The 231,390-nt window shown below is 52.1% G+C and overlaps 76 protein-coding genes across 76 annotated transcripts; 32 read left to right on the forward strand and 44 right to left on the reverse strand.

Moving 5' to 3' along the window:
* Window positions 1-1,781: 1,781 nt before the first annotated feature.
* Window positions 1,782-3,808, forward strand: JN550_008328 (uncharacterized protein; the record flags this gene model as incomplete). The annotated part of the gene is made up of 5 exons (XM_049320277.1): window positions 1,782-1,975; window positions 2,083-2,633; window positions 2,755-3,007; window positions 3,066-3,188; window positions 3,241-3,808. The coding sequence occupies 5 exons, from the start codon at window positions 1,782-1,784 to the stop codon at window positions 3,806-3,808; spliced, it is 1,689 nt and encodes a 562-aa protein (XP_049169550.1).
* Window positions 3,809-4,363: 555 nt separating this feature from the next.
* Window positions 4,364-6,442, reverse strand: JN550_008329 (uncharacterized protein; the record flags this gene model as incomplete). The annotated part of the gene is made up of 6 exons (XM_049320278.1): window positions 4,364-4,444; window positions 4,510-4,955; window positions 5,020-5,541; window positions 5,608-5,794; window positions 5,862-6,082; window positions 6,226-6,442. The coding sequence occupies 6 exons, from the start codon at window positions 6,440-6,442 to the stop codon at window positions 4,364-4,366; spliced, it is 1,674 nt and encodes a 557-aa protein (XP_049169551.1).
* A 1,446-nt stretch (window positions 6,443-7,888) lies between these two features.
* Window positions 7,889-9,023, reverse strand: JN550_008330 (uncharacterized protein; the record flags this gene model as incomplete). Its single annotated transcript, XM_049320279.1, has 4 exons — window positions 7,889-8,169; window positions 8,242-8,515; window positions 8,576-8,923; window positions 8,976-9,023. The coding sequence occupies 4 exons, from the start codon at window positions 9,021-9,023 to the stop codon at window positions 7,889-7,891; spliced, it is 951 nt and encodes a 316-aa protein (XP_049169552.1).
* A 1,982-nt stretch (window positions 9,024-11,005) lies between these two features.
* Window positions 11,006-11,872, reverse strand: JN550_008331 (uncharacterized protein; the record flags this gene model as incomplete). Its single annotated transcript, XM_049320280.1, has 1 exon — window positions 11,006-11,872. The coding sequence occupies one exon, from the start codon at window positions 11,870-11,872 to the stop codon at window positions 11,006-11,008; it is 867 nt and encodes a 288-aa protein (XP_049169553.1).
* A 42-nt stretch (window positions 11,873-11,914) lies between these two features.
* Window positions 11,915-12,595, reverse strand: JN550_008332 (uncharacterized protein; the record flags this gene model as incomplete). Its single annotated transcript, XM_049320281.1, has 2 exons — window positions 11,915-11,996; window positions 12,258-12,595. 2 exons carry the CDS (start codon window positions 12,593-12,595, stop codon window positions 11,915-11,917), a joined length of 420 nt encoding a protein of 139 aa, XP_049169554.1.
* A 541-nt stretch (window positions 12,596-13,136) lies between these two features.
* JN550_008333 (uncharacterized protein) lies at window positions 13,137-14,894 on the forward strand (the record flags this gene model as incomplete). Its single annotated transcript, XM_049320282.1, has 1 exon — window positions 13,137-14,894. The coding sequence occupies one exon, from the start codon at window positions 13,137-13,139 to the stop codon at window positions 14,892-14,894; it is 1,758 nt and encodes a 585-aa protein (XP_049169555.1).
* Window positions 14,895-15,336: 442 nt separating this feature from the next.
* Window positions 15,337-17,443, reverse strand: JN550_008334 (uncharacterized protein; the record flags this gene model as incomplete). Its single annotated transcript, XM_049320283.1, has 2 exons — window positions 15,337-16,143; window positions 16,535-17,443. 2 exons carry the CDS (start codon window positions 17,441-17,443, stop codon window positions 15,337-15,339), a joined length of 1,716 nt encoding a protein of 571 aa, XP_049169556.1.
* Window positions 17,444-19,190: 1,747 nt separating this feature from the next.
* Window positions 19,191-20,297, reverse strand: JN550_008335 (uncharacterized protein; the record flags this gene model as incomplete). Its single annotated transcript, XM_049320284.1, has 1 exon — window positions 19,191-20,297. One exon carries the CDS (start codon window positions 20,295-20,297, stop codon window positions 19,191-19,193), a length of 1,107 nt encoding a protein of 368 aa, XP_049169557.1.
* Window positions 20,298-21,317: 1,020 nt separating this feature from the next.
* On the forward strand, window positions 21,318-22,651 carry JN550_008336 (uncharacterized protein; the record flags this gene model as incomplete). The annotated part of the gene is made up of 4 exons (XM_049320285.1): window positions 21,318-21,605; window positions 21,663-22,048; window positions 22,103-22,176; window positions 22,239-22,651. The coding sequence occupies 4 exons, from the start codon at window positions 21,318-21,320 to the stop codon at window positions 22,649-22,651; spliced, it is 1,161 nt and encodes a 386-aa protein (XP_049169558.1).
* Window positions 22,652-25,067: 2,416 nt separating this feature from the next.
* JN550_008337 (uncharacterized protein) lies at window positions 25,068-25,367 on the reverse strand (the record flags this gene model as incomplete). Its single annotated transcript, XM_049320286.1, has 1 exon — window positions 25,068-25,367. One exon carries the CDS (start codon window positions 25,365-25,367, stop codon window positions 25,068-25,070), a length of 300 nt encoding a protein of 99 aa, XP_049169559.1.
* A 1,458-nt stretch (window positions 25,368-26,825) lies between these two features.
* On the forward strand, window positions 26,826-32,329 carry JN550_008338 (uncharacterized protein; the record flags this gene model as incomplete). The annotated part of the gene is made up of 2 exons (XM_049320288.1): window positions 26,826-26,880; window positions 27,000-32,329. The coding sequence occupies 2 exons, from the start codon at window positions 26,826-26,828 to the stop codon at window positions 32,327-32,329; spliced, it is 5,385 nt and encodes a 1,794-aa protein (XP_049169560.1).
* A 1,008-nt stretch (window positions 32,330-33,337) lies between these two features.
* Window positions 33,338-34,043, reverse strand: JN550_008339 (uncharacterized protein; the record flags this gene model as incomplete). The annotated part of the gene is made up of 3 exons (XM_049320289.1): window positions 33,338-33,514; window positions 33,606-33,808; window positions 33,923-34,043. 3 exons carry the CDS (start codon window positions 34,041-34,043, stop codon window positions 33,338-33,340), a joined length of 501 nt encoding a protein of 166 aa, XP_049169561.1.
* A 1,952-nt stretch (window positions 34,044-35,995) lies between these two features.
* On the forward strand, window positions 35,996-36,877 carry JN550_008340 (uncharacterized protein; the record flags this gene model as incomplete). Its single annotated transcript, XM_049320290.1, has 1 exon — window positions 35,996-36,877. The coding sequence occupies one exon, from the start codon at window positions 35,996-35,998 to the stop codon at window positions 36,875-36,877; it is 882 nt and encodes a 293-aa protein (XP_049169562.1).
* A 1,326-nt stretch (window positions 36,878-38,203) lies between these two features.
* JN550_008341 (uncharacterized protein) lies at window positions 38,204-40,055 on the forward strand (the record flags this gene model as incomplete). Its single annotated transcript, XM_049320291.1, has 3 exons — window positions 38,204-38,929; window positions 38,989-39,355; window positions 39,460-40,055. 3 exons carry the CDS (start codon window positions 38,204-38,206, stop codon window positions 40,053-40,055), a joined length of 1,689 nt encoding a protein of 562 aa, XP_049169563.1.
* Window positions 40,056-40,728: 673 nt separating this feature from the next.
* On the reverse strand, window positions 40,729-41,763 carry JN550_008342 (uncharacterized protein; the record flags this gene model as incomplete). Its single annotated transcript, XM_049320292.1, has 2 exons — window positions 40,729-41,150; window positions 41,223-41,763. 2 exons carry the CDS (start codon window positions 41,761-41,763, stop codon window positions 40,729-40,731), a joined length of 963 nt encoding a protein of 320 aa, XP_049169564.1.
* A 1,970-nt stretch (window positions 41,764-43,733) lies between these two features.
* Window positions 43,734-45,318, forward strand: JN550_008343 (uncharacterized protein; the record flags this gene model as incomplete). The annotated part of the gene is made up of 2 exons (XM_049320293.1): window positions 43,734-44,679; window positions 44,765-45,318. The coding sequence occupies 2 exons, from the start codon at window positions 43,734-43,736 to the stop codon at window positions 45,316-45,318; spliced, it is 1,500 nt and encodes a 499-aa protein (XP_049169565.1).
* A 387-nt stretch (window positions 45,319-45,705) lies between these two features.
* JN550_008344 (uncharacterized protein) lies at window positions 45,706-46,560 on the forward strand (the record flags this gene model as incomplete). Its single annotated transcript, XM_049320294.1, has 2 exons — window positions 45,706-46,254; window positions 46,357-46,560. 2 exons carry the CDS (start codon window positions 45,706-45,708, stop codon window positions 46,558-46,560), a joined length of 753 nt encoding a protein of 250 aa, XP_049169566.1.
* An 881-nt stretch (window positions 46,561-47,441) lies between these two features.
* JN550_008345 (uncharacterized protein) lies at window positions 47,442-48,315 on the reverse strand (the record flags this gene model as incomplete). The annotated part of the gene is made up of 2 exons (XM_049320295.1): window positions 47,442-48,016; window positions 48,078-48,315. The coding sequence occupies 2 exons, from the start codon at window positions 48,313-48,315 to the stop codon at window positions 47,442-47,444; spliced, it is 813 nt and encodes a 270-aa protein (XP_049169567.1).
* A 991-nt stretch (window positions 48,316-49,306) lies between these two features.
* On the forward strand, window positions 49,307-49,689 carry JN550_008346 (uncharacterized protein; the record flags this gene model as incomplete). Its single annotated transcript, XM_049320296.1, has 2 exons — window positions 49,307-49,506; window positions 49,584-49,689. The coding sequence occupies 2 exons, from the start codon at window positions 49,307-49,309 to the stop codon at window positions 49,687-49,689; spliced, it is 306 nt and encodes a 101-aa protein (XP_049169568.1).
* Window positions 49,690-50,255: 566 nt separating this feature from the next.
* On the reverse strand, window positions 50,256-53,828 carry JN550_008347 (uncharacterized protein; the record flags this gene model as incomplete). Its single annotated transcript, XM_049320297.1, has 3 exons — window positions 50,256-50,810; window positions 51,247-51,459; window positions 51,507-53,828. 3 exons carry the CDS (start codon window positions 53,826-53,828, stop codon window positions 50,256-50,258), a joined length of 3,090 nt encoding a protein of 1,029 aa, XP_049169569.1.
* A 1,989-nt stretch (window positions 53,829-55,817) lies between these two features.
* JN550_008348 (uncharacterized protein) lies at window positions 55,818-56,479 on the reverse strand (the record flags this gene model as incomplete). Its single annotated transcript, XM_049320299.1, has 2 exons — window positions 55,818-56,397; window positions 56,451-56,479. The coding sequence occupies 2 exons, from the start codon at window positions 56,477-56,479 to the stop codon at window positions 55,818-55,820; spliced, it is 609 nt and encodes a 202-aa protein (XP_049169570.1).
* Window positions 56,480-57,196: 717 nt separating this feature from the next.
* JN550_008349 (uncharacterized protein) lies at window positions 57,197-58,513 on the reverse strand (the record flags this gene model as incomplete). The annotated part of the gene is made up of 2 exons (XM_049320300.1): window positions 57,197-57,950; window positions 58,092-58,513. 2 exons carry the CDS (start codon window positions 58,511-58,513, stop codon window positions 57,197-57,199), a joined length of 1,176 nt encoding a protein of 391 aa, XP_049169571.1.
* Window positions 58,514-59,004: 491 nt separating this feature from the next.
* On the reverse strand, window positions 59,005-61,022 carry JN550_008350 (uncharacterized protein; the record flags this gene model as incomplete). Its single annotated transcript, XM_049320301.1, has 2 exons — window positions 59,005-60,373; window positions 60,430-61,022. The coding sequence occupies 2 exons, from the start codon at window positions 61,020-61,022 to the stop codon at window positions 59,005-59,007; spliced, it is 1,962 nt and encodes a 653-aa protein (XP_049169572.1).
* Window positions 61,023-62,694: 1,672 nt separating this feature from the next.
* Window positions 62,695-64,331, reverse strand: JN550_008351 (uncharacterized protein; the record flags this gene model as incomplete). The annotated part of the gene is made up of 2 exons (XM_049320302.1): window positions 62,695-64,174; window positions 64,243-64,331. 2 exons carry the CDS (start codon window positions 64,329-64,331, stop codon window positions 62,695-62,697), a joined length of 1,569 nt encoding a protein of 522 aa, XP_049169573.1.
* Window positions 64,332-65,295: 964 nt separating this feature from the next.
* JN550_008352 (uncharacterized protein) lies at window positions 65,296-66,957 on the forward strand (the record flags this gene model as incomplete). The annotated part of the gene is made up of 1 exon (XM_049320303.1): window positions 65,296-66,957. One exon carries the CDS (start codon window positions 65,296-65,298, stop codon window positions 66,955-66,957), a length of 1,662 nt encoding a protein of 553 aa, XP_049169574.1.
* A 414-nt stretch (window positions 66,958-67,371) lies between these two features.
* Window positions 67,372-69,247, reverse strand: JN550_008353 (uncharacterized protein; the record flags this gene model as incomplete). The annotated part of the gene is made up of 4 exons (XM_049320304.1): window positions 67,372-67,607; window positions 67,664-67,793; window positions 67,866-68,750; window positions 68,849-69,247. The coding sequence occupies 4 exons, from the start codon at window positions 69,245-69,247 to the stop codon at window positions 67,372-67,374; spliced, it is 1,650 nt and encodes a 549-aa protein (XP_049169575.1).
* A 483-nt stretch (window positions 69,248-69,730) lies between these two features.
* Window positions 69,731-70,729, reverse strand: JN550_008354 (uncharacterized protein; the record flags this gene model as incomplete). Its single annotated transcript, XM_049320305.1, has 1 exon — window positions 69,731-70,729. The coding sequence occupies one exon, from the start codon at window positions 70,727-70,729 to the stop codon at window positions 69,731-69,733; it is 999 nt and encodes a 332-aa protein (XP_049169576.1).
* Window positions 70,730-72,407: 1,678 nt separating this feature from the next.
* On the reverse strand, window positions 72,408-74,609 carry JN550_008355 (uncharacterized protein; the record flags this gene model as incomplete). Its single annotated transcript, XM_049320306.1, has 1 exon — window positions 72,408-74,609. The coding sequence occupies one exon, from the start codon at window positions 74,607-74,609 to the stop codon at window positions 72,408-72,410; it is 2,202 nt and encodes a 733-aa protein (XP_049169577.1).
* A 1,590-nt stretch (window positions 74,610-76,199) lies between these two features.
* JN550_008356 (uncharacterized protein) lies at window positions 76,200-78,440 on the forward strand (the record flags this gene model as incomplete). The annotated part of the gene is made up of 1 exon (XM_049320307.1): window positions 76,200-78,440. One exon carries the CDS (start codon window positions 76,200-76,202, stop codon window positions 78,438-78,440), a length of 2,241 nt encoding a protein of 746 aa, XP_049169578.1.
* A 3,165-nt stretch (window positions 78,441-81,605) lies between these two features.
* On the reverse strand, window positions 81,606-82,230 carry JN550_008357 (uncharacterized protein; the record flags this gene model as incomplete). Its single annotated transcript, XM_049320308.1, has 2 exons — window positions 81,606-81,634; window positions 81,711-82,230. The coding sequence occupies 2 exons, from the start codon at window positions 82,228-82,230 to the stop codon at window positions 81,606-81,608; spliced, it is 549 nt and encodes a 182-aa protein (XP_049169579.1).
* A 4,803-nt stretch (window positions 82,231-87,033) lies between these two features.
* Window positions 87,034-87,642, reverse strand: JN550_008358 (uncharacterized protein; the record flags this gene model as incomplete). The annotated part of the gene is made up of 1 exon (XM_049320311.1): window positions 87,034-87,642. One exon carries the CDS (start codon window positions 87,640-87,642, stop codon window positions 87,034-87,036), a length of 609 nt encoding a protein of 202 aa, XP_049169580.1.
* A 510-nt stretch (window positions 87,643-88,152) lies between these two features.
* On the reverse strand, window positions 88,153-90,914 carry JN550_008359 (uncharacterized protein; the record flags this gene model as incomplete). The annotated part of the gene is made up of 3 exons (XM_049320312.1): window positions 88,153-90,566; window positions 90,617-90,627; window positions 90,856-90,914. 3 exons carry the CDS (start codon window positions 90,912-90,914, stop codon window positions 88,153-88,155), a joined length of 2,484 nt encoding a protein of 827 aa, XP_049169581.1.
* Window positions 90,915-94,077: 3,163 nt separating this feature from the next.
* On the reverse strand, window positions 94,078-95,172 carry JN550_008360 (uncharacterized protein; the record flags this gene model as incomplete). The annotated part of the gene is made up of 3 exons (XM_049320313.1): window positions 94,078-94,092; window positions 94,151-94,745; window positions 94,841-95,172. 3 exons carry the CDS (start codon window positions 95,170-95,172, stop codon window positions 94,078-94,080), a joined length of 942 nt encoding a protein of 313 aa, XP_049169582.1.
* A 1,350-nt stretch (window positions 95,173-96,522) lies between these two features.
* JN550_008361 (uncharacterized protein) lies at window positions 96,523-98,048 on the reverse strand (the record flags this gene model as incomplete). Its single annotated transcript, XM_049320314.1, has 4 exons — window positions 96,523-96,603; window positions 96,659-97,753; window positions 97,810-97,938; window positions 98,010-98,048. The coding sequence occupies 4 exons, from the start codon at window positions 98,046-98,048 to the stop codon at window positions 96,523-96,525; spliced, it is 1,344 nt and encodes a 447-aa protein (XP_049169583.1).
* Window positions 98,049-101,600: 3,552 nt separating this feature from the next.
* On the forward strand, window positions 101,601-103,564 carry JN550_008362 (uncharacterized protein; the record flags this gene model as incomplete). The annotated part of the gene is made up of 2 exons (XM_049320315.1): window positions 101,601-102,258; window positions 102,351-103,564. 2 exons carry the CDS (start codon window positions 101,601-101,603, stop codon window positions 103,562-103,564), a joined length of 1,872 nt encoding a protein of 623 aa, XP_049169584.1.
* A 3,343-nt stretch (window positions 103,565-106,907) lies between these two features.
* Window positions 106,908-107,369, reverse strand: JN550_008363 (uncharacterized protein; the record flags this gene model as incomplete). Its single annotated transcript, XM_049320316.1, has 1 exon — window positions 106,908-107,369. One exon carries the CDS (start codon window positions 107,367-107,369, stop codon window positions 106,908-106,910), a length of 462 nt encoding a protein of 153 aa, XP_049169585.1.
* A 1,268-nt stretch (window positions 107,370-108,637) lies between these two features.
* JN550_008364 (uncharacterized protein) lies at window positions 108,638-110,337 on the reverse strand (the record flags this gene model as incomplete). The annotated part of the gene is made up of 4 exons (XM_049320317.1): window positions 108,638-109,446; window positions 109,524-109,859; window positions 109,923-110,187; window positions 110,248-110,337. The coding sequence occupies 4 exons, from the start codon at window positions 110,335-110,337 to the stop codon at window positions 108,638-108,640; spliced, it is 1,500 nt and encodes a 499-aa protein (XP_049169586.1).
* Window positions 110,338-112,348: 2,011 nt separating this feature from the next.
* On the forward strand, window positions 112,349-113,827 carry JN550_008365 (uncharacterized protein; the record flags this gene model as incomplete). The annotated part of the gene is made up of 6 exons (XM_049320318.1): window positions 112,349-112,553; window positions 112,625-112,644; window positions 112,701-112,749; window positions 112,807-112,880; window positions 112,935-113,407; window positions 113,479-113,827. 6 exons carry the CDS (start codon window positions 112,349-112,351, stop codon window positions 113,825-113,827), a joined length of 1,170 nt encoding a protein of 389 aa, XP_049169587.1.
* A 1,832-nt stretch (window positions 113,828-115,659) lies between these two features.
* On the forward strand, window positions 115,660-116,424 carry JN550_008366 (uncharacterized protein; the record flags this gene model as incomplete). Its single annotated transcript, XM_049320319.1, has 1 exon — window positions 115,660-116,424. One exon carries the CDS (start codon window positions 115,660-115,662, stop codon window positions 116,422-116,424), a length of 765 nt encoding a protein of 254 aa, XP_049169588.1.
* A 361-nt stretch (window positions 116,425-116,785) lies between these two features.
* Window positions 116,786-117,550, forward strand: JN550_008367 (uncharacterized protein; the record flags this gene model as incomplete). Its single annotated transcript, XM_049320320.1, has 1 exon — window positions 116,786-117,550. The coding sequence occupies one exon, from the start codon at window positions 116,786-116,788 to the stop codon at window positions 117,548-117,550; it is 765 nt and encodes a 254-aa protein (XP_049169589.1).
* Window positions 117,551-117,697: 147 nt separating this feature from the next.
* Window positions 117,698-119,847, reverse strand: JN550_008368 (uncharacterized protein; the record flags this gene model as incomplete). The annotated part of the gene is made up of 2 exons (XM_049320322.1): window positions 117,698-118,978; window positions 119,035-119,847. 2 exons carry the CDS (start codon window positions 119,845-119,847, stop codon window positions 117,698-117,700), a joined length of 2,094 nt encoding a protein of 697 aa, XP_049169590.1.
* A 1,816-nt stretch (window positions 119,848-121,663) lies between these two features.
* On the reverse strand, window positions 121,664-123,481 carry JN550_008369 (uncharacterized protein; the record flags this gene model as incomplete). Its single annotated transcript, XM_049320323.1, has 1 exon — window positions 121,664-123,481. The coding sequence occupies one exon, from the start codon at window positions 123,479-123,481 to the stop codon at window positions 121,664-121,666; it is 1,818 nt and encodes a 605-aa protein (XP_049169591.1).
* Window positions 123,482-124,530: 1,049 nt separating this feature from the next.
* Window positions 124,531-125,244, forward strand: JN550_008370 (uncharacterized protein; the record flags this gene model as incomplete). The annotated part of the gene is made up of 1 exon (XM_049320324.1): window positions 124,531-125,244. The coding sequence occupies one exon, from the start codon at window positions 124,531-124,533 to the stop codon at window positions 125,242-125,244; it is 714 nt and encodes a 237-aa protein (XP_049169592.1).
* Window positions 125,245-127,865: 2,621 nt separating this feature from the next.
* JN550_008371 (uncharacterized protein) lies at window positions 127,866-131,368 on the reverse strand (the record flags this gene model as incomplete). The annotated part of the gene is made up of 8 exons (XM_049320325.1): window positions 127,866-128,323; window positions 128,418-128,749; window positions 128,850-128,984; window positions 129,503-129,843; window positions 129,906-130,214; window positions 130,288-130,689; window positions 130,757-130,870; window positions 130,946-131,368. The coding sequence occupies 8 exons, from the start codon at window positions 131,366-131,368 to the stop codon at window positions 127,866-127,868; spliced, it is 2,514 nt and encodes an 837-aa protein (XP_049169593.1).
* Window positions 131,369-133,194: 1,826 nt separating this feature from the next.
* On the forward strand, window positions 133,195-133,953 carry JN550_008372 (uncharacterized protein; the record flags this gene model as incomplete). The annotated part of the gene is made up of 2 exons (XM_049320326.1): window positions 133,195-133,353; window positions 133,408-133,953. 2 exons carry the CDS (start codon window positions 133,195-133,197, stop codon window positions 133,951-133,953), a joined length of 705 nt encoding a protein of 234 aa, XP_049169594.1.
* Window positions 133,954-135,326: 1,373 nt separating this feature from the next.
* On the forward strand, window positions 135,327-135,677 carry JN550_008373 (uncharacterized protein; the record flags this gene model as incomplete). The annotated part of the gene is made up of 1 exon (XM_049320327.1): window positions 135,327-135,677. One exon carries the CDS (start codon window positions 135,327-135,329, stop codon window positions 135,675-135,677), a length of 351 nt encoding a protein of 116 aa, XP_049169595.1.
* Window positions 135,678-137,909: 2,232 nt separating this feature from the next.
* Window positions 137,910-139,724, reverse strand: JN550_008374 (uncharacterized protein; the record flags this gene model as incomplete). Its single annotated transcript, XM_049320328.1, has 1 exon — window positions 137,910-139,724. One exon carries the CDS (start codon window positions 139,722-139,724, stop codon window positions 137,910-137,912), a length of 1,815 nt encoding a protein of 604 aa, XP_049169596.1.
* A 1,025-nt stretch (window positions 139,725-140,749) lies between these two features.
* JN550_008375 (uncharacterized protein) lies at window positions 140,750-142,439 on the reverse strand (the record flags this gene model as incomplete). The annotated part of the gene is made up of 4 exons (XM_049320329.1): window positions 140,750-141,750; window positions 141,805-142,051; window positions 142,100-142,339; window positions 142,386-142,439. The coding sequence occupies 4 exons, from the start codon at window positions 142,437-142,439 to the stop codon at window positions 140,750-140,752; spliced, it is 1,542 nt and encodes a 513-aa protein (XP_049169597.1).
* A 606-nt stretch (window positions 142,440-143,045) lies between these two features.
* Window positions 143,046-143,822, forward strand: JN550_008376 (uncharacterized protein; the record flags this gene model as incomplete). Its single annotated transcript, XM_049320330.1, has 1 exon — window positions 143,046-143,822. One exon carries the CDS (start codon window positions 143,046-143,048, stop codon window positions 143,820-143,822), a length of 777 nt encoding a protein of 258 aa, XP_049169598.1.
* Window positions 143,823-144,577: 755 nt separating this feature from the next.
* JN550_008377 (uncharacterized protein) lies at window positions 144,578-146,311 on the forward strand (the record flags this gene model as incomplete). Its single annotated transcript, XM_049320331.1, has 3 exons — window positions 144,578-144,900; window positions 144,959-145,415; window positions 145,478-146,311. 3 exons carry the CDS (start codon window positions 144,578-144,580, stop codon window positions 146,309-146,311), a joined length of 1,614 nt encoding a protein of 537 aa, XP_049169599.1.
* Window positions 146,312-146,545: 234 nt separating this feature from the next.
* Window positions 146,546-147,628, reverse strand: JN550_008378 (uncharacterized protein; the record flags this gene model as incomplete). Its single annotated transcript, XM_049320333.1, has 1 exon — window positions 146,546-147,628. The coding sequence occupies one exon, from the start codon at window positions 147,626-147,628 to the stop codon at window positions 146,546-146,548; it is 1,083 nt and encodes a 360-aa protein (XP_049169600.1).
* A 1,018-nt stretch (window positions 147,629-148,646) lies between these two features.
* Window positions 148,647-150,943, reverse strand: JN550_008379 (uncharacterized protein; the record flags this gene model as incomplete). The annotated part of the gene is made up of 3 exons (XM_049320334.1): window positions 148,647-149,921; window positions 149,973-150,546; window positions 150,624-150,943. The coding sequence occupies 3 exons, from the start codon at window positions 150,941-150,943 to the stop codon at window positions 148,647-148,649; spliced, it is 2,169 nt and encodes a 722-aa protein (XP_049169601.1).
* A 1,477-nt stretch (window positions 150,944-152,420) lies between these two features.
* Window positions 152,421-154,251, reverse strand: JN550_008380 (uncharacterized protein; the record flags this gene model as incomplete). Its single annotated transcript, XM_049320335.1, has 3 exons — window positions 152,421-152,612; window positions 152,676-153,096; window positions 153,233-154,251. 3 exons carry the CDS (start codon window positions 154,249-154,251, stop codon window positions 152,421-152,423), a joined length of 1,632 nt encoding a protein of 543 aa, XP_049169602.1.
* Window positions 154,252-155,320: 1,069 nt separating this feature from the next.
* Window positions 155,321-156,990, reverse strand: JN550_008381 (uncharacterized protein; the record flags this gene model as incomplete). Its single annotated transcript, XM_049320336.1, has 2 exons — window positions 155,321-156,055; window positions 156,115-156,990. 2 exons carry the CDS (start codon window positions 156,988-156,990, stop codon window positions 155,321-155,323), a joined length of 1,611 nt encoding a protein of 536 aa, XP_049169603.1.
* A 635-nt stretch (window positions 156,991-157,625) lies between these two features.
* Window positions 157,626-160,025, reverse strand: JN550_008382 (uncharacterized protein; the record flags this gene model as incomplete). The annotated part of the gene is made up of 3 exons (XM_049320337.1): window positions 157,626-157,916; window positions 157,975-159,687; window positions 159,762-160,025. 3 exons carry the CDS (start codon window positions 160,023-160,025, stop codon window positions 157,626-157,628), a joined length of 2,268 nt encoding a protein of 755 aa, XP_049169604.1.
* Window positions 160,026-161,010: 985 nt separating this feature from the next.
* On the forward strand, window positions 161,011-162,682 carry JN550_008383 (uncharacterized protein; the record flags this gene model as incomplete). Its single annotated transcript, XM_049320338.1, has 6 exons — window positions 161,011-161,320; window positions 161,388-161,454; window positions 161,533-161,641; window positions 161,695-161,754; window positions 161,938-162,009; window positions 162,065-162,682. The coding sequence occupies 6 exons, from the start codon at window positions 161,011-161,013 to the stop codon at window positions 162,680-162,682; spliced, it is 1,236 nt and encodes a 411-aa protein (XP_049169605.1).
* A 532-nt stretch (window positions 162,683-163,214) lies between these two features.
* JN550_008384 (uncharacterized protein) lies at window positions 163,215-164,023 on the forward strand (the record flags this gene model as incomplete). Its single annotated transcript, XM_049320339.1, has 2 exons — window positions 163,215-163,410; window positions 163,584-164,023. 2 exons carry the CDS (start codon window positions 163,215-163,217, stop codon window positions 164,021-164,023), a joined length of 636 nt encoding a protein of 211 aa, XP_049169606.1.
* Window positions 164,024-164,421: 398 nt separating this feature from the next.
* JN550_008385 (uncharacterized protein) lies at window positions 164,422-165,612 on the reverse strand (the record flags this gene model as incomplete). The annotated part of the gene is made up of 1 exon (XM_049320340.1): window positions 164,422-165,612. One exon carries the CDS (start codon window positions 165,610-165,612, stop codon window positions 164,422-164,424), a length of 1,191 nt encoding a protein of 396 aa, XP_049169607.1.
* A 1,379-nt stretch (window positions 165,613-166,991) lies between these two features.
* On the forward strand, window positions 166,992-167,918 carry JN550_008386 (uncharacterized protein; the record flags this gene model as incomplete). The annotated part of the gene is made up of 1 exon (XM_049320341.1): window positions 166,992-167,918. The coding sequence occupies one exon, from the start codon at window positions 166,992-166,994 to the stop codon at window positions 167,916-167,918; it is 927 nt and encodes a 308-aa protein (XP_049169608.1).
* Window positions 167,919-169,747: 1,829 nt separating this feature from the next.
* On the reverse strand, window positions 169,748-170,802 carry JN550_008387 (uncharacterized protein; the record flags this gene model as incomplete). Its single annotated transcript, XM_049320342.1, has 3 exons — window positions 169,748-169,875; window positions 169,937-170,717; window positions 170,773-170,802. 3 exons carry the CDS (start codon window positions 170,800-170,802, stop codon window positions 169,748-169,750), a joined length of 939 nt encoding a protein of 312 aa, XP_049169609.1.
* Window positions 170,803-175,937: 5,135 nt separating this feature from the next.
* JN550_008388 (uncharacterized protein) lies at window positions 175,938-177,287 on the forward strand (the record flags this gene model as incomplete). Its single annotated transcript, XM_049320344.1, has 1 exon — window positions 175,938-177,287. The coding sequence occupies one exon, from the start codon at window positions 175,938-175,940 to the stop codon at window positions 177,285-177,287; it is 1,350 nt and encodes a 449-aa protein (XP_049169610.1).
* A 2,382-nt stretch (window positions 177,288-179,669) lies between these two features.
* On the forward strand, window positions 179,670-180,587 carry JN550_008389 (uncharacterized protein; the record flags this gene model as incomplete). Its single annotated transcript, XM_049320345.1, has 1 exon — window positions 179,670-180,587. One exon carries the CDS (start codon window positions 179,670-179,672, stop codon window positions 180,585-180,587), a length of 918 nt encoding a protein of 305 aa, XP_049169611.1.
* A 322-nt stretch (window positions 180,588-180,909) lies between these two features.
* On the reverse strand, window positions 180,910-181,683 carry JN550_008390 (uncharacterized protein; the record flags this gene model as incomplete). The annotated part of the gene is made up of 1 exon (XM_049320346.1): window positions 180,910-181,683. One exon carries the CDS (start codon window positions 181,681-181,683, stop codon window positions 180,910-180,912), a length of 774 nt encoding a protein of 257 aa, XP_049169612.1.
* Window positions 181,684-184,330: 2,647 nt separating this feature from the next.
* JN550_008391 (uncharacterized protein) lies at window positions 184,331-185,602 on the forward strand (the record flags this gene model as incomplete). The annotated part of the gene is made up of 1 exon (XM_049320347.1): window positions 184,331-185,602. The coding sequence occupies one exon, from the start codon at window positions 184,331-184,333 to the stop codon at window positions 185,600-185,602; it is 1,272 nt and encodes a 423-aa protein (XP_049169613.1).
* A 1,216-nt stretch (window positions 185,603-186,818) lies between these two features.
* Window positions 186,819-188,114, forward strand: JN550_008392 (uncharacterized protein; the record flags this gene model as incomplete). Its single annotated transcript, XM_049320348.1, has 3 exons — window positions 186,819-187,120; window positions 187,173-187,265; window positions 187,322-188,114. The coding sequence occupies 3 exons, from the start codon at window positions 186,819-186,821 to the stop codon at window positions 188,112-188,114; spliced, it is 1,188 nt and encodes a 395-aa protein (XP_049169614.1).
* A 66-nt stretch (window positions 188,115-188,180) lies between these two features.
* JN550_008393 (uncharacterized protein) lies at window positions 188,181-189,014 on the reverse strand (the record flags this gene model as incomplete). Its single annotated transcript, XM_049320349.1, has 1 exon — window positions 188,181-189,014. One exon carries the CDS (start codon window positions 189,012-189,014, stop codon window positions 188,181-188,183), a length of 834 nt encoding a protein of 277 aa, XP_049169615.1.
* Window positions 189,015-192,192: 3,178 nt separating this feature from the next.
* On the reverse strand, window positions 192,193-193,820 carry JN550_008394 (uncharacterized protein; the record flags this gene model as incomplete). Its single annotated transcript, XM_049320350.1, has 6 exons — window positions 192,193-192,358; window positions 192,411-192,517; window positions 192,571-192,642; window positions 192,698-192,968; window positions 193,022-193,634; window positions 193,688-193,820. 6 exons carry the CDS (start codon window positions 193,818-193,820, stop codon window positions 192,193-192,195), a joined length of 1,362 nt encoding a protein of 453 aa, XP_049169616.1.
* Window positions 193,821-196,116: 2,296 nt separating this feature from the next.
* On the forward strand, window positions 196,117-199,276 carry JN550_008395 (uncharacterized protein; the record flags this gene model as incomplete). Its single annotated transcript, XM_049320351.1, has 9 exons — window positions 196,117-196,221; window positions 196,274-196,732; window positions 196,796-197,148; window positions 197,207-197,855; window positions 197,908-198,022; window positions 198,081-198,311; window positions 198,365-198,808; window positions 198,864-199,138; window positions 199,205-199,276. The coding sequence occupies 9 exons, from the start codon at window positions 196,117-196,119 to the stop codon at window positions 199,274-199,276; spliced, it is 2,703 nt and encodes a 900-aa protein (XP_049169617.1).
* A 150-nt stretch (window positions 199,277-199,426) lies between these two features.
* Window positions 199,427-201,135, reverse strand: JN550_008396 (uncharacterized protein; the record flags this gene model as incomplete). Its single annotated transcript, XM_049320352.1, has 3 exons — window positions 199,427-199,746; window positions 199,812-200,289; window positions 200,347-201,135. The coding sequence occupies 3 exons, from the start codon at window positions 201,133-201,135 to the stop codon at window positions 199,427-199,429; spliced, it is 1,587 nt and encodes a 528-aa protein (XP_049169618.1).
* Window positions 201,136-212,377: 11,242 nt separating this feature from the next.
* Window positions 212,378-214,864, forward strand: JN550_008397 (uncharacterized protein; the record flags this gene model as incomplete). Its single annotated transcript, XM_049320354.1, has 5 exons — window positions 212,378-212,575; window positions 212,635-213,321; window positions 213,386-213,696; window positions 213,752-214,117; window positions 214,234-214,864. The coding sequence occupies 5 exons, from the start codon at window positions 212,378-212,380 to the stop codon at window positions 214,862-214,864; spliced, it is 2,193 nt and encodes a 730-aa protein (XP_049169619.1).
* A 651-nt stretch (window positions 214,865-215,515) lies between these two features.
* On the forward strand, window positions 215,516-216,712 carry JN550_008398 (uncharacterized protein; the record flags this gene model as incomplete). Its single annotated transcript, XM_049320355.1, has 4 exons — window positions 215,516-215,854; window positions 215,915-216,071; window positions 216,136-216,167; window positions 216,227-216,712. 4 exons carry the CDS (start codon window positions 215,516-215,518, stop codon window positions 216,710-216,712), a joined length of 1,014 nt encoding a protein of 337 aa, XP_049169620.1.
* Window positions 216,713-217,625: 913 nt separating this feature from the next.
* On the forward strand, window positions 217,626-218,724 carry JN550_008399 (uncharacterized protein; the record flags this gene model as incomplete). The annotated part of the gene is made up of 4 exons (XM_049320356.1): window positions 217,626-217,947; window positions 218,001-218,061; window positions 218,129-218,548; window positions 218,613-218,724. The coding sequence occupies 4 exons, from the start codon at window positions 217,626-217,628 to the stop codon at window positions 218,722-218,724; spliced, it is 915 nt and encodes a 304-aa protein (XP_049169621.1).
* Window positions 218,725-218,934: 210 nt separating this feature from the next.
* JN550_008400 (uncharacterized protein) lies at window positions 218,935-220,065 on the reverse strand (the record flags this gene model as incomplete). The annotated part of the gene is made up of 2 exons (XM_049320357.1): window positions 218,935-219,615; window positions 219,688-220,065. 2 exons carry the CDS (start codon window positions 220,063-220,065, stop codon window positions 218,935-218,937), a joined length of 1,059 nt encoding a protein of 352 aa, XP_049169622.1.
* A 2,812-nt stretch (window positions 220,066-222,877) lies between these two features.
* On the forward strand, window positions 222,878-223,845 carry JN550_008401 (uncharacterized protein; the record flags this gene model as incomplete). Its single annotated transcript, XM_049320358.1, has 2 exons — window positions 222,878-223,199; window positions 223,253-223,845. The coding sequence occupies 2 exons, from the start codon at window positions 222,878-222,880 to the stop codon at window positions 223,843-223,845; spliced, it is 915 nt and encodes a 304-aa protein (XP_049169623.1).
* An 822-nt stretch (window positions 223,846-224,667) lies between these two features.
* Window positions 224,668-225,691, reverse strand: JN550_008402 (uncharacterized protein; the record flags this gene model as incomplete). The annotated part of the gene is made up of 2 exons (XM_049320359.1): window positions 224,668-225,072; window positions 225,137-225,691. 2 exons carry the CDS (start codon window positions 225,689-225,691, stop codon window positions 224,668-224,670), a joined length of 960 nt encoding a protein of 319 aa, XP_049169624.1.
* A 1,872-nt stretch (window positions 225,692-227,563) lies between these two features.
* On the reverse strand, window positions 227,564-228,826 carry JN550_008403 (uncharacterized protein; the record flags this gene model as incomplete). Its single annotated transcript, XM_049320360.1, has 2 exons — window positions 227,564-228,031; window positions 228,095-228,826. The coding sequence occupies 2 exons, from the start codon at window positions 228,824-228,826 to the stop codon at window positions 227,564-227,566; spliced, it is 1,200 nt and encodes a 399-aa protein (XP_049169625.1).
* Between the last annotated feature and the right edge of the window lie 2,564 nt (window positions 228,827-231,390).

The raw sequence follows: 231,390 nt of genomic DNA on the forward strand, positions 1-231,390 counted from the left end.
TTTTGTAGCCGCCTGCCACGGCCGATGAGCACTATCATGGCATGGCGGAAGCATCAAATGCTTTGAGGCTAAAGAGGAGCAAAAACTGGTCAGATCCATTTGACATTGACAAGGCGGCTCTGAGAGTCATCGCCGTTGATTGCAATGGTCGCATTAGCTCAAATTGCCATCCAAAGGGGTGGCTACCTCGAAATCGGCGCCCATGATAACATCTGGGAAAGAAAGGCTGCCTATTCTTACTCAAAGAACTTGTGCAACGAGGTTCACTGCCGGAGGTTCTCTCCCATTATGTGCACAAGTCAATTCGAACTCTTGGAGACGTCATTCATCATTTTGGAGGTGGTTTAGGTTGATATAGATGCTAGAGTACATCGCAGAGCTGTGAGTGGGAGGAGAGGGTATAGGGCAGACATTTTAAGAGGAACAGATATAGTTAAAGCAAGTTGCTCAGCAGCGTGCTTAAGTAGCTGGCGATTGGTCCCTATGGAGATTACTGAAAGCTATATCAAACAAGTTATGCCACTTGTATGACGCATGTGGTAGTGAAGGTAGCAATCTTGCGTTTCTTTGTCTACTCAAACGTATAGAGCCGTCGTCATGTGATTCCTGACACCAGAGCAACTAGCAGCCGCGACAAATCAAATCGATGGAGAGACGTTCTTCCCGCATTGTTGATTCTGGTCGTTGTAACTGTCACTCTGTAGTCGAAATGCATGATTTCAACATACGCACTTCAGAATACCTGCTCACTGAATTGATTAATCGAGAAAGGGGTGACATTACGACGGCATGTGTTTTGAACCCTGGCTGGACAGTGCCAGTCAGTTTGGGCAGAACAGCAAGCGGAATCAGTGGCGCAAAATCAACTTAGAAACCTCCGCCAAGCAGGTAGCCGTGCAAAATTTTCATAGTCGAGACGCTTTAAAATACTTTTCAGTCAAACTTTCATGAACGGGTGTGACTCCACTATACTATTTGTTGAATGGCGGTTTCTCAATCTGTAAAACACGCAGCAGAATGCCAAGGTGGTCCATCTAATGCTGCGGTCAAGCAGGTCTCACACAACGGAAGGATTGGCCGAGTATTGAGGGGATGGGCTGACGCTAGGATGATTGATCAGATAACCATACCTACATAGGCTGCTGGGTAAGCTAAAATGGCGACGGTGGGGGGTTTTTTTTAGCCAAGCTGCTCACTTAATTCACGTATTTGTGGGCCGTTGTCAGCAAGTAAGGTTATCAGATGGTGCTAAGAGAGACTTCGCATCCTGCACTATGGGTCCAACCTGCAGGACTCCCTGCATCGGGGTCGCGCCAGGCCTCGCTTCGCGCCGGACGGCATCAGGGTTGGCAGAGCACGCCCAGGAGGTAAGTGGAAATTTGTGCTTGATTCCGCAGTCTTGCCGACACTTACCATTCATGCACCGCCCTGGTCCGATCCATGTGATTTCCCTCGTGTCATAGTGCCATTGCTGAACACATCCCAGAGCATGCCCGGCTTTACCAAGATTCCATTCAGAGCGACGATCGGCCTTGGCAGCCAAGTAAACCGGTGCTCCTTTCGTGTGTGAATCTGCATGCCAATGCAATAGCAACCACTCGGCATGGTCTAGCCGCTATCGTCCAAACATGGAGGGTAGAGTAGCTTTGCGTATATATACATGAACTGTCTGCTGCATGCAGATCCCCATCGCCCAGTCCAAATCGCTAGGCCAAGAAAGGGGTTTCTGTCTTTTTTGTTCGTCCCACCACCTAACGACATTGGTTCATTCCGAGCTCCAAATGGCACAGCCGACCTCTCCAGAGCTCGTAGCAGAGCCGAAGCAACCTTTGGGTATTGAGCACAATGTCACTCAAGCGCCTGAACAAGGGTTCAAGGGCAGTGAAGATGAAGCTTCCATACCCGAAGGTGTTGAACAGGTTGAAGCAATTACTAAATTATGGACCAAACAGATGTTATGGACGACATTTGCCCTGTGAGTATTTGTCCAAGTCCTTGCTGAGATATTTTCCAATCAGGGATAGCTACGCGCTATTTGCGAGCCTGACATTGTTTTACGACTTACTGACACTAAAATACCAGGATCTGGTTTCTGTGCTTCGTGGTAGATATGCTTTCGTCCGTCCAAGACGCTCTTTCTCCGTACATCACGTCCTTCTTCTCGAAACACGGCTTACTCGCCAACATCAACATACCTTCGCGAATCATCGCGGGCGTCGTATTGCTTCCCGTGAGCAAGATCATTGATCTTCGCGGCCGTACCGAAGGTTTCATTGGTTCTATTGTACTCATTGTCTTGGGTATGGTAATGAAGGCAGCTTGCCAGAATGTGGAGACCTACGTTGCTGCTCAAGTATTTTACTGGGTTGGAAAGGCAGCGCTTGGCTTCGTCCTAGAGGTCTTCGTCGCTGATATCACCACTCTGAGGAACAGAATGATCATGTTAACTCTCAATGGCACTCCAGTTTTGGCTTCTACCTTTGCAGGTCCGCAAATAGCCCAACTGTTCTACACATACTCAAACTTCAGATGGGCCTTCGGAGCATGGTCGATCATCCTCATTGGCTCCTCTATCCCTGTGATCTGCATCCTCTTCTTTCAGGAACGCAAGGCGCAGAAAGCTGGAATAGTCCGTAAGCGATCAGGGCGTACTATAATGCAGTCTACTAAGTATTATTTCCTGCATTTCGATGGTAAGTCCCAGTTTGTTTTTCTGCTCATTGCTAGTAAATAGTTTACTGACGTCTTTCAAAGTGGTTGGCATGACACTTATTGCGGCTGGATTCATCCTGTTCCTCCTTCCATTCAGCCTAGTAGCGTATTCAACAGCCGGATGGGAAAGCCCTCACATCATCGTCATGATCATATTGGGTCTGGCTTGCCTGGCCGCATTTCTGGTTTGGGAGAAATATTTCACGCCGATCAATTTCTTCCCATTCGAGGTCTTGAAGGATAGAACAGTCATGAACGCGGCACTGACACATGCCCTCATGTTCATGACGATATTGTATGACCACAGTTCCCTTGATATATCCCGTTAGAAGGAGGCTGACTTGTGCTCGCAGTATTTGGAACGCTTACTACAGCTCATATCTCCAGGTGGTCCATGGCTTGAGCATTAGAGATTCTAACTATGTACTCAACGGCCTTGCACTGACTTCGTACTTTATTGGACCATTCGTTGGGCTGTGAGAAATTCTGTACCCATTTTTGACAAGTTTATCACTAAATTGTTCATAGATATATCCGCTACACTGGCCATGTCAAGTACCCAGCGTTGGCAGCCATCCCCATCTATCTGCTTGGAACAGCCCTTATCGCATACTTCAGGACACCATCGGCTTATGTGGGCTACATTACAATGTGTCAGGTACTTGTGGGACTTGGCAGTGCATTGCTCACGGACACTTCAAGACTTGCTGTCATGGCGGCAGTCAAGCATAAAGACGTCGCTTTGTCCCTTGTGATCCATAACTTGTTCACTGCTATTGGATCTGCCATAGGTTTTGCCATTGCTGGAGGCATGTGGACAAACATGCTTCCATACAAACTTGCCGAGTATCTCCCTGAGGACAGCAAGTCCGACGCATTCAAGATATTTGGAGACATCACACTGCAGATGCAGTACCCAATTGGGCACCCCATACGTGATGGTGTCATTGCTGCCTATGGCGACGTTGGTAGGAAAATGGTCATCGTCGGTTCTGCCCTTACGCCTTTGATGATCATTACTGTACTTCTATGGCGAAACATCAATGTCAAGGATATGGAGGCAAAAGAGAGGGAAGAGCGTGGCAACGTGTTCTAAACAGGCTGGGTTAGGCCGCATCATGGGATTCTCTGACTCTTTTACGAGATGACGTAGGTTCCGAACACTATGACTCTAAGGGTTGTTTGCCTGTCAGGGCTTTAATCTAGCAAATAGACCTAGTTAGTCACTCAAGCACGCATATTAGCGAGCGAATCACAGGGTGTTTTCGCATCTCTCATATGACTGCTTTCAGCTAACTGAGTCAATGATACTTTAGCATGAGTTATTATTGCTGCTATGACTCATTGTAACCCGAACTCGCTGCCCCCAGAGAGTTTTGATACACTGCTTAGGCGGGCACCTAATTTGGCACAATAGTCGGTCATGTGAGGGGATGGCAATAACATATCGCCTTCGCTATTGAGGTTTATGATAAGCTTTGAAGCTGTTCGATAGGTTCCCCTCCTTTGACTGGAATGCCTCAAGGTACAACGTATGACTTAAAGTATTGCAAGCACTGAGTGCTGGCCTCTGTAGCGATTAGATGTTCTAACTGAGCGTTGAAGCTCGAGAAACTTTTACTTGAAGACGCAGTGTTTAGGTTGCCTGCCATCATACGGTTGCCTTTGCCCGTTCGCTGATTCTGACTTTCATCTTCATTCCATCAACCGGTTTGGCGGTTACAACGTCAGTCTAGTAACAAAAATGTTAGCTGAAGGCTCTAAGAATTGTAGGACACTCCGAGGCTGAGCACTCACACTATACATCTCAGATTTCGTCTTGTAATAGCCCTTCTCGTTCAGGATGGGACTTCCATCCTCATCCAATTCCAACTCTCCGCGACCGATCTTGACGAATTCGAATCGTCTCGCAATGCAAGCCAGAACCACCCGGACTTCCATGTTTGCAAGCTCCGAGCCAGTGCAGCGTCTAGGGCCCCTCTCGTATGGTCGCCACGCGCTCTCCGGGATGTTTGCAGCTTCTGGTCCAAGCCAGCGCTCAGGTACAAAATCGTCCTTGCTTTCGCCGAAGATGGCAGGGTCTCGCTGAATGACGTAGGCCCTAGGAGTCAACACAAGACCGTCAACCACCAACTGCTTTCCGTCAGGCATGATCAACGTAGTGCCGGATCCTTCGGGCGCCAGTCGAGCTGTGGTCCCCGGTGGGTACAGTCGGAGAGTCTCCTTGATGATTGCATCGGTATCTGTCAACAATTAGAATTAGCTAAAGGGGCATTACTATGATTGGTGGAAAGAAGAGAAGCCTACACTTCAGATTTCCCATGAGCTCTCCGTTTCCGGGAGCCAGTAGTCTAGCAATGATGGTCGAAGGGTTCGTATCAGGTCCAAACACGCTGTCAAGCTCCTCCGTCAGAGCTTTCAGAGCGTGTGGGCTTCTATGCAGCTCGTAAAAGATCCACTGCATCAAGATACTTGTCGTATCGTGCCCAGCGAATAGAAAGCCTCGACAAGTATCACTCGTTTGCTGGAGAATCTCCGGGGTGAGCTTCTTAATACCGTGTAAGCTGAGCGCCGCTACACTACGAGACGCTGTGGCATCGCCTTTCGTTAATTTCGCATGTTCCCTCTTGATATTTTCCTTCAGTATGGCGTCTAGCTTGTTGTCTAGCTTTCTGATCTGCCGTTCGTTCTCTGAGAAGTATCTTCGGACCCAGTGCTTCGAGTTATCCCGTTTGACGAAGGCATGCGACAGCTCACGGTACGTTGTCAACAGAGGACTTTGTTGGCCGGGTATCTGAGCGTTGAGGTCCATGTCGAATGTTACAATGCCTTTATCTTTAAGTTAGTGTACACGTTGGAAGTCACTGCTCCTAGGTAGTGGTCATGGATGCTTACCAATAACGTCGAACGATAGGTTGATGGTCAATTCGTCAACGGCGAACTCTTCGCCGGATGCGGCTAGCCGTTCCAAATGTTCTATGAAGTATTGACTCTTGTCCAATATGACTTTAACGAGACTTAAAAGATGCTGAGGTTGAAACCCCGGAAGGATGCGCTTCCGTAGACCTTTCCATTCGTCGCCCTTTTCAACATCAGTCGGTCAACTTCAAAGCCTCTCTTGGCTTGCATGTGTCGGGGCAAACGCTTACATCCAGTGTGACAAGTGATCGGGAACCAACCAAGGGAGCCAAGTCCTGCATCGCCGGGTGCTTAGGCACACTAGTGCTGTACTGTTTGGTGGCTCTGGTGACTTGCTCGGCTACACTATTATTGAAAATGAACAAGAGGACGAATGATTCAACTGGCCTCCAATCAACCAGCAAGACCGGCGGGTACCCAAGTTTCTTCGCTTGCTCATACAAGATTATATCTGGAGGAAGACCGTCTCGTTAACAGAATTATTTCTCTCCCACTTTCTCTTACAAGCCCATAATCCGGGCCAGGTGCCGCTTTGAGCCCGCCCATGTGCAAGTAGTACTCTCAAAGAGCTTGCTCGCGCAGACCTATACGTACCAAATGACCTTCCCGCCTCGCCTTCGCCCGCAGCCTTTTCGATCCATGGCCAATGTCCTCTCGTCTTGTCGGGCTCCTCGGGTTGAGGGAAATCGGCGAATCTCTTGACGTCATTTTGATTTGGCTTGAGCTTTTGTAGCAGGTAATATGCAAAGAGCGGGATGATCGCAAGTAGGGCAGATTGCCAGTGAGCAAAGAGCTGTTCGAGCACGGCCATCTTGTCTTTTCCAGCCTTCAGTATTCAGTACTGTTAAGGATCGGCCGACAGGCGGAAAGATTTGGTCGCAAGCTCGCGAGATGGGAAAAAATTGTCGCGCTCGAGGTGCACCTGCATGGGAAGTGACATAACCGCAACCCTGCTAATCCCATCTTTCGATGCAACATCCGCGAAGAGCTGCCTCGTGGGCCCTAATCAGCAACCCCGAAGCAGGCGATCACCCAATGAATGATACTTGTTTAGCACCGTGAAGGCCCAACTCCGCTCAGCACTGATTGGGCATACCCAGAGGTATGAGCCCCGGAACGCAGCAATACCCCATGTCAGACTGTCTCTGAATTCCAAGTGGGATTCAAGGACAGCCATTTAACAAAGCTGCCCTTGCCCGGGGTGTACGAGTACATTTACCCACAATACTGAAGACGCCGATGGATTTGCGAATCAGATATCGTGCAAGGCACCAGAGCCCATGTGGGTGGCCTTGGCGACCACAACGCTAGCCAACCAAGAATCCCGAAGCCCAGTTTTGATTATGCAGATCCATCTTATCTGATCATCAGATAACGCCGATATCGCCCTGATGATCCCGATGGTGCCATGGAAGCTGCACAAACTTTGCCTAGTGTTCGTACCTGAAATCAACTGCCCAAACCGCGTTGGTGTTAGTGAGGCCCATCCACAGTTGAAAGACGACGTTCTTTACCCCGCAGCTCAATGGATCATCACGGCCAAACGAAGATTTTCTTGTGTCTTGCGTCAGCCTTTATGTCGCAAATGTTGTGTGACTCAAAGTCCGCGTCAAGTGCCCGCCATTTCTTCCAATGTTTGAATCGCCCGTGTCTTGAGTTGTCATGTAATATATCCTGTAAAAGGCTATACACCTGGTGCCTGTTTGTGGTATGTGAAATGCGCAGGTCATTGCCTCGAATTTCCAGTCTCTCATGTGACGACAAGGCCCGTGGTTGCCAAGACCTGCAGAAGAGAGGACCCTTGCCAAAAACAACGCAACTCAATCTTGGCCCTTGTAAATTTACATAATAGGACGGTATTGAATCGTACGGTGCGTGGGCGTTTACATATTGGTCGCCACATTCAATGGGGAGGCACAAGATATATGCGTAGCATGCTGAATTTTCACTTTCTTTACCGGATATCGGAGCCATTACGCGGAAGCAAAAAAAGGGTCTTGTCTTGAATGGATTGTCTTTCCGGTCATTGCCAGCACGCCAAGTAAAATGGTGTTTTAGCTTCTGGTGGATTGCAAGTAGGGTGTAAGTCAGGTGTACAAGGTGTGAAGCATTCAAGGTTAGCAATCAACTACACATGGTGCTTTTGAGAGACGCATTGTGACAGATTCGTCCTTTTGTTGGGCCGTTTAACAGTATCACATTTAATTGCAGCTTACGGTATCGTTTCCAGATCATTGTGGCCAAACCCCGCTATACATTATTCAAGAAGCCAAGAGATACCTTCTAGAAGATGCTGCAGCCATGTCTTCGAAACAGGCAGATCTGGACAAACTCCCCAAAAACCATGTGGCAATCCTGTATAAACATGAATCTTGGTGGAGAGTCCCTCTTCTCGTAGCAATCGTTCCAGAAGCAATCCTTCGTCCCGTCTGGGATCCCATCCACACACAGCAAAATATGCCTTTTTCGCAATATCCTTGTGTGAATCAAAGAGTAGGGGAGATAGTCTGAGATCTTCTGGAGGCGCGGCATACTTGCCTTACGTTGACACAGTGGTTAGCTTAACCATACATAGATGCAGCAAGGAAATTCCTAAATCTCCTGACTTACTCGCAAACAAGTTAATCGAATCTCTCGTTAGACCTGGGGCGTCGTTGATTTCATCGATACTGAGAATCTGGTCGCGATATTTCTCGGGTCGAACATCCGGGTGGCAAAAGCTTCCAGCGAGGAAAATAAGACCGGTCAGACGAGGTGAAAGGCCTTCGCGTAGCGCTAGGTGAGATATACCGGCTGTGAAGTTGGCTCCAGCCGATGTACCGCCCAAGATGAAGCCTTTTGAAAGGTCGACATTCAGTCTCTGCTGGCCGTCCAGTGAGGCAGCCTACAAGCATGAGCATCTGGGCATCATATTGTGCGGGTTCTGTTTTGATCGTTCACTCACCCACCGTACTATATCAAAGCAATCTTCGAATCCGACAGGAAACTTGTGTTCTGGAGCAAGGCGGTATTCGACGCTGACAATCATAACATCAACATGCAACGCTACAGCGCGCAACGGCACGTCATCCGTCTCGAGAGATCCGGTGACATAGCCACCACCGTGCATGTAAAGGAGCAACGGAAGAGCATCATGACATGCTTGCTTTCGGTAGGTACGTAATCTGATGGGATAACCGTCACGAGCATTGATTTCAAACTCCTCAATCGTCAGGCCATGCTGCGGTCTTATTTCGTCGCGTTCCCGGGACAAGCCACAAGTCTTTGTACCCGGGGGGAGGTTTCGCGGAAACTAATAAGGTCAAAAGGTCTGTATCATGTGAGAGCCAGCCCACTGTGCTTACCTCTACCCATTCTGGGTTTGGGTGCGCGAAATGTCTGAAATCTGCCATATTATCGATGCCAAGGAAAGTTCAGGTTCGAACAGAATGGCAAAATCTATAAATATATTCTTGCGTTACATTTATCCCTTACAGCGGGGTCTGATATCCCCGAAAGCCGCTCGTAAATCCGATAATTGCAGGTTGGTCGGTACGCGAAGGACAGATTGACAAAGAGCGAGACAGGCTACACAAATTGCCGAGATCTACGGCACGCATGTGCGTGCGGATAAGCCGTCAAAGAGCGCGGTGTTTCAGCCCTTGCTTATCACTGCGGGGTACTAGGCTTGCAACTATATTGTGTACGCCAAGCTTTCAAAACGTGGGATAATCTTTCAGGGACGCCTGTTCGCACCAACCAGGCTCTCTGTGCCGAGATTTCGCAATATTGAGATTATCAACACTTCTGTTCCTGGATTGACCTGTGTATGAGGCTGACTGTCAAGCTGCAGCTGAATCCCTGGCTGATTACCACTTGCTCTTCAGCCTTGCAGGTTCAATGGACATCACTCAATACACACCAAAGCTGGATGCGTACGAGCGCTTATCCAGCTATCAGATCTCCAAATTCTTCGAGCGCCATGCGCCTATCACGAGAGAGGATTGTGATCGAGTTGCCGCAGAAATCATGAGAAGTCCAGCAACTGCCACTCCAGTACAAGGTGCACAAAGCTATACTGTAGCCAGCCAACTAGCGAACCAAGTGGTTCAGTTCCGGTCTGCAGGTCTAGAAATAGAAATAGTCGAGCTTGCAAGAAAGCTCTATGGCAATGTCGTTCCTCATTGCGAGCCCAGAGGCATACTCGGGACTAGCCACATCTACGTCTCGAATCTGGTATCCGGCTCTGCGTTTTGTTAAATCAGACATCAGCTATTTGAACTAAATATGGAGCTTCTTCTACATCAGTCTGTGCAAGATTTCGCAAGGTTTGCCATAGACACGGTTGCCAAGAGGAATTTGTATTGGTTCTAAGTGTTGTCAAGGTTTTTCGCCTCTCCATGGATCAGTCGGAATAGATTTGAACGGGAGGAAACCCGTGGTTGCTCATTGAGTATTCGCAGATACTCGATCAGGTTGCTCTGGAGCTACGCTCACGACTTCTGGGGAAGCTGAATGAAGTCCGCGAAGGGCTTCCGCTTCTCTTTCGACCCAGCTATCCTGTTGTTCTACAGCACGACGACCTTTTGGAGAACAACATACATGTGGACGCGTGTACAGGCCGAATAACGGGCATTGTAGACTGGGCTGATGCTATAGTTGCTCCTTTTGGCGTTTCTCTCGGAACTCTAGAGGTCTTTCTTGGAGTTCAGACTATGGATAACTGGCATTTTCATACAGGTCATTTACGGCTCCGACAAAGTTTCTGGGATACTTTTTACGGACTGATTGGTCAAATCTCCGAAGATGATAGACGCTCCATAGAGATTGCGAGACTCTTTGGATTGTTTCGAAATCAAGGACTCGAAGAAGAAAAGCGCCGGTCAATTATATATCTTGAAGCATTATGCTTGCATTCATAGCCCTGCGTATTGAAAAGTTTCTCCAATAAGACAGCGCGTAGAAAGATCTGTTTCTATGGGCACAGCAAGCCCACAGACTCAAGGTGAAGCGGGTTGAAGCTGGCATCGATGTACAGCTGTCACTTGGTGACTTAAGTGTGGTAAACAAGGGATCGGGAACCCGTCGAGAACAGAATGAAGAGTGAGTTTCATCACGTGGAATTGAGTAAAGTTTCATATGGGTATAGAGTATAAAGACGGAAGACTCCACTTTAGGCGTTCAATCTGTGAATGTATTACACATACTTCTCATCTGTCTCTGCGGTGTCCGGTTGGGATCGCGGATTGAACAGGGCGTTTCTCGTAGTTCTCGTTTTTACCCGGATTCTGAGCCCCTAACACGGGATGTGGACTTGCTGTAAATTCTGCTGATCTCAAAGAACAGCAAATGGTCATCATATCATGCTACTACGAAGCTCCTCCTATCTTTCGCATCAAGTCCCCTTCAAGACCTTTATTGCTTCGAGCTGCGCATCCATCAGGTTATACACGGCCATTAGCTTCAGCAGCTTGCTTTGGCCTGCGGCACCTGCCTTCTTGGACTCCTTCAGCGCCGTCCCAAGATCGAGTAGTATTGTGCTTCGGCATTTGGACATTCTCTCTGTCGCTTTCTTGATCAGGGGCACATCTCGCCCTATTATGTCCGCCAGGTTGTCGAGGCTTGCGTAGTCCTTGGCGAGGCCGGCAAGCTTGGCGGCACTTGTGCCTATGATGTCGCTGCTCTCCTCGTCCTCATCTTCACTCTCGTCGCTATCAGGCTCGGCAGCTCCGCTGATGGCCAGCCTGCTCTCCAATTCTTCCAGCCTGTCGTTGAATTCCAGTATGCGCCGCCCAGCCTCGATGTCTCTCCGCACGTCGGTCAGGTCCTGGTTTAGCTTGCCTGCCTCCCGCCCTCGCTCTCCCACGCGGCCCTTGACCTCTTCTACTGCGCGTCGGAAGCCGAGCAGCCCTACTCTTACATCCTCAACCCTCTCCTCGCCGCCTTTGAGCTCGCTCCCCAAGCTCAAGAAGCTCGTGTAGTTGGCGTTGACCAGCTCTAGCAGCTCGGCTGATATTGCAGCACTCCGTTCCCTCAGGTCTGAGCGCAGGTCTTCCAGGGTCTGATGGCGGTGCGGCAGCGAAGAGAGGTACTCGGCTGCGTCGAAGTCGGGCGACAGGAAGTCGGTACGCGGTAGCGCCGTTGGGAACGGGAGCGCGTTGGGGTCGTCATCTTCGGCATCTGACGACGAGGAGCTAGAGGGGAGGTTGAATGTGCGTGATGAGATGGGCCGGGCCGGCGACAGCGGTGTCTGAGGGGGCATCACGGCAGCATGGACATGGACGTGGACGTGGAGCGATCCCTTTCACAGGTCTGGCGGGCCCTTGCTGCTTGGGCCCGGCGTCTGGCACGTGTAAGTGGATGTCGAGGCTGGGGCGCGGAAGCGGCTATGTGGCCTCAGTACGACGGTTTAGTGGATAATATGGGTGCGGGGAAACGCAGTTTACAGTAAGCTCTATCGGTAGATGAGGGCCAGAAGCAACGGGCTAGAACGGGAGTTGCGGCTGGCTTGGACAAGGAAAAAGACACGACGACGACTCTGTTCTCTGATAGACAATCTGAGCGTCTCCAACCACACCGTCTGCCCCCCCATCCGGCTTGGGGCTGGAGGTGTGGCAGAACCCGAACCCCACCACACCGAGGCTCACCTCGGTGAATGGCGCCTCGTGGCCGCCGTGGGGTCTGGCCAAACCGGCTCACCGAGTTTCGTCGCGTGCTTCTCGCCGGGTCCGGTGTCGCTCTTGGCCGTGGGCAGACAAGGTGACGAGCCAGCGCCAACCAGCGTCAGCCAGCCCGAATGTGCCCGATCGTCTCGCTTGTCTCGCAGGCCCATCTCCACCGCTGCGACGACATTGAGCAAATTTTCAAGCCCACGAAAACGCATCATCCCTCGACCGGCACGCCAAGTGGAGCGAGGGCCGACCTTCAGCTGGGCCCCCGGCATAATCTTATCAATCTGATCAGTCGATCTGTGATCCGTTCCCATCTCTGCCTCATCCCACACATGCCCACCCGCGCGCAAACCCCTCTCATCGCGCCGGCACTGCGGCAGCTCCTGACGCCCGCGCGCTCGTCTGCACATTAATAGAGCCCTCCCCTGCCGCTCTTTCGGGCTTATCTTTGACCCTTGCTCCTCTTTGGTCGTACCTGGGCCTTGTTGCACTGCACCGATTGCCGCGGACTGAGCGAGGCACTTTCATTCGGCGCCGAGGACAGCTCCGAGTTGAGCACTGGGGTCGGCACGCACCTGGGCCAGGGCTGCGCATAGTCAAACAGGCCACCATCCGTGCTGTTTTGCACCACATTTGCACTCTCCCACAAACCATCGACTGGCGTCAGTCACTCAATTGTTGTGGTCGTCGTCGTCGTCGTCAAAAACATCTTATCGACGGGAAGCCGGACTCTCATTGGACCCGACGGAGCCGAGTACCGAGCGTCTCGTTTAACCATCCGGACAGCCGCATGCACGTTTCCCATAGTGCCCAGCGAATGAACCACTTCCACCGGAGGCTGAGAAGTTAGGCAAAATGGCAAGTCCTTCTGTCATTGCATCGTCTGGTAGGGCTACCAGGCCAGGCAAGCTGGCCATTCCACCCGTATCAGCCGCCTCGTCCCCTGGCTCGGCGTTACAAATATCACCGGGCTCTGGCGCATCTACGCCTACATCATCGACTCCCCAACTGGCCATGAAGCCGGCAGCCAATGGTCCTGTGACTATCGCGACCATGGCGTCCACCCCAGGGCCGCAGTGCCAACCGGCCAAGAACTCCATCACCAGCAAGGAATGGGTCATCCCGCCCCGGCCGAAGCCCGGTAGGAAGCCCGCCACGGACACACCTCCCACCAAGCGCAAGGCTCAGAACCGTGCAGCACAGAGGGCATTCCGCGAACGTAGGGCCGCTCGAGTAGGTGAGCTGGAGGAGCTGCTCGACGAGCAGCGCCAGGAGCACGAGCGTGTCGAGCGTGACCTCCACGAGCACATCCAGGGTATGGATACCGAGGTTCACAATCTGCGGGATCGATGTTCGGCCCTGGAAGGCCTTCTCGATAAGGAGCGTGCAGAGCGGGGCCGAGTTGCAAACGAGCTTGAGGCCATGCGGAGGCGACTTCGTGATGAGCAAGCAAGTGCATCCGCTCGGAATAACAGCCTTCCCGGACTGCACGCTGCCCTCTCCCAGCACCACACACCACGGAGCAGCATCGCCAGCACCCATTCTGGCCACAGGAATTCCGCGTTTGCTATATCCCAGTTGATATCTCCTTCCAACCCTTCTGATTCGTCCTCGGACCGGAGACCCCACGACGCCGGCTGCGGCGGCTGTGACCCGAATGGCCCTTGCGTTTGTGTTGACGAGGTCCTCTCCACTGCCGGTCACGTCGTGGACTGTGGCAACTGTAGCCTCGGGACAAGGTGCGAATGCCTCGAAGCCGCTCTGAACCCATCAACCAATACAGAACCAGACCTCAAGCGAAGACCATCTTCAATCTCGCCTCTCGAACCAGAGGAAAAGAGACACAAGCCAAGCCACAGTGAGAACGAGATCGACTTCACCGCCATGTTCTCTAAGAAGGGAGCATCGGCCGTTGCAACGATACCAGAGCCTCTCCCTCCGCCCATCGCCATTCCGCCGCGTGACTCATGTGGCTTCTGTACGGAAGGTACATATTGCATGTGTGCTGAAGCTGCCGCCGCTGCCGCCGCCGAGTCACAGTCATTAGCACCTATGGGGTCGCAGGTCCAAACACCCCCGCCATCAGACGGCGACGTTGGTCCTCCGCCAATGGAGTTCACCTCTACGGGGGCCGTCAAGCTTCCACGCCTCTCCAGTCTCAACAGGCCCGCCCCGTCCCGCTCCTCCAATAAGAGTGGTGGATGTGGACCGAATGGCCCCGGTACTTGTGCTCAATGTCTGGCCGATCCCAAGTCGGGTCTTTTCTGCCGCAGTCTTGCAGCCAACTTCGAGAAGCAAGGCGGTACTTCCAAGGCTGGCGGCGGCTGCTGTGGTGGTTCCGCCGGCGGTGGCTGTTGCAAGAGTAAGCCCAGCGTCACGTCTGGACCAAGTGTCGGTCTCTCGTGTGCAGACGCGTACAAGACTATCTCCAGCCATCGCAACTTTGAGAGGGCCGCAGACGATATCAGCTCCTGGCTGCCCAGGCTACGTGCAGTACCACGACCTCAGGAGGTTGGCGAGAGCAGCAGCCGACGCCCGCCCATTGAGGTCGAGACGGCGAGTATCATGAGCGTCCTCAAAGGATTTGACGTGAGGTTTGGTAGAGAAGCATGAGTGATATCTTGAGATTGGAACGTTGTACATAGCGTATGAAGGGTCAATATCAAAATGCAGGGGAAAGGTAAAAGGGGAACAGGGTGATACCATTAACGGCTGGGTGGTATTCTGCTTTGAGGCGTTCTGAGTACAATGCACAATAGGTGCGCAATGGAACCAGCTAGATGTACACTAGCGAATATCATGGTCCGTGGAATGACTTGCGTGTCGGAAACTTAATGATCATTGCCATTACAAGACAAGGAACTTAGAAGTGGAATTCAGCGCAATCTCTTGACATGAAAAGTGATACACGAACTTCAATAAACACGAACACCAGCATCAAACCATCCCATATCTGGCGAAGCAAGATTCTATTCCTACAAATCATATTTTCATCAGCCCCCCGTTTCCTCCCATCAAAAAAATTGTTCTCTCCGAAAACATCGCAGCTCAAGTCTCAGGTAAACCAGAACGCCCAGATCAGTCCAACCCACTCCCCAAACCACACCAGCTGCGGTACGGGAACGACGAAGTAGTGCCAATCCTCGGTATACATGGCTCGGCTAACGTCGTTGGGCCGCATCCACGCCGCGTACTTTACGCCCTCGGCCAGGACGACCGCGACGGCGAAGATGTACAGCGGGATCAGAACCCACCAGGTCACCCATTCGGCCGCCGTATCGCCCTGCTGGCAAGCGGCCGCCGGCGGAGGGACTGCGCCATCCCCCTCCTGCTCCTTCCCCCCCTCGCCAATATCATCATCGTCGGGGAGAGGCACCATGTGCGGCGGCACGGCTTCTTTCTGCTGCCCGGCGGGCGCCTTCTGCTCGTCGATGTACGACTGCGAGCGCTTATAGTCCTTGTGGATGTTCTTGAGCTTGTACTCCAGGTACACTACCCTCTCCTGGTAGACCTGGTTGTTGCGGTCGTAGAGCGCCTTCTGGGCCTCGGTCATGGTGTCCTCGATCTCCCGCATCCGCCGCGACGAGATGGCCAAGGCCAGCGCCGCCCTCTCCTCCGGCAACGCGTCCTCGACCGCGTCGATGGCCTCCAGGCCGAGTTCCTGCAGCGTCTTTTCCCGCTGGACTTCCTCCTTGGGAACGGCGGGCGGAGGGGCCAGTTGCGGCCTGGCCGATGTCTCCGAGTGCCTCCGCGGTTTCTTTCCGGCCTTGCCCATTTCTCCGTTGCGTATGTAAGTGTTCTTTCGGAAAAGTTTGGTGCTCAGTCTATTCCTCTGGAATCTGATGTATCGCCTGTGAGGCAACTAGTCCAAGTTTTTGTTATGTTGATGCTGTCAGGGGGCTTTCTTGCCTGGTGATAAAACAAAGAATGTCTTTCAGGGTAGCTAGACCCAAAGCATGTTGTTTAGGACAAATGGTTCTTTGTTCAACATGTACCCCAATATCCCCTTTGTTAGCGTTATTTCGCGTCTGAAACATTGTATATCCTTTTTTGTGTTCAAAGGAAGCATCAAGATGAAAGATAAAAATTGAATTCAAGAGTACTATACTACGCTTTTCAAACTGGTTGGTCAAAAGCCCAGTTGTCAATCTGGCTCTGATGACCGGACTAGGAGTCATCGCTACTTTCTTACCTCGACACTTATTGACGTCTACTTATCAAAAAGAGGCTCTGCGTGTAAGTCTCACTCTAACCCTATGGACTGGGTGGTCAAAGATGCCACCAGTGTGTGGGGACGGGCTAGTATCACGCGGCACCGGTGGCATGCCTTTCTCAGCGAGGGCGCCAATGCTTCTCATGAGCTTCAACGAAGCCATTTCACCGACTGCCTTCTTATACTCCAGCTCGAAGAATGGAACATCAGGCAGAATCTTCATCAATTTTCCCATGGTGAACTTTAGGAAGGCCCAGAATGCCATGCCATGGCCGTCAAGTCTTTTCCCGAGCACGTCATACCTGTAATGACTTGAGCGATTGCTCCATACGAAGATGGCCATGAAGGCGTGGGTTAGTTCGTGCAAGAGGGTCTTTATCACGGTGCCGAATGGGAGCTCCAGGTTCCCGGCATCATTGGGCAGGTTAACACGCGTATACATGCCTATCTTACCTCTTGCGGTGTGCCAGAAGGCTGTGATCAGCGAATCAGGTCGGGGATCGGCCGAGTGATGGCAGCATAAGTCGAACAGATTCCGGCCCTGGGCCCACGGCTGGCCGAGCTCGGGAATGGAGCGCGAGAACCGAGGATTAGTGAACAGACCCTGGAAAAAGAGGCCGTCGAATGCCGCCACGTACGTCTGTAGCACTCGCCCGTTGAGGTCGTTCAGGTTCCCTTGAGACTCGAAGTACGCATTGTCTTCGTTGAAGGCGTCGCGGAATGCGGCAAGTCGCATGGCACCCATAGGCCCCGAAAGGTTGGCATGGGAAATCATCAACTGGACGGCCTCTTCCCCCGACCAACTATGACCGCGAGTCTTGTACTTCCAAAAGTCTATTGGGAGAACGGTCCGCGTCTCTTCATGCTCATTTGTTGGGTAACATACGCGGCGGTAGACTTCTCGCCGCGTGGTCATGCCTTCGATAAACCTTTCGTATGTTGGTGCCATGGTTGTTGCAATATTACTTTGGACTTCCAAATGAGACTCACCACTCGACGGTGCCTTCATCAGCAGCATCTTATACTTTGAATATCGTATTGAAACGCCAATACATACTGCTTATCAAAAACATATTATTCCCTTTATACCCCAATTCAACGCATTTGTTGGATGCAAATCTAGTGTGCAAAACAACAGGACTGCTCATACTTTCTTTGAAGCCATACACAAGGCCATTGTCACAAAGAATAGGCTCACGTGGTGGAAGAGATCTTCTCCACAGAACAACTCATACCCGCGATCATGGGCTGACTGTCAATTAATTAGCCATGCAGAATTTCCAGTGCAAGACAGTCTCTGCTAACTCATTTGGAGCTGTGCGGTCCAGTTGCGGGCGGCCCTGACTGCCCCAGAGCAAAGGTTGGCAACCCGTTCCAGTTCCCAATGTAATTAAAGCGTTGAACCTTGATATTAGCGGCATCCTCTTGCCCCGTCTACTAGCCAGGGTTGCTGTGGGGCTCGGACAAATTGGAACTGATACGCACTTGTCACTTCCCTAGACCCTGTGATGTAAGCGGAGGGAGGTACTGATTAAGACATACACTGTAGAAAGTGATAAAGGAAGCATGGGTTGGCTTTTTGTTCTCTGCCTCTTCCTTTGCAGAATAGATGAAAGGTTTCCTAGACTTATTCAAACTATCGCGCGGCTGTTACTTTATGGTCTTTTTAATGCAACATGTCTACCTTCCCGGCAGGCTTTATAATGGTACATTATTTAGGGGTCTCCAGGCTAGCCATATCTGCCAGAACACACCATGGTGCGGAATCCTGCGGTAGTTGCTTCGCATGTCCATACATACTCTTTGCACCCACTTGACAGGGGATGTCAAGGGCCCGCGAGTCAGGTACCTTTGTTGCCTTGTCAGTTCGTGCCTGAGCTGCAAAATCATTTGATTCTCTTGCATCTGCACCTGATTCTTACTGTGCCAATTGGCTTGTGGAAGACGTCTGTCTATAGTACAAACATTTTGTTCCCGGAACCGTTCTCTGTCCTCTGCGTAGTGAAATCTCGCCTCGTAGATAAGTGGATGGGTTGGGCTGAGGAGGTGCTGTCACTTGTGATGCCAAATTACGGGTGATTCCGTGAACTGTCTACACGGCTCCATAATCTACCGGCCACAGACCTATATTGAGAACATCGACCGGAAAATCGCTTTGCGGTCCTTCTCAGGAAATCGTTGCGGCCGGCAACACGCCGTTCGGCAGACCATGTGTCGTGCTAGCGGGAATCTCCCAGACCATCCGGGCCGCTTGCGACAAGCCTGATCAGCTAATTAACATAAGCGTGAACGAGCAGGTTAATGTCACTATTGAGAACGGGGAAATTCATTACGTTCGATTCGTTTCGTTTCAATAAGCTAGTATGGCATTTCCATCCTGCTACGTGCGGCTCCAAGGTCCAATCTCCGCTCCGACAACGCCATGGTAGCCGCTGATCTGGAAGTGAGCAAAACCCGCTTGGACGCTGATCCAAGGTGTACCGCCAGTAACTTTCATGTGGGTCTCTGGCTTGAAGGCAAACATCGAACCTGGGGTTGACGAGTACCAATTCGCTATTCCAGGCATGATGTGTAGTCCAGCAGCGACTATTGGCCGGGAACGGAACCTGTCCTGCCATTCATCGTGGAGACCAAGCCTACCGGATTCTGCGGGCTTGTAACAATCTCGTGCTCATAAATAGGTACAGGTGAGCTCCTCAAGCTCCGTCGACAAAAGACCTCATTGCTGCTATGACATCTCGCGCACTCTCCTCAAACCCGAGTGTATCACCAAGTAAGAAGGTGTCGTGGAGCGCAGCATCTTCCGCGTGGAAAACGACCTTATTTCCTTCAATCTGCTTCATCTCCTCGGTCCAACGCTCAACTGGATCATAAAAGATCTCGGCCGTACCTGCGCTGGCGAAGATGGGCACTGGCGTCGTAAAAGGGCTGCCCAACGGTGTGATGTACTTGTTTGATGCGGGCAAGCTTCCGGCGTATGTGTGCGCACCCCATCTCAGGAATGAAGTGGGCAGAAAATCCGAGTTCCTGTTTCGGGCTTGCTCTGTCACATAGTCGAAGGGCGCCACCCACGGGGCCACCAGAGCTGCGCACCTTGGTTGACCAATTCCTAACTCGGCGCCGAACTCCTGGATGTAGCGTAGCAAGGCGATCACGATGTTACCGCCGGCACTATCACCGCAGACAACAACTTGCTGCGGTGGAATCCCAAGCTCGCGGATGAGGAACAGGTAGCCTGTCAGCGCATCTTGCAGTGCAGCTGGGAAGGGAGACTGTCCCGACCAACCGGACAAGCGGTACTGAAGGGAGAAGACAAAGTCTGCCACCTTCCCCTGGACCATGTTGTTTCCTGCAAAGCCGGCAAATGCGTCCCTACCATCTCCCACTACAAAAGCTCCGCCGTGGATATAGTAGACAACGCGCTTCGAAGAAATACCGGCATCTGGGCGCTCTGGGAACCATGTTCCTCCAATAGTCTCTGGACGAACCGAAGAGGCCAACGGTCCAATGTAGTTGTTCGAAGTCGAAGGTTTGACAACTTGGAAACGGTTTCCCTCCTTTCCAGGCTGTAGAGAGAGCTTCTCAGTCACGCCGACACGCGAGATTACGTCCTGCAGCACGTAGGCGGCTCGAGCCATGAAGGCCTGCTTCACCGTCCACTTGGGATGTGGCCTCAACGGTCGCACCAAGGCCACCACGAGCCATAAAGGTACGCGAGCAACGACTGTGCCGGCATATGCCAGTTGAAACAGAAGTTTGAATGGCTGGTAGGCAATCAGCGGGTGACCTTCGGAGGCCGGCATCATAAAAGACCTGGAACGAATGTATTTGAACAGAACTCAGTGGGAAACACCCGGCCTCCAATGCCCCGGTCGGTCATCACTTTATAGATCTCACAGCAAACCTTGCGGCCACCATGAGCACGACCCTTGGATCCACGTAGAATGGCCTCATGCACAGCATCCCTGGCCCTTGGTATCCAATATGCATGCATATACTATATTGAATGGAGTACACTCTTTCAACTCTGCTGCGGCCAGGTCTTGGTGTTTGACGCATATCCAATAACTAGCAGGCTTGGGTTTGGCCAGGCTGGCCGCGACTGGAGATTACTTGCCTTACTAGGGTCCGCAATGGTTTTCCGACCCTGGACAAAATTCCCGACCCAGCGGGCCGCAAGGTACAGCATGTGGCAAGATTCCACAAATATATCCACACAGCTAACACATTATGGTACCTACCTTGCCTACCGTTGGAGCTAAGAAAACTGCCCCGAGTCGCCGGACCAGCTCCGGTACATATAAATCGGGAGAGCACTGGCCAATACTTTTTTGTTTGGTGAGAGACCGGTAATAGCGAAGATAATAGGGATTATATCAAGGATAGTGAGAAGTTCTTGTTCGTTTAATTGGACACTCTGTAGAGCCCGGTCTGTGTCAACTCGTAGCAGTTTTCTTAATTTGAACAGGTGATCGTGAAGTTCGAAAACTGTCGATCAGGAAATCTTCGAACGTCTGCTCGTAGTTAAGCCTGTTTCAATACCCTGTGTTGTAGTGGCAGACCCGCCAACTACGCCGCAGTATCTAGCTTCATGGAGAGCAGGCCCCCGCCAGCCTAAGGGACGCCTCCCCACGAGCGAGTCATGTAAGCCACCAACATGGCAAGTCTTCAAGACACCCAACGTTGGGGATCAATGTTGCAGTCAAGCTCGTCGCGCGTTCTAACCTCCCTGCCGTCCATCTACTGCTCATGCTTTGAGATTTCAAAGCAGCTGCTGCTTCTTCTCACCTGGAGTAGCACGACGCAGACGTCGGCGAGAGGCAATGTCTTCAACGGAATCCCCATTAGATCACAGCAACAATGGTCCAGGAGCCTTGATTGGCTGTGCCATCCTGGGCTTTGTCACTACGATAATCGTGGCTCTTAGATTCTGGGCAAGGCGACTTGTTGGAACGTCTTGGGGTAACGACGACTGGTTGACTTTGGCAGCACTTTTGGTGCATCATTTGCTGCTTGTTGCCTTTGGGGTTATGGTCGTGAACGGAGGTCTTGGGCGAGATATTCGAGTCATCGCGGTTGAGAACCCAGGCGACATTGTCGCCTTGTTTAAGGTAAGCACTGGTTCCATTCTCCCCAATAGGTGACACCTCCAACCTAATATCATCTAGGGACTTTTTGCAGCCGAAATCTGCTACGGAATCAGCTCCTCGTTGGCCAAGCTCTCTATTCTCGCTTTCTACTGGCGCATATTCCCGACTTCACGAGTAGTGATCAGCTGCAAGATACTTGGAACCGTATGCATTTTGTGGACAATCGCCATCCAGATAGTGAATGTGCTTCAGTGCAGACCATTGAGAGCCTTCTGGAACACAGAGCTGCAGACCGCACCGGGCACCCAATGCCTTGACACGGTGCTGTTCTTCCTCGGCAACTCCGTCGTGAATTGCGTTATCGATCTCGCAACCCTGGTCCTGCCGATCCAAGAGATTCTCAAGTTACATACGACAAACAGAAAGAAACTTGGTATTGCTGGTGTATTCCTACTAGGTGCAATGTAAGCGTCACAGAAAACACAGAGCGATCCTATATCTTGGCTAACGACACGCAGCGCGTTTACCGCCAGTCTCCTGCGCACGATATTCACCGCAACCATGTACAATGAGGGCGTCACGAACTTCACTAGTAAGCCACTGAGAGATCGATGCTCTCCTTATGTCAAAGGGGCAACACTAATCTCCTGGCAGAGCAATTCGTGGTTTCCGGCGTCGCGACTGTGGTCGAAATTTACGCGGGCATCATAAGCGGTTGCCTCCCGGTCATGGTACCCGTCTACCGACGCATACGCTATGGCGATGCTCTGAAGTCAAGCAGGCGCGCGGGCTCCGAGGGATACCATCTGAGTACTCCTGGTAACGGCATGGGCAAACTCTCAGCCAGAACAAAGACGAGCCGGATAGGAGGCGAGGGTTCATTCGAGAGACTGAGCACCAAGAACGACGATTTCGCATCGAGTGAATACGCCAGCGACCGCCATATCAATGTATCGAGCACGACAAGAGACGATGGTCTGGAACATAAGCAGAGCGGCAGTCGCCCACTTCAGGGAATCGTCGTGCGTTCGGATCTAGAGTGGCATGTTTCTCAAAATCCCAAATAGCCTAGCTTTCTCAGGAGCTATGTTTGGCACCGTCAACCAACACCTGCGTACACGAGCTTCTTAATGCACCTGCCCTTGGCTTACACATCCCCGGACTAGGAAAATAAAGGCATATGGATGAGTCATCCTTACCGACAAAGCCTTCCTGTTCTTGCAATGTAGTGGACAGGTTGGCCTGTGGCTGGGGTCTCCTTTTCCTGTCTCATCTGCCGAGTGGCTAGGATATAATTCTTCTCTTCTCTAGACTTAGTACACGCGTATATAATAGGATTACGGTTGCTGTGCATAAAGCCAGCTAAAAGTCGATACCGACTGACCTGTCTAAGAAACTATCTTTGAAGTATGTGGTCAGAATATCCTCAACCCAAAGATTTCGTAAAAGCCGTCAGTTTGTCACGTTTGCACAGATCTGGCCAGTTCACGGGAGAACATGTGGCACATTTGGAATCACAAAGATAGAGTAATTCGCACCAGCTCATTTGCCTATGACACAACTTCATTGCCTTCGCATTCAAGTACACGCCTGTTTCTGCCCTACGTGTATCTCGTGCGGAAAGGGGACTCTGCTGCTTGGCATTTAGCTTCAGCTTTCAGGCATGCCTACGTGTCTAAAAGAAAGCTGATATCGAAGATCTATTAACGGCAATCATCTGAGTGGGAGGTACGTCTAGTCAGCAGAGTAACACGAAGCCTATATGTAGCCGTCGTTGGTGATCAAGCTACACTGGACATGGAATTTCAGTCTTCCAGAAGAAAGAAGTCGCAGTTGGCATAGTGTATAGAAGGGGGAATCCCAAAGATGATATCATTATAATGCAGATACCCTTCACTAAGGAAAAGTCTGCACCCGACAGCCTCTAAGCAATCTGCGCTGGCACTTTCTGCTTGGCTGCCAGAGACGAGGTCTTCCGCTGTGGTAACATCGTAATACGTTTGTCAGAGTCAGTCCAGTCTCAGATTTTGGCCTGTTGAGATCATTTCAGCCAAGACATCCGTTGTTTCGCAGGTATTCTGTCAAGAGAGACTCGGAATAACAGAGCAAGCCAGGGGTTGTTGTTTATTCTGATTTCGCCCCGTTTGTGCCGAAAGATCTACTTGAAGAAGCAACAATCAATTATCTGTATCTACTTTCCAGTATTAATAGTTGTCTTGGCTGGAAGTGCATCGCGGCCTAGGCACTTCCATAGCCACCTTCTTTCATATGCTCGAGTCCTCTCGTTTCGTTATCCATACAAATGGTTCAAATGATCCCTCCAGCGGTGAAATGATACCTTACCTTGCACTCTTCCATCAAGTAAGGCCCATTGATGTGTCTAGTGCTTTTGCTGCGGGTTGACTCTTGTGCTTTGTGGGCGACAGGCGCGGATTCGATATGGCTCAACCACCCAACATCAACTACGTACTCGTAGACCATTCGAGGCCATCCACGTGTTCTTGGAAACGCTAGTATGGTGTGCAAGATAAGCAACTCGCTAGCAAAAGGGGTCGACGATAGTGAGGTTTGATGTTGCGAACAAGTGTATCTAGAAGTACCTGGTTCCAAACTATTACCATTCAAGTTTAAAGAAGCAATCACCCGACTCGGGCCTTGTGACCTGCAGCTCGCTACGGAGCCGGGTTGATGCTTGTAATGCGGCGGTGTTTCTTGCAGCGACAGTCGCTTGCTGCGGGCGTCAGGCAAGTGACGTAAAACTACAAGGCGGCTTTGAGCAGGCTCGGGCCGTATTATGGCAGCCAAATGGGCCGAGGCTGTCGACTTTGTGACTGTTTCGTTAAGGGCCTGGCCGAACCAACTTAACGATTTGACGGAGCCACTCGTCTCCGTAATAATCAGACCTCATGAATACGGAGTAGCTGCTACATCACGACACTGGCACAGAGCTAATCGTCACCCATTAAACGGAGTCATATGCTTGCTAGGTCTCAGAGTCTCAGAATGCAGAGGGAATGCAGCAGCCAGGTCGTTGGTTGGGAATATGTTCGACGATCTCTTTTCAGCTATGCTGTACGTCCCTGCCCCAACAGATCCACGACAGACTGCTGCTAGTTGCGTCTGACGTGCAGCGCAAGGAGACGTACAAGGCTGAAAGGGGTATGCGACCAAGGAACGGCCAGCGAATGCTTGCCACCGTTCATCCGGGACTGAAAAGAGCGGAGCGCACAGCAGCAAGTTGCAGTAGATGGTCGGTCACGACTTGAGACCCATCGTGAACACCTGCGTGAGCCCCCGCATGCTGATACAGGCTGGACGCCTGGCTCTCTGCCAGTCCAGCAAATCACCCGCCAGTCGAGGTGCATCGACGGCCCAATTATCGAACAGGCGCCGGAGAGAAGTGGACTGGCTGCAAGAGGGCCAGCCAACCCGATCACGAAGGCAATTGACGAGAGACACAATTGGCTGGGCGGAAGGCGAGAGCTATGGGTTGTCCACGTCGAAGATGGTGGTCGGCTGGCGGCGGCGATTGGCCTCTGGATGCGTTGGCAGACTACTCGGCCCCTTGAAGCGTGGTGGCCGCGGATTGGCCAGCGGCACCCCCGTTAGGCGGCGCGGCGGGCAAGCGTCGCCCTTTGGCTGCGGCTTGCGGAGGATGCAGTTGACTTGACCTGCCGGGCTCGACTCTGCTGGCAGGACTGGGGCGCGCCAGGGCACGAAAAGGCGGAACGATGCGCGGCGAGAGAAATAAGTCGACATGCATTTGCCATCTGATTGCGCCATGCGAGATGCAAGGACAGCTCACCGACCGGTTCCCAAGCCCAGCCATGCCATGCGCTCCCGTTGCCCTCGCTAGCGAGAGTTCGGATGCTGGCTCTGGCTGGGGGGGTAGAGAGAGAGAGAGAGAGAGAGAGAGAGGGAGACAGAGGAGGGGCGTTTTCTAGCCGTGCGCTGATAGGGAGAATCTGTATCGAGGCTGCATGAGTGAGGACACAACAACGCGGACGGCATAACCCGTTGGCATATGTGACTTGGTTCCAATGACCGTTGCATTGTTGTCGTTTCTTGTTTGGACGCGCTCTCTCGTCGGCATGCAGTTTGTCTGTGCAGAGCCGGATCGCAGGCCACCAGGACCAGCAACTCACAGAAAGCAGCGGACACATGCTGGCCAGCTCAGTTGCGGCGGCGGATAATCGCGGCCGAAGCTATCAATAGTCCTGGGATTTGGATGCTCGACGCATCGCCCAGTGGTTGGACAACCCGGGGGGAGTGTCCAGGATGTGTGGGTGAGCGACCCAGCTGAGGCTCTAGTCACCCGACCGACGGCCACAACCAGACCCCATACCTGGGTACTGGGTAGTTGAGGGCATCGCGGGACTGAGCGAGGCCAGCACAGCACGGCCAGCTCCAGGAACCCCAGCCCACGTCCACCCCATCGCCAGCCTCTCAAGGTGCAAATCAGTGAAACGGGCTGGCCAGCTTCCCTGTCTTCCCTGTCTTCCCTGTCGTCTGCGTTCTAGTGGCTGCGCTCGGGGCTGTCCCGCCCGCCAGGCCTTGACTTGTTCAGGCATAGCCGGGCACGCTGCATTACCCCACGCCGGCCAGCGCCAGCGCCAGCGCCAGCACGACGCCCACATGGATGCTGTTGTGCTGCTGGCCACCCGTGGACAGGGTTGAACGCAGCACCAGGGCGAGCACGAGAGTGGCTGCCAGCACCTCGGACATCGATGGCTGTCTGTGGGTTGATTGATGACCGACTGGCTGACGGACCTGTTTATGTTGTCTTGTGTGTCTTGTATAGTATAGTTAACTAGCCGCTACCATCCATTTTTGTTGATCTTTCTTCTTCTTGCTCTCCCCCCCTTTCCGTGAAACTCTCCTGCAGACTATATACCGAAAGTTGCAGAGCGACGACCGAGCACCTCGACTCCCCAGGGACGCGCTACGTTGGGCTTCTGTGTGGACGGACGACGCCCAGTCACCTTCCGTTACTCGCTCGCCGGGACCCCTTGCGACAACGCTGATCTGTCGCGGCGAGAGACAAGCCCTCGAGCTCGATGCAACGTCCGGCCAGTTCCCGTACCGGCGGATAAATGAGACACACACCTCGACCGAATCGCTCTCCTCCATGTCCAAGTGCTGTGTAAACGGGCATCCCGCACCACCAAGGCCAACTAGCATTGCCTGCTAGAAGCGCTGGGGTGACTGCGCGCTCGCGACAACCGCATCACATGGCCCATGATGATTTCCATGCAGCGATCCCTCTCCTCGCCTGTCCGCATCCGGTCCTCGCCGCGTAAGTTGACGACATTCTACCCCTCTGTCGCTCTGCCCGCACGCCTGCTGCCCGCACCTCAGGTAGCGGGCGCTTGACCCAGGACACAACCAACTAATTCTCGAACCGCCAACCCATAGCTCTGTCGCCGTCGGATGCGCAGCTTCCCCCAAGACCAGCGACCCCTACTCCCGAGAGTCGACGCCCGGCCACATCGCGACAGCCCCGCCGACTGCGCTCGAGGAGCCCTAGTCCGACACGCCTGCTACCAGAACCCGTGGTCCCTGCTGGAGTTTCGCTCCCCATCCGCCGGAGCGAAGAGAGAGAACGTCACGGCCATGGAGCAGCCGACCACCACAGGGGCGCAAGTGCGCAGAAGAGGCCGATTATAGCCCAAAAGTCGACCCCGGCTGCTCTCGCCAGCAAGGACCGCCCGCCCTCACCACTTCAACCGGAGCGACCAAGCCTGGTACGCAAAAGCGAGTCCACGCCGAGGAACTTCCCCAGGCCATTATTGGGAGACTCAGCCATGTACTCAAACCCGCAGGTGAACTTTGAGTCCGAGGGAACCACGTTGGAGGAGCTTGCGCATCTGGTCCGCCTGTCCAAGTACCAAGAGCGCAAGCGCGCCATCACCCGGATACGACTACAGAGGAGCTTGGTTTCAACCGCGCTCTCCGCGCGGTTGACCCGTTGTGGTGAGATAACACAGAGGAGCCTTGCAGAAAGCTTCCGAGCCGAGGACAAAAAGGCCTTCTCGAACCTGTTCAGCGCAATCCACGATGTCAGGAACAGCTGTGACGCTACCCGCCGCTATGCCCTCTTGGAGCCTGAGATGGAGTCCCTCCAGTCCCCTGGACTGATCTCGTCGGAGAGCCTGGATACGCCGACGAGCGGTGTTGGAAGCAGCCATGGTGCCAGCTCCGTGGCGCCTTTTCTCAACGACATCTCGGCTTCTGCGAGGGAGGCGTTCCTCAGCTTTTTGACACAACTACGCACGAACCCAGACTACTTGGCCACCAGACTCTCTTCTTTGAACAGCGCGGAGCTCCAGGCCCTCACTTCGTTCCACCAGCGGCAGGAGCCGATTGAATCGGTACTACCTTACTATAATCGCCCCAGTGGGCGAGGCCACCCCGGCAGCACCAGCAGGAATTCCGGCCAGACGCAAAACGCAGTCGAGCGACTTCTGTCTTTCCAGCGACACGATCCCCTTTCCGCCCTAATTTACACCTGCTTTGCGAACTCCGCTGGACCAGACAGCGCCGAGGACAAGCGAAGGACTGAGATCTGGGCTACAGCTTGTGCCCGTCTTATCACTGAAGCTAAGTCAAACTCTGCTAATGAAAACATCCTCTATTCTGTCCTTGATGTCTGGTCCTCCACGCGAGATTGGTCCGGACGGTCCAATATGGAGTGGTACCTCATGAAAATCCTGGAGGACGGCGCTTTCTTGCTCGACCGAGCTGAGGACCAGAATGGCACCCGTTTCAATATATCTGAATGGACCCACAAGGACAACATTGCTGCGGACGAATTCTACGACCGGGCGATCAACGACTTGTTCGAGATAATCGACGATGAAGACGCCACGGGAATTCCAGAGGGTGTGATCGAGCTTGCGAACGAGATTTTGAAGCGTCTTGACACCAAACTTGTTGACAGCGTTAGGAAATGGTTTGTGTCCAAATGGCTCTTCTCCCGCTGGCTCATCGACGTGGTTGTTCACCCCGAAAGCTATGGTATGATGTCTGAGTACCATATCACCGAGTATGGCCGACAGAAAATCCTCAAGCAGGTTGCCCAGCGTGCCCAGGCATTGGTCATGGATATGACTTGGACGAGTGCTAAGAAACCGGTCTCAACGCCGGTGCAGGTGAAGACTCACATTGAGAATATCATAGGGCGCTTCAAACCGTCTAGGAGCCAAAGGATCGGACGCCTCCTACCGGCCCGGTCTATCACCTCCCTGAGAGAGACGGCTGAGGTTCATCCTTATCTGGTTGTCAGCCCGGCTGACATTCTAACGCTTGTGAATGCCCTCTTTCCTGAACGGAGACCTCAGTCTGCGCAGTCCAGTAGCATCCGCTCGGGCGCGCCCTCCCTCTCAGGCTTCTCGGCAATTTCTCAGCCAATCTCTATCGGAACCTCACGCAGTAATTTTGATACTGCCTCGGTAGCCAGTTTTAGTGCCTCATCCGTCCTCAGTGACGCGACAACATCGAAGGAACCGTTGCTGGATGATCAGATGGCCGGTACTCCCCAGCGTTACTCCCCGCCCGTCTCCGACAGCCCAAATCAGAAGAGACTGAGTAACTACGAGGATGATGGGTATCGCCTCCGGCTGGCCATGCATGAAATGGTTCAGATCCTTGGCCATGATATCGTCGGTGGTTCATGCCATCCATGTGCCGAACGGTGGGCCGTGCTCTTCATTTCGGCTGACGGGAAAGGCCTTTCTCTGCAAATGACCTATGACCCAGACGACGATCTCGAGGAAGAGAACTCTTCGACTACGAGTGATACCGAGGATGACGATCTAGATGAACGGCCGGAACTGGACAAGGACTACCACCAACTAAGAGATTCCATCTTAAAGCTGGTCGAGGACTTCGAGATACCGCGAGGCCTTGGGGATGATGGCGCGAAAACGACTCTCAGTAACCGTGCTACAGGCTTGAAGAAATACAAGTCGAAAAACAAGGTCATCACGACGGAATCTTCGATAGGTAGTCGAAACCCCTATCGGAAATTTGAGCCTGAGAAAAAGGACCAGAGCCAGTCTCCGGAATCTCCTGCAAGTCAATTGCATAGAGTAGAAGTTATTGCACAGGAGCCCGACCCACAACCAGTACTGATCACTATGCTCTCAGCTGCCTCGTCGCAGTCCAGGGTCCACTCGGATTTTGTTTCCGCGCACCTCTACTGGAGGACCTTGCAGCAGTTGAACTCTCTCGCATCGCAATCTTTGCGGAAGAATGGATTTGCGACGCTTCTCAATATCTTTTCACGAGGTCCCAGGGACTCGATCCGTCGGTCTGCGGCTGCAATTGAGGAGTACGACGCCTGGCTTGTTTGGCTCAAGCAAAGCCAAGAGCGTCACGAGGGTCTCATAGAGTCGATGATGAAGCGCCTCAGGATCCTTCGTGACAAGATGTGGTACGTTACTGATGTGCATAACTCTGCTCCCTACGAGCATACGCGGAGCATCTGTAGCGCCCTGAAGATTATGGGCGTTCCTAGGAGATGGGGCACGTTCCAACGCACGCGGGCTCAATTGTCTCGAGGCCCAGCTGCGAACTATCTGTACAAGAACGAATCACAGATGCTCGACCTACTTGCTGCAACGGAAGAGCAAGGTGGCCCGAACAAGCTCAGTGATGATCAGGCAGAGAAGACTAGCAAATGGTTGCAGCAAATGCACATCGAAAACATTTGCCAGGGCGAAGAGCGGATACACCGTTTCTGCTGCGAGCTTGACAGCTGTGTGAGCAAACTCGTCGGCGAGAACATTGTCGATGGCCCTGTGCTCTGGTCGAGCGAGTTGTATCTGCGGGACCGAAAAGCCCTTGAGGGGACTAGGGCTGGGAAAGATCGAGACAGTTTTTGGGGAGGCGATGACGCCGCCAGCGTCATGAGTGACCCAGAACGTCGATATACGTCTTCATCAGGCCGACCCAACTCCATCGCCCGAGACCTCAGATCGATGACTACCCACAACGTCAGTCAAATATCTTTTGATTCGAGGTACAGCTTCTCGAGGGCTAGCACTGCCATGTCCGATATCCTCGATTCCCAGGACTACTTTGGTGCGGCATCCCCTCTACACGCAATCGATTCGAGCTCTACATTCTGGTCTCCGTTCCAATCCACGATGCCTTCTACAAGCTCAGTCATCTCACGAGCTCACTCACCAACTACGAGCATATCGAATCTCTCTAGCTCCTTCTCCCACCCATATGGCCGACCTCTTCCTTCCCATCAGTCTGGGGGCCGGCCGACCACATCTGCTTCTTCTAATGAAACTGTACATATGCAACGTCAATCAGAGGAGAAGCAGCGCTTCCTCGACGAGCTCCGTCAAACCTTGACCAGCCTACTCCTGTCTGACCTTGGAAACTACGTATTTTCGGTAGGCTCGGAGACCGATGCGTGGTTCGAAAACTTTGGCCAAGGATGCATCGAACGCCACGATGCGCAGGAGCGTCGCAATCGTCGACCAAGCGTCAAGAAGGACCGAACAAGCAAGAACACTCTCAAGCAGCGCGTCATTGAAAAGAAGAAGAGCTTCGGTAACCTTCGCGTTGCTGGTGAGAACGCTGCCGGCGAATCAACCTCGGAGCAATCAGAAACCCCGACTGTTCTGAGCAATGATAGCTCTACTTCTGGCAAGACCATCTCCGGACACAGCCGGCGCTCAAGCAAAGAAAAAATGCCGGACTTTCCTTACAAGAAAGCGTACCAGCGCTTACTGAAGATGTTCTGCGTCCACCCTAATCCCCATACCAAGTTGAACGCTCTTGTCGAGCTGAAACATCTAATCGAAGCCTCATTGACCACGACTAGCCGCCGGTCCAAGTGGACGCTACGCAATCATTTCGAGGCTCACGAGGACGACCTTGCCGGTGTTGGAAACGCGAGAATACTTGAGCAAACCATGGACAATGTCCGAGAGCGTCGGTCGCAAGCGTTGCATTCGCCCACTCTGTCACCCGCCCAAACACGGTCAGCCACCAACGCAGAAACGCGATCGATTATGTCTGTCAGCCCTGTCAACACGGATGCTGTAGCTGCCGCCCTTCAGGCTCTCTTCAAGGACGCCGGCCTTCGGCCCAAGACACTGTTCCGTGATCTACAATTTATTGCAGCCTTCATCCCAGAGTCCACGCTTGACAGGTCTGAGAAAGGCAAGGCGTTCTGGGATACCAGTCTTGCCGCGTTGGCACTTAAACAGGGCGTCTGTCGAACCATGGTTGAGGTTGCGGACGAAGTCATCAAGATGGACCAGCAGACGAGGAAGCCCGTCAATGGCATCGGTGAGAGAAGCGAAGCAATACGATCGCCGTCTCAATACTCACTTGCCGATGCTGCAAGAATGCTGACCATCACCGCCAAGGAGGGCGATCATACCGCTCAGAGAGAGCTGGCTCTTTTTAATCTGAGCTATCCGGAGCATGTAGAACGGACTATCATGCCGCTCTCTAAACCGCGGGAAGTCTTCAAGCAGGCTCTCATGGAGAAGTTTGGCGCACGTCCCGGCAGTAATGCTCGGCACCCAGGAGATCGGATGAGAGGCCTCGGGTCTGCGGCTTCGACTGCCACCGCATCGGACGGCAGCAAGGACGTCGACGTGAAGAACGACCCAGCCCTGCACTGCGTCGCCTTCCACTGGATGGGTGCTGCTGCGCAGGGCAACGACGAGGTTGCCAAGCTGTTCCTGGATCAAAACGAGATCTTGGGGCTGGACTAAAGGGGGGTTTTTTTTTTGCGCCTCTGGACGGCCGCGAATAGCAAAAGTCTACATCCTGTTTCATACTTTTCATTGATATACCCAATACGCAATACGTTTACTATATATATACAACGGCACATACAACGACGGAACACAGAACAGACGGGCGGGCATGGGTCAGGGAATACAGGATTTCTTTGGTCTTTTTCGTTGGCCCTCTGTTCGCTTCGTTCCGATTCTCTACTTACTCTTTCTCCACCACTTCTCATGTTGCTGGACAGCTTTGTGTGTGCTTTGGCTTCTTCTTCTTCTCAACCCAGCACCATTGCCCTGTCACCCTGTCGTTTAGAAAAAGTCACAATTTTTGAGGTCAATGATATCCGCATGAGGCAAGACACTTTCTGGTCGTTCTGGGGCAATTTCATGTACTCAGGCGGTCGCCGTGGGTCTGGGGAGGAGACATACAACCATCCCGTGTTATCTGCTTGGATCTTTTGTTTCATGTCCGGGATTCAGGAAGGAGCATGTCGACGACTCCAAAGCTCTCACTCATATAGACCATGTGCCGCGTTTTGTTCGTTTACTACAGAGATGGATATACCAAGGACTGAGCGGGAGGCATTTCCAGGAGGGCTTGATTGGTGGAATATGAGAATTGAACAATATTCAAAGTCACCGGATGTTTTATGATGTCCGAAACGTGTGATGTCGTCCATGCTCTGTTCCAGTAAGTGAGCAGGCCCACCATCATTTCACTCAATTCACTTCAATCACCAGGGCTCATGTCACCAGTGGCGAAGATTATGCTGTCACGTCGTCTCTTGCATTCTGATACTCGTGGAAGCAGCATCGTTTGTTCATCAAGTATCATTTCAGCCGTAAAGTCTATGATCTATGCGCAAAGTCTATCTTCGCAAACGCGATCTTCCGCAGGAGTGGGGAAGCGAAACAAAAGGTATTGTCTTTCGGTCTTGCCATGTGTCCATTATAATGTGTACCCATCGCGATCATCCTCTTTCTCCCAGCTTACAAGACCTTGAGCATGGCCTCGGCGGTCGAGACCTCCTGGGCCTGCAGGTGGGGCTCCAGCTCCGAGTAGATGACCTTGCCGTGGTCGATGATCATGCCGTAGCGGTTGGTGCGCTCGCCCTGGGTCCAGCCGAAGGCCGAGGAGAACTTGACGCCGTCATCGGAGACGAAGAGCTGTAGGAGGGGGAATTACAATGTCAGTATGAAGGAACTTTAAGGGATAAAACGGTTGGGGTGAAAGGAGAGTGGGCCTAATAAAACGTACGATGGACTCGTCCTTGACGCCGTTGGCCTTGCCCCAGCCGGACATGACGTAGGCATCGTTGTAGGCGACGCAGATGACCTGGTCGACGCCCTTGGCCTTGAGCTCGGGGAACTTGGCGATGTAGCCGGGGACGTGCGAGGCCGAGCAGGTGGGGGTGAAGGCACCGGGCAGGGCGAAGAGGACGACCTTCTTGTTCTTGAACTCTGTAGATTACCAAGCGTTAGCAACAGTTCATAGGAAGTGAGGATATCGAGTGCTCGGTGGGATGGAGGGAGGGAGAGGGAGAGAGAGATGGGGGACAAGAGTCCAAGACTCACCCTTGCTGGCATCGAACTTGATGGGCATGCCGCAGGCGGCAAACTCCTCAGTCTCGGGGCTGGGAGGGATGTAGGTGAAGGAAACACCCTCGGGGAAGTCGTCGCCGGCCTTGAGAGGCATCTTGGTGAGTTTCTGGCGGATGGTTTTGTGGTGTTTGGAGTGGGGGAGGAGGTGTGAGGTCGACAGGGTGGGCAACCTTGACGACGAGCTTCGGGGGTGGTATTTATGTCGTGAGAATGGAGGAAGTGAACGAAAGGGTCCCAGTCCAGAGGCGCGATTATCGCCGGGGATACGTCAAATATCTACATGCGGTGGTCCGCCTGCCCATGCAAGCCAGCCAGCCCGCTCAGCGAGGCCGCTTTTTTTCTGGCCCCTCCTCCACCACTACGAAACCCATATGCCCATACGGATCTCGGTCCTCTGACTAAAGCCAAACGGCCCTGTTCCATGTCTTGCAGTGGTTTCTGCCTTTCCATCCGACGCTGCTCCGACTTCGATCGCTTTCCAGACCCTCTTTGTGCTCCTGAGGGTGGGCCGGGAGGTTCGCTATCGGTGGGGCGACGGGCTCCGCCGTCTGGGCTGCCCTTCCTTGGATGGCTCCGAGTGCGTCGCCGATAGCTAGCGTTTCGAGCGAGGGGGCCAGAGGGGCAAGGAGTAATGCTACCGCCCATTTCTGGGGGGCATTGGGGGACGGGAAGGTCGCTTACATGGCAGACATGGTGGGTTGACGTGGGCAGACAAGGGCAGATGGGATGGCGATGCCGAATGCGGCGCGGTCAGCTCGGCTCGGATCTGATAAGAAACTTTTTTTTTTCCCTGTCGGTTCTCCTTGCCTCAGTCCTTCTCCAAATTTCCCCTACTGTATGACCTAAGCACACTCAGAGCAGGTAATAGTTTTTGGAGAAGCGCCCCTGGCAGCTTTGCATTACTGTGGTACGGCACGTCTAAGTTGGTGGGGTCTCAAGGTTGCCCCTCGCGGCGCGTTGGTGGGAAGCGGCGGTCTACGTCACGCCTAGACAGGGGGGAGCTTTATCAGATCGACCCTAGATTATCGCTGAGCAGTCGGTGTATGTACTGCACTGTACCGTACAGATACCACGGTACCTGAATCTAACACCGTGATGGCACAGCAAGCACCTCGAGGTTCTCAGGAAAGTCAAGGCCGGAATGCGTGCACGAGACACACTGCACGTTAAATAGTCAAGCCAAGCCAGTGACAGTTGGAGGGACAGTGAAGTGAGGCGAACCCAGCTCGCGGGCCAATGCGGCACCACCAGCAGTCTCGTGCGGGCACAGTCCGCACCGCATGGTTGCGATTTGAATAGAACAACAGCCTCTTGTTGCCTAGACGACTTGGTGCTCCCCGATGTTTCTGCTCGGTCTCAGGAAACGCAGACATATTAGCACGATGAAGTGGTGCTCCGGTTGGACGGCATTAGTAGGTGTCAATTCACCGCGTCTTCGCATTCTCGCGATCTCATTCCCTCAAGGTTGCTGGTGTCAGCCAGTGCGGCCCCACTCCCGCAGTTCCCCTTACTCAGACACTGTCGGACTAAGAACCGGCGTAGTATGGACGTTTGATGCTGGCTGATTTTGATGACTCTTTGAAATGTTGCCTCGTTTGACTCACTGCACAATCACACAAGATGATGCCATCGCGAAATGTTACTCCGAACGAGCAGATCATGTCCGATTGTTGCCACATGGATCTGATGTAGACCAGCTATGCAAGTGGCACCAGGCCCTAGACAGCTATAGACCAAAGTCGGGCACACTATAGCTCGGTTCGCAACAGTATAAATCAGTCTAAACTTTGTTGGCGTTCGCGAATTACACTCTTGGTTCACACGGCCGGTATTCTAAAACAGGTAAGGGGACATGGGAAACAATACCTCGGCAGGCTTGCAACCCCGCATCAGGGGGCTGTTCAAGATTTGGAGAAGGCAACGAGAAGGCAATGAACTTAATCCCATCAGTTAAGTTGTCGGCATCTCGAAAGCAGTTGACACCCACGAATAATAGTGCCAGTAGAAAAGTGCGACTCGTGCATATTTCATCACCTCCCCGTCGCAATGGCTCACACGTCCGCCGCCGCCGATCTGTCAGTGGCCAACCTCTTCGGTTTCCAAAAAGATGTCGTCCTCGTGACCGGCGGAGCCACAGGCCTGGGCGAGATGGCTGCCCAGGCCTTCGTCCAGAACGGCGCCCGCGTCATCATCGCGAGCAGAAAGAAGAGCGAGCTGGAAAAGACGGCAGCGAGACTGAACAGCCTCGGACCGGGAAAGTGCGACTACGTCGTGGCGGACCTCAAAGACAAGGCGGGCTGTGATGTGCTCTGTGCGGAAGTCAAGAAGAAGACGGACAAGTTGACCGTGCTGATCAACAACTCGGGTGCCACATGGGGTGCCCCGTACGACGACTTCCCCGAGTCCGGGTGGGACAAGATCATGTCCCTCAATGTCAAATCGATATTCTACGTCACTGTCGGCCTCCACTCCCTGCTCACCAAGGACGCGACGGCAGATGTCCCCAGTCGGGTCATCAACATCGCCAGCACGGCCGGCGTCGCGACGGGTGACGTTACGAGTGGGCCCGAGGGCGGGCTGGCGGCCCCCGGCACCGGCACGTACAGCTACGGGCCGAGCAAGGCGGCCGTCATCCACCTGTCCAAGATCCAGGCGTCCAAGCTCATGCAGGAGCACGTCACGGTCAACGCCGTCTGCCCGGGCGTGTTCCCGAGCCGCATGTCGAACTTCGGCCTAGAGAAGGCCATGGCGAGCCTGCTGAGGCAGCACCCCAGCGGCCGCGTCGGAAAGGCCGAGGATTTCGGCGGGTTGGTGCTCTTCCTCGCCAGCCGGGGTGCGGCGCACATCACTGGTAATGCGTTCGTGATCGATGGTGGTGTGACGGTCAGCGGGGGCAAGGGCAAGGCGGCAAGGCAAGAAAAGTTGTAAGGTCTGTGCTGCGCCGGAGTTTTGGTGCCTGGTATGATTCCTCTAGCATTTTGTCACCTCCCGCGCCATTGAATTCGGTCAAAGGCGTCAGATCGGAATTGGGTAATTGGTGTATGTAGATTGTGCATTTGAAGTTAAGCACCTCAGATGTGGAAACCTACTGTATCACTCAGAAAAGACGCCAGCCATTGTGATTTATAAAGATACGCCTCGAGGATATCAAATCTCAACGGACACGTACATACTCTGGTATTCGCTAACGCTAGCATCAAGAATGCGGATAGTATCCAGCCTCGGAAGACCATCTATTCAGCTTTCTGCTTGCGGTCTTTACATTCCAGTCGATATGGTTGGCAATCTCCACGGCCATGCCCAGCTCAGTGGCCAACGCGTGAACCAGGCCAGGATGCGCTTGGAATCACTGACCTGCCAGCACTACCTCATGCTAGAATGAACCACCTCTTGAGCCAGGTACCTTGCCCTTATTTCACCGAGGGCCGATATGAACAACTTTTCATATACAGCTTTCTCGACCTCTTGCGCGAACTCGCTCGATAAGCATGGCCACGTTTTATGGCTATCGCCGACTCGCATGTACACCGCATAAATTAAGGTCACGTGGAGCTGTAGGTTTACCAGAGTTCCGATGAGGCATTCATGGGAGTTATATGTATGTTTCCCTAATTTCCTGATTCTTGAGAAGATATGCTGACTTGAATCTCTTCATATATGTGCTTATATTGTATACTACACGATTGTACCTGGCCTTGCTTAGCCGTGACATTGTCGACGACTCTGGCAACGCGGGCTGTAGTGATTGTTGGGTCGGGCTGTGTTATAAGGCAAGCCATGAACGTCAAATAAAGTCAATCCATACAAGCTCCTTACTTGAGCAGAAGTGCCAATCGAGTCATTGCTCTTGATGGTAATTACAACTGGCGGGTATGGTATCAGGCCACCAACACCTGAATTTGAGGCTTCAGTTACGTTGTCATCAAATTGATGAGACACGCGACTCAGCTCAAGCTTGCCGGTGGAAAGAAATGGCCAATTACCAATACTAGCCTCTCGTAGTTCCAGTTTTATTTTCTTTTGAAGAAAAGTTGTATCGATTGCGGGAGAGTTGTCTTTGCCAAAGCTTGCTGTTTGTTGTACGTGTTTTCTGACTCCCCCCCGAAGGTCTGTGCGCGACCCGATCTCGCGGTACATAGCGGAATGACACACATTTTTTTTCTGCCCCTCAGTGCCCCTCCATGATTTTACCCCTCAACACTACGACTGTCTGCGACTTGCCTCCCATCACCCATCACGACGAAGACCAGCATCATGGAAGAGTCGAACGCTCCGACGTCGAAGAAGGGCGCCAAGAAGGCCGAGGCCAAGGCCAAGAAGGAGGCCTTGAAAGCCCAGCGTGCTGCCGAACTCGCCGCCGCCGCCGCCAATGTCACCCTCGAGGACGACCCCGCCCAGGACAACTACGGGAACAAGCAGACCACGGCCTCGCTCTTCAGCAAGGACGCCGAGGAGGTCGAGATCCGTTCCCTCGACGAATCCCACAATGGCAAGACGGTCGTCGTGCGTGCATGGCTCCAGAACTCTCGCGTGCAGAGTGCCAAGATGGGCTTTGTTGAGCTCCGCAAGGGCGGCAACTGGAACATCCAGGGCGTCGTTATGGCCTCGGAGGAGGAGCCCCTCGTCAGTCGACGCATGGTCAAGTGGATTACCGGCATCAGCCCCGAGAGTTACGTAGCGGTTGAAGCCAAGGTCAAGCAACCTCTCGAACCCGTCCACAGCTGCCGAGTCTCGGGACTCGAGCTTCACATCACAAAGTGCTACGTGCTCGCGCCGGCTCCCGCCATGCTTGGCATGACCATGGCCGCTGCAAGCCAGCCCATCGTCAACTTCAGCGACGAGAAGGCCCAGGAGGGAGACGCTGACGCCGGCAAGGCGGCCAAGCCCGCTGCCGAGACCACGACCCCGTCCGCAAGCATGCTCACTCACCTCGATAACATTGCCATGCACAAGCGCGCTCCTGTCCAGCAGGCGATTGCGGTACGTTGATGTAAAACGTTGATGGACCATGATCTGGATACTGATCAATTCTGCCACAGGATATCCGTATTCAAGTCAAGAGAATCTTCCGCTCGTACCTTGAAGACCTCCGGTTCAAGGAATTCGAACCGCCCTGCCTTATCGGCGCTGCGTCCGAGGGCGGTGGGAATGTCTTTCGACTCCCATATTTCGGCGACGAGGCTTTCCTCGCCCAGTCGCCCCAGTTCTACAAGCAATTCGAGATTGCCGGAGGCAGGGAACGTGTGTTCAGCATAGGCCCCGTTTTCAGAGCCGAAAACTCCAACACACCGAGGCACATGACCGAGTTCACAGGTCTTGATCTGGAGATGGAAATTAAGGATTCTTACACCGAAGTTCTTTCCGTACTGGAGGGCGTCTTGTTGTCCATCTTCCGTGGAATCCAAGGTCAGTTTTCACCCACCCACCCTGTATTTCCGCGATTCTGCAAAAAGAAGAAGCATCTCTCTCCATATGTATGTGTTTTCTAACCGGATTATTCACCAACACAGAGCGATGTGCGGACGAAATCGAGACGGTCCGAGCCGTCTACCACTCGGAACCGCTCCTCCTTCCCGAGCCCGGCAAAGAAGTCCGCTTAACTTTCGCCGAGGCACAAAAGCTTTTGCGAGAGGAAGGTCCTGCAGAATTCGCAAATGTACGAGACGATGAGGATATGAGCACCCCCCAGGAGAAGGCCCTTGGCGAAGTTGTCCGCGCCAAGTACAAGACAGACTTCTACGTCATTGACAAGTTCCCTGAGACGGCGCGACCATTTTACGCCAAGATCGACGATGCTGGCACCACGGTTGGAGAAGGTGTCCGGGTTACGAATGCCTTCGATTTCTTTATCCGTGGGCAGGAGGTGCTCTCCGGTGGCCAGCGAATTCACAACCCTGTTGAACTCGAGGAGCGTATCCGCGCCAAGGGTGTCGACCCCGAGAGTGCTGGTATCAAAGAGTACCTGACGACGTTCCGACAGGTTGGTGTGCCGGCGCATGGTGGAGGTGGCATCGGTCTTGATCGTGTGGTTGCTTGGTTCCTCGCATTGCCAAGCGTCCATCTCGCGGCGTATTATCCTCGCACGCCCAAGAGGCTGTCGCCATAAGGCCCTCTAAAAGGACACTGACTTTCAGTGAACCAGAGAATTGGCGTTGTGCAAACTGTGCAAAGTGGTTTATAACGTGGGTGGTGGATCTTGTCATCTTCGGACAGCTCGTTGGACGCTGGCAGTAGAAAGTTGAGAGAGCCCAAAGTCTAGCGCTAAGACCAGACCAGACGTATAATATTCAACTATCATGAACAATCATACTGAGTCTCTTGCAAGAGGTGCTACTTCTATACGCGCCAATAATCTGATCTAGCAGGGAATACGACCCGATCCTACTTATGACTAGGCAAGGAGGTAGCGTTAAGGAATTTTTATCCTGCACCATTGAAAGCCTGTCGCTAAACGCACTTTCAGCGAGGCGAACCACGCCCACCGCTTAGGAAATCAATTAATCGTTCCTATAATTACAGTAATGAGCGAGGTTACAGGCAAGCCATAATGCGAAATCTTGCCCAAAGAAGACCGGGTTGTTGCCCCTTGAGTGTCACAATGTCTAGGTACAGGATGCTGACGACACTGCGGAACTTGCAGGGATCAACCTGACTGTTGCCATCACCCCGAACCGTACCACAGAAGGCTCTTGTACATCCGTATACACGTCCATCGTCCCAATTCTTATTACCTTTATTCTCATCCTATATGATACTCAGGCTGCCGTGCGTGCAACTCATCAGATTTGTCCGTCTAAGAAGTTCTTCGCTCGTTCTAGAACCGCAGATGCCTCTTCCTTCGTACCGAGGATCGGGTACGTCAGGAAGAAATCATGCGGCATGCCGACCGAGGTATTAAAATGGGTGCTGTTCCCTTCTATCTCTGCCATCTGTCTCGCGAAGATGCTTATGGACTCGTAGAATCCCTCCAGACTGCCGGAGTCGATGAAAAGGGGTGTCTCGAGCCGGAACGGGTGGTTCAACGGCGATACGTACGCTTCTTCTTCCGCCTTCAGTGTTTTCCCCCGTGGTCGGTAGACCTCGAGTGCCCACTCCAGGAGTGGCACGTCCAGGATGTCGTACCCTCTTGCCGTTGATCGGTTATATCTCTGTACCGCTTCCGATGTTACTTCCACCCAGGGCGAGAAAGCTGTTGTGCCCCCTATATCAAGTGGTAATGTCAGCGTGCATCCCCTCAATAGCTGAGCTGAAGCAATGTCAGAAAATTACGAACCTGGTTGCGGGAGGCCATGTTCAGCTAGATAGCGAAGAAGGGCAAGAACGAGGTTCGCCCCCGTCGAGTCTCCCATGACGACGATGTCCCTCGAGGCTACACCGAGGTCGAGCACGTACTGGTAAGTGGTGAAAAGGTCCTGGACCGCAGCAGGAAACGGGTTCTTGTCCGAGGCCAGCCGGTACTGCATATACAGCACGTTGGTAACCCCGAAATGCTTGGTAGCCACCGCCGACACGTTCGCGGAGTTCTGGTCGGGGTCCCAGCCCAAAACGAACCCGCCGCCTCCGGCATAAATCACTACCTTCAGATTCGGATCCGTGCTCCCCGGAGAAACAGGTGCCGGGTGCCACACGGCTCCCACGGGGGCGGGCTTCGTAGCCGCGGCCGGGCTGCTCAGCACGCCTCGGATGAGCGAGGCTTCAGGGGGCGCAATTAGGACGAAGCGGCCCCCGGACTTGCCGGCGCTCAGCTGAGGGGGCTGCTGGAAGCGGACGACGGCGAGGTAGCGGAAGACGGCGCGTAGTATGGCGGCGCCCATGCTGACCTTGTAGCTCCATTGCGGCACGGCGCGGAGCGGGGGGACTGCGTACGGAGCGAGAGAAAGAGCAGGTGGGGATGTTGATAGCCCAGAATCCCAGCGTGTAGAGGGTCTTGAAGGGCTGAGGCGACCAGGTGGAAGAAGCCATCGTGTGCTATATGTTTGTCTAGGTGTCAATCTGGTGCGGGATTAGGCAGGTGATGGGAATCACGAAATAGTGAGCCTAGATAGGACGATTGCCTTCACAGATGTTGGTTGTGCTATAGTGGCCACATACGGCTTTCACCAAGATACTCACCTAAGAACGACTCGTTCTTGAGTCAAAGGCAAGGGGAGCAAAGTAAGGGCATGGGAGACGAATTCAAGGTTGCCAACTAGTTGATGCAGAGTCTAGCTCCCTCAACTGATTCTGGCCTCCCGTGCTTACGCCCTTGCTTTGTTACTTTGAAGGGCTATGTATGGATGCAACCTTGCTTCCACCCCCACCATTTCAGCAAACAGCTCGGGATTTCAGGGGTCCCATCTTGCACTCCGCATCGAACAAGACATCCCAAGGCCTATGATATGATCCAAGCCCGCGTGATGTGACCGGGTATATATCAGCAAAAGCTAGCCCAATCCTGCATCTGAGCCGTGCTAACAAGCAAAGCTACCGATCAAGAACTTACGTCACGATGAATGGTGTGATTCTTGTGTTCAATACTATTTCACTGCCGTGTGCTGCTAATAGCTACGTCGCGGTGTAACTAACAAATTATGCTCGACCTAGACCCTCTGTAGGATGTTGTTTCCTACACGACCAGGAGGAATACCTAGTATTACGCATTCGGCTTAGACAATTTTACCTGTAGCACTGTGCTAACATGACAGGAGAGTGTAGTTTGCGAATCTCAATAACAATTTGAGTTTCGTTCGCTTTCTGTTCAGAACTAATCATCGATAACAAAGGTGTTCTGCCACGTTCCACTAGACACAAGCACGCAACTGTGGAGATAACTAATCAACAATCCTCTATAACTGACTTCATAGGCGTCCGTTCTGGACTTGTGACTAAATATAGAAGAACAGTATGCGATTATTGCAAAGACTGTTGCCAAGTAGTTCTAAGGCGCTTGGGACACAACTGGTATGGTTACCGTGTGGACGTTTACTATAGATAGTTAAGGGCCCAGGACCCACTGTGGCCCCATTTCACCAGAGCACGGGCCGCATGACCTTCGCAGCTGGGCCAACGCGGTGTCACGTGACTCTGCGCCAGAACTACCGAAAGGCTTAGCCCCCCATCAGCCCCATCTCGAACCCAACCACCGCCAACATCGTCACCACCCTGATAACATCGCCGCCTCACCGTGCCCTCCTTCCTCGCGCTCCTGCTTTGCTGCCCGTGACTTGAGCCGACTAGAACTCGCACCCTCGATCATCTATAGACCGATTCCTACTCGGCGAGTGTGCGCGTGACCAAGCAAGCACCCTCGTTGAAAGGATTGGGATCTTGGGCAAGGAGCCTTGACCGGCTACCGGCTGCGAGCCTGGGTTGTGTTCGAGTCACAGACCGAGGCCATCTCCTAGCTTGCCAACGCTTTGCGCGACCCTCCCCTCCCCTCATCGACCCTACCTCTCCGCTCGTGGCCAGCGACAGACCGACCAGCACTCGCACCCTCGATCATCTATTGACCGACTCCTACTCGGCGAGCGTGCGCGTGACCAGGCAAGCACCCTCGCCGAAAGGATCGGGATCTTGGGCAAGGAGCCTTTACCGGCTACCGGTTGCGAGCCTGCGTCTTGTCTTGTTGTTGGCTTTCGGGCCAGACGGCTGAGCGAGAGGAGGAGCTGCCACAGACCGCCTGACACTGACTAGGTCATCGTGGACAGACTTGCCAGCGTTTGTTCGTTATCAACGGTAAGCCTTCTAGTTGACTCACTCCCTGCCATCACCGCTTTGTGTTAGGTTTCCATATCATATGTCGATTATGCCTCCCGCCAAAGATGCTACAAGTCAACTCGCTGGAACGAACGAGCCTTTTCGCAAGGCGGCGTCAACTGTCATAGTCACGTTCGAGGTGGCAGCCGATGCACGAGACCCTGGCCGCGAGGATGATGACGAGTACGACAACCGTGAATTCCACCGGCAGAAACTGCGCATGGGCTTCAAGGCTTGCTACGAACCACCCATCGTTACCTTGAGGTTCAACGTTGGCATCTTTGGCTATGGCGAAGATAAGAAGAAAGAGAAGACAACATTATACTTTGACGTTCCTCGACACCACATCTCATCGCTTGAATCGACCCACCATGTCGACGTCGCCACCGTCCCAGAACTTAGCCAAGATGATATTGCCAAGCTTGCAGGTGGTATTACACGTCTTCGTTTCCACCTCACACGCCCTGGCAACCTCATCCAGCCTAGTAGAGAGCTCTCCCTCAAACCTGCCTCGCAACACACTCTCGCGTCTATGACTTTGTTAGCCAAAACCCTCGATTTTGTACTTCTCATGCCACACACCACATTATCCAAACAACAGCTTCAATGCCTTCAGCAAGCCGTCACATCACCCATCACTTTCCACGATCAGCTGCAGCAGGATAAGGAACATGACTTCTGGCTGGCGGCTTTGTATGGCGGCGCCGGCGGCAGGCTGCTCAACACTCGCGCTACCGCTGCTAGCCCACCACCAAACAAGATTGACGACGTAAGCACGGCTTCCGAGTCAGGCGACTCTACCGTTGCTACGGCTACTCCACCAGCGTACCGCAGGTCAGCGGCACCTAGCGATCACGGTGTTGATGCTGTTGGCGAAACCAACGGCTTGATCACGGCGTCTGATTTTGCGGACGAGATCACCGCAGCCGGTCCACCCCCTTATGACTCGTTGGCGTCTGGGGACAAAACCTCTGCTCCAGCAGCTGATATGACAAGTACGTATACCTCTGCCTTGACAAGTCGAAAACCTGTCCGGTCTTTCAGATCATTCAGTTTGCTGACTTCATTGCGCCCATTCAGAGAAGCAGGTGAGAAAACGTCTCCAGGATAGCGTCAAATTCGACACCAGAAATTCCCGTAGGCGCCTAGGCAGTGAACCTTTGTTTGCGGGCGGTAAGCACTTGCACGCCGGGGACATCGCCGGGACCTCGACATTGGAAGATGGTAAAGAGGCTGGCATATATCTGCCATATCCTAGCGCACTCATACTGGAAAAACTGGACGAAGTGCTGAGGAGAGCTCAGTACCTTGAGAAGGAGAATGGGCTACTCAAGGCTGAAATATCTGCAATGCGCGAGGGCCAAGACCAAATGAAAGCTGAGCTAAAGGAGATGGCTGATCGAGACTACGACCGCTCCAAGAGAACTAAAGACTTAGAGAACGAGGATGCAAACCTCGAAGATCACATTACGCATCTGAGGCAGTGTCACGACGATATCGAGGAACGCCAAGCAGAACTCGAGGATCGTCAAGGGAGGATAGAGGAAAAGTGTGATAATATTGAGCTCGAGATCGTCGATCAAGTTCACACTGCATTAAGGGAAAGGCTTATAAGTGCCCTAGAAACAATATGAATACAAACATTACAAAATGATCTATTCTTCTACTTGATGAAGGCCTTCTGCTCAAGTTTCCGTTACAGTCTTCAGCTGCATATATCCTTGTATAAGAACGCCTGGACCGAACCATATGTAGTCCTCCTTGACTGGGAAACCTCGCCTGGTTCCCCTGATGCGATTGAATGTTGGCAGATTCTGAAGACAGCCACTGTCAAGTAAGACAAACCGCAAAGCTACCCCGCACTCGCACAGGGGAAGTCATCTGCTAGATGCCTAGGTACCTTGGGTACATAGGTATATATATCTTGTTTCTGTGTTGGTCTCTTATTGCCTGCCACCCTGGAGGAACAGACATGCAACACTCCGGAAGACGTCATCGTCTCACTCAACCTTCACATCAGCATGTCTGCGCCCTACGAACTCATCTACTATACAGGCGTCCCAGGCCGCGGTGAACATGTCCGGCTAATCCTCGAGGAAGCTGGCGTTCCGTATAAAGACGCTCAGTCTCTCTCATTTGATGAAGCACGGGAGACTGTCACGACCTGGCTCGCTGGCGGCGGACATGGCAATCCGCCTTACTTCGCCCCGCCTCTCCTGAAGCACGGCGACCTCGTCATCTCTCAGACTCCTAATATACTCCTGTACCTCGGCCCCAAGCTCGGACTTGCTGGCTCGCGTGAGAACGATCTATACAGAGTGAACGCTATTGCTCTCACTGCGCTCGATGGGTTGAGCAACGAAGTTCACAATACACATCATCCAATCACCGTCATGCTGCCCTGGGAAGACCAGAAGGAGGAAAGTAAAAGGCGCAGCAAGGAGTGGGTTCAAAACCGCCTACCGACCATCCTTGTATACTGGCAGAGGGTATTGGAGAATGAGGAGCGCGGCCCAGGCCCGTGGCTTTTGGGAGACACGTTCACGTACGCCGACTTGGTGTTGTTCCAGGTACGCTCTCTCTCTACTCTGTAGCTGGCCCCGTTCTTGAAATTCTTCCCTCCGTATATTATAGCCGCCAAACGCTTTGACCTAACTGATCTATCGCCGTAGTGTCTCGACGGTACCCACTACGCTTTCCCCAAGGCAATGAAGCAGGCCAGAGAAACCGGCAAGTACGACAAGGTGTTCAAGCTGTGGGAAGACGTCAAGGCTCGGCCAACCATTGCTGCGTACCTTGCCAGTGACAGAAGACAGAAGTATCAGGATTGGGGCGTCTACCGGCACTATGATGACAATGATGTTGTTGCAGAGTAGCCTCCGGTATAAGGCATGGAAAGTCATATAAATAGTTCGTGGGATGAGTATTGAGTCCGGAAAACGGTGGCATGGTTTGAAAAGGAGGTTTTGTATGGAAAATAGTGTATGCACTACAGATCAATTCATGCAAGAATTCATCACGTACCGAGCTCTCACAATTCAAAGTGAATTCCTGAAATGAGGCTGTTCATCGCGGTTTCAAAAGACTTCCTTTGCTTCCTTTGAGTAAACGTTGGGTTGAGCTTCCTGGGCATTGTTCAATGTGGTACCTCACGGGACAATTGATGACTGATATGTAGCTATGCATGTCGCTTCTCCGGCCCTTTTGGAGGTGCTTCATACAATGTGAACGTATCGAAAGGCGGTCAGCAGGAAAAGTGGAGTCCTATCTATCTCCCAGGACATAACGCACATGGCGCATCCGATCACCCACGTATCACCGGCATGCATCACTCTATGCTCACTGTCACCTGGGTTCTGCAGGTATTGCGCCTGGGTATTCAGCTGCAGCCTTTCGATATAATCAGCAACTATTCGTACAATTACCACATACGACCACATCTCCTAGAGAACTCGGGATCCCGTCCGCTCTCCCTTAGATAAACTGGGAAGAGCCAGATTAGTAGTTGGGTGGGTGACCACCAGCGAATACCTGGTGTTGTATGTTTTTTCTTTCTTTCTTTTTTTTTCTCTGCATCTATTATTATATTCTAGATGTGTATGTTCCTTTCTTAGTCTCTTGTTTGTTCTCTTCCTACAAGCGTCATCACATCATGTAGCTCTCTTTTGGCCGAGCTGAGTATCAAGTGACCTGTAAAGGATGAAATAAGCCGAACGCTCAAGGGGATGCGATGGCCCCTATTACATTATCTCATCCTTTATAACGAACTATTCTGACGAAACCATGGATGATCGAGAGCCTTCCGCGCAGTGATCCTCCTCGCTGGATCCAAATTTGTCATCTTCACAACCAAGTCTCTGAGCTCCAGGTCCACATAATGCCACAGTGCAAAGGGCTTTCGCGGCTTCTCGGCATCAAAATCAGCCGCCACAGCGATAAAGCGCTGGAAGAACACATTCTCCTCTCCAATATGTTGAAGGAGGCCCTTCAAGCCATCCTCATCTGCAAAGAAAGATACATGTCTGCGGAGAATATGCCACCAAACGTCCCGGCCACCAAGCTGCTCATCAGTAACGCGAAGGACCATGTCATTCAGCATTACGTAGATGACGACCAAGCCAAAGGAGAATATATCGGATGGTGTGTTCTGTCGAGCGCCTGCCCAAGACTCGGGGCTTCGCCACAATTGGTTCCCACACACGCAGCCACCGATGTTCTTTCCAGGTGGGAGGCGCACCGCGTCCTCTAAGTCTGATATCTGGACACGTGTGATAACAAGACCTTCACTGGTCGTCTGTTCGTAGTCACAAAGTATATTGTTCGGTTTGATGTCTAGGAGGACGTCAGCTCCCCGGTGGTTTCCTGTATAGTACGCAACCGAGCCAAATCTCACCTGTATGGATGATTCCTTTATCGTGGAGCTCGGCCAGTCCAGCAAGAGAACTCCTAAGCATGCCTTTCTTCATATCGGCTGACAAAGCTTTCTGGCTTATCTGAAGGAGGTCGGTGGCTAGAAAGGGATAGACGAAGAGTTCAAGGTCTGGTACGATATCGACCACTGTCCTCAGATTGGGACTTGACGCCACGCTTTCTTGTAGATCCCTCTGGTACTCTAGTTCACCGGGAATCATGTTTTTGACAATAAAATCCTCTCCTTCGTTGCTTGGCACGTGAACTCAAATCAGAGGCTGAGTCATTGCTAAGGTTCAAGTGTCACATACCTCGCCCGGTACACACATAATATCGGATTTATTCGTTCGGAAAGAACCTCTTGAATGCGGTATGTTGATCCTGAACGGCCTCGAACCAATTCTCCGATCGTTAGAGGCGTGATTCGTGTTTGCGGCAAAGACGACATGGTCCGGTGATAAGTGCGTTGGTACGGCTGTCTGAAACAGAAGGCACGGGCGGCAAAAGGGGGTCTTGAATTTTTTTGTGCCAGGAGCAAAAGAGTCGAAAGGCGTCTGTGATGCCTCGGTGCTGTTCTCGGGCTTAGCAGCATGGCGTAGATGTGTCCCACATGGGGAGTTGGTTGTGAGCAGTTGAAGTTGCTTTAATCACCAGCGCCTATGCGCACGAGCCAAGTTATCTTCCAGCCGCCATCCTCTTGTGGACCAGAAAAAACCACCCGCTGTCCGGCAACTAGTAGCCAAGCGACATGTTTTCATTGGTCACAGCCCACGTGAAGTGGGTTCTCTCCTAAAAAAGACAGTCCCCACTTTCAATTTTAGCTGGTCTGCATCTTGAGGCGCGCGCCTAAACACCTGGATAAGCCTTAACTTCACGCTCGGAAAAGCTCACGCGATGATCGCAGCCAATTGTCTTGCGAATCTGATCATATTAACTTTCGTGAGGTTTCAAACGACTTGGGTCATGAGTTTTACGTCCAATTGCAATGTATGCATCACGCAGCTTCGAAGGTTAACGTTCGAGTAGGTGGAAGCATTGGTAAATTGCAGTAGTTTTTCACCAAATATAAATCTGGGCTTGATATCCTCTAGTGAGATTCAGGAATGATATATTCAACAACCTCTGTTTCTTTTGACTTCACGAGCCGAGCATATTCTCGCCCGCAAGAAATTCCTGTCAGCGTTGGGGTTCACATTATCGTCGTTTTTGAATATGTCCAACGCCAAAGTTCTATCGACCAAGCTTGTCACCACAATTACCAAAGACAGCCGAGTGGTCCAAATTGGTTTTGTAGATAAGACAGATATATGGAACAGGACGGTGCTCAGCGCCGAGGTTCAGCAAAAGTTCACAAAGGTGGCAGAGGGATATATCGACACTCTTCGTCCGGACACCAACACAGTTGCTCTCCAGTATGCTCAACTCACCTTGGTTTTCTTCAACCTGGCATTAAGGCTTGAATGTTCTGAACTAACTAGAACTTATGCAGAGAGACTCCTCATAAGAGTGAGTCCGATAACCGGACACATTTTACGGCAGTAGAGTTAGACGGGTCGGGTAAAGTCACAGCCAAACGGCACTTTACAGTCGATTAGGAGCCCGAAATCGTTTGGGATTGCAGCAATCAACTAGCGAGGTAGCAGTTCGGTAAAACTCGTATTTACTCCGATAAGTGTGACGATAGATCATCAGAGTGATGGGTTGGGTCAGGTGAATTGAAGGATCAGGTTGCGTTTCCTGGCCCTATTAGCTAGATCGCTAGGCTTGTTAGACTAGTTCGTCCCCTTCCCCAACGTAAGAATCGAAGTACGTAATCTCAGATTTGAGGGCTGGTGTGAGGCATAACCTAGGAGAGAATTCCTATTACGAATTGCTTTTTCTATTTTAGAAGCTGAGCTCATGTAGCAATCTTCCTGGTGCTCAACTGAGGAGGTAAGCCTTGTCTGAAGTCTTTGCGGGTTGAGACTTCGGGAGAATAGTCGAAAAATAATGTTGTATGAAAAACTAGTATCCAAACCAGTCATGGCCCTAACCCCAAATCAGCCCTGGCACTCTAGTTGATCATTCCTGATGCAACAACCAGCTATGGGAGGCGTAAAAGGGGAGAGGAGATCATCGAGCTCGTATTTAGTCTCAATTTTTCTCGGGCATGACCTATTCATTACCAATAAATGAATGAAATGAATAGCTTTAAGCTCAACCAACTACTTGTAGACGTTTCACTCCATATCTCGAGAATTTTAGTCTTAATGTGTACGCGTTTGTCACCAGCGTCGAGAGATGTGGTCCCGCCATCCGAAATTACAAGATCATTTCCAAAGTGAAGTCGATGCTCGATGATACGCAATTCGTCGTTGACACAAATGACATGCTGTTCTGGACTGCGGATAAAAATGACGTGTTTGGATGTACCGCCGTGTCTAACCGAATCATTCACATCATCTTCACTTACCGCCAATTGACCCTCTTCTTCATTTGATTCCAGCTCATTTTCCTCTTGCTCTGTAGCACTTTCCTCTCCGTCGACGGAAACTGGGTTGAAAACACCAACTATGAATTTTTCGCCCATCGAGGATAGACCCCACATGACCGAAATACTTAGGTCCGGCATCGTTTCCATAGCCTTGACCAAAACTTCACTCGTGGGCCGGACGCCGGTGCACCATTGATGAGCCCTACCAAAGTTTTCAAAATCCACTTCTGGGTGCAGGGGGGTCTATCAAGTCACGGGTCACACACGCGCGGGACAACGAAGTACATCGATATGTCATACTTAAGTCCAAACGAGACTGGTCTCTAAGAAAAACATGCTGCTTGAACTCAACATCCGGCATTACTTATAGATTAATTTCGAACTATCCTTTCGCAGGACTGAGATACGAATAATAAACCGCAGACTTCTCCATAGATGGCTGCGGCTCACACGATCAGTATGACTGGTGATATGACGCATTTCGGGCTATGAATGTATTGAGACAGGGTATTACTAAAAGCTAGTAAATGTATAGCCACTAAGTTAAAAGCCTTATCTGTCTTTCTAGAAAGGCAATCTTGGGTCTGTCCGACTCAAATGTTAATTTCTTCTCTGCAAGGACAACCTCTGTCTCTAGATTTGCTACCCGAAGAGTATACTTAGGAAAACAGCCATTTACATCCTGAAATGTGTCCACGACCACTTGCTCGTACCATAGGTGCCTACCGTACGCCTTGCTGAGGGCTTTTATGAACATCATCTCCACTGAGCACCAGGCACGGCTAAGGTAGGTCTCGTCGACTAGGCTAATCATGGCATCGCACTGCACGATGATCAAAGGCAACGATTGGACGCCCGATATGGGGTTATCTTGGTTGACACAAGCGAAGTCCTGCTGATATTAGCAACGTGGCGTTGTTCCGAAACATGTACGCTTACCATCCAGATTCCAAGACTATGCGAGTCAACGCGAGGATGTTTGATTAGGAATTCGTCAAGCGCAATTAACATCCGCCTGTACTGTGTATGCTGGTCGTCGTCTGGAGTCACATGAGTCGGTTTATTGTGGCCATTTGGTCTCTCATTGATCCATCTATACGAGAAAAATATGAGGAAGTTGGCGGTTTTGCTCTGCGCAGTTTTGATAGATTGACAGCAGGCCAAGTTATCGCTTGAACGAGGTAGCCGTTGGATACGCACGAAATCCCTGTAAAGGATGAACTTGAGTTGATCAAACATCGTTCGCTTCTTTGGGTCAGAAGCCAAGCTATTTGCATATGCAGCCCGGACTTCTGAGAAAGCACCCAAACCGTGGGTACGAAGCAAAGCAGGTCGTAGGCTTTCTTGCAACATTTCGCGATACCCCTTCCGAACATGAGCTTCCGTCAACCTTTGGAAGACTAGTGAGTCTGCGTTGCCAATTTTCGATAGAAGGACATTATTCCGAAGACCGTCAACAACCAAACTTTCAGTCCTTGAATCTCCGCTGAACACTGCGTAATCAAGAGCTGTATAGCCCTGTTCATCACGCATATCCAGGTCCGCGCCAGCATTGATCATCTCTTCTAGATAACCTTGATGCTCTTCGGAGGGCTCTTTGCATAAGGCCATGGCTGGTGTACACGTGCCTTTCTGATTGAACTGTTCCATGGCCTCAGGTCTGTAAGCTCCGCCAGCTAGGAGCAACGCGCGGCCGTAGAAAAATCGGGACATTGCGATCACTGTTGCATCCCCAGAGCCTGTCATTATTTGAAGAGATTCCTTGGCGGAAGCGATAGCTCGAGGGATTTCGCCCTTGGCACCATAGCAAAGCGACAAGCGAGCCAAACCAATTGCCTCCCATGTGATTGCAGATCGCACATCTTGCCGTCCCGCTCTTGCTGCATCAGGTTCTAGAGTAGTGCTCGACTTGATTCCCCGGGCTAATTGAACCCTGAGGAGCAACTGTCGCGTCGCTATGTCCAAAATGTCCTTCCCACCATCTCGCCTGAACAATTGATAGTTCACCATCCCAAGATTGCCGATAGCACGACACATGGTGCGGATTTCGTTGAACTCGCACGCAATAGTGTATTGCTCTCCAAAATGTTGCTTGGCCTCCAACAATTTGTTCATATGCCGATAGACAACGCCTAACTCACCACTGAGCTCGGCCCGTTCCATGCTTGGATCCATATCTCGCAGCGCGGAAACCAGATATTTCTGGGCCTCGTGGTATCGACCGAAGCGTCTATTGACGTTGCCGAGCTCGATCAGTGTACGAGTGCGGTAATGCGGCGGAAGACGGATACCCTGATGCAAATCGAGTATATGTAGTGCTTTCTGGAACGCTCGGAACGCGTCTTCCCATTTCACGTGATACGCAAGCTCCCGACCCTGGGTTACTGAATCTTCCCATGAACGGAGAGTGCCAGCAAGTCGTGCTAATTCAGCTGCAGTTACTCCCGCGGGATCACGCTGCTGGGTCAGTGCTTCGCCTGCGACTGGTCCGAGGACGGGAGCATCCCTCTGGAAGCCGCGACTAGAGTCGAACACGAAAATCGTGGCATGGATCGCGTTTGGTTGGACTTCTGTGCGATGATAATTTGCCGACGGAATAGTATAGTTGTTGTCTCGCCTGTGCGTTTCTGATCGAGTCAGTACAGTGGAGACTAACTCGCCTGTATTGACTATGCTTGAAGAAATTTGATGCGTCTTATATTTAGAGCCATTCTTTACTCCATCATTCCACGACAGACGATAAGTGGCATGGGTTGCCGCCGACTCGCTGACAGCAGGTGTTACAGCATAGCTATGATCTATGCCCTCACCGGCTAAGATCCAGCTTTCAGCAAAAGGCTGATGTGAGTGTAGGGCAAAGTCTGCATTGCCACGCTTTCCATCCGGGAGCCAGACGTGAAAGCGCCATAGTTCCTCAATGTTGCCATCTGTTATTAAACTGCAAAGGGCAACAGATAGAAATCCTTGGGCGCTTCTTGAAGGTGTGCAAATCGGATCTCCTAAGGTGAGCGCTTGGTGAATTAGGCTCCAGGCGAGAGTAATATCGTCAGGCAATGTATTCGACGTGGCGACCTGGCGTCTCTCCCGTAAGAGGGCGACCGCCAAGGCTACTGTGATGACCTGTATCGCTGGCTGCTGTTCCTTTCCAAAACTCTGACGGGCAGCAAACAGCCATTGTGTCACAGTCCAACAGAAATCTTCGCTTGAACCTCCGTTATCAACAAATGACTTGGCGGTGGTGGTAACCCAGTCTATCGTCATCGACAAGAGGTCCACCGAGGTATTTGCAGCAACTGAGACCCCTCTGAGAATGCGACAAAGAACTGCGGGGCTTATGTGAGTTTTAGACGTTCCATCGCCACATTTTTCCATAGCAGCTCGACAGTTGGTCTCTGTTGTTTGCTCAGTAAGATGACTTGAATTTTCCATGCTTTCGGTGCTGGATATGCTCAATGACATTCTATAAGTGAGGTAGAATAATTCTCGACGAGAGAAAAAATCAAGAGGGGGTGCCCCACTAATATTGAGGATTGAGATTGTACATGCTATTTCGTTTTCTTCGGCTCATAGCCCTTGTCTGGTTGCCGCTTTGCCGGCTTTCACCGCAACTACGCGCTGCCACCAAATGCAGTGACTGTGCGGCTTATCATATGACTAGGTGGTGGACATTACAAATGGATGTAGTTACCGGTTGGACAAGGGTAGCCAATAAGGGTAGTCGACAAGACTCGATAGGCCTCAGCTTTTTGTGAGATCCACCAATGCGGAGTCGCCCTACGACGCATGAAAAGAATCGCAGGGAAAATAGCACGTACACTGATCAGGCTTACATACCACCAAACCGCATCGAAGTGTGGCCACGTCGCCGCCTTCAGCCACAGCCTGATTCCAGCAAATGGGAAAAAGTCAGAAGCAGAGCTTCCGATTAGGTAGATGCCGCAAAGACTTCGAATATCCGCGAGTTGATACCCATAGAGTAGAAGAAGAATCTACATGAGGTCAGATGTCCGAACTAGCGGTGGCAACTCAGCTGTGAAGTCTTTTAAGCGAGGCCCTCTGCCGTCGTCTCGGAAATCTAAGCGGGACCTCTGACTCAATTTTCATGGTTTCCTCCTCAGAATTGCGTAGTCGTACCCAATCAAGCCATCATCGAAGTACGGCAGTCGGCCCGTGGTTCGTGGCTTTCAGGTTCCTATACGTTTGGAAATGCTCATGGGCTCCCATTCCCCTGTGAGGCTCTTAGATTCGAGTACCCTTAACCTATTTCACCCATCTAAGTGCCAGAGCCCTAATATGCTGACTTAAGAACTTAAGCGGCAGAACATGAGGCGTCCGATTACCCCCCTAATCGCAGCCAGGCTTCCGACCTCAACGCATCTAGCCTGAGTTATCATTGGGCAATTCGATGATCTCTGTGAAAATTGAACCGCACCCTTCACTAGCCATCAGCGCCAATCGATTATACTGCCAGTCTTATTTACGAAACTTGTTGACTGAACGCACGCACGAAAAACGTGCCACGTAGAGATAAAATTCTGATCTGGAATCTCTAAAAGCTAGGCCGTAAGAAGCTTCAAGACGCTCATTCATAAAGTGGACCTAAAAGACTGCGTTGCCAAAAAGAATAATAAATCGCCATGCTAGTGTGATCATCGTTTCTTGTATAATGATGAGTGGAATGTATCAAGATGTGAGGGACGATATGGATGGAATAGATTGATTGATTAATTAGAATGAATAGAACAGAGTAGTACACCTGGAAGTGTAGATATATACGTAGTTAATAGAGTGGCTGGTGAGTTCGTAATATAAGTGGCTGGTCCACTATTCCAATAGAACAAACTTCAGTATTGATGTGCCTTGAGCTCGGGATGATTTGTCGTAAAAAGTTGTGACTTTGCTTGTGGCCGTGCACGTTTGGGGTAAGCCCATTGTAGATTTCACAATGGCAATGCACTTTATCGAGGCAGCGTGTACAATCATATTTTAACGGTCTACAATCTTGATGCTGTCTGAAGCAATATGATTATATCTTTTTGGGCGCAATGTGTATTGCTTAGCTATTGGCAGTCTATTTCTTAATTCTATTTTCGACATACCATTTCATGCCAGTGGGGAATTGCTCTTTAATAAGTGCCGATAAATCACGAAAAACTTGATAATATGATTGAACCCACTTTACGTCCTTTGTCTCACTTAGGATTGTGAGCAATTATCTTTGATATCTTGGCATGGAGTGAGATGTTCGACTTACCTGTCTTTGTATTCTTGAATTATTTTATTCCCGAAATACTGAGAAAATTCGAAGAATTTATTGACGTGGTTGAAGGCACGCATTTCGATACCTATCCACCCCATGACAGGCATACTGTCCGCGACACAGGTCAGATGTTTATGCAAAACGTCAAATCGGTTGGCCTCCTGAATTTCCACCACGCGAGTGGCTGCGTTGCTCATTGGCCTGATCATCTCTTGCCATGCCGCCACATCTGGCTTCACAGTCTTGCTTGCAGCAACCATGATATTCAGTTGCTCCTGGAAGCAAGCCTTCACGGCGGACGCCTGTTCTGCGACAGGGCCTCCCAAGTCATTACTGAGTTCAACGTAATTACCAACGCTTGTTTGTAGAAAAGCTTCGAATTCTTGGATGGGTATGGGCAGATCCTCGGAGCTCTCCTCGGCGGCTAGAGCTGAAGTGTTAGCCTCGGATTGCTTGGGTGCTGCACCAATCCCTGATATGAGTCGTTTTAGTTCTTCACCGGGAGGACTGATTCCTGAGCTCTCATACGCCTCCGCGATGTCCTCTAATCTGGAGGCAACAGCCTCGAGCCTTGGCATACGGTGTCAGATCCATTTTCTCAGCGTGTACGGGCAATCACACACCGTTTAATTAAAGTCGTTTCTTTGTTCATCTTTCCAAAGATGTTGACAGAGGAAAAATAACTCATGAAAACTTATGCTCAACTCGAGACATAGTAGTAAAATACGAATATTTATCTTACCATTGTGTTGCATCAGGCAGCAACTGGTTCAGGCATTTTCTGATCAAGATTAGGCACCTGGTTTTGAGAAAATAATTGCTGCCTGTGGCCACGCCTCCTTACGTCAGCCGTTGCAAGTAAGTCCACACCTGATAGCCAGAATAGGCCCACGAAGAGAAGAAAGTTGAGTACTAATGATTGGGCAGGTGTCGCAATGAGAAATGAGTAGTATATGGATAGTCGGATGCGAATTGACTTTTTCCAGCGGGCGCCAAGACGCGATGTGCGAGCTCAGAAGCTTAGGTTTAGTCAATCTTCTTGTCGCTTACTTGGCATTGACCTAGCTACTTGGGAATGGATATAAGTATGCACCTATTACAAAACTATGGGAAAGATGGGCTCATGCTTCTGCTTCGTCCGCCGAAACCAAGGAAAACTGCCAGCCTTTGAAATTCTAGCTTGGCGTGCTTAAAGTGCTCTCACAACCTGTGGAATATAGGTGTCTCTGCTGTTCCACAAATTGGCGACACCTGGACAGTACGGGAAGGTTTATGCAAACGCAGCCTTTCTCCGTAGTACTCTGCTTCGAAGTTTCCTCCCGTTTCGGGTATGGAGCATAGCGAGAGACTGTAAATGTTGATAGAAAGACTAACCACAGATTACAGCCATTGGCCCTCTCTCCAAGCTGATGTCAAAATCCCCCAATGTTAGATTTCCCACAATACCGTCCTCCAGGAAGCCAGACTTCTTATTTCTCTTGAATAACAGTATATTGTTGCTGACCTCGTTAGCTACTGCCACCCACTTGTTCTCCGGATCCTGACTGAGCGAAAAGTGCCTTGGTATCTTCCCAAGCGTCGAATTCTGGCCCAAGTAAGTCAATGGCGCCTTTGTATCCGAAGGTTGGAGAGCGAAAATTGCGATGGAGTCAGCGTCGTAAGAGACCGTGTTTCTGTTCGAGACATAAAGAAAGCGACCGTCGGTAGAGATTGCTACTTCAGATGCCAGGTGTTCATTATTTGGATCCGTACGTTTGGCGCCTGGTCCGAGGGTTGAGACGATCTGGAGCATTGTGATATTTAGTGTTAATGACGAGGCGGTATCACCAATTAGGAATGCTCTGATTGTATTATCAAGTTCGCCGACAAGATACATTATTGTGGCGCGGTCGTTGATAACCTGAAAAATCGCATGGCGGGGACCACTCCCCGGTGGAAGCGTGATGTTCTGCGCTAAAGCAACATCAAGTCCAAGATCGGAACTAGAGGACACCCGATAGAAGTAGACGCGATCTGCACCTCGATCGGGTACTATCATGAGCTGTCCAGAAGGGTCAAATACGGCCTGGTGTGGGTTACTCTGGATCTGGGATCCGTTAGTCCCAGGACCAGGCTGGGCCAAGCTGTATCTGAAAATATGCGACGATGAACTTATTATCCCATCTTTATCACGAGGGTGAAGCGATACAGTTGACCCATCACTTGGTTTCAGGAAGAGATGTCAGTGAACTTCGTTACTTGATCACCTTTGTGGCATTACCTACATGTTGGCGACAGAGAGCACACGTCCATCCTTACTAATGTCACAGAACACACCGCCTTCACCGTCTGAAGTTGTATCGCCGATACCGAATAAGCCACTGGATTGTGTATGTGCGAACGCGAAGATCCCTCCGGACGGCGATGAGCTATCCGGGTATTTAGACCTTGAGACGGCGTACAGGTTGCTATCGTGAGTGCATAGCCACCCAGGCTGGAATCCCGCATGGACAGCCTGCACGATTTCGAGGCTTTCTTCAGGTGCTTTAGTCGGGTCGAAGTGGACTGTCAAAACACTTCTATTCTGGTGCGCCACGTACAGCGTAGGAAATATATCGGCTATAGAGCAAGAGGAGCACACGACGCTCCTGAAACCGAACAACCAAGCGCTCAGAATTGAAGTGTCTAGTAATTTCCGAGGAATCATTCTTGTCGCTGTCCTGTAGTGCTGTGCCACTTCGAAAAAAAACGAGAGGAAGGAAACCTGCGAGTTGGGAATGAAAGAAGAACGATAGAAGATGACTACATGATCTTCACATTGAAGTTACGCATGTGATATATATGTTTGAGTAGGGACGGATATTGCGACTTATATTCAATGTCCGATTCATTCTGCGAGAAGCGGAGATAGCTAACTATGAGGCTATGTTCAATAATGCTAAACCTAGAAGGCTGTGCAAAACGCTGATGCCGCCAAACTGCGTTCATACTGTAACTTAGCGGTGATTATTCCCAAAGTCCGGTTTTCAATTATTCGCCGACGGACCAAAATATATTTCAAATTTAGACAGTGCTACGAATAATGTCTCTTTCACAACAAAGCGAGGATGGTATCTGCAGGAAAAGGAATATGTACATATTATTTGTAAGATTTATACACATTAGACTGGATCCGATGACTCTTTATTTGGCGTCTGATTATGCACCAATGATACCGGCAGCAATCTTCTCAGCCAAAGCGTAGATGGTACTCTGGGGGTGGCCAGGAGGCAGGATAGGGAAGCTGGACGCGTCAACAACCCTCAGCCCCTCAACACCGAAAACCTTCGCCTCACTGTCGATAACCGCCATCTTATCAGTCTTCTTACCCATCTTGCAAGTGCCGGCAGCGTGCCAAACCGTCATAAGACTATCCTGGATGACAGCCAGGATCTCCTCGTCAGTTGAAGTCTCGAGGCCGGGCCAGTATTCGTCGCCAATCACGATCGACTGCACCGTGTCCGTGTTCCAGACCTCGCGCATGCGGCGCCACCAGCTGATGGCAACCTCCTGGTCGGCCTTGGCGGAGAGCCAGTTGGGGTTGACGAGCGGGAGGTCAAACGTGTCGCTGGACTTGATGGTGACGTTGCCCCGGCTGACGGGGGCGACCATGGCACCCAGGATCGTCGCGTACTGCTTGCCGTCCAGGGGCTGCTGCAGCGCCGGGAAGCGGAAGTTGCCGATGTAGCCGTTGCCGCTGATGTGCTCGACCTCGGGCCAGTCGTCCGGGAACTGCGACAGCGCCTCCTGGGTTTCGGGAGACCAGGTGTCGCGGTACTTCTGGGGCAGCTTCTCCCACCCGATGAACTCGACTACGTTGGAGGACAGCGCACCGGTGCCCTCGGCTACGTAGTCGACGAGGGAGTCCGCAAGGACAATGGGGTCGTGGAGGACGCGGTCGAGGGTGTCGAATTTGACTTCGTAGGCTGGACCGAACATGATGTGGTCCCACATGTTCTGACCGACACCTGGGAGGTCGACGATGAGAGGGATGTCATTCTCAGCCAGAGTAGCGGCGGGTCCAATGCCGGACACCATGAGAAGCTGGGGGGATTGGAAGGTTCCAGCGGAGATGATGACTTCTTTCGCGGCATGGATGTTGTAGTTAACGCCGAGTGAGTTGACCTGAACACCAGTGGCGGTATAGTTTGGCCCAATGTTGATGCGCTTGGCGGTGGTCTGGGTGTACACTTTGAGATTGTCCAGGTTCTCATTGGTAGCCTTATAAATATACTCCGCCGATGTGCTGCGTGTTTGGTCCGAGCCACGGATAGTCGATTGTGAGTAGTGATATCCGAGTAGATTGCCGCTGCTGAAGCCGGTGGTGCGGTCCATGCCGATGGCCTGCATACCCTTCTCTAACCAGGTCGCCCAGATGGACACCCAGTTTGTATAGCCGACTTGGACGGGGCCTTCTTCTCTGAAGGCATTGGGGTCATACTGGGTCGAGGCGTTGGCGCGACGCTTGGTGTTGTCGGGAGGGGTAAAGTTGGTGGACTTTTCGAAGTATGGGAGCAAGGCATCGAATCTAAAGTGTATGAGCATCGCAGCATGGTAGCTGGTGGTCAAGGGTTGAATGCTTACTTGTAGCTATCATCGCCAACTTCCTCCGCCCACATATCGTAGCTGCCCTTACTACCTCTGTGATGGATCATGAAGTTCAATGCCGAGCTGCCACCCAGGCACTTGCCTCGGGCATAGTGCACTTTACGGTTGTTGGCACCAGTCTGTGGCTCCGTGAGGAACTGCCAGTCGACGGTGGGAATGGAGTCGAGCAGACTAGATCCGATGCCGATGATATCACCACCCGGTGTCGTTCCCAGAACCGGCTTGGCGATTTCATAGTTGAGGCCGGCTTCGATAATAGCGACGGAGTGGCCAGCCTCCGCAAGACGGTAGCCGATGGCGTTACCGGCGGTGCCTCCACCAACGACTACATAGTCATAGGTGGCTTCAATACCGAGAGCACCTTCTGTGACTCCTAGCACGCCCTGCACAAGCCCTTCACCAGAGAGGACTGTCTTTACGGACGTCAAAAGGGGGTCGAGCACTGGCGCTCCTATGCCACCCAAGAGGTCGGTCAATTCACCGTCCAAAAGGGGTATAGATAATCCATTGACGGCAAAGAGGACGAGAGCCGAAGAAGCAAGAGAAAAAGGAGAATTGTGGAAACGCATCTTGTGGGTTGTAAAGGAGCGACTCAAGACCGAAAGTTGTAGGGAGCAACCGTCCCGGGGACAGACACATGCATGAGTAAATAAGAGAGAAATGATACAAACCTCCTCGACTTAAACCAAGTCATTGCGGAACGACGCAAAATGAGGTCTACGAGCATATGCAAGGCAGTGACTCTCCGCCGCCCCTCTGATCTCCAGCGAATATTTGCAGAGATCCCCGGAGAGCACGCTGAAAGAGGGGTCCAGGCAGAGGGACAAGACGGCTACAAGGTCGAGCTGCCGAAACTTACATGAACGCCAGGGAGGTAAACGGATGCTTGGGATGAACTGCTGTCCAAAAGGGTATCGCGAGCTGCAGTCATGAGCTCGAATGTGGTGAATGTCATGACGATCTCTTGGAATACCCTTACACGCTCGCCCGGTAGCAGGGAGCCAATGGAGGAGATGGGGAAAGGTTGGTGAAGTGACAGGTAGATCACAGCCTGAATTCGCCAGAAAACTGCTGCCAGAGATTCGGGTTGCAGGGGGGAATAGGGACGGAAATTCCGACAGCCTGCTGTTGTGCGACTTGAACCTGGAGAGAAGCCGCACGGTAGTTGCTGTCAGCAGGTACAATGTCTGGTTGACTAGGACAAAGGATGGGGGGGACAACCATCATATTATTTATTCTCTCTGTCCTCAGATATTGGGTTTTCCTATTTCTTAAGGGAAGGGATTACGAGGAGCAATGCCAGTAAGTTAGAATAACACTGCGGTACACAACTGGGTAGTAGACACTCCTGCCCGCAGTGTACCGTAATAATGGTATGTTGCGCAAGAGCAGACACCACTCCAATGTCGTCAGTCCTGGCCGGGTCGCCTGCAGGGTAAAATTGACATACTTGGCGCTGCTTGAAGGATGCAAGACATGCAATTATTGTGGAACGTCTAACCAGTGAGCGTGGGCGTATGTGCCTCGATGTTGCATCCGCAGAGAACCGCTATCCTGGAACTGTATCCCTGCATATACTCTTTTGGAAATAGCCGCGTACGGCGCAGGCTGCATATTAGTAACTGCCTTTCTCCCCTGACCTGACTGGAACAGTGCTGTATTCGTACACCATAATGATTGTTTGCCCGGAAACTAGCAGTCACTGATTTGGGCTGTAATCTTGAGTATATCCTCTCACAGTTTAGACGCCGCCGTAGTTTCCTTCGATACTAGCTACTTACCAAGTCTCCATCTGCCTCAACTCGTACGAGACGGCGCACCGGGGGTCTTCCGGTACAGGGTTTAGAGATAATGGACTCCACCCACTGTGGAACGCCCCAGAGGAGAGGGCTGACAGGGTTGTTACGAGTGGGCATTCCTAAGGCATCTTTGTCACACTGTGTAGTTGCAGGCGAGCCATCCCTTCGGAGTGAAGATGGACTGCGCGATACCCGGGTTGTTGATCAGAGTTCGGACTAGGTCCATCCTTAACGGCGCAGCATACTATGTAATAAGAATTGAGTTCAGCGCCCCGCAAGTTCGGACAGGCTTGCAAGGACGAGGCGCCGACTTGTACCTACCTATTACAGCCCGATGGATGCGACGACATCATGATGCAGGTATCAAGAACAACACTTCACCCTGTGAAGAACAATTGTGGATTTGCCAAGGGATTGTTCTTCTCTCAAGTGACGGGAAGGGCTAGTCTATCTTGCCTGATGCTCGACCGTTGGCAGATCCACGGCCATTTCGAGTCTGATCAGCGGCGACGACGCTCATGTCCGATCTTACGCGGAACTCTTTCCCCCGCCAAGACACAGTCGCGCCTAGAAGCACCGCCCAGGTCCATATAGGCATCGCGAGGCCTTCACGACCCACCCAGGCAAGGAGCCACTGGCCGAAGGGTCTTCGCTCCGCGCCGCCTCGTTTGGAGCCCTTCGCAAACGCAGGGGTATTCTCGTCGATATCTATGCTGTAGCCGGCGTGTAGTCGATTCGAGACCATCCTGTCCAGAAACATCCACGCGGCTACGCCCACGGTCCAGCACTTCAGTAATGATCCCCAAGTCTGCGGTATGCCAAAACGCTCGTCAAACCAAGGAACGGTGGTCAGACCGAAGGATAAGAAGAAGCAGCAGAGAAAGGACTCTATGCCAGGTTCGACAAGAGTAGCCAATAGCACTGTCCATTTTCTAGCGCGTAACCATCGGACCCGACGGCCAGCATACGCCTTGACTGACATGCCAGCCACAGGCTGCACCACAAGACCGCCCCAGTTTAGGCCGTGGTTTCGATGGCCAGGGATGGAGGATTTCCAAAGCAAGTCGCCTATGAGATGATCCTCGCAGATGTAGTTTGAGAAGTAGTCCAGGCCGGTGAGTGCATTTGAAGTCGATGACAGCACCGGATTCTGCGACGGGTCTGTGACAATGTCCAGATGCGACTTGCGGAACATGTTGCTCTTGCCGACGATGCATGGAGCAACTCCAACGGTGTTGATGGCCGAGTAAAACTTGGCATGTGTGGTGCACATGAACATCTCCTCGAGCCGACCACCGCCCTGAGACATGATCGAAATATGTGCCCTGTGATCATCGTCGGTAGAGGCCTCTATGGAGCCAGACAGGAGGGCCTGTGTTTCTGAGCTATCCTGAGGAAGAGAAGAGACAGTATCGACCACGATGGGCAGTTGATGGACAAGCTTAAACGGCGTGCTCCGCTTTCCATCAGGGCCAAAGCCACACAGTCGGTCGACCATGTGGCCAGCGGTGTGCCTGCTCAACCACACATTGCAGTCGGCAACCCAGACAATGTCGCCCTTGACCTCCCTATAGGCGCGACTGAGGTTGCGGATCTTGGGATTCGGGCCCATGTGCTCCATTGTAGTCCCATCTTGATGCAGCGCGGGGTCATCGTCCTCGACGAAGATCCTAGCATCGTATCCCGGGTGCTCGTCGACAACTCTCTTCATGACGGCGTACGCGGCATCATCCTTGGACGACACACAGAAGTATACCGTTAACTTGTCCTTGGGATACGTCTGTTGGAAGGTGGAGAGCAGACATTCGTACAGGTAAGGCTCTAGGCCCTTGGCCGGGCGGATGACAGTGACATGCGGGATGTCGTCTTTGGGTAGAGACGGCACGGCCGGCGGCTTCGGGACTGATGAGTAGCGCTTGAAGCTGTGTACAGGCTGGTCAGTACGCGATTGCGATGCAGGATATATGCGACAGTTTATATTCGTCCTTACATGTTGTACACACCAACGCTCTGAACTAGAAGCACGAACGTGCCCCAGCCGAACCAGGCATAACCAAGAGCCTGGATAGCGGGAATCATATCGACATGGCGAGGGCAGCGGGCGGTCAGGGGAAAGGGAGACGGTCTGGGCTCTGCTGGGCTGGCTGTACACACGCCAAGCACGGAAAGCTACAGAAAACGAACGTGAAGGGCGCGAGTTGCAAGACAGCACGGGGCCAGGGACACGATCACGAGCGGACACGAGGGCGCGCCGCCGGTCAGGGAATGGCGATGGGCGTTCGGCGCTGCTCCATTGTCATCTTGGGCCAATAATTTCGGTGGCTCCATCGGGGGCTGCCATCAGAGCGGATCGGAGCGTCGGGCGTGGGCCCCCGTAAACAAAATTAGTTGACCTTGAATTGACTTCTGGCAGTCCTCTAGTGCTCTAGGTGCCTTGCGCACGAGGCTGCAAGGCTACGAAAGCCACCACACCCCGCTAAGCCCACTGAGCCCAGTAATTGGGCCGCCCACTACGCCGAGTTTTTCCGGGCTGGCTCAGCAGAGGCGCCGGCCCACTGCGAGAAAATCCAGACAGAATCCCATCCGCCCGAAAAATTATTTGAGCCACTCCGACCTTGCTTCGTTCGCAAACCCTTCCACCCACCACATGCAGCTGGCTACTTGACAAGCTGGTTGCTCTGAGAGCTGCCACTTTGCGTTGAATGGCCTGGTCAACCCGTCTGTCCCGGTGGCAACGGGATACAAATCCCTCATCTGAGTAAGTTTTCCCCGGACGGGACGCACGCGATGTGTCTCCCTTCGCTTCCTTGCCTCTTCCCATCTACCATCCCCCCTTCAGCCAATCTTTCGCGGTGATGACAGACTTTATACACTGTGCTTAGAGGATTCAAACCCTCGATGAGTGTCACATTATAGACTACAACGGTATCTGAGCGATTGATATCACAAAACCTTTGGTTCGCCTACTTGGCTTGTACCACTTTGTGTGTCGGACGGCGGCTAACCAGTGCCCTCTTCAGACCAGGATGATAGCTTGGGTATCATGACAGATATCAGAACAGCAACCCACCCCGCCTCTTCCAATGGGGTGGTAGCCACACCACCTGCCGCGGAGGCATCGCCGAAGACGCCCGCGGAGGGCTCGGAAGCTAGTAAACGCGTCGTCCCTGCGGCGCCGAGGGGTCCGCCGCTCTGGAAGATACATGAATTGCCAGTCCCCGTTCGCACGTTTCCCCTGCCTAGCTTCTACCCAAACAACCCGCTGTCGCTCTTCCACGTTGCCTACGCCTGGGTCACCCAGGTGCTCTCGCCGCCACGAGAGCCCTCCGCCGTGCACCTGGGCATCTGGTCGCCCAAGACTCGGTCCGTCCACATCACCGATCCCAAGTCGATACGCGCCCTCTGGGAGCAAGGCTTCTATGGAAAGGGACACCTGAGCAGGAGTGAACCAAACTGGCTCAAGCGCGAGCAGGCTAGAACTGGTGCCCACAAGGACCATGTCGCCGAAGTGTTTACCATGAAGAGGCGTGAAGAACGTATGCAGATGAAATGGGAACGTGCCAGAAAGGAGCAGGAAGCAATCCAGCGCACCCGCTACGAGGAGGCCCGCATTGCCCCCATTGGACCTAAGGAGTTGCTTGCCCTGCCAAACTCGTCCCAGGAATTGGATTCTGTGATCTACGGCCTCCTGCCGAATGGCCTGATTGGCGAAGCAATGTCCAACGACACCTTCTACCAGGAGCCCTCGCCCGTTGTTGAGTCCAATGTCGTATCCCTGGAAAACGGGAATGCCACGTTTCCCTTGCTGAACGGCGGCCACAAGAGACCGCAGACCCCTACAAGTAAACCTGCCACTTCTCCTAACGAGTCTCCCGAGAACGGCCAACCACCCATGAGACGCCGGAAAAGTGTACGGTTCTCGCCCAAGGTCGAATCGACCACGTTCCAGTACTCGGACCCACCAAGTCCTAAGCAGACTATGATGGCCGTTGGGAACGGCAACGGGAAGGCCCTAGACGGCATCTTGACCAATGGCGCTTCACCTCTTTCTCGGGAGTCAAGTTTACTGCTGGGTGAGGTTCCGACCATGTCACCCATACCCGAGGCAGACATGCCAGCCTTACCTGCCGAGTCTGCCCCTATCCTCGATAAGGAGCACCTACAGCTGACGCTGGAAGAGACATTCTGGCTCAGCTTCGGCCTTGGAGTGCTGGAGGTCAAGGACGAGAAGACAAACGCATCGCTCCCTACCGAGGCTTTGTTCAGGCTTTGCCGAGAGCATTCTTACTTTCCCCCCCGGACAACGGGGCTGCAACCGGACGACCCGTTCCTCATCCATTATGCCGTGTATCATCACTTTCGATCGCTCGGGTGGGTCACACGCCCGGGTATCAAATTTGGTTGTGACTGGTTATTGTACCATCGTGGACCTGCATTCAGTCACGCCGAGTTCGCCATCGTCGTTCTCCCGTCGTATTCAGATCCTTACTGGAAAAAGCAAGGCCGCGACAAGTCGGACAAATCTTGGCATTGGCTTCACCTGGTCAATCGTGTACAGAGCACTGCTTTGAAGACTCTGATACTGGTGTACGTCGATGTTCCAGCTCCAGCTGAGGTCGACCTGGATATCCCGTCCACCTTAAAGAGGTACAAGATCAGGGAAGTCATGGTCAAGCGTTGGTTGATCAACCGGAACCGAGATTAGGGTATACTATAGAAATGCGTCTGGATGGCGTATGTGCATGGGAAGGGCGTTTTCGGTTTTTCATCTTTCAATACTTTGTATACAAGATGTACAATGTGTATATGGAATAGGATGGCTCGGCATGTTTACCGAGCTCGTGTACACGGTTACCAGTGATACCCCTCTACTACTCTTTCGGAATATATAAAGATCGTGCTGTATAAAAATGTTCTATTTGTCAGGATCACAGTATAGATGCGGACGCTGGTCACTGGCAAGTGCCAGCTGCTCTTTCGTACGTGCCAAAATCCGGCCATAATCTTAGTAGAGCCGTACATGGTTTGCATGGACTATACAAAACCCGCAGTATTTCATGCTCTACTTAATACAAGGACCAGCGGAATCTTTAGCCATCCGGCTTTCCTGAATTGATACTCAATTGCTCCCAGCCGACTGGCCTCGGTCATTGGCATCATTGCCGCCGTTCGCCTCCGGGTAGGCCGCCGCGGCTGCCGCTTCTGCTTGTCGCACAGCCTCCCGTGTACCATCTTCGGGGTAGTCCTTCTCACTCGCCGCAGGCAGGTAACGTACCGCGACGGTGAACCCAACGGCCAGCAGCACAATGACCAGCCAGGCAAGGTAGCCCCAGAGGAGCTGAGTGCCCGCGCCAACTAGATCTAGAGTTAGCATGATAAATTTGTCAGGAATTATTCGACAAGAGACGTACTGGCAAAGATGCTCGTAAACAAAGCGGGCGAGAAGCTGCGCAGCGCACTTGCCAAAGTCAGAGCGAGGGCATTTAGTGTGCCCAGCGTCTCCGGAGACGGCGACACATCGTTGATACAGAGCTGGGCGGCCTGTGGGCACTAATCAGCAAAACTGGCTCTACAAGCCCAAATCCCACGACGTGTGGTACGAGATCGACTTACGGTGAAGGCCATACTGACACCCGGGGCGATGAGCAGGAAAATGGGGCCCACCACCCAAAACACCGTGTCCGACAGGCCGGACCGGAGGATGGCGTTGAGCACGGGGTTGAAGCCCATGGCGAAGGGGTAGGCGAGGCCGCAGGCGCGCATGACGCCGTTGGTGCCGAGGCGGTGCTGCAGCGGCGGGAAGATGACCAGCAGCCAGAAGGCCTGGCTGAAGCCCGTCAGCGCCATGAAGGCCGAGATCTGGTACGGCTCGAACCCGAACCCGCCCAGCGCCACCGGCGTGAACCAGAACACGGGCACCACGGCCGTGTACGCGAACGCCAGAGTCATCACGTGCCCGTACACGTACAGCGCCATGGCCACCCCCGGCGCCCGCAGCAGCTCCCACGTCCCGCCGCGCGCCGGCTTGGACCCGTTTGCGTCGGGTACATGCCCGTTCTCGGCCTGCCGATCGTCGCCGCCGCCCCTGGGCCTCCGGGGCAGCGTCTCCTCGATGAATAGCGCGCTCGTCAGTACGGCGGTCAGGGCGATGCCGCCCACGACGAAATTGGGCAGAGCGTAGGGATACTCCCTGAAGAAGGCGCTGCCGCCGAAGACTCTGGGGTACAGCTTGGCCGGGTCCGCTAGGGCGCCGCCGATGAGCGTGCCGAAGAGGAGGCCCAGGTTGCCGGAGAAGCCGAACCACGAGAAGGCGCGGGCCTGGGTCTTGGCGGACGAGTGCTCTGAGATCAGGGTGCGGATCGTCACGATGGTGCCGGCGAAGACTCCGGCCAGGCACCGGAAAACGATCATCTGCCACAGGTTCCGGGCCAGGCCGAAGATGCCCGTGCAGATGGTGACGCCGAACAGGCTGAAGACCAGGACGGGTTTCCGGCCCAACTGTTATCGATGGTCAGCATTGCTTTCCGAGTCATATCAAGCGGTCTCTTCCGCTTTGTCAGGGGCCAAGAAATATTCCAGGGGGTTTCCAGCCTCACCCTATCAGCTGCCCGCCCCCAAAAAATCATGACCAGCATCTGGGTCAGGCTGAACAGCGACTCGATCAGCCCCGTGTAGAACCCCACATCCGCCGACGGCAGATCCGCGTTGCGCTGCAGCATCTGTTGGATGTACGGGAAGATGGAGAAGAAGGCAATCGGCTCCACCAGCCGCGCGTAGCACAGCAGCACGATCTGCATCTTGGGCAGGGGCTTGTCCGCAGCCCCGGACGCCGCGGCGGCGGCGGCAGCGGCAGCGGCAGAGCCGTCACCACCGGGGCCGTCTTCACGCCCGACCAGCGTCTCGGCGACCTCAGGATCCTGCTCCGGCGCCACGAGCGCGGACGCTAGCAAGGGCGTGGTCTCGCTGGTGCCATTGGCGCCGCGATGGGAGGGCATTGTGCGAAAGCGCCTTTTCGTGAACCTAGGCCGTGGCTTTCCAGCGAGGTTCCAGGAAGTCAATTGAGGCACTTCGTTGACGAGCGACGAAGTTTGCGACGAGATCCTCCCGCCGGCAAGAATTTCGCGCTCATAGACCCCCTCGACCCTCGACCACGAGATTGCCTGTGGTACTTTTCGCACCGCTAGCGCGCCGGTCAGTTACTAGATGCCGCATTGACGCTAGCGGCTGGCCGGGATGAGAGCGGCCGTCTTGGGGGCCGGGGAGAGAGAGGTGCGGAGGTTGGAGATGTCTGTTACGTATGTACTCATGGGTTCTTGCTTGTTGCGTGGAGGCCAAGATGGCTGAAGTCGAACCGATGTCATTATTATACCCTTTCTATCTATTCGCTAAAGTACAGGCCGTGGTTATACTGCATTGAAAAGCATCGCTGGCAACTCCCCCGCGCAAAGAACTCAAATATTATAGCGCACCAATCCAAATTAGAATTTCCTGCCCAAAACTCTCTCCAGTATCTCCAATGTATGCTCCCAGATCAGGACGTCCGACTTCTCTTCCCGGAGTGGTTTCAGAGCCTTGTCATTGTGCACGGCCTCGGGCTTCTCGTTGAGCGTGTAGGCACCGCTGCCCCGCACGCCATTGGACCCCACGGCCAAGTCGTCACCGGTCCCCTGGGCGCCGAACTGCGGGCTCGAGGCCGCGTACAAGATGCGCTCCCCAGACACCTCTGGCGAGATGAAGAAGAAGCGGCCGATCGTGGGCAGAAGGACCCAGTTGATAAGGAACCGGGCCACCGGCCCCCAGTGCTCGGGGTTGATCAAGTTGGTCTTGACGAGCCCCGGGAACGCATGGACAAAGCTGATCTTCGGGTTACGCTTCTGTAGCTGCTCCAGCGTAAGCGTCACGTAGGTGCCGCTGGCCCCGGCAATCTTGGGCAGACTGTAGTTCTTTGGGTCCTTGAATTCCAGGTCATCGGTGAAGATAGGGCCCTCCTGGCCACCGCCTAGAACACTCACTACGCGCGGAGATGGCGCGGCATTGAGCAGCGGGAGCAGGTTGAGGATGAACAACGTTCGGCCGTAGTGACGGATAGTCGTCAGCTTATCAAGTCCCTCTACGCTCTCGTCACGACCGCCTAGCGATAAGTAACCCTGGGACATGAACAGCAGATCCAACTTGGGCTCCTTCTCGACAATCTGGGCCGTGGCCTTCTCTACGTCGGCGAGCAGCGTCAGGTCTGCCACCGGCACGGGGATGTAGGTCCCGGTCCGGTTCAGCGACTGGAGCTCCGACACGATGGTCGAGAGCGTGGTCGGGTTGCGACCCACTATGTAGATCTTGGGGCTGTCGCTCTGCGCGGCCAGGGCTGAGAGAAAGCCCCGCCCGATGCCGTTGGTCCCACCGACGACCACGGCTGTAAGTCTGGAGCGTGAGGACTTGAGCGACGTGTTTGCCGATCTGATTTCAGAGAGCTTGACCATGGTGGTTTTATGCTGTACTGTACGGTATATTTTGATTGAATATGCTTTTCGGGAGTTATATGCTTGCGATCTTGATCTGCAGCGGTTAAAGGCTCGGATCGAGGAATGATAGAGCGGTGCTTGTTTGATTTGAGTACTGGGATCCAATAAGCACACCTCCCTTGGTCTTTATATTTGAAGGCCCGGGCTACGTCGTATACCAGTTCTCGGCTATATGTTCATTTCTGCTTACACATGTCGGAGCGTTCCAAAGCATCTTCGCCGAGCTGAGGACGGCCTGTCGGTGCCGTATGGCCGCGATGTGGGGGTGGGCTGGCGGTGATGTGATTACACACCCATAAGGCGAACCTGCGCGGCTCGTAAGTTAGCGTAAGCCACCGCGTTTAAGCCACTGTCCCCAAAACGCGAGGGTGACAAATGCGCGAAGCCTTGCATGGGTGGGGTTGGGTCAGTCCGAAACCAACCTGATTTCTATAGCTATTAATAGAGTATTGGGTAGTCAACTAGCTACAATATCACGTTGAACTTCAAGTAGAATGCTCTCGAAACTGAGTTACTCGGAGTATACAGTATGACTAACTGCCTACACTAATTCCGGTAACAGTACATGCATGCTATTCATCTCAACCCGCCCAGAGACGCTTACGTGTTGACTGGTCCACGCCCGCTATGCGCGGCGAAAACACTACGACACTTGTTGACTGATCACTAGCCGTGCCCATCGACGAAGCACCGCAATAGTCATATAAGCTTCAAAACCGGTAGGTTTTGCGATAGACGCGTTTGACTATCCTCGCTCTAGGATCCAGGATATGGTGCAGAACATCGAACAACCTGATATTGAAAGTGGCTCGCAATCGCTGCTGCGGAGTGATTGTTCTGTCAGTTGCCTTCAACTTCATGTCGCGTCGAGATGCCATAATGATAAACTTGGGGCGCTTCATTATCACGTTGTGGTTTTTGGGGACCTCAGCCAGTTGCCAGTGTATTTGTTGGAATCGGACCAAAGTGTCGGGGGGTATTGCAGACTGTGGGTTAAAAGTTTTGCACCCATTTCAGATTTGAGACCATATATATTTGACACCGATAGGAGGAGATTGGGGCAAAAGGCCTGAGCATCTTCCACTGAGGCTAACTGTTTCCACAAGAAGTTTCATGTAAGAGTGATTCACCAAGGCAACGACATGAATTGCCCGAGACAGAATGTTTCGGGTCATACTAAGGCCGGACGATAGGATATCATATTACCACCAGCAAGGCAATGGGCGTCACTTAGGGCATATGCATTTAGAAGTCATTTTCCAATCTCAAACTTCGATTGCACACCATCTCACAGTCCCATGATGTTTCCTGCACCGTGCTCAATGCTGCGCTCCTGTCCATCTCGTCTGTCGGCGTACTCTGTCAGGATCAGATAATAGATAAATTCACGCACACATGCTCACACGCTCGAGTCAAGTTATGTTATATCAAATGTGTAAGGGGGCAAACAATTCCGCAGGTTTATCCTGGTCTTCTTCTAAGCTTATGGGAGCGCCAGCTGGCATGTCTAGGTTGAAATACTTCCCACCGTGAAGTATGAATAGCAGATCCGGAAACCGTATGCTAGTGGCTTGCAAATGGGGGTGCAGTTGAAGGCTCTAGTGATGTGGCAATATACTTCACCTGTACCATTATGCTACTTCTGCGGTCTTTTCCTAAGATCATCCGACGGAAGCGTAGCTCCGGGATGCTCCACGATTATAACAGCTTCAACAGTGTTTGGGTCATCCCGCATAAATACTCTCAGCTGCCGCATTTCAACCTTATTTGACTTCAAGCCGTTAAACTGAAGTAGTTGAGCAGCATGTGGCTTTATCGCAAGGCTCATGAGCTCCTCCAAGTCTGACCAAGCCTTGTGTGAGTATGTCTTCTTCCTGAGCACATGTTCTGACACATGAACGATGACAAGTACTAGGTGGATCATCACCATTACCCAGGCCATTGACTGCGTTATCCCATGTAGACCATATCCGTGCTGTAAAGAGAAGTAATCAGAAGTTACCCGTATATAGTTTGGCAAGTCCGAGTCAGCGACTTCAATCTGGCTAGCATTGCCATTTTCCACTCTCTGAATCCCTTCGCAGAACGCTGGCCGCAATGAATTGAGAGGATCTGTATGACATCCATATATGTCCCAAAAGTACTGAACTCGCGAGATGGCGTCTGCGAAGAAGAGAGATAGCCCTACTGAGAGGCATCTGGTCGAAGTGTGCCCTTCGCATGCCATTGCGAGACCAACCAGGCCGGGAACACTCTTCTCTAGATTGGAACCAGAATTTGAGTCCACAAATTTGACGGTGCCGTTCATTAGACTAGTCCACTCCTCAGAGATAGCAATGATATTCGCCATGTCTTCAAATTCCTTGCTCAGTGATGCTGAGGGATCGACGGCAATATTTGTCTGAGCACCGCTGCTAAACGGCTTCAATATCCATGCCTCTGACTTGATCCACTGCGCAGCGATGATGCACAAACTCGTTGTATTGGTCGACTTGGAAATAAGTGCAGCCGAGGAACGAAACGGGAGTGAACCTCCAATGTCAATGTATGATAAACCTTCGAAGGGTTGAGACCCAAAGTGTTGGTCGACGTGAGTTCGTTCCAAACGGAGTCTTGAAACAGCTCTTGATCCGACTGCTATTGATGCGGTGTACCATTTGTCGTCCTTTTGAAGAGTCACACAGTTCACCTCTACCGCAGGGTGGCGCCACTGTTGGATCGTAGCAACCGTAAGTATTCGCAGTCTGTCGCTGGGATCGATTTCCGATTTCTGGGAGTAAGTGACAGCTTGGAACATAGCCTTCAGTGGGGTGTGAAACTGCTGCCATGAATGGAAACCTTGCGTGGTTGATTGACGGGTGACAACATCAAGGGGCGTCGTTGCATAGGCAACTGCATTGGTCTTGTCATCCGTAAATTGCCATCCCACTGATATTGACTTAGAGTAGTCTCTATCACTGATTGTAATATTGGACACATATTTGTCGATATAGCTCAAACTAAGGACTTGGGGCAGAGTGTGAAGTATCTGGCTTAGTCCACCGGAAGAACATTCCAGGGTGTCGGATGTGACGTACACATCGGCCTGTGATTCTTGCATACAAGATGGGCGGTTGACTGAAAAGTTGAGGGCAGTCGGGTATATCTCATCGAAATGTGCTTTAAGTAGAATTGCCCCAGAGTACCCATTCTCCAGCGGCTGCATAGAAACCGGGGCGGGCCACCAATCGAGTTTTGGCACCATAATAATTCCACTGCTCGGTCCAATAGCTAGAGCTAGAAATATTATTGCGCTGGTGAATATGTTCGTTGTCAAATCGTTTTTCAAATTTAGGCCACGGCGCGGCCCGCCTCCCCAGAACAGACGGCTAGCAATGAAAGAGAAGGGAGAGCTGACTTGGAAAGGTGTAGTCAGAAATCCGAGGGGAACTCCCCGGGAGCTTCTGAGTCCTGACCTGATGCGGTGAAGTAAGATAGATGAGAGCGAGCCCATGAGAAGGTATTCGTATATCTTTGCTGCAACGAGAATGCCGTTGATCTCATTTGAGTCTGGATTCCAAACAACACCTTTGGCATAGAGAACGACGAGGCCAATTGTAATGGCGACCGGCAGAAAATGGATGGCGAAGTCTCCGACCCAAACCAACTGCTTGGTCAGGCTCTTTAGGTTTCGCTGCCATGGTACAGTCTTGATCGAATGGGTAACGTCGGAACACTCACACGGCTCCCATTCGTCGGTATTATCTTGATGTGTGATGGTAGGCAACGAAGCACATTTGGTTTGGTGTGCTTTGTAGCCGTTCCCATGAGAACTCTGAGAGCAGTCGAGGTCTTCCATCTGTGCCAATGAGCCCCGAGCAGCAATTTTGACTAGTCATTACGTTGTATGCCGTACCATAATAAGTCATGGGAAAAGAAGTTGATAGGAAATAGATACTAGATCCGGCCTGGGAAATTTCGCCGTTATTCACTTGGCAGCCACATGCAGCGTGCTCTCCGTCCCCAGTCAGGTATACCACTACATGCACGATCCTCCGGCTATTCTACCCCTTCAAGGCCTTAAATCAGTGGCTGAGTTGCCCTGGCACGAATATGCAAGCCATTATTGCATTCCATTGGTCCATTTCGCAGAAAATATACTAATTTTAATTGAAATCACCGCCCCCACCCTACACTGCATTGCATGGGTTTCGTGCCATCTTCACCGTCTTCGTGTCTACTGATGACTAGAATTATCCAAACTCTCAATGTATAATGTGATTGGATATGAAAGGTTCCACATTCAAAGTTCACTGACGTATGCACCATGTCTTCATTCTCTTGTCGACCAGACCTCGATTAACCTCGACCTGCTGGAACACTTCAGCACGGCTTCTGGCATCCCTGGTAAATGGGACAGAGCGCAATTTGCTGATATCCTGCGCAAGCGATTTGGTAGGACAGTGGTGATAGTACCGCCCATCGTGGTGCATACCGATATGAGAACAGCTGCCTGAACGCACTGACTCGGACTTCTACAGGACGCGCCGGTGCAAATCGTTGAAGTAGACGACAAGACGGAACTTCAAGCCTACGTCAGGCTTAAGGAGCAATTTGAGCCTCAACTGCAAGGTCGCACAGGGCCAGATCTTGACCAGAGCTCGAGAGGGGCTGCTAAATAGGATCTACAAGATGCGTTGATGACCATTTTCGGCCCAGGCGAAGTAGCATCCGCAATGAAGTCGGCGATCATGTTTCGCCTGTGCAACAAACGATGCGGAAGATGAAATGGTACAGAACAAGACAGATATATGGGCTACTAAAATGTCTCCTAACTCCAAAGGGCACTCTCCAAGTTAGAAGCTGCTCAACATCAACAAGCGGTTTGTAGTGCATCGCCTACCAATTTCTCTAGATAGTCGCACTGTCGAACCGCCAGACAGCAGCTCCCTCTAACTTCTTGTTTCTTCATCGCTTATAACCTATAAGTGTTAAATCCTTTGATATTAACCATCTGTTCTACTATATTTTAGTTTAATTCTTGTTCGACGTTATTCAATAGTTGAATAGCTAGTTAAAGTTTTTGGGATCCACCCTTACATGCACGCTCGAGTAACTACGACGTTGCTCGTATCCAAGGGGCCGACTCACCCGCCCAGAGCAGACGTGCGTGCCAATGCCTGCGACTGAATGGTGGACGGCCCCCGAAGGATCCAAGCGCATCTGGGCAGCTTTGTGGCGGGGGCCTGGTAATCCTGCAGTCATTCGTCAGGGCCAAAACCGGCTTTTGACTGGACCACGCTGTTAGGTCACGTTGGCTTTTGCGATGACCGGGATTGGGGACGCCAAGCAGGTCTCCATGCTACTCGCACCGTGGTAACTCACACTTGCTCGTACATACAATGCTTTTCGTGCCCAATTCGTTTTGCTTCAGCCATGCTGCGAAGACATGATTACCCAGTCCAGCATACAACCCGCATTAGGGTCTACACCCGACAGCTCGGTTGACGGTTTGCCAAGCAATGTCGCAACCCCGCCTTCAGCGTGCGACCTGTGCGAAAGACTGCTACAGCTGTTTAACGAGTCTTCTACGATACGCTGCTTTGATTTGGGGCCTCTAGACAGCGCAATACTGACCGACTGCCCGATACACAAAAGACTACTTGAGAGCTACATCTCTAGATGTATTCAAAACGATCCAGATCCGGCCCATTGGGGCGACGACGTGACATTCACAACGCAGGGCAACGTGGTGGAAGTAGAAAGATCTCACATGGGCAGAACTTTCTCCTGGGAACTTCTCCTGGCCAAGAAAGATGCCGATGCCGATCATATCGGCAAAGGAGTCATTTTAGACCCAGATTGGGTAAACCTGGATCTCATCAAACAGTGGAAAAATCAATGCCTTTCGTTCCATGGTGATAAATGCGACAATCCCTTGAGGGTTTGGCGCACAAAACCAGCTTGGCTAGTTGATGTAAAACAGAAATGCATCATCCCGGGATTGAAGGCCGACTCATTTGTTGCCCTGAGCTATAGGTGGGGCGATGCTATTGGAGTGAGCATGAACGACGAGTCATTGGTCAAGCTTCAAGAGCCCAATGCCTTGGATGACCCGGCGTTTGCAGCATTTATGAATCCAATGGTGAGGCATGCGATACACTTGACATCTCTTCTAGAAGAGCAATATGTCTGGGTAGACAGGCTCTGTATTATCCATGGCCATGATGATACAGCTGAGCAGCTCAGCCTTATGGGGTCGATTTACGCCAGCGCCACAATTACCATTGTCGCAGCGGACGGGGTCGCGGAGGATGGGATATCTGGCCTGAGAGATGTTCTTCACTCTAGACCTCGCGACCTCAAACAAACAAGGGTGCCTTTTGGCAATGAGCTTATCCTTGGCAGAAACACGAGCCAGTTTTCCATGGACAGTGGTACTCCGTATTATGAGCGCGGCTGGACCTACCAAGAACACATGCTTGCCAGAAGGAAGATATTATTCAATCAGAAGGAGGTCCACTGGGAGTGCCAATGTAGTCAGTTCCACGAAGAGTTGCTTCCGGATGCGGTACTGGACATCTATATTGAGCCGCGCCTGCAAGAGATCATGGCGGGTTTCCCGATTTTGGACTCACTTGGACTCATCGTTTCTCACTATAACGGCCGGAACTTACGTTATGACGAGGATGCTCTTCCGGGGATAAGGGGCCTGCTTGCGATCCTAAGCCGTTCGTTCACGGGGGGCTTTCTCTACGGAATTCCAGAAATGTTCTTCGACAGGGCACTGGGATGGGAACCGTCCTTTGGCGACACTAATTTGCGTCGGAGGGACCCCTCAAAACGCCCTAAACACGAACAACTACTTTCAGATAGCTTGCCATCCTGGTCATGGATCGGATGGCAAGGTCTTGTTGAGATTGGGAGTGAAGCTAGTGAGATAGATCACCGTCAATGGGGGCTTGAGGAGACTATCCCCGTCACCGAATGGTATACAGGACACTCTCCAGATACCCCCAGGACATCCCAAAGGAGGATCAGGTCCTTTTGGTATGAAAATCGCGAGCTTTGGAAAAACCCTGAGACTGCACTGCCGGCAGGCTGGAGCCGACACACATTCGACTCAGAAGAGTCAATCGGTTCCACAGAACAGTATTTGTGGCCTGATGGATGTAAGGATCATGTTTACAGGCATAATCGTTACTCTGGAAGTATACTACGACCTGGAGATACCTGGTATTTTCCTTTTCCCGTCGCGGAGATTGATGAGTCCACCCAGCCATGTATGCCAGAGCAGACGCCGTATATCTTTTGCAAAACACAGGTGGTGGAAGTTTGGACTTATCGGACTAGTTACGGCAATATGCTGAGCCTGCATGGCCGACTCGGCGATCAGGTAGGAGAGCTTCACCTGCATAATGAGGACCATCTTCAGCGATTTCCAACCGCTGAAGCAGACCGAACGGGGACCTTGATCAAACTCATATCAATAAGTTTGTCGTACTCTCATTCTAAAACCAGGGACAAGAAAACAGGTAAATGGGGAAAGCCGCATTTTAGAGAGTCCCACTACAGAGTATTATGGGTAGAATGGCAGGGAAATGTAGCCTACCGTCTTGCGAGTGGCCTTGTCAACGAAACAAAGTGGGAGTCACTACAACCTCAGGAAATAGACGTAGTTCTTGGGTGAACCCTGACACAATGATCATTCAGGGACTCTGGGCTGGGGACGCCGATTCAATTATGAACCTGTGTTGGGAGGCACGTTTTCAGTCTCACAATGTGGAAGTGCACTCTAGCACTGGATTGATTGTGCTTTCCACCTTACGTTTTGGGCTCGTCTTGGAGAGCAACAGTGCTCTAGTCTAACCACACTTACCAAGTCCGTTTGGCGACTTGTGTCGCATGACTCGCCAAGATAAAAAAACATTCATGTTCCTAACGAGAGCTCCAAGTGCCTGGCAAAGATTTTCCGTCAGACGAGGCTGCTGCTGAATGTTCGAGCTGCGCCATTCCAATAAGGTGCGTGGCGGTGTCATAAGCCATCTCTCCAATATATCCGACGAATGATAGCTATCATCTGTGCACAAAGATCCTCCATCAACGTACATTGCAAGGCTTTTAATGTCTCGTGTAACTGACAATCGACACCACATTGGGAGATTACGTCCTCCAAATTTTGCGGCCTTACTCAGGAGTTTTGCCTACGTCTGCACGCAGCGTGAGGCTGTGCAGCAAATAAATAAGTGAAAACCCGTCGCTTTCGTTTTTAACAAGTTGGACACACTTCAGTAGTCACTGCACTGTCAGAAATACAGCCAATTCTTACTCTCGGGATGGCGGAGGACCGCATATCCGACTGTTCATCTACGGTCTTCAACGATAATTCTATGTCTTCGATACACTCAACCCCTTTGAAGACGTTCTCAATTCATACTACAGCCGTCAGCAGGGGTAGTGAGGAGGCCATTCGATCCGTGAACCAGGATTTACTTTCCGTGTCCGACAATCATTCGTCCATTACTCACCAATACCCTGTGATCACTGATTTGGCAGCACTCAGTGCCTGGAAATACGTTAGACTGGTATTAAGTCCGTGGAAGTGGCCATTGATTACTTCAGTTTTTTCCATAACGTGCTTCTCTTTTCTCTTCTACCTCGCTTCCGTCTGGGATGGCAAGCCATTGGCCGACTGGAAGATCAAGTCAGTGTCGATTAATGCCATTGTTGCAGCAGCAGCAACAGCACTTAAAGGCAGTTTGATGGTCCTTATTGGGAGTAGCATTAGTCAGGCTCGGTGGGCTCATTTCTCGTCCCGCCACGTACCTCTCCGTGATCTGGAATACATTGACGATGCAGCCCGTGGTCCATGGGGCTGTTTCTTATGGCTTCTTCGCCAGCCATTGAAGCCATCTTTGATAACCGTTGGGTCATACTTGACGTTGATAGCAACAGCCTTTAGTTTCTTCGCTCAGCAATTCGTAGCGATTGACTTGAGGTTCATCATCGACCCGGCAGCCATTGCCTACTTTCCATCGGTCCAGGACGTATCCGTTTGTGAGAAATCACCTTGGGCCAGGGCAGTCTCCGATGGATTCCTTGGTTTAGAAAGCGAGGATGGCCTAGCTCAATGTACTGCGAGCGAATGTACATGGTATGTTAAACCTCCGACAGGGAAGTCGTGTGAGCTAACAATGCTGGGGCTTAGGAATGGCCTATTGTCAATGGGAGTGTGCGGTTCGTGCGCTGATGCAGCTCATCAACTCAAGAGTCAGTCTTGTTCGGACTTTGTCTCAGGAGACTACAAGAATTCAACTATTTCACTTTGCGAGCATCGTATTCATACCGCAGGCAACGACAGCAAACTTTATACGATTCCTGCACCAGGATCAGCAATGCCGCTTGTAGTAGTGGATGCGCTTCCCCAATCACTTCCGCTTCTCGAGGTTTTCAAGTACGGCCCGAATGTATCTCACCCTAAAGAGGAGTGTCAGCGGTCCAGCCCCGTAGAAGTTGGCACGTTTGGAATCTTTGAGATGTCAGTAGGCGTCAATAACGAAACACAAATAGTGCAATTCGGCGCACCAAGTCTCACACGATGTACCTTCCAATTCTGCTTGCAAAACTACACAGTCCAAGTTAAAAATGGCCGGGGAATGAAGAGCGATACTATCGATACGACTGGGCATTGGTGTGACGGCAATGGGACAGCATTTTTCAATCAGACCCACGATGGTCCGACCAGCTTAAACTCGTTTACGGTATCAACACCGGATATTCCGTTCGGCTTATTATTCGATCAATACCAGCTTGGCGCATTTACAATTGACTGGCATGCTGGGAAGTGGTACCTGCCACGAAATGAGAGTTATATACTTGCAGCTCCACCTTTTACAGGCAAACGTCCTAGCGGTAGTCTTAAACCTTATGTTCGCCCGTCCCGCGAGTACCTAAGCCGATTAATTCGGACCAGGGACAACCGAGAGGAATGGATCGATAAGTTCGCTTGGACAATCACCAACGCCGTTCGTTTCGTCGTGAGAATTCAGCGTCAAGACTCGATGACCCTTACAGTGGGGTAGCATACTCCGAGCAGGCGTATATCAAGATATCGTGGCGGTGGATTGTATATCCAGCGACACTTCTAGTAGTCACGCTACTTGTCTTCGCGACAAGCGTTATTTCAACTCATTGGAAGGGCCAAAAAGTTTGGATTACGGGAAATCTCGCATTGTTATTATCAAGTGTTGATAACGATATCTCTGTCCAAGCGCAAGCTTTCCATGAATCACACGATGCATTGATTGATGCAGTTGGCCAACGACAAGTTCGTCTGGAAAGGGGCGACAATGGAGGTTGGTTATTCCGGCAAGCATTGTAGTCAGTCAAACGAGCTGGTCTATTCCATCTTATACAAGCTCGATTGGTCAGATTTATTCTATAGTGGGACACATCCTACAAGTTCGGAAAGTAGGTCGTGAAGGTGAATTCAATCCAATCAAATGGATTGCCATCTATATTGGATCGATAGTTAAGAGTAACGAGAAATGTAAGGAGGAGGGTGGTTGGTTTCCATAGGCTTTTGGATAAAGATGGATGGGGAGGTGGAGGGTTTTACGTAAGGTATATACCAAGTGGTATGCGACACAAAAACTGCCGATCTAGGCATTAGAATAGCATCAATTATTATTACTAGACATTCTTATTTTTAGTGCGAACTAGACTTTCCTCCCATGCAGTCAGTGGTGCATAAAACATGGCTTGCTGGGTTCGATATCACCTGCCACAATTTGGCTGAAAGTAGGAGAAATGGACCGAGTGGCTTGCTTGTCACAGCTTGCTAGTTTTAAAGAGCTCATAGGCCATGAATCAAGCTCTGATGTGCTTGAACTCATCATAGCATGTGCTCTCCTAATCTCTCTTCCTTCTCTCCGCCTCTCTCGCTGCTTAGACCCCTTACGGGTCTTAGAAAGGTATTCAATAGGACAGCTTGGCTGTGTTCTGCTGTATGATGCGGCTTGAGCATATGTCGGTCGGCCATCGGAAGGATTTCGCCGGCCCATAACGGGATCTTTTGAAGTGATGAGTCCAGGGAATTCTGGCTGGCAAGGGTCACTCTTCTCAGGAATCCTGCGCTTGCTCAGGTGAGCGGCGCGGTGTCGCTCAATACCATCGCCCGGGATCTCACGCACTACAATTCTCATTTCACTCTGCACAAACTTGTCCTCGCAACACTGTTCCAGCCTTCTGAGACGTCTTTTGCGGGCCTGGTACTTTTTATCAGGAAGCTCGCAAATTCGGAATGCCTGTGCCTCATACTGCTTGCCGCCAAGCGAGGTCACAAGATAAATCATCAAGTCTCCTTCTTCCCATTGCAAGGACACAATCTGGTACTTCTGCTTCAGGAAAGCACCAACATGACTCTCATATGGGATTTTTAGAGACGGGCCATCACCGTATCGGGTTGAGAATTCTGCCATCTTCACCTGGTAACAGTGTGAGTTTCGGAGCGGTGAACGGGTCCCAGGTCCAACTTACACAGAGCCACAGACTCGACGCATTTGATGTTCTCAGGCCCGCGCGCAGGGCATCAATATTCGGTACACAAAGATGTAGGTCAACTTCCAAGCAGTTTTGGACGGTGCAAAATCCCTCTCATTATCACCTGCGATTCACCAGCGAAAGCAGCCAGCCACAATACCTAAGTTGAGACCGGTGGAGTGATGAGAAGCCGATTTTTATCGTGGAAAAGTGTGCATGAGATTCCGAGTGATCTCGGTGCGAAACCCAGTGTTTCCAATGTCTTATATAGATCGGCTCGCTCTGAGCCTCCTGAAAGGAGAACATCTTCGATGATGCCTACCGCATGCATCCCAGCTATCTCAAATCATGGTTTGGTGTTGGGAGCTACAATGGGCCTCACCCCAATCGGGCAAATGTAATACATGCTTGACGACTTGGCCCCAACGAGCATGGCACTCACCCCATCCCACATATTGAAACAGTTATCTGACTTCCTATGGCTGGCCTCATCAACGTCATGATACTAGTAGGCCAGGACACCCCAGGTTGCTGACTGGGGCGGATTGCATGCGCATTTGCACAAGGCTGCATATAAGTTTGACCATGTGCCTTGTTGGATTCTCATGTAGAGTTCGTGTCTGTGTAAAATGGCCTCATAGCCTTGCGAATTGGGCCTCGCTCGGCTGACTTTGGGAACCCGACCCTGTGACAGCATGAAAATAGGCCTCATCGTCAGAAATAGGCCTCGCGTTGGTAAATTGGCCTCGTATCCCGAGTGGACCCTGTAGTCGCTGCAGTGTCTTAGAATGCCCTGCATCGGCGCGGATGCAACCTTGCAAAATGGCCTCGCGCTTGGCATTGAAGTGGAAATAGGCCTCAGGGTGGGCGTTAGGTTAGTGCCGGATGCCATCCTGCGTCGCGTTAAGCTGCATGCACTGCCGCAGTGACTGTCCGAGACAGTTACCAATGACAGAGTGATAGCCTGAAAGGATTGGGCCTCACCGGGCCCATTGTGCGGCAAGCGGGCTGCCTGTATTGGTCATCATTACTCAAGGCTACGACAAATACGCGTCACAAACTGCAAAGAATCTAACTTGGACAGGCTGAAACTGCAGCTGATTCCGGGTTGATGACTAGCGACCTGAGACTTGTGGTGAAATGGGAAGAACGTTTGGACGCTGCCACGAAATAGATACCGAGAAACTTGCCGAGGCTGCCTGGTGAATCGCATATAATAGAGTGCCGTGAGCCGCTTCCACTCGAGGTCGAATGTCTATCTGTCATCGTATGTATGTCTGGCTAAGTTGGGATGGCATCGTTCATTTTCCGAATGTTGATAAATCAACGTATTGGGGGTTGCAGGGCAGGAGCATTGCTAGTACATGGGTAGCCAATGTCAACTCGAGGGCCAGTGCACTTATGCAGCTTGGGCGTGTGTAAGTCAACTCTCAGATCCAAGCGCCGGTTTACCCAGCTAAGATGATTAGTACATGGATAGATGGGACATAGAGGCAGCAATTTTACCATCCATCACATTTATACTCTGACTTCAACCTAGCTTCGGCCAGGCAAGAATGTGATGCAGCGGTCCAAGCGTAGAAGCGATGGGAAGTTGCTGTCGAACCCTGGCCAATGCTTCCATCTTATCCTTCGTGGCTGGCCTACGGCGTTCGTTTGCATCTAGATCGACTTCTAGAGTAGCGCAAAATAGATGTCATCAAAGTGCTCTGATTTTGCAACGAAGGAATGTATTTGCAAAAGATGAGTAAACGAGTGACACGAAAACACAAATATTGTTTGCGATGCTGAAAACACTGCCATCTCTGATGTGGCGAAGAAAAGTGAAGTTGCCCTGCTCTACAGGCCCAACTTAGGCTGCATCCGATTCTTCCCTTCAAGTCTCAAAAACCAATCCAGTTCGCCCAAGTGAGTGAATTTCCCTGCTCCCTCGTATTCGCGAGTTTCAACTCTCTTCTTCTAAGCTGTATATAGACTGTAGTTTTCTTTCTTATGCTGAGTTTTGGGTGTCTATACCCCGGCCCACGGCGCTGTTAGTGGGTGTGGGGACGTTTTGCGGGGCCGGCCGGGTTTGCCATAGTACCATTTTCTGCAATGAGTAATATGCTCCAAATGACTTTCTATTTCCTCATGCTTCTGACCGCATCTGCAAGCGTAGTGTCCAATGGCGTCAGACCTGGTACATTTCATGATGTGCCTCTTATAGTTATCCTTGCGCTTGTTGGTATGTTTACCGCAGTGGCAGATAAAGAATTCTGTTTCGGTGGAATGAATAGTGTCTTTATGGCGTTTGAGGTCATTGCTCTTGTCAAAGTGCTTGTTACAATTTAAATGATTGCATATAAACTTCCTCGGCTTTGCATCTGTCGCTGGAGATGCGCGTGAAGCCTGGGGCGCGGGTGTCGGGGAATAGGCAAGCTCTGGAGTGTGGATGCTAGAAAGACCGGGATCAACTGATTGAGAAACACCCCAGGCGACAGACTGAGCGGCAGTTGGCGTAATAGGCTCAGGCGCCTCATACGTATTGCCCGCGTCTACGGCATAGTAAGCTGAAGTCTGATAAATTCCATTCCAGTCAGGTGTCGAGCCGAAATCACCAGGGCCCAGATCCCGAGTTTCATTGTAGTCAAAGTAACTCCACTTTCCTGGTGACTGCCCGGCCGTGCTTCTTAGTGGATAATCGCAGAATATTTGGTCAAAATCGTATAGCTCCAAATTGAATCCAGTCACAAGCGGAACTGGCTCCCTAATGGGGCCCGATTCCTGTGAGCTTATTTCTTCCATTTGGTCCGCGGGGTTGACCTTATCAGCCAATAACCTGCATAGGGTCCATTCGATTGCCCCTTGTCACAAGCCTACCGACTATGCTTGAGGGGCACTGGTGTTGCCTTTCCAGTGGATAATAGTGGTTCGCTGTAGCGTATTCGCAGCCCGAAAATCTGTTCCCGCTGCAGGTCAGTGGCTGTCTGACGACGCTAAATCCACAGGCAGTTCATGTTACAATTGAACTACTGTGCTTGCAGAGTCCGCATTGTGCTGTGTCAACATACCTGACATTCATTGACATGGAATATGTGTGAAGTAGCAGATATGGCAACCAGAGCAGTACCGAGACCTGCTTAGTTGCTGGTCAGGTCCCAGTATGGCACACCGAAGAAGTTGTTATTCGTCGGAAGAGGGTTTGGGTGGGTTGGCTCACAGGGAGAACAGAGAAGAATGGTTGAACAATGACACGATAAAATGGGCGAAGCAAAGCATTTTCTCAAGTTTGAGGCTCAATGAGGCCCATAACCCGAAGGGGTGGTGGTGAGGCTCTTTTCCGCTGCTGCTTTCAGTCCACGCGCGTGCGAGTGGGCAGGAACCCCGACTTACGACACACCGGATGGCTATTCAGCTATGGCCCGGATCAACGAGACTCCAAGCCAGCAATGTACCGCTCGAACTGTGGTCATATTTCTAATCCATTCGATTTTAGAGTCCTTACTTTTGCTCTTGACATAACAATCTGAGCCCGTTAGAACTCATGACGCTCACCTGGAAAGGTGACCAAAATATAGTAACATCGAACTTATAGCTATCCTACGGCAAGCTAGCGCATAGGGACAAGTGGGCGCCTGAAGTTGACGACGTTCGCGCACCATGACTCCTGGCGTAGCAGGGCCAGCCCGGAGACATGATCGGTTCGGTAAGACAAGCAAGTGCCTCGAATTGATTAGGAAATACCACCTTTTCTTAGCAGAATCCTGCCGCGTGCTACGTGGACGCCTCTGCGCCGACGGCGTTTGACTTGGAATCCAACTCCCACGGCACCCAAGCAAAGAGATGCTTCGGGAAAGATATAGGAGGAACCGCATCATCTGACTACGCAGATTAATCATACATATACACATCTCAAGTCTGGAAACGCCGATAGACAGATAGACAGCAATTGATCCGTTTCTTCGACCACATCTCTCCCAAATCGAAGTTGATCTTACCAACCGACTGTATCCAACACCTTGCTACTTTTCAGGCCTTTCTAGCCCCACGAAGTTTCTCTCAAGGCAATACAGCAAAGGCGCATACAGCACATCGACTGACTAGCTGCATCCCACCGAACAAAACCCCGTATGCATGTCTTCGCTTAGCGGTATCTGCAGTCGAATAGTCGCAAAATCCGCCTAATGAGGCTGTGTAAAAAAGAGCAGAATCGGACTGCTAAGCCACAAGGCAAGGAACTCCCATTAATCCCGTACTGCTTTCATCACAAGTCGAGGGAGCCAAGGTCGTTCTCTAAAGGTGGAAACGTCGTTCGGAAAACCCCGGTCAATCTCAACAATGCCGACAACTGGTTAACTCAAGTCGGTGAGGCGTACGGTATCATTTCCAACCTTGCGACATGGCTCTTGAGTTCGAATGGTCCACTGGGCACTCGCCTGGTGTCACTCTCACCTTGGCGGCATGTCACAATGGACGCCTTCCTTGGGGCCCCCGAGAGCTGCGATCGTCTCGTTGATGTCATGGTGCATAATGCCTTTTTTAAATGATGGAAATCTGCGTGAAGTGTGAAAAATATGCGTTTTCCTATGCGCTAGCCAGCGCCTGGTGTCCTTGCGCAGTGCATACCTCAAGTCGACTGTCACATTTCTGAGTCCTTGACACACAATAATACGAACAACCACAAACTCAATTGCCAATCTATTCATCCAAACTCGAAACCCTCGCAGTTCTCTTGCCAATATCCATCGCGAAGCGACAACACTCTAGCAAAACTCAACCCCCGTGATCTCTCTTCCATATTTGTTCGACGGCCCTCCCTGATTCAACACATCGTTGTAGACCCACCCAGACTGTGCAAGACACTCATCTTGAACCCATTGCAGGTCGATTGACATGTTGCGGCCGGTGCAGCTCGAAGGATGCCCCCGAGCACAGATATAGACGATCGCAGTCCCCTGCTGGGACGCCAGATGCTGGTAGGCCGGGAGCGCGCCATCCGTATTGCAGTAGTTCCACATTCTGTCCCACGCCTGATAGTAACTTTCGCTGTCGATATTATTGGAGCCACAACGACCACTTGCACGGGGCACGACCGTGTCTGTGGTAGTGGTTGCTGTATCGGGCTCGGGGATGAGTGTTGCACTTGGAGAGAGGTGAGGTTCATCTTGGACCTTTCTCCAAGGCCAGGCTGCACGACCGGAGCCACCTTCATATCCAAACAACTCGGGGTTGGTGTCTAATAGAGCGGCCTTCGTATTGCCATTCTCATCCCGGCCGAGGATCCATAAGCCGTTCGCAGCGTTCTGAGGTAAAGTTACAGCTACTGCGGCCGCAACGAATATGGCGAGTGAGAGTGATTGATGGTAATGCATTGATCTAGTGAATCAAGCTTTATCAGAACGTGTGCCTAGGAGAGTCGTTTCCGAGTGCCACTTACAAGTTGTGGGATCAAACGCAATCTGGTGCTTCCCCCTTTTAAGCAAAATCAACCACAGACCATATCGCATGCTCGGCGTTTCTATGATCGTCCCAGTGGCCAACCAAACACTCCTTTCTGACCTGGCATGAAAGTGACTCGGGCCGGATATCCTGTGCAGCGTCGCGCCCGTCGGGTTCGTCCCACAGCAAAGAATTAGGCCGAGCTCTCACCTCCACCGATGGTCAGCGATTGGATCGCAGTCCATATATCGGCCGCATGAAATTCGTCCGTAAAACGTCCCACGACGTAGTCAAGATTGAATTGTATACCGACATTGCACCGTATCCAATTGTATGCGGCGTATTCGAATCTGCGCCCGAATGCTGCCAGAGGATCGGCGAGTCGAACCTACGTATCTGGCCGGGCGGGTCTACCCTTCGCCTGTACTGATGGGCGGTATTCATCATGATGCGCCGGTTTCTAGCAGCTCCTTGCACCGTTCTAGCCTATCATGCGCTTCTCGGAGAAGTTCATAATGCGACTTGGCAGCAAGGCCGCCAACGGTGTCCAACAATATTGGCAATGTGTCTTCGAGCGTCGTTGCAGTACTGGAGTCCAGCTCCTGTAAGTTCGCGACCTTGGATAGGTAGTCGGCAAGATTTTCCCTCCGCCTAGACTGAGGCGAGTGCGATGGGCGGACCGTGGATGACGAGGCAGATCTAGAGCTGATGGCCTTGACGTAGGACCAAATAGTCAATGTCGCGTAGTACATGATCCAAGGGCGGTGGGGGTCCGGATCAGTTCGGCACGAGTATTGCGCACCGTATGCAGAAGAGGCGGTCCCATTGTGATACGCTGACAACCTTCTCTGTCGAGGATCTATGAGAACCGAGTGGAGCAGCTTGAAAGCATGGAGCACAGCGTGGCGGGTTGTAGCATGCGCAGCCCAGATTCTCATTCGCGACACAACGTTGCTGTGATCACGCATCGTAATTTTTCGTCCGACAAGGCGCTTGGCACCCGCAAAAACCTGACAGTCGATCATGTCGACGTATAGACTCATATGAGCGAGGTGATATAAGACTGCTGCGCTCTGGATGAGGCCATTGGAGCCATGTTGTTGAGTCGATGCGCCGAAGCCAGAACTGCTGGAGCCCATGGCGTCGTCAAAGCTTCGTTTCCATCCGTCGAACGCCTGTAGCAGCATTTGGGACCATTTTTCCCTTGTATCAGTAGAAGACGATGACATATCGAGCCATTTGAGATGTGTTTCACGGTGGTTTAGATGCCAACCAACACTGAGTAGCCCACACATGATGATCATTCGCCCAAATGGATGCGTCTGAACTTCTTTACCATGAATCGCTCTTTTCAGCCCATCTAGGAATGTGACAGGCTTAACTCCATACATGCGGAAACTTGCCTCAAGTTGCCGAAGCTCTTCTGGCGAAGATGCAGACCAGAGGTTGTCGTCGCACGGTAAGGGTAGACGAATCTCATGGGGTGCCATATCTGCTGTATGTTGGAACATCGCAGCATGCACGATATCCATCATGAAAGCAGCAAACACGACCCTGTGCATCGCTTCAGTTTCAGCCCATCGTATCCACCAAGCTCTACCATCAAACCCCCCTTGATCTGCAGAAGCCGGCACATCTGGTGGTGATTCACTTCCTGATCGCCCAATAAGAGGGCTGCCACGACGGAGTAAAGTGAGAGTTGCTGAATGATATATGTTTGCTCGTTCATGAAGTTTGCGAGTCGAAATCAACTTCTCATAAAACTCGAGAAGTAGTAACGCCTGGGCTACCCACAAGTCAACTGGGGGTGAAGCATCCTCGGCAGTGAGAATTTCCCATCGGACACAGGTGATGATCAGATCGGCAAAGGCTCCATGCTCTTTTAAAGCCATGCTGGGGCTTTGGGCCTGTACTGACGCCGCTCCGAGCGCAATCATGACCAGCAGCAAGAACACAGAGCAGCTGGCTGGAGAGAAGGTTGGTTGGTGGACAATCGGTAAACGTGGTGCAACGTGATCCCAAAAGTGCCGTAAGCACTCTCGAAGCATTTCAGGGCTGAGGCCCGGAATATCATCTCCTGAATCATGAAGTAACGTCGCATACAAGGGATCGGTCTTCATCTGCTTCTGGCGGAACATCCGAACCCATGTCAGAATCTCTTGGCGGCGAAACTCAGGCATCGTGTCGTCGGGCATGTCGGTTAGGCGTGGAGGTGTGAGATCCATTTGGGATCGACTAGTCAAAGACTCATTCTCATAGGTGATCTGGTTGTTGAATGGTGACTCCAAGCCTCCTTCAAAGAATGGCAGGTTGCTCATGCTGAAGTCCGCGAAATTCCGTTGAGAATCGAACAGCCACATGGCGAAGTTGTTTCTTGCGAAGTCATTGGGGTCTGTAGGCATATCCATAGTCGAAAATGGCGCGAACGATGCTTGAGTATGGTCGTGCATTGTGGGTTGGGGTGCATAGCCGCCATTCCGGGGGCGGATGACATTCACAGGGTCGACGGGCTGTGACCAAGGTGTGCTGGTAGTCACGGGGTTCCCGTGCCCATTGAGGAGGGAAGTTGGTGGTATTCCAACAGGATTAGACTCGGGGGAGAGGAGGATGGAAGAAGTCCTTGGTGGGCCAGGCTGGTATGCTGGTTGCCCCTGACCATTGGTACTGGTTGAAGACCCGGGAGTCATCATCGTTACATCGGGGCTCGACACCTTGGCCGATGTGCTGAAGCTGCTTGTGCGGTTCCTGGGAACGTAATTTGTGCCATGGCGCTTTTTGTGTCGCTCGAGAAGATCGAAGCGGACGAAGCTCTGGCTACAGTCGGGGACATCACATCGGAACACCTTTTGGGGGTCATCTATCACATGTTGGTCAATTACCTCAGATATAGTAGAACTACCCACTTACGATTCAACTGGCTGTAGCGACATGCACGTTAGAAACCTGGGTATTCAGCGAGTTGGGCATTGGGCTGACTTACTGTCTCTGCAGATGTTCCTGGCGCGTGTATGCCTTCCCGCAAGTTGGGTGCGTGCACACGAACCTCTTTGCGGCCCCCTATCACTACTTCAGTTCATGAGGCATGTACATTAAGCTATTGAGGGTACTGACCTTTCGCGACGCTCGTTTATAGGGATGAGACCCACTGGGGCTCTGCTCCGTGGTCGGCGATGCCATCTGTCCTGCGGTCGTAGTCCACGGCCATGATACAGCGCGCACAGCTGGGGAACGCCACGCGAACGGTGGTCAAAGTGTCCAAGCGGTAAGGTTGGCGTCGCCGTCAGATATAATGCTGTCCCATCAGCGCGCTTGTCAAGAATGATCGGCCAACAGACTGGAGAGTTTCGATACCAGCAATGTTCACTGCTCGGTCTGGCCGGTCGGTCGGACAGGAGGTCCCGAGTGACTTGGTCGGTGGGTAGCGTCGTTGAGTGGGGGGGCTGGAGTGGATGCGGGGGTGGGGATCTCAACACTTCAGACCACGTGCACCAAGCCTCGCTGCTTAGTTCTGATGGCAATAGAGCTTCACAAACCACTCCAAATGCAGCCCTGGAGATCAATGAGTGACTGGCATCGCTGGTTCGCGTTGCGCGAGGAAAGTCTCCTCCTCACTGGCACAAACTCAGCTAATGTTCTTGACCCCTACGCAATCCAATTCTCGTCGTGGCTCCGATGGGGGTCAATATGATCGTACAAGAATTGCCTGCCAGGTTTCAAGACAATTCGTTTCTGCCGCTCGACACTAGCAATGTTGCCGTTGAAATAATGACACAGCTTGCCTTTGATTGGTCCCAGTCCTGCTCTTCGACATTCTTCACGGACTCAGAATTCGAAAGCCTGCGCACTGGCTGACTGGATTCGAGATAAAAACCCCACGTGGGGGCTCCCGGTCCTGCACTTCCCACAGCTTGCCAAGTATGGGGGAGACATGTCTTATGGGCGGACCGAAGTGCTCCCGTCGAACTTGACCACCACCTTTGCATACGTAGGTGGGTACACACGCTCTAGACAATCTTGCCAATATACTAAAGATCAGAGGTTTGATGATGCCTTACGTTGTTGTGAATAGCCACCTAACAACTACAAGTCAATCCAGCCTGCTCAATAGTGTGATGTCTCCTTCCCTCCATATCAGAGGACAGGAATTATCAAATAATGGCATGCCTTGGGCCAAGAAGGAAGATGGGTAGTTTAAGAATTTGGTCTCTCCACCAGGAAACCGGTGAAGGTTGACTTCGGGTAATTTGTCTCCAGACGCATGCCGATGGACAATGAATGGGTACATTCGCACATGTTCATGGAGTGCGGCTACATTCGGCTACACCTGGCATGAGGCTTGGTAGCACAGGCGCTTAGATCTTCCGTATCGGTGGATTTGGCAACTCATCGAGTCCTCTTCCATAAATGCCATGTTTCAGCCACGGCGGCAACCTATTTCCAAGGTTGACAGAAATCTAAAAAGGCATGGCAGTTCTTGTTCTGTTTTGCAAGTCACGCCTGTATCGCTGAATCTTCAAGCCATTCTTTCCTCCGTGGCCGGACGTTATGACCAACGTAGACTAAAAGACGCCTGCGCAACGTCGAGGCGAAGTGGCATGACATCAGAGCTATTCTCATTCATACTCCGTATGTGATCAATAGCCATGGCGCTGCAGGGGCCAACATCTGCAGGGAATACAAATTGCGCCGACCAGTCCGTACCCAAGGACAGTCTAACTTCTACCTCTGTTTTTGGTCCCTTATATCAAGCCATCAAACGCTTAGCCGGGAGCTTATACAGGAATTGGCTCGAGGGCTGGATTATACAATCTCGTTCGAAACTGCTGTTGGGTGCCGCCAACAAAGAATACAGGAAATTCACCGATCTCTGTCGGCTATCAAACAAGGAATACGTGATGTTTGCGACAGTTGAGGCTCGGGCAACGCAAGCCATACATGGTGCAATTGGCAATCTTGGCCTGACAACATGGATTCCTACCATGGTAGGAACACTCGATTCGCACCACTGGCATATTGGGGAACAACTCATTTTAGAGGATTGCGGGGATTTCTCAAGTCCAGATTCTTTTGCGTTTGGAAAGACACAAGTTATCGCGAGAAGTGATATAAATACTGTCATGGACGACTGGTTTACACACAAACCCAACCACATTCGACATGTATGTTTCGTTGTTTGGGGAAGTACTGCATTAAAGTTACTCGAGCCCTCGTGGTCTGTTCCCCCTGGGGTTGTCACCCTAGATGCACAGAAGATTTGGCAGTCAAAATATGGCCTGTTGGAGACTTCACTTGATGAAGCGATAACTGCTGTCCCCAGCCTGGACTTGGTTGATGGTTTCTTTACCAACCTCGGTAACAGGTCTCGTTATCTGATGAAGTTGTTGCAGTGGCTTCATCGGGGAATCAAAGCCGATGATGGTACGGCTGTCAAGAAGGTTTAGCAACTGATGCATGGGTTAATCATTAGCCAGACTTGTTTCCTTCTCACGAATATCGTGCCTAATTGACTTCTGGACCACTATGTATATTAACTCAAACGATGCCATAGACTCGTCATCGACAACTGAGTTGAAATTCCCTAAAAATGACTTCTACTGCAACCATTGAGCGCCTATTATGATCATAAAACCGCTCATCCTCTAACAAGACCACTGGGCCGTCTGATTCGTTGGCTATAATAGCCTGAGTACTATAGTGGGATCTCTCTTTTCTATGCGTTGTATCCACGCAAGAGCGAGCTGTTGAGATATCCGTTTCAACTTCCTGAGCTTTTGCAAGACTCTCTGATAGTTCCGCGGCGATTTCCCAATGTGGGTCGTTGAAGCAAGTGTAAATCTGTCTCTGAGACTCTCCGTGCTCGTCCCAAGATACCGAGAACAGAACGGTGAAGTTTCCGCTTGAAATAAGTGCATGAGACTGGGATGAGGGCCTCCAGGCGCATGGGAAGGAAATACAAAAGTCTGGAGGGTCCCATGCTTCCAACCATGCACCACTGATCTTTCTCATTCTCCCAAAGCCAACTGTGACTAGAATTCCTGAATGTTGTGTTGAGCCACTCGCTTCCTGACCTGGGCTTCTGGAAATTTCATATCTACCACTTTTCGTTGAGAGCATGATGTCTTGTATTCCAACAGCTCTCCCAAGTGGATATGATCTATGGAAATGGAAAAAGGAAGACGGGAAATGCCCTCTCTCGAAGTTGTTATCCGCTTTTTGACAAATGGATATCCAGATTTGATACCGCCTGCAAGAAGGATATTGGAAATTGGACACCGTCGAACAAGACCCGTTGCTGATGGGCTCTTTCCTCTGAATCTCTAGGGAGCAATTCAAGCCAATGAAACAAGCTCCGTGATTATTCCCAGGTATCAGGGAAGTCTGGACTTTCAGTCCAAGGTTTGTACTTGAGTACGGCAGCCTTGTTAAATCATAGTCCCGTACGATAGATCCGCAATCTTGAAAATACGATGGGGATTTAGCTAGTGCTCCAGTCCAGATATTCCGATCTGGTGCGGCAAGTTTCCAAGCGAAGATACTTTGATCGTCTGATATCTTGATGATTTCTTCTTGAAGTTTCTGAAAGGCCTGAATGCCTTGACCATAGAGCATTGGCATGTTGATACCGAAAATACCAAGCAGGCAATAGGCCATATCTTCGATGACAGTCGTTTTCCTGTCTGAAGCCCATGACATTCTTTGAGCAATTGAGAAGGTTGGAATTTTGTTTCGATCAGCTAGGACCTTCTCGTGAATGTTCGTAACTCTCGCAATAACCGTCCTCAAAGAGGTTCGAGACCCTAGTGGTGTCCAGTCCAGAGCATAGAATTCAACTTCACCAGGGGCAAGTAGCTCCTGAAGAGTCCATCCTCTAGTCCACCACCTGCTGCCGCTGAATTCGGCAAGTGTTGAGACATCGTCATCATTTCGGGCGAACCAGTCTTCTAGTTGACTCAAGCATGTCTGCCTGAAATGATTGCGTGGCACCGAAACATCGGGCAAGTGGGCATAGCAGATTCTCGAGTCATGATACCACGCACTGATATATCAAATGTCAGTCTACAAATACTCTGTGTGTCTTGACATGCACCAGGATAAAGCAATATGCTTGGATGGCTTCATAGCGCTACTCACAACATCGAATTGATGGCCTCACTCAACTCAGCTGAGCTCTCCTTGTTGATGCAGTTGGTATCACACCAGAGATACTGGAGTCCGTCCCGTTGAGCCTGCTCGCATGCACCCAGGATCTTTTGATAGCCTGACTTGGCTTTTATCTTATTGGTATATTCAGACTTGTGGACGTGTGGACACTGTCCCTTGATCGCACCGGAGGGGTTGACTTGCTCCCATTCCTGGAACGTGACTTCCTCGGAACCCCACGTGTGGGACAGAATGGCGTACTCTGTCTGCTGTGGGTTGAAAATGTTGACGAGGCGGAGAGTCTGAACATCGATGAGACGCATCTTGGCTGAGGTACAACGCAAGGGAAGTTATTCTAAGCAATAATATGGACACGGCGGGAGTTACACTTGGTGAGGACGACTTGTGGTTCTAAGCCTCAGGTGGTGTCTGTGTCCTTCAAATAAATTACCAGGTCAATCTCCCACACAAATATGCCCGAAATGTCATCATTTAGTCCACGCAATCCCCATTGACATAGCCCCGGAATGGAGTTCGGACGTATCATAAACGAGGAACAATCACGACAATCGAAAATGATACATGCAATCTCCCCTCATCTCACCGCCGTTGTGAAAAAGCGACAAGGCCATGTGTCTGTCCGCAGTGTCTAAACCAATGTGCACTAGACAATTGTGCGTGGACATCACATCCAATCCAGCTTTCTCATATATCATCACCCTGTCAAATCTGATGCGACTTCCCCTGTTAATATGAAACATCGATGTTGTGGCTGTATATGGATCCACGCAGTCCAGTTGACAGGCAATCTGTGGACAACTGCATTTCAATAACAAGGAACTGGGGCTGAGTGATGATGTGGCTTGAACCAATACATCAACTCATGAAAATCTCACTATCCAGTTAGTGTGATGCCTGAGCCATCCGAATTTATTAAACATGATGCCCAAGAACTAATAGACAGGATCGTAAACCCCTATCCGCCATCCGTCAAGTCGACGCTGCCGCAATGCAAGAGATGCGTACCGATTTTTAGACTTTTTCCAAGAGAAAATTAGATCATCTGGCGGAACCCGTATGAGCTTGTGTAGATACATCATAAGTGACGTGTCCAAGCCCAGCGTGTGAAAGCCAGCTCGGATCCGATTGGCCAATATCCGCGACTCTTGACCAGACTGTTCCGACCACGATATAATTTACATCATCCAGGAACTTCAAGATACACCAAGTCAAAGAGCTTCTCCTTGAGAGACGAAGGCGGAGGATCATGACACATCGAACTGACCTGAGTTGTCTGGGAATCGAAGGCTGGGAGCCGCCAACAACTGACCGCTATATCACCAAATCTTCAAGAACCAGGATTCAAGACATCATTTACTCGCATACATACTGCACCCTGGCTGGTTTGCCTGTGGTGTCATTCCGCAGTCAATGGCTCCGGCAGGCCACGAACCTGATGTCCTTTGTTCTTACCATGACGCCAATCCCAGATTCAGCGGGGATCACTCATGAGATTTGATCTCTCGACCAGTGCGTTCGGGTTTGTCATTTCTCTAATTCATATCACGCAGTACGATTTTCCAAATCGCTTGCTTTTCTCTAGCTCTGGCTGCGCCGCCCCAGATGTCGTTTACCCTAGTCCTACTTCCCTGCTATCTGCCTACATCCGCTCCTCACGCCACGTCGGGCAACCTCACCGCAATGTCGCCCGACTGGGTGATGTACCGCACCCACGGCAGCGAGGGGTATTGTAACTGGTCACTTGTCAGTAGAGGCCACGGGAGGCGAGAGAGGGGGCCTGAGACATACCTTGGGCTCCGTAATCTTCAGATACCGGACCTGAATACCACTTGTCGTAAAGTAGGGGATCTCAAACTTGACCTGGATGGGTCTCTTGGCGCCCTTGCCTGCATTGACACCACCCATACTTCCACCGAAACCACCGGTCATACCGCCTCCATGCTCATCATCACCACGGACGCTGGGCAGACCCAGCTCTGCGCGCATCAGGAACTCCTTGGACCCACCGAACTGCTTGATCTTCCACACGATGGCGCTCTTCTCCGGGGCGTAGTGTACACTGCCGATGTTGGTCCTGAAGCGGGGCGAGTCGGCGTCATCGGGCACGGGGACGATGATCTCGACGTTGTTGGCCGTACTCCTCCTCTTGAACTGGGCACGCGCCTTGAGCATGTACTCTATTCTTGAGCCGGAATGGCTCTCGACAACGCACTCAACCCAGATCAGGGGCTTGACCTGGGTGTTCAACCGGTAACTCATGAGCTCGAACTCGCCATCGGGAGGAATGAAGGAGATGGTCCTGTCGTTTTCGAAACGTGATAACCGCACGCACTGGTGAAACTTGACATCCTCCATCTCGATGGCCTTGCCTCTGGTTGTCCTTCCTGTCGTCTCAAACATGACCTTGTCGTTCAAGCCCAGCCGCAGCTCGGGCATACCGGACAGGTAGCACTTCATCTTGATAGCACCCAAGATTTCTGAGCGCAGCACGTTGCCGTTTGCAGAGACCAGCAAGTTCAAGCTCTCGACGACGTCCAGGAAGACCTCGTTTTTCCTATATCTGATGCCTTCGGACCGCCACGACACGGCGTTTGTGACGGCGATGGGCGGCCTGGCCTGCACCTCGAGCTTGTGTGATTCCTGCGTGATATACTCCTGGAGGATCTTGGACTCGGTGGTCTGGGGGTAGCCAAAGTCCATCATTTCGTCGAGCAACTCGTAGATGATGACAAAGTTGTCGCGGATGGATTCCTCCTCGAGGGCCTTGAAGTACTCGGTGAAGACCTCGACGACCTTGTGCAGGAACAGCAGGATCTCGGCGGCATTCGTGTTTCGTTTCGTCAAGGCGAGCAGGTACAGGTTGTTGTGTCGAATGTAGAGGTACTTGGTTGGGTCAGCCGTCAGGGTAGCAGCGCAGCAGGTGCAAGCAATATGCCTACGTTGATGCCCTCGTGCGAGAAGCAGGGGGGTACGGCGGATGATTCTTCTTCGGCTTCGCTCAGGAGGACGGGGAACTTCTCGACCGCCGACATGGGAATGTCACCTCTGTAGTTGCGGGCAAGCAGGGTCTATGGGAGACTCTGTGTTAGCAGGGCGGGAAAGCGCCAAGGCCAAGGCCCCGATAGCATAGGAAGCTCACCTTGCCCTTGAGGTCGAGGAAGAAGAGGGCGGAGGCCATGATGTCGGGAGCAGCAGGACAGGAGGAGATCGGGGTACAAGGGAGCTGATGTCAATCGGCACTGGGGCCAGACAGCGCGACTCAGAAGGTCCTGTGCATGCGCCGTGCCGGTCGGAGGTGCAATGCAATGGGCGGAACTCAGGAGCCTGATCTCACGGTGGTCTGTCGTCTCGTTGGACCGGCCACCTAAAGGAGGCTCAGGGACCCCTCGTCGATGATGTGGTAAGGTGTACCCTCGCCTCTGCGGTCGACAGCAGCTGGCAGCAAGGACCGACAGCTGGGGATCCCGGGAGGCAGGTCAAGGTGAACTAGAGTGAGAGCTAAGACGCACTAGGCTGCTTTGGGACCCGACGTATCACTTATGTAAGCATCTGGTTGCCGCTACTGGGCTGGGTCACGTGAGAGTGGATACCCACGCATTTTCTGAATTTTCTAATAAAAGTCGACGATGGCTTCGGGGGTTTCCCTCTTCTTCCCTTCCTTCTACCACGCGCCCTATTAGACAGTGCTGGGAACTCATGCACAACTGGAGCTGGCTTTCTGTCAGTCTTCCGACCGTGTCCTCAATTGATTCTCTGCGATACTGCGGCGCGGAGAAGGATTCAACGAATCAGGTACCATAAGAGCTGCCCGAGTATGTCACATCGGCAAAACTTCCGTTGCTTTGGCGGCGTCAGAGGAACCGTACATTTTTTTGTTTTTTAATCTTGCGTATTCTCTGCACGAGATGGAGAGAGTGTGAGAGACAGATAGCCGTGACTCCATCCATCGTGCCATCATGTGACTCTTCTCGGATCTGATGGCCTTCTTCGACTGTCTTCAAAGTCTCTACGCGAGCGCTACGCTCTCGAATGATGCCATGTCTTGGCTGGACCACCCGCGATACCACAGTCCTGGTCTGGAATTCATGCTGTCGTCCTCGCGTCTCAGCTGGGGCTCGCTAACTGGGATCGCTCGTCGGGATTTTAACGATGGAAATTGGCGTGCCGTCTGTCCCCAAGCCTGCCCCCAGTCGCGCAGCACGTGTTTTCCTCCCAACCCAAGCCTCCCACCGAGGCTCACCTGCTTAGCTGCTTTTCCCCAGCGCGCCCAGCCCGGGGCTTGGGGGGCCTCACTGCCCAGCAATCCAGGGCTGCCAGGCCGGCCGCCCACGACGAACGGGGGGCACCACAGCGCGCAACTTCTAACTGGGTGCCAACCTTCCGACTCGCTGTTCAGCTGAAGCTTTCGGCGGACATCCCATGGATGCTTACCAATGGAACGTCGTTTGATCGTGGTGTGTCATTTGCACCTTTTGGAAGCCCCTCTGCATGCCCGGACTCGACGTTAGACGCTGTCTAGCAGCAAGTCAATCTGCTAGCCCACCGTTAAACGGGCTCCCAGCTTTTGTCACATGGTAATCCTGATGTCAATTTTGCCTTTGCACCTCCCCAGCCAGCCCAGCAGGCCCAGCTCGCGTCTCGGGTCCGCTCGTTGGCCCACGCCTTTGGTCTGTCGCACGGCGTCCCACGGCTAGCCCGCGCCTCAAGACGGTAACGGAGAGGATCTCCCGTACATAGGCACCCGGCACCCGATCCCCTATTTTCCTGCAGACACCAGTCGACCGGCAGTTTTTGTCGCAGCCCGTCGTCCAAAGTTGCTCTGCGCTCGGCCGAGATTCTGTTGGCTGCCATTTGCAAAACCTGCGAGCAGAGCATGGGCCTACAATATCTTTTGCAATCGTGAACTCGCCGCTGTATTTCGTCTGATCTGTGTTTCATCGCGAGGGGTGCATCGCACGCGGCCCTGGCATGCATTTGGGGTGCTGTCGCCATTATCACAAGCTTGCAGCCAGCCCGCCCGCCCGCCAGCCTGCCAGCCAGCCAGCTAGCAAGCCCACCCGGCTACCAACCCTACTCCGTTCGAGACACTAGCCAATCAAGGCGTTTTGCATGTGAACAGACGTCGTGTCGCACTGCGGCCAGCGATCATGTGAAGACGTCCCTCGTTCCTGTGGTTCCTGTGGTTCCTGGCCAGTTCCTGCGCTGCGCCAGCCGCTACGAACAACCGGCCTCAGGATGGATCCTCTCCTGGAACCGACCGGGCAGAATCCTCTCATGCACTCCTGGGCGTCCTGAGCACGTCTAGTTAAGCAGTTGCATGCGAGATACAACGCAATTGTGGCCGGGTCATGGGTGGGCAGCAAGGGACGGGCGAGATTGATACGAGTGTATGAGCTTAATTCCCCAGAAACATGTCAAACAGCAGGCCATGGCGATACAGGAAGCAATCAAGGTTTATCGGCTCCAGGTGCCTTGTCCAGGTGCCTGTCCATCTGCCTCGCTTCGCATGGCAGCAGCACAGCAAACAGCACAGCACAGCATAGCACAGGACAGGACAGCGCAGCGCGTGCATCGTGACCTCTCGTCGTCGGACTCATGAGACTGTCCGCCGGCAGTCGGCCTATTGGCAATTGCTTTGCCCGCGACCAGGCGGCCAAGCGACCAGACGGAAACGACCCCAATGCAGGCCAACTTCCGCGGATGACGGCGGGCTTTCTGCTGTGGTGCTGGAGTCCTGGAGCCCTGGAGCCCCAGTGGAGCCGGACGACCCCCTGTCAGCGTGCGCGACCCTGTGACCACTGACGACGAGCCTTGCCCTCTCGCAGCCTGACCCCGGCTTTTGGATGCAAAATCAGCGAGGGCGGCGAGCTTGGCGTTCATCTTGCACCCAGTCCCAAGCGCAACAGGCGCCACGCTATGGCCCCAGCCCATCGGGAATGGAAATGGAATGATGGCAGCTCACACGCTCTCTCACTCACAGACACAGACACACACACGCGCACACACACACTCGGGGACCCTGGTTAGGATCGATCCCCAGTCTTTGCCTTGCCCGCTGCTCTGCTTTTGCTAGACTGCTTGATTGCTCGATTGCTCTGCTGTGCCCTCGGTGCGAGACCTGCTCATCTCATCCGTCGTCCAGTCTCATTTGCTCTCTCGCCGTGCGAACCGCCACACTCTCCCGTTTTCATATGATCCGTAGTCTCTCTGCTTCTTCCCCCAATATCTCCGCCTCTCACCCCCCCCATATCCCATAGCCATAAGTCCCCGAGTCCCAGCTCGTGACGGAACCTTGCGCCCCAGAAGCATAAGGCCGCCGTTAATGCGAGGGACTGTGGATTCCGGATATGTAAGACGACGGCCTGCGATCTACTAGTCCTACGTACGGTAGCAGTCTTTCTGGGACCCGGCGAGTCAGATTTCACATTCACGTTCACTCTACCGACCACGCCAACGTCGTCCACTTCCCCCGTTCAGCCCTCTCGTTGCTTCCCACCCAGCCCATCCGGGACCGACCTCGTCCAACCTAACTTACAACCCGCTCTCCGTACTGCTGAGCAAAGCAAACCTCCGCTGCAGGGGCGCCCTCCATACTTGAACGGTGTCAACTCTGTCGTCGTGGGCCCCCTTCTTCTACGCAAATGAGTCGCGCTATACGTGATCCGGACCTCTCATAGCCAACGGGCCCGTGGAAGCCATCTCGGCTTCCATTTGGTTACAGCTCACGACGATGGAGCACAATCACATGTTGCCCCGGCCGGCTAACCGCGCGCCCTCAGCCGGCCTCGATCAGAAGCCCGACCTATACCAACAGGACCGTCGCCAGACACCCTCGTCTGATGTCGCAGCTGTCTTCCAACCATTCGATCGCCAATTCAAACTCCCCTTGTACCCGCCGCCGCCGTCGTATTCGCAGACGCACGCCGACCGCAAGTCGCCTCTGCCCTTCCCGGACGCTCCCAAGACGGAGCTGCCTCCCATCAAGTTGATGCGGGCGGGTCAGAATGACAAGAAGAAGGAATACAACACCTTGCCGTCGCTGTCGTCCCTGACAGTCTCATCGCCGAAATCCATGTATACTAGTCCATCACCACAGCCTCAGTCCCGGCCGACGATACCGCCAGCGCCGACCTACGCTCCTCCTCCACCACCCCCGGCGCGGCTTGAACCCGTCCGGTGGCCGACGCTCAACCCCTTGTCCGCATACTACACGCCTAGTCATGCGGAGGGCCTGGAGGCTCCGCTGCGCATGGACGAGGACTCTCCCAACAGTAGCGCCGCCAGCGCCGCATCGCCAGAACAGGCCGACCCCGGCCGGTCGAGCAGCGTCAGTCTCGACGACCCCGATGTCAGGCTAGCCGCCGAGGCTTTAGGGGACTTGCGGGCAGGTTAGTATATGCGTTTCTTGTCAATTACCGGCCATATCTGGCAGGTCCCTCGTGAGGCAGTGTTGCTGACAATTGAATTTTCCGTCTCGCAGACTTTGTGTCGTCACCACAGAACAGGAGTGATTCCACCCCGGCGACTCCACGGTCACGGTCGCGAGCAACACCTGAGCCGCTCCTTCAACTACTCACCACGAACCATCCTTTAATTGGGAACGTCATCGAGGGCACACAGTCGGCGTATGTGGCATCTAAAAACTATTCACCACGGTTCAGGACGAGCGCAGAGTACGTCGAGGGCTATGTAACACCAGTTGTCAACACGGTCGGATCTGTGGGACGGGTCACTGGCGTTGAGGGTAGTGTCCGTTGGTTCTTGGGCGGCGGCAAGAGGCACAAGTCCCAAAGTTCGATGGATTTCGAGAATGGCTCCAACAAGCGAAGAAAAGGAAACGCCGGGTCGGAAACCTCGATGGGAGACGATGAGGATGACGAGACCATGTCTGGTGCAGCAACACCCAGACCGACGGACGATGTTGACGACAGGCGGTTATCTCTCGCGAGTACCATCAACACCATCGACACTTTACCCGCCTATGACGAACACAGGTCGCCGGCGTACGAACCCACAGACACACGATCCCCCACTGCTTGGCAGTCCCGGCTCATCATGTCAACGTCTGGCCTGAGTATCGCCATGAGCTTTGAGAGTTTGCGCAGCCTCAAATACTGTCTCGGGTGGCTGCGATGGGCGAACACATATATCAGCCACAGACTCAACTCATTGAAGTCGGCACTTGAGAAATACGACAGCCAAGATGCGTCGGCAGGCTCCAGCTCGTCGGACACCGAGAGCAAGCAGCAGATTGCCGAGAGAATCGCGGGTTACAAGGCTGACGTGCTCAGGACCCTCCAGCAGGTGATCAGCACGGTTAGCAAATATGCCGGTGGAGCCCTCCCTGACAATGCACGGGCTCTCGTGAGACGCCATCTCACTAGCCTGCCGCAGCGCTTCCGCGTCGCTGCCATGGCCGACGAGAACCAGCAGGGACTGGAAGCCCAGAGCGCAGCCGAGGCTGGCGAGGCTCGAGACAAGGAGTTGCGCGAAGGCGCCAACAGAGTCATGTTGCTCGCCAAGGAGGGCCTGGACATGATGTCACAGGTGTCTGGAGTCCTGGACGGCACTATCGTGAGTGCCGAGGAGTGGTGCGAACGACTGGGCAAAAAGAAGCGAGAGGAGAAGGAGGCGTTACTAGACGGCCGCCCAGGCTTTCCTCAATACCCGTTGGAGGATGTAAAAATGGGTTGATCTTGATCAAAAGCAAGATGTTCAAAAATCTGATTTTCTGTTTCTGGAGTTCAGGGGGCGAAAGACAAAACCGTGGATCGACGCAAGAGGAAGGTCGCGACATAGCGACGCCACCCCACACCACACACTAACTAATGTCTACGAACTATTCGGGCATTGAGCTACGCAACACAACACAATGCAGAGGCCGGATTCCTTCAACTGGATCTGGCTTTGCAGACGGTGCTGGCGACGGCTCTGGCCATCTTCGGCCCAGACGACATAACACTTTTCCTTTTCCTGTTATATCTACGCGCAGGATGCAGCTTATACCCCTGATATGCGAACATATACGGACCTGTACATGTATTGCGATCAAGCTTGCTGTTCCATCTTTGCCGTATCATACCACACACCACACAAACACAATCGCTTCTTTCTTCTACCTTTCTGACAATTTTCACTTCTCTTCCGGTTACAACTTAGGGCATACCACACGGGATATGGGATCACGGGAACGGCGACGGATTGATGCTATCTACGCAGAGGGAAGGGGAACCCAAAGATGAGAAAGACGGGATACGGGAAACACTTTGGGCGCGCAACAAAACCAAACAACTGAAATATCGCTCTTGAACTTGCCCTCTCTTACTTTTATTTGTCGTCCTTGTTTGCTTAGGATCGCAGAGGAGAGATGGATTGGGGTCTGTGTATAGGCTTGATTGCAAGGGAGTTGTGCTCTTCTTTTTTTTTTTTCGAGGCATCAGACTAGCGAGTTGGGTAGGATAGAAGCCGTAAGCGATTGCTTGCTTGCACTGCGAATCTACTTTGAAGCCTATTGAAGATGATTGTTAATGTTTGACTAAGTGACTAGGTATTGGCATGGTGTGCTTGTTCGGGACTTGCTGACAGTGTGTCTTGTCCACCATACTCTGCAGCCCCCATACTCTGCAGCTTGTCTGATTATCAAACATGAAACCTCACTTTATACGCGGTCCAAGCTGTAGTAGCAATGCTTGACTCAAGTTGGACGACATGACTCAGTTGACTGTCTTCGTATCAGCTGCTTCACATACGCAATTTCGCCATGCATGTGCGACGCCAGCTTGAGATGTTTGCTCAGAGTCTTGTCCCCGGCCAAACAGCTGTCAGACTTCTTCCAGAATCATTGAGATCTAACTCCTCCACTTGATTGCTTCGTAGCAAGCACAATCTGTTGAGCCAATGCGGGTATTGATACCCCTATATATAGTCCGGGCTCGCACTCTGCAACTACGCCTCTACACTACGTCTTTCTCATTCATCACATTGCATTCATCTACGCATCTCATAACATTGAACCCAAGCCGGAAGAAACCGGACTTCTCCTACCTCACCAAATCCAAATTCCCTCTGGCTCTCTCCTGTCCACCCTATGTCTTGACACACCAGGACGCGCTGACCGCGTCCCCTACACCACCACGAGAATAATCGATCGCGACATGGATGGTCTGTGTGGCTGACCAGAGGTGAGTGTTAATGAAGGAAACTACATCGTCCGGTCTTGAGGGTTTCTCATGATACATACAGACCGAAAGGCTGATGCCATACCGCGCCTCACAGCACCCCAAGCTTCGATCTCAGGGGATAGTTTGCGCAACTCCACCGGGGCCACAGATGCTGCCCAAAATCATGTCGAGGTTCTTTTCAGCCGACATCTTGCAGAGTTCATCAATACCTCTGCTCAGGCATGGAACACCACTCCAACTGCTGCAGAATCGCCGGCTAGGAAGAGGGTTTGTCCAGCTGCCCGCTGCTCTCCCAAACGACGCCTCCCCGCTCCAAGAACGGTCAAAGAATTGCCCACAGAAGAAAGACAAGAAGGTTGAAGCGGACTGTTGCCGAATATGCGCTCCTTCTCTCGCCGAGCTGTACCGCCGTGCCATAGGTGATAATAAAGACACCCGTCTTCGGACTCGCGGTGACCTGGGTGACGCACGTTTCGAGACGGGTAAGTCTAGAGAGCCTTGGGAGGTAACTCTGCATCTGCTTCCCTTAGTTAACAATCCAAATGCAGAGCCCGTCTTCGACCTGTGCGTGTGCTAGGTATAAGCAACACAGACGATGAGATCGTTTGCTAAGGGGCCGCCACCATTGGGGGCAATTACTGCAAGATGAACAGATGACCATGTGCTTGTGGACTACGCTTGCACGAGCCTACTGATTAAAGTATGACGAGAATTCAAGACAAGGATTAGATTATGGTTGATGGTATACGATGCACGCAAGGCCAGGATGTGTGAGTTCGAGCTGCCGAGCGCCGACGAGTTGAACCCGGAGGCACAGGCTCTGATCGAGGAGATGATCCGGCAGCAGCGCATCATGAACAGCCTGCAGAGTGCCAAAAATTCAATTCCGAGGATGTGTTGCCCGTCCTATACAGGACTATCTATTCCAAGGTAGCCGATTCGCTACGCAAGGTGCTACCCAAACGTGGGACATCGAGACAGACAGCCAGGCTGTCTAGCTGAGAGCACAAGCAGGGAGACTCTGTTGCTCGTCATCTCTAGCATTTAACCAAGCCATGGGAAGGAGAAAGTCCAACGGTGGACTTGGTGGTATAGTTTTATTGAGGGCTTACGCAGCGATAGAATGTGGCGACCATCCTTTGCGGACACATTGATCTCTGCCACTCTATACTCTCACTTTCCTAGCAGCTCTATTATGACCGCAGAACTATCGATGCTTATTGTAGGCGTGAGCAATATGATCGCATTATAGAAGAGGCCTTCGCGGATTCAGAAAAGGTACCAGAGGAGCATGTATAAATCTGCAGTGCCTTGGCGTTCACGGACTGTTCTGGTGAATGTAAGTACCTCGATTATATATAAAGACTCTTTGCGTAGCTCGTGAACCCAAGGCTCCATCGGGTAACATGTTTTGTCTGGAAAAACCAGACCATGAACGGGTCTCCACTCTGGACTTGGGCATGCGGCGGAAGCACAACCACCTAGTGGCACGATGATACAGACGCTCTGGCAGCCTATGACCCGTAGAACAAGGGCGATTCGCCTACTTTCTGGTGTAAGGTTGTTTAGAAAAGTAATAGGTTTAACCGGTTGTACGAAACCTTCACATGCCACTACAGCGAGATATTTGATCTAGATTGAGAAGTTCAGACTTCCCTGTTCCAGGCTCTTGAGTAAGTAATGTAGCTAAACGCTGAAGCAGCAGGTGCCACTGGTCTTAGATGCAGACCCCGGTATTGAATATGCTCTGGATGGACCCCTGGCCCTTGAGTGAGAGTTGGGCACAATTAAGATACTAATAATCCCAACGTTCCAAGGGCCTATGAACTCACGCAATTAGCGATGATCCTGTGTTATCATCTAAAACGCAGCAGTTTTCGCCATCTTCTCGACCACAGCCTCTGTGTATCACCATCTGCCTTAGACTTCTTCTCCGCCCAGTCCCGAACAAGAGCAATGATGGCCTTATCCCCCGTCTTTTCTGCTTGTTCGACGTAGTCCTCAGCCACTGCAACCTCGAACCTGACTTTCCCGCTCGAAAAGAGTAACGTAAGGATTTCCTGGTCACCACGATGTATGGCTGCGCCCACATGACCCTGGTTAAGTGGAACATGTTGCGATGAATGGCATGCCAGCACATTCTCGATAACGCCTCTGGGTTGACCTCCAATAATGGCTGCGTATAAAGCACCAGCATTCCCACCCCATCCGTCAGCAACATCGGCATCGTAGTCCAAAAGTACGTGTAGCACTGGAGCAATCCTCTCTGGTGGCTGCTCACATGCTAGGGTGAAGAAAGTGTGAAAGTGGTAATCCATGGTTAAGCTGGCGAAGGCGTGGTCATGGTCACAGATTCATTTGGGAATAGCTGCGTCGGGGTGCTCAATCACAGTAAGAGCAATGTTTTGACCCTGGGCCAGACTAAACGTAGAATATAACCGAAAGATGAATTCAACTATAGCTGACTGTCTCGCGGCCACAGCTGTCTCAAGAAGCTCCGAAGTTGGAGGTATCATGTGGCCAGGCAATCGTCCGGACTCCACCCGTGACCATGTACGGTCGACACTTTGGGTGACAATGGGCTGACTTCCCGGTTCAATTCCACGTATACTGAACAGCCGCTATAGAGCAACCACATCCCCTGACGAGCATGCGTTGAGCATGGATTGGTCTTGGTCATCCATAAGCGATGAAGTCACCTTTATTAGCATAATGAAAGTGTCAAGATATTTGTAAGGAGATCGAAAGAAATAAGTCGATGCTTCTGCTGAGCGGGATATTTCAAGTGGCGTGTCTTCATCCTGGAGGTTTTGGGGTCGTGCTGTTGCCAGGCTACATATCACGCCGAATCCTTGCGCTGCACGGGATCCTTAAAGCGCTAATGCGACCAACAGCATATCAGATCAGGCCGGAGCCTGAGCTCTAACATTGAGGCGCAGTAAATCAAATATGGCAAGCATCGAGATCGCCACATGAAAGCGCCCGAAGATAAGAATAAAGATGTGCAATGAAGGCCGGTAGGAGTTAGAAGGAACAGTTTATCATCAACACATAGCTTGACGGCCCCAACACATGGTCATCCTGCGTACACTTTGAGAGCAAGCAAAGGTGGAAGAACATCGCACGACACTAAAATAAGATATATAAACCACGAAGGGGCAATGCATAGAGAATGATGAACAGGCAGCATCAAGAACGAACATCATATTGGTGCGCACTATAGCACAAGATATTGGCTCCTAACTAGGCTATATTGTATCATCAGAGGTCCTCGAAGTCTAGATCTATAGGGACCAGCGAACCGAAGATACTAGACAATCTTCTCCGATGTAGATAGCAGCCGAACCGAAGGAAGCCTTAGCTGTTCGTTTCTTATATAAAAGCCTTGCCGTGACTGTTCTCCGATGCCATTACACAGCCTGACTGGGTTAACGGTCCTAGTGTCTTGTCACGGGTCCTAGTGTCTTGTCACGGGGTTGTATTTCCACCTGAGAGACGCAGAAACTGACCTAGGTTTCATAACCAGGACTCCTTGCATTAAACTAATCTGTACTATATGTTTGTACCTCTCGAATAGCCTGCTTCATTAAAGTGGAATTTTGAAGCCAGAGTGACGTAACTTTTGAAAGGCGCCTGTAGGATCATACCGACTGGCAACGTCCTGGATCAAAGCAATGTTCTCTGCGCCATAGTCGGAAATAGGATCCTCGTCCACCCAAGCGTAGTTGAGGTAGTTCCAATCCTTGTTGGCTCCTATGGAAGTGGCATACTCGTTGATAGCATCTCTGTATTCCAGAGCAATGGGCAAGATCACCTCTTGGTTCTCAGGTGTGTCCACAGTAAGCGCGATGAGCCACATGAGAGTTGGACCAGTGGAGATCACATCTTCGAGTCCAAGAACATTTACGCCATTTTTGACGCTGTGGTCCACCATCATTGTCGTGACCGGCTGGAACTCTATGAGGACGCTGAATTCCGAGTCTGGTGCTGCAGCTTGCATTTTGGTGGCGTACTCTTTGAGGGCCCGGTCGATGAAGTCCAACACGTCGAAACTATTGGTGGTCATACCGACCATCCAGTTGGCGTACTGGCCCAGGGGAGTGGGTCCGGTGAATTCTGGGACCAGCTCGGCAACGGCGGCGGTTCTCAGTGTGCTAGAGATGTTCCCAATCGCCATGTACTCAGCGAAGGCCGGTGCATTTTCTATGCCTTGGCTGTTGGTCAGGATAGAACGGAGAGCGAATCCCGTAGAATCATAGTAGAGGGCGACGATGTTCTGACTGGCTTGGTCGTCGCTGTTCTCGGTGAAGTTGATGTAGGCGTTGAAGACTTCATCACGCTTTGTCAGATTGTACGAGGTGAATCCACCCCAGATCTGTGTTCCTTCAATCGTGTCTTCATGTTTAATTGTAAGCCAATGACCCGGGTACTCTAGACCGACCCGTGAAGGAAGGAAGGGGTGAGGGCCTTACACATATCAATTCTGGTCACGAAACCAAAGTTACCAGACCCCCCCTTTTGTGCTTTCCAGAGGTCTGCATTCTCTGTAGGGTTCGCGTTTACTACGCTGCCGTTCGCTAATACGATCTCGAAGTTGGCGACATTGTCACAGGCGAAGCCGTGGGCGTTGCTATGGAAGGAGTATCCACCGCCGGTGGTGAAGCCTCCAACACCAACGACAGAAGCTCGCCCACCTGCGACAGTGACATTATAGGTGTCGAGGGCAGTAAAGGCATCGCCCCAGTTAGATCCCGGCTGGATAGAAGCAATCTTGGTGTCGGCATTGTAAGTTGTGGTGTTCAAATAGCCTATAACGTTAGCTAGTCACCCTGCACAGTAACTACAGTAAGTGTATGTCCAGGTCCCCATACCAAAGTCGACGGTGATTCCGTCCTGAACACCGTTTGACCCATTAAAGGCAGAGTGAGCGCCACTCCGCATCCCAAATGGACACTGATTCGCAGTTATGATCCCTGCAATCTTAGAGACATCATCGGTACTGGTGGGCAACACCATGCACCAAGGAGGGAGCGCAGAATTGGCAGAGTAGTACGCTGCTAGGCGTGCGTCGTAGGCACTGTCCTGAGGAAAGATGACTTTGCCAGCCAGGATTGCCTCTTGTGCAAGAGCAGAGCACTTGGGCTTGAATTAGCACAGAGACTTGCATAGGTAAATAAGATCAGACGTTTGACGTACACAGGCATCTTGGGGATTGTTTGCTGTAGGGTTGGCACAGACTTGGCGCGACACCAATGCGAAACCTACGGCGCAAGTAGCAACCTTCATGGTCAATGCTGCGAGTTCAGTTGGCAGGATCCTTTGTGAACCAGCTACAATGAACTGATTCGAAGAAGATCTCCAAAGACACGGGGAAAAGAGAAGAACTAAATGAAGTGAATTTATGTCAATCGGGAACTCCGCTCAGCACAGCGAAGGTCTTCCGCTTAATTGGCTGGCATCGGAGATTCGGCCGCTCCCAGCTCATGGGCATAGCATGGGGCGATGAACTAGCAATCGGTCCTGGCAACTGACTTCTGCGTGCGTGGGTCTCTCCATCTCTCCAGGCTCTGCAAGGTTGTCCATATTTGAGGGAGGCCAAGTACACGGGTAACTAGGCAAGCGAACGGCTCTACCTGGCACGGACGTCCCCGCCATCCTTGCTAATATCTGCCGACTTTGTACGGTCTGTCGCTAGTCCAAATTTCACATGACAGACCGGGCCGGGCATAAACGCCTCTTTGCATCCGGTCTATACCTGATCGGCCAGCCGACTCATCTATCCTCTAGCTGAACCGAAGCACTTGACCCGATTGCGCCGAGTCGGCACATAGACAGGTCGCACATTGAATGAATCAAGTGGCATAGCTTATGGCGTGCCATTTATCTCGCTACCAAGCAAGCCAAGTATTCATTGCATGGGACTCATCCTAGGTAGGCAATCTACTCCATGCGGGGTTCACCAGATACCAAGGGAACACACCACGCACCAATCGGAATCAGTGCCAGTGAGCTCCAGCCCCAGAAGAAAGCAAACCCTAATACATGCAGTGTGGATAACATCTCACAGGGGTTTGTAACCAACCATTGACCATACGAAAATTTGTAACGTAGCAAGATCATTATCATAACGCTTAAGAATCGATCCCTGACGAAAAAGTATGTCGTGCTAGTGATCAGATCATTACCATGATGGCGGAAAGGGAAGTGTTGAACGACAACATTGAACAAGTACTTGTGGCTTTGAGCGAGTCTCCGCGGGGTTGTGTTTTTATAGACCCGTAGCACTCGAAGTATTGTTAGCAGGAAGCCTCGTTGTCACCATACTACGCGCAAACTTTTTCGATACATAGTCATGTGTCCCAGGAACATAGTACGGGGCTAAAATTATTCACGAGAGAGTTGAGCGCACAGTTGAGCACACATCCGATTCAAGATTCGTGGCGAGACCCGGAGATGTGTTTGCGAAGCTCCCTATTTTCGTGGCCTTTCACGCAACCCTACCCATAGCCGAGATTTACTATGTACTGGGGTGACTCGCCCCGCACGGCGCCGGGGTTGCTGCAAGGGTACAGCAGGGGCGTCGAGTCAGGGTACTGCACGCAGTAACGCAGGGCACTGGATTTGCCAACATCCCGCCCCTGTTGGCCTGCTGGCTCCGGTTTTGTTTTTGTTTCTGCGATTGACCTTGTCTTACATGCGTTACGGCATTCTCCAGCTATGTAAATTGCGGCAGAGGCCTGGGTGGGGAACAACTCAGCGAGCATGATGTATGGGGGAAGACCTAAGCTTCTACGGTACATCTGTGCCGGACGTTGTACTGAAGGATTCATACCATACCTTGGATTTCTCGTGTAAGAAGAATCTGAGAACTCGATGGGAGAAGGTCACGAATTTGATAGCAGAAACGCCCCAGCAATAATAAGCATGATTGCATCGATGATCAGACTGAATCCCATAGTACACAGAAGACTCGTGTGCGAGATCCTAGTTATTTTAGATACAAACCTTGCAAGAATCTTAGCAGCCAGGGATAGTGACGGAGAAATCATCTGCAACGGCGCATAGCCGAGGCGGGATTTGCAATGCAATTGACTTGAATCACACTAATGGCCTATTTTCTAACAAGGGCAAGGTTTCATTCAGGGTAAGGTGAACCACGTCAGAACACGAGGCAATACATGGGAAATATCACTGTCACCATTTTGGCCACCCTGGAGGAAGATATACAAGCCATGGCGTCTGCCTTTGCTTTGCAGGCTTAATGACAAGAAGTGTCTGAAAGCTTCAGCTTAGCACGATGTCTGGTTTCCCAGTCACGAATGGAGTGACCACGTTCAGTGCGCCGCCCGAGGGCTACGTGGTTGATTTCGACAATCCGCAACAACAAAAGGTGCTGGAGCACTATTTGTTGTTCGGCATTGGGGGCAGTCTTGCTTTCATAGCGCTTTTGCAAAGATTTTACACCAAAATCTACCTTTCGAAAGGTTTACACATTGACGATGGTGAGTATATGTTCTATACTATCCGGAATTCTCAGAGTAGCTAGTAGGCTGACGCTTTTCTGATGGGCCAGGTTTCATGCTCCTGGGTTGGGTAAGTTCTCTGAATGGCCCGCCGCACGATGCCATCAATGTTATCGGCGCCAGTAGACTGACTTTGGCAAGATCGCATCGGTGATCACACAAGCCATGCTCGTCCGTAAGCTATGACCTACATCTATGATTGGAAAAAGATCGTCGGCTCAGAGACTTTTAGAATCGATTGTAGAGAAGGGCTTCTGTACCCATTCCTGGGAGATGCCTCTGGAGAGATTTGCGCGGTACTCGGTGGTAAGTCAACACACCACCGGGTCTTGCTGCGACTGACGTCCGATATATTTGAAGACCACGTATGTTACGGCACCTGTCTTCATGCTCTGCAATGGCTTCACCAAGCTGTCACTGTTGACCTTCTATCTTCAACTGTCTCCGCAGCTATACTTCCGCGTAGCCGTCTGGATAAGCATTGGGATAGTGGCCACATACACAGCAGTCATTACGCTGCTTATGATATTCCATTGCAATCCAGTCAAAAAAGCCTTCGACTTCACAGTCACCGAAGGCACGTGCATGGATGCTGGTATACTGTACATCGCGACTGCTGTGTCCAACATCATTACCGATGTCATATTGTTTGCCCTTCCTATACGCACAGTCCTGGGGCTCCGTATGGGTCTAGAACAGAAGCTTGGAGCCATTTTCATCTTCGCTATAGGTTCTGTGACAATTGCAACATCTATCGTTCGCCTTGCACTGCTGCCTCCTGTGCTTAGAAGCACTGACCCTTCTTGGGACGCGGCACCAGCCAACCTCTGGACGTGAGTTACCCAGTTCTTGCCCCTGAACACAGAATCAAACAGTCACTCATTAATATATTGACCAATCACAGGTTTGTTGAAGCGAATATCTTTATTATATGCGGCTCGATCCCTACCCTTCGCAAGTTTTTCAAACACTTCGCACCGAGATTAATGGGGTCATCCAATGCAACATCAAAACCATCCTATATTGCAGAACAATATGCCTCCAGACACACTCGAACAAGGAAGCAAGGAAATCATTACGAGCCATTTCCGGATGATACCGAGATGATGGCATACTCTCCCCAACGCGATGCAACGGGCAACAAGGCAACAGGGACATCAACCGTGGTCGATATTAATCCGAGGAGGGCAGCAGACAATACCAGCCAGGAAGCTATTCTACAGACCAAATCGTACACCGTCCAATATGAATAAAGTAGTACACGGAAAGGCTGGCTGTGATCTTGTTTGAGGAAGTTGTCGCCCAAGAAGATATCCCTTTGCTATGGTAGGGCAAGACGTTGAGTTAGTGTTACAACAATGAAACAATGTATCGGAAATTCTAGTCTTCGGACATTGAACATAGTCTCAAACGCTCTTGCTTCATACTCTAACGGCAGCTATGAGTCTAGTCGCTGCTCTAATTACTGCGGTCTGGCATCTGCTGGGAATTCCTGACTATGGCAAGGTACTACCACGGCTTGACTTTTCTTTTCAGGTCTTAACGGCTCTCTTGATCCATCGTTGACTTGTATTGTATTCAATACGATTCCCAGAGTGGATAAATTCAAATATCAGCCCCCGCGTCGACTTGTCTAACAACTTGACACTGTACTGAACAGCTCGCAAGACACAATTGCTTCCCAAAAAAAAAAAAAACATTTCTAGCATCCCGCGTGGCAGGGGCATGTTTCATCTTGTGTGTTCCGTGTCGAGACCCCTGCACGAGATGCCTAGGGGCTTCACGCAAGCACTTGGCGACAATACGAATTATTGGAGCCGAAAACTTTAAAGTCCGCGATGGATTGTTCTGGCCCTTTGGGCCTTGTCCCCCGCCCAAAGCGAAGCAAGTACTCAGATTACAGTATCTCACAGGAATGGATTTTCAAATTTTAGACTGCTATGTTCAATCCAGGGTGATATGAAATCAAGATCAGGTCTGTCTGGTCAATTTGGTTCCATGTGGCCTCATCACAATTGGCTAGGGCATCATGTGATAGCTCTCAATCAAGGTATGTCACATCTCCTTCCCGCATTTGAGGTATTGATAGAATGATTGGTCTATACAGCTTTGGCGTGATCCTCCTTCAGTACCAAAGCCGCTTGAACGTCGTCATATACTGGGTTGCTACCTCAAATTGCTGACATAACCCGAAGCATCGACTGTGTGCGTACTTTCAATTAGCAGACTGGGTACATATTTCTATGAGAAACTCGCCTCACGATGTATGCAAACCACTGGCAAGTGCATAAAATATTTAATACATAAACAAGGCAGGGAGCAATGCGAAGCGGAATTGTGTACAACTTTCACAACTAGCAACTATTCTATGATTGAAGTCAACTTTACCCAGTTTCGTTATTTATGTACATCATAGCGCCATATTGATAGCTGCCTCTTAACTCCAAGGCCTGGCAGTATGACTACAATATTTCACTAACGCTATAAAGAATTTGCACGTATGCGGAGCGCAGTAACTCTTGTTTCAGTTGTCCATGGATAGAGCACTAGCTAAGTATCTATACTGCATTGCATTGACTTGCACTAAGTACAGGACCATCTCATCAGAATCGTGTCCCCACGGATAGCGCAGAAAGCTGACGGCGATGCCATAGGGTTGCTGCCAAGTATTCGTACCTGGCTTTCCCATATCTGGGTGTGGGGTCGGCACCAGCCAACTCCGCAGAGTCGGCTCCTGAGTCCTCCAACCAGCGAAGAGGATCTTCTGGTCTCGGCTCCAGATCTCGCGAGAATTCCGCACCCCACCACACATTCCCGTACTAGGCCAATGTCTCAATCCCAATGAGCAAGGTAGATTTAAGTCGCGGAAAAATCGTGACAGTAAATTGTCAAAAACGGAAAAGCGAGATAGATTGAGCGACGATGCTGGAAAAATAGTCTTCTGAGGTCATGGGACGCTCTGACGACATAGATGCATTGAAGTGATTGTATATAACCCGTCAAGGCCGTCTTTAGTCATTCAAATAACCCACATAATCTCCATGGGATTATCCAAGAGGCTATTAGCAGGCCTCCGTCTATGGACATGAAATACCTCTTCTATCCACTTTGGGCCTTCGTGGTGGCAGCCTCTCCTGCACCATGTCACACCAGAAGCGAGAAGCCGCCAGCGTTCATCCTTGCCGGGGACTCAACCACGGCAGTCCAGGCAGCTAATGGAGGCGGATGGGGCAATGGGTTCCTATCATTCCTGAGAGACGGTGCATGGGGTGTCAACAAAGGGCACAATGGAGCTACGACAGTGAGCTTCGTCAAAGGCGGTGACTGGGCAACTGTCAAAGGATACGTGGACTCGAAGAAAGCAGAGGGCTATGAGGTCTATGTGACAATACAGTTTGGGCACAACGACCAGAAACCTGCTGCGAATATCTCCTTGGAACAGTACAAGACAAACCTCGAGAACTTGGCGTTGGACATCAAGTCCCGTGGCGGAACGCCTTTGCTGGTGACGCCCCTCACACGCCGTTCTTTCACCTCCGAGCATAACGCTAGCGACTCCCTGCACAACGAGCGCCTCTACACTATTGCTGCTGCCGATGCTACCGCGACCACGTATTTGGATCTCAACAAGTACTCTCTGGAGTACGTGAATGCGATTGGCAATACTTCAGCCCAGAATTATGACCTTAACGGGTATGGGGCTGACATGACACATCTTAACAGCTACGGCAGCGTGGTTTTTGGGCGCCTGGTAGCTGATCTTTTGCTGCAGAAAGAGAAGGGCCTGGAGAAATACTTCACTCCAAACGAGACTTTGAGCTATGATCTGCAGCATGGAATAGCAGCATAATTACAAATCATCTACTGTCAAAATATGTGGAAAACACCATATCAACCACTGTATTTTTCGTTCACTCTGAAGTTGGCTCTCAACATGTTTACTTTGCAAATGTGCAGTAGTTGAGTACGCAGCAGGGTTGGCAGTGAAGAGTTTTATGGGGCATCCATTGTCTACAGTATGCTGCTAGCTGTTGACCAGGCAATGGCCTCTTTAGAGCGGATTAACTTTGTCTTTGAGCTATTGACTTGATGATTTGTCAAACAAAGGAGGCAGGACGACTTATAGACGCATTGATCCTATATGTTCTGCTACCCAGTGCTTTTCCAGCCTCGATGAGGCTGATCAACAAACTCACACATCGCTAAACACCATGGCAATTGACACGAGAGATCTCAAGCGTCTTAAGCACCGAGCGGACCATTACCAATCACGCCGCAGTGGCCACGATGCCGACAGAATAACGCAGGAATGGAACATGAACCCTCGGTACTTGACTCTGCTGGTGCGAAACGACTCCAAATCGAGCCTCGGCGAGGAATCGAAGGCAGTGCGGCGTTTCCAGGAGCAATTCGTTCAAGACTTCGCGCAGGACATTGAGACGCTGAAGCTTACCGAAACGCTGAAGGATTACATGGAACGGCTAGATCAGATCTTTTTCTTTGGCCTATTGACGCGCTGTGTTGCGAAACCCGACAAAATGTGCAAGGCCAAAAAGCTGGTAGGCCTCAGAGTAAGACGCACGCCGAACCGGACGAAGTCGGCTGAGTGGCACCCAGATCGTGGTGAGATCTGGTTATGGTCCATGACTTACCGACCACCTGGACACCCAGAGGATGAAGAAGGGCTGAAGGATCCGGTTTCGAGAAACCTAGACGATCTACTCATTGAATTGGTTGAGGTGATGCAGGTGGCCTGGTTCGATATCTTCTCTAAGCATGATACGACAGAGTATCAGGAGGAGATAGAAGGTCTATCGGGGGATGGGTGGAGAATCCACCACCTCAATAGCCTCGTAATGAGTAGGATTGTCAAGTGGTTACCCAGCCCCCAGGACAGCTTGTTCTACGAGGAGTATCAGCATGCAATCTATTCCAGAAACGCTGCCGTCGATGAGCTCAATGCGTTATCGCCATAGTGTACGCCCTGTACTCGATGCAGTTGGAGCCACCTCCAGGGCGGCTTATACAGGGTCTCCAATTATTTCTTCTAAATTATTCAAGTATCTCTTGATTTTTTGGCCTGCTGTCTAAGCAGATTCGTGAGAGCTGAATCATTTTCTCCCTTAAAAAGAAAACAGGGCATTGTTCTTCCGCCCAAACGGATAGACCACCAACGCCGAGATGAATAATCCCACCGCAAGCCCGACGGCAACCTGTATCATTTGGGCACCAACGCTAAAAGAATGGTATATCGTTTGCTCGTAGATGTCTTGTGCGTCAGTTGATCCATTGTTGAAAAGCGGAGTAGAAATGCCTAGCAGGAGGCCGCCCTGAGCAGATAACCCTGACGGAACCAAGACCATAATGCCTGCAACGACGGCAGCAAAAGCGAACGCATGTTGTGAGCGTGCCCAAAGGTGGCCTAGGACGCCGAGAACGAAGGCTGAAGCTGTATTGGCCACTTGCGCTGTGGCATACTGCGACACGAAATAGTTGACTGTGTATGCAGCAGACCCGAGGATTACTTGGATTGGAATCTGTCGAGGCCGTGAACGTATGAGTACAGCCTGTAGCACCAAGTAACTTGGCACAAGAAGAATCTTCCATCGAGGATCGACAGATCGTGGGCATGTGCTAGATGTGACAGCATCAGGGTCAATGACTGCCCATAGTTGCGCCCCGACATTGATTCCGTAGCCTAGCAAAAGCGAATACATGACTGCGTAGAACAGCCGTGTAGATCCTGCCGTGATGGACTTGCTCTGTAGCTCCAGTGTACCACACAGTACAATGTAACCGGGCAGAATCGTAGTGATGGAAGACTCGGAGATGGCACCAAAGCAGAAGTATTTCTGTGACGGACCCCCGATAGAACTGAATGCCCGAGCGGCGAAAGCTGTAATAAGTGAGGATGTCACTTCCAGAACGTTGTTGTAGAGTGGGTTTCGGGAAGCAACAATGACCTGCAGAAACCCAACAATGCAGCCAAGGAAGAAAGAAATGGCCATATCGCTCCACCAGCCATTGTATGCCCAGATGGCAGCAAATGCGGAAGCAAACCCATAGAACGGGACGATGTGCCAGGGGCGGTAATAGGACGGGCTTTCTATCAACGCGACGAGGCTCTGTGTTGCCTCCTCGACTGTAATCGCACCATGCACGACGTCCTTGTAGATGCGGAATGCGGTCTCACATGCACCAATATCAAGCCCTTGAGCTTTGACCAGCGTCGTGTAAGCACTTCGAGTCATGGGATCAGCAGGATCGACCGGGTTGATGAAGGAAATTTCGGTACAGCCGACCGTGTAGTTGACGCGACCCTCCATGTCGAGGGCTCTAAGAAGGGCAAGTGTATATTCCTCAATGCGGTGTGACGGGGCACCGTAAGCCATGAATGCATATACCTATATCATTGTTAGGCTGTGATTTAATCGGAGCGCAATGAAGGAAGGCAACATACAAGCAGCAAGACAACATTCCGCCTATGTGCCAACTCTGCTTTGGCCTGGATATACTTGGCACGCTTGGAGTCATTGCCATTACCAAACTTTTCTTTGAGTTTCCGCAGAGCACGAGTGACTTCATGCGGATCAACGCCAGCGTGGCTTTTCCTGAATGGTGTTGCGGGTGTAGATGATCCCGGGCTTGAGTCCCTCGACATCGACATCCAAGGTTGAGTGGGTGTCGGGATTGCTGTGCTGGTGTCTGTATGCTGTCCAAGGCCAGGGCGTGCCAACATCATCGACGGCGCGACAAGACTAGAAACCCGCCCGTGCGACTTCATTTTGCGGAATATCTGCGGGTCGATCCCGGCATCGCCTATGATATCCGCAACATCTTGGTGCTTATGAGGAGCACCAAAATCCTCCTGCCAACTCTCGCACCAATCCCGGAATGACTGCCAGACCCCTCGATGAGATGCTGGCTCGCGGTCCTTCTCCCCTGCATAGCGAGAGGAATGGGACTCTGTCGGGATCGGACGTGCAGAGTAAGCTTGGGCGAGCTGCCCTCCATCCTCGGGGAAATGGGCCCTGGGGCCAGGCGTACTGCTTTGCGTGTTGTCCCGGGACGGCGAAGGTGCACGTGAAGCCTGATACAACGGCCTCCGTTCGTGGTGCTCGCTGTCTGGCGTGTCGACCTGGGTCTCTTCGCTGCTGATCTGGGTAGAGCCCCCCATACTTAGGCCGGCTACTGGGGGTGGCTGGTGGTAGAAATGTTCGGCGCTGTCTACACCCGAGATCTCGGGCGCACCCGGCATAGCACCTTCAGCCATATTGACGCCAGGCCGTCGGCTCCGGTGTTCGACTTCAACAGCAAAAGGTTGATAACATAGATAAAAAGACGGAAGAGAAAGTACGACGTGAAGACAGTACCGAGAGTCGTAGTACAGAGAATATGTTATTGGCCTTCTAGTCCATGAACTGGAATAGTCGGCATGACGTGGCGCACGATGGCTGGATCAGTGTATTCATTCCCCTAGGGACTAAAGTATCGCCGCCATGTTCAATAGAGGGATTAAGTGGCTCCTGATGCAAACAGGCGAGTGGGATGAGAAGGAAGAGAATTCTCTTGGCACGAGTTGCTATTAGGCAGAGCGTCGCGTCGCGACCACTGTGCCATACCAACTCACTTATGCAGTCTTGACTCGGCCATTGGGACTCTGGGATCCTCCTCGGTACGCGCAACGCTGCAGGCCGTTCGTCATAGTGGGTACGGGGTGGGTCGTTGCCCATGTACGCTCCCGGCACACCCGATGCCAAAGGATTTGGACTGAGGGAAGAGGCCGCTGAGATGAACTCCTGAAAATCCGCCGATTGCCGAGCGATCGAATCCATACCTACTAATATTACCGTATATTGCTGCCAAGAGAGAGTAGATATTTGTGAGCTGTCTATTTTTAAAACCGTTTACCAAGGCCTTGCCGCCTGCAGTAGCGTGTTCTTAACGTTTGCGCTCCCATGCCCAATTGTCTTGGCAGGGGCAGCACACCCCGTTGGGCTACCGACTAGCCATGGAGCTGGCTATGTCTCTTGGGGGCGTCAAGAACGAACACATGATGCATATATACGGGATACATACGAGATGTTCTTTGACGTGACGTTGAATTCTACAGGTGGTACAGATGAAACATCTCCTCTATGCATAGTCAAGTGACGGGCACGCCAGCTCGCCTCCCGAGTGCTAGCACATGTAATCTGGGTTGTGTTCTCGTCCCGCCAGGTTAGCCGCGTAGTCTTGAGCATATGTTCTCAGATATCAGGCCGGAAAGACGTATGGAAGTTGTATCAATTGCAGGTGTTTGGCTCTTGTATAACTGACCGTCCACTTCTAGACCACAATCTCCCGGTAACCATACCATTTGCGCCACAGAGACCCCGCCAGAAGATATCTCCCAAGGCTTATTTCCACCTTGGGCCACTTCGCTACTGATGTCGCGACCGTCCTTGTCCAGCCAGTATTCCGTATTATCCACAGAGCAGAAACCCAACGCAAGTTAATAGAAGTCGATGCTTTGCGCTTCGCCAATGAAAAACACTAGCATGTTCTAATGCGTGGCCTTGTCAATCCCCCTGCGGACAAGTAGCGTGCCGATACCGTGCCCCTGATAATCCGGATGGGTGGTTAGCTCGTTGAGCTCCAAACATGGTGTAATGACAGCCAAGGAAGCTGGACCGCATGTCCGCGCCTTCTTCATCGCTGCGAATCGCTCCTTGTACGGCTCGAGTCCTTTTGCGGTGCATGTTGGCCGCAAATCTCGGGCAGAATCGCTGAGCTCGGCGGCGTTGAATTCTCTTACTGGGCCCGGTCATGTTTTGCCAGCGGATTTAAGGCCAGGCTCCCTGTTCGTCCATGTGGATTATCCGAGCACTTTCTCGCGAATGTCAATCGGAAGAGCAGCCAATCTGATGAGGGTAGAGGCATCTTGCAGGGCTGGTGGAAGCCATCCTATATGCAGCTGGCGTAGAACTGGCATGACATGGCTATTCAAAATGTAGACATATACAGTAGGGATGCTAATTTTCGACCCGCATCCCTTTTCTCGGTAGCTTACGAGGCAAAAGCTTATCAGACGAAGCATGTATATAAACTCAGATAATCTCTATAGTTGTCTCCCTCATGGTGAAACAGCGCACTAGCAATCGCCACAGCGCATCACTGACATTTTGGATCAAGGGCTCAGGAGTATGATCACTGTCGCTGTCGACGTCAACTACCCCATTCATCCTGTTCTCAAACCTTCCAAGTTCTCCTGAGTGGAATTTCCTCATCCAGAGGCCTTCCAACTCCTCACCAACTGGTGGAAGGGTTTCCGTAAGCAATTTGATATATGGCACGTAAGCATCTCTGTCAAACTCCACCTCGTCGTTACGCATTGCGGTTTCCAGGTCCTCCTCAACTAGGTGTGCCTCGATTGCGTTCACGAGAATATCCAACTGTTCTATATTGTTGGTTACCATGGTGAATACCTGTGCAGCAGCTGTAATGGAAAGGCATGAAAACTGCGATACCCAATTGATGTCGTAATTATAAAAACCGTGAAGCGAGTGCTGTCCCTGTTTCACTTCGTGCATTTCGAGACCCATGCCTTGCGTCACGAAGTAGCCGAAGGGAAGAAGTGCGCCATTCCACAAACAGCGCTGATCTTGCCGCTCACAGAAGCTGTCGTAAAGCTGCAAAACCACCTCTGTGATTTTTCTCTTCCGAGGAAAGCAGAGATAGTGCGTCCCGAGCGTGGCTAAGCTTGGCTCCCATGCGCGCCACGGGGCACGGAGGCCTTGTATATGAATAATCTTCAAGCTGATGCTGTTATTGATCTCATTGTACATCACAGTCTCCCAACCGGCATTGGGGATTTCCGTTTCTTGAAGCCTGTCCCTTGGTCGGTCTTTGCTCCAATTCCAATCCGGAACCCACGTAGGCAATGCCACTGTCTCGCCTTGTCTGTCAGCTCCAGCATGCACTAGAACGCGTGGCCACCCTACTGCTTCTGCAAGGTGCAGGGCAACTTGGATATAAATCTGTCGAACCGTCAGATTGTAGTTTGCCTCAAGATCTCCTATCCGACCCGATGGTAGTAGTCCCAGAAGCGCGAATACCTTGTCACGAGGGTCCGTGGCGCTGCATGACTGCGCAAGTACAAGAAGATCTAACAGCTGGCCTGGGCTGGAATAGATCTTGTAGTCGAAGAAAAAGACTGGGGGAAGTATTGGGCTTCGCCGCAGATGGCTTGTCTCTTTGCGAACCACCTCCCACGGAACAGAGTCTTCTCCGCAAACCAGCACAGCCTTCCGGGCCAAAGCAACTTCTTGGAGGATCCAAAGTCGTGTGAAGTACCTCCGTGAAACAATGTCGTACCAAACCCCGTGTGAAGCTGGCTGACCACGAAGGAGGGCTTGTGTAATAGCTCGGCTCTCTGGGGTTGCTTCGCCAATATAGCTCAGAACGTTCTTGGCCCTGGAGTAGATCCGCGGCATAAGCCCAACCTGGTGGCCACGCTCGTCGACGTTCTCCTGGTCGATACAAACTGCGTCAATCCACACTCGACGTGTAGAGAACTGCATGCGGACTCGTTTCAGGGCCATCTCACAGTTGCGCGTCACTTGGAACGGAGTACCCGAAACGAGAATTGTCTGTGACGCGCTGGCATTCCCGGACTCGTCGGCCCAAGTGTAGGATATGGCATCGTACTCGGGGTGCGAGGACAGGCTCTCGGTTGTGATTTCACATTCTACAGGTTCTTGGAAGCGCCCGGGTAGTATGCACAGGATTCTGATCTCGGAGAGCTGCTTGATCGGTGGCCGCACAGGATCCAACGCGGGGCCAAATGACCCACAACTCAGGCAACTGGTGCCGTCGCCAAACGACGCGAGGTCGAGCCGCGTGCAGGACTTGTCATGCCACTCCATGGTACTGAAAGTCGCAATAGAGCGACTCGCTTGGAAGGTTGATGAATACTTTCTTCACCCGCTGGCTTTCAAGTCAATGCAGCCATACGTGGCATGGAGCCAATGATACACCCCGCTTGTGGGGTAAAGTAGCCTTGGCGAGGATAGGTGATAGGTAGCCTCAGGGCTATCAGAACTATACAAAAGCCTCCTCCAATATATTGATGCAAATCCTATACTTGGTTTCGAGGGCTACACAGCCTGTAACACATGGAGACTTCCAAAACTCGGCCAGGAGTGCACCTTGCAGCCCGGCATGATTATGTGCCTGTTTCTTTTGTGTTTTGCTTGGGATTACATAGTATATTCGGGCATACTTCTAAACTCTAATCTCTTATTGGGTCCTCCTTTTCATGCACATGTAAATTTGATCTCGAGTTAGGCAGCTAGTTGTACCCAGGAGTCGAGCACGGCCAGGAGTGTTGATGCGGCGGCGAAAGCTAGTCACAACTTGGATCCCACGAGTTGCTGCAGACGACTATAATAGGTCTCCCAGGAAACCGCCAGATGAACACGCGCGATAATATCACCCGTCATTACCTCTATATGTAGTGTCTATGATTTTGTGCGTCGAACCCGGCTGTTACGAAGTAGAGAGCCCGTATTCAGCGAAGCAACTTTCTATCCATCTTCCGGCTACTCTGGCTCCGTATCATTGGGTATCGAATTGGATAATAAGTGAATACCAATACACTTAACTGTGAATGCGTCAACAGTTTGTTACCTCTTTGTTTCGAAGCCATTGGAGACAAAAACGTCACTTACGACAAGGGATTGCCACAGGGCTGAAAGGGCTGACAGCCTGTCAATGACATTATTTGATACGTGATTGAGTACACGCCATTGTCTTCATGATGCATACAAATTGGCCCCTCGTTCCCTGATGTACCGCACTTTCCACGATGCGAGGTCGTTCATGGTCGTCTTTCCCGTCCGCCTAAACCTACACAAAATTGTTTTCTGAAACCTTCGCTTCGAAACGTGGGGCTCTACTTGCAGCGCGAGTCAGAATGTCTTACGTTCTCGGCCGGGCAATGTTCAGCTGCAGGCACATTGAGGATACCACTGCTCCATCAGTCAAGCATCTGCAAGATCGTTTTCGGTGCGACTTCGCCTTTGCGGATAAACAGCTGTACGTGGGTAAAGTTCCTAGGGTTTGTAGTACTTGCATGCCTATGGCGGCAGCTTTGGCACAAGCAGCTCACCATCCAGTCAAGCCTGTGACCGATTCTCTTGAACCCGAGTTGAACTTGGCAGAGACTTGGAGGCTGAAATGGCACGCTGGTGCGCAAAAAGAAGTGCAAAGAGCTGATGAAAGCCTAGAAGGTGAGTACGCGCTGCTATTGAGCTTGCTCGCGCAGCATTACCCCGACTTGACGGGAATCGACGATGTGGTTATACGGAGGGTCAACAGCGCTCTGAAGATCGAAGGCTACACTGTCGGCCAGCTCAAGGAGCATGATCGCATGAGCGATGAGGAGCGCGACAATGCTATGACGACGGTTGCGCAGCATCTCAATATGTGCCACAAAATGAAGCCAACAAAGAACATTGTGGTGCCTGACGCCACTGGAATCGGTAGAAACTCGCTTGAGATAAAAGGAGCCATGATCAAGGACCTGCGCCACCAAATACGCGCTGTCCCCAAAGCAGTCTACTGTCACTCGGGCCGGACCGTGCCTGACTCAATACGTTTGAAAAAGGGTAGCAAACCTTCTCTTTAGGACAATATACAATTCAGGATATTTTATGCCCTTGTGATTGAACATAGCCGGGAAATGTTTATAACGATTCAGCAAGCATACATTTATTTACAACACAGAAAGCAAAAGTTCGTAGGGATGGGCAAGTGTAAGGTTGCCCGCTATCTTTCTTATGTCCAGGCTATAATGTCTTTGCTACTTCCTAAGTACGGCCTATCATGTGCACATGTGCCTCAAGACCCTACGTAAGGGACGCCACGCGCCAGCTCGACATCCCCCACTGTCCCCTAGGCCTGGGCGTCAGGTGTGACATCCTGCACTGCATGTTTCACGCAACATCCAACAATCTCCAATCACATTGAAGGCGCACATTTTGGGGCCTTCGCCTCCGTGGCGTCAGTAGTATCAGCTTGATTCGCTATCTATTGACAGTATACAATGAAGAAGACGCGTGAGTAGGAGATGTGCCAAGCCTGGCTACCAATTGATCATGCACCAGCCGCCAGGAATCAAAGGTTCAATGATGGTATATGAAAGCGTTGCACCCGACCAACTGGTCACAGACGTACAATTATGAGTCGTCATCTCAAACACCGAGTCTGTTTTTGTATTGCCATACTGTTAAATTCAGTCATAGTTCCGACTGCATGCCGAGTGCTATTAAGCATTGTAATCTTTTAGCTGGTAGGCTTCAACTTCGCATTGTTGCGCAGAGATTCGCCAGCGAGTTCCACGGTAGGGGGCACCGCCCTGCTTCATGTCTCAATTATGTCACATTTTGGTCAATAAAATGACTCAAATTCAACATAACAGCAGCCGACCAATCCGACTACATACAGAAAGACTTGAGTTCCTTGAACAACCGGTCTGGATTGTCCAGCCTCAATTATAATCACGCGGTGACCTTATGTGGCTCCAAGGGATCTAGACAATTGAGAATTAGGATGCGGTATGCACCTGTGTTGCCCATAGGACTACGTTAAGCTTTAAGCATGCATTGGGGTCTGTCCCTTCCACTTGTTCAATGTGAATACCCACAAAAAAGCTGATTCGGGGCGAGCGTGGTTCCACCAGACGCATGTCGCGATTGACCACCAGACCCTTACGGCACAATAGTGGCAACGACGATTATTGATTCAGCCATATGCATAGATCAGTCAAATGACGGATTTTCTGTCCTCCAAGGATCTAGGAGTTCTAAAATTCTAGTCGTAAAAGGGGCAAGTGACGAAATCTCACGGAACTGAAGAAATGTGGCCTAGTACCAGTATTTTGCTTGCTTCTAACGAAATTCTTTCGCCTGTTCCGAGCCGGGAGATGAATATTCTTCGTTAATAAATGATAACTACCCTTCTATATACAGAGCACTGAAGTTGTAGCGTTGCGTAATATTCACGTCAGGGGCTCTGCGGAGCTTTGAATGGATGCTGGACTTTTTCGCCCTTATTCTGATGCATTGGCTGTTTCTCCTTTTGACTTACAATATCTCAGATGACCGACGACGTTGGCACTAAGCGCGAAGGTACCCGGTCTTCAATCCCATTACTCGCATCTCGTGGAGGGTTGATGCGAGGAGCAGGAGCTGGGTGGGGATGCGTGGCTGGTTGGCTGATATGGACGGACTTAAGCGTCCGGATGTGATCTTTCGTGGTTGTCTCTGTCTCGGGGTCCGCAATATCTATGTCACAACTAATTGCGATATCGTCAATTCGATTCCACTATATACATTGTATAAGATGGCCATAAACTGAACTCCCGCACATTATGAGGTCGGTGGTCTGGCCTAGACACCTTTGAAGACTCTAATAGCTTGCCACGATTTCTTGGCTTTTGGGCTTGGTACTTTCAGAGGCAAAAGGGTCTAACTATAAACTAGCTTCTAGATGCAGAGTCCGGTATGTGCCGCTTACGAAAGCTAAACAGTATTGGCCAAACGGGTTAATTCCTGTCTTCCGGGCCGCGCCTTTGACGTAAGGGGTCATTAAGCTAGAACATTTCGAACTGTCTACTTGAGAACGCCTTCTAGCCCTGAAGCTTCTTTGAAGGTCAATCTTAGAGTTGCTTTTTCTCCCACCTGCTGCGCGTCGTCCGTATTAGGATATCCGCGCTCTGGAACCAGCTACTGCATGTCTAGATCAGCCAGCTCGACTTTATATGCACCTGTCAACTCTATCCGACAAACCCCTTTTCTTTCAAACCAATAAAATTTCTCCGAAGGGGCACTGATGTAAATGGAGGGGAGAACCTTGGTTCGGAGTCATTGAAACACAACCAGTAGCACTGCGTTGCAGGAGTATTCGCAGAAAGCGTACAAATGAAATTTGTCGCGCATAGCTACTACACAAGCCTCAAGGATCCCCACGGATGTCTCAAACACGGAGAAATCACCCGCGAAGTGAAGACAATCGCAGCCAGGCGAGTCATATTACTGCTGGAGCAGAGTAAGACAGCCGACGAAAAGGTTGGCGATCACCACGCGAAAATTTTACATCCCAGGGGTAAAGTTGGTCAAGTTAAGATGGGAAGATTTCACGAAACACTAGGGTCGAATATATAAAGGCTTTTCACGTCCAAGAAATTGATTAATATGAATTGCAACACAACAAATCTGGTCACTCGTTTTACCTTTACATTCATTTTTCCTAGCGTTGAATCAGCATCCGTTGATCTAACCCGTAATTCAAGATGCAGTTCGAGGTCCTTTTACTCAGCATCGTCGCAGCTGTGGCCTCTGCGCAGTCCGCTGCGTCGAGCAGGAGCGATGGGGCATCATCCCGATCAGCGTCCGCCGCATCCAGCGTCTCATCGGTCGGTGCTTCTGCGGCATCCAGTATCTCATCACGTTCCGCTTCAGGGGCATCCAGTGCATCATCTGGCTCCGCCTCTGGTGGTTCCAGCGGAGCTAGCTCCCTCTCGGTCCGGACCACATCCACTATCAGCGTCACATCTAGGCTCACGACGAGTGTCACTATTCGGTCTGGTAGCTCCACACAAAGTGTCATGGAGCCTGTGTCCTCAAGTGCACCAACCACTTCGGTCAGCAAGATGGAACCCGTGACCAATTCTACTGGCCCATCAACTGCAGACCGATCAGGATTCACTTTTAGCAGGTAAATGTTCTGCATTCAAGGTGTTAAACATGGTCATGCTAACTTCAGATACTAGTTTCCCCAACACAACCCACACTAACCCACCATTTGTCAACAGCACGATCAGTATTTCGCCGTCTACGATTGCAAACAGCACGAGATCGGGTACCAGCAGGCTCAGCACAGAGCCAACTGTCAGCCCAAGCAGCAGGTCCAGCTTTACCCCGAGTACCGCATCTCCCAGCACCCGCTCCAGTGCCTCCTCTGCCAGTTCGCGCTCGAGCCTAAGCAGCGTCAGCACGTCTTCTCGATCCGGCTCAACTTCCAGCGCCGGGACGACATCCTTCAGTACCCGGACAGTTTCTTCGAGCACGAGGACTAGTTCTTCGACCCGGTCCTCCGCCAGCGCCCCTGGTGCGACAGCCTGCCCGGGTACGCTACAACGATGCTGTGAAGACGGCCTTTTCGGACTATTCGCCTTCTGCAATGCTCGTGAGTAGCCGTTTCTCTACGCCTAGCTTGAAAATTTGTGTTAACCTCTTGTAGCCGCCGGTGGTCCATACACCGTGGCTCAACTTGACGCCATTTGCGCTGCTCAGGACAGACACGCCCGCTGTTGCTTGAGTGACCCTCCTAACAACCCCTTCATGATCAACTTCCTCTGCTTTGCTCCTTGAAACCGTGTCGAATACGTTGGACTGCGCCTCGCAATGTGAATTCGGGTAGATTTATGATTATCATGAGACTAGGATCTAGTGGAGAAATGATGAGAGATTGGACACCGTCTAGGGTCATACAGGGTATTTTTTTCAGTGGTTTGATATTGATATCATATATGTCTTAGTTTCTCTTCCAACGCCACGTGTGGTCACACTTCGGCACCGCCCCTAAAACGTGAAGGGTCTTAAATACAGTCAACCTGGTCCGAAACCAAGGATGATCCTTTACACCATAGCCTTGTACCATTGCCAGCGATGCCTCTATGCAGCCTTTACCAATAGAGCTACCTTAAAACCGACTTCAATTACTTCCGTGACAATCGATCAGAGAAGACCTATGAGGAAGTGGAGACTCTGCGCCGATGGTTTCCAAAACATGCAAAACTATGTATATTCTTCATTCATATTTCTATATTTCCAGTCTATGTTCTAATTTGACCGGACGCCTTTCATGGAGAATCTGATTCTGACTGGCCGCCCTGTTCTTGATGCCTGGAATGGTACTTGGTGTCTAAGCGAAATTGTGCTTCCTCTTCTCTAAGCTGGGCCATGAGCGTCGCATTGGCTCTCCAGACCGGTTTGATCTCAAACAGTCTGTCAACCTTCTCGAGCGGCACGCCGCTGGTTTCAGGAATGAGGAAGAAGGCAAAGAAAAAGGCCAAGAACGACAGCGATGCGAAGAAAAAGTAGACGCCGTAGCCCATGGCTGCGAACATTTGCTCCGTGAACCGAGAGACGAGGAAGTTGAACAGCCAGTTGCTAGCTGTCGTCGCACCGCCAGCCAGGGAGCGGAAGTTGGGGTCGAAGAATTCCTGAGATGAGTATTAGCAACTGTTAAGGTGGACCTAGCTGAATGTATGGAGTGGATACGCACAGAGTTGATGACCCATGGAGTACCATTCCATGTAGGAGTGTAAACAGCCGTCCAGAGGTAGAAAAATACAATGGCAGCGATGCCGCTACCAGTCAAGTGGTCCTGAGGGTTTTTGGTTGGCTCGACCACGCAGACGTATGCACCAATAACCCACATGCAGACTGAGCCAGTAACTGCACCAATAAGCAAGAGCTTCCGTCTTCCGAGCTGGTCGACCAAAAAGAGCAGCCACACGAAGGTCATGATGGCTTTGACGACTCCGAAAATGCCAGTCATCATGTTGACCGTGTTACTCTCAATGCCAATGCTCTATACACATCATACTTTATTAGCGTCTTGGCGGTCATGGTTATGGAATAGACCACAAGTAACTCTAACTCACCGAAAAAATCGTGGGCGAATAATAGTTGATTGCGTTGATGCCTGAGCCATTTTGCCAGAAAAACAGCATGCAACCCAGGAACAACCGCCATTGTAAGTTCGGACGAGCACCAAGCGCCTTGAACGGCTGCCAAAATCCGAATCCGACGGTAGACTTCTGCATCTCATAGATCTTGTCGATGGCTGCAATCTCCTCCGTGATGTACATGTCGGTTGGTTCCAGTTGGCGAATCCAGCACAAGTTCTTAATGGCCTGATCGCGGTGGTTTTTGAGGAAGAGCCAACGGGGCGAATCCCGGATCCACAGGGAACCAATCAGGAGGAGCCCTGATGGGATCAGTTGAACGGCAAAGGGGATAATCCACTGTGTGCGGCTGGGAGCCATATGTTGTTCGATTCCGTACTACGACGTTGCGTCAACAGAGGTTAGAAGAGGCACAAGCGAATAGTAGGTTATGTTGGCAACTCACGTTGATCCAAAAGCCCACAAGGCCACCTATTTGCCAACCCAATTCGTATAACCCGACTAGACGGCCACGAATGGCTGGTGGCGACAACTCCGAAATGTAAATAGGAATTATATTCTATATTGCTTTATTAACATCCGGCGTCGATGATGCTCATTGTGTTTAGTTCGCAACACCAAGACTATAACTCACAGATGCAACACCAGTTCCCAAGCCTGTCAAGACACGGCCAGCATAAAGGATACCCAATCCACGGGAGCTATCGGCACCGCAGTTAAGACCAGCTCCCAGCGAGAAAGTGGCCGCACCAATTGCCAAACAGTGCTTGCGTCCAATGAAGTGGCTCAGACAGTACGTGAAAAGAGCGCCAAAGAAGGCACCGGCGACGAAGAGAGACACGATATTCTCGCTGATCAAGTTGGTTTCCGACTTTGACATCTTGTCAAGGCCAAATTCGCTCTTAAATGAGTCGAGACCCACGGTGGTTCCGATGAAGGCACTCGTGTACCCGATCATGCAGGACCCACACGATGCGATGGCGGCGAGCACATAGATGCGCCAGTTGTAGACCGACGGCGGCGTCGGCCGCTCTTCGACAATGGTGAGGAGACCCATGGCCGTTGACTGCAACAGCGTGAGGGAGTGTGTGTGAGTCGTAGAACAACGGGTGACGGTCGGGGGAGGAATTTTCGAGGATGAAGGGGGACGAGACAAGTGCAGAAAAACGTGACTCCGGGGATCCCTAAGTATCTCCTCTAAGCGGAGCATCCCCATAACCTACATCTTCAATGCCCCGTACCCCAGGGCCAGCAATCTGGGGGCTCGCGACTCGAGGGTTGGAGGTTTCCATCTACAAGAGGATCCGATCGTCAAATCCATACTGGTGACTACTACTGTGTGAGCGCGCACGCCGTCATATCCGTCACTATCATCCGTAACGTTCCCTAGGAGGAGATCCTGGGTCCCACCCAGGAGTGTGATGAATACGGGGCGGAATGGCTAGCCGGGGATGCGTTTTTCCCCGTGGAGACACCCAATCGGCGAGCGAATAAGCTCCATGATATATCTCAGAAAGGCCCTCCTGCTTTCTGCTCCAAACGTTTTGGCCCTCCGTGCAGCGACAAACTCCCATTAGCGAGTGGCTAGATGACGCACCATGCTGCGGACTCGCGTCGCGAGCCCACCGAATCAGACTCGTCGTGCGGCTTGAACCGAAATTTTCAGCCTCCGGGCATCTGCCGGCAGGTGGGTCCTGCGCCCAAGCGGCCGATCGCGGGAGGCGGGCAGCCTGAACCCAACCCGAAAATGATGTGTGTTTATCCGCCAAGCTTCAGAAGGGGCATTTCCACACGCGGCCCGCAGTCTATATAGCGCGAGGTCTCCGGGTGTGCTGAGGGCAATAAGCTCTTCCGATTTGATCTGCTTGCACCAACAGCGCTCATGTCGGGTGGGAGTTCACTCAACGGAAATACGTTCCCCCGATGAACGAGCTGTCTGTCGGGAGAGGGAAAGAATGACAGAAACACGGAGTAACAGGGACCTGATTTTAAATCTCTAACTCTATTAAACTCGTATCGAATTCGTGTGATAGCAGAAACGCTGAAATCAGATAGATGTTGGGAAGCCATATGTCTATGAGGTTGCACTGTGGGCCACCTGCGGTTGTTGGTGTTTGAGTCTTATAATCAACAATTCGACACAACAGACTAGGTTGCACTCATAGCTGTGCATAGGATCTGATGCAAGATTTTAGCCCGAGGTAGTCAGATTGAGGACGGGTACTAGTGTAAATACCTGTTTCTAAATCCGCATGTTTCTCAGCTATCACGATGTTATCGCCTCTGCTTCCTTGTCTGGGGTCAGCCGTCTGCTCATATCAGTGTCTTCAGAGCGTCAAAGCCATTATAGCGACGGTTAGATACTGATATGATTGAATCTGTTTCGTTGCAAGTAAAATAGCCCTAGGCAGTGCCGCTCGGAGTTCTCAGGGTTGTCACGGGCACCCGCATGTGCCAACCCAGAATACCGCCACTTCGCACACCTTGCTTACAGCAGCCGCTTTTCAAACATGCTACTAGAAGAACCATGATATTTTGAAATGTGAATCTAAATATAGAGAAATAATTGATTGCTTGGAAAGGCTGTTTCGGTGCTTCCTAGTCATGTTGCAATGTAAAGTATTTAGTCGATTGTGACGAATTAGGCAACGCAAACAGATGAACCTGCAGGATTTCCTTTCATGTCTCGGACACGGGACATCGCAGGCTGCTAAAGAACCGGAGGGCAAACGCCTAGGTCTTTGATAGGGAAGTAAAATAGGTTATTGCTCCACGGCCTCCTTCTAATCTTCTAGACGATCGCTCAACTCAACGCTCTCAGCAAAGTTGTAACAGACTCACATCTTAGTCCCGTTGGTGACGGCTCTCGCAATAGCAGGAGTCATGGCCAATCGCGACAATACTGAGGACTACTATGCAACCTTGGAGGTGCCTCCGGATGCCTCCGAAGCCACAATCAGGGCGAACTACAGGCGCCTGGCCTTGCTCAAGCACCCGGACAAGAATCCAAGCAATCCCAATGCGACGGTTGATTTCCAGAGAGTGAGTTGCACCGCCACTGTTCAGCTGAGTTATTCTAATCAACCACTTGCATAGATCAATGCAGCGTATGAATGTCTTAAAGATCCTCATAAGCGCTACGCTTACGATCATTGTCGAAAAGAGGCCCAGTCAGAATTCAATCGCCGCGCACGAGAAGGAGAGAATGAAATCAACCTGATCAAAAAGAAGATAGCCTTTCTGAAGAAGGTCTTGTACGCCCTCTCTGTTAACATTGAGGCGATGAAGAAGGATCGCCGTGAGAAACGGGCGAGACTTGGTGCGATCATGATAGAGTTGGGCATCGCTACTCCATTCGACACCCCGGCTATACCAGCCGCCAGAGACCCCGGAGCCGGGGCCAATGATAACGAAGCCCTGGTCAAAGAAATGGGAAGACTGGTCTACAGTCTCTCGCAACTCGATGAGCATCTGCTCGTATTCGAACTCGAGCACATTGACACAGAGTTGCGTCTCGTCCTTCTCACTCAAGAGTTCCAACGCCAACAGTGGCCCACCAGAGCATCGCCACAAACAGCCCGCCAAGCCGAGGCCGAGGCAATGCAAGAGGATCAGCGACGACGCACGGCCGAGCAGAAATAAAAGGATCTACAGCAGAAGCGACAGGCTAGAGAGAGTCAGCAGGAAGCCAATCAGCGCAAAAAAGAGGCTAGACGTAGAGAAAGGGAAGAGAAGGAGGCGGCGAAGGCAAAGGCCGAACGTTGCAAGCATACTCCGATATGGCATTCGCTCAAGGGCAACCACACCTGCCAGTACTGCTACAAAGCTGCACGCAAACATGCCTGGCGGTGTCCGATCTGTTTGCAAATCGCGTGCAAGGAATGCAGAAACAAGCTGAAAAATCAAAAGTAATCGTTTCAAAAGCACGTAGGCGCTTGGTAGATCATGTGATTACACAGGGCTAGGGCGACCTAGGAACTCTGTTGTATTAGGGGAGGTGGCTGTCATAGTCAGGAACAATCAGTGTCCTTCCTGGGTCTTGCTAACACGACCCATATTGGGACATTATTTGAGGCCATACATGGTTTGGCAGCTAGGTCGCTGGATATAACCAAGGTAGTTTATTACCGTCAGCTTTGATGCGCGATAAACTCATTTGAAAGTCATCTCTCTAGTAAGCTTGTTTCAGATATCTCACGACGACCGAATATAGCAGACCTAAGCTTTGTAAACGTCTAGCCTTAACACTATGTTTTGATGCTTACTTGAATCAATTGTTTGCACTGTATTATTAGCAGCGGAGGCAAAAGTCTTGGCTGTCTATTTTGGGCTTGCTGACGACCTCAGATTGCGGGTGAGCCGGAAAGTACATGGTAACATCCAGACTCACTTTTGATTGGAGACAGCGAATGAATCTACATAGAGGCAACATATGCACAGCATGTGCCTACGAATTCTCACGCGATGGATGGTTTATGCAACTGTCTCGATGCCTCTATTGAGAACATCCGGGAGCTTGGCAAGGTCTGCGGACGACACGTCATGCGCAGGATGCGACTATCGTAGGGTCATTGGTAGGTAAGATCGCAATAAGATGCTGACGGCGACCCGGGGATTTGGCGCCTAAACAAGGCAGTCAGCTTCCACAGCATATTTGGCGAATTCTGCTGACGAGCAGTGAGGCTTAGCTGAATGTTTGCAAGGCGGAGCGACCCAATCAACAAAGCCGGATTCCATGGTGCCGGCAAACACCACACCCGAGCCGAGAATAACATCATAATGCGACGCCTTGTTGTAAATGATGTGGTACGGTGTCTAAAATAGGATATTGTATAGAATTCGCTGAACGCATCGTGACTTTGGACTTTGGACGGGTATATAAGGACCCAGCATGGCCCAACCTTGAATAGATATCAGAATCAACCATTCCGTCCACACTACAAACAGCAGTCGCAAACAAACCACAATCTCCATATTTCGCTTCTTCAACTTTCGAGTTCTCAACAAACCTCAGAATGCAGTTTGCCACTTTCTTCATTGCTACCCTGGCCACTGTGGCCGCCGCCGCCCCTCTCGACTCTGCACCCGTCGAGGAGCGCGCCGGCGTGAAGGCGACCCTCCAGATCGAAACTGAGCCTGACACTTTCATCGGTAACTTCGAGGTCCCCGTTCCGGGCCAAAACAACTTCAATAGAAAGGCCGTTTCCATTAGAATTGGAACCGTCAGCGGCAGCGTTGCGGCGCGGGTGCAGTGCCAAGGCTTCGACAACAAGGGCAACAAGGCCGGCCAGGCGTTCGGCGGTGACCAGGTGGCTGAGCTGCGCAAGGGTACTGTTCTGGGTAAAGTTGCTTGCAAGAAAATTTGAAGTGCGGTATTCTAGATCTCTTAGGCTTCTCACAAGCAGGACGAAGACGTAGGAAATGCGTGGGTAGGGAGGTCCTAACAGAGTCAGGCTTGGTTTGGCATGGTACCGGCGCCGGAATTTTGGAGCATTTGCATTAAATTTCATTCCCTTCCAAACTCTCTTACAATATAACGGAGATCATCCAAAATGAAGCAGTTGCAATGGAATTTGTCGTCATCGGTGCCACATTTTGTGAGTGCAGACATTGTAGCATCCTCTGGTGCTGTAGCGCAACCGCTTCGAGCAATCTTCGTTTGCCAGCGTGGGTCTCGGCCCGAGCACCTATCTTAAACTAGACTGCCGGAGCTCTGAACAATGAATGGGCAGCCATATCTGGAATAGCGACAAGAATGCAACGGCGGGCGTGATTCTGTAGAGGCACAAGCAGTAGGACCTATTTGGACAGCGAGACTACGGGTCGACGAGGGTTTATTTGACTTCATGTGCTTGGACTCCCATCATCATACATTGTCACATTGACTTTTTTTTGGACAAAGAACTGCAGCGGTGCAAGCGACTCGGAGGTTGACGCGAGGCGAAAAGCAATTCGTCAGCATTGGCTTCACACTCATCACCTTGTCATATGATTTAGTGTTGGTCCGCTTTCGAGGTTAGTCTGACAGTTGGGCCGCCCGCCTGACTTCCGGTTTCTTTGTTTGACTGAAATGCGGGCGCCTTGCCCCGTCTGCCCCGAACCAACAAAAACTGGACCATGCTTGAGACCATCGAGGCACCAACCGAGTAACCGTTGAATCAGTCTCGTGCAAGGTGCTCTTTGTTCCCCTTCATCACGCTACTTGAGTTCTTGCGATTTATTACGACTCTGGTGACCAAATGAAATGTGCGAAAAACTAACGCCTCTGTTATTCACATCACTTGAGCTGTAGTTTTGTGGCGAAACTACATACTCACGGCAGCTGGTATCTCGCTAACACCTATGATTTGACTGATGCCACAATTGTGGTCATTTCATCGGCTGATTTCGACTCTGGATGTTAGTCGTGATGGACATAGCCTCTTTCTTTTCAATTCCCCGTGATTAAGTTCGTAGTAGGACTCCGATGTGCACAATATTTCGTATCTACTACTTCTTTTCATCTTGTCAAAATTCAAACTATCATCAATGAAGGACATGGAACTCTTTGCTCAATTTCATTGCTCGATTTTGCCCCCAAAGAAATGTATTAATGCAAGTACCTTGGAAAGTATCATCGTCAATGCTTCTTACACTCAATCATCATGCATAGTCACATTGACATTTTCAACAAAGAACACGTACAAATATGACCAACTCCACGTACACATGACAATTATGAGATTCCCTAAAGGTACGTTCTGATATCCAGTAACTTGGGTAATGTATAAAAAAAAATAATATGGGCAAGCAATATCTCTCTGATTTCCTTCATTCCCTGGCGACATTTAACATTACTATATGATCCATGATCAGTCAACCCTTGATTAATACCGATTGATAAAATATTAATGTCTCCCAAAACACACGTCTCTACCAGCCAAGACAATGCCTTTGTTATGGTAGATGTTGGTACATCGGGAGCGCCTGTCGATAACACCGCACGAATATCCGAATCCTCGAAGACAACGATCAAATGTGGAGTCGATCAGAAGCTGATAACTGATCTAAAGCTCGAAGGATGCTGCCGTTGTCGTCATATCTGTCCGGAGAAACGCCGAGAGAATTTCAAAGGTCTCATCGACCCAAATCTATGTTTATCATGCCACGAACGATCAAGAAGGAGTTGGCGCATGGGTCATATGGCATAGAAAGAAGCATTTCTCGAGATAACTGGTTTCTATTTGCAAAATTTGTAGATTGGGTATTGAACTGGAGTGGTGCTCCTGGGCTATATTCCCCAAGTAACACAACCTCAACCAACGCAATCCTCCTCGTCAGTGTCGACAAATCGAACGTACATTGTTCGTGTGACTAAAATAGACGTATAAATCGACGGTCGCCAAACCGGATAGTGGTAAAATAAAGGCAAAAAGTGTGATGGTGTATTAAAGTCTATAGAAAAGAGGGAAATTAAATAAATAAAACGCGAAAAGCACAGCCGCAATTTCTCAAACCACAATTCTATACCACGTCCCACCAGCCCGAGCTCAGTATATTGAGTCTTTATATTATCGTGCGCCACTTGATCATTTTGCTGCCCCCTTCGAGTGGGTTCGTTAGCAGATTAGCATACGAACAAGAGGTCCTTCATCCCATGAGTCTTTGAGACTCTGTAGAATTTTATCCGAAATTTTTGATAGTCCCAGATTGCTGGCATGGAAGCGGTGTCCAATGCGAGTTCTCTGACAATAGCCTATCAAAACGTATCGATCCCCGTGAGGTCTTAGGATAAATTCAGAGGATGCTCCCTTGATAGAACATATTATATCACCCTCAATAGGAGAAACGCACTTCTGTGCGACTATACCTAAAGATCCGTCCGCGCAATAGAAAATGTATCTGTCCGTTGTGGATTCCATTATTTCGTGCCACATATCGTCTAAGGATACCAAATCCACCAACGTTGGTGATGAGTGCAATCTGGTGTCCACAGCCCGAAAGCTGCGCAGGGACGAGTATCCATGTTCTCCTTTCAACACCGTCTCGTGTAAGTTGACATCTTGTACGAAATTTCTTCGAACGTTAAATTGAAAACATAAATTGGCCATGTCTTGCTCAACTGGATGGTCTTGTGTCGCAACGTCAATCGAGTTGGCGGTATTCTTAATGACATCGTCCAGCCATGCCGAGACAGAACTGTGATGCTGGTACTTTGGCACCTGCAAAACGACTTTTAAAACGTGTGCGAAAGTGAACGTTTCAACCTCAAGACATCGGCGCTCTTCATCTACTCGACAATGACCTCCAAAGCGATCCTTTTCCTCCACCATTTTCCAGCTTTTGGGTGCATGGTGCTGCCAGTCAGGGACCCAAGAAGGAAGACCAATAGAAGTTCCAGAGTTGAATTGAATGATGTCGATCAAGTCTGGATCCTTGAGAAGGTATATAGCGTACTCAAATAGAATTTGAGACATAGGCTTGCGGTAGTCCGGAAGGAGCTGTGCTGGAATTTGTCCACTACGGAAGAGACCCGTGAGACTGTATATCCTATCTCGTTCGTCAGTTGCCTGGAAGGATCCAGCTGTGAAACTGAGGTAGCAAGCTATCTGGTCAGCCAATGGTCTGTCCCGCTCCAGCATATCTCCGTGTAACTCTGAGACCGCGATGATTCTCCATAAATTATCTTCCGGAGGATGCAAATCGAGCCGAAATTTGGCGCGAGGGTCCCGATCCCAGTAGAGGCTCAAAAGGGTGAAGTGAAACCAAGGAAGTTCGTATACGCCACAGATCACGAGTGGAGTTATTTCCGGCGCATAATCGTGCGGCACAGGGCGCACCGCAACTTCTTGAAGAATCCAGACACGAAACAACCAACTCCTACTTTCTAGAAACCTTTTCAGCTTGCCTCGCAATCGCCACATTGCTTCAATGCCCAGATTAGTGACATACTCTGCCTTACGTTCTTCTTGGCCGGCTAAGAACAAGGCCTCAACGAAGTAGAAAACCAAAGATACGTCTTCTTCTGTCATTGGACTGTAGTCACCAAGCCAAATCAGAAGTTGGCTGGCGGAACAATATATTTCTCTCATTTTGCGAACCTCACGGTTCCTTTCGTCCAGGTCGGTTTGATTGATGCAAATACTGTCGATCCAAAGTCTCCGCGCCATGTTTTCATTTCTTAGGTATTGGAGTGCAGTGAAGAGGTTTGTTGTGACCGGATAGATGCGATCATTGACCAATATCGGCTTTGTAACAGTTGCATCCCCCCAAGAGTATGATACGGCCTCGTAGTCGGAGTTTGGTAAGAGTTCGACATGTTCGAGGGCGCACTTGATTGGATCGTCGAAGGCGCCTGGTAAGAGGATCACAACTCGGATATGATTTGCTTCTTGAAGCGGAAGTTGCGGGGCAAAACCCACAAACTGCTCCATTGCAGGCACTATCGCACGTCGTGTTCTTGCTGTTCTGAACTCAAAATGATGAATCGGAGGAAGAGTGCGGGAATTTTGAATCAGATGTGGAACTGAACGATTTTGGCTGGCGCCCGATCGAAAAACTTACCTACGTAGCATGCAGTTGGTGCCTCGTGCAGCATCGAGATTGCTGTGTCGCGATATGATTTGACAGTGAGACTGCATCTGTGGTGCATGGCATGCACCTCGAGTCAGCCCGGCCCGGCAGCGTGGAACAGTACAGCCAAGGCCGGTTTTAAGTCGCGTAGAATCGACGAACCAGATGCAGCATCGAAGCAAACTACGTTTTTTGAGTGCAGGGCGAGCTAGTATTCTCAGTGTAGTGAGGCTGAGCGACGTCGATATCACATGGCGCCCCGGCTCCCAACGCCATTCCGTCGGGAGCCAGGGTGCGCTGCAAGAACCAGGCCACAACTGATCAGTAGCCGAGTCAATTACGTGCGCGAGCGAGGGGCACCATTAGTACAAGCCACCCACCTCTTTGAGCTCAATCCCTGGCCACGACGAGTAACATAATCACAATCTACCACATGGCCTGTTATTATTGTTACGGAATACGAAGTATCTTCCCGTAGTCGCATTCTCCTATAAACGATAACGTGTGGGTCCAGCTCAAATTAAGTCGAGATTGTATCGTGTACCCTATTTAGACTTGGCGGCAGACCGATATGTTGGCGATTGATTAATTCTGAATTGACGATACCGCGAGACGGTCCGTGGCGGTGCTGGCCTCTAATGAATAAACTTGCCCCGTTATATACTGTTACAGAGAGTTTTCTATTTCGTTAGGAGCGAAGATTCGTGAAAAGACCTTAAACTCATCCCGACACATATTGACTTCTATATCGCACCCGATTATATGGAGATTTGACTTCAGGAAAAATTGAACTTGGGCACGACAAAGGCATAGGAAGGCTGTGATATTATAGCAGAGTGGGATGCAGTAGAGTGAAATCCAGCAATTCAGAGTAAATCATCCAACTTTATTGCGCAACCTCTTTCAAACTCACCCAGAGCTCTGGTTTCATCGTAGAATGAAATACTTTCACAGGCTTCATGTCACCATCTAGGCCCCATATATTGTTCTTATCCTTATACGATGCTCTGTCCAGCTCCATGTCAAAATGCCATAAGATAAGTGATATAATGAGGCGCATCTCCATATAGGCCAAGTTCCTCCCAATGCATACTCGAGGTCCCGTGCCAAATGGCAAGGAAGCGTTCAGATGGTCCTTCGAAAATTTTTCATCCTCTCTCAGCCATCGCTCAGGTAAGAACGAGTCAGGTTCGTGGAAGTTTAGTCGTGATCGTGTGGCCGCCCAGGGTGATACTGCGACTGTCTTTCCTGCCGGTACGTAGTAGCCGTCAATAGTAGCACCGCCTGGGGGTACCATTCGTTGCTGGCTGGCTGCTGAGGGCGGGAATAGGCGCAGAGCTTCATTCAGCGTTGCTTCTAGGTATCGAAGATTTCTGACTTGGTCCCATTTGATATCCTCGCTCGATTTGAATGCTCCCCTGATTTCATCCACTAAACGGTTATATACAGACGGGTGCGTGCAAACGTAATAGGTCCATCCCGTGAGAGCTGTTGCCGTGGTATCAGTTCCAGCACTGATAAAAAGCGCCATGTTGAGAATGACCTCGGTTTGGGAGAGCGTTTTCTTTGACTCATTATTCAGAATGTGGAACATGAAGTCAGGATGATCTCGATCCCCATCCGCGAGGCGGGCAATAGTCTTCTCCCGCGAATTGTTGAGGTGAATTCTTCTCCAATCAGCTGCTTTCGCTGGCACAAAGAGCTTAACTAGAAGGGTCTCAAGCCATGTGCCAACACCAGACAAGCGACGGATGCCTTGAGTCCACGCAGCTGCTATGAATACATTGATGACAGATGTAGACCACTCCGTAGCTGAAGCCTGGTCTAAGCACCCAAAGGGTTCGGCGAAGCACAACTCGCCCATTATATCGAAAGCAACATACGTGTCTGCGAATTCAGTCAGCGAGATATGCGTGGATTTACTGAGCGTTGAGCGCTTACACCAGCTCGAGAAATCGATGGGCCGGTTCTCGGAAGCCATGGTTTTAAGGACTTCGATCAGCTTATGGATATGCACTCGAAGAAGATTCTCGTGGTGCATCAATGCGCTATTCGTGAATAGGTATCCTAGCGCTCTGCGCTGCCGAGAGTGCTCTCCGTTAAGAGCTAGACTAACTCCTGTTTGTCCGTCCACGTTGCCGACAGCTCCCAAGAATATTGGACTCTTCTCCATATTCAAGCCTCCTTTCTGCGCATCAAGTCAGCTTTGGAACCTCAAGTCAGGGATTTCACCTACCCGAAGGCCATAGATCTCTTCACGGGCTTCTACACTGACGAAGCTAAGCTCATCCGGAGATACCCTCACCACCGGGCCGTAATTATCATGCAACCACCTATAGTAGATGTGTTGGTTTCCTGTGACCAAAGCCAAAGTGGCAGGCAGCTCTGACACGCTATTGGCCCATGGTCCAGGAAGAGACCGGAGAGGATGAAATAATCTTCTGTGAACGATCTGAATAAGAAGCCCAGCAAAGGCCTAGCAAAGGTAAGTAGAGGTCATTCTCCATAAGTGAATAACTCACAAGTATGGCGACCGTTCCGATCAGTGACGTGGCAGAGTATAGGTAAACCGCCATCGTGGGTGTTCAGTGAGCCAAAATGTGATATTGGCATTTGTGAGAAGGAAACGACCTGTACAGTTTACATGCTTATGATAGGCACGGTCAAGGACGCTTTAACTAGGCACTCATTGAGTTTTTTGCCAGGAAAGGATTCCCTGTATTTCAGTGGTGCACCTAACTTGGTTCATAACCAGTATGGCAACTAGAGCATTCGTTCGCGAAGTCACGAGCGCGCGAGCTTGTTTCAAACAGGTAATACACTGTAGTTCTAATTGAAACGTGTTCGGAACAAGAGCGCTATCCACCATAGCGCCAAAGATGCCTCGAGACAACACTATACGTTGCATCAAGTACGAAAATCAATGTGCTCAAATTCGCGCGGGTTGGTTCGTACCTGTACTTCCAGGGAAGTGCGCAGCTCTAACCGGATGAGGCACGCTTAACTTACCCCTAAGTATCCGCACGTCGATCGCCTCACTGCTGTCTTAGACCCACCATTGCAGCACCTCATGTACCACGTGTATGGTGAATATAAGATACGATTTCTACAGATCAACATGCCATATCTTGCAGGTCCAGCAGTAATATCCGACCAACGCAAATCAATATCTTCATACAGCCATGGCCGATACGCAGGAACTGGCGAAAGGGTACACTTTCGTCAACAACACCCAATACGATGCAGGGCTGTTTCTGCTCAAAAGGCTTGGAGTCAAGTCTGGCATGCTTGTTTTGGATGTCGGCTGCGGTCCGGGCAACCTCACGTCGTACCTAGCGGATCTTGTTGGAGACAACGGAAAAGTTGTCGGAATTGATCCCAGCAAGGAGCGCATCGACATTGCACTCAAGCTGGCCACACCCAATCTATCGTTTCATGTGGGAGTCGCTGAAGACCTCTCTTCGTTCAAGTCAGAAAGCTTCGACATCGTCTTCATAAACTCAACTCTCCACTGGGTACAGGACCAGCCTCTTGCACTGAGAGAGGCCGCCCGTGTGCTGAAGCCTGGGGGCCGCGTCGGCATCTCAGGAGGGTCAGGAGACTACCTTACGGCACAAGAGAGGATCAAGGAAGATGTGCTCTCGAGACAGCCTTACCGGAAATATCCCGAAGAAAGCCCTCCAAAGTTCCTGAAACAGCGCGAACTAGAGAGTCTTATCGATAATGCTGGGTTCTCTAAGAGAGACATTGTCATCAACAAAATCGTCAAGTCGGCGAAAGACGCGGACGCTATGATCGACTGGTTAGACACAAGCTCATCCGGGAAGACGTATGGAGGAATTCCTCTGGATCTACGACCGAAGGCAAGAGCGGAGATGAAGAAGGAATGGGACAAGCTGGTAACCGATGACGGTATTCACATGGATATGGAATTATTGGTCACTGTAGCCACCAAATAGAATTGAGCATTACCTACCTTCGGGCCTAGAATCTCGCTTGGATTGAACTACTCATATCCCCGATACCGTGCAGGCCGGTTTAGATCTTAAATCATAGCTGTCTAGAATATCTTCCGGACAGTTACAGATGCACCACATCCGACGTTGACCCTGTACTGCTTCCATCCCGAAATAGAATCTCGTCAATGAGTTGGCGGGAGGGCATAGGGTCACACCTTGGCGTAACAGCGCCAATGGCACCTGAGTGATTGATGAGATAGACATTATGGGATGTGGCGGGGTACTCTTAGCTTGCTGGGCTTTAACTAACTACCGCTCATGCAGGAACTCGGTTAGATCCTGCACAGGGGTTGCTGTGCGCCAAGGGACATGTTTGGTTTGGAGCGGAAGCTCATACTTCGTACGGCTAGACCGGTACTCCACTACTGGACCTCAGGGTATTCTGAGCATATTAATCGAAGATTTGCCAAATGCCGAAGCGGATCTCAAACGATAATTGCGGAACTCGCATCGGGGTATTCAAGTATTGAAACGTACTTTGCAACCTGTCCGTGAACCCCTCCGCGTTTTGAGAAATGACAGCAAACCTTGCTGTAAACTACGAAGTCTAATCACATGATAACAGAACTCCATCTCGCCCACTTAATTGAACAAGAATTTCACAGCGCTAGCTCTGTCCTTCCCGGCGAGGACAATGCTTTAGTAATTTAGGTTTTTGTTATGAATTAGTTGTAATTGGGCTGTCGACTTCAAGAATGCCTCCCTTATCAAGTTCGAGAACGGCATCCTGGGAGTCCGTGCCTGCCCTTGCTCAAGCGCCAGAGGCGATATCTGATGACTCTGAGAAGGGTGTGGACGCGATATATACCAGAAACGATGAGAGCACAGGCGGAGGCAGTCAGTTGCCATTCTTTTCTGGGAAGCCCGAAACCAGCGATGATGCACAGCTTCAGTCAGAAGCTGAGTTCATAGTGTGGTGGGATGAACCAGAAGATCAAGACCCAAGCAATCCGATGAACTGGTCATCGACAAGAAAATGGATCAATATCCTCACGATCTCTGTAATCAGCTTTTCGGTGTGAGTGGATTTCACACCTCTATTGAAGACATTTGAAGGCAAACTCTGATTGTGGTAGGCCTCTTGTATCGTCCATGCTCGCACCAGGCGTTGAACAACTTATGCAAGAGTTCAGAACTGACTCTACACTATTTGCGACATTTGTGGTGTCAATTTTCGTCCTTGGCTTTGCTTCTGGACCGCTGCTGCTTGCACCGCTGAGTGAGCTGTATGGCCGCGTGCTCATCTACAACATCACAAATATGTTATTCTTAGTGTTCACTATTATGTGTGCCCTTTCACAGAACCAGGGAATGATTCTGGCATTTCGATTCCTATCGGGGTTTGTAGGTGTGGCCACCATCACCATAGGTTCAGGCACCATTGCGGACCTTATGCCACGAGAAAAGAGAGGCAAAGCCGTGTCACTCTGGTCTGTGGGCCCTATTCTCGGCCCAATGGTTGGTCCTATCATTGGCGGCTATGTGACAGAGGCTTCTGGCTGGCGATGGATGTTTTGGACCATTTCAATTGTCGTAAGTTTTCATGTTGATACCAACACAGTGTGAATAGTATGGTCCTTACTCATGCAACATAGATCGGCGTAGTCACCATTTTTGGTTTTGTCGTGCTGAGGGAAACGTATCCCGTGGTAGTGCTGGAAAGAAAGGCAGCCACGCTCAGAAAGAAGACAGGGAACTCCAAATACCGGTCCAAGCTGGCTTCGGATCTTACACCACGGGAACTGTTCAAGCACAGCATCGTACGGCCATTGAAGATGCTGGTTTGCTGCCCAATCGTCACGATCATGTGCACTTACGTTGCCGTGCTCTACGGGATACTTTACCTGCTCTTTGCGACATACTCATTTGTCTTCAGAGAAGTGTACGGGTTTTCGACATCCGAGGCTGGCCTTGTTTTCATTGCTGGCGGCGCCGGGACTCTATTGGGGCTGTTTTACGTCGGGAGCTTTAGCGACAGGACCCTTAGGAAACGCGCCGCTGCAGGCAAGACCATCACACCCGAGGACCGACTTCCTCTTGTTATCACAATACCAGGAGCTCTAACGTTCCCAATCGGGCTATTTGTCTACGGGTGGAGCGCACAAGTGCAGGCGCATTGGATCATCCCGCAGATTGGCACGGCCATCACTGGTTTCGGGTCGATCTTGATATTCATCGGGATTCAAACCTACCTCGTCGATGCGTTCGTGCCTTACGCCGCGAGTGTAATTGGTGCCAACGCAGTGCTCAGAGGTTCTGCTGGGGCATTTCTGCCGCTTAGTGGTTTGAACATGTATAACACCCTTGGTTGGGGATGGGGAAACAGCTTGCTCGGGTTTGTCGCACTTGGATTTGCCCCGCTACCATGGATATTTGGACTCTACGGTGCTAAGATCCGCAATCTTAATCGTAGTCAAGTGAGGCTCTGAGCAACTGAAAGTATGGATATGTGTGTAGGAGAGAACATAGCATTTTAGATGGCGTTGGAGATTCAAGAGAATGCATGTGGCAGTGGAACCATATTGGCCATAAACTCAGCCCTGCTTCCGTTGTGACTAATGAGCCACATGATGACCACTTGTCTATCCTCTACTTTCATACAGTCGTCACGAAAATAAAATCTTGAAACTATCATTCAATTCTTTCAAAATACAATTGGTCAACTACCGCCGTAAACCATGTGATATGGGACTAAATCTTTCAATCAGTTCATTTCTGGAGAAATCCTCCAAATGAAGTTTCTGCAAGTTCCTCCCCGTCTTCATGTAGTCCACCCCAGTGGCCATATAGGCAAGAATAATCACGGCCTTGATTGGAGACGCATCAATCCCGAGCTTCTCTGCCAAGTCATGCCAGCTCACCAGCAGGTCTGGAACATCCTCCGAAATATTTCGATTTTCTATGTCAGCTGGCGCCTTCAATTTGTTGTGCGGTTTCGAATTTTGTGCCAAATCTACGAGGTCGGTAAATGTGTGGCCATAGCACTCATTCGACACCTCTATCGCGCTCTTCAGCCGAAGTCCAAATGCCTCGCCAATCTGAATTCGCACTTTGTCGACGGCGATCATGGCGTTGGCCACAGAACGTGTGAGACCGTCGTGATACAGCAGGAAGTCCCCAGATGTACTTTCGATGCGGCCGGCATTCATGAGCATCATGAGCGGGTGAAAGACGCCGTTGACGTTCAGCAACGAGACTTCGATGACGCTGCTACACCACTTAAGCTCCATTGGAAAGATGCCTTGTATCTTGTCCTTGACAGTTGGGCACAAGTCCTTTTCCAGAGACGCAATGAAAAAGCGGCTCTTCTTGCCCAGCACGATTAAGCTTCCTTCGTTCATCCTGCACGAATATGGCGACAGGTTGGTTTCGAAGATGTGCCCAACTTCCATCTCCGCGTCCGCAATGAGCGCGAACAGATTTCCCGGGATTGCAATGATGGAATGCTGGCGCAGGCAGAACTTCTTCATTTCTTGCAGCACCGTTTCCTGTCCCGTGGACGGAACCGTGAGGATGATAGTCGTGGAGAAGTGGACGACATCGCTCATGTCACATGTGACTTTCAGACTCACGGAGCCCTGGATGATACCGCTGGCTGTCAAGTAGCCATTCTTGATCACGTAGCCGGCATGCCGTAGGTGCGTAGGGTGAGAGTAAATCAACACATTTGTTCCACTTCTTTCGAGGTCCGCCGCGAGAGCGAATCCAGCTGGCCCGGCACCCACGATAGATACCTTGGGCTGCATGATAGGGCTACCGTAACTGCCGACTATGGTTCGACGCATGAGTCCGTGTTGGCTTTGTTTCAACTGATATCAAGGTCAAGGGAGGGATAATTATTAATGAAAAAGAAGTTGTGTTCAAGTCAACTCGCCAGTATTTGGGAACCAGGAAAGGTACATGTGAAGTCGTGATGTTGTACTCTATTAATATGTCGACTTTTTCCAGACGTTTTATTTATGTATCTAGGTATGTCCACCCAAGCAAGTGCACTAGACACATAGCCGCAATAGTCTAGATCGGCATCAGAAACAGCACGTACGCGGAGCTCATTTTCAGGACATCTACTACACCTACCTCATAACACGAGACGATGTCGTGCAAGGCCGGCAAGGGTCCCAGCTTCCATGAGTTGCCGCCTATTCGTCCGGCAATCTGTTAACGATTCGGCGGGCCCCTGGTGTATAGGGCCCTGCAGCACATTGACCATATACGCTAGCATGAATCCATGTTGATCTCTGCATTTGAGCAAGTTTGCTCGATTTACCACCTTTGCGGGACGCACGATTCACCTCGCCGACCCGGCCATTTTGCCAAAACAAGTACGGTAATACTGCCTCGATCTTGGCCATGGCCCCGGTAGCTTGCTGCGCATCATGGGTTAGATGCTAGACATTGCAGTGTACCGAGAGCGGGAGAGTTGCACCGTAGTACAGGTACCTCGTTCGCGCTGTAGAGCACGGTCGATGTTTCAGTGCATTGTCGCACGGCATGGGCCACGAGATCTAGGTCTACAAGGGTTCAAACTCTAAATGGCGAAACTCCACAATTCATTCGTCACCCTCATTCCCAGCCTACCCTGAGGACCTGACTGGACGCTGTCAAAGTGCTTGGCATATGGCAAGCGGGTTTTCAGTAGAGAGTCTGCGCTAAAGCACTTAGAGTCATTATTTCGTGGAAAATCCGGTGTGTGCTCAGAGAAGTTACCGTCGTCACAGGATGGGCGTCTTAAAACAATAATTGCTCGTTATTAGCGAAACCAGTCTACCAAGCATACGCCTCCTCCACTAGATCTACCCTAAACCCCTCTTTGACACATTTCACAACCTGCCTCGTGGCTTCGTCTGTGAATGTCCCCGGCCCACATACTAGGACAGTCGTCTGAAGGCCCGGTTCCAGGTGGGACCTGATCACGGTTCCAATCTCCATTCTCCCATTCGTTGCGCCTGCCGTAGTCCGCGAAGCCGATGTCGCCTCCTTCTGAGTCTCATCGTCAAGAGAGTTCGACTTCTGCGAAGCGGCATCGACATCGCCCGTGTACCAGAATTGAAACTCAACGCCTTCGGCATCAGCGAGGAAATTCCGTCTCACGTGCTCGATGAGGCCCATTTCCTTCGCAGACCAGGCCAGGACAAATCGCTTTGCCTTTTTCATGACGCCGCGACCTGTTCTTGAACTCTCACCTCTATGGATGTTGGAACTTGCGTATTCCTGAATATAGCTAAGCGCATTCGTAATGCCAATACCGCCGATCAGGCACAGCACTGTATCGGCAACAGAAAGAGGCTGCAGGGTTGCTCGATGACCAGCATAGCCACCCTCTGTGTAGACTGACACTTCCATCTTGGAGCCAGAAAGCGACTCCAGTAGTCTTTTTTGGAGACTGGAAGTCATCCCAGCATGTACGCGGACGAGGAATTGGATGTATGTATGTCCCACAATTTGAGTCTTGTGTGCGGTAGCAGCCTGTGGTCTCCTCGGTGAAGAGCTAGGTGAAGAGTCAGAGTCTGCTGTGACTGACACGATACCGAAGTCCTTCGGTTGCGAGGCCTTCTCATTTTCACCAGCGACAAGCCCAGTGGTCGCCAGCACGGGCAGCTCCTGGCCTTTTCTCTTCCAGCCAGCAATACTGAAGGGGTGGCTTTCCCATGGCTTGCCCAAAGAGGGAAAGTACAAGAAACTGTGCTGTCCAGGGCCAAACTTCCAATCGGCTCGTGGGAAAACGGTGATTTGCAGGACGTCACATCCTGGTACCGCCTCAACAACACCTGCGGTGTCGCCGAAACGGTTGTAGTAAAGCACGCGAGCAACTCGAGCGGTGCGGTCAGCAGCCCAGAAAGCGAAGGCGATATAGAGCCACACTTGGTAACCGTAGTCGAATCCGAAGTGAGGAACCAGATGGTACCAGCATGCGGCCAAAGCGACAGTAATGAAGGCAACGTGGGTGAACAGGAAAAACTCGTAGAACTTGGTTCGAAACGGGAGAGCCGCAAAGCCAAGCGCCAGGCAAAGGGCTATTGTGCCGATAATTCCCCAATACTGGTTCATATTAGTCAGGTTATCCACACCTCAATGGTCAAGTCGACTCACAAAGAACGGATCAGCTGCTTTGGCAGCATAGGCTGACGCTCCTTCGTATCCGGGTTCGAAGTAGGCAACTGTGTAGGCTATGGAGTGCACAACGGCTTGCAGAGTTGCTACTCTTGCAATCCAACGGTGTAGTGTAAGGAATGCCGTCTGATTCCATCCCGTGATGGCAAGGAGAAGGTTGTTCCGGCCCGCAAATAAGATCGCAATGGTCAGGTTGACAAGACTGAGCGTACCCGTCCGATTACCGACGTACTCGCATAGTTCAAACCCGGAGGAAAAGAACCAGATGTTGGGCTGGAAGCTCTGGAAATTGACGGCAGAGAAGACCACGTTGAGAATGACAAAGACGGTGATGAATATGCCGAGGGCTCTACTAGGAACATAGCCTATTTTCCCGGGCAGAGGCTCCAGACGCCGAGTTCCAACGAAGGCGGGCAAGAAGACGAGCCCTTGAAGCTTTGCCCACAGATTGGAGGTCTGTAACTTTTTCTGAAATCCAGGAAAGGCGCCCCTGATGTGGGCGAAAGCTCCGGCGATGATGCAGGTGCCGATGACTAAAAGATATAGTATTACTCTGATAGTAGAGTGTTTTTTTTTAGCTTCTTCCTTGCAGGCAGATATAGACTGGACACAAGTGTGCAAAGGACTTACGAGTATCTTGTATGCAGATATTCTTGTCTAGCGAACTCTCCATAGGTTCCATGGGTGGAGTAATAGACGTTGCTGTTGACCAGGCTGGTCTCGTTGAGCCACATGGCATCTTCCGCCAGTTCGATCGTAGGCGGCGTGGCGGGCAGACTCTGCTCGAAAGTCGGAGTCGAAGCACCAGCGACTGCCTGCTTGCTGAAGCACTCGGCCTGCTTTTCAGCGGGATATCCGTCGGCGTTGCAGTTTTGTTGGATACAGTAAGCCATTGTCTGAAGCCACGGGGTATTGCTCGCGTAGCACTCGTCGCTGGTCATGCCCATCATTGACATGTCCATGTCCATATCCATCCCCATGTCCCCGGACATGCCATCGTCTTCGCTGAAGGTCGTGCAGTTCAGATAGAGCATAGAGAGCGAATCGTGACATGTCTGACAGCAGAGGTCTTGATATAGGTCGATACCGAAGCCGATGATACCATCTTGAAATGCGCTGGTCATAGGAATAAGATACAAGGCACATAGAGCCGCCGAAGTGATTTTGCCAACCATGGCGGGCGAGTTAGCAGCCAACTGGCAGGTAATGCTGAAGGTGATTGCTGTATGAACAAACTTTCTCAGAGCGCAGCTCGAGATATGCACGTCAATGTGTACAGCATGCAGTCGCTAGGAACCGGAAAGCCAAGGCCCAAATTTGAATGGTGCCGAGAGACAAGGCCCGAGTGTAGATGATATACGAAACCGACCGGGCGGTTGGTCTGCTTTCAGTCGACGGTGCCGTTACCTCGCCTGACCACGAGCAAGATTCTGGTGCACGAAGGACTTCACGGCGTCCAAGTCACTCTGTCGCCCTACGAGTTACGGACATGTTGTAAACCAAAGACGGCTACATGCTATCTCCCATGGAAGGAAAACACCCGCCCATCCCCATCCCCATCCCCAACCACATCCACATCCACTTTAGCCATGGCGCCCGGATTTCTGGGGACGGGCGATTGCAAAGTCCAGACAATCTGACCACGAAACAAGGGTCCAGATCCAGATGCGATGGGCATCCACAGCCAGATGCGGTATGTCTGTAGTGTTTCGGGGGACGGGCGAGCAGGGGGCAGGGGTCTTGAGCGGGAAAGAGAGGTATTGAGCTAGTTTTTTCTTTCGTCTGCCAGGAAAATAAAGCGGGGGTCGATATGCGGTTAATACAAGCCAATACTCGGCGCCGTCCAATCACCACGGCACTAAATCCGCGAAATAAGCTCACCCAAGCCACGGGAGCACGTTCTTGAAGCTCTGATCTCCTCAGCTGGCGTCGCTAACTAGTCCCAGATCACCCAAGGGTCCTCCGCGCCGTCGCCCCAGCTCCTCGGGCCCGGTTTGTAGTAGGATGTTTTCGTCGACACTACTATCTATGGAGGCGGCATCAACGGCTGCAGTTGAGCGAGTTTCCGATATGCTGGGGCCGGGACACTGAGCGGCGCGGACAGGATGCCGCGCGAGAAACCGTTTGACGATGGAGTCAGCCGGTGGCAGTTAGTTGGAAGACTATCGATATCCTTGTCACCTCTCCCAGATCGCCATCCTCCTCCGCATTCCCGCTTGTAGCGAGCACGGGAGGAGCCTGAGTTGAAACTCCGTCCCAGAAGGGACTACAGAAGACCGCGAGAACGATGTCCAATGGTCCATTAATGCTGTACATTTCATTAAGCCTCGTGTTCTCGAGATGCGACGCACCCCGTTGTCATTATCATTTACACAGACATTTCCCGCCAATTACACCACCAAAGTCGCGGCATGAGGTACTTCCGGATTACGCAGCCTCCTTCCGCTCAATATACACCTCCAACCCCTGCTGCACCACAAAGAACGAGGCGTGTGCCTTGAGTTCCCGGTTTGGATAGACAAGCTCGAAATGGAAGTCTCTCAGCAGACGTGGGATCACCTTGTTGATCTCCAGGAGGGCCAAGTTGCGCCCAATGCAGACATGGCTGCCACCACCGAACTATAGGGGGTTCCACCGTTAGCACTCGGCCAGACTATATTGCCGGGGCCATGCGTGACTCACCTGGAACATGTAGCGCTCCATGACCTTGGCCTTCTCGGGGTCCTCGAGCCACCGCTCGGGCCGGAACGCGTCGGCGTCGGCGCCGAAGACCTCGCGGTCGCGGTGCAGCACCCAGCCGTTGACGGCGATGCGGGTGCCGCCGCGGAAGAAGCGGCCGTCGAGCTCGACGCCCTCGGGCGGCACCAGCCGCGTGATGTTGACCCCGACCGCCGGCCGCACCCGCATCGCCTCCTTGAGGCACGCCTGGAAGTAGGCCAGGCCCTGCGCCTGCGTCCACTCGACGTTGCCCGACGCCGGGATCTCGCCCGCGGCCACGGCGCCCGCCACCTCGTCCCGGAGCGCCGCGTGGATCCGCGGCACCGAGAGCACGTGGTGGAAGAAGGACTGCATGGTGGAAGCCGTGGAGTCAGAGCCGGCGAAGCTATTTGGGACTCTTGTTAGCCATGGCCTTGTGTCGAACCTGCTTTCGACAGTGTGGAACTCCTTCTCTCATAGGCAATCACGCGTTTCCCCTTTTTGCCGATCGGCTTTCAGGGAAAGGAAACAGGACAACTTACATGGCTCCATGCGCAACCGCAAACACGTCGCCCTCGGAGAACCCGCTGCCCTCCTTGAGGTGGCCGCGGATCAAGCTGCCGAGGAGGTCCTGGCGGCCGTCGCGCGAGCCGGCGCCGTCCTGGAACTTCTCCTCGACAAAGGGGCGACGCTTGTCCATCTCCTCGAAGGCGATGCGCGTGATGAGGGCGTTGCTGGGGTTCAGGGCCGGCACCAGCTTCCACAGCGGGTTGCGGCGCAGTAGGTGGTCGAGCTCGGGCACCTGGCCCACGATGCCGTTGTACGTCTGGCTCGCGTCGATGGTGGCGATGGCGCCCTCGACGTCGCGGCCCGCCGCCAGGAACCCGAACGCCCGGCTGAAGGCCACCTCGCCCAGCACGTCGAAGGCGAAGTAGTGCAGCCAGTCGCCCAGGTCGACCTTGCCGCTCCTCGCCTGGCCCGGCTGCTGCGCCGACGTCGTGTTCATCGTCTTCTCGTCGGGCGTCGCCTCCCCGGCGTCCGTGCAGAACTCGCCCAGGCGGCGCGCCAGCAGGTCGACGGTCTCGTCGATGAAGGGGCTCAGCTGGCGCATGGCGGCCATGGAGTAGGGCACGTTGGCGACCTTCTTCTTGGCGGCGTGGACGTCCTCGCGGGTCTCGGTGAAGATGTCCGGGTTCTCGGGCGGCGGGAAGACGTCGTAGAAGTCCGTCTTGTAGAAGCGCTTGCCCGCCGACAGCACCGTCCGCGCCGCGGCCGGCGAGGCGATCGACACCTCGTTGGGCGCGATCCGCACCACCGGCCCGTACCGCTGGTGCAGCGCGATGTGCTCCAGCTGCGTGCGGCCCCGCGCCGTCGAGATCACCTTCCACAGGCGCGAGAACGAGGCCAGGAACGGCCCCGGGTAGGACCGCAGCGGCGAGGCGTACCGCTTATAGAAGGCGCGGAAGACGAGCAGGGAGAGACATATAGATATCAGGTGGGATCTGATGAAGGGCAGCACCGTGGCGAGGAAGGCCACGGTGGCCGAGGAGGATTCAGCCATTATACTGCGAATAGTAGGGCCAGGAAGCCGGTTCCTTGTGCTGTTGAAGAACGCTGCTGTTGATATCAATATACTAGAGCCCGAGGGGGACCCGTCGGTTGTCTATGAGCGTTCCTATAGTCCTGTTGAAGGACGTGTACTACGGATCGCTCGGGTAGGACGAGCTAACTTAAGTCTTTCACATCTGGGGGTTTATATCTGGCTCTGGCACTTTGCTCTGGCCCTAACGGTCCCCAAGCCACGGCACACGAGGTGGCTGATCATCATAGACATCACCGCGCACGTCGGGCGCGCCTAAACGCCCGGAAGAATAGATCCTACAGGCCAGGCTGCCTGGCGCCCCATGACCAATCCGACAGGCCGTCCACGGCGCTGGGAGCTCGGCCCTAGAACGCAGCAGCAGATCGTACGTGTGTGAGACGGGACCCCGGTTTACTCAGGCCTTATTAACCGAACTCGAGGCGGCGCGGGCCAATCAGCAAACTGCCGGCTGAAATAGTTCACGATAGTGGGCTTGGGGCGGATCGACGGTTGGAGACTTGGAGTAAGGGCGAATGTGGGGAGGGAACGATCCGAGCGACGAGAGGCTGAAGCGCGCGTCCTGGCGTCCTGGGGGACGTGGGGTCGGGCATAGAAAAACGGCCTTGTCATTGCTAATGGTCGTCGTCTCGATGGGCCGTGGATCATGTAAGCTTTGCGGCGATGTCATGCCACTGTCTTGGCGCCAGCCAATATTCCATATGTCTTGGCAAAGTTCAACGTTTCCAGGGACGATCATATACACACTAGAGGTTGCATGCAATGCAGCAGCAGGATTGCTATACCTGGATGCCTTAGTAATACGACCCTGGGCTGGCCAAGTCTACAATGAAACCAGATACCACTGTCAGACGATTGCGAGGTGCCGAGTTTTGATCGTCTGCATTCACATTGACGGGCGCATTTCAAATTACTAAAGCAAGTGGTATCAATGAAGACAGCGGTATGACTTTTGCTCCACCATCAAATGCACGTTTCGACCCTCATCTCATGGATCATCGCTTCGTAATCGTGGAACAGGAGGAGCCTATCATTTGTCCCACTTCTTGGCCTCGACCCCATCGGGCGGAGAAGTCGTATAGCTCTTCTTCGAGGCCTCCTCCCAGCTCGTGCTCAGACTCGTGCCGTTGCTCTCGACGTAGCTCTTCATCATGGCTCGTCTCATGTCAGGGTCCGCATCCTTGTACAGCTTCTTGAAGAAGTCATCGACGCCCTCGGGATTGTCGTCTTCGTCAAGGTCTATTGCGTCCCAGTTCTTGGGGCCTGACTTGGACGACGTGGGATAGGAAGGGCCAGCAGAGCTGGCTGGTGCAGCCGTGTTTGGAGTTGCATTCTCCTTCGTCACAGCCTCGACTGTTGAGGGCTTGAGCGGCGTGGCATCCGGTGTGGATTGAGGGGGTGCTGGAGCATTTACGGTGTCATACGTCACTGGGGACAGCTTGTCCAGCAAGGCAAGATACCAAGCCCTTGTGTCGTCGCCAAATGCATTCTTAGAGAAACTGCTGGGGCTATCGTAGCCCAGACTTCGAGCGTGGCCAATAAACTCGTCACGCGTGCCGTGTGATGCTTGGCCAATGGTAATGTTGTCAAAGATTGAGGCGGTGGGCGGGCGAAGGGCTCCCCATTTGCCAGGGATTGCTTTTCGCAACACCAATTCCACCTTCATCGACTTGACAGTGTGCGTCGTATCTGCGGGCCTGATCTTGTCCAAGAGGTGGAGTGTTAGAGAGCCGGAGGGGGTGTTGGGGATGGGGCCGAGCGTGACCTAAAAAGCAAGTCAGTGGGTATACGCCATGCGACCAGCGACCGGGCGATGGGACTTACACGTTGCTCCTGGGCATCCACACGGAACTCGTCCTTCGGCACATTCTTGACGAAGAAGCTGACGTTGAGGGTGGTGTCGTTCTGGTAGAAATCGGTGCGAATGTCGTGCTTGGCATGCTCGGCACGGAACTCTCTCCAAACATCATCCCACGCCCAGCTGCCGCTGTCGGACGGCTCGGGCTGTAGGCCGGGGAGTATGTGGGCCGGGATCTTCGGCTTGTTCGGCTCTTCTGCAGGCTCGTCGACGTGCAGGTTGTCGACCTCCTCCACCTGTACCTTGGTCTTCGGGTATCGGGCGACGTTGACCTTGCGACCGGGCGCCCCGGCCTCCAGCTGGTCCATCTTGGTCAAGGCCTGGATGCGCCAAGAGAAGGCAAGGTTTCGAACCGTGGTGGACTTGGATCGCTCGCCGCCCATGGCAGCGCTGAGGCCGTCATTCTTCTTGGACGCCTCTGCTGCTTGGTTGGCGTCCTGGACCTCTTTTGCCGTCACGGTGTAGTCGCCGTTCTCGTTGACCTTGTTCTGCTGACCATCATCTTCGGAGGCCCTGGCTCCCTCGACCAGGCGGATGGCCCAGAAGGCGCAGATGTCGGCGTCTGCGTATCGGTCCAGTCGAAACAGGGCTATGGCTCGTCGGATCTGGGCATCGGCCATCAAGTCGCGGTTAGCCCTCTCGAAGGCAATGGAGAGGGCCTGCTCGGCATCGTTGAGGGCGCGCTGGACCTCGTTGGTGCGCAGGTAGGCCTTGGACCGCTCGAGGAACCAGACCGGGGCTGGCTGGGCCTTCAGGGCCTGGCTCAGCTTCTCGATGCCCTCGGCGTACTTGCTCGCCTTGACGAGGCTGACGCCCTCGTTGGCAAGAATGTTGGCCGACATGATGTGACCGGGGGAGGGGCAGTGCGTGGCAAGCTGGTCGTTTCAACGTCGGCTGTCGGGGTACTGCGATGTTGACGTTCGTGTCGTAACGAAATCCCAGTAATATCGGGATCGAGAACGGAACCGGGAAAGCAATTGACAAGAAACCAAAAGCGCTTCCAATGTTGTGAGCCGTCGGTGGCTTAGGTATGCCCTTGGTGATCCTGAGATCCTCAGGCAGGCAGCTACCTATCGTTAGGGACCTTCTATGGCGGGGCATCGAAGCTCCAGGAAGCTCGCCCTAGGTACCTAAGGTACCTACCTAACTAACTAAGAGCTCCCCGCTGAAATGTATTGCCGGCCATTCAAGGTCGCGTGGGGGGGGGCGGTGACAGCTGAGTTAGGCACCTGAGCTCCCTGACCGCCTGCTGCATCGGCCATAGACTGTACCTAGGTAGGGGTGTCACAAATCAGGGGGGGAAGAAGGTATCATAAAGCCATTATGTTCATTCATTAAATATTTATATATATATATAAAGGTAAGGCACTCTTTTTTCCACCTCGTGCGCTTCGATGGATGGGCTCCTGCACCATGAATTAATGATTCAAAAATGCACATCTGGTACTTAATTCAGACGGCAACGCAGTCTCTCCCCTTACACCACCGTCTCTTCGGGGTACTTGGATGCAAACATGCCCAGCGCCTTGATCGGAAAGGTGAACTTGTAGTTCATGTACGTGATCATGCAGCTCTTGTTGAAGACGCCCTCGATGGCCTCCGGCAGCCACTCCCCGTTCGCCTGCTGTCTGTCCATGATCAGCTTGATGCCCTTCCGGAGCGGTTCAATGTCGGGGTATTCGGCATGCATCAGGCCGATCAGGGCCCAGGCCGTCATGACCACCTGCGAGCCTGAGGTGTGCTCGGTGTATACGCTTCGTTCGCATGACTGCGAGATGTTAGCCTCTTTGCCATATTCACATGTCCGCATAGTGCTGGGCACTTACTCGGTAGCTTTCTGACCATCCTCCGTCTGCCCTCTGCTTGGAAATCAAGAAATCACAGGCCTTCTTGGAGTGCGAGCTGGTGCTGTACGTCTCGCCCACACTCGACAGACTCTCAAGGGCAAACATGGTGGCGTAGGTGAAGCAGATGCCCCAGTTTCCGTACCAGCCGCCGTGGGGGAACTGTGCCTTCTTGATGAAGGCCAGAACTCTGGCCTTGAACTTCTTAATGTCATCTGCCCGGTACTCTGGCCAGTACTTGTTGAAGAGCGACAGTGCGGTGATCACCGCGGTGGAGCACTCGACGTAGTCGTACTCAACCATGATCTTGCCAAACACCTCGGCCGCGTTGAGCATCTCCAGAAGTTCGCTCCCCCGCGTCGGCTCGTACGAAGAGCAAGCCCCTGATGCATTCTGGTAGGTCAGGAGCGTGTCAATGGCGTCGAAGATTCTTTGATCATCCAGCAGCTGTGGGAATCCCGGTGTCTTTTGTAGTAGGATGACCGACTTGAGTGCTTCCGATACACAGTCGCTGACGGCGTAGCCTTGGACCTTGTTGCTGAACGCCCAGGCGCCCTTTCGTTGCTGGCGGTAGCAGATGTCTTGGTCTTTGCAGTTCTCGCGAATCTGCTGGCTGTCCAGAAACTCCAATGCCTTGATCAACATGGGTCTCCAGCGGGGGTCCTCGGTTAAGCCAGCGTCCATAACGGCCTGAATAGCGAAGGCAGTATCCCAGTTCTGCACGCCGTTGGTGCCATTGCACATCATGCCCTCGTTCTTCACCCATAGCGCGTCTTCCAGTCGGTCGACGTGTCTCCGTACTGTGTAAGCTCCTGGCCCATCGCGAATGTAGCATACGACGGTGTTCATGGCCGCATTGACGGGCGCAAGATCGGCAAAATCGGTGTTCTCGTCTTCCATATCCACCAACTTGCTCACCCATGCTTCGGCTTTCTCGGCCAGAGACTTGGTTCGGAGGTAGGGGTTCCAAATGTTGACAAGGAACCAGTTGGCCGTGTTGAGCAGCCATGACTTGGGGTGGTAGTTGTCGATGGAGGCGATTGAGTTTCGGTGCCCATTCCAGTCGATCTTGTCCCACTCCTCGACGAACAGCTCCTGTCGCAGTTCCCGAATCACGTCCGTCTCCTCGCACGTCCACTGCTTGGAGTAGATGTAGCTCATGGACAAGAAGACCTGTCGGATGTGAATCCACCATCGCCAAGGCGCAACAGGCACCCAGTCAGGCAGGAGCCATATCTCGGGCGGAACGGGGTTGACGATAGCCCACTTGCTGACGCCCAGGACGCTCAGCCAGAACTTGGCCCAGTGCGGCGCATGGGTGGCGCCGCCCAGCTTGTGTAGGGTCGCTCGTGCCTTGACCATGAAGGGCTCGTCTGGATCGACGCCGACCAGACGCAGCACCACGTAGTTCATGGATGTACCAAAGACGGTGCTCTCCCCTTCGATGTGCAGACCCCAGCCGCCGTCTTCGGGATGCGCACGCGCCTTCAGGTAGTTCTTGATCTCGGTCGCCTTGTACCAGGGAATCGGCGTCTTGGTGATGTACCAGGCAAAGACGACGCCGGGAAGCAGGAACATCGGTCCGCCATACTCGCTCCCCCACTCTCCCGAGGGCAGTTGGAGCTTCTCGAAGAAGGTCAGGCCATTCCGCACGGCATCGAGGGGCTTCTTTGGCTTGGGCAGATCGGGGAGGCCCTAAGACGGAAGAAATGGTTAACTTGGCAGCGGCTTGCGATCGGGGCGTGGGCTGCGCTTCAGCAGCAACTCACAAGGTCGAGTCCCAGATACCACTTGTCGGCGTAGCTCTGCGGCCAGGCGGCGGCGGCCTTGTCGTCCTCCAGGTACCTCCAGGTGAGACGGCCGTCCTCGTCCAGGCAGCGCCACCGCGTGATGTCGGTCTTGTCAGCGAGCTTCGGTCGCTTTGGTTCCTCCGTGACTAGAGTGTCGTCGCTCTTGCGCTTCGTCACGGCCGTCGATTTGCCATTGGGAGTGGCGGTCATGGCCCCGTTGGCCTTGGAGCGCGTAGTCACCATTTCCTGAGACAGAGTGAGGCGGGCTTCAGCTCTCCAGATCAGTCAGTCGAATCACTGGCTGCGTTGCTTCCAGCCAGACACGCGAGAACAAAAAGGCACTAGATCCAGGCACCCCGTACCATAGTACATTCAGCTCCTGTCGCACTGAAGGAGAGAGAGGCCCTGGCGCGCGCGCTGGTGGGTTACATGGCGGGTGGTGGTGGCTAGCTCACCGTCCTAGCGGCACCCTTGGCACCCTTGACACCCCATCTGGCCCATCTCCAGCGCAAGTCTGTGGGGTAAATTGGTGGCATTCACTGGTGCCCATTCACTGGTGCCCCCCTGCCAAGGTTCGCATGCGCGGTGCCCGGTTGGGACCCGAGAGCCCGAAATCAGGGGCCAGCGATTGCTAAGTTAACTTGTTGGTTCAGTACCCAAGGTTGTGAACTCGGTATAACACTTCGAATACTGAATGCGAGTTGCGAGAGCACGACTCAACCCAAAGCAGCGTGTCCCGGAGGCACACCAGCAGTCAACTTGGGGATCAATTCCCGGGGGAACATTGATTCGAACTTCCAAGTTAGTTACTTTGTGTGTTGACTATCCGTTGCCGTTTTTCCTGTCATGTAGTGGGAGTAGGGACGGAAGGTACGACCTCCATATCTAGGGTCTGGGTCTGGGTCTGCATTTGGATGCAAAACACTGTGCTGTAATACAGTCTGGACTCTTGAACCATGAAACCATCTGCTGTTCGGCGGTGATACGCCCGTTATAATTTTATCAACATCCTTTCTATCTTCGTCTTGGTTTCTTCTGGTCCCATACGCGTCCGAGCATTGTCTACCTTCCCATGTGGCTGTAGATGCCTAGATCCAGAAGGTCATACCCATCCCAACCAGAGCAATGCAAGATTTTTGGGAGCTTCAAGGTCACCACAGTCGAGCTCTTCTCAGCTGCCTAGTCACTCTAGGCCCACACATTCTTAATGAACAGTGAGACTGGCACCATGAACTCGTCGAGCTCCCCTGGCAATCCATCCCCGAGTCCAGGCCAACCTCGAACAAGACTTGGAGCGCAGCCCTCATCCCCGACCAATTACTCAAGCAGCGAAGAAGATGGCGGATGTCAGAGTCAAACCCCAGAAGAGCAAAGCCCGGCTGCCTTGGTTATTGGACAAATTGAGGATATCCTGGAGGATGCAGCTGATGCACTCACCGAGAACCGCCCAATGACCATTCCACTACGCAACCGCCGCTCTGGCAACGAAGTTCCCGTCTCGTTTCCCACACCCGCCGGGACTGGTGCAAGAAGATTCAGTATGTTGTCCATGTATCTATGAGTTTCCTCAAGTCTCAATACCACTCACACTATGCTCGGTATCAGCTGCTGTTCTTCATATCCTGTACATCTGCCACGAGGCACTTGTGACTGGTAATATTGTGACAAAAAGGTTCGTCTTTCTATCAAGAAACCAGACCCAGGTCCATCTTCCAGATTCGCTTAAACGTCAACTGATCTTCGGAAATAGGAACATTTACTACCACAACCCCGGTCTGTTCGGCAGCCAAGCTTATGTCGACTATCTCGTTGATGACATAGCTTTCACATTTGGTGTTAGCAGGGATCATCTGAATATCGTATGGCCTATTTGTCGAGTCCTCTCGGGAGCGTTGTTCTGATTCGGTTGCAGGTTGCAGCCTCGAAAGGGCTGATTGCCGGTGGGCAGTTCAGTCATGGAGATGGCCATCATGTATGTCACCCTTGAAGTATATCGCGGCCCGCAGTTCTCTCATATATTCCAGGGAGTCCCAATTCCGCCAACGCGCAGCGCAGATGATTTTGATCTTCGCGGCATCCAATGGATTTTAATCATTGAGAAAGAAGCAGGTTTGCATGTCCCCAGGAGTATCAGCATGGTGCTGACTCCAGAAAGGCGACTTTCCGCAGCTTGGCTGCGGCTAGTTATTTCAACAGTTCTTCAGCAGGACCTGGGCTCCTGGTTACGGTATCTGCCACAGGGATTGCATTGACTATGTCGTTCGCTAATATGATTTTGCTAGGCGAAGGGATATCCAGACCTGGCAACTCGACAATTTCTGAGCTTATTACATTCTGCCTATGCATACATCCCCATGTATGCTCTTGTTGACTTCGACCCTGATGGGATAGGCATTATGCGCACTTTCAAGTTGGGCAGTCGTAACTTGGATCACGAAGTCAATGCGACTGTCCCCAGTTTGAGCTGGCTGGGTGTCAAGAGCGAAGACATCTTCTCTGTCGCCAGGCCCCTTGACTCTCCATCTAAATCATCGTCGCAACCGAGTACATGCACTATCCAAAGCCAGTCGCCGGCCGGGGCCGTCGCTCCAGCGCAAATCACGACTAGCCATGATAGCTTGTCCCCAGAGAATCCTGCGACTCCATCGACTACTTTAGCAATTACAGACTACAAGATGGTCGCTTTGACCCTCAATGATAGGAACAAGGCCATCAATCTACTAGCCGCCCTGAAAACTCCTGAAGACCAGGATGCTGAGGACATGAATCTGACCAGCGAGCTCCAGCTAATGCTGATGCTTAACACGAAATTTGAGATCCAGGCGGTTGAAGACATGGGCAACATGACGAATTGGCTAGATGCGAGACTCAAATCTAGTTTTGATGGGGATCTGGAATAACCTGGCCTGCCATATCGGCGTTGGCTGATTGTCCTTGCTAGCGATCGCGGCAGTAGAACGAAGGAATACAGCACAATTCTTCTTAATAAAAAGCAACTTGACTTTAAGTATGCCTCAGTCTTCTTATACCAGTAGATATATGTGCCCAATATATGCCGCCTCACGATGTGTTGCTCACGGTTGAAGTCCTGCGACTCGTTGAGACACACAGTGAAGCTTGCATCACGTGATGCATCCACCTACACAGTATGCACCACACGAAAAGATACGTACCTTTTGACATCTTCACACCTTTGCCACTGTATGCAAGCTCTTCCGGTCGATAATATCAGAAAAATCCTCAGGTTCCCATCGATCCAGGGTATACTCGCCAATCTTTCCTCGTGAGAGACTCGAGAAGCGGGCGCTTGCAGTCGTAAACGTCGGGCACCACAACGGCGCCAAAAATTTTCAATCCACCCACTTGCCTAAAGGGTACGCCACGGAGAAGACCTGGAGTTTGCGACGAAGAAATCCAGTACAGTCACACAAAATGGCGCCGAAGCTCTCTGAAGAGGAGATCGATGATCTCATCTACTTGGCACGGGCCGGCGAGGATGCAGAGCTCACCCAGCTGCTCATGGAGCTGGCGGATCGGGAGAAGGTCACTGTCGCAGAGGTGCTAGAGGCGGCCAGGGACGACGGCCAGGCGACGTGTCTGCACATGGCAGCTGCAAATGGGCATTCGAGTAAGTTGCGCGTGTGGCTCATGCCGGGGCAAGGGTTGGTGGTGAAAGAAAAAAGCCCCCCTCGCTCATTTGCGATTGAATCGGATGAGTTGAGGTAGTGGACGACGCTCGGCTCACCTGCCACCCCTGCCCCTCCCCCCTTTTGCAGGACCAGAGGACTGATATCGCGACAGAAACCGTTACACACATCCTCTCGCAGTTGCCTGCGTCCACATTCGCTCCCCCAGCCCCTTCAAGCACATCCCCCTCAGCAGAAGACTCCACCTCCTCCTCCTCCTCACAGCCCAAAGCCTCCTACATCAACCTCCCCAACAGCTACGGCAACACGGCGCTGCACTGGGCCTGTCTGGGTGGCCACCTGGACACGATCAAGCTGTTGCTGTCGCGGGGGGCCAACCCCACCGTCGCCAACGACAAGGACCAGATCCCCCTGGACTGCGCGGCGTTCAACAACCACATGCACGTCGTGGAGCACTTCCTGAGCCAGAGCCGGCAGAAGGAGGAGGAGAACGCCAAGGAGGGTGGCCTGGAGCAGGCCGCGGTGGACATCAAGATGCAGGACGGTGATGAGGAGGTCGAAGAGGCGGCCGAGAAGGCGGGCAGCTCTGCGTAAGCCTGGGCTCGTGAAAGGAGGCGTCTAGGGGAACGAATGCAAAAGACTAAAAGGGGTTCTTGTTATGGTTGTGATGCTGATACAAGCATCACTATATGCGACTGAAGCTGAATGCAAACTGCGCGATGCAGTCCAGAGGGAAGATGGGTAGAGTCATCATTTAGAACATGGAATTACATGGTCAATATCGTCGATATCGCAAAGCCATGACGGCGCAGGCAGGTCTAGATATACAGAACTGTCATCAAAACGGTGGTAAGGTATGCGCTCGCATAAACAAGCGTCTTCATTATCCATCGTATCCTAAGACCCCATTCTGAACCACCCTTTCCATCCTAAGGCAACTCCAGATGGATGAAATTTCTCGATTCATGCATGCCCCTAAGGACCGAGGGTGACTACTCCAGTAGGCGTGCCACCTCTCGGCTCCAGAGCAGCGGGCGCTCCTTCGTCTTGCCAATCTCGACCACGTCCTCCCGGAAACTCGCATCCAAGTCTCCTGCATCTCCCAAGATCCTAACAATGGCGACCTGGCGCATCTGCGGCATGCTCGCAAGGGCCTCGTGGTGCTGTTTCGTGCGCGCGAACTGCACATGGAGCTTGCAGATCGACTGGTCGAGGTTGCCAACCAGTTGTCTCCACCGGTCCTCGCCCAGGGCTTGTATCTCATGGTGCCGGCACTGCATGCTCCAGGGCAGGTCCTCGCAGCTCACGGCGAGGAAGTGCATGTGCTTGGTGTCGAGTGTGTGTATCGACGAGGCGCGGCCATCGCTCCAGTCCTTTCCGAAGCACCTCCTGCGGTTCCGGGCGAAAGGCTTGCCCCCTATTTCTTCCTTGCGACCTTGGGCCATTAGGCAGAGGAACGTCCACTCGGCTTCCACGTCGTCTTCGATGGGGTGCACGCCTACACGGCCCACCCACAGGCCATTTCCGTATTTCCGACGCTGGGGGTACTCGGCGCAGAAGTCTTGGATCAGGGCTGTCATCTTCTCCATCTTGCCCCGGTCCATGAGATCAATCAGGATGTGGCACACCGGTTCGTCGTTTGACATGGTCTTCCGGAAATCGAGGTCGACGCCCCCAAGGTAGAAACTCAAGGTTCCCTGTCCAAGGTTCGGGAATTCATCGCAGAGTCGTCTCATGTCCAGGTCCCAGAGGTCCTCGTGCCGAACCATCAAGTGACGCAGACCGGGGAGCTTGCTGCTTAGGCGCATCAGGGATAGGGAGCTAGAGCCATGGGGAACCCTGGGGCCCAGCGACGAGTTCCAGTACACGATGTCGTCCTGCTGCTCCTCAAACCAACACATACGCTTGTCCTCAAATCCCTTCACGGTGAACCAGTGCGCATTTCTGTTTTCTTCGAGTGTCTTTCCGTTGAGCAGTGTGCGTGTTATAAAAGGGCCGGCGGCACGGAAGACGTTCGGTGCCGGCAGCTGCCGCTGGACTGTGTAGCCAGAGGTCGGATACCAAAGATTGTCATCGGTTTCTGCTGTCTGTATCTCTAGAATGCCACGGTTGGGGATGGCGCTTCTCCAGATTAACATCTGAAGCTCTGCTGGCAGCTTGGAGAATTGTGTGAAGGGGGGCATTGGCTTCGCTACAAGGCTGTGGAATAGCTCTCTGGGTTGTGATTCGGCTTCGAAGGACCACTAGTTGCATTCTGACCAGGAGCCGTATCATTGAAGATTTAAACAGTCTAGCCGTTGGGGGTTTTCACGTTAAATCGTATCTTGATGCTGTGCCTCTCAGTGTCGTGATCTTGATATGGACTGCTAATCAAGACAAATGTTTCGTGGAACGATGATCACTGCCTTTTAAATATATCCCTGTGCCTGAAATGGAGAAATAAAGAATGCATAGTCTTTCACGATGGTCGTTGCAGATAGAGTTTGGTGTGTCGAGGTCGTTGCAAATTATTAAGTTTGGTGAACGGTCTCAACGCACAACCATACTTTTCAACCTTGCTACCGTTCAATCAGTTTTGATAAACTCTAAGTAAATCCCTCAGAAAATTCTGCACTAGAAGACGGTAGGTGGTAGGTGCAATCACATCGCTGGAGGACCGGCAGCAATCCATGGCTAGGTAGCCTCATTTGCCACTTGAGTGATTTGCGTCGCATATTACAATGAGCAGCTAGCTACTGAGGTATTAGTAACACTCTATAGCGAAGAGTGGACCATGTAGGCCAGGGCGGTGGCAAAGTGTTTCTATTGCTCTATCTCTCCGTGCATTTCAATACCATATAGTCACAAATCCCCCATCACACCTAGTGGGGTGGGGGTTCCAGAGGGAATATCTAGTTAGCTGAAGAGCTGACTTCATGGACAGGAGGCAGACTCATGGAGTCTGATTTTCCGCTAGGTGGTAGGGCTGGAACGGCCTGAAATGGTGAAGAATACGTGCGATTTTATAGTTTGGTAGATCCTGAACGTGAGTAGTGATATTTGAAGTGGAACTTTTCGCCAGTGGAAGGATTTTAACCCTGGCGTTTCCAGATCATTAGTGTCCAGTCCGGCTGACCGCGCTGCGCGCGATCGTATGATCATAGATGCTTTTATTGCTGGTCCCAGATACATTCTAGTAGAATAGTGAGCACCAAGGCAAGTTTTGCCGGTTCTTCAGGTATGTCCATGTCAACTTCTCGGATGTGCAAGTTGACAGACAGACTTGAACCAGAACTTGGCACTATTCCAATGAGTTAGTTGCTGGCACTAATCCTTGTATAGCTCGTCCCAACCCCGGCACCATGCTCTATTCTTAGTACTGTGGAGCAAGGCGTGTGTATGCAACCGAGATTGGCGGTTCCTGGATGTTTTACGTCGTCCCTATTTCTAAACCGTTCAAATATATGATCCGAGTCATCCGCTCGCACTTACATCAGTATCCCAGTTTCTGCCGTGAGTTGTGATAAACGGTTGCTTAGTTTTGGCATATCTATTCAATAGTCATTAGGTTTTCTTGTCCACCATGAGATCAGTCCTTCTGGCCGCGGCTCTCGTAGCCGCTGCATATGCCAAGACTGGCATCATGCTTCCCCTATACGAGTATCCGTTTGGTGATGCTGCAACCGTCGATTGGGATGCAGTAGTCTCGGCCGCGGCAGCACATCCACAGCTGGACTTCTACATCATCATCAACGACAACTCAGGTCCGCCGTACAGCCCGAACCCACCAGCCGCGATCAAGGATTTCGCACCATACCTTGGCTCTCTAAACTCCCATGACAACGTGAAGCTCATTGGATATATCGCCACCGGCTATGGCAAGAAGACTGCCACCGAGGTGGAAGCGGCTGTCGACCAGTATACAGAATGGGCCACCGCTGAGGGTTGGGCAGCAGGCGTGCCGCACGATATCCACATGGACGGGATTTTCTTTGACGAGATTGATACTGCACCGTCCCAGCTCGACCACAACACACAGATTAGCCAATACGCCAAGACAAAGTTTGCCGCCTCTGGGGGTCCTGTCGTGTTGAACCCTGGTACCTTCGTGCAGAGCGGAAGCGAATCGCTCTTTGATGCCGCCGACGTGATCCTCGACATCGAGGCTTGTTACACGAACTCCAGTGGCCGCATGGACTTCAACGGCTACGCTTGCGATCCATCCGCCAGCGGTTTCTCGGCCTTCACGCCTGCGACACTGGAGAAGCTCGGCAGCAACCCAACCTATGTGTCCAAGTCATCGGTTGTGGTGCACGACTTCTACGAGAGTTGGAATCCTTACGAGCCGGCTTCCGAGGCCACACTGCAGACTTACGTGAACGCTATCATCGCGAAGGGTGTGCATAGCTTCTATATCTCCCAGTTGGGCTATCTTGGGAACTTCACGGCTGAGCCCGCTAGCATATCCAACGTTGCCAAGCTGGCTGCTGCAGCGCAAGGTCTGTCGTAAGTGAGGGCATATTGATAGACATAGCGTACTACTACAATTTTAGATGCACGATTATGCACTTTGCGTGTAACCTTTGCTCCACTAATCCCGAAGCTCCAAAAAGGTGCCAGCTGCAGGGAACTTGTGTACTGTAGTAACAGAGAGGCTTTCTCGTATCACGTACACGATGGAAGGTTGGGATTCGGGGGTTCGTACGAGTAAAACAGATGCCCTGCGTTCTCTCGCCATATGCCACTAGAAGTTCCGGATGCGAGCCTAGTCACGGGGGTGCCATTGTAACAAGACGTAGAATACTACAACCGGGGTCTGACGAGCCCTTCACAAAGAAGAGCACCGACGTATGAACATGTTCAACACCTTCAAAGTACAGAACTCCTTGGTAGTCTCCGAGGTAACGCATACAAACCCCGCGTGCTTTCTAGGATCTCGCTGCAACTATGCATACAACCTTTCGTAATCGTATTTTTATATGGCCCAACCCCACCATATGTATTGGTGCCTTCGGGATAGGACCACGTTCCGATGCATGCACTGCCGAGAACCAGAAGAATGGCGGGCATGACCGTTCCGGTCCGTACCATGCATCAGCTGCATGAAAACTTCGGTTCTGCGTGCTGACACGTAGCTTGAATGGTTTTTCCTGATTGTATGATTGGATTAAGACTGCCGATCCAAAATTCATTGACCAGTATCTTGTAATCGAACACTGCATGTGGATTATGTGAGTCACTTCGACATGCAATCGACTGTTTCCTGCAACACTATATTTGACATAGCTCGCTCTTTTGGACATTGATAAGCACCCAATATATCCTGTCCTATTCACACAACTTCTGGTCGGTGGCAAGGATTTATCGTACATTGGTGTCGAGTATGAAAACGCCGGTGGGTCTCGGCCCAGCTTCTCGACTTACTGACTGAAATTTCCGGTTGGCGTGAAGCGCAACAATTATCGCCACAATCAATGCATTTAGTGGCTCATGCGTAACTTGCTCAATGCAACACCAAGACATGCACTACTTTAGGGCAAGGTCGGTATACAGATATTGCGGATAGACTGAAAGCTCCGCTGTACGATGATGTATTCTTTCATGTGGATACGAGCCATGCCCACTTGGAGCATAGTCACGCGACCATGATGAGTCAGATGAAATGCGGTAGGGCTGTGCATGGTGACGTCGAGCGCCAATACAACATTGCCATATACCTTTACTCAAGTCAGAAGACCATGTCATCTTGGTTGAATGCCGCTGTTATGCAACCAATAGTATCAAGGCTGTGGTTGTAGCAGCTTTGCATGGTGCTTAGACGGTAGGTAACTCACTCGCCCTTGTTTATTTTACATAGGTATACGCTCAGAAGGGCAAGGGCAGTTAGACCTTACAGCGTGCAGGAGACGTGACATATCGAAATCCTCCCGATTGTCTGTTCATAATGTCCATTGGACTACATGGTGTAATGGTAATTTCAGTGGCTGAGACAAGCCTTCAACAAACGTAGCTCATATATACATTTCAAAGGTAATATAGATAGAGATAAAGATAGTGATATGTACATGGTCTGTCTATATATGCTATTGTCTACCGAGGACGGCGTCGCGAGATATGTTCAGAGATATCAATATCTTCTACTCCTCCTTCGAGAATTCTCAAGTCATCTTATTCATGTGTGATTATCGTTGCCTGCCAATTACAGTTTGTACTGTTCCAACGTTATGTTTCTGACCCGCAAATGGGCAATTGATTCCTCGCTCTGCTTTGCGATTGCAGAAGCTCTCAAACGTAGATTGTTCTGTTGCGGGTTGCATTGCAACATCCAAAATTTCCAGCTCACCCTACAACTGCAATGCCTCCCCACTCAAAATCCTGGATATCGTCCTCATAAGACCCGGGACGACCGTCGGACTCTAGTGCGATATACACCAACACTCCTCTTGGGTCGTGCTGGACGGTTGGCCCTGGGGCAACTTTGAGTGTTCATCCATAATGTGTGGTAATACCTACGAAAATGTCACCTACAAGCTGCTGGATCGCGCTGACCGGTCCATCTGTTGTTGTGCCAGTGAGACCGGGCAAAGGCGGCGTCGATTGCGCCGCGGCGTTGTGATAAAGCCATGAGTGCGATAACAATGCCTATGTGTCCACCAAGACCTTGGGACACTGGAGCATGGGTGTTGGTATTGCGATATGCTCGTGGGAGGAGCCCGTCGATGAAGCCGGCGTTGCGGCCAGCAACGATTTTGTGGCTCCCATTGGGACTTGCCTGGCTGACTCCACCTTCGTGTATGAAATGCAGGGCGCGCCAGCCATAGAACTCATCATCTCCATGTACGGTGACATCGCCGCCCCCAAATATACAGGGGAGGAATGGACCGCAGTTGAACACCGAAAATGTGCTATACGGGTCGAGCGCCTGAAACTCATGGATGGGATTTCCCGTTTCGTCGGTGTTTTGCGACCACCACCCAATAGAGCCGGCGAGCCCGGGCCCTGGTCGGTGCCATGTATAAATATCTTCCACGGTCACCACACCGTTCTTGTATCTGAAAACCCTGCCCTGCGATTCCTCTACATAGCCATCCCAAGTCTCGGGTGGTAGGGGGTTGCCCCATTGATCAGCTGAGGTGGGAAAGTCGAGATCTAGGTTCAGTTCGTTAACAACAAAGAGAAAATTGACGTCAAGGCGCTCTTTAGATTTTGAACCCGAGGTACTCCTCCCAGAGCTGTAAGTCTTGCCCGAGGCCCTTGCCTTCGTCTTGCCCTCGTGGTGAGAACCGTGGGATTTACTAGACCTCGCATGCTATGGCCGTTAATTGAGCATGTCAAGTAATCCGCCCTGCAGAGTCTAGACTTACCGAGCCCGACCTTCCAAACCCTGAAAACATTGTTCTCACCCAAGCGTCAAGCGGGCAAGCACAGACCAGCGAAGGGGAGGCTAGGCAAAACGCCGACTCTCAAAACTGTGTGAACGGTTGCTATGGGCATGTTGCGCGGTAAGCTTACGCGGTGTTAATCACAGGGATGATGGACTGGCCATTGGCTCATATTATGGTCCAGAAGCTATGCAATCGTCGACACATATGCATCGCTGGCAAGGTTCCAGGAACAAGCCATTTGAGTGCCAGATTGTCGCAAGCGGTATTGCCGCTAGTAGCCACATGATATTGGACCATGTGTACTCCCGTTACTACGAAGTCATGCTGAATCCATAACGCGGGACGAGAACTGACTAGCGGACATTGTGAATGCATGCTGTGGGGAGTGGTGAAGACCGGCCCGGTCTTGCTCATCGCTTGGTATCCCTCCAGTGATAGGCAAGAGATCCAGCTAGGGGCGAGCGACAGTTGCAACGCAACGTTGATGCCAAAACCGCAAGCGCCGACTTGCTGCGGTATAATTCGGCGCAAGAACTGTTCCCGTGGCCAGGAATGCCATCTTGCACGCGGTTTGACGGCTGACATCGTCATCTCTGGGGCAAAGTCGAAGGAAAACATCTTGTCGTTCTCGTCATGTGTGCGTGTGCGAAACCCTGCAGTAAATTGCGGAATTCGGATCTAGACGTAAATAGCAGGATGTCATGTCACTGCGTTAACGCTGTGACCCATGCTACCCTATCAGTCCCTTGCCATGCGGATTTGGCCGAGCGACGAGGCTCTTGCGTGGCCACTGGCCAGACAACTCACTGATCGTGCAGGCCAAGCATGCGTCAGCGTAGGTTGCCGAAACAGCATTGCCAAGTCACCATTCGGCCCTCTGTACAGAAGGCCGTTTCAATTGGCCTCTGGGGTGGTCGCGAAAGATGCGTCATATAGGTGACATCCTGCAAACGGACACAAATTCGCAGCGCAACAGTGCAGAGTCTGGTCCTGATTCTCCGCGTATATTACATTGGCCAGCTGTTCCGCGTGGGAGCTTCTAACAGACGGGGACCTAGCTGCGAGACACCTGACTTGGGATTTTCTTGTCTCGAAATTCCCGGCTTATTGGCTGCGGCCTTCTGCCTCAATCATGACTCGAGGTGCCGGCCCTGGCTCTTGGATTAAAGCAAGGGTTAGAGCAATCGTCATGTCGGAATGGTATATGCAAGCTAGTGCGTGCAGCTCCTGCGGTGGTACGCAATTAGTTGTGGATGCCAGTTTCCTCGGAGAACTCTCGATGCTGAAATCCCCATTTGTTGCATGATACTAAGCCATTCCAAGTAATACCCCTTTCCCTGGGGAGAGGGCGGAGGGCGTAATGAAGCTCAGGGCTGATCAAGCATAACGACTTGGCAATAGCTTAACAATTAAAACAGCCCACGATCCAACCGGCAATTATCAGTCGCCAAAAAGGGCACAATGCTGAGGATCGTGAATTCGAATTCGTTCGAGTCATCATGGACCACGAGACAGGAACGAAGCGTTCTTATAATGACTAGGCACTCATCGGAAGCCTAACCTTGCCATTCGTCTCCTGGCCGGGATCTCTATGCAGAGACTTCGTATCGCAGGGTCATAGTGTAAGATCGAGCAGCATTCCTAGAGCAACGGAATGCCTCTGTGCATGACCCGGCCCAATCAAGCGGTTGGTGTCGCTGACAGCTCTGTGCCAACTGTGCCAAAGCTTCCGGTGAAGCCGTTTGCTATCTAGCCTCTGGTTCCGGGAATGCAGCCCGGTAGTGAATGTGCAACGTCATAAATACGACACGGTAACATGGCTATTCTGAGAGAGAGAGAGACTCACGATAATGTGTTTGTCTGTGCTGTAAAGTGGAGAGAACGAGTGTGCGGCGTTTTCGTTTCCGCATCTGGGCGCGCAGACGTCGGAGTTCACACCGCACTTACAGAACTGCATACCCTAGGTTGGCCGGTACAGGCAGACTAGTCGAGGGCCGCTCCCTTCGCAATCGGCAACCATATCAGTTGGTACACTGGTGATCTTGACTGCGAGCGTCGACTTGTTGCTCGCCATGCTGGATGTAGACATGGAGCCACAAGGTCGTCCAGCGATGGAGACTTGATGATTCTTCCTCCTCCTCTAACTCAAAGAGGGAAGAGCACCCCCCAGCCGTTTCTTCCGTCTCCAGGGTAGCGGAACCGCGGCCTAATGCGGGAATCTGCTCAGGGCAGAATGTACACCGACTGAGGCGAGCCTAGACATGCCATCGAATCCCTCGCCAGTCCATCTCGAGAAGGCGAATCATGGCGAGCCCGTAGTGTCTGCCGAGTATGCAAGTTCAAACTTTGTAGATAACCGGTGACACTCTCGGGGGTTTGTCCGACGGCATGGCTTCCGGCTCGTGCCCGCCAGCCACTTTTATACATGTCAAACGTCTCCTGCTGAGCCTGGTACCTGTTGATTGAGGCAGACACAGTTGGAAGCAGGCTCCTTGGTTGGTTGGCGAGCTGTCAGTGAAAGCCGGACGGAATGCCTAAATCGGGTGGCATTCCCGGCCCTGGCTATGTGCCCCGCTCGCATGCTAAGTCGAGCCAAGTCGTGGTCGCGAATCGCGCACCAAGTGCTGCAGAAGAACGACAAAAACCCCCGATAGGCCGTCCCCTGGCGAGGTGATTCCCCAAAAAGGATTCCCAAAAAGGGCCGCTCAGTGGCAAGCCCCAAAACGTGGTGCTGGTGAGTGAATCCGAATTCGAGTTCGAGGTCTGAATCTAGTCCGACGCCGCCCCGTCAAGCATGGTTGTGGTTGACCTCCTGGGCAATCGCGGTTATCGTACCCTTTGGTTGCTGGGCGCGGGGATTTCTCAAATACCGATCCGATCCAACCGGCCCCGATGAGCCCACAAACTCCGTGCATCAACGGCGCCTTGATGCGAGATGACGTTCCTATTCCTTCGGGCCGTAACGTTGTTTGCGATCTGGTGGTGGAGGCTGCCGAGGTCACAAGCTGTGAGTGGGATCTGATCAACGACTTACATTTCCGGTTATGGCGAGACCGCACATGGAAGATTTGTCGTGGCAGCCACACGTTTATGCAGCACCCAGGGACCCTGTGGCTGAGAGCTTGCTGTTTTTGAGATCGAATCCGGAAACCCTTCTACGTGCCTGTACGAAACGGACCGTCCGAGGCTTCGAGGCTTTGGCAAGCCGCAAGACCAGCTTTCGAATAATTGGGCAAGAAATGGGCTGCGACGGCCTGCCTCGGTCAGGTCAGGGATACGCCCAGACTTGTCACGATTTGCAGCTTCTGGGGATCGATCGAGTCAATACCGGATGAAGACACTGAACTTGCGCTGTGTGGATGTATGTGTAGAACTCGAGGGTGACGGTCAAGACATCAACGACAACATCGAACCACGGCAATACTCTCATTATATCCCATGGCCACCCAAGAATGGCTCCGCCAAGCATTGCAGTGGACCGGGCCCCGTTCGTGAACGGTCGGTCCTGCTTGCTAGGTGCAGCCCGCTTGGACCCTGGGGAAGTTGGAGGAGATTCCTTGCTGCGACAACCTTGCATTGCCACACCCGTCTTGCTGGTGTGAGCATTTGAAACAACAGGGCTTCCTGCTGGAGCTTCCCATCGCCCGCAGAGCATCTGAATAATAATATGAATCAAAAGGCCAAAGCTGACCACAGTAAAGCCTGCGGCAGACGACAGTTTGGGGATTGATACCCTACTTAACTACAGCTTTCGATGCCATGAGTCTGACACGCAATGTGTAGATGACCCCATGTCGCTTGTTGGGGGTTTCGGCTTTCTGCATTTATATGCAGGGAAAAAGCAAAAGCTCTACATGTCATCGTCAGTTGTGTTGCCCCAAAACGTTCAAAGCTGTGCTTCTTGCTAGAGAATATAGGAAGCTATAATGGTTTTGCATCAATATTGGCCATGCGGAACCTTGCGCTTGGATGAACAGCAAATCAGCATTGCGTGTACGTCCGGTTGTGTGCACATGATAGCAGTTATATATCTACTACTCGCCAGTCTCACCCATAATTTGCACCGTGATGGCTGAGAGGATCTCATTTGGCATTGCCTACACCGTAAACGCCGTTTCAGTCATCACCTGTTTTGCGCTGCCTTTAGGAAAGAGTGCGTAAGGAAGAGGTCCAAGCTCCCACAAGGCGTTACGCTGTAGCCTCATTCCGAAAGTTCATGCAAGCCGACGCACGCAGAGTTCAACCCACGGCAACTTCATGACGTAGAGACCCTATTATACTGTTTCATAACTCGTAGGGCTGCGTGCGGCTCAAATTAGATCTCGGGATGAGCCGAGTCGGTACTTCCATTCTCTGGACCCGGCAGTCGAAGTGTGCTAGTTAACCTCGGTTCCATGGCTCGGGTTCTGTGATCGGGTTATCTTAAGACCCATGGGGGGAGATCGGAAAGGGAGGCCAGTGCTTTGGCAGATCAGCATTGGAGAACTTAAACTTAGATTGTCGCGCCATCCCAGGGCCATCTGCTATCTTTGTTCGTAGTGTTACTCTGCCTACAATACGAGTCGCTCCAGGCCCTTCAATGCGATACCATAGGCAACGGGCACGTCAAAGTGGATGTCGAGCACGCTCAAGTCAGCGAGATCCCGATTTATCCCCGTCCAGAGATAGAAAAACGAAGAGAAAACGGATCCATCCCACGCGGCTCAGCGAATGATAAGAGCTGGATGCGGCAGCATCTCGGCGGCGAATTTCGGTCGTGATCCACATGTCTCCAGTTTACCCACCGCCATGGCTCGCGCTATCTCGGGGCTTGGGCTAGACGCGCGAAGGCGCGGCCACCGAGACATGCCATCGCTGGCAAGGTGGTTCCTCCGGGTCCTCCTGCTGGCCTCTGCCCATCCGCTATCCGACTTGCGTTTCCGGGACCTGGGACGGCACTGAGCAAAGGGCTATTGATCCGCAATCAAGATGGGGTGTAAAACTTGGGCAGCCTCCGGAAGAGGGAGTTTTGCGTCTCCAGGGCTCGCCAAAACTTTACACTCGTCCACCGACAATTGACGTCTAGTTGACATCTTAGCCCGTGGTTGCACCGTATCGTGCCGTCGCCCCCTAAACCATTGACTGGTATCACTCCACCGCGGAATATGGCTGAGATCCCGGACGACAAGCAGCGCGGCGCCGCGTTCGACGCACTGGCCGAGGAGTCGACTGCTATGGGAGCAACGGGTGTGATATCGAACCCGAACCGTCCACCACCCGACTTCTCGACCCGACCAGATGGTGGGCTCACGGCATGGCTGCAAGTCCTCAGTTGTTGGTGTGTCGTCTTCTGCACCTTTGGGCTGGTGAACTGCTTTGGTGTCTATCAGACATACTATGAGCAAGTTCTCTTGCCCTCAAGCACATCCTCGGCCATCTCGTGGATTGGGTCTATCCAGGGCTGCATGCTATTGGCCGGAGGTCTCTTCTCCGGCCCCCTTTTCGACATGGGATACTTCCGACACTTGGTGTGCAGCGGTCTTTTCTTCATTGTCCTCGGACAATTCATGACGTCGCTGTGCACTGAATTTTGGCAAGTCTTCCTGGCTCAAGGTGTCTGCATAGGCGTGGGATGTGCACTCGTGTTCTTGCCATCCACTGCTGTCCTGTCACAGTACTTCTCTAAGCGTGTGGCCCTGGCGACCGGGATCGGATCATCTGGGTCGCCTATAGCCGGCACCGTTCTCCCTATTGTGTTTAATCAGCTTGTAGACGAGATAGGTTTTGGCTGGGCCACGCGTGTCATTGCATTCATCTTGCTGGCTCTTGCGATAGTGCCCCTGCTTTTCTTCAAGACCAGGCTACCACCATCGAAGCATCGTCGGAGCTTGATTGATACCTCGGCCTTGACCGATGTCGACTTTATGACGTTCGTCGCCGGCGGATTTTTCTGCTTCATGGGGTTGTACATTCCCTTCTTCTATATCGAGCTGTTCACCGTGAAGCATGGGCTGTCTTCGGCGTCGTTTGCGCCGTATATGCTCACTATTATGAACGCTTCAAGCGTCCTGGGCCGTGTAATTCCTGGGCTTCTCTGTGACCTTACAGGCACTCCCTGTTTTGTCATGGCTGCCTGTGCTGGAGTCTCATGCATCCTCGGCTTCGGATGGCTAGGAATTCGCGACTTTGCTGGCATTGTTGTTTTCGCCGTGCTTTACGGTGCATTCTCCGGTGGCGTCGTCGTCTGCCAACCAACGGGCATCTTTTCGCTCACCTCAGATCACAGTCGCGTTGGGACACGACTAGGGATGTCTTGTTTCGTTGCTGGCATTGCTGTGTTGATTGGAACACCTATCGGTGGAGCCATTTTGGGCGGCGGTGAGAGCGAGGACAGATGGAATGGTTTGATAGGCTTTGGTGCAGTCAGTCTCCTGATCGGGGCTTGTCTGACCTTCACTACGGGAATGGTGGTGTTGCTTCGATTGCGAAGGAAGATGCGGCCTGACACTGTCTAAGCCTTCGGTGCACTTTGATTTCCTAATAGATACTGATAGACTCGGAAGACACACGGATAGACTGATACCCATAGACTTATAGAATATAGAACATGAGATATTTTGCTACATACTTCGTAGTCATCTCGCTGAGTAGTGTGAGCTCGACCTGGTGGATTTCCAAGCGTCATGTGATGTAGCCTTTTCGTGCAGATGCCTTATTAGAGACAGTAAAGCATGAATTATCTGGATCGTCCATTTGTGCATGCAACGGTGGTTGGCATTCCCAACTAATTTAGTCACGACCTGTGAGCAGTGTGGATGACCACTGAGCCTGTGCAGCGTCAAATCTATAATTTGACGGTGCCCGGTATCCATATTAATTTTAGAAACCCATAGCTCATATCGTTCACTTCTCGAGCTTCAGTGAAAAATAGAGGCAAGTGATAGTAAGGACTAGAACATGACCTATGCTTTTCAAATATGCTGTGAGTATAATTTGTCTCGGGACATTTTGGTGGGTGGAATAACAAGCATCGACATAAAAAGATTTCGATAATCTGGGATAGTATCAAGGTGTTCTCGTTCTATATTACTGAACAAGGGTCTATCACGACAGTACTACTACCTGCTTTCAAGTTTTCAACCTTGAATCGCATGACCCCCCTTTCCTGAATCTTACCAGAGTTTGAAAGTCCAACCATTAAAGGAAGGAGGCAGTGTCCTCATAAGTGCAAAACACTGCACAAAACTATTATGAGACCGGGTCTCGCCCGCCGTGAGTAGGAATGAGATCCTCTGCCTTCGATTTCGCTCGGCCAGCGCATGGACTGTTCCACGGACCAAGAAGCGCCAGCGTGGCCCGATCATGGTAAGTTTTGTGAAAATGTTATTTCAGTACGGGATTGACTTAATAACAAGGATGGCATAGAAACAACTCCAGGGAACCAATCCGGCTAATCGGGCGGGGAAACTTAACACTGTCCTATGACACATGCCTTGTCCACGGGGCCACGTCGCTCAGACTGGAGCAAGCATTGTAATTTGGCTGTTATAGAGCATGGTGTCGGGGATGGTCAGTAGCACCTAGCAGTATCATAAAGTTCCAACCAAAGCAAGGCGCATGAGCTATAAAATTACTACGGAGTATAATAGAGTGCTTCCAGACTTGAACAGCCGCATTCAAGCAGACACCCAGGGCATCAAGGGAAGAAGTCGCCGGAGCCCAAAGGCAAGAATACTGTTTCTTCATCAAGTTCTTCGTCGTATGATTTCGAGAGGCCAACTCATCGCCAAGTTCTTTCAACACAGACTGCCGGCGTTGCATAACGGAGGCTAGATACCTATCAAGTGGTTGGTTAACAGGCATCGAGAAAAAGACGTAGTTTTAATTGAAGTTAGCCCCCAATGTCTCAGAAATGACGTCGGGCTCCCCCGGCTGGGCCATGGATTGGCCGCGGAGGATCACCCATAGCCCCGCGGAGCAGGGGTGCACCGAAACGGACACCGTTTGAGGATGCCTGTGCTCTTCATGCTCTACCATTGCAAATTTGAACAATTGTCGATCTCCCCTAGTCTTCGGACGGCTTGCAACCTTGTTTTGACTTCTAGAAAAGCCCAGACGCTGCAAGGTACCACGGATGACTGGGCAGCGTTGTATTCTCAATGGACGGGACGCCCTGGACTTTTTCAAACGACGGCGCCTTGCCTTCCCCGCGTCTGCTCTTGGCCATCTGTATTCAGAGGTCATCGTCTGATGAGTAGGCGCCCTTACGCCGTCACGTTGGTCCATCATGTTGTCATGACACCAGCCACTCGAGATCGACGTAATGATGATTGTCTGATATGATTGTCTGATATGAGTTGCAAGCGCGTTGGTGTTGCGGATTTGAGGCACTGGTCGGCACAGTTCATTTCGCCCCCAGAAGCTTGCCCCTATTGGCTGAAGCAGCCGCATCCAGGTCCTTGTCTTAACCTTTACTTGAAGTCCTCTACTCCCAAATTTGGTAAAGAAAAGTTGCCTCTACTCGTCTGATCTGCGGATCCTGGCTCTTGTTCCTTGCAACCCGGTACATCTCCTGGCGATCTGGCGATCGAATCAACGAAGCTTATTTGACGTCAACCATCATATCCAAATTAATGCATGATGTTTTGTCACACAAGCAGATGGCTTCGCCTCGGCATGCATCGTTGGCCTGTCGCTGGGGGTGGCTGTGGACTTCCTGAGGTGTGACACTGAGGCACGATAACCCCTTTCGTTCTCATATAAGACGCTGCGTGCCTACTACCTTGCGGGAAATGGGGGAATAAGCCTTCTCGCCCTATACACCGAAGCTAAGCAAGGAACACCACCACACCGATTGGACTCTTTGTAAGCTACGATTTTCTCAAACCAGAACAATCATGAAGGCGTCAAGCATCCTAGGGGGCCTTGCCTTGGCAGGCACATCTGTGGCAGACTCTACATTGGCTAGCCCTCCTAGCAAGGTGCAACGAGATATCACTGCTGTTTCTTCGGCCGTGGCTCAAGTCTCAGCAGCCATGGTCACACTCGATACATCGGTCAAGGCATTTGATACCGATGCTACCCAGGTCAAGTCCGATTCCGCTGCTCTTATCGAAACCATCAAATCAGCTGCAACTACCCTCGACGGGTCGTCAGACCTGAGCCTCACGGACGCCGTCTCTCTGCAGTCCTCGGTCTCGTCACTTGGAACTGTCGGCAAGTCTCTGATTTCCGACCTCGAAGCCAAAAAGTCACAGTTCGAGAAAGCCGGGCTATGCAGTGACGTACAGTCCTCCTTCACAGACATAAGCACCACGTCGAACTCCCTGATTGAAACCATCATCGGCAAACTTCCGGAAGAGGCTCAGAGTATCGCGAAGGGCTTGGTGGGCGACGTTCAGGATACTTTGCAGAAAGGGGCCGACGCCTTCTCGTCGAGCAACTGCAAGAGCAGCGGTGGATCGTCCGCCCTCATCACCGCCTCGGCCACTGCGACTGGAGCGAAGGCAACCTCCGAGGTGGCTGCAACTGGAGGAGGAGGAGGAGCAGGAGCTGTCACTGTCACTGTGACTGCACCCTGCCAGTGTGCTGGCTCGTCGACTACACGGACGACTGCAGCTTCCATCCCCTCATCTTTCCCAGTGAGCAGCTTCCCGGTCACGAGCGTCAGGGCAAACTCTACGATTCCAGGGACGGGTACGCTGGTCAGGCCAAGCTCGACCACGGCTTCTGCCATTGTCACGGCTGGGGCGTCGGCCAACGGCATCGGACCGGTGGGACTGGTGGCTGGCCTCTTTGCTGCTCTCGTATTGTAGGCTAGACCCTACTGGAACACAAGGACGAGTCACCCCTCTGGAATATAATAGAGACGGTCACGACGTTGTCAGTTACATTGAAGGCACGGTAGAGCGCATGTTATTTGGTCTCCTAAGCACCGGGCTGGAATACCCAAGTTGTTATATATTGATATCCCTGAATTTCATGAGTCTTGAGTGCGAAAACACCTTAATACATCAATGTCCCTTGATCGACTCCATAGTTTTGAGCGCTGCCACACAAGGTGAGCGCAAGTCATTACAATTATTTTTGACGTAGCCAAGAACCCGCCCTCAGTAAAAAGCCTGTCAAGTGTACAGCTTAATAAGTCTCGTACTCGTCCTCTTCGCAACTGTCCTCGTCATATGGTGGCGGCGGAGGTTGCTTGTATGGAGGCTCAGGCTTGTCATGAGGACCTGGTGGCGGCGGGGGCTTCTCATCTGGTCCTGGCGCGGGTCCTGGCTTACCGTCAGGTCCTGGTGGAGGTGCCGGCTTGTCATGAGGGCCTGGTGGTGGTGGTTTACCATCGGGCCCTGGTGGTGGCGGTTTTCCATCAGGACCTGGTGGTGGTGGTGGTGGTTTACCATCGGGGCCTGGTGGTGGTGGCGGTGGTTTACCATCGGGACCTGGTGGTGGTGGTGGTGGTGGTTTACCATCAGGTCCTGGCGGGGGCAATACGCAAGCTTCATAAGGGCTTGGCGGAGGAGGCTTTGCACCCGGATCAGCAGGAGCAGGTTCTGGCGCGGGCACGGGCGCGGGGGGCGGTGGCGGCGGCTTCTCAGCCGGATCGGCGGGGCCGGGACCTGGTGCCGGTGCGGGCGGTGGTGGCTTCGGAGCCGGCTCGGCAGGCCCTGGCCCGGGCTCCGGCGCCTCAGCCGGGGGGCAGGGCTTGGGAGTCGGCTTCAGCTCGGGTTTGCACTCGTCGTAACATGAGCCGTATCTCTCACCGCAGCTGCTAATGCCATCGAAGCAGACGATGTGAGGGCATTGCTTCTCTGGGGTCTCTGGGTAAGGAGCGGGAGGCTTCTGCTGGTAGTTGGGCAGGGCGAGGGCTACGGCCACGAGGGCGAGCAGGGGAAAGGCGTGAGATCGCATTGCGCAGCTGTATTAGCACACGGGGACGGCCTGGAAAATGATCTGTCCTGTCCTGTCCTCCAACTCCCCTACAACGAAAGAGCTGGCCAACCTAGGACTTATATAGAGCCGAGTCTGGTTCACCAAAATGTCTATAAGAACCGCCAAGGCTGGCTGTAAGTACATGAGTTGGATGTGACGCCTAGCCTTGGCAAACATATGTCCCGGACTGGCTATAACATTGTCCCCGTCACAAAAGCTGGGGTTTTGCGACATGTCCGGTTATTGTCCTGGATTGAGTTCCGGGTTGTGTCAATCGGAAATTTGCTCCATGGCCCCCAGAGCCACGGATTCAGCCCTGCAAATGACATGTCTCGAGGAACGTTGAACTCTATCAGTGTCTACCAAGCGCCAGAAATCGCTCTCAGGCCATAGGGCTGCCTAAGCCGTGTTTATGCAGGATCATCGAAGACGGGAAGTTTCGAAGTCGCCTTGAGAATGCGGAGGCTGTCATACCAAACCCAGCAGGATCTTGCCCGATGCTACTCAAGTATGTGGTCTGGAGTTTAGCCTAGTTGCCGGTTACCACGAATACTGGACGGCAGCGAGTTGCGGGGGCAGGGGCGTCTATTAATAGTAAATTCTAGGGAGAGTTGAATGAAATGGCTGCCCGGTGTTCATGGGGTTCTCTTGAACCACTGCTCCATTGGCAAACTGCTTGTTACTTAGACGAGAGGGCTTCAGAGTGCAAACTGTCATCGGATGTGGTATACGCGATCCAGAACGAGGCAAACTGGACAAGGCGAATAAGGCGCTGCCACAGAGTCTCATTGTTCATTCACGGCTTTACCGTCTCTGGCCTGTAATTGTAGTTGATGTTAGAACCTAGCTGGAAGAACATCATCATTCTCTGGAGCAGCTAGTTTGACTTGGTTGTGGCCGATGACTCGGATACGAGGAGGCCAGAACAGCCACAAATGCGGAGTCCAATTGCTCGGCGACAGTTGTGCTTCCGTACATAGCGGCCCGACACTGCGAAATAGGTTCGGGGGCGAGGTACCGCGATATCTGGGCGCATTCTAGAAACCTGGAGGACAAGCCAGGCCAGGCAAGCCCCCCATCTGCACTGTGTAGGATGTCTCGCAACGTTCCACGTCAGGACTAACTAGGCCAGTCAAGATCTCAGAACTCCCAATCACGACACTTCATGATTGTGTGAGGCTTGTCGATCTATCGACCCCCTCATCTACTTGGTCTCGGGTAGCTGTTATGCGAGTATTGGACTTAGGTAATGGAATTGCATTCATCTCGAGGACCTGGTGGGTAGTAGACTCCCGGCTGCTTCCAACAGTTCCTGCCTCCGTTACGTCGATCATGACACACGTGACCTGGACGAGCCACAAGCCTGTTGTGCATAGTAGTCTCGTAGTCTCACAGCCAAGTCTGCTTTGCGAGACAAGCGTTCAGTAGCCATTTGTTGACCACCTGACTAGAGGGTCAAAGAAGGTTCTATCCGGAATAGACTTATTCGCCGATCAGCTAGTCAAGGTGCCCCTCGGCCTTGCCAAGAACTCGGGTCTCCCTCGCCAGTCACCAGCCTGTCAGTCTCTTGTCTCCTGTAGTACGCCGCATCTACTGCTGGGCACTTGGCGATTGGACCTCTCAACATTGTATGCAAAGCAACTGTGGCTTTGAGCAGTCCAACAAGTGACCGTCCATCTCGGCTCCGGGGGCTTGCGTCGTGCGGCCCTCAACTGGTCGCGGGACCCTTCGAGGTTGCTGTGCTGGCGCTCTGGTCAGCCAGATGGATGAGATCATGTGGGGCTTCGTGGTGATTCTGTGTCCAGGGACAGTTTGACAGGGGCCCCAGGAGAGGCCCTTCGCATTTAATCGCCAAGCGTTCCACCCAAATACCTACGCGACAGCCCCGCTGTCACTGGGCTTTGGCTGGTGACTGGTGACTGTTCTGGGCGGATGGGCTAAGGGCTGCCCTACAGTTGGTCCCCGCTAAGTTGCAGTTAGCCGAGTCGGGTCGGGCGATCCAGGCGTGGACCGTGGGGTGGGCAGGGGGCCTGAGGGGCCTGAGGGGCCTGAGGGGCTTGAGACTCCGGCTTGAGAGGCCTCGACTGACATCACCGGTCCAGTGCGGGCCACATGCGCTGTTCCAGGCTCTGGAAGTTTGCAGACTTGCAGGCATGCTGGCAAGCCCCCGTAGGTCATTCGCTACACCGCAACACGATCGCGGCGAGACGGAGAGCGTCCGTCCAGTCGGGCCTTCGCACACATGCAGCACCTACGTCGTGGTGCGTCGTGTGCCGCGTCTGCGTTTGCCAAAACCGTGCCCTGGACCCTTCTTGCTTGATCGCCGGAGATCCCCCTCCACGCCCCTATGCCCGTTGCCCGTTGCCCGTTGCCCGTGGACGAGCACAACCGCACAAGCCGGACGGCCACTCGTAGCCATCGCCAGGGTAGACCTGTTTGCTTAAGTGCCGAGTGTCTGTCCGTCTGCCTGTCTGTCTGTCTCTCTATAACCTGCCTGCTCTGCCAGGGGTTCGCAAGGCTATACCTAGTCGACTCCATCCCTCTTGCAAACCTGAAAGCAGATCGTCCTCCCAAAGAGGCTATTCCTTCCTCGCAGCACATTCCTTTTTCTTCATAATCAGCAATCATGGCGTCCAGGTCCTCGCGCTACGATCCCAAGTACGACGACCCGTACGTGTCCCACAGGGCATACCCGGACTCTCACGCTGGGGTGGGCGACGATGCCTTCGAGTACGTCGGGTCCGATGCCTTTCCCGAGCCGCCGCCTCACACATTTGAAGGTGAAGAGCCGAGGTCGTCACGGCGTCACAGGTCGAGCAGAGCGTCGACCCTGCCGCCAAACTCCAGCGGTGCCTCCCCTCCACCCAGGTCGAGGCGCGGAGGCTCTCCACCCCACCGTTCCTCGAGGCACCATTCCAGCTCGCCCCCACGGCACCGGCGCTCCAGACGCGACGATTCACCACCGAGAAAGTCATCCAAGACTGCCGCAGATGCCGCTGCTGCGGGGGCCGTGGTCGGGGCCGCAGCAGCAGCGACGGCGGCGGCAGCTGGTAGTCCGAGTAGTCCAAAGCAGGACAGGTTTGGACGCTGGGTCAACCGCCCTGCCCTCAAAAAGAACATGAAAACCTACAGTCGCAAAGGCTTAAACACTCTAGGCGATGTGGTGCAGGCGTACGCCGCAGCCCAGAACCCACAGTTGGCACGAGGTCGTTCAGCGGGGCCGGGCTACGGTGGTCGCTACGACGATTACCACGACGACCCGTACGACCGGCCACGCCGTCGCAGACACTATTCTATAAGCCCCTCGCCTTCACCACCACCACCGCGGCGAAGGGCATCGGCAAAGGACAGTGACCGTCGTCGGCCGCCGCTGCACGGGCGACAGAAGTCATACAGCGTGTCCCCCGCCCGGACCAGGGGCTACGATTCAGACGAGGATCGCCGGCATAGGCGTCGCAGCCGCCGATATTCTGTCAGTCCCTCGCCGTCACCCCAAAGGCGGCGCCATCGGTCACATTCCCATCGCCGAGGCTCAGAAACCCCAACGAGAGGTTCGCAGTCCAGACGGGAGTTCTACAAGAACGAGATGAAGTCACCGAACCCCGACGTTGCCCACAGATGGCAGCTGGCAGCCCGTGCGGCTCTGGAGGCGGGCGGCGTCACTGCCTTCCGCCTTCGTAAGGAGCCTGGCTCTTGGACCGGCCAGAAGGGCGCCAAGGTTGCTACTGCTGCCTTGGGTGCCGCTGCCATCGATGCTTTCATCGACAAAGATCCGCGGCGTACGAAAGCTGGTGGTGTGAAGGGCATGGCAGAGAGTGTGGTTGGCGGCTTGGTGGCGAGTAAGCTCATGGGCTTTCAGTCCGCGACAACACGCAAGGGCAAGCCACGAGTTTTCTAGGGGCCGTTGAGCTGACTTTTAGACCCGGCATCTGGCTGAATTGCCCACCACCGCCTCATCCTACACAACTTGGTACTCCACCCTTGTCCACGCTTCGATGCCAGTGAGCAAGATGCACTACAGTATTTCCTTGGGGCATAGAATCCCGGGGACAGATTCCAGCATTTAATTGCAGAATGAAACAGTCTTTTAACGATATAACGACATTGTATGAACAGAATTTCACGGTACCAGGACCTGCGGAGGGACGTGAAAACTAGATAACTCAGAGAGTATAACTGGAGTACGGAACAGGTCTAATTGTCATTGGAGTTCCTCATCAAGATTAGTTAAATAAATGTAAACTAATGCCTCAATACTTCAACCATTTTGATCAAGTGCGTCTTGCGAATGAAGAATGGAGAATGAGTCACGTATGGATGTGATGCTTGACGAGCATACATACGACTATGTGACGCCAACTCTGAAGAATATAGGCTACTGGCCACGTGACATTGAATGTGGCCACTGAATATACCACGTTTTCGTTGAATATGCCTCACCGTGACACTTTCTAAGACGACTCCAAAGTTTACGAAAGTTCGCTTGGGTTGGGTTGGGCCTAGGATTCTTCTCGAATGCTGTAGCTGTAGTATAAGACGCGTTCTTACATTGTCTATGATTCCCGTGCCGACCTCTAGAGGTTTTATCTACCCTGGATGGATGATACAAGACCACTCACAGCCAATGTCACTACACGCACTGCTCGGCTCGCATAATAATTATAAGGGAAGCCATCGAAGAATCCGTGCACCCCCAATGGCCGAAAATCTACCGTACGGGCCCAAGGTTAGGACAATTTCTCTTTTACTTTATTATATATACTAGACTGAGAGGGTCGCCCCCATTTCGGCTCCGCGCTCGCCCATTGCGTCTGCCAAGATGTGACATAGTGTCCGGGACTAGGGCATCATTGGTGGAGATTTCACCATTCCAGTAGCGTGCCAAGTAATTCAGGACTGCTCTCATCTCCATACATGGAGAAGCTCCAGTAACTATGTTCAGGGGCAGGGAAACAACATTGCAAGCAGGAATGATGCAAGTTAGGTTCGATACGTAAGATCACCGGGACTACTTTTGATATGTATAAATAACTAAAGTTCCGTTCGTTCGAAGCCCCCTTCTAGAAATTCATGTTACTCTCAAGGATCTGACAGTACTAAGTTAGCTGATTACGATGCCTAGCAGACGGGCTTTTCACCACGTGGTTCTGGCGACTGTTCTGTGTAGTGCTGCCCAAGCTGCGCTCCTATACGTCTCGCCAACAGGTACCGGCTCGGGCACTATCGATGCGCCCTTTGGTTCCATTCAAGCTGCCGTAAATGCCGCGGCCGCAGGAGACACGATATATCTACGAGCTGGGAGTTACAAGCCGACAACAAATATACAGATCACCAAGAGTGGTACTAGAACTTCGCCAATCACCCTCAGACCCTATGGGACAGAGAAGGTTATTCTAGATGGAGAATCACTTCCAGGGTCAGTCTTGCGAACATTCCAAAAGTCATAATGCTGACTTTACTTATCATAGAACACCATACGGCGTAGGCGAGTCTCTACCCAATGCCGAGAGAGGGATTCTCCACATCGAAGGGGCAAACTATTGGAAGTTCTACAATCTAGAGTATGATTTCCTATACCGGTCGGAATCGTCAATCATTATACTGACCGGACATCCAGGCTTATCAATGGACCGTACGGCGTCTACGCACGTGATGCCTCTCACAACTACTACGAGCTGCTCTCGACGCATGGCAACTACGAATCTGGGTTCCAGATTCAAGGTACGTCCTCAAACAACACGGTGGTCTATCTGGATTCGTACCGGAACCGAGACCCGCGCAAGAACGGCGAGAGCGCCGATGGCTTTGCATGCAAGGAGGGATCCGGCGAGGGCAACGTGCTGCGTAATGCCCGGCTGTGGGACAACGTAGATGACGGGCTCGACTTATTCCAGTTCGGTTCCGCAGTCACTCTCGAAGAGGTCTACGCATGGGGCAACGGCTTCAACCGCTGGGGGTTCACAGAGTTCGAGGGAGATGGCAATGGATTCAAGCTAGGCATCACCAACAACCCGCCGGCAAACCACATCGTCAAGAATTGTATGGCCTTTGCCAATGCCAAGAAGGGCTTTATTGATAACGGAAACCCCGGCTCGCTCACATTCACTCGAAACACGGCCTGGAACAACGGTGACCTTGGGTTCCACATGCGCAGCTCAGCATCGACGCTGACCAGCAATGTCGCAGCCCTGAACGTTGGCAGTGCGCAGGTCAGTCTGGTCAAGGGCAGCAAGTCCTCTGGAAACTCCTGGGACTCTTCGACCACCTGGTCCAACAGCTCTTTCAAGAGCGTTGACGCCACGACGCTGAAGGGCGCCAGAAACGCGGATGGTTCCGTGCGCGGGTCCGACTTTCTGGTCCCGGCGTCGGGTGCTGCCATCGGGGCGACGACAAAGGGCGCTGTCCGATAGAGGACATAATCACATAGTTAATCTAATCAAAATACGCCTTAGATTATTAATATATATTTGAACAGTTCAGATCTGCAACCCAATGAACTTCTTAACTTTGCTTACTACCCTCTCCAGTTCAATTAACCCAACGGTCCACCACTGCCTCTTCTTCCAACCCTCCTGCACTGGCAGGCGCTCCTCGAGGAATAGCGCGCGGACGTATTCGGATGGAATGCTCTTCCTGTCGCCGAAGACGCTCAGAATCAGCGCGATTTCTCCGCATGCCGTTTGATGTTGCTTTTTCTCGTAGGTGACCTCGGGGTTGCTTTCCTTCTGCTCCTCTATCCTCCGGCGCCGGAAGTTTGCCAGGTCCTCCAGCGTCAGTGTCTTTCCTCCATCCGATGACGACTCGAGCAATCGCTTGACGAGTTCCGGCTGACGAGTGTGGTTGTCACCCTGCGCAATGTCCCAGCGACTGAGCGAAATGTCGTGTTCCACGGCACCATGCAGCGCAAATTGGTCGAGGCCCAGGCACTTGTTGCCCATCGAGTCGACCTGGCCGGGTCGGCGCATGCCGAAGCCGGTGAAGGCAATGGCCCAGGGGTTCCGGACGAGATACCAGATCTTGCCCAGGAGCGAGCGACTCGGCTGGACTGCGTCGTCGCCCTTCAGACCCGGGACTACGCGCTCGAGAAAGATCGGGTTGCTCAGTGTCGCACCGAGGACCGGGGAGATCCCCAGCGCGTGCATGGCGGCGGTGAAGTCGCCGACGCGACAGTCACGCCCGTCTCGCGGGAGGTAGCCATGGTTCGCCAGGGAGTTGATCACCGGACAAGGCCCCCTCAGGTCATTGGGCCCGGAAGGGATGTAAGTACCCTTGGCCGCTGAAGTGGGTTTGGCCTGTGTTGTGGTCGACATGTTGATGCGAGCCGTGCTACCTAGTTTGGTGCGCAAAACCGAACAATTGAAGGAGACTACATTGCATGTCTCAGCAGCAGCCTCGAGGTGTAGATATAAATATGTAAATCGGTAGCCTCGGGGGCTGTGGAAGTTGCCTAGAAACAAGGGTGCCGACGGTCACGTCCGACTGATACTAGGAATTTCAGCCAAGCAAGGGCGGCCGAGAGGTTGTACCATGCAGTGGACACAAATGCGGGCGTCCTGATTTGCTGTGGACCGCGAGACTGGGGTTAGTTTCTCAGCGCCATCACATAAGGGGAAGGGCTGAAGCTGCACGCTACTTGCGCCGCATACTCCACTGTCTAAGACAGCACTGTTGGTTGGAACCCTGATGCGGCTGATCGGGATGCAATCGTCGGTGCGATTTGCCAATGAAACGCCGCGTTTGGCTGCTATTTTCCACCTGCCCAAACCCCCTGTTCGTCAGCTTGCATGTCGCACAAGCCTCGGCAGAATTAATAGTCTGACCTCTCGCGACTGCGATGAAGATGCATATATTAACATGTTTTGAAAAATAGTAATATGGATTGTGATCATAGTGGCCGACAGGCACAGGGGCTGTCCTATGGTTGATTTTCAGGATGTGATACCGTCCATTACCCCGGTAACCGTATAGCTAAAGCCAAGAGCCACCATGCAACTTGCGCAATATAATTTAGTACATAACTATGCGGCAAAAAATCCCGTAAATTTGAAATCATTGGTTCGTTGATCGGAAGTTATTCCAACGGATCTTGAAGTTCCTACTCGCGGTGCTGGACTGTCCATCTTTGCAGTTGCCGTACGCCTCGTCTATTCGATTGCTAGAGGAAGGAAAGTCCTGCTTCTGAAAGGATATGGTCTATAAAGCTATCTCATTCAGGCCCGCCGGTTTTTGTATGTCGTTCCTCTCACTCCTTGGAGCATGGTTCGAATGGTGCCGCGAAATTGAGCAGTCAGCCCTTCAGTCATCCGGTCAACATTAGGAATAGTCCACATTTTGTAGAGGCGACGATGTGTGTAGGACACACGATAATGGTTTTGCTTTGGAATGAAATGGTCTCAAAGGTAGTATGCAGACTTGCTACAGCCGATAATTCGAGCTGTCGGGCCGTGAGTATGTTTTTATAGTGAAGCGCTTGGTGGATCTCGGCGTGGACAAAACGGATATATGCTTTAGACGGGCTTGCGTGAGTGGGTATACTCTCTGGTGAGCCTCTAGTCGAAGTCTTATGTGATCATACTCAAGCTAGGGCTTTCACGCGCGAGCACGTATATGCGATTAGTCCCAATTTACTCCATGATCTTATTTATCACGTGCTGTACGACTCGAAAGATGAGCCGGACTGATGAGTCCGAAGCGCGCCTTACTATGAAACAGTGCACATCCTTTTATTATTAATTTTCTGTCTCAGTGTCTCGCACTAGTGCCATCAACGCGAACATGCCGTCTTGCTCATGCCGTACTTGACTGATGTCTTTGCACAAATTGCACACTCTTCTCAGAGAGCACATCATGATTCGATTCTAGGACTACGCCCGTGCCGATTGGCCCTGTGCGGTCGCCGTCTAGCTCATAGAGATGCTGGTTGCTCTTTGCCTTCACAAAATAGACGTGGTGAAAATCGACCTCTGCTTCTGCATGCGGTACAGGCGAGCATCCTTCATTGGCTAAATTGGTATACATTTCTTCAAGTCTCGTCGAGTCCTCGATTACGAGATGACGTTTGCTTGTAGCGGTTGCTGGATAATCGGACATTGGTTCTTCGAGTAGACAACCGGGCGCTAGACTTTGTCAACATATATATTGTACCGCGAGACGCAGTCCTTACGCAGTTCACTTTGGGATAGCTTGCTGCTCGAGGAATGCAGGATAGCATAAAGCCCACATGCGTTGATGATTGTTTGCTTGAACCATACAACATTGTCATGATCGGTGCGCATTTCGTTTGACCCAACCCTCCGAACCTCGTAATCCTGAGTGGTGGGGTAGAGCCGCTTGATTCTTCAAGCGACACAACATCTTCAAAGAACAAGACATGACGAGGCGCCGAGCGAATATATAAGCTGATTAAATATCTCAGGGTCGGACTCGATTGGTAAGAAATGCTTGCGATAGCTTGTATTCATGATGGCGAAAGGGTATCAATCGTTGCAAGATGCATTGTGGCAGCTCCATGAGCTTGTGAACGATATGACTTACTGTCAATTCTGTGCAGGCAATCGGATAAAATTATGTAGTGGTGCCTGTCGAAATCTCGGTACATATGAGTCCAAATGTCCAGCCGATTACCAAGTGGCGCAGCTGGCAACCACAAAGTGGTTCATAATTCCTTTTGGCATGCTTTTGATCTTTTGGAGCACCAGCGCCCAACGGATCTGCCAGGTCTTAATCCTCAATCTAATTGGGAGAATGCGTGCACCCTATCCAACGCTGAGGCTTGTACGCGGAGGTTGGCCGCTCGCTACGTCCCGTCGCGGGGGTTTCTCGTAGCACATCTCTTGCAAGCCAGTTCAGAGGGTGGAGGCCTCAGTACAAGTTGATGTTAGACATTGGCGTGAATTATTGTACATGGGCTTTCACAACGCTTGTTGTCGTTCGTTGCCGAGCTTTCTGCAACTTTCTCCATGTGCATCGCATCTGAGGGTGGACGTACAGTAGCGTATGTATTGTCTTAAAGCCCGATTCGTGCGGTTGGAGAAAATCCCTTCGGAAGTATTGGAAGAAGTATTAGAGAGCTCAAGGCAGACGAGAAGTAAACGGTTTGTCCGGAGTTTTCAGTTCACTCCTGGAGACTATTGCTAACAACCCCGCTGTCGGTTTTCAGTTCCTCGAAGGACCGAAAGCTTGTAAGGAGTATGGCACAATCATCGCTCGATATACCAAGCGATCTCTTTACACGTAAATGAGATCCAATACCAGAAGAAGTTCCGTTATGAGAAGCACATAGCCTTTGTCTCTTTTCATAGAGGCAGTGGTAGGTGAAACTTTACAGCAGCTGGACACGAACTTCTCCGACTTATGACTGAACAGCTCTAATCCAACAGATGCTCTAACATGTGTGTCAAGCAAACAATACTATACTCCACCTCTGGTGTCATATTAAACATTAAAAGTGGAACGCCTCAACGAGGTCGACGTTTGATTAATCCCAAGTTAGGTAGACCCACATGCTCCCCGCCTCCACATCTTGACACTCTTGATTGACATTCCCTTCTGATCACCGTCGCCCCATGTGGGAAGCCAGATGTCTTTGGCACTCCAGAACTGCTGCGTGGCTTTGGTCGAGGAATCGCTCCACGGCTTCTCTCCTTCGCCATCACTGAAAACATGTCAGTCGACTGCATAGAGTCTTAGATCAGTGACGTGCGCACCTGAAGAAACCAGAAGTGGATCCGACAGCCACATTCAAAATGAGGTAGAACGATTGGTCGAAAGGAGCGTTTAGTGTCGATGAGTTGGAGGTAGCCCAAAGATTTGCCTAATATGATGTGAGCTATCACATCCTGCTTTTCATTAGGAACCATAACGTACCCCTGTGTATTCAAAGTGACCGCGGTTAAATAGGCTGCCCCAGGAGGAGCCGAAAGGCACATAGAGCGATTGCTGTACTTTCTTAGTTCCAGACCTACTGCTGTGATCCTACCCTTTTATCACTTACCAATAGGCGGTTGTCAACATAAGTGTAGAGGTAGCTATCGCTCCACTCCATTCCATAAATGTGGAAGTCATCTGAATAGTCGCCATGCTTGATTTGACGAGTATTTGATGTCCTCCAATAACCGTCTTCTCCAGTATCAGGGCCCCAGTGAAGGGTTCCGGATACTTCATCACGACCACCACTGTAGCCACGAGCGTTGCCTCTAGACTCCATGATGTCAATTTCTCCGCTTCGGGGCCATTCACCGTAGACGCTGTCCTCTGGCATCATCCTTGTCATAGCCGTCAGCAGTTCGTTCAACGGAGTGAATGTATAAGTGCTTACCAAATCGCGGGCCAGATCCAATCACCTTTTGGAAGTTTTGCAACAACTTCAACCTTTCCGTAACGTATGTTATGCTTGCCTTTGGTGTTGATCCTGCCACTTCGAACGGGATTGATGACAGTACCCTTGGTCGAGTTGCTAGTTATCACGCAGTCTTTGGCATCGGTGCTAGTACACGTTCCCAGCGCAGTAAGGTTGAGAGTGTAACCGTCTGTCAGCTGGGCCTCGGTAATGTCAGTGACTTCAGTAGTCAGGGTAGGCACAATGTGCAATCCATTTGAATCTGTGTAGATATTTTTGGTGTCGTTGGTCGTCCAGTCAAACGACTCCGCGCCGAAGCCGCCAAGCTCTTGCTCAAACGACCAATTATCAGAACTAATCCCGCCGGAAAAGTCGTCAGTGAATACCAAACAGTAGTCTGGGTTGTCGACGGATGCCCAGCCTGTATAAATGATATACCCTGCGAGTAACAACCCGAGGAAGCTGATGCCGAAGACGATAATCATATCCCACTTTTTCCGAGGAGTACTCCGTGCGAGCCATGGCTTCTCATAGGGGCCGATGAGGCGAGCCGACTTGAATTTCCGTTGCTTTCGGGGCCTGGTGCCAGACTCTACACAAGAATATTAATCAAGGATGAATGGAGGATGATATAGGGCAGCGTACGCGAGAATCTTGAAGAAGATACAGATCGTATCGACAATGGCCTCCCCACGGATGACCTGTTGTCTGGCGTGTCGAAAGGATTATTGAGGAACTCAGTCCGGATCGATCCTGCTATGGAGCCAGCCTTCTCCATTGCTGGTGAAATAGGGACCCTGTCCAGCTTCACGGGAGTCCGACAGATTTTGCTTTCTTAGTAAACGAGACGTGGGATGTGAGAGAGGTGGGTTGGTGTTATTTCCAATAGTCTTTTTCGCGGCCAACGCTTTTCAATGTTCGAGAGGCAACTTACTGAGTGTCAGAAAACTCAGGGACGGGGCTCAAGAGACTTTCGCTCCCATATGGGCTACTCTCAGGAGCTGTCAGCGACTTCCATTGTCCGAGCCTATGATCCTAGCTTCAGTCCATGGCCCGGCCAGACTCCCATGGTGGCTTGTATCATGCAGCTGAATACAGCGTCGGATCTAGACGTGACACAGGAAGAGGCTATCGGGCATGGCATTCACTAGCCTCTGTTCCAATGTCAGTCTAACATGATTGCGTTCCTACGTCGGATTAGACCCGATACAGTGGCGTTGGATGATATCCTGATTGCCTAGAGCCTAGGAATGAGTTGCTTGCAGCTGCTCCAGTTTTTGTGCTTGTGAATGATATGTTTCGAGTTTTCAAGTGGCTGTTTGATCATCAACCGAATCAGTGATTATTCTGATATATCCTCGAATTATAGCACAAGAATTTGATCAGACAGAGATAATCTCTGCTGATGTAGTTAGAGCTCTAAGCTCTTGCATGTACCTCAAGTCTAAAAACTACACGATAAAGTCCGACTCACAGACACCTTACGCCAAAGAGCTGTGGAACCAAGGGCTCTAGCCAGCAGCATTAGCTGCCAGTGATAAGAGTTACTGTCAGTGTGCAATCCTTGCAGGGATAAACGTGGTATTAGATCCAGCATGGGTGTGCTGATAAATATCTGGACGCTTTCAAGGTTTGGCCTCTTGGGCTAATTTAGCGAGTCATCCCAATATTCGGCTCACGGCAGCGCATTGTCAGGCACGACAGCCGCCGTTTCTTGGCTGACGAAAAGGTCTGGCCCTGCCCTCTAACACCACAGCTGTGCATTTCCGTTTTTGCGGCTTTATGGTACGTAATTAATGCATACAATGTTGTATTTCGGACCTCTCTTTGCTTGTTGCATCCATACGTATGTCTCATGGAAGCACCACAATCTGCTTATTTTATCTTGTCCACGGTTATGACCCCTCGTCTGGCTACGATCGGGGCCCGATGCAAATAAACCTAACCCCTTGACCTGAAATCGGCGAGAGGTTTCAGGCCGTTACTCTTCTCAAGCCCAAGCCGCCGGAAAGTGTCGTAATCAGTGAGCTAAGATGGATTTTGCGCGGCGGGAGCTATAGGAAGATAAGAATCTTATCTGGCCAATTAGATAACTCGTGTACGCCACTTCTTCTTCAACATTCTAGTTCAACTAGGGACTAGGCGGTGCGCCAAAGCAGGAACCGCGCCAAGGAGCTCTGGTAGGGCAAAGCTAATGTAAGACCAAAGCATAACATACAGCCACCATGCAGCCACTATCGCACATCTTTAGCCAGCCAGGTGCGATAGGTGAGGGAGTTGATAGCGAACGAATTCGGTCCGGGCTGATTATCCGGTATCTACAAGAAGAGGCAAGCCTTTCCCCCCCTATTTCGGCTGTAGAATACATGGTCATCCAGCCGCATAGCGCACGAGTTGTTTATGACATCCCGAGAGGCTTGGGACTATTGCGTCCGGCCTTCTCCAAGTGGTTTGCTGCGCCTCAGACTTTCACCAGTAGATGCAGCTAGTGGTGTCCTCGTATTACAGAGCTGCCAGTGCAATGTGCAATTGGTGTGCTTGGTACGAAGTAGCCGGGATATTGCTTGCCTTCAGCGTTGTTGAAGCTCAGCTTTCTATACCAAGGCTGTGGAGTGGATATTTTTCACCAAAGATATGACAAGAGGCGTTCAAGCGCGTTCAGCTCCCGCGTCAGTGATTTGAGATATCGTCAACGTATGCCACAAGGGGAAAGGCAAGCCAGAAATGATTCTTGGAGTCTGGACTAAACACTTCGGTCCATTCACGGCCAGACCGCAGAGTCCAGCTCTAGGAATAGTTTGACCTAGATTTAGAGCAGTAATGTTGAAATGAAGATGGCGTTGCTTGGGCTTGAGCGATTAAAAAGATGAGCTGCTCTGAGCTGCGAGAGATAGTAGAGCAGATCCCCTGCTGGTCGTAGAAAAGTTTCCGTCCTTAAGGGTTTCTCCCACGTCTCGAGGATTGAGGTCTCTCACTACCACTTTACGAAATCTCGCAAACATCAAACCATGGCCTCAGTAGCGCGGGAAGGGCTTCATTCCAGGAGTAAGAACTCCTCTATGGATAGCTCTACCATGCACCCAGTCCAAATGGCTTTGATGAAGAGAATGTCTCAGTTCACGGTTCCAAGGGCCATGGTCGAAAGTCAAGATCATAATGATTTCAACAGATCCGCCATGGTAAAAACGCATGTTTGCCTGATGAGATCTTCTATATGCTAATATTATTCAGTTGATGCAATTCCTCCATCGTCGTCTTCGTGAGCAAGGCTGGCTCTTGCCCGACCCTAATGCGTCGAAAAGGTCAATCCTCGGCCTGACTGTACAAAAAGCTGGGAGTGAGATCCAAGATACCACACAATACTTAGCGGAACCAGCGGGACTTGATCCTGTTTTGATGCAGTTCGCGGCCAAGCTGGATGTTGGAGCCTTAGTCACACTCTCGTCGAACATTACAAGCTACATGTTTGCCCAAGTGGATGATGACGCTTCAGAAGTACAGCTCAGTCCCCATAACATCACTGTGCCGGTGATAAATTGTATATCGGATCTTGCAAGCAGTCGTCTTGGTGTTACGAGACGAGACTTCTGCTGCCTTGTCAGGCAAGAGAGAGTGGTACTTGCGTGGACCAACCAAGCCGATCAGCTTTTGGTACATGCCGCCGATGTTGAGAGCAGGATCATGGGCTGTGTAAGTGAACCTCCTCGTATGAGAAACTCTCATGACTCAGGCAAGATATTAACAATGCCTAAGATATGGGGCGCATCGCTTCCTGAAACGCCTGGTAGACTTCCATTCGACTACAAATCTCATGGAGGGACACCAACGTATACTGGCGCTCATAGCACCATTGCGGATGAGAAGAATCTGGCCGTCATTGATAACATCGATCTCGGCGCTGAAGACGAAGTTGACGACGAAGAATCTATGGAAGCGCCACCGAGGGCTTACCTCCTCACGCAATCTGTTATGATTGGACTTGCCATCGCGCTGCTAATCGTTATCGAAGCATTTCCCGTTCGTCTCATGGTCGTCCAGGCGAAAGCACTCGGCTCAGTAGCGTACAAAAATTTGGCTTTGGCTGTCACCATCCCGATTTTCGCATGGTAAGCTCAAGAATACATGTGACATTGTAGTGTCGGTCGGTTGACAAGACAATTCTAGGTTCACCTTGTTCTTCGCAGTTGTCGTGATCGGCATGCTGTTCCAGCTGCTCGGGCCCGTTGACGCGATCAAATCTGGCAACAGTCACTTCTACAGCAGCCGCCCACCAAGCCGTAAAAGACACCCGAACATCGAATGGCCCCACATCACCGTACAAATGCCCGTATACAAAGAAGGCTTGAAGGGTGTAATCATTCCTACTCTGAACAGCATCCTTGCGGCTATCCGACACTACGAGAACCTCGGTGGTACGGCAAGTGTTTTCGTCTGTGAGGACGGAATGCAAGCTGTCAAGCCTGAGGTTTCTGAGATGCGCAAGCAGTTTTACGCTGCAAACTCCATCGGGTGGTGTGCCAGGCCCGCCCATGGCAAAGACGGCTATGAGCGTGCTGGTAAGTTCAAAAAGGCAAGCAACATGAACTACTGTCTTTCATTCAGCTCTCGCGTCGAGGACGAGATGTTGAGACTTCTCAAAGAGAAAGCCCAGCTGTCCAACAGAGATCCTGAAAGCTTTACCATTGAAGAGGAGGAAGACCTTTACAACCAAGCTCTTGAAAACATGCTCGAAAAGGATGGTGGTAAGACATGGGCTGCTGGTAATGTCAGAATGGGCGAAATTATCCTCATCATTGACTGTGACACTCGTGTGGTAAGCAGAACCCTGAGCTGATTATCAATACGAGTCACTAACCATTTTGTAGCCAGTTGATTGTCTCTCGCTTGGTGCCATGGAGATGGAAGAAAGCCCTGAAGTTGCCATCATTCAGCATGCCAGTGGAATTATGCAGGTCGTCTGGACCATCTTCGAGAATGCTAGTGAGTCTGCCCTGAAATGGAAGCCCTATGGTCAAGCATGTCTAATACGATCCGCCAGTTACCTACTTCACCAACCTTGTCTACACTCTTATCAGCTTCTCTGTAGGCTCTGGGGACTGCGCTCCTTTCGTCGGTCACAATGCGTTCCTGCGATGGAAAGCCATTCAATCAGTGTCTTTCATGGATGGAGATCAGCTTAGATTCTGGTCTGAGGACCATGTATCAGAGGATTTTGACATGTCCTTGCGCCTTCAAACTGCTGGATTTGTGGTGCGCCTTGCTACCTATGGTATGGAAATCTGTCACCGCATGGTTAGACTATTGACGTTAACATGACTATAGACCACGGCGAGTTTAAGGAAGGCGTCTCCCTTACAGCTTCCGATGAATTGCTGCGATGGGAGAAGTACGCATACGGCTGTTCGGAACTAGTATTCAACCCCGTCTACCAGTGGCTATGGAAAGGCCCCTTCACCAAGCTGTTCATTCGTTTCCTTACCTCAAACATGAAAGTCTCATCCAAGGTCACTATTCTCGGTTACATCGGCACGTACTATGCTATCGCCGCTGCGCTGCCGCTTTGCTTGGCCAACTACCTCCTCTTTGGATGGGTTGGCAGTGAGAACCTCGACCACTCTTACCTTCCAAGTTGGGACATTCTGTGCGGTACACTGTTCATATTCATGATCGCCAGTCCCATTTGTTTTGCGTGGTTTCGTCATAGGATAGGTCAGAAGATGTTCGTGTGGGCTGTCCTGGAGTCTTTCATGTGGATGCCCTTTTTCCGTGAGTTGATTTTTTCCCAAATAAGTGACATAACACTGGGCTAATGTGCATTCAGTCATTTTTTTCGGAGGCTTATCATGGCATATCTCATATGCACTCCTGGCCCACATGTTCAATCTCCCTATTGGGTGGAGCTCAACAGCGAAGGAGGTCGAGGCTACCGGTCTCGTCTTGGGAATCGGTGCCATCTTCAAACAATTTCGTTGTGTCTTGGTTGCTATGTTCCTGCTCACTGGTGGTGTGATATACCTCGCTGTTGGAGCTCCAGCCGGGTGGACGATCACTTCCTGGCCCAATATCCTTCCGCTGGCTTTGCAGATTGTTGGGCATGTTGGTTTGCCAGCATTTACAATGGTTGACTTTGGTGTGCATGTTACTTGGTCATCCAAAAAATAGCGGCGCATCAACCCGCTCTTCAGGAAGGATCGGCAAGACAGTCGAGGTTTGACTGTATTTGGCTACAATTAACTATATTGCTGTAATGTATAATTTCCCAGGTCCAATAGATGTTGAACAGATATCAGGTTAGATTTCGTTGGCTCAACCCGATCATCGAGTTTAATCAAATGGTATTATCATTAAATGAACTTCATACGGTATGAAGACTGAAGCTGCGATTTAAGAGCCATTTCCCATGCTCATAATCTGGCGGCTCTTCTTCTGGATCTTCTTTCTTATGGTTGGTGGATATCTGTAGTTGACTGGGCTTTCAGACCCGACGAATACGAAGCTGTCGTAGACTATACAGCCGATAAAAGAGCCAACCAGCGTTGCCGCCCATGGTCCGTATATCCACCACGGGTCACTGAATACGTTGGCATGTCTGTATCCAACGGCATAAGCAATGACTCTTGGGCCAAAATCCGAGGCTGGGTTCAGAGCCGACCCAATGTTGAAGCCCATGGTAAACTTGAGTGTTGTAACTAACAGCCCCAAAACTGTTCACACAATGTGTTAGCTTTCTTCCCACAAATAGGTTATTGTCATCTTTCCAAGTACTCACCAAAAGCGTGCATTCCAGCACCAGGAGGGTTGTTCTGGTCGTCACCCAGAGCGAAGACCGCGATCATCATGATTGCCGATCCAACGCACTGATTGAGAAACGCGTTTCCGGGGCTAACCCAACTTTGGGGGGTCGACAACAGAGCCTGGGAGCTGAGTTCCAACGTGGGATCCAAGTGGCGGATGGTGTCTGCGAAGACACCGTAGGCGAGCGCGCCTGCTACTATGGCCGCAATGAACTGCACTGCAACATACATGGCGCATTGCCGCCACGGAAACCCCCGGAAAACAGACAGACTGATGGAGATTGCCGGGTTCATGTGTGCTCCGGATACGCCTCCTCCCAGGTATACCCCAAACATCCACGCAAAGCCCCACGCCCAGCAAGCGGTTTCGTAGCTGCCGTACGGCAAGGGCTGCGCTTGTGAGAGATATACCGAGAGACTGCCTGCCAGTCCCATAAAGATTGCCACGCCGGTCTGTAAACCATCAGTATCAAATAGAAAAGGTTCGTACTGTCAAATGTGTCTGCTTACAGCTAGAAACTCAGCCAAGGGCTCTGGGTGTTTGGCGCGCACCCTCGCCCACCAGTTTCGAAGTTCATCGGGGTCTTTCAACCCGTTCTCGACATCATCGTGTTCCCTCTGGCCTAGTGGCTTACCATCGATTTTGAATTCCGGGGTATCACTGCTTTGCGGGCTGCCCGCTACCGTCTCTTCGTCGTTGTCATCATTGTCCGCCTTCTCATCGTTTCCACCCTTGCCGTCGTTGCCTTCCACATTCGGCATGTAGTCGAAAACAGGTTGCCCGGCGTCATTTTTCTTATGTTGGTGAGCCGTGCCAGCTGGGGTATGCTCGGGGAGACGGTTCTGGTTCCGCACACTTGAGTTTGTTGCTTGCCTTTGCACTGGCTGCGATCCTGCTTTTGGCGTTTCCAGCTCTCCTCTTTCTGCCAAGTCCACTTGTGACTGATTTCTGGGGACTTTGGCTTTTGTTGGGCCCCGGGCCAGATGTGGGAGAGGCCTTGCCAAACTGAAGATCGGTTTCGCCTTGTTTTGCTGATACCACGGGTTCTCGCGCAAATAGGCATCGTCGATCCATGCAGAGGGTTCAGCACCCGGCGTCTGTGGGTCGGTTATGATTGAGCGTTGATCAAGGTCACGTCGGCCAGCAGTATAAGCGCCTCGAGCGATTGAGCTGGCAAACCTATTTGAGGGCATGTGTCTAAGAAAAAAGGGGTTTTGGGAACCGCCGGTCGCTTGAGCGCTTCCAGGTACCGCACTGCCTTGATGGCTGGTGTCGCCATTTGGCATGCCAGGTCTCATTCTGCCGAAAATGTAATTGCAATGCTCAGGCTAAGTACGCTAGGTTCTAATAATGTGTGGGAAATCGTTGGGAAAACCAGGGCGGCAGGGCAGAGGAGAAGCTGGTCGCCTTATATCATACATGCACGTTGCCCCGAAGTTGGCAGTTATCTATCATCGATTCCACTGCAATCTTTGATCGTCGAGGGCGTGGGGGGGTTTCCACTGTTCAGTTCCATTGACAGGTAAGAATGGGCCAATGGTGCCGTTTAACCAGCCGCTCGGGCTGCTATAGGCTTCCAGCAATGGAGTAAAAGGCTGTGTTTCGCCTTCTGCATGCACCTTATGAGCTCATGACGGGAACGATTTTGTGCCAGGCGGACCTTTGTCTCCTCTGTGCTCTGCCTGGCTGAATCTTGCCAGTTTCACGCCGCCCTGCTGTTGGGTTCTAACACTCGACATTAGATGTGAAGAGCCTGCGTTGAGGCGACGGGAGAACCCACATAGCCCAGGAACTGTCACAAAAACTGGGTATTCTCTGACTTGCCTGACGTTGAAGGCCGTTTGAATATTCAGTGCTACGGCGAAATAAGTGGATGAATCGTTCCTCCAATTGGGCAGATAGACCCCTGCCGGAGCTTACAGTCCGACTAGTGGATCGGGGCGCGCTGCTGTCCTTGGTGGCATCCCTGACCCAAGCTACGCAGCTCCGCCGGAAAACCAAGCTCAAGCCCCTACCGGCAGAGCCGCAGAGCCGCCCCTTGTGTCCCGTCACGTCACTGGAAGTCTGCGAAGTCCTGAAAAGCGATTCACTAGACGTTAATTGCGGGGAACAGTGAATATGTCCCGGACCTTATTATTAGTCATTGTCGTAGAATTCTATAAGTAGTAGCAGGCGGCCGAGTGCCCCCCTACGAATCCACGAGTCGACCGTTACCGGCTGTTGCCACCTCCGTTCTACGAATTTGGATCAAACCTGATTTCTCTTATCTTTGAGCTTCTAGGGATGAATGAAACAGATATGTATGCAAAATGAAGGTAGAAAGTTTACTACCATCGACACGAAACAAACTCCGATATCCCGAAAAGAACGCCCCTTATTGCTCAAAGAAATTGTCTAATACAAGCTATGTTGGAGCTTGGAGGTCATCCCCGGTCCCCAGATCCGTTTCTCACCAAAGACGCTACATTACTTCGCCTGGATATCCTCACTTTGGTGCATTTTCTCTCACTAAGCATTTTCCTAACCTATATCTGCTTCATGCCTCGTGTTGGCCTGTCTTAGCTAGAAGGTAGATTATAGGGCTGAGGGTCAGTCTTGTGGCACTACACACAAAGATCTGGCCATACCGCCAAAGATGCCATGCCGTCCAGAATCTCTTCGCAGGTGGAAGAGATCGATGAGAACTGAGTCGTGACTTTTGTCTGGTTTCTATCTTGTCAAATGTAAATACCTACTTGCCCTCTCCTTGGTGGCTACAGCTCAACCAGTGGCTTTCTCCTTGATTCTTGATCGTACGTCAGTGTGTACAACTGCTTTACGTCCACTTGTGCAAAGCACTAGAACATTTCTATAACATTTCCGACAATGGAAGTTTAGGTATTTCTATCATTTGGTTGTGGTGGTGAAACTATTTGTCGCATGGACGGAGATTATGATGCCGCCAGTAGCCTCGTAATGACCATAGATACAGCGCATTTCTTCGTGGCTGACGATATAAAAGACTGATATGTTCCGTTGGTGTTTGTGAGCGACTGGTCCAAGTATTCTAGCGTCTAGTCCTGCTGTTCTTTATTTCTGGTCATCTGAATTATATTAACCGACAAACTTCCAAGCAAAAGGTCTGGTGTAAACCGTGTTTGCTTCACAGTTTTAGCCACACCTCTCGCTATTTATAAGCATTTCATGTGCTGCACTGAGGCCACTGCCACATGGCAAACGAAACTGTCTCGTGTGTCATAAAACAGGAATTGGGTCTTTCCGGTGCTATTTAACCTTATAGACTGAGGCTATCCCTCGGGGATATAACACGGGTATCATACAGTATGTTTGTACCAAAAAAGATGTTCAGTCTCTCGGTTTTAATCTGACCAATTCATTATATCAGTTAGGCCGTATTGATTGCTTTAATATTCCATATAAGGTTGGTAGAGAACCACTCAGCACCTTGCATTTATTCTCAGGGAACTTACCACGCTTGGAAAGTGATGTGCTAGACTATTTGTAACCCGCGTACAGAGCCTAATGAGTATCATATACTCTCACGAAGGACCACTCTCTTGACTACTAGATGACGTGCTTAGACCCAAGATTGGAAAATAAGCATCAGTTGGTAAACGCATCTTCTTGGTTTCGGGGACTCGGTAGTTTGTTTGACAGTGTGACAGTGTGGCAGTGTGACAGGGCTTTTTCTACTACGTTCTTTCCAAATGCCATGCTCAATCTCCGCGCGTCAGACCTGGGCCTATATGCGACTTACTCACCCACATCTTCTCACTAGCGTGTTCTTGTTGGCAGCTTGGGCACGGCCTGACGCGGACACAATCCCCCATATATACACCAATCCTAGCTTTAGGCACACGCAGGCCGGGCATATTAAGTATGTATTTGCTCCCAGAGGAAGTGGTGGCCAGACTTGGTCACCATACAGTCAGGAAAGTGAATACTGAAACAATAATGGGCATCTTCATCAGACGGCACAAGGTTTTGAAGCTGTTACTTCATTACTATCTCTTATACAGAACCCGAGCTGCGATAAGGCTTAGACTATGCTGTTCCTCGGGTTGAGTTTAGGAGTTGCCATTGAGTAAGTCGGACGCTTCATTGTCTGCCTTCTTGAAATTGTCCAACTTGCCAGGATCTTTGACTCATTCACAGTGCCACATCGACCTGTGCCAATGAGCCTTGGTTACCTAGATCAACTGACGTGATCGCGAAAGCGTTGGTTACCCATTGCAACAGCAAGCCTTCAGTTGTGCTGTACAGGACTCGGTTATCTAGCCGAGCTGGTGGGGTCAATATGCACTGTACATGCTTATCGCGGCCGTATTTCGCAAGGGAGGGCAGTCTACAGGCGGGGTGGGACTTTTGGACGGTTCATGACAGAGCAATGATGCCCAGCTAGCCTATCAGCAATATTGCGATGTCATCAGGGCATTCACGCTGGCACCGCGAGAGTCTTGCAATTGGCGTGCATCGTTCTCGACGTGGGAACAGGTGATCTCGAAATCGGTGCAAGACTGGGGGTGAGGTTCATGAGCAGTTCCCCGCCCCTTGTCGCAGTTTTCTTATCTGGAAGCTTGGGCCGCGCCACCAACCAGAGGAGCCAATTCGCATGCAGCACCGTTGCATCCCGGGAGCGGTGGCCGGCCTAGGTGCATGACGCAAACCCTCTCGGCCAGCGTTCTGGCCATCACTTGACCGATCGTACATAGATTAGCTGCCTCGAACTGCGATGGGTGTTTGAAAATTGCTCCCGGGTGAGTCACCCACCGGCCTAGGGGCGCATACTATGTACTCTCACAAGCTCCCGTCTGGGTGTGGCCATGGCCACGGCCATCCATATTAGGAGTCGACGGTGAAGGACTTGGCTCGACTGAAATGAGGCTTTGTCTCTGCCGGTTTTTTGGACGCGGCCGGTCAACAAGGTTTGAGTGGATGCGGGGCAGCTCTGCCTCAACGGCGGTTCGTGTTGCCCAATGACCCTACAGCAGTCCCAGGATGTCGGATCTTCCAGCAGGAGCAGTGTGAAGGAGTTGACGAGGCGGTCCCACGAGGGACACCAATGCCGCTGGTGCCTGCGTCGGGGGAGCAATAACAAACACTCATGACTAACAGTCGGGCCTGGAGTTCTGGAGTCCTGGAGTCCTGGAGTCATACAGATGCGCGTGCATTAGGTAGCTGATTTAGCGCAGTCGGATTAGGAAGGAAAACATCACGGCAAGGTTACCCGCTGCTCGGGAGCAGTCAGCTTATGTGGTTGGTGGACCCGGCGCAGATTGCGATTGCGCGCTTGTCGTGCTGCGCTGGGCAATCGTGACTTTGAGCGCGGATGATGACGACGATGGAAATGAAGTCGTCAAGCAGAAGACGAGTTTCTTGCATCCAAGTGTTCAAGCTAGGCGGTAATTTTGTGCTAGATTCTTGGGGCATGGCTGCCTGCTGACGAACGAGATCGCCTTGCGGTCCAGATGTACTGTGTAAGTCAACAAGTGGCTGCTGCTGTACGTCGGAAGATTTTCCAGAAGCATGAGTGGATCGTAGACGAGGTACGTTATCATCAATCTTGCGGTAAGCCTTCAAAAGTTCCCTGGCCTGCACATGGTCCTGCAAGGTTCTCCCTCCAGGTTATCGGACCAAAGCCAAGAGATGAGCAGAACGGGTCAGAGTTGCGCCTGGGCCAGACCAGCCAACCAGAGCCCCAGCCCACCTGGGGCTCACTACCTACTAAGGTACCAAGAAGGCACCGATACCAGCCTACCTCGCTCACTTGGGGCCTGGACGTAACCACTATCTGCAGCTGCGGGTGCTGCTTGTGGGCTGCTGGGGGCTGCTGTGGGCGCGCTAGATGGCCCCCGCCCGCCTGCCCGCTAGACTGGTTGCGTCCTCGCCGAAAAGGCGGCGTGCAGGGCACCCTGCAACGTAAAACTTGGGGCTGCCTTTCAGTACCTTAGGTATGGTGCCATCGCCTGCGTCCAGTCCCCTCCTGCTCCCCACCTTGCCCACCCCCAGAGGGCCCGGCGCACTCTGGAAAGTCCGTCGAAGGCGAATAAGGTTTCTGTTTTCTTCTTCGCACATCCTCATCTGGTCAACCGCTTTGTCCGGTCGAAGCTCTACGTCAGTTCACTCTGCTTTTCTGGGGGAAGACACGAGTGTGCCTCGTCCTTTCGCTGTGTCCTTGGCTGTGATATAGCTCCCCGCGCGCGCGACAGAGGAGAAAAAAAGAAAGGGAAGACGTCCGGCTGTGTCTGCGAACCGAGGAGCAGTGTTAATCCCGGACCGGCTCACCCACCGGATATCGTCATCGACCTGCCGACACCAACGTCCATCCTCTCTCACCACTTCTGAGCAGTCCTCAGCACCGACAACGCGACCGCAGCTTCGGTGCGCATGGGCGGCCGTTAGTTAGCTCTCATCATGACGGGCATTGGGTCCTGCGGGCATGCAATATGGCAGGTTGACGACTTCACCACATGTTTCCAATCAGAGTAGGTCCTCCCACCACGCACCGCTCGGTGCAACTGTCAGGCGTCGTGTGCCGTCGCCCGGTGTCTCAGCCATGCTGATCCGTCCTACCTGGACCACAGTTACCTCAGGATCCTCTTTCCCGTGGTTATCGTCGGCCTCTCGCTGCTACATCTTACTATCCAGAGTGTGCACGGCAAGGTCAAGTTAAAACGAGCCGCCGAGTACGAGCAGGTACCCCAGCATTATGACCATACCGAGCTGCCGCCGGATGAGGGCGACTGCCTGAGCACCGACGACGACGACGAGGGCCTGGAGATCAACGGCGGTGGCCGCCTGCAGCTGGTGCGCACTACCACCAAGGGCTCCATTGTCCAGGCCGACACTCCCCCCGCCCAGAAGCTCTCGGTCATTGTCGAGGAGCTGGCTGTGGTCGGGCTCGTGGCCGTCAACGTCATTGCGCTCGTGACCGATACATACCGCGGCCATGGCCAGATTGGCGCCATCGTCGGCCTCGTTACATGGCTCTACGTCCTTGTCCTCGCGACCTTGCGACTGTTTCTCGGCAACACCAAATGGCGCGTTCCCCGTATCTGGAACCACACAGCCAGCATCTACTCTGCCCAATGGGTTTTCGGCTTGATTCTGTTCCGCTCTGCTCTGGTCCGCCCAAGTTCAGGTCTGGCGCAGACTCTGGCAATCGTCGAGTTCTGCCTTACCAGCTTGTTGTTCGGGATGGCCATGACCACTAGGAAGGGGAACAAGACCGTCATGGTCGAGTGGGAGGGCGGTATCGAGCCTTCCCGCGAGCCGCTCGCTTCCCTCTTCTCTCTCATGACCTTCTCTTGGCTGGACAGCGTTCTCTGGAAGGGCTACAAGCAGCCGCTGGAGATCAGCATGGTTTGGAACCTGCTTCCCAAGGACAAGGCAGCTGTCATCCTGTCTGATTATCGCCAACTCAAGAAGACGACGAGCTTGGCCTGGCACTTGGGCAAGTTCTTCAAGGGCATGATCTTTCTGCAGTGCGTCTGGGCTCTGTTGGCCGGTATCTTGACCTTTGCGCCCACCTTGCTGCTGAAGGCGATCCTGGAATATGTCGAGCAGCCCACCTCGGCGCCGTTGAACGTTCTTTGGCTCTTGGTCATTCTCCTGCCCGTGTCCGACTTGATCCGATCAGTCGCCGATGGTCAAGCCCTCTGGATTGGACGCAAGATGTGTGTCAGGATCCGAGCCATTGTGATTGGGGAGATCTACGCAAAGGCGCTGAGGCGCAAGGCCGCCAGTGGGAAAGATACAGTGCTCGCCAACAACAAGTCCTCTGCAGCGGAAACCAAACTGGACAAGCTAAAGAGATGGGTAGGTCTCAAGAAGAAGGATGCCAAGTCTACGAGCGACTCGACCTCCGTGAACGGCTCGGCCGGAGACGCGGCAAAGACCGACCCAACCAAGGCAGGGGACGAGCAAGCCAACCTGGGAACCATTATTAACCTCATGTCCGTCGACAGCTTCAAAATCGGCGAAGTCACGTCTTATCTTCACTTCCTGGTGGCACACGCGCCTTCACAGCTCATCGTGGCCATCGTACTGCTGTGGCGCGTCATGGGCTTGAGTGCCATCCCAGGCCTCGTGGTCATGGTTTTCTTGCTTCCCATCAACATCCTCCTAGCTAAAGGGTTCAATTACACCCAAAAGAACATTATGGCAGCTACCGACAAGCGTATCCACACAACCAATGAAGTCTTGCAGAACATCCGTATCATCAAATACTTTGCTTGGGAGCAGCGGTTCTCCGAGATCGTGGATGAGAAGCGAAGGGCTGAACTCAAGGCTCTTCGATCACGTTACATGATTTGGGCCGTAGCTGTTGCTATTTGGAACACTGTCCCTGTCCTGATTACGTTTTTCTCATTCTTGGTATATACCAAGATCGAGCAGAAGCCGCTTTATCCCTCGATTGCTTTCACTGCCATCTCCCTGTTCATGCTTCTTCGGGTTCCCCTCGACCAGCTCGGAGATATGATTGCTCACGTACAGGAGGCCAAGGTCTCGGTTGACCGTGTCGAAGAATTCTTGAAGGAGGAGGAGACCGAGAAGTATCTCCAGCTCGGACCTGACAACGTTGATGAGAACGGAAACAAGGTTATTGGGTTCCGCGATGCAACTTTCATTTGGGGCAGCAAGGATGCCGTGGCCGAGGATGGCTCCATGGCATTCCGACTGATGGATTTGAACTCCGATTTCAAGATCGGCAAGCTGAACATTATCGCGGGCCCCACCGGTTCCGGAAAGACCTCGATGTTGATGGCGCTACTCGGCGAGATGACCTTGATGAACGGCAAGGTGTACCTTCCGGGAGGCCAAAGCCGCGAGGACGTTCGCGTAGACCCGGCCACCGGACTTGCAGAGACCTGTGCTTACGTCGCCCAAAGCGCCTGGCTTGTGAACGCAAATATCAAGGAGAACATTCTGTTCTCTGCCCCCTATGACGAGAAGCGTTACAGGGACGTCATTGTGGCTTGCGCACTGGAACGCGACCTGGAGATCTTGGATAATGGCGATGAGACCCTTGTTGGTGAGAAGGGTATCACACTATCTGGCGGTCAGAAGCAACGCATCTCTCTCGCTCGGGCCGTCTACTCTAACTCGAGACATCTTCTGCTCGACGACTGCCTGAGCGCCGTCGACTCCCATACTGCTCAGTGGATCTTCAACAACTGCATCCAGGGCCCGCTGATGAGGGATCGAACTTGTATACTTGTCACGCACAACGTTATCTTGTGCGTTCCTGCATCTGAGTACGTTGTTGTTTTGGAGAATGGCAAGGTATCCGCACAGGGCTCACCTACGGAGGTCATCGCTTCCGGTACCCTTGGTGAGGAGCTGCAGAACAAATCACGACCGAGCTCTTCCCACCAGCTGTCACGTGTTCCATCCCGTGTCCCTTCCAGTGTCGGAGAGACGAGCGGCGACACACTCATTGATGATGGCGGCAACGAGACACTCAACGGCAAGCCGAAAGTCAAGAAAGAGAAGAAGAAGATGGACGCAATGGACGAGGGCAAAGCCACCGGCGCTGTCAAATGGCCTGTTCTCAAGCTATACCTTAGCGCTATGGGCAAATGGTGGTTTTGGGTCGTTACGGTCTTCGTGTTCAGTGGTCAACAACTATTGAGCGTTGCCTCCAACATGTGGATCAGGCAGTGGGCCGACCAGTACACGGTTGGCGTGGAAGAGGTTGCGTCGCGTGTGCATTTCGGCACCATGTCCCACACGCCCGTCGCCTCTTCGATTTCCCCTACTTACTTTGCTTCCGTCGCGACTTACGTCAAGGGTCAGCGCTTCTTCAGCCCAGCCGAGTACTCGGCAGCCGATGCTCCCCCGGAGGTTGACGTTGATTACTACTTGATCGTCCTCGCTGCTATTGGCATGATCGGTGCTCTTTTTGCTTTGATTCGCGATCTCTGGCTGTTCTTTGGGTCTTTGACTGCCTCTTGGAAGATTCACAACCGCCTGATGGGCGCTGTCACTCGTGCCAAGTTCAAGTTCTTCGACGTGACACCGCTAGGACAGTTGATGAACCGGTTCAGCAAAGATCTTGAGGCCATTGACCAAGAGGTTGCCCCCGTCGCAATTGGCGTTATGAGCTGTGCATTGGGCATCGTAGTGACTGTTGCCATCATCGGCGCTATGACCCCGGGTTTCTTGATCGCTGGAATCTTTATCACCGCCTTATATGTCTTTGTTGGCATGTTTTACCTCCGTGCCTCTCGAGACCTCAAGCGGCTTGAATCAGTTCACCGAAGCCCTCTATTCCAGCAATTCGGCGAGACACTTTCAGGTGTAACCACAATCCGTGCCTACGGCGATGAACGGCGATTTATCAGAGAAAACCTTAGCAAGATCAACACCCAAGCTCGACCATTCATCTATCTCTGGGCCGCTAATAGATGGCTTGCGTTCCGTACAGACTGTCTAGGTGACTTGGTCGCTTTCTTTGCTGGTGTTTTTGTCATCCTCAGCGTTACCCATGGTGGAATCAAGGCTGGCTCTGCTGGTATCTCGCTTAGCTATGCCATTGGGTTCTCTGACAACATCCTCTGGCTTGTTCGACTGTACGCCATGAACGAGCAAAACATGAACTCCGTCGAGCGTGTCAAGGAATACCTCGATATCGAACAGGAGGCCGAGCCCATCAACGAGAAGAATCGACCGCCGCAGAATTGGCCAGCGCACGGATCCGTGGAGTTCATTGGATACTCAACCAGATACAGGGACGATCTCGACCCCGTCTTGCGCGACGTAACATTCAAGATACAGCCTCTGGAGAAGGTCGGCATCGTGGGCCGGACCGGTGCTGGCAAGAGTTCGCTGGCCCTGGCACTCTTCCGAGCCTTGGAAGCTGAGTCTGGCAAGATCCTCATTGACAACATCGATATCGGGCAGATTGGCCTTAAGGACCTTCGAGAAGCGATCACCATTGTGCCACAAGATCCAACACTCTTCACCGGCACCATCCGCACGAATCTGGACCCCTTCGACTTGTACAGCGACGAAGAGATCTTCACGGCTCTTCGTCGGGTGCAGTTGATTGGTCCTGATGAAACCCCAACCACTCCAGTAACGCCGACAGCGACTCGACGCTCGTTACCGATCACGCTCGAGGGTGAACCAATCGACGAGGCGGCAAGTGGTGCAACGACGCCCACCAAGACCAACAAGAATGTATTTCTCGACTTGTCGTCGCCCGTTGCCGAGTCCGGGTCAAACCTGTCGCAAGGCCAAAGACAGCTGCTCTGTCTTGCCCGGGCCATGCTGAAGAACCCTACGGTCCTCATCATGGATGAGGCTACGGCATCGATCGACTACGCGACCGACTCGAAAATTCAAGAGACGATTCGTGAACTGAAGGGCACAACAATCACCATTGCTCACAGACTTGCTACCATCGTCGATTACGACAAGGTACTGGTACTTGACCACGGTTCGGTAGTGGAGTACGGGCACCCATGGGAGCTCCTCAAGAAATCAGACGGCAACTTCAGATCCATGTGCGAGACGAGCGGTGATGTGGACAGTCTCATGAAGGCCGCGAAGAAAGCGTTCGAGGCCAAGAGACTCGTGGATGATGAGTAGGAGCATCAGGGATCTCTAGTAGCTCGGAACTGCCTTCTGGATAGGGCTAATAAGACGGAGACGATGGGTCACACCAGACGAAAGCAGGAGCGGGTTCGAGCAACACGATTCGCATCGCAGCCTGAGAAGAAAAGCAGGAGGGCACGCAGATCTGAGTATAGCATGGACGTCTTCGAGTAGAGGGAGACGACGGACGCAGCCCACGATGGGCGCCTCCAGTTGTACATATAGATATCTAGGTAGACTATGGGCCGATCGGCAGGTTTTTCTTTAACGTATATTCATTGGATTCAAATCAAGATGCTCTATCCAAGTTTGATGTTTCGGTTGGTCATTCAGGTCGCTGCTGAATACACTTGCCTTTGGTGGAAGGGCCAGTGCCAACGATCCAGGTGTCATAGATACAGACCAACGTTGATACAAGCCACCCAACAACCGGAAAAGCCGGGATGGAGGTGGCAAGAAGCCGGGACAGATCCTGGATCTGATTCGTTGGAGGGGGTATCACAGGCGGACGCGCAGCTGAGACGCAGCTGGCATCAGCTGGGAGCTGCGCCAATCACAAGCCGCTTTTCCGGTCGGAACTGGCTCCTCCTCTAACCCTTCGAATTCATTCTGTCGCCCAAGGAACGGCCCCAACTGAGATCCTGCGTTGATCGTTGGGTGGCTATTCGCAAGTCGTGCAAAGAGGCTCGACATTCCCAGCCAGTCTCTGGACTGGCCGTTTACCACCCTGCACGTCGCATCTCACGTCCGGGCTTCCTCGGGCTCACCAGCGCCCATGGGTCAGGCGCCAATTCACGCAGAGGAAATTTCGGAGCAGTTCTACAGGATACGGTCCTGCTAACACCGGGCCATCGAGCGAATGAATCAATGAATGCATGAATAGCCGGCCTTGTACTGAACTCCTCCCCTCGTCGCCTCGTCGACCAGAGGTCTATCAATATGACCTGGCCTCCGCCCGCCGGTATGGCGTATTCCCAGGTCAATCAGAGTCCCGCCCAGCTCCGCTCTATCCTACCGTCCCCTCGGATTGGGAACGCGGAGCAGCTGGACCCCGGCCAGCACTTGAACACCCGCGCAAGAATTCGATCAGTGGCAGTTAGAGCTGCCTGTGAGTATTGCCGAAAGCGCAAGTCTAGGGTAATCCATTCTTGCCCACGACATACAATGCACTCTGGCTGACTCGACCTGTTAACCAGTGCTCTGGCGAGAGACCACAGTGTTCGGCCTGTACCAAGCGCGGGCGAGAGTGCGTGTACGAGACTGCCAGCTCGGGAGAGACCATCCCCCAGGCTCTCAAGCGGAAACACACGGCGCTCGAGCAAGAGAGCAACGCGTATCGCGAGCTCTACCACCTCCTGCAGAATGCCTCCCCCTCCGAGTCGCAGGACATCCTCCTCAGGATCCGTCTAGGGGCCGACGTCAACACGCTGGTTCGCCAGGTCAAGGACGGCAACTTGCTGTTGCAGCTCGCCCTGGTGCCCGAGGCGCGCTTGCGGTATAACTTTCCATACAGCGCCAGCATGCCCGCAGCCATTCTAAAGTCAAAGAACCCATACCTCAACTCTTTGGTCTACGAGGCTGCATTCGAGACATCGGGCCCTTTGCCGTCCAAGCAAGTCTGTCAGATGCGTGCACCGTATCTCAGCCCCTACCATGCGGCCGAGATCATCGAGCCACGGCTCGACTTGGTGCAAGCCTCCCGGTGGACCTCGGTGATCTCGGATAACCGGCTTTTAGCAGAGTTGATGCGTTGTTACATCATGCATGATTATGAGAACTATCCTCCCTTTCACTTGGACCTCTTCCTAGATGGTATGACGGAGGAGTCCGAGGAAGATATGTGTTCGCCCTTACTCGTCAACGCCGTCCTGGCACTGGCTTGTGTAAGTCAACCTGGCCTCATCTGCACTCACCTCTTGGCCGTGCGTGCGCTAACAACGCATGCAGCATAGTTATACCAGGCTCCCAGACAGGGAAAAGTTCTGGCTCCCCCATACCCTAGGATTCCGTTTCCTTGCTGAAGCCAAGTTGCTATGGGAACTGGAGAGCGAGGTTCCCACTCTTACGACTCTCCAGGCTACAGTTGTCTTGCACATGATCTATAATCACTTTGCAATGGATGAGATCTCCTACATCTACCTGGAGAGAGCTGTCTCCATGGCTGATGAACTGAAATTGTTAGAGCCTAGCACTGGATATGCAGGCAAAATGAAGCTTGCGAGAGAGTTTACAGCTTGGTGTTCATTCAGCTGGCTAGGGTGAGTATTTTTGCCTTCTTGAATCATGTGTCTCCCAAACTAAGAACTGTTTTAGGGTACAAGGCTACTACTTTGCCCGGCAGACCCTGTTGCCTCAGGCGCCCGCCACCCCCTTGCCGGATCCCAGTCAGGATCCATCGTGGTACCCGACAATACTCCTCAAATACCCTTTAGAGAATGCCATTTTCTCGACGAACTTTGGTACTCATATTAGAGCCATGTGGCAGTTCCGTCACATCATGGCGGACATCACGATGGAGTTGTTTCCCCCCATTACACCTGCTCCTGGCGGCACAGAAAATGTCAAATCCAACCCAGCAAAAGTGATAGAGCTCCTGCAGCGGCTCGAGGCCTGGTTCAATGCTCTTCCGGGTCCCCTGACACCCGAGAACATTGTGCTTCCGCCTCAGCTTAAGCTTCAGTAAGTTTTAATTTTCCTCTCCAACTCTGAGGCGTTAAAGTACGAGCGTCGTTGGGTCGGACACCGACCACCTGCTGGCTTAATATAGCGTAGCTTAAAGACTGACTTCGACACAGCATCGAATATCATGGCGTCCTGGTCTCGCTCTACCAGATGCTTGAAAACCAGCCTACGGCCTACGCAACGCCTTCAATACCCAGAAATATAGCACGTGAGAGAAGTGCCGATGCAGCGATCCGATTTGAGACTCTCGTCCGCCTCTATTACCTCCGCCACAGCTTCGAGCACACGGACACCTTCTTGACCTCCATTCTCTCATTCCTAGCAAACATTATGTTCCAAACTCTGGAGTCCACCAAGCGCGACGCATCGACAGAAGATGGTGACGAGAAGACCCCAGTAGTGGACGACGATCGGCGAAGAAACATACGCTCAACGCTCATTCTAGCAGCTAAAGGTCTCCATGACCAAAGCCGCAATGCCTACGTCACTGGGGTGATCTTCCACCTAGTGCGGTCTCGCCTATCGCCTGAGGACCTTGCTGCCCTGAATGCGTATGTGTCCCCACGAGAGGTAGAGGCTGTCTACTCCAGACTTCCGCGAACTGTGAGAAGCCAGTGGCCAATGGCCATCATTGGGTCGAATGCAGATATGAACAAGAGCCAGCTACGGAACCTCGTGAAGCAGCTCGAGGCGGCGTCGCTCACTGATGATCAAGTTGCGAAATCAGAGGAAGGCCAAGGATAACAATTAGAAATATCTAGAAACGCTAAGAAATATACGTTACAATGTCAAGTCTACGCCACCGTCACAAGCAAATGTGTTGTTAAGGGTACATCGCTAGACTTGAAGTGGGAGTTGTGGATTGGTCACGGGGCTTTACCCCTGACTAATTCCCCGCACGCAAACACAGATCTCCATGGTACAAATTGGGCATACGGTAAAAGGGACCTGGTTTCAAAGACGTGGCCCCTCGGATCTATATAGTGGCTGGTCTCATGCATGTCCTCTCCTATTGGGTCGCTTGCACGGTCCTTGCAAGCCAGCTCTTCTCCACATCGATCATGGTTCCGGACTATGCCATGGTCGACCCAAGAGATTCATTTGTGGATTGGTCCCGGCTCGTTTTGCACCATACAGCTTGGGCGTACCGAGTCTGAATGCAACGCTCAACTGCACCATACCACGGCTCTATACCACCTTAGTCCCTGGTATAGTTGCACTCTTATGTCTACTAAATGGCGTCCCGAAAGAGCATATCGGCAAGCGGACTGGTAAATTGTAATTATCCCGTGGGCCGCAGAATATATATGAAGTCGACCTGCGGCATTGATCCAGGCAGAAAATAGCACCACGATCCAAATTGCACGGGCGCTGCCCCTTGGTGATACTCTCATGATGTACCTCTTTCTAAATGTGCTCTGCCTTCTGCTGCTGGGCTCTTCCATCTCTGCACTGCCATCGCAGAGCCTTGATGACATCTTGCTGGAGAAGAAGGCCGACTCGACCAAGGTCGGGTACCTGGCCGTCTACTGGAAGACCAGCGCCACCGGCGTCTTCTTTGCGCTGAGCACAAATGACAACCCGCTCGGCTTCACCGAGCTCAAGGGCGGTAAGCCCGTGATCATACCCAAGGTCGGCACCAAGGTCGTCCGGGATGTGTCTATCGTGCCTGGCGGCGGCAAGGATGCGAATGTCATATGGCGCATCATCGGGACGGACCTGGACATCGGCTCGGTATGCGAGTCCTTTCATTGTTGACTCACTGCGTGTAAGATACTAATCACGAGTCCATAGACAACTTGGGACCGCGCCAAGCGCACTGGCTCGCGGAGCATCATGACCTGGGAGTCGAGCGACCTCGTGAACTGGGGCAGCGAGAGACTGGTGGAGGTCGAGGACAAGACGGCGGGCATGGTATGGGCGCCCGATGCCATCTGGGACCCGAGTTCAAGTAGGTTGCACGGGCGGAAGCCATTACGACGATGTAGCGATTTCTGACGGACTGCCGTGGACAGGCAAGTACTTCGTACATTGGGCCTCGGCCTTCGTAAGTGTTGGATCTTACTTCGAAAGGGGGAAACATTGCAGTAACTAACATACGCACAGTACGATAAGGGCGACACTGGACATACCGGCACAGGCACGCCTCTATATATCCGCTCTGCGCTGACCTCGGACTTCAAGACGTACGAGAGCCCGTCCACGTACATCAACAAGAGCCCCAGCGACACGCTGGACATGAGCTTCCTGCGCGTCGACAACTCGACGCTCGTCCGGTTCCTCGTCGGTGCGGGCGTCAAGGGCCCAGTGGCCGAGGTCAGCCGCAACGGCATCGCAGGGCCCTGGACCCGGCCCTCAGGCTCCATCAGCGCCCAGTACGAGGGCCCGTACCCGTTCTGGGACAACCGCGTCGATGGCAAGGCGTACCTGCTCTGCGACCTCGTCGGCGGCGCCGCCGGCCTGCGCGCCTGGAGCTCGACGGACCCCCTGTCTGGCAAGTTCACCAGCGCCTCGTCGGCCATCACGTACATGCGGCACGGGTCCGTATTGCCGGTGACGCAGGCGCAGTACAATGCGCTCAAGGCCTTGTGAGATCTGTACCAAAGACACGGAAGGTGGACGGGCAGGCAGGCTCTGGGAAGCAAGATCACCGTGCAGCTGGCTAAGGAAACTGCCCCCGACGGCGAGACGCTACGAGACGATATCATGGAAATGGTAGTTTGGTGTCAGCCAGATCAACTAGATCAACTAGATTTAGTCCCAGCGGCGCTCGCTTAAGGTCCTTTTGATGTGGTAGCCCGACTATCTCGAGTCTACCTAGTGTAAGCGACCATCAACGATGCTGACAACCGTGAGACATCGGCGTAATTAGTGAGAACCCTGCAAGGAGGCAGGCAGACGTATTTTGGAAACCGGACACGGCGAAAGCCATTACCCACCAGAAGCTATAGTAGGTTTCGCTGTGTCTGGTATCTAATACGTCTGCCTGGCGGCTCAGCTGTCATCCACTAGACGCAATGGCTAGTCCTGCCAAGAGCTGCCAAATTGAGACACCAAACGTGTGTCTGTGCCGCCGCGCGCGTCTGCTCGCATTCGCTTAGGTTTCCTCTTTGGGCCTTGATAGTGAGCGCTAAGCTCAGATCAGTTGGCAAATACGAGCGCCGGTATAGTAGCCATGTTTATGCCTTTGCAAAAGACTCGAAATGCTGAAATGGGTTGCTGCTGGAGCCATTTCGCGACGCGGCCAAGAAGATATCGGCGCCATGGCCCATGTCTAGGTGCTGATTATAGTCGTTATGCTGATTGGCGTTTCGTGAAGACATGCCCAGCGACAGGCTATTTCACTGTGCTTGCTCCTAACTCTCACGCCTCCTCCTTTTGTTCTTGACTGGTATAATATGGGATAGCCCGCCTCTGTACAAGTCTTTTAGAACTGCAACACTCCAATCCATTAGTCCACGTACTGTTGCAAGCCATCCCCGAAATCACCAGAAACAGAGACACAATGGCCACGTCACCAACACACCTTCCTCCAGGCGTGCCTCCGTACGTCAAGGTCTTCGGTCCCGGCGCCAACTGCACCCTCGAAATCTGCCCCGTCGAGATGAGCGTGTACGGATACCGGCCCAGCCTAGCGGCGAACAGCACGTTCCTGGCCCTGTACGTGCTATCGGCAGCGGTTCACCTCTACCTGGGTATTCGGTGGAAGACATGGTTTTTCATGGGCGCCATGCTCCTCGGGGCTACCAGTGCCGTCCTGGGCTATGCTGGGAGGATCTTCATGTATTACAATCCGTTCAAATTCGTAGCCTTCATGATTCAGATCAGTATGTTGATGAATAATGCCCAGAGAGACAGCTGCTTACCAATGTCATTATAGTCTGCGTGACTAGCGTTCCAGTCTACTACACGGCCGCAATCTATGTTACTCTTGCTGCCTCGTAAGTTGAGATTCTCACCTTGATTCAACACTAAATCATGCCTGAATCCGTCCTCATTGTCTCGTAGCATCAAGTACTTCGCCCCCTCGCTATCCCGATTCCGGCCCAACCTGATCTATTGGGTCTTCATCTCCAGCGACTTGGTATGTCTTGTGCTGCAAGCCGCTGGCGGTGCCCTGTCAACCTCAACCGCCGGCGCAAGCCAGACCGGCGTGGACATGGCGCTCGTTGGGCTCAGTCTGCAGGTCTTGTGCATGGTCGTGTTCTGTGTCCTCTTCGGCGATTACCTGTACCGGTACTTCCGCTCTGACATTTATCGCTTCGGCGCCGCCAAGCTCGGCGCCCGCCCCAAACTCTTCTTCGCCTTCCTGGCCCTCGCCATCGTGCTCATTCTCGCCCGGTGCGCGTACCGGCTGGCGGAGCTGCATAATGGGTACCGCGGAGGACTGATCAGGGACGAGGGGTTGTTCATTGGACTAGAAGGAGTGTAAGTTACCAAACCCACAAGTTGCAGACTCGGTGGGTCGTTGCTAATATTATGAGGCTTTTAGGATGGTCATTTGCGCTGTGTTTTGTCTCACGATAGGACACCCAGGCTTTGTGTTTAAGAGCAAGCCAAAGGAGTCTACTAGCAGCTCTGAGTTGGAGAATCTTAAACATTAGGATTGGAATTAATACCTCACTCATCCAGCGTCGTGTTCTTGCTCAATTAGAAGGTGGTGGAGGTGGGCGGTTCAGAATATAGAAAAGCATAGAGATCGATACGCAAGACCAACAATCTGAACTTTGAAAATCTTTTAGAACTCCATTTCAGATGGTCATGAGGCAGGACTTACCCGTGTTCCAGAGTACTAATATAACTCGAGAGAGATATCACTGGAATGAAATGCCCTTGCCGTTAAGGGACAGCACGGCACTGTATAGATACCGCGTCCCCCCACCTCCCTGGCCTGGGCCATCACGCCCATGAAACAACACATTCTTGCCATTTGGATCAATATCTAACCCTCCAGGTCCGTATACTCCCTTATTGTCCACCGTCCTTAGAAGAATCCCTCTGTCTGTGTACTGTCCGTCGATGGTGCTCGAGAAGGCGTACTCGATATCGTAATCATCACTGGCATAGCAATGTGCGCTATAGAAGAGCACAAAGAGCCCATCCTGGACCTTGTACAGTGCCGGCGCTTCCACAACACCGTCATTGGCCGCTCCTTCGTTATCCAATATCACCTTCGGACTGTCGAGCAGTGTTAGCGCGTCTCGCGCCATCCGTTGGATCTTGATTGGAGTCGGCTTGTAGGCTCCCGACGGCGTTCCTCCTTGACATGTAGTGGCGCCTCCGAGGTTATTACCGTCCACTTTCCATGTGATCCACCGATTCACTCCGTCATCATATCCAGAGGCATCAATAGCGCCGCCGCCAGCAGTGTCACATATGAGAGGGCTGGCCTGAGGGGTGAATGGTCCAATGGCGGTGCTAGAAGTTGCAACGCCAATGCAATGTGTGCCACCGGACTGATGGGCGGTGTAATACATCACATACGTCCCCGCATCCTATATGTTCTGTGTCAATCAAGGTTTCAGAGTGAAAGATATTCCAATCTACTCATTCCATTAGTGGCTTACATTTTTCTGCACGTCTGGAGCCCATATAGCCGTATCACCTGAATCTACCCAGCTGCCCACATTTGGCAGAGCGTCATTTCCGGTGAGTGTCCAAGAAAGTGCGTCGTTGGATGTGGCAACAGGCACTTTCTTTCCATTGGATGAGGTTCCGTAAGCTTTCCATGACCCGTCTCCCCAGATCAGTGCTGGATCAGGAAAGTTGACACCTAACGTGGGACTGAACGCAGCCCGTGCTGTGAGGCCAGACTGCTCGATCTTGGTGATGTCGCTTAGACTTAATGCTGGTCTGGCATCTTTGCGGCCAAGCCTATCGTCGACCGCAGAAGGTAAAGCCGTGCACACGCTGGCTGCCAGTGTTAGCGCGAAGTACTTCATCATCGTCACCTCCCGGAAGTCACGTTTCAAAGGACTCAGACAGCCAAACTGTTAGGAGGTGGGAAGGGAGTGACATGATATTTGTATTGCTAATGCTACAGTTTCTGCCGAGCCCTGCATGCTTATTTGCAGTCTCATGCCAAAACAAATGACCTAGACCCAAGCAACCCTTGCGCTAATAGCGGGTTAGCTATTACATCAAAGACCAATGGAGTGTTGAGCTATCAGACAGAGCTCCACGACGGTGACATGATGCTCGATGGCAGGCAAGTCTCACAAGAGCTTGTTGCCAACCTAAAGTGGGAATGGACTGGCGCTGACAGCCAAGGATTGTCGATTATTTCTGTTTGTGGCTAATCAAGGAATAGGTCTTACAAAGTCGAGGCGCAGCACTTGTTCGCAGCTGACTTTTGCGAGGCCTGCTCCCAACAACGGTGCCATACTGGCACCACGTGGATATGGCAGGGTGGGCATCCATGTAGATGCCAGCGGCACGGGTCGACTAGTCCAGCCAATTGACAGCCCGGTGGACTATCTCGGATCGGAACCGGGGCCTATCAACTGTTATTGGTTCAAGGACACAGGCGATCCACAGAATGAAGGGAGAGCAGACAAGGCAGAAGCAGGCTGGCATACCCCTGCCCCAGTCCTGTCGGCCAATTGAGTTCCTAGGCTAGATCCTTCATTGGTACGCCAGGTTTGGATTCAGTTGTGAAGGGAACGTTTCAATCTTTAGTGACAGGCCGAACGCCGGGCCCACTATAATAACTGGCCGCAATCGCATGAAGTTCAGAATTTGCGGCACAAGATTAGCCGGCCTGTGACATGAATCTCCAGCGCCTGAGGGGTCGGCCGGTCCGGACATATGATTGGCTGGGAGCAAGTCAGTTGGCCGCGTGAATGGCACGGTGCTAGAATCCGGTCCTAGTTGGGACACATTAGGTAACCTTGCATTGCCTCAAGTATAGTCCATTGGGCAGATTTAGCTTTCGTTACATGAAAGTCTAATAATTCGAGCTTGACAAGCCGCATTGCGGCGGAACATAATCCGTACGTAGCTCTATAAGTGCCCTTAAGTTTGTATACAAAATACGACGGCAAAGAATCAAGCGTACATTATCTTGTAGTAGTAGACGTGCTTGTTCGATGTTGCAATTGTTAATGGTAACGTTATAGAGCTGCGATCATCACACCTGGGGTCATCAGCCATCCCCACGGTAGTTGGAGCGGGGTTAAGTGCTCTTCCAACTGAGGGGACACTGCGACTCTGGTGCTTCTCTATACCTGCTGTTGCGTCTAAGCTTGGTCCCATGATCAACTCAGGTTAATGTCACATGGCATATTGTTCCTTGGTTCCTTGGCCGGTATGCGCGACGCAGCGGCAACTGTATGTCTACAAGCCGGCCCGTTCAGGAGAATTTAAGGCGCGCCATTTAGACATTAAGCGAAACAACAAGTCCTAGAGTGGTGATTAGAAAGTGTTCAACTCAAGTAATGTGACTTTGTGACAGAACGCAGATCTCTTCACAGCCACATCAGATGCTCCAAGAAGCCTACTAGATGCGCCATGAGAGAGCTCATGTTAAGATATACGGCCGCTTACTGCCCATCAGAGGGCAGTTGAGGTTGTGGGTTCCAGCTGGTTCCTTCAGAATACCACAGCCATTGACTCCGCGGATGGCTGTCGCTTAGCGGATTGCTTCGAAGAACGGTCATGGTTTTGGCAGCTCATGTCCGCTTTTCCTGGCCATCGGGATCGTCGTCTGCCCCCGGCATATTTGGTAAGAGCTTTATAAAAGATGTTTTACTCCGAGGCACTTCCACTTTGACTCCAGGCAATAAATCACTTGTCGCAGAAACAAGTACGTCTTAGAACTTGGGCAATCCTCGCCCTTGTAGATTGATTAACTTTGACTATGTGGGCGTAGCCTAAAGTATCTGCCAGTACCATTCTACTTACCTACCTAGAAGAGCACTACGAGCCTGATGAAGCCGACATGGAATCTCCCGCCGCAAGTGCAGCTCGAGGTGTTTCAACATCCTCGACTCATCGACTTTCGGGGCTGTAACACGGGCAACACTTTGTTCCATCAATAATCGCCTACGAGGTTGTCCCCAACTTTACCATCGCCTCTAATACCTCGTGGTCGTGGCGCTTGGTCTTGACCGAGGTTCCTAATTAATTAGAGTACATGTCCACACTCTGTAAGCAGCGCAGCATGTGTGAACATCGCTCATAACGGGCCATTTCAGACACTGGAATGGGCAGAGTTCGTCGGACCACAAATTATGTGGTGCAAGTCACTCACCACATACAGGTGCCTTGTCCACCCCCTGTACCTAGGTATGTAGCCGCTCAGTAACCTACCCCACTGACATCACCCCACCCGCTAACAATTGGCACCTAAATTTGGCAACTTGGCGATGAGAACAGTGCGGCAGCTCCCTGTAACCTTCTCTGCCCTCCTCCAGGGGCCCCTACTGTTGTGCGCCCAGGCATCTGCAAGCCGCAAGCCGCAAGCCACGACAGGGACGACGGCAAGGACTCATCACTCGCGAAACGAGCTCATGCCTTATCTGCCTTGTTGTGGTCCAGCTCCCGCGCAGTATCCGCTCAATGCCTCGCCTGTTGCAGTTGAACTCTGCTATCAACACAACATCCCTCCGACTGTCCGCTTTGGTGCAGAGTTGCTGTCGCTGGCAACATCATCGCCACCCCCCAGTTATCGCCCAGAGAATGCCCAGAAGGGGTGCAGCATCCAATACCCGGAACGAATCAGGCAGAGGGTCTCGCAACCCCCGTCTCCCATCGAGGATGAGTTCGCCAAAGACAGATGTCGACGAGTTCAGGAAGATCTTGAATGGCTCCAATCGCATCCTGGCACTCTGTGGTGCTGGCCTCTCCGTGGCGTCTGGCCTGCCCACCTTCAGAGGAGCTGGTGGGCTCTGGCGGGAGTTTGAGTCCACATCGCTTGCAACCCCAGAGGCGTTCGAGGACGACCCGGGCCTGGTCTGGTTGTTTTACGCCTGGAGGCGACACTTGGCATTAAAGGCCAAGCCCAATGCCGGCCACTACGCTCTAGCGGAGCTGGCCAAGAAGAAGGAGAACTTCCTCTGCTTGACACAAAACGTCGACGGTAGGTTTGAATTCGTAATGGAACAGGAGACGCCAATCTGACATGCCGAGCAGGCCTCTCGCCGCGCGCAGGCCATCCCGAATCTGCTATTCGCATGCTCCACGGGAACTTGTTGGACATCACCTGCTACAATAAATGCGGTTATGTTGAGCGAAATGCCACGCGCGATCCCGTGTGTCCTTCACTCGCAGCCGCAGCCGAAGACTATCCACCCGGCCAACTCTCGCCGTTGCTGGACCCATCTGTGGACCTCGCCACCATCAAGCCGGAAGACCTGCCGCAGTGTCCAGACTGTAAGCGCCGCGGCAAAACGGCCCTCCTCCGCCCGGGCGTAGTCTGGTTTGGCGAGTCGTTGCCGGACGGCATGCTTCTCGAGGTCGACAACTGGCTTTATAAGGACCCAGTCGACGTTATGTTGGTTATCGGCACCTCGGCCGCCGTCTATCCCGCCGCCGGGTATACTAATAAGGCCAAACGGCGCGGGGCTGTCGTTGCCGTGATAAATCCAGACCCACAAGCCAAAAGTGGATTGGACGGCAAAGACTTCTTCTTCCAAGGCGGCGCCGACGAGTTCCTACCCGAGCTGTTCGAGGATGTCATCGGCAAGCTCAGGATTCCAGACACTGCGCCCCTCGCTGAGGCATAGCAGCCTCTTGAGATGCAGCCACCCGCCGAGGATCATCTGAGGATTGAGACTTCCTTTGGTTTCCGGACCAATTTGAACTTGATCCTGCTCACTGTGGCGACGGTCTTCTTCATTGCCATTATGGTCAAGAATGGGCGGCACGAAATTGCTGATCACGATCTAATTTGGTGGATGCTTTTGACGGCATGCCTTTTTGCAGTCGCAAACCTCGTGACTTTTATGAGTGCGTATGAATCTCGAAAATATGAAAAAGTAACAGACTGGGCAATAAGGAGCTCGAGGCATCGGGAGTCTATTTGGTGTTGTTGAGACTTACGACTCACTTCAAGAGCGGCTGCCTGAGGATATACGTCGGGGCTACTGGAGTATAATCAAACTGTATCCTTGAATTCCATCACCAGAGGCTCATCTTCCGATCAGATTTCCTGCCGAAATTGTTTAAACTATTATTGAATTATCGATGCTACTGCGCTCTATCGAATGAGAACCTGATGAGTGACTACACGCTGTGCGGTGGCCACATTTGACAAGAATATTTTGGTAGGTTCAGATGAATGGAGATTACGAACAGCAGCACAATTGCTTAGTAGTGCGTGCGGGGAGTGAACACTTCGTCTGAAGTGCAATACATTGATTTCATAGGTACAAGCAGATCCGATGAAGTATATGTACTGTTCCCTAGCGGTTGTCTATCATCTAGTCTATAAAGTCTAATCTATGCTCCTATCATGTATCATGTAACCTATCAAAAGTATAATCCATGTGCAACGAAACTAATTCCATAATAAGAAAATACAAACAAAGTCAGGTAGCTGCACTCTCTTAGTGCTTGAGGCTTCGCTTGAGCTTCTTCTTGGAAGCGCTGTCGACGCCAATGGTGATGTAGCCAACGATGCCGTTCTCGATATTCTCGCCGTCCAGGGGCTCAATCGAGACGATGGGGTCGTATCCGTTGACGGCCTGGTCGGCGTAGATGGAGTCGACGACGTTGGTGGTGCGGTTGATCTGTGTGTGGGTGACGTACGGCTCGAGCGCCATCAGCTGCTGGCTCACGTCCTCGGCAAGGAACAGCTGACCAGTCGAGATGGTGTTCGACGAGGCCACTGTGCCGTTGCCCCGGATCACGTAGTTCTCGTGCACCTGAACGTGGATGTGCAGCGTGCGCTCCACGTAGAACCCCGGCACGATGGTGGTGAACTCGGTGATGCCTTCGCTGTTGGTGGGCCACTACGATCACTTGTCAGTCTCTGATCTTAACAAGAGCTTGAATGTATTGCATGGGTGAACTTACGATCCCGCGCAGGAAGGTAGTGGTGTCGGTGTGTAGGTCATCGGTAGCGGTCTTGTTGAGCTCCTTCAGGAGCTGCTCGAAGGGAGTATTGGGGCTGAGGGCAGTAAAGGAGCTGTAGGAGCCGGTGGCGTTGCAGTGCCAGATGTCGACAAGCACGTCAGGCAGAGGCTCACAGGTCTCAACGTCCAAGACACCAATGTCGAGGATGAATGGCACGCCGGGCTCACCCTCACGGATGTCCTGGCGGAGGGTTTGACTCTGAGGCCAGATGTACGGCCCAGCGGTGATGTCTTCGGACAGGACGCAGGTATCGTTCTGGATGGTCTCGTAGTAGGGAGACTCGGTAACGATGTTCCAGGTGGCGTTACCCGAGACGGCACGCTTCTCGTTACGCTTGGCCCAGCGGCGCTTGTTCATGGCCGCAACCGAGGACTCGCAGCGCCTGGACAGCACGGAGCGGCGGTTCAGCTCCGACGAGGAGATTTCGTGCTCCGGGTGGGCTGCAACTCCAGAGAGGAGGGCCGCACCGGCGGCAAGAAGAGCGAGACCATGCATGATTCTTGATTACACTGGATTCAGAGGAGGCTGTAGAGAAGAATAAGGGGTACAATTGTCCAAAGGTAATGCTGTAGAAGATCAAGTGGTCCAAAAATCTAGAGTTCCGTTTCTCATGGCTATTTATCTATCTTGCAGCTTACTCAGGGGTTGTAGATTCATGGAAAGTTTGGTTCCCCCTATTCGCCATGTCTAGATGTTCCTGCATGGCAAACCAAGGCACAGCCCATGGACGCATTCATCAGAACCACCTCGTCCTTGATAGGAAGGAGAGACGCCGGTCGTGATGTTTGCGCTCTGCGCAAGTGAAAATGTGGTAGCGAGCCAATCGCCTGGTTTGCATTATAATAGAGTTGCCTTGCGTCGTCATGGAGTGGAAAGCGTGGGTATCGTGGATGAGGCTACGCGGTATCCTCCTCCCACATGCCGTTCGCGGGAACGGACCGCCAAGAGTATAACCGGGCCTAAAGCATACTAAATGCTCCTGGAGTGTCGAGTGAACCCCCACGCGGCTCCATAAAAGGTGGGCCTGTTCCTGGTCCTGGTCGGATGGTCGAGACCGTCCTGGTCTTGGTCCTGCGAACCCAGCAACCAGGACAGCGCAAATGACAGTTGCATCGGATGGCGTCTCGGCAATCACAAAACTCTCCGTAGGCAAGCCAGGGTTTACCTGCGTGCCGTGGCTTCCTTCCGCAGGGAGGCTGAATGAGGCGGACGGGGACGGCCAAGTGGATCTGGCTTACGGAGCGTTAGCCCTTTTAATCTATCTATCAACTCTATTTCTCTGCTTCTGCATGAAATCGCGCGGCGAGTTCCGGACCTTTCACTGGCTCATATCAAGCTTGTTTTCTATGACAAACCTTGATGGTGCCTCCCGATGCAGTGGGTTTGGATGCCGCGTAAGACACTTGGCAGGTCCTGCAGAATGATAATAACCCACGGGCTCGTCACCAGTTCCATCTGATCAGGCCATGCTAATCCTCGCGGTCAAGTCGTTGATGGGACGGTGCTGGGCCCTTTCAAGGGGGGCTTATCTCCTCTGGCCAGACGTATCCATAAACGCAGAAACGCTGGTGACGAAGAGGGTGCTGGGGGTGCCATTAAAGTGATTGTGTTCGGTTCCTGACAGCGCTAATGGTTTCGCTCTCTTGGCTCAACTGAAGATAGTTGTTAGTCAGCGGACGACTCCTTCCACCTCGTCGTGGTTCGCCGGCGGCCTCCCCGTTTGGTTCTATCTCATGCCAGTGGAGACGTGGGAGGTTTAATATATCGGGTTGCACCACGATGGAATCGGCCCGTAGACTACACCATCACTAATGCGCTGATATAGACTCATTACCCATTTCAATGCATATAGACATGATAACTCGATATACCACAATCTAAGAGCATTGACGACCTTGGTTCAAGACGCCAGACACTGCGCATGCGCCATCTGGCTACGCTAGTCGGCATGGATTACCCATCTCGGCCTTTAGTGCTCGTGTGCGGTAAATCTTTGCCTTGTAACCATCGGAGATTTCCTCATGCTAAGTCTCACATAGGTACAATACAGGATCTCCCTCACAACAACGAAGCCTTCGCATGGAGGTGTTCGAAGCGAGATACACATCAACGATGCTTGGATCTCACGTTTACGGATCAGCCACTGGCAGCTGCGAGTACAAGATAAAAGATGGAAAGAGCGTTTGCATTTCGTTGCGGGCATTGTAGTCGTGTCGATATAGTCTCCCAAGAGCTCTAATCTAAGTACTCTGCATAGCAGATGCTCCGCCTGTGAGCACCAAACATGGTCGTCAAAAACACCTGTCCAAGGCATGGGCCTGCCTCGGTAGAATCGAAAGAAGAGTTGGACTGATCGAAACCGGCGTTCTAGGAGCTGAGGGCCTTAACTCCGTCGTAGTCGTGGATGGCAATACCAGCGAAGCTGGTGTACTTGGCAGCCGTCGTCTTGATCGTGGTGAGATCAGTGAAGAGGTTGGCGGAGCTCTTGCCGACGTAGCTGATCAGGTACGCTTCAGCAGCTGCGACGGTCTCGACGGCCAGCCAGACAGGCTTTCCTGCTGCGTTGCCGGCCTCGAGGACGGCGGTGGCAACCTCGAGAAGCTCCTCGGCCGTGTTGCGGTACGTCATGAATGTTGCCGTGTCCAGATTCTCGAGCGCCCAGACGTCAAGACCCTTGCCGGTGTCCGGGCAAATGATCTTGTCTGCCCAGTAAGGCAGGTCGGCAGCGACTGGCAGTCCGAGGGACGAACCCAAAGACTTGAGTTGTGTGATGATGGACTGGAAGGATGCGACGTAAGTCTCCTTGTTGGATGTCCACCCATCAAGACCCCATGGCTAATATAGCAGTCAGCTCACGCCCTCGACTTCAGCAAAGCTTGAGAAGTCCATGTCTCTTACCTCGACGTCGATGTGGATTCCGGCGAACTTGGAGCTGGCGTCAGCACTTCCTTGGTATTGCTCCAGCCAGTCGAGCTGGGACTGGAAAGTCGGCTCGCCCTGTCCAAGAATCCACTGGGAATTTCCCATCAAGGCCTCGACGACAATTCCGCTGGCGTTGCAGCGCGCAACAAAGTCGTAGAAGACCTCGTTGCCCATACCACGGTCGATGAGGGCGTACACGGTCATGATGTCGTTGGAATCGGCGAAGGACAAGAAGTCGTCGACCTGGGCGCTGTCCTGGATCAAGTTCGACTGCCATAGCCAAGTGGCGCGGCCGGGAGTCTGTACTGCGGGCGCGGCAGACTGCGTGGTTTCGCTAACCGCCGGGATGATCGTTCCAGTAACTTGGGTGACCTCCTCAGCCTTTTGCACAGCGGCGACCAGCGGCGACGCCGATTGCACAGCCTCAACTACCGGCGCTGCTTTGACATCCTCAACTACAGGCGATGCCGACTGCACGGTCTCGACTACCGGTGCCGACGACTGCACGGCCTCGGTCGCTGGCGACGCTGATTGAACGGCCTCAACTACGGGTGCCGTCTGCACCGTCTCAACTGCTGCCGCCGCGTATGTGGCCACGGTCGGCTTCGCCCCCGAACATGCCCTTCTCCTGTGTTTGTGGTTGTGGCCGTGGCTGTGAGACAAGACCGGCGCAGCCAGTGCGGCGATGAAAAGAGTCGACCAATGCATCGTGAAATCAGATGGTTGAAAGGAATGGCTACGCAAGCAAGTCGCGTGGAAATGAACAGTATAGTGAACGTAGGGTAGTCCGGACGAAGGAGAGAAGACTGCAAAGCCGGCCGAGGGGCTTACATAGTTACATAGTATATCGGATCGGACCCATCCAAAAGCAACGACGACGGCCCGGCCGTCGTGCACCGATCCTTAATCTGTGGTGCGGGCGGTCTTGCCAGTGAACCGCCACGAGAAAAGCAGTCCCATTGGGCGGGCTAGGCGCCGCTCGTTACGTAAATCGCCCGCTGCAAAGGCTGACTGCGTCCAGGGCGTCGACGGCGCGTTTGAACAAGCGGGCCGTGGGTTCCGCAGCGAGTCACTTTAGTCCGACCAGGGAAGTGATATGACATGTGGAGTGTATCATTTAACGCCAGAAGCAAGCATGGCGCCAACGCCCAGCAAGCCCTAGAGTCTACTAGACATTGTTGTAGAAACGTGTATACCCCAAACTCTAAACTTTATTTTACTCTAGACCGAGGTGGCTTGCATGGCCACGCAGTAAATGATGCTATACCGCGCGTCACCATCGGGAGGCGTTCTCCTCCTCATATCCAATTGTGTCAGAAATGGGCCCGTCCCAGGGGACATCGTATGCGCTCCTGAAGGTCGAAGAAGCCTGCAGAATCCAATCTGCGTTCCTCCCCCTCAACCGCAGACCCCGCTTCCTTGGAAACCAAAGGGGGTTCCAGGCCTTTGGGTGTCCATAACGGCGAGTGAGGATCCCCTGTCCGCCCGTGTGCATTGGGGATCCATCTGGTCCCAAATGAGTGGGAGTAGGGGCTAGCCTGGAATGTGCTCGCGTTGGTAACCTGGCCCTGTGTCGGAGCCTCCCGACAAACGCGCAGAAACGTAATCACGGAAACTGCAAAGAGCCCAGGCGCGAGCGTGAAGACGGCAGAGATCTCTAAGGGCAATTCTGGTACGAAGAAGTGTTACATTCGCCAGTGATGTGCCGAACCAAAGAATGCGAGCAAGTCGACAGTTGAAGCTAACCCCTGAAACTAAAAACAACAGGCCAATAACGGGCTCGGCAAAAATCCACCCCCTGGAGAGCTCTCTGCTGACGGTGCTTAAAGCAAAATTTCATTGGCTCGTAAGTTAATGAGAACGACGCTAGCCCTGGGTAGCTTAGAAAAGAGAACCTGCGGGGCCCTAACTCCACGTTGTTTGAATAGGGCAGGATAGGGTAGATTCGCTCAATGCGGAGTTAGACCAGTGATTGGGACGGAGATTACGTCGTTGGGCCTTGAAGATGAGATTTCTAGCGCCCTACGAAGACCGATTCCTTAGATGCTCTAGTGATCGAAGTCATATAGGGTTACAAGTCATATGAAGCAAAGTCCCTTCAGCCTCCTTGTCACGCCTCACCCCTGGCCAGGTCAAAAAGCCATTCCTTGCTACAAGCCAGTTTGCAACATCAATGGTAATCCCCGGTGACAACAACGTTGGATACCTTTATCCCTCATACGGGGCCCCATTCTGTCATTCAGTTGGGGCTCCCGCTTGCCCGCTTTCTGAAAGGCCGGAGAAGACGGAGGCTGTGGACACGGCAGCCTGGGAACCAAGCGCATCAAGCCGACAAATCGCCGAGAGTGCAATGACCGACCTGTCGTTATCCACTGAGGTTTTCATCGACCCATTGGGGCAACGTGGGCCATCCGGAATGTTGATGATGTCCGTCAGGTTGCTGAGCCCCCTGTAACGAGAGGGCCCGCCGCAAAGCCCAAAGATCCCCGGCAGCTTTGGCCTGGGGGCATTCCGGAGCTTGCGTGTTGGATCGGTGTAAGCAGCCTTTCCTTCGTGGCCCACAGACTGAGTACAAGACTTGCACAGTTCCCACCGTAATAGCTCGTAACAGTCCCAGGGTCCCTGTTCCAATACGCGCATCGAACTTGTCAATGATTGGCACGTCCGCACGCCCGCACACCCGCACTATCGCTTTTGGGGCACATCACTCTTGTCTTCAACACAAGTGCGGCGAGGACGTGGAATGTTGGTAAGTTGATAGTGGAAGAAGTTCCGACGACGATTCCCTCCGGGCAGCAAAGCAGGTATAAATACTGCTTGGGTGCTTACATTCGATCTTTCATGGCAGACCCGCGTCCAAATGTGGGGCGCCTCAGGTCATCATTAGGACCCAACTACCGTTGAAACTCAGAAGATTCGCCCAGTAGCTCACGGACCAGTTCCCATACATAGAAACAAAAGGCACGGACCAGTACTTATTTGTATGGGAAGGCCGGTAATGGCGAGGGGAATAGAGACCATTTTAGGAATAGTAAGAAGTTCTCTCCATTTCATTGGATATCATGTGGTACATGGTCCGTGAGCTAATGGGCGAATTTTCTGAGTTTCAACGGTACATTTATCATATCAGGCATGCGCGGGTTTGACTGTGCCATGGTTTTATTGGTTCATGACAGCTGAGAGACATGCAGCCATTTCAATTCCTATTAGAAGCCGACTGACCTTCTTTACAAGACAGTAATTATTGTTACTCAAACGTTTCCGATACATAC

This window comes from Neoarthrinium moseri (genome assembly GCF_022829205.1).
Source record: "Neoarthrinium moseri strain CBS 164.80 chromosome Unknown scaffold35_Wmoseri_CBS_16480, whole genome shotgun sequence".
NCBI classification, from domain to species: domain Eukaryota; kingdom Fungi; phylum Ascomycota; class Sordariomycetes; order Amphisphaeriales; family Apiosporaceae; genus Neoarthrinium; species Neoarthrinium moseri.